Here is a 244,021-nt window from a genome sequence, read left to right on the forward strand (position 1 = left end):
AGACTTACAAATATAGAGACCAAACCAGTTCTTGCCACTGGGAGAGGGAAGGAGGAAGAGAAAGACAGAGGACAGAATTAAGAGGTACAAACTACTATGTATAAAATAAATAGCTACCAGGAACTGTTGTACTGCGCAGAGAACATAGCCAATATTTTATAATCATTTTAAATGGAGTACCACCTATAAAATTTTTGAATCACTATGTTGTACACTTCAAACAAACTAAAGTTGTAAATAAACTATACCTCAATAAAAATAAATTTTAACATCTCCAAATCTCACCCATCTCCAAACCCCAGCCTTCACCAAGATTCCACCGAGAAAACTAATGCCCAGATCTAGTGTATGCCCTGCTGCATGCATGCTAGGCAGTTGATATGTTTTCATTTGTCCAACACGTCCACCTGCTTTCTGACTTCCAATCTTTAATAGCTCTTGTCTATTCATGACTGCAGCCTTTTCTTCTCTTTTCAGTTCAGTTCAGTTCAGTCGCTCAGTCGTGTCCAGCTCTCTGTGACCCCATGAACTGCAGCATGCAGTTTGGCGGAGCCTGAGGGGATTGATGGAGTTCTTTGAGGGCTGACTGCGCATGGGAGATTTGGGAGGCTGGGTTGGGGCACGGTGGGTCAGGAATGTCGCCACTGTTCCGAAGTGGTGGTGGTCGAGGTTGTGGGGTCGAGGGAGGAGCGAGCACCTCGCCTCATTCTCTGAACGAAGCAACCGTGGCGGTCGTAGCCGCTTCCAGAAGTCAGGTGAATGTCCTGGGATTCCTTTCTGCAGCTTCTTCTCATCCATCCATCCTGTCCTCCCCTACTCACTGCACACAGAGCCCTCAGCCCCACCTTACTAAAGTTTTCCCTGGCTTGGTAACAGTTCTGGAAATCTAGATTGGTTTCTGAAATGCTGGGGAAAATGTGAAATGACTTTTTCCCCTTTTACCCAGGACAGAAGTCACTTCGTATCGTATAACTTGATTTCTGCATGACATTATCCCATGTGTCTACTGTTTTGGTTAATATAGTTTATGCATGCAGTAACTCCAAAATAATTAATTTTAAATAGCATGTAATAATAGTAATAAAGGGAGTTTTTTTAATGCTTTAAGGAAGGCTTGTCAGATTTTTTCCCCCCAGTGTTTTAGACACTTTTTGAAAACCGACATTTTTATTGAAGGACATACATTTTTATTAGTTTCTGAACCCATCATCTCCTTAAAGGTCACAAGGAGATTAAAACATCTGTTTGAGAGACCCTACTGTCTCCCTTAGGACGTAGAATTGTGCCTGGCACATTGTAGACATTTAACAAATGTTTTCAGAATGGGAGAATGCTGTTTTAAAATGGACAAGCCTGTAACGGAAATCCATCTAAACTCACTTTATTTTTTTTAATATAAATCTACTTATTTTTTTTTCACTTTTGGGGAAATATATTTTCTTTAAAAAGGCATTGAAGGTTATCTTCCAGACAAGAAAATCAATCTCACATTCATTTTGAAAAAACTATTTACTTTTTTCCAAATATTATTCCAAATGTATGTTTTACAGGCCACTATTAGGGCTTCCCTGATGGCTCAGACGGTAAAGGTCTCCTGCCCGCAATGCAGGAGACCTGGGTTCGATTCCTGGGTTGGGAAGATCCCTTGGAGAAAGAAATGGCAATCCACTCCAGCACTCTTGCCTGGAAAATTCCATGGACGGAGGAGCCTGATAGGCTACAGTCCATGGGGTCGCAAAAAGTCGGACATGACTGAGCGACTTCACTTCACTTTATGGCTCAGAAACATTCAATAGAAGGAAGCATTTTGATAGGCTTTGTAAATAATTCTAATAGAAGGAAAAGCTCATATTTATCTAGATGTGGCTATGCTCCATACGAAGATTTCAGCATCCAAAGTGCAAAGACAAAATGACTGTGGCGTTTCTTGCCACTCAAAATATTGACAATCTTCCCTTACAGCCTACTCTTGTTAGTTGGGTGTTAAACAGACGGTACACTGACCTTTAGAAGTTGAGCTCCAATGGACAAGGGGGTGGGGGGGGGGGCAGGGGAGGGTGGGTGTTAAGCATCAGAATGAATTCAACTTAAGAATAAACTGGCTTTGACCCCAACCAAACCCAATGTCCCAACAGAGGCCCATTAGAAATAAATATAAATTGTAGTATAACTTTTACAAGGTTGTGCCACTTAACACTATTAAACCTAATCAAACCAAATTAAAGCCAAGCACACTCCCATTACTAGTTCAGTCCTCCCCATATCCCAGTTCTATGAAGGCTCCGTTGTTACAGCTCAGGTCCTAACGGGGGAAGGGGAATTTCTAAGTTCTCTCAAAGGAGCCATCCTAAATTCTCTGCCCAAACCTTTCTTTAATTGGAGGCTAATTACTTTACAATATTGTATTAACCCACTTTAAACTACGTCATCTTAACACATCTTTAGAAGCTTTAGTACAGTTATCTTTAAATACACGTAAGTCCCACTGGAAGAACTTCACTTTCATGAGACTTGCAGTGGGATCCCAGAATCTGTATTTAACCAGCCAGGTGATTCTCAGTTAGTTCAGCCACTCAGTCGTGTCCAACTCTTTGTGACCGCATTGACTGCAGCACCCTAGGCCTCCCTGTCCATCACCAACTCCCTGAGTTTACTCAAATTCATGTCCATTGAGTCAGTAATGCCATCCAACCATCTCATCCCCTTCTCCTCCTGCCTTCAATCTTTCCTAGCATCAAGGTCTTTTCCAATGAGTCAGTTCTTCCCATGAGGTGGCCAAAGTATTGGAGTTTCAACTTCAGCATCAGTCTTTCCAGTGAATATTAAGGACTGATTTCCTTTAGGATGGACTTGCTGGATCTCCTTGCAGTCCAAGGGACTCTCAAGAGTCTTCTTCAACACCACAGTACAGTAGCATCAATTCTTTGGTGCTCAGCTTTCTTTATAGTCCAACTCTCACATTCCTACATGACTACTGGAAAAACCATGCTATGCTATGCTAAGTCACTTCAGTCATGTCCGACTCCGTGCAACCCCATAGACGGCAGCCCACCAGGCTCCCCCGTCCCTGGTATTCTCCAGGCAAGAACACTGGAGTGGGTTGCCATTTCCTTCTCCAATGCATAAAAGTGAAAAGAGAAAGTGAAGTCGCTCAGTCGTGTCCAACTCTTAGCGACCCCATGGACTGCAGCCTACCAGGCTCCTCCGTCCATGGGATTTTCCAGGCAAGAGTACTGGAGTGGGGTGCCATTGCCTTAGCTTTGACTATATGGATTCTTTGTTGGCAAAGTGATGTCTCTACTTTTTAATATGCTGTCTAGGTTGGTCATAGCTTTTCTTCCAAGGAGTAAGCGTCTTTTAATTTCATGGCTGCAGTCACCATCTGCAGTGATTTTGGAGCCCAAGAAAATAAATTCTGCCACTGTTTCCATTGTTTCCCCATCTCTTTGCCATGAAGGGATGGGATGGGATGCAATGATCTTAGTTTTTTGAATGTTAAGTTTTAAGCCAACTTTTTCACTCTCTTCTTTCACTTTCATCAAGAGGCTCTTTAGTCCTTCTTCGCTTTCTTCCATAAAGGTGGTGTCATCTGTGTATCCGAGATTATTGATATTTCTCCCAGCAGTCTTGATTCCAGCTTGTGCTTCATCCAGCCTGGCATTTCGCATGATGTACTCTGCATATAAATTAAACAAGCAGGGTGACAATATACAGCCTTAATGTACTCCTTTCCCAATTTGGAACCAGTCTGTTGTTCCATGTCCAGCTCTAATTGTTGCTTCTTGACCTGCATACAGATTTCTCAGGAGGCAGGTCAGGTGGTCTGGTATACCCATCTCTAAGAATTTTCCTCAGTTCATTGTGATCCACACAGTCAAAGGCTTTGGCTTAGTCAATAAAGCAGAAGTTGATGTTTTTCTGTAATTCTCTGGATTTTTCTATGATCCAATAGATATTGGCAATTTGATCTCTGGTTCCTCTGCCTTTTCTAAATCCAGCTTGAACATCTGGAAGTTCACGGTTCACGTACTATTGAAGCCTGCCTTGGAAAATTTTGAGCATTACTTTGCTAGCATGTGAGATGAGTGCAACTGTATGGTAGTTTGAACATTCTTTGGCATTGCCTTTCTTTGGGATTGGAATGCAAACTGACCTTTTCCAGTCCTGTGGCCACTGCTGAGTTTTCCAAATTTGCTGGCATATTGAGTGCAGCACTTTCACAGAATCATCTTTTAGGACTTGAAATAGCTCAACTGGAATTCCATCACCTTCACTAACTTTGTTCATAGTGATGCTTCCTAAGGCCCACTTGATGTCACACTCCAGGATGTCTGGCTCTAGGTGAGTGATCACACCATCATAGGTTATCTGGTCATTAAGATCTTTTTTGTATAATTCTTCTGTGTATTCTTGTTGCCTCTTCTTGATATCTCCTCCTTCTGTTAGGTCCAAACCATTTCTATCCTTTATTGTGCCCATCTTTGCATGAAATGTTCCTTTGATATCTCTAACTTTTTTGAAGAGCTCTCTAGTCTTTCCCATTCTACTGTTTTCCTCTGTTTGTTTGCATTCGTCACTTTTTTATCTCTCCTTGCTATTCTTTGAAACTTTCTCCTTGCTATTCTTTGGAACTTTACATTCAGATGGGTATATCTTTCCTTTTTCTCCTTTGCCTTTTGCTTCTCTTTTCTCAGCTATTTGTAAGGCCTCCTCAGACAACCATTTTGCCTTTTTGCATTTCTCTTTCTTGGGGATGGTCTTGATCACTGCTTCCTGTATAATGTCACAAATCTCTGCCCATAATTCTTTGGGTATTCTGTCTATCTGATCTAATCCCATGAATCTGTTTGTCACTTCCACTATATAATTGTAGGTGATTCGATTTAGATCATACCTGAATGGCCTAGTGGTTTTCCCTACTTTCTTCAATTTAAGTCTGAATTTGGCAATAAGGAGTTGATGATCTGAGCCACAGTCAGCTCCTGGTCTTGTTTTTGTTGCCTGTATAGAGCTTCTCCATCTTTGGCTGCAAAGAATATAATCAATCTGATTTTCATACTGACCATCTCAGTGATGTTCATGTGTAGAGTCATCTCTTGTGTTACTGGAAGAGGGTGTTTGCTATGACCAGTGCATTTTCTTGACAAAACTCTGTTAGCCTTTGCCCTGCTTCATTTTATACTCCAAGGCCAAACTTCCCTGTTACTCCAGGGAAGTAACTCCTGTTACTCTAAACTCCCTGTTACTTCCTACTTTTGCATTCCAGTCCCCTATGATAAAAAGGACATCTCTTTTGGGTGTAAGTTCTAGAAGGTCTTGTAGATCTTCATAGAACCATTCAACTTCAGCTTCTTCAGCATTAGTGGTTGGGGCATAGACTTGGTTACAGTAATATTCAATGGTTTGCCTTGTAAATGAACAAAGATCATTCTGTCAATTTTGAGATTGCAACCAAGTACCGCATTTTGGATTCTTTTGTTGACTATGAGGGCTATTCCATTTCTTCTAAGGGATTCTTGGCCACAGTAGTAGATATAATGGTCATCTGAATTAAATTCACCCATTCCAACCCGTTTTAGTCACTGACTCCTAAAATGTTGATGTTCAGTCTTGCCATCTTCTGTTTAATCGCTTCCAGTTTACCTTGATTCATGTACCTAACATCCCAGGTTCCCATGCAATATTGTTCTTTACAGCATCGGAATTTACTTCCATCACCAGTCACATCCACAACTGGGCGTTGTTTTCACTTTGGCTCTGTCTCTTCAGTCTTTCTGGAGTTATTCTACACTCTTTTCCAGTAGCATATTGGGCATCTACCGATCCCTGGAGTTCATCTTTCAGTGTCCTACCTTTTTGCCTTTTCATGGGGTTCTCAAGGCAAGAATACTGAAGTGGTTTGCCATTCCCTTCTCCAGTGGACCATGATTTGTCAGAACTCTCCACTATGACCTGTCCATCTTGGGTGGCCCTACACGGCATGGCTCATAGTTTCATTGAGTTAGACAAGGCTGTGGTCCATGTGATCAGCTTGATCAGCTTTCCGTGACTGTGGTCCTCATTCCATCTGCCCTCTGTTGGACAAGGAAAAGAGGTCTTGTAAATCCATGGAAGCTTCCCAATGGGAGAGACTGTGGGCAAAGATACCCTCTTCGATAAGTGGTGCTGGGAAAACTGTATAGCTACATGAAAAAGGATGAAGTTACAACACTACCTAACACCATACACAAAGGTAAACTCAAAATGGATTAAAGACCTAAATGTAAGACCAGAAACTATTAAACTCTTACAGGAAAACATAGGCAGGACACTCGATTGCATAAATCAAAGTAAGATCTTCTATGACCCCCCTCCTAGAGTAATGGAAATAAAAACAAAAATAAACAAGTGGGACCCAATTAAACTTAAAACTACACAGCAAAGGAAACTACAAACAAGGTGAAAAGACAGCCCTCAGAATGGGAGAAAATAATAGCAAAGGAAAAAGCTAACAAAGAATTAATTTCCAAAATATACAAGCAGCTCATACAACTCAATATCAGAAAAGCAAACAACTCAATCAGAAAGTGGGAAAGGGACCTGAAGAGAGATTTCTCCAAAGAAGACATACAAATGGCAAACATGCACATGAAAAGATGCTCAACATCAGTCATTATTAGAGAAATGCAAATCAAAAGTACAATGAGATACCACTTTACATCAGTCAGAATGGCCATCATCAAGACATCAAGAAGTCTACAAACAATAAATGCTGGAGAAGGTGTGGAGCAAAGGGAACACTCTTGCATTGCTGGTGGGAATATAAACTGATGCAGCCACTACGGAAGACGGTATGGAGATTCCTTAAAATGGTAGGAATAAAACCACCATATGACCCATCAATCCAGCTCCTAGGCATATACCCTAAGGAAACCAAAATTGAAAAAGACACATGTGCCCCAGTGTTCACTGCAGCACTATTTACAATAACTAGAATATGGAAGCAACCTAAATGTCCATCAACAGATGAATGGATAAAGAAGCTGTGGTACATATATACAATGGAATACTACTCAGCCATAAAAAGGAATGCATTTGAATCCATTTTAATTGGATAGATGAAACTAGAGCCTATTATACAAGTGAAGCAAGTCAGAAAGAGAAATATAAATATCGTATACTGACACATGTATATGGAATCTTAAAAGATGGTGATGGTTTAGTTGCTAAGTCATGTCCTACTCTTGCAACCCCATGGACTGTAGCCTGCAAGGTTCCTCTGTCCATGGGATTTTCCAGGAAAGAATACTGGAGTGGGTTGCCATTTCCTTCTCCAGAGGATCTTCTGGACCCAGGAATTGAACCTGGGTCTCCTGCATTGCAGTCAGATTCTTTACCGACTGAGCTACAAGGGAAGCATGTTCCAAAAAGATGGCACTGATGAATCTGTTTTCAGGGCAAAAATGGAGAAACAGACATAGGGAACAGACCTATGGACATGGTGGGAGGAGAGGAGGGAGAAGGGGAGATGTATGGAAATAGTAACATAGAAATTTACAATACCATATGTAAAATAGGTAGCCAATGGGAATTTGCTGTATGACTCAGGGAACTCAAACAGGGGCTCTGTGACAGGCTGAACGGTGGAATGGGGAGGGAGATGGGAGGGAGGTCCGGGAGGGAGGGGACATGGGTGTATCAATGGCTGATTTTTGTTGATGTATGACAGAAAACCACAAAATTCTGTAAGGCAATTATCCTTCAATTTAAAAAAATGTTTAATCTTTTAAAAAGTGCATTAAAGATCTAAACATGAGACAGGACACTATAAAATTCCTGGAGGAAAACACAGGCAGAACACACTCTGATATAAATCACAGCAATATCTTTTTTGATCCACCTTCTAGAATAATGGAAATAAAAATAAACAAATATGACCTACTCAAACTCAAAATCTTTTGCATAACAAAGAAAACAATAAAGAAAATGAAAAAACAACCCACAGATTGGGAGAAAATATTTGCAAACAATGTGACTAACTAAGGATTAGTTTCCAAAATTTACAAACAGCTCATGATGCTTTACAGCATCAAAACAAACAACCCACAAAATGGCAGAAGACGGAAGTAGACATGTCTCCAAAGAAGACCATGCAGATGGCCAAGAGGCCTGTGAAAAGATGTTCAATATTGCTGATTATTAGAGAAATGCAAATCAAAACTACAATGAGATATTACCTCACTCCAGTCATAATGGCTATCATCAAAAAATCCATAGACAATAAATGCTGGTGAGGGGGTGGAGAAAAGGGAAACGTGCTACACTGTTGGCAGGAAGGTAAATTGGTACAGCTGCTACAGAGAACGCTATGAAGGTTATTTAAAGAATTAAAACTGGAGCTACCATAGGACCCTGCAATCCTACTCCTGGGCATATATCTGGAGAAAAACATGACCTGAAAGGATACATGCACCCCAATGTTTATTGCAGCACTGTTTACAATAGCCAAGACATGAAAGCAACCTATATATCCATCTACAGAGGAATGGATAAAGAAGATATGGTGTATATATACAGTGGAATATTACTCAACCACCAAAAAGAATGAAATAATGCCATTTGCAACAACTTGGATGGACCTAGAGATTGTCATCAGATCAGATCAGATCAGTCGCTCAGTCGTGTCTTACTCTTTGTGACCCCATGAATCGCAGCACACCAGGCCTCCCTGTCCATCACCAACTCCCCAGAGTTCACTCAGACTCACGTCCATCAAGTAGGTGATGCCATCCAGCCATCTCATCCTCTGTCATCCCCTTCTCCTCCTGCCCCCAATCCCTCCCAACATCAGAGTCTTTTCCAATGAGTCAAGTCTTTGCATGAGGTGGCCAAAGTACTGGAGTTTCGGCTTTAGCATCATTCCTTCCAAAGAACACCCAGGGCTGATCTCCTTTCGAATGGACTGGTTGGATCTCCTTGCAGTCCAAGGGACTCTCAAGAGTCTTCTCCAATGCCACAGTTCAAAAGCATCAATTGTTCAGCACTCAGCTTTCTTCACAGTCCAACTCTCACATCCATACATGACCACTGGAAAAACCATAGCCTTGACTAGACAGACCTTTGTTGGTAAAGTAATGTCTCTGCTTTTGAATATGCTATCTAGGTTGGTCATAACTTTTCTTCCAAGGAGTAAGCGTCTTTTAATTTCATGGCATACTTAATGATAGATAAGGAGATAAGGAGAAATATCATATGACATCCCTTAAATGTGGAATCTATAAAGAAATGATACAAATGAACTTACTTATAAAACATAAAGACTCACAGAGAACAAATTTATGGTTGCCAGAGGGAAGGATGCGGGAAAGGGATAGTTAGGGACTTTGGAATGGACACATACACACTGCTATATTTAAAATGGATAACCAAGAAGGAACTAGTGAATAGCACATGGAAGTCTGCTCAACGTTATGTGGCAGCCTGGATGGGAGGGGAGTTTCAGGGAGAATGGATATATGTATAGCTGAGTCTCTGCTGTTCACTTGAAACTGTGACAATATTTATTTGCTATATCCCAATACAAAATTTAAAAAAAAATTAAGTTTATTTTGCCTTAATATTAATAGAGCTGCCCCTGGTCTCTTGTGCTTATTGTTTGCATGGAGTATCTTTTTCCATTTCTTTCACTTTCAACCCATTGTATTTAAGGTCTAAAGTTAGTCTCTGGTAAGCAGCATATAGTTGAAATATCTTTTTATCAATTCAGCTAACTTCTTTTGATTACATTTACATTTAAAGTAATTACTAACAAGCACTTACTCCTGTCATTTTGCTCTTTCTTTTCCATATGTCTTACAGCTTTATTTTGGTCCCTTATTTCCTATATTAATGTTTTCTTTTGTCTTTAGTTTAATTTTGTAGTAAAATCCTTAAATTCCTTTCTCTTTTCCATTTGTGTATATTCTACAGCTATTTTCTTTGTGGCCACCATTGGGACTACATTTAAATTATAAAATTAAAACATTCTAATTTGAATTTGTACTAGCTTATCAAAGTACATCATGAGAAATGCTGGGCTGGATGAAGCACAAATTGGAATCAAGATTTCTGGGAGAAATATTGATAACCTCAGATATGCAGATGACACCACCCTAATGCAGAAAGCAAAGAGGAACTAAAGAGATTCTTGATGAAGGTGAAAAGAGGAGAGTAAAAAAGTTGACTTAAAATTTAACATTCAAAAAATGAGGATCGTGGCATCCGGTCCCACACTTCATGGCAAATAGATGGGGATAAAATAGAAACAGTGACAGACTTGATTCTTTTGGGCTCTAAAATAACTGTGGATGGTGACTGCAGCCATGGAATTAAAAGATGCTTACTCCTTGGAAGAAAAGCTATGACAAACCTAGACAGTGTATTAAAAATCAGAGACATCACTTTGCCGACAACGATCCATATAGTCAAAGCTATGATTTTTCCAGTAGTCATGTACAGATGTGGAAGTTAGACCACAAAGAAGGCTGAGCACTGAAGAATTGATGTTTTCAAACTGTGGTGCTAGAGAAGACCCTAGATTGAATCCCTTGAACTGCAAGGAGATCAAACCAGCCAATCCTAAAGGAAATCAACCCTGAATATTCAAAGGAAGAACTGCTGCTGAAGCTGAAGCTCCAGTACTTTGCAAAGACTCCTGACGCTAAAAGCTGACTCACTGTAAAAGACCCAAATGCTGGGAAAGACTGAAGGTAAAAGGAGAAGGGGGCAGCAGAGGATGAGACGGTTAAATAGCATCACTGACTCAATGAACATAAATGTGACCAAACTGTGGGAGATAGTGAAGGACAGGAGAGCCTGTCTTGCTGCAGTCCCGTAGAGTCTGTGGGAGATAGTGAAGGACAGGGGAGCCTGTCTTGCTGCAGTCCCGTAGAGTCTGTGGGAGATAGTGAAGGACAGGGGAGCCTGTCTTGCTGCAGTCCCATAGAGTCAGACATGACTTAGCAACTGCACAACAAACGATTAGTGGTGTTGAGCATTTTTCATCATTTACTAAATAAATATGTATGCAAAGAGCCAACTCATTGGAAAAGACCTTGATGCTGGGAAAAAATGAGGGCAGGAGGAGATGGGGGCAACAGAGGATGAGGTGGTTGGCTGGCATCACCAATTCAATGGACATGAAGTCGGGCAAACCCCAGAAGGTGGAAAGGGACAGGGAGGCCTGGCGGTCTATGGGGTCACGGAATCAGACATGACTAAGCAACTGAACAACTAGCTTATCTTCAATATCATACAAAAACTCTACTCTTTGCACGTCTATCCCCACCCTTTTCAGTTGTTAATGTCCCCAAATTATATCCTTATATACTCTAAGTGAGAACTGGAGCTCATGGATCCAGCCTCTTCTTTCTCTATAATTATCTGATTAGCTGTAGGACTGATTGGGAGCAGAAAAAAAGCTTGAGGTGGAAAATGCACAACACCAACCAATGTCACAAATACATGTTAACAATGGTATCCCATCTCTACACACACAGCCTTCCTCCACATAGAAACAGCTGTCACTGAGTTCGGTAGATCACAACATCATGTGGAAGTAGTAGATGTTTCCACAAGATGGCAGTCTTTCTTTGTACTGTAAAACTTAATAAGCAATGTTGCAATGTTGCAAAATACTTAATAAACAGTATTTTATTATTCATGTAGCTGTTATTGTGAATTGTATGTCATACACTACCACATTTTGAACAGATTTTTTAATTTGGGTCACAGTTATGGTTTGATGCATTGGTGGTGTTATAACTGAAGAAGGAAACATTCTAAATATCAGTGTGTTCGTGGACATGTGCATTTGTATACCCCACCTAACCTCAACTGGATGATGAAGTTCCAAGGACTCTCAGGGTTGAAGTTAATTTAAGAGTAGTGATTAAAAAGTACTGGAGACAGAGGTTTGTAAATCATGTTAATCAATGTCAACTTTATCCTGAAAAACACGGGAAATACTTGAAATATTTTAACCAGGTGGGTGTCTGGATCAGCGAAATGTTTCTCAAACTTTACTCCTTATTAACACCTTCGTTATTTTTTCCATATGTCCACATCACCTATAGTTAATTTATTTAATATTGTTTACATCAATCTTTTATTCTTTTATAAACATATGCCAAAAGGAAACTCATTATCAGCATTGCTTGCCATAATATTTAAAATAATATATAACCATTAAAATAGAACAATGTTCATTTATGTACCAACTTTATTTTTTATTTCATTTGTTGGTTGTGCTGGGTCTCTGTTACTATGCATGCACTTTCTCTAGCTGCGGCAATGGGGGAGGGGAGGGCGGTGGGGGGGGAGGGGAGGGGCAGGGGTAGCTACTCTCCAGTTGTAGTGCACGGCCTTCTCCTTGCAGTGGTTTCTCTTGCTGAGCACAGGCTCTAGGAGCAGGGGCTTCAGTGGTTGCCATGTACAGGCTCTAGAGCAGGATCACTAGCTGTGGCAGGGGCTTAGTTGATCTACTGCATGTGGAATCTTCCTGGACCAGGGATGAACCTGTGTCTTCTGCATTGGCAGGGGGCAGCTTCTTATCCACTGTACCACCAGGGAAGTCTTATGTACCAACTTTAAATCATTTCATGCACTGCTATGTAAATCTACCACAGTTTTTGTGCTAGATTTTCTCATTTTTTAAAAATATTTTTTGGCTGTACCTTCCACAGCTTACAGGCTCTCAGTTCCCAACCAGGGATCGAACATGGGCCACAGCAGCGGCAGCGCCACATCCTAACCACTAGGCAGCAGGGAACTCCTGCCATATTCTCAATTACTGGGTCTTAGGTGTCCCCTGTAATCGCCTATTACAGAGTTCTGAGTGTAGAGAAGCTCAGACACAGGCTGAGGGTATTAGTTTCTCTGCTCTGTAACGCCTTATGAAATTTTCATGTGCATACAAATCACCTCGGGATCTTCTAAAAATGCAGATTTTGATCCAGTATGGGATCTGAAAATTCTTCACTTGTAACAAACTCCTAAATGATGTTAACGTTAGTTTCCCAACCATGCAACGTAGCAAGGTACAGGACTATAAGTCCCTGAAGGGCAGGGACCGTGCCTTAATCTTCAGCATAGTGTCTGGCACCGACAACTTCTTAGTTAATACTTACGGAAAAGAGCTCAATATTTTCTTTCCCCAGCAGTCACGTGAGGCTTCCCTGATAGCTCAGTTGGTAAAGACTCGGCCTGCAATGCAGGAGACCTCGGTTCCATTCCTGGGTTGGGAAGATCCCCTTGAGAAGGGAAAGGCTACCCACTCCAGGATTCTGGCCTGGAGAATTCCATGGACTGTACAGTCCGTGGGGTCGGACACGACTGAGCAACTTTCACTTCACTTTCTCAGCAAACACATGACTCTCCATATGCAAGCTTCAGCTTAGAAGTCTCTCTCACCCACTCACACGCACACTACTACTATTCAAAACATTTTAACTTTTCTAAAACTAAACTATAGTGCAGTTTTTATTTTCTACGTAAACCCAGCCTAGATTATTAACTCCGGGACAGCAGAGACCTTAGTTGTACTGATTTCCTAAGCTTCCATCTCACCTAGGTGTATTTCGGCGTGGTCTGGCAGTTAGAGAAGAGAATTGGTTGGACAAGGCCTAAGTTCTCATGGAGCTAATGATCTAATGACGACTTCACCAAGCAACAGGCAATCACACCCGGTTTCGAAGCCTAAGTCTCTGCAGAAAGGCAGATACAAGAAGGTCTTCTAAAGCCGCCGGCTTCTACGGAGCGGGAAGTCCTGGAGTTTAGAGGGCTTGAGCCCGGACGCCGCGGGTGGAATCCGGGGAACCCGACTCTTTCATTGGACAGTCCGGATCGGGAGAATCCAAAGTGGCGGGGGGGAGGGAGAGAGGCTGCTATGTGCTGTCGCAAGAGTAGTCAGAAGATTACAGAGTGGATATCCAGGCCAGGAAGAGAACTAAAAAATAGGTAACTGAAATTATCTTCTAAATACTCCCTTATGAAATTATGCGTCTCCCTATCCTATGTCTTGGAGGAATTGGACTGGCCCAACCTCCAAGGAGCAGTAGAGCGCAGCCGGTCGTCTAGAGAGTCCCACACGTAAGAGACGTGGGAAAGAGTGTCGCAGGGAAAGCTGGGCCACTGCCGCTGTCAGCCACCATCTTGCTTTCCTCTAAGGCGGCAGCCACCGAGGCTCAGAACAATCTTGAGCAATGAAGCTGTTAACCAGAGCCGGGTCCCTCTCGGTGAGCACAGCCGGCGGGCTTGGGGAAGGGTTGGAAAGCAAATGGTCAGCAAGGTCATACGGACCGGAGTTGCCTGGTTTGGGGCCCCTGGGCGCTGGGCTTCGTTCTGCCCTTCAGCTGAACCCTGCAGGCTAACTGGGCTCCAGGCTGGGTGGGTCAGACGTTGGAAGGCCCGCTCATGCTCCGAGCAGAGGAGACCTAATGCAGGAAAACGTGCAGAGAGAGGGGGGGCTTGAGAGCAGAGGTGAAGCGACTCGGTGGAGACACCTTTGAAGGTCATTGCTGCACTTGCGTACAGGTGAAGGAGACCGCGAGATATGGGTCGCAGGAGGCCGGTGTAGACCTAGTCCCCCATCCCTACCCTATCAGCTGCTGTCTTTGTTTCTTGGCATATCATGTAGCATCAGCTGCTCCAACTGTTAAGCGGGCTTATGAGTAAAATCATAAGGGAAAAAATGAGCTAATACCTGTATAGCGTTTTTCAGTGAACCTGGAACTTGATTGTTACTGTCGTGTCCTGGCTGCATAAAGCGTGCTTTTCTTGATCTTGTTTTAATATTATCCAGGAGGGGTTCTTGGCCTTCCCTTTAGAGCTTCTTAAGGCTCCTCCTCCATGTCCGACTGACACATAGCTGTCACTTGGGGAAAACTCCAGTATCAGTGTTCTATCATTGTGGACTGGTGGTTATCAAGAGGGGACAGTCTCAACCTCTGAGTTTAAAACAACTCTTTGAGGCCAATTTTGCCCCCAGGGGACATTTGGCAATATCTAGAGACATTTTTGGTTGTGACAACCTGAGGGGCAGGGGAATGCTACTGCTGAAGATCCTTCAGTGCTCAAAGCCACCTACAACAGAATTATCCAGCTCAAAATACCAAGAGAGCCTGGGTTGCTAAGTAACGTAGTAATTAATCTACTAGAAGGTTCGAAAAACCAGGGAATGGAGTTTCTGGGTACTTAATATTTAAATAGATAAACTATGAATTATACAAATGACCTTGATTTAGACTGTAATTCTCTTAGCCTTCTTAGCACCCCTAAACTAACCGGTGATTTTAATAACCCTTAGAGGGAAGTCCAGTTGGATTGGCAAAAGACCTCAAAATCTCCTCCTCATTCGTTCCATCCTCACCTTTCAGTAGAAAAAAGAACTCAAAGGTAACAGAGTTGAATAGGACCAATGTAAACAAATTGCAGTAAGATTGAAAGCAATTGTTGTTTCTACTTACAGCACTTACTTTACATAAGAATAAATTGATACATCTTTTGTTATTAAAACAAAATAGTAATTGTATGGGCAGTTACTAGGATAATTCTTTGAAACAGGTTTGAATGGAACAAATTATAGAAAGTATGTTATCACAAAGTGTCACTGCTCAGGCACATTTGAGAGGAGAGCACCTAAATCTACCTTAGCAACTGTGCCCACGTATCTTAAATTTTTTACGTTTCTGGAAAAATCAAAAGCTAGAATCACTAGTAGAGTTAACTGTACCACACCCAGTGAATGAAATTGATGATAATAAAGCAAAGCTAATTGTAATTTATAATTTGAAAGTGCTAAGGAAAGTTATGACCAACCTAGACAGCATATTAAAAAGCAGAGACATCACTTTGTCAACAAAGGTCCGTCTAGTCAAGGCTATGGTTTTTCCAGTAGTCATGTATGGATGTAAGAGTTGGACTATAAAGAATGCTGAGCGCAAAAGAATTGATGCTTTTGAACTGTGGTATTGGAGAAGACTCTTGAAAGTCCCTTGGACTGCAAGGAAATCCATCCAGTCCATCCTAAAGGAAATCAGTCCTGAGTGTTCACTGGAAGGATTGATGTTGAAGCTGAAACTCTGATACTTTGGCCATCAGATGCAAAGAGCTGACTCATTTGAAAAGACCCTGATGTTAGGAAAAATTGGAGGGAGGAGAAGGGCAGACAATAAGGAGGCCTGGCCGTCACGTGGTCGCAGAGAGTCGGACACGACTGAGCGACTGAACTGATAGTTTTCATTAGTACAGCGTTGAAGCTGAATGCACAGCCAGCAGCCCTCCTGGACAACATGAAGTAGGAACAATGCAGCCTCTGAGGGGCTCCTTGGGAAACTCAGGCAGCATGTTCATTTAATCCTGGGAGTACTAAGGTTTAATTCTCAACATCTCCACTAGTAACCTTATGATCCTTAGACATAATCAGAATTAATTCTGTGGCGTTGTATATCATTCGCCAAAAAAAAAGCGGAATAAAATTACACATTTTGGATCCATTATCTGACGTTTAAGAGGATCCCTTCCCGTGACTGCATATTACATTTTGAGAATCTGCTGTGGGTGTACCTATCGTTAATCTCAGGGTGTATTAGTCAAAGAAGATAAAAAAAAAACAAAACCTTTAGTTGTGTAGCCTTAATGTAGCACAAAGAGTGAAGATACTATGGGAAATATTTGGGCGCTTGGATGATGTTTTCTTTGATATGCTTTTTAAAGGTTACTAAAATGATTTAGGAAATGAAGTCATATTGGAAAGTAGACTAAACAGATGAGACTCTTTAGGCAGATAAGAGAAACAGTAATGCTAAAATCTATAAAAAGGTATGAATGGCTATTCCACACTTTTTCAAAAAGTTCCAAAGCATTAGAGCCTAGAAAGGACCACTTGGAGCTCTAATAGGTAGTTAAAAGGTAAAAGAAAATGCAGTGAATCTTTAAAAAAGAAATGAACATGTTCAACTCAGCGTTCCTTCAAGCTATACAGATCAAAAATAGAGATTTAGGAGTGGCATGGGTAAACTGGTGGGTTAGTTAATAGGTTAATCAGCTGACTCCTCCCATGGAGTTTTTTTTACCACTGAACAGCCTCTATTGCTTGGGCCAACTCAGATACAATGCACTATTCTTTTGAGAAATGTGGTAACCTGTCTCTTTTTGTGTTTAGAGATTTTATTCCCTCAAAGTTGCTCCTAAAGTTAAAGCCACAGCAGCCCCTGCAGGAGTGCCTCCACATCCTCAGGACCTTGAGGTTAGTCCCCCTGAGTTACTCACTGGGCACACACACGCCTTACTGTTCTTGGTAATATAAAGACATTAATCACATCCCTGCTTTATCTTATATACAGTTTACCAGGTTACCAAATGGTTTAGTGATTGCTTCTCTCGAAAACTATGCTCCTGCATCAAGAATTGGTTTGTTCATTAAAGCAGGCAGCAGATATGAGAACTCCAACAATTTAGGAACTTCTCATTTGCTTCGTCTTGCATCCAGTTTGGTAAGCATCTTTACTACTTCCGTGTGTTTAGAAATCTGTGATATCTTGGTCCTACAGAAAAGAAAAACTAAAAGCAACACCCCTATGTTAGTTTCCTGGAGCTGCCATAACAAATTACTTCAGACAGTCTGGCTTAAACACCAGGAGTTGATCCTGTCACAGTTTTAGAGGCTGAAGTCAAAGTCATGGTGTCAGTAGGGCCATACTCCCTCTGAAGGCTCTAGGAAGAATCTTGCCTTTGTTTCTCCCACAGCTTCTGGTGGTAGCCGGCAGTCCTTTTCATTCCTTGGCTTGCGGCTGCATCATTCCAGTATCTGCCCCTGATTTCACGTGGCCCTGTCTGTCTGTGTTTCTGTGTCCAAATATCCCTTTTACTGAAGGGCACACTCTTATCCAGCATGACCTCATTTTAAATACTTACATCTGCAAAGGCTATTTCCAAACAGGGTCACTTTTGTAGGTTCTTGGGTAGACATGAATTTGGGGGATGTTTTCAACCCAGTACAGTCCCCTAATATAGCGTGAAAAATCACAGGATACTTATCACAGGGAAGCAGTAAATTAGTGTCCATCTAGAGCATAAGAAATCAGTAAAAAGACAACATTTTTAGGATAGTGAGACACATGTACATCCATGGCTGATTCATGTCAATGTATGGCAAAAACCGCCACAATATTGTAAAGTAATTAGCCTCCAATTAAAATAAATTAATTTTTTAAAAAATAAAAGAATCATGTACCAAAAAAAGGACAAGATTTTTAATTGTTAAAAAGAAGTGCCAGAAATTGAAAATTATTTTTTCCCATATGCAAATCTCTTTCACAATAGATTGATGAATCCAACAAGCATGTATTTGATAATTGAATTTTTATCTAAATGTACTTTATATAAAAATCTATACTTGTGCCTTTGGGTCAACTTTGTTGGGCATTTCTTAAAAGGAGGCAGTATTTTTAGTTAGTGTTCCTTTGAATTTAATGACAGACATTAGATTTTGACATAAAGTCATGTTTGGCAAACTTGGCATTAAAAAATACCAAAAATGGTTGTCTTTTTCTTTTCCAAGACTACAAAAGGAGCTTCATCTTTCAAGATAACCCGTGGAATTGAAGCAGTTGGTGGTAAATTAAGGTTTGTTAAAAATACATAATCGGAAATAGTGAAAACACCATAAGATGATCAGTTATAAAGGAACTTATCTCTGTTATCAAGGTGGTTAACAGTTTCTTAAGGCACAAGAAAGAAAAGACTGATGAATTTGACTGCATAAATGTAAAACATCTTTATGCCTGAAAGTAAAAATCTAAGTAACTAAAAGTAGGTGTTTGTAACATATGTAATATGGAGAAGATTATTTGGAAAAATAAAGAACTGCAAATTAGGAAAACAACCAAAGAGTAAATGGATAGGAACAAAGATAGGAATAGGCTGTTCCCAGAAGAAGAGCCCAGAAACAATGATCTTAAAATCAACAGTTCGATACCATTTTATACTGCTGGTGGGAGTATGAGTTGATATAGCTACTTAGGAAAGAATCAAGAAATATCAATTAATATTAAAAATGAGCATATTCTTCAACCTAACAGTTTTTAATCCACATGCACAAAGGAATTCTTTATACTGTGACTGGAAACAATCTAAATGCCTGTCTTTAAAGAGGTGGATAAGTAAAGTATGATACAATAATATGCTGGGACTACTACAGTTAGGAATGAACAGCAGTTAAGAGATGAATTCAGTCTGTATCAACATGGCAGACTTAACAAATGTTTTTTGGAAAACAATTTTTAAGATTTTTTGAAGGTATGAGGAGGTTTTTAACAAAATAATATGTAACGCTTATAATTATGTTTGTCTCAAGTGGGAGAAAGTGTGAGAGCCTGGGAAGGATACAAAGAGATCTTCAACTTTAAAATTGCCTTTTTTAAGTTGTGGTAAAATACATATAAGATAAAATTTACCACCTTTAACATGTGTGCTTCTATAACAATAAGTGTCATTGAGCAACCATCACCACCACCCATCTCCAGAATGTTTTCATCTTCCCCAACCCAAACCCTGTAGCTATTAAACACCACCTTCCCTTCCCTCAGCCCTAGGCAAGCAGCATTCTGTGTTGTTCCCATGATTTTGACTACTCTAGGTACCTAATATCAGTGGAATCAAATAGTATGTGTTACCTTTTCATGACTGACTGACTTCACTGAGCAAAATGTTTTCAAGGTTTATCCAAGTGTAATATGTCAGGACTTTCTTCCTTTTTGTCAAGTTGAAATACTTAACTGTTTTCTTATTTAAGATTTTTTTAAATAGTTAAAATCTTTAGTTGAGTGTGCATATTTTTGTTCACTATTACTTATACTTTTTATACCTCAAAATATTTTTTCCAAAAGATTGATTTCATGAAGATATAAGAGAAAGCTTATTCTTCTGATTTAGATAATTCACTGTAATTTATTTTTGACTCAGCGTGACTTCAACAAGGGAAAATATGGCCTATACTGTGGAATGCCTTCGGGATGATGTGTGAGTACCTGTGTTTATTTAGAAGATCTGCTTTTAAAGAAGTACTTAGATGCTCAGTTCTACTATTTTTTTTTTTTCCAGTGTGGCATGACCTCTGATGTTGGTTTTGGATTGTTATTCACAAACTGCCTAAAGTTTAATAAAAAGCATTACAGTTACGTAGAATGGATGTTCGTTTTAAATTTTTGACTGGTAACTCTGAGCTTCATGTCTTCTGTAGTGATATTCTAATGGAGTTCCTGCTCAATGTCACCACAGCACCAGAATTTCGACGCTGGGAGGTAGCTGCCCTTCAGCCTCAGCTAAGGATCGACAAAGCTGTGGCTTTTCAGAATCCACAGGCTCGTAAGTGCACTTTTAGATTATATTCCATTGTTTCTAAGATACTGGGATTTCAAGAAAATCAATTTGTAGAGGAATAAAACTGCTGTTGAAATTCTTTTTCTCCTTGGGTTTGAAAATACGCTTTCCAAAAATTTGTCCACTTTTTAAAACATTGTTCATTTCTAAACATTTGTATTGTTGATTATTTTTCATCATGTTAATATGTAAATTTATTACAGAATCCTAGGCCTTTCACCTGTGTTTTATGCCCATCCTCCCATCGCTGATTTTTTTGTTTGTTTTATTAGTTGCACTGGATCTTCTGTGCTGTGCGCAGATTTCATCTAGTTTGGGGGAGCAGGCTTCTCTTGCTGTGGAGCATGGGCTCCAGGCCCGCGGGTTCAGTAGTTGTGGCACACAGGCTTAGTTGCTCCTCGGCATGTGGAATCGTCCCAGACCAGGGATCGAACCCATGTACCCTGCACTGGCAGATGGATTCTTAGCACTGTGCCACCTGGGAAGTTCTCTGGTGTTTTTTGTTTTTTAACAGTCTTTTATTTTTAATTGGAGGATAATTACTTTATAGTATTGTGGTGGTTTCTGCCTTAAATCAACATGAATCAGCCATATGTATATGTCCCCTCCCTCTTACACCTCCCTCCCTATCCCACCCCTCTAGGTTGTATCAGAGCACCCCCTGGTGTTTTTTAATGATTGTTTTACTTACACCAAATCTGGCAGCAGTTTATTTGCTGCTGCTACTTTTACTGTTATATATTGCTGCTGTTGTTTAGCCAGCTCCCTTTTATTGGGTTTTTCCAAAGCAATCAACTTAATTTAAAAAAATCCTTTTTTGTATTCATGTTTGTGTTTATAGAATGTTTGGTTATATAATCTTGATAAGCATACCTGGCAGAACAAATCTGTAAGATAAAAAAAGCACCACTGATTCTCAGAAGTCAAGAACTTCTGGTAGGAGCAGAAACGTGCAGGTAGCCCACTGAGGTATAAGCAGGCGGTCAACTGCAGGGGCTCAGAATGGCATGGCTCATTCACATGCAGGCCTGTCAAGTGTCTGGAACATAGTGAGTGCTTGGCTCCTGTTTGCTCATATTATATTTCATGGTGATAACTTTGTTACCCCAGGCCTTTGATAAAAGAAATAGAATAGTAAAATTGTAGAAAAGATGACTTCTGTGTCCTGAGTAGCTTCCTTCCCCACTGGTAGCAGTGAGGCTCCAGCCCTCATCCTTTGTGCCTGAACAGTTATTGTAGTCTCCTGGCTGGTGTCTCTCTGCCCGGGCATACCTCTTCAGGTGGATACTGACATTTACAGGCTGCTATCAGAGAATCTTATTTTTCTCAGCACATTTGACTGGCAGAATTTTAGAAGTTGCTAGAGGTAATAATAAATTTTCAATGCTTGAATACAATGACCAAAGTTGTATAGTTGTTTTCGAGGCTCTCTACATGGTGTTGTCTTTATTTAAACCATGTTTCTGTAACTGCTTCTTTACTTATTTTACAGACGTCATTGAAAATTTGCATGCTGCTGCTTACAGAAATGCCTTGGCTAATTCCTTATATTGTCCTGATTATAGGATTGGAAAAGTGACACCAGTTGAGGTACTGATAAAACACCTTACATTTTTAAATGTGCTCATTTTCACATTAATTTGAATGTTCATCTACCACTCAGTTTTGTTTGCTAATTTTCTTGTCGTCTAATTTAAGATATTCTCTTGCTTGCTTTTTTTTCCATCACTTTGCTGCCTTTTTTTTTGGCTATACTACGCAACTTGTGGGAGCTTAGTTCCCCTACCAGGGATCAAACCCATGTCCCCTGCAGTAAAGAGTAGAGTCCTGAACCACCAGGAAATTCCCTATTCATCAACTTGCTTTTTGACTAAAATTCTGTCTGAACAGTTTTTGTGTATCTTTCAACTAAAAAAAAAAAAGTTTATTATGAAAGGGGCAATTCCCTGGTGGGGAATTACAGAAATTTCAGAATTACATTCTGACCAGACATTTCATTCATTCATACTTTATGAATTCATTACAGAAATTTCATTCATAATTTATGAATAGGATGTATTAAAGGGTCCCATTTTTTCAAAAAGTAAGGTGTGTGTAGACAAATACCAAGTTATTAACCATGATTATCAAAGTTACTAGCATTTTTAAAATGTATCCCTAGGCTAAAGGAAATTCTAAAGAAATTGGTGCTGGAACACTTTGAGCAAAAGCAGCATTCAGTAGAAAAACATCACCAGGAAAAAAATAAGAGTATGACTTTCCAAGATGGCTCAATAGATGGAGACAGCATTCGTTTTAGGGCACAAAATCTAAATAAACTGAGCTTCAGCAAGTCTAAACATTACTCAGGGAACCTTTTTAGCCACCCCCCCCCACCATGAATTTTTAACACCACAGATATACTGTATATCTGTTTATGCACTGTATGTATATTTGTACTTTATATATAAAGGATTTTCTTTTTTTTTTTTCTTCCCCCAAGAAGTAATTTTCACTCTCTTGGGAGCAGTAGTATAGTTGAGAATGCATGTTTTAGCCCTACTTTTATATAAAGATCCCAAGATTTCACATTGAATCTACTGTATTAATCTATATTAGTAGGGAGACATTGACGAATTTTTTTTAAGCTCCCGAAATAATTCTGTAATCATCCAGGTTGGAAACCCTGGTATAGACACTAACTTATTAGCAAAAAAATCTTCAAAGACAGGCAAGAGGAATATAGTGATATAACTGTTAGCTCTACTATAGAATGTTAACAACAGTGCTTTATTACTACCTGTATAAAGATGAACCTGATGTACTACTTAAATCACATTATAATAAAAATCATAAACTTAGTCCCATTTCTTCAAGTTCAAGCCAATATGTGCTCTAATTTTTGTTTTGTTTTTTTCGTTAACAGCTTCATTGAGATATAATTTACATACCATACAGTTCAGCATTTAAAATGCACAATTCAGGTTTTTATTCTGTTCACAGAGTTACATAACCATCACCACATTCAGTTCTAGCAATGGATTTTAAAAGCTCAATTTAATTCAGTTCTAGGTAGTCCCTTATAGTTCATTACAGCAGCTTTTAAGCCTGTTTATTCTCTGCTAAACTGCACTTTGATATTTTTGTAGTTCTTTATATTTATACCAGTATAACCAGATAAATGTTTTCACTTTCTCAGTTACATGACTATGTACAGAATCATTTTACAAGTGCAAGAATGGCTTTGATTGGACTTGGTAAGTTGGCAATTACCTGCTTCTTTTAAGAGTAGTTTTTTTTAACTCACAAACATAGAAAACAGACTTATGGTTGCCAAGGGGGAAGCACAGGAAAGGGTTGGTTTGGGAAGAGCAGATGCAACCTATTATGTATAGAATAGATAAACAGCAAGATCCTGTTATAGCACAGGAAGCTATATTCAATGAGAAGGTAGAATTATCCTTGAAACTATAAAATCAGATACTATCATATGTAACTGTGTATATATACATCTTTTACAGTTATATCAATATCTAGGTAACTTACAGTTCCATGTTTCTTGGCTCCCAGAGAAAGTGGTAGATAATCAGGAAATTCCCTGAGGCTGCTGACTTTTCCTTTTCTAATTGTCGGGGTAGTAAAGGGGACACCTTTCCAGTACATTGTAATTGTATCACTATATTGGTAACCAGCCTCAATTTATAATAAACTCACTTGGGTATTTTTTTAAATTCTGATTACACAATTCTCCATGTGTTGTTCTGTCTCATTTTAGAAAGTGGTTAATTGAAAAAAGAGAAACTAAGGTGCACTCCTAGTAGATGTTGCACTTATAGTTAAGAATAAAGATTTGTTTCACTGTCTCTGTATAAGTTACTTAAAAAAAGAGTAGTCCCTTAAGCTATAATTATGTGAATACGGGATTGAACAAAATTTGAGAACTTACCCTGTGTTAGGTCAGAAAGTCGGTATGTGATAGGATTTTTATATACATAATTTTTAAAATTTATTTGGCTGTGCTGAGTCTTTGTTGCTGCACAGGCTTTTCTCTAGTTGCAGAGAGCGAGGGCTACTCTCTAGTTGCCGTGCACAGGCTTCTCACTGTTGTGACTTCTCTTGTTGCAGAGCGCAGGCTGTACGTGTGGCGTACAGTACAGTAGTTGTGGCCTACAGGCTTAGGAGCCCCGCAGCGCTTGGGATCTTCCCAGATCAAGGATCAATCCCAGACCTGTGTCTCCTGCATTCGCAGGCAGATTCTTTACCACTGAGCCACCAGGGAAGCCCTGATAGGATTTTAATAGCTAGTCTTTCATGGAAACAACCTGAATGTCCACTGACAAATGAATGGATAAGGAAGATATGGTACATATATTCAATAGAATATTATTCAGCCATGAAAAAGAATGAAATAGTGCCACTTGCAGCAACATGAATGGATGTAAACATTATCATACTAAGCGAAGCAAGTCAGAAAGAGAAAAGGACCACATGATACCACTTAACATGGAATCTAAAATACAACACTAATGAACATATCTGTGAAACAGAAACAGACTCCTAGAGAGCAGAATTGTGGTTGCTGAGGGGTGTCGGGGAGGGAAGGTGCTGAATTTGGGATTAGTAGATGCAAACTAGTATAGATAGAATGTATAAGCAACAAGGTCCTACTATATAGCACAGAGAACTATATTCAATTTCCTGTGATAAACCATAATGAAAAAGTATATGTATAACTGAATCACTTTCCTGTACAACAGAAATTAACACAACATTGTAAATCAGCTATACATCAATAAAATTTTTAAAATATCCCCAACACAGTTTTATAGCATATAAATAAATCCTCCACAACTCTGAAAAGAAAAAAGCTAGTCTTTTTTTTTTAAGTACTAACTTTTAAATTCATTACAGTATTTGCAAAACCTATGACAAAGGGCAAATTTCTCTAAGCAAAGAGCTTTTTACAAAGAGCTTTTGTTTTAAGTACAGTTTAATAGAAAAATCAACAAAGGGATGAACAAACAGTTCATGCAGAAGTGTGTTGTGTATACAATTATTGTAAAAGATGTAATAACTAAGAAATTTTTAATCTGTGAAGTTGGCAAAAATTAAAAGAGTGACACTACCCAGTATTAACCAAGGTATGGAGAAATAGGCACTCAAAAATTAGCAGGAGTAAACTGGTACATTTTTGGAGGTCTATTTTAAGAATTTACCATTCAGAAATATTTTGATAAGTTTACAAAATACTTGCATGAGAATTTTGTTTGCAGTAGTTGGATTTTGTTCATTTGTTTTACAAATAATAACTGAGGTATAATTCACACTGTGTAAAATTCACCCTTCTAAAGTGTGCAGTTTGTGCTTTTTAGCATACTCAGAGTTGTGCAGCTGTTGCCACTGTCTAATCTCAGAACATTTTCATCATCCCCAGAAGAAACCCCATACTCAATAGCAGGCACTCCTCATTCCACCTCCTTGCATCTGACAACCGGCAGTCTACTTTCTATCTGTAGAGAGCTGACTATTCTGGACATTTCATACAAAGAGAATTTTACAGTAATAGCCTCTATAACTGACTTCTTTCACTTAGTCACTTAGCCTAATGTTTTTAAGGTACATCCATATTATAGCATGTACCAATGTTCCATTCCCTTTTCTGGCTGAAAAATATTTCAATACGACATTTTGTTCATTCACCAGTTGGACATTTGGGTTGTTCCTGCATGTTTTAGCTATTAAGAATATAAACATTCATGTGTAAGTTTTTTAACAAAATATCTTTTTCATTCTTTTGGGTGTATACCTAGGAGTAGAATTGCTAGGATTAGGATATAGGATATCTCTCTATTTAACCCTTTGAAGAACTATGAAACTGTTTTCCAAAGCAGTTGAACCATTTTATTTTCCCACCAGCAGTGTATAAGGATTCCAGCTTCTCCACATCCTCACCAATATGTACTATCATATGTCTTATGAAGTGGTATCCCATTGTAGTGATTTATAACATTGAACTTTTTTTGTGCTTTTTGGCTGTTTATGTGTCTCCTTTGGAGAAATGTTCATTCAAGTGCGTTGGCCAGTTTTTAATTGGGTTGTTTGTTCTTCATTGTTGAGTTGTAAGAGTATTTTATATATTCTGGATACTAATCCTTACCAGATACATGATTTGCAAATATTTTTCCCATTTTGTGGAGTATCTCTTCGTTCCTTTTAAAAATGCCTCTTGATGCATATTGCAGTATTGTTTTAATAGCCAGTTATTAGAAACATGTGCATCAGGAAGAGATTGATTAAATAAATAATGGTACATCAGTATAATAGAATTCTTTATAACCATTACATGTTTGGTGTAGTCCACTCAGAAGTAAATTACAACAGACAAGTTAGAAACAGTATCAATAGAAGATACCATTTTAAAAATAAAAAGAATAATATTAGTATTTACATAAAAAAAGGTTCTAGATGAATACATAATAAAGCTATAAATGCATATCTCTGTAAGAGCATTATAATATTTTAATTATATAATGAAGCATTTTTAAAATAGTAGGTATTCTACAATTGTGTTTTAGAAATTCTGGTTCTTAGTTTTTTGTTTGTTTATAGTTTTTTGTTTGTTTGTTTCTACTGACATAGGTGTGAGTCATCCTGTTCTAAAGCAAGTTGCTGAACAGTTTCTTAACATAAGGGGTGGCCTTGGTTTATCTGGTGCAAAAGCCAAGTACCATGGAGGTAAGCATTTTGTTCTGTTAAGGTTAATTTACCAGGATGCCGCCTCTCCCCCACAATAGCATATTGGAGTATAATAGGCCTGATTGTTTACTACCAAACAGTATCATTGTGGAAAGAGAATCATTGTGGAAAGTATCAATTGCTTGGGTATTATGTGTTAAGTATATTTGTGAATGTGTTGGGGGAAGGGCAGGGTAGCAAGGAGAGGACCAGGCCAGAGAAGAGCTTCATCTTAATGCAGTAATACTGTCTCATAGAGAGTATTGAAGAATAAAACCAAAAAATGGTTTCTTCCTTGCTCTTTCTTTACATGGCCCCAGGTGAAATTCGAGAACAGAATGGAGACAGTCTCGTCCATGCCGCTCTTGTAGCAGAGAGTGCAGCCATAGGAAGTGCAGAAGCAAACGCGTTCAGTGTTCTCCAGCACGTCCTCGGTGCTGGACCACACGTTAAGAGGGGCAGCAATGCCACCAGCTGTCTGTACCAGGCTGTTGCCAAGGGAGTTCACCAGCCATTTGATGTGAGTCTGAACAGTGAACATCTTTCCTTTTGTTTTCAAAGGCTTAATGTTTACAATGTTGTCCTGGAAACTTGATCTTAGTATTAAACCGCTTTTAAAATTTAAGATGACACAAAGAAAATCTTTGTAAAATTGAAGAGGCAGCCAGGCTTAATTTTAGTACCTTAGTGGGTCTATCAAAAACTTACTGTTATTCTAATATAAAACAAATTGAATGCTTAAAAATTCCAAAAAATCCAAAATCCCCACTCTCTCTTGGAGTTTGCTCAACTTCATGTTCATGAACTTCATGTTCATGTCACCCTGCTTATTTAACTTACATGCAGGGTACATGATGAGAAACGCTGGGCTGGAAGAAGCACAGCTGGAAGGAATCAAGATTGCTGGGAGAAATATCAATAACCTCAGATATGGAGGTGACACCACCCTTATGGCAGAAAGTGAAGAGGAACTAAAGAGCCTCTTGATGAAAGTGAAAAAGGAAAGTGAAAAAATTGGCTTAAAGCTCAGTATTCAGAAAACTAAGATCATGGCATCCGGTCCTATCACTTCATGGCAACCAGATGGGGAAACAGTGGCTGACTATTTTTCTGGGCACCAAAATCACTGCAGGTGGTGACTGCAGCCATGAAATTAAAAGACACTTACTCTGTGGAAGGAAAGTTATGACCAACCTAGACAGCATATTAAAAAGCAGAGACATCACTTTGTCAACAAAGGTCCGTCTAGTCAAAGCTATGGTTCTTCCAGTGGTCATGTATGGATGTGAGAGTTGGACTATAAAGAAAGCTGAGCACCGAAGAATTGATGCTTTTGAACTATGATGTTGGAGAAGACTCTTGAGAGTCCTTTGGACCGCAAGGAGATCCAACCAGTCCATCCTAAAGATCAGTCCTGGGTGTTCATTGGAAGGACTGATGTTGAAGCTGAAACTCTAATACTTTGGCCACCTGATGCAAAGAGCTGACTCATTTGAAAAGACCCTGATACTGGGAAAGATTAAGGGCAGGAGGAGAAGGGGACGACAGAGGATGAGATGGTTGGATGGCATCACCGACTCAACAGACATGGGTTTGGGTGGACTCCGGGAGTTGGTGATGGACAGGGAGGCCTGGTGTGCTGCGGTTCATGAGGTCGCAGAGAGTCAGACGCGACTGAGCGACTGAACTGAACTGAATGTCCATTAAGTCAGTGGTTCTGCCTAACAGACTCGTCCTCTGCTGCCCCCTTCTCCTTTTGCCTTCAATCTTTCCAAGCATCAGAATCTTTTCAGTTGTTCGCATCAGGTGGCCAAAGTATTGGAGCTTGAGCTCAGTTCAGTGAACTTAATCAGAGCTTAAGCTTCAGCAATAGTTTAGAATTGACTGGTTTGATCTCCTTGCAGTCCAAGGGACTCTCAAGAGTCTTCTCCAACACCACAGTTCAAAAGCATCAATTCTTCGGCACTCAGCCTTCTTTATGGTCCATATCATATCCATATATGACTACAGGAAAAACAGTAGCTTTGACTATATGGACCTTTGTCAGCAAAGTGATGTCTCCACTTCTTAATAGCTGTCTAGGTTTGTCTTAGTTTTCCTGCCCTGGGGCAAGCATCTTACTTTCATGGCTGCAGTCACCGTCCACAGTGGTGTAAGAGCCCAAGAAAATAAAATCTGTCACTGCTTCTACTTTTTCCCCTTCTGTTTGCCATGAAGTGATGGGACTGGATCCTACGATCTCAGTTTTCTGGACATTGCGTTTTAAGCCAGTTTTTTCATCCTCCTCTTTCACCCTCATTCTGTTTGCTTTCTACCATTACGGTGGTATCATCAGCTTGTGATACATCCAGACTGGCATTTCACACAATGCACTCTGCATATAAGTAAAATAAGCAGGGTGACAATAGATAGCCTTGGCTGCACTCCTTTCCCAATTTTGAACTAACATCAAAAAAAGGTGTCCTTTTCATCATAGGGGATTGGAATGCAAAAGTAGGGAGTCCAGAGATACCTAGAATAACACGCAAGTCTGGCCTTGGAGTACAAAATGAAACAGGGCAAAGGCTAACAGAGTTTTGTCAAGAGAACACTTTAGTCATAGCAAACACCCTTTCTAGCAATACAAGAGAAGGCTCTTCACATGGATATCACCAGATGGTTAATACCAAAATCAGATTGATTATATTCTTTGCAGCCAAAGATAAAGAAGCTCTGTACAGTCAGCAAAAACAAGACCTAGAGCTGACTATGGCTCAAATCATGAGCTCCTTATTGCAAAATTCAGGCTTAAATTGAAGACAATAGGGAAAACCACTGGCCATTCAGGTATGACCTAAATCAAATCCCCTGTGATTACACAGTGGAGGTGATAAATAGATTCAGAGGATTATATCTAGTAGACAGAGTGCCTGAAGAACTATGGATGTAGCTTCGTAACATTGTGTAGGAGGCAGTGACCAAAACTGTCCCAAAGAAAAAGAAATGCAGGAATGCAGCGTGGTTGAGGAGGCTTAACAAATAGCTCAGCGAAGAAGAGGGTGAAAGGCAAGGGAGAAAGGGAAAGATGTACCCAAAACTGAATGCAGAGTTCCAGAGAACTAGGAGAGAGGTAAGAAGGCCTTCTTAAATGGACAATGAAATAGAGGAAAACACTAGAATGGAAAAGACCAGCAACCTCTTCAAGAAAATTGGAGATACTAAGTGAACATTTCATGCAAGGATGGATACCATAAAGGACAGAAACAGTGGACCTAACAGAAGTAGAAGAGATAAAGAAGGGGTGGAAAGAATACACAGAAGAACTATACACAAAAGGTCTTAATGACTGGATAATCATGATGGTGTTGTTATTCACCTAGAGCTGTACATCCTGGAATGTGAAGTCAAGTGGGCTTTAGGAGGCATTACTACTACAAACAAAGGTAGTAGAGGTGAAGGAACTCAGCTGAGCTATTTAAAATCCTAAAAGATGATGCTGTTAAAGTGCCGTACTCAATGATATCTTTAAAAAGTAACACAAAATTGTAGGGTTAAGTATTGTTCATAATTTCAGCAACAGCGCATGGCACAGGTAGGTTATGCTTTAGTAAGTCTTTGGCCGTTTGACATTTAACAGTGGAAATTAAATCAGTCTTCTCTTTTTAGCCTTCCTTTTAATACTTGAGTGGTTGTGTCAGACTTTTATTTTTAAGCAGAGGAGCCTTTTTTAATCCAATACCATTTCCCACCTGCAATGCCCAACACAAAAGCTTTTGCTTTTAAAAAAGTAGAAGGCTTACTTGACAGTGAAACCCTTGGAATCTTCTAAACAGAGCCTTAGGGGTCCATGGAGCAGTTTTCAAACCATTATCTTAAATTAGTCCTAAATTAGAGTTCCTCCAAATGGTCTTTCTTCCAGTCTGTGGTCTACTCTGTTTTCTTTTTTTCATGCTTTACTTTTTTCTATTGAACATTAATGATGCTTTAGATAGTTGGAGTTTAACCCAGTGACATAATTTAACAGAAATTCCTACTTTAGAATTTGGCCAGAAATTTGGAGAATGACTAGGTTAGTCTCAGAATTGTAATTAAACTTCAAGTGATTGAAGTGCATATCTTTGTGTGCTTCATATGGACCGAACCCATGGTTTTCAAACTTCACCTGGAATATAGTTTAAAATTCAGGCTCCCAGACTTCATCCGTAGTGATCTGAGTGAATGGATCTGTTGTGGGAACCTGAAAGTGTGTTTTTTATAACAACTCAAGTGATCCTTGGACTTCCCAGGTGTCGCTACTGGTAAAGAACCCACCTCCCAAAGCAGGAGCTGCAAGAGATGTGGTTTCGATCCCTGGGTCCAGAAGATCCCCTGGAATAGGAAATGGCAACACACTCCATTATTCTTGCCTAGAAAATTTCCATGGACAGAGCAGCCTGGCGGGCTACAATCCATGAGGTTGCAAAGAGTCAGATACAGCTGGGCACACAGTACTCAGACACACATGAGTGCTCCTTAGGCTATTGGCCCACATAAACACTGAAAAGCACTTTACTAGGATGTCATATCTGCCTCAAGGAGCTTAACACTCTACTCAGACTACACACAGAAATACCCCTGTTTGCCAGAGGCTAAACTGCTTGCTCCCCTGGACACCTGCTACTAAGCAGAAAAAAATTTCTAACTCTTTGACTTTGGTCTGTAGAAAAAGTAAAAGTGAATTGGTGAAAAGGAAGTCACCACCAACAGCAGAGGGAAGAAAGCATGTTTGTCTAATGTCAAGGACCATGATCTGCATCACTCAGCTGTACTGAATCTATGGTAGTAATGTAGTAATGTTTACAGGTTACTGTTTGCATTAACCCTTAATCATCAAAAGGTTAGAAAATACCAAGGAAAATGAGCAATCCATTTTAGAAAGAGTTAAATGAGAAAAGTTAAAACCATTATAGTTCTGAAAAAGGTAACCTGTGTACAGAACACTTCAGTCCTTAATAGAACCAGTTACGTGAAATATTAATTCATCTCTTTGCTTATACTGTGAAGGTACATATTTTTTCTAGACAACCTTAGGAAAACTGTACTGTTTTACCTGGTAGAGTGACATATAGTAAAGTTTCATTATATTTCAGGTTTCTGCTTTTAATGCCAGTTACTCAGACTCTGGACTCTTTGGGTTCTACACTATCTCACAAGCTGCATCTGCTGGAGATGTAAGTTGCAAACTGAAAAATTCTCACAAGGTTTTTTTTTCCTGTTAACATTTTTTTAGTAAAAATATAGAATGTTTGAATACTGTGATTTATCAGATCTCTGTCTAGTGTAATATCATTAAAGTGTTATCTGCTATGGAAGAAAGTTAAAAATGGAAAATGTATATACTAATCCTTCCAGGAAAGAGAGAGGAAATGCTTCCTTTGTATTTTGGTTCTGTGTGGACATGTGGCATTAAGTTACCTCTAGGCTATCTAAATGGAGAACTCAAGTGAGGTCAAGGCAAAGATGTATACTGGGCATCCTCAACAGAAAGTGTGTTGAAATCAGGGTTACATATGAAAGCTGGTAGGAGAAGAAAACTGAAGGTCAAGCTAGGGGAAATGGCCAAGAAAACAAAAAGAAGAGAAACTGGTATATTTGGAGACCAAGAAAGAGACTGGTTAACAATCTTTTGATCTACTCTATATTAACGTCCCTTTAGTTACCACAGGGAAGTCTGTTAGTTTTAGCAAACTTGGACAATATCAGTTTTTACAAGACTATTGGAAGTGAACTAAAATTTACAATATTAAGAAATGAATGAGAAGAAAGAAATGCAAAGTTGGTGCAGGTATAGGGGAGTGGGTGGGATTTTAGTAGAGTTTACTCTGAGAGATTAAGTAGGAAGAGACAGATATTCATACTGAAAGGAAAGAAATTGGAGTGAATATAGGAGGTAGGAAATTATAGGTGGATTAAATCTGTAGAAGCAAGAGCAAGCAGGATCCAAAGTATAAATAGACTTTTTGTCCTTGGACATAATGGCTGATGGGAGAACAGGATGTCAGAGATGAGGAAGTACATCCCTGGTGCAGTAGGAAGCTAAATCATGTTTTGAGAATAAGAGAAAGAAGTTTAAAGAAAGTAAGAGGTTGGGGACAGATGAGTGCCTAGATGCACACAGAATGAGCAGAGCAGCAGATGCATAGTATAGTCAGATGGCTAGCCTAATGGAAAAATGGAGGCGGCAAGCTGTAGGGTTGATCCCAGGTTGGAATCTTGCAAAGTAGACTGGTCAGAAGTATGAAGAGGTGGCAGGAAGTTGGAAACACTAGTAGGAGTGGCTGAAAGGATAATTCATGGATTTAGGCTAAAGAAGTAAACCCAGAGGGACATGATGGATTGAAAGTGGACAAATCAAGGAACTAGAGATGTTGGCAAAAATGGAAGATATGGATAGCATGATTAAAGACAGGCCAGAGGTCTTGGAATTGAGGATTTCAGTGTTCATGTCTGGGGTATGGCTATGGAAATAGGTAGCTCACTTGGAGGGTAAAGTAAGTTAACAGACCCCAAATGATGCCAAGGTTGGGATGGAGCAAATCATGGGCCAGGTTCATTATACCCACTCACATCACTAGAACTTGATTCCTTCATGACCCCAGCATTCCAGGCATGGACAGTCTTTACAGATTGGCTCCTTACGGTTTACTGCTTTCTTCTTAGTGAATAGTAAGAGAAAGCAATATTAATTACATGATACTTTGAGAGCCTGGGGAACTTTAAAAGGTGCTTATTCTTCATACGCAATTATAAATCCCTGAGTTTTCTTTTCCTAAACCCTACTGCCATCCTCTGCCCCCTGCCCCTTAATGTTTATAAGAAGCTTGGCTATTTGGCTATTGTACAAACGGCTGCTTTATCGGAAGTGTAAGCAGCACCTAGTGACTTAAGAATTCCAGATGGACACAACTATTTCCATCTTGTGTTTCTGCCTCATAGAGGAGCATCTGGAATACTGCAGGAGACTCTGGCACTGATCAAAGATGACCAGCTTTTACTTTTCTGTCCTAGGTTATCAAGGCTGCTTATAACCAAGTAAAAACAATTGCTCAAGGAAACCTTTCTAATCCAGATGTGCAAGCTGCCAAGTAAGTTTCAATATTAACTTTCAATTATTTGCAAGTTGTATTTTTTTTCTAGGTACAATACTACTGTAACAAAGGTACAATAGGATTGAAAAGTATAAAAAAGTATTTAAAGGAGAGGGAAATATATTCCTACCACCTAGAGATATAATTGTTAACATTTTGAATATTTTCCTCACCATTTTTAAACATAATTGTTAATACTGCATATATAGTTGTTAATAAATAATTAACATATATAGTTGTTAGTAATTATCTATCATTACTAACCAATGATTTCTCTTTATAATGCTGTTTTCATTTATTCAGATTACTGAATTAATTGGTATGTCAGAATATACTTGTTGACAGTTGGAAATTGTAAACTAAAAGGATATCTTTGGCCTTAAAAAAATTTCGTATTTCACATTACTTTTTGGTATAGATTTGCAATTGAGCCAAGAGTTATAAATATTATAATGAAAGGCTCTGCATTAAAATATATGTTTGTGTTTATATATTTTGCAATCACAGTATTAAAAGGTTGTACCAGTTTATAATCACATCATCAGGAGTGCCTGTTCCACCATAACCACTAGCAGCTTTATTTTTTCCTCTTTACTGATTTGATAGACAAAAAAAGATACCTGTTTAAAAAACTGCAACATCCATCTATTTGGTGATTTTTAAATCCCACTGTCTTCACTGTGCTAACAGTGAGTGCTAACAGCAAACACCTGTTAACTCAGTACCTCTGGGAGTTTCTCTAAAAGAGACAAACTGTGGACAGAGTTACAAATCAGCTTGCATTTCATACAGGAGATTAAAACATTTAAATTTGACTTCATCCATTGAGGACAATTCAAAACGTGAATCCTAAAACTCAGGCAGTCTTTTAGTATTCAAAGATCATTTAGTATTGTCTACAAAGGAAGTTATGATGGTGAATTACAACCTAGGAGGGAACAACCTTTTACCATTTCTCTTCTCATTAGTATTATTACATTTTTCATACTGTACACACTGAAAAGTGCATCTCTGAAATAAGTACAACACACTTGATTAAATGTTGTATACATGGAACCAAGGACTGACAGGGTGCAGCTGTACATGACTCCATCAGAAACACATGCTTATAACAAACTGAAACACTGGATAAACTTAGGAAAAGTCTGTTTCAAGTCTTAATTTATTTAAGAAAATGTATTTTCTTAGTAAGTGTAGAATTTTGGTTATTAATGCCAAGTTCTGTTTCTTTCCTGCCATTTTGATGGAGTTTATACATTTTCGGTAAGGTTCTTAGTCCTCCTGTATTGAAAGAGAGAAAGTGAGGTGTCATTGCTGAAGGGACAAACTAATAATCTCTTGGTAAAGTTTACTGCAGGTAAAATCTTTTTTCAGTTAAGCTGACAATGTGATAAAATTGCTACATTAAATTGTAATTATGTTTAAATGGAGGTCTTGCTACAGTTTGAGTTAAATAACTCAAGTGCCTTATTGAACACCAGTTTCTTTCTGGGATAATTATGAATTGGATTTTATTTCAAATTGATGCTTTTGTGCCCATATTTAAGCTATAGGAGCTTATAAAGACCTATATTCTCCTTCCCCACTTGTTCTGTCCTCAATGAGACAAATCCCAGTCCACAGCATTCTGCTAAAGGGACAATAAGAAGAGGCTAAATAGGTATTTTCTTTAGTAGAGATGTCTAATATCACCAAAAGTGTATCAGGAAGCTAGAATTCCTTCAGTAATCAAGACTTCACACTAAAATATTTTTAACTAGATCTGAGTTCTAATCTAAAAGCAAAATGCATTCTGTTGGGTTTTTAGTATAATCTTACAATGACAGCTTTCAAAATGATAATGTAAATAATAAAATAGTTGGTAAACTGAAGAAAGGGAATGAAGATCTTTAGCGCTCTTAAAGTTTCAAAGCTGTCAGTTTGCATATTTACTCAAACATGTTTAAGGATTTAGGAACATACTTTAACTTCCTCCATAAAACTGCCTTCTGCCTTACTTACACACCTTTCACTGGACAGGAACAAGCTGAAAGCTGGGTACCTGATGTCAGTGGAGTCTTCTGAGGGTTTCCTGGATGAAGTTGGGTCCCAGGCTCTAGCTGCTGGTTCATACACGCCGCCATCCACAGTCCTTCAGCAGATTGATGCAGTAGCTGACGCTGATGTCATAAATGTAAGCAAATGAAAATCTGTTTAACATCACATAACTTGTCCTTAATGATGCCATTTCAGAAGGAATGCATAAGGCCTGTATATGCTGTTCTCAGGGTATTTGGTATCTGTCTGCCTGGTGTGGAGGCAGAGGCTCAATCCCATCAGATCTGCAGATAGCTTCCTTGTCAACTCAGGAAGTCTGTGTATCTTCCTCATTCAACTAATAGTTTACCATTAGGTTAAACTATTTTAAATTTTTAAAGGTCAAGAAGAGTGAAATATTGGCAGTTTCATACGACTCAATCTAATTGTCGTTTGGTATTTTTCCTCCTCACTCTGAAATAAACTTTCTATCCTGCCAACCCTTCACAGTCCACCATCTCAAGATTTTCTTTAGTCTTCTCAGCCTAAGACATTCTCCTGCCCTTGTTCTATTTTTCTTTTATTTTTCACATATTGTTTCCTATAAAATTGACTGGTTTTGAGGGCAAAGACTGTGTGTTATACCTCTTTGTATTCCCTACTGTGCCTAACAAGTACATGAACTATAAAATGAACCCTAAATCAGTCCTTTCTGTATTAAAAATGCCAACTCCCCTTTCGTGTCACGATCTCAACCATCTTCTCACCAAGGGGTCTATCCTTTTGGATAGAAAAAAAATGAAGGCTGTTGGAAGATAGCAATCCTGACTTGATTTCACTTGGCGCCTAAGTTCATCATCGTTGTTGTTGTAGTTCAGTCACTCAGTTGTGTCTGACTCTTTGTGACCCCATGAACTGCAACACGCCAGGCTTCTCTGTCCTTCACCATCTCCTGGAGGTTGCTCAAACTCATGTCCATTGAGTCAGTAATGCCATCCAACCGTCTCATCCTCTGCTGTCCCCTTCTCCTCCTGCCTTCAATCTTTGCCGGCATCAGGGTTTTTTCAAATGAGTCGGCTCTTTGTATCGGGTAGCCAAAGTAATTGGAGCTTCAGCTTCAGCATCAGTCCTTCCAATGAATATTCAGGATTGATTTCTTTTAGGATTGACTGGTTTGATCTCCTTGCAGTCCAAGGGACTCTCAAAAGTCTTCTCCAATACCACTGTTCAAAAGCATCAACTCTTCAGCACTCAGCCTTCTTTATGGTCCCACTCTCACATCCATACGTGACTACTGGAGAAACCATAGCTTTGACTATACGAACCATTGTTGGCAAAGTAATGTCTCTGCTTTTTAATACACTTTCTAAGTTTGTCATAGTTTTTCTTTCAAGGAGCAAGCATCTTTTAATTTCATGTCTGCAGTCACCATCTGCAGTGATTTTGGAGCCCCCCAAAATAAAGTCTGTCACTGTTTTCATTGTCTGCCCATCTATCTGCCATTAGTGATGGGATGGGACCAGATGCCATGATCTTAGTCTTTTGAATGTTGAGTTTTAAGCCAGCTTTTTCACTCTCCTCTTTCACCTTCATCAGGAGGCTCTTTAGTTCTTCTTCCCTTTCTGCCATAAGGGTGATGTCATCTGCATACCTGAGATTATTGATATTTCTGCCAGCAGTCTTGATTCCAGCTTGTGCTTCATCCAGCTTGGCATTTTGCATGATATACTCTGCATAGAAGTTAAATAAGCAGGGTGACAATATACAGCCTATGTACTCCTTTCCCAATCTGGAACCAGTCCATTGTTTGATGTCCAGTTCTAACTGTTGCTTCTTGACCTGCATACAGGTTTCGAAGGAGGCAGGTAAGGTGGCCTGGTATTCCCATCTCTTTAAGGATTTTCCACAGTTTGTTGTGCACACAGAGTCAAAAGCTCTAGCATAGTATAATGAAGCAGAAGTAGATGTTTTTCTGGAATTCTCTGGCTTTTTCTGTGACCCAACAGATGTTGGCAATTTGATCTCTGGTTCCTCTGCCTTTTCTAAATCCAACTTGAACGGCTCAAAGTTCTCAGTTCACGTACTGTTGAAACCTAGCTTGGAGAATTTTGAGCATTACTTTGCTAGCGTGTGAGATGAGTGCAATTGTGTGATAGTTTGAACATTCTTTGGCATTTCTTTTCTTTGGAAGTGGAATGAAAACTGACCTTTTCCAGTCCTGTGGCCACTGCTGAGTTTTCCAAATTTGCTGGCATATTGAGTGCAGCACTTTCACAGCATCATCTTTTAGGATTTGAAATAGCTCAGCTGGAACTCCATCATCTCCACTAGCTTTGCCCGTAGTAATGCTTCCTAAGGCCCACTTGACTTTGCACTCCAGGATGTCTGGCTCTAGCTGAGTGATTACACCATCATGGGTTATCTGGGTCATTAAGATCTTTTTTGTATAGTTCTATGTATTCTTGCCACCTCTTCTTAATATCCTCTGCTTCTGTTAGGTCCATACCATTTCTGTCCTTTATTGTGCCTGTCTTTGCATGAAATGTTCCCTTGTTATCTCTAATTTTCTTGAAGAGAGCTCTAGTCTTTCCCATTCTATTGTTTTCCTCTCTCTCTTTGCATTAATCATTGAGGAAGTCTTTCTTATCTCTCCTTGCTCTTCTTTGGAACTCTACATTCAGATGGATATCTTTCTTTTTCTCCTTTGCCTTTCGCTTCTCTTCCTTTCTCAGCTATTTGTAAGGCCTCGTCAGACAACCATTTTGCCATTTTGCACTTCTTTTTCTTGGGGATGGTTTTGATCACCACCTCCTGTGCAGTGTTACAAACCTTCGCCCATAGTTCTTCAGGCACTCTGTGTATCAGATCTAATCCTTTGAATCTATTTGTCACTTCCACTGCATAATTGTAAGGGATTTGATTTAGGTCATACCTGAATGGCCTAGTGGTTTTCCCTGCTTTCTTCAGTTTAAGTCTGAATTTTGCAATAAGGAGTTCATGATCTGAGTCACAGTCAGCTCCAAGTCTTGTTTTTGCTCACTGTATAGAGGCTTCATCATTGTATACTCTTCCAAATGGTTGTCCTTGTCTTATATACTGTACTGTCACGAGTCCAACCCAGCTGCCTCCAACACCATCTTTATTTAAAAAGCTGATCTAAGTACCTAAGTACTTCTTGGTACTGCACTTGACGTAAACTAACAGACTTTGAACTCTAAAGTAGTGGCATAAAGAACACTAGGATATAGTGTAACTCTGACAAGTTAACAATCAGTGTATTTTCATTGACTCAGACTATTTGCCATCGTAATACAGACAGAGGCGGACAGCCGTGCCCCGGGAGATACCCTTTCTGCAGCGTCAGATCCCTTTTCCCTCTTAACAGCTACTGTCATCATAGAGCGTCACGCTTGCTCAGTCACATGAAGGATGAAATATTCAGAGTAACAGAAGTTTGTCTATTTGCTTATTTGTATTAACTTTCTTTCTTTGTTTCTGTCTTAAAGGCTGCAAAGAAGTTTGTTTCTGGCCGGAAGTCAATGGCAGCAAGTGGAAATTTGGGGCATACACCTTTCATTGATGAGTTGTAATACTGAATCCCATATTGCAGGAAAGAACTGAATGTTTTGTGAACCCAGAGCAGCAAATACATGAAAGTGAAAAGTCTCTATTGTAACATTTATCTTTTCTTCCAGTGAGATGAAATATAAAGCATAAATATAGGTAATTGTTCCCAACTGACCTAAAGTCAATAAAGCATTCTATTTAAATGTTTTTCTTGCATTTTTGCTAATTAGTTAATCAACAGGTGTTTATGTTGAGTTTTTGCTTTAGATGCTTTTAAGGAGAACAGGAATATAATTATAAAGTACAGAAGCATGAGAAACTTAAAATTAAGGCTTAAGTGGCTATCAGAGTAACTATCTCCAGATTATTATTGGCTTTTAAAGATAAAAGCAGTGAAAAGTCTGTATTCTTGGGTAAGAACAGTTAAATGATCTGGGTTTTACCCCCTTTTGCCTTTTTTCCAAAAGAGTTATTTGTGCAAAATATATATTACCTGTTAGCTGTAGCCTATATTTGCACTGCTTCGTTTTTTATGTTTATCTTCACTGTGGCACAATTTTGGTGTGTGTTTTTTCCCCCCTCATCTTCTCCCTCTTCTGTTTCTATTCTGTCTCTTTCAAGTAATTATCAACCTAACACTCAAAAGTAAGGCAGTGCACAAAAAAAATGGGTGTTTTCAAGGTAAATGCTTCTGTGGTCACAGATTAGAAAACTGGTGCCTAGCCAACTCGTGATACTGGTTCACTGCTGCCCTTTTCAACGGGGGTACAGTCTTCCAGCCAAAATGCATCTGAGGTAGAGGAGGCTGAGGAGGAGGAGGAGATTTCGTTGTCTTGCTTCACCATGGTCCAGTATGGAGAAGGGGCCCTCACTTCTTTCTTGTGATCTCTGTGAATCATCACGTCACAGTTAATGTCTTTTCCTACACGCATTACATGGTTCTTCTTTTTATATCCATGCCATTCTCTGGAGATAGACATTGGTCTCCTTACAGGGTAATGTCCAGTGGACCGTGGATATTTGTAGTACTTAAGTCTTGTATCGAAAGCGTCATCATCATCACTGCTTGTGACAGATCCATCTTCTGCCTCCTCAGTTTTCTTTGTTGTGCTGAAATGGAAAGACTAGTGAATGAAATGGATTCTTAATGTCTACACATTCATTATCACCTAACAAGATGTCTCATAACCTGCTTTGGTTCATAAAAGAAAAAATACAGTTTAGCACTACCTGTCTGTGTTATTGAAAATCTTCTGTTTTAAAAATTACCTTTATGGAATTCCCTGGCAGCCCAGTGGTTAGCGCTCCATACTTTCACAGTCAAGGGCTCAGGTTCAGTCCCTGGTAAGGGAACTAAGATCCTCTCTAAATTTGTTTAAATTACCTTTAAATTTGTTTACATTCCTAAATGGAAATCAAATTCTGCCCTAAATTATTTCACATTACTTTAAAAAGCTTTGCACAGACTTAAGCGAGACTACTGACCAGAATGTTAGCAGGCCTTAAAGGGTCGGTTGATTTCACCTCACAGAATAACAGGTCAATGTGGCCGTCTCATCCACAGAACTCAGTTTTCATGGGTCTCTTGGGATCAGCAATAATAGAACATTACTGATTTCCAAGGAGGCGTCCAGAAATAATGGGCCTCAAAGATCTTCAATATGTTTATCATTGGTTATTCCTCTGAATCTTTTTATTTTTGCCCCTGAGCATCATTCTTTGCTTCTCAATTGGGTTTACAAATGTGGATCTGTAGAACACCCTTCCACCCAGATGTCTCATCATGCACTATTCCACCTTGCTGTTGCCGTCCAAAAACTTGTGAAGATTCTTTTTTATTTTTCAGTTCGCCAACAACAGGGTTCTTGAACTTTTCTAATGCCTGTAGCACCTGCGCCTGCTATTATTTTCCTGAACAAATGCTGTCACGTGCTACCCCTCATTCTGGTGCTATTACCCAGCAGATCCAAAACTAGATCTTTGCAATTATGAACCTCCGTTAGCTTCTGTCCTGCTAATAGGAAATGGATTTCTTCCCTACCCCAGTCCCTCCGACCTATCCAACTTAACTAGTGTTTTCCCTAACATCCTTGGAGGGCTGCTTGTGGTTTTTTTTGTTTGTTTGCTTGCTCCTAAGGATCTGAATAGATCTTCCCTAAAGTTTCTCTCTTCTGGTAATAGCATTTGGTATTGAGTCATTTTTTTCTGAAAGCCACTAGTCTTAAATTGTATGATTTTCTTTAATCCTTGATGTAGTACTGTGCAAGGAGATTCAGAAGATCTCAGGACTAGAACAGTTTGCCTTCAGACTCAAAGGACCTTCTTTGTAGCTCTGTTAGATCACCATAAAGACAGGTGGCAGAACCAGGTTCTTATTAAACTGGCATTAGATAGAAATGCCACAAGCCAGCAGAGGTCAGGGTTCGCTGGAAACAGCTTTTAATATCAGGAGGCCTGCCCAGAGCATCACATGGCGAATTGTGCACTCGGTGCTATCTGCTCCTGAAAGAAGCCTTACAACTTTGCGAACTAAACCTTTCGTTCCCCTTCTGCCCCTTCCTTACCCTTTTCCACATAAGATGCTAACATGCCTTAGCTATAAGCCCTTTGCTTAATTAAGGGATTCAGAAAATGATTGGTGGTATTCCTAAGTTTGTGAATTTTAGCCTCATAACTTAAGTTGTGGTATTCTGTGTTTGCTTTTGAATGGTCAACCTGCCATCCCTAGGTTTTTAATATTCTGAATCTCAAACTCTACTTAGAATGTAGTCGTTCCATAAGCAAATGGTGAAGAGCTCAGTTTTGGGAGCTGAGCTCTCCAATACAGGGTCCACCAGCTATGTGTGGCTGTTAAATTTAAACTGGTTAAACTTGAATAAATTTAAATTTCCTCAGTTACAAATCTTCACATTTCATGGGCTTAGTAGCCACCTGTGGCTAATGGTTACCACATGGGATGGCACAGATACAGGTCATTTCCACTAGCATAGAGAATTCTTATTGGATGTTGCTGCTCTGAAAACAGACGTATACTACTTAGCCCTGTGGCCTCTGGCAAGTGTACATACTCTTCTATTGGCTTCAGTTTTCTTATCTGTAAAACGAGGATAAATAGAACTGTCATGAGGATTAAATGGTACAATGCTTGTAAAGCGGTGTCTATCACATAGTAAACAGTAAGTTCAGTATCATCATTAATGATTTTTAATCAAAGCAGGATTGGTTTAGTTATTGGGAAAAAATTTTTCCCCATTCTGTATCTGATCTGAAGGGAACAACTGCTATCCAGCTCTAGTCCACTGTTAGCATGTGGGGATGCAAGCCCATCTTCTGTTTTTCGGGAGAAACCAGAGATTTGTAAATTTAGCAATTCAATTTTTTTTCATTAAAAATTTTTTGAAACAGAAAAATGCAAAAAAGTTGAATGAAAAAAAATTTCTAAACACCTTGGTAGCTACCACCCAGGTCAAGAAATAGAGTATTACTGGCCCCTGGAAAAAGCCCTCCTATATATCCTCCTTGCTCTCAACACTGTCTAAAACAGTGAGGGAGATAAGCAAAGCATATCTGTGAATCATATCAGTCCCTGTGGCCACAAGTTGGACTCTGAAGTAATATGGGCTATTTTTTAATCCTAGTAAAGAGCCCCTAGCCATATTTCTTTGAGCACATCCCAATGAGCAAAGGGACACAGCTGTACATCTAGTGCTCAGGGATCTGGTCAGAATTAATAACAATAACTCTTGGATCAGAATACTAAATGTGCCACTTAAAGGAGATAGAGAAATCAAGCCAGCCCTTAAATTTCTGATTTGTTTGACTAAGCAAATGCTCTCCCACTAGGACAATGGCAAACTGGCTTTTAATTTTAGGCATAATGAGTTTAAGGGGTTTATGATAGATATCAAGTGGGTGTTTATATAAGTTTGGAGATAATACAATTTGGAAATTATTAATGTATGAATACTAATAGAAACCAAGGAGTTTGCTTAGAAGATTGAGAGAAGAAAGCCAAAGACAAGGCTTGGTAAAAGGCAATCATGAGGAAGTGACAAAAGGAGATAAGGGAGTGTGGTATTCCAGAAGTCTGGGGAAAATTATATTTCAACAAGAGTTGAGGTGAGAGGCTGTAAAGTGCCTGCTGCCGCTCAGAAGCCAAGCAAAATTAGAGACTGAGAGGAGTCCACTGAAATTAGCAGTATGAAGGTTGCAGGTGACCTTGGGGTAAAGGGCTCTCAGCCAAGGTCTGCAGCGAGGTGGGATGAGGTGTCTCCTGAGGAATTGGTACTGTCTAATACAACTGTTTCAACAGCTTTGGAGTCAAGGGACAGGATAGTGGCTGCTAAGGAAAGGAGAGGGGAGTGGATTAAAGTAGGCTTTGCTAAGATGGAAGAGTTTTAAACAGGCTTAATGGGGGAGCCTGGTGGGCTGCCGACTATGGGGTTGCACAGAGTCAGACATGACTGAAGCAACTTAGCAGCAGCAATGGTTATTGAGAAGGATCCAGAGAGAGAACTGAATATGCTGGAGACAAATGAGGAAAAGGAGTCACAGCACATGTTTCAGGGCTAACTTTGGGAAAGGGGGAGTCGCATATCTAGATTTGAAGGCAGAGCTGCCATTAGGTAATTTGGTCCTTGTTAAACTCCATGTCCAAGGCTCTTTCTTGCCTTTATCATTCTGCCTCATATTAAGTCCTACAGATTGTACTTTCCAAAAGGATTTAGAAACCCACTGAACTGTGACTGTCATTAATTCCTCCAGCATGGTCCAATTGATAATTCTCATATTTAACTAAGACTCTGTGCTTCATAGACCCTGGGGAATTCTGTAGTATAACAAAGATTTCCTAAACTTAACTACTTACCGTGTGATTGGGAATTTGGTCTCAGGGATTAAATCATATATTTCTTGCCATTCTTGGGGTATGTCTATAAAATCTCGGTAAACTTTTATTTGTAGTATTGTTCCTATGGTGATATGTTGCAGAAGCTTTAAAAATTCTCGAAGAGTATAACCTAACACATTTGCATAGCCAACACTAATCAAAACATCACCTGAAAAAGGGAAAAAATTAAGTAAAATTAAGATGATGGTTTAAAAAAGATCATGCCATTTCTGTCTTCATTGTGCAGTGTCTCTTCCTTTTTTTTTTTTTTTGGTGAGGTGTTTCATTTTATCGGAGAAGGCAATGGCACCCCACTCCAGTACTCTTGGCCTGGGAAATCCCATGGATGGAGGAGCCTGGAAGGCTGCAGTCCATGGGGTCGCTGAGGGTTGGACACGACTGAGCGACTTCACTTTCACTTTTCACTTTCATGCATTGGAGAAGGAAACGGCAACGCACTCCAGTGTTCTTGCCTGGAGAATCCCAGGGACGGGGGAGCCTGGTGGGCTGCTGTCTACGGGGTCGCACAGAGTCGGACACGACTGAAGTGACTTAGCAATAGCAATAGCAATTTCATTTTATAGGTTCATATTGTTGGTTCATTTTGAACCAAAACCAGGCTTCAAACTTTATTTAATGAAAAAAAAAAAATGATCCTCTCAGTGAATAATGAATACATGCAAGATGTTTCTTAATAGTGCAATGGTAGATATTATAACATTTTAGAACATTTCTGAAGTTCTTGGTGTGACAGAGGCTAAAAATGATTTAGAATCTGAACCATCCTTGAAGATTCTAAAAATGTGCTTGTTTCAAGTAAAATAAATGGCTACTACTATTAAAGAAAAAAATCACTTACACTAAGTGAACAAATGACCTATTTTTATTATACCTGCCTGGCCATTGCCAATGCCCTCCACAGTAAGCAAACCATATTAAACATCAAGCCTTACAGTTTAATATTCTTTCCTTATGCAGTATTCATTGAGCAAGTAATTCTACATATAACACTGGACATTTAGAATGCTTTAATTAAGCTGAAGATGTGTATACAGAGAGTGTGGACGTTCAAAGGGATTTGACACCTACGTCCCCTATCGTAGGACAGAGTTGAACAGGGAGGGGAGTATGATAGCCAGCCATTCAGCTTCTGAGCCCCCAACAGATGGAAAGAGAACCACATCTTGACAGCCAAGTCCCTGGACCTCCCAACTGGATGTTAAATAGACCCAATTTATTCATTTGTACCCAGCAGCTAAGGCATGGACATGTAGACTAGGTCCAGCTATTGATCAGTCCCCCTGGGTCACTAAACCTGAAGCAGGAGATACAGAGAAGCGACAGGAGCATCCAGTTTCCATGGCCTTTTGTTCTCTCATCATTTTCCAAACCTGGTTCTCAAGGCTTTCCAGGAATTCTGTCAGATTAAATGTTCTAAATTCAGTGCCTTTACAGAACTTGAAGAAAACAGGAAAAACCACTAGGCCATTCAGGTATGACCTAAATTAAATCCCTTACAATTATACAGTGGAAGTGACAAATAGATTCAAGGGATTAGATCTGATAGAGTGCCTGAATAACTATGGACGGAGGTTCGTTACATTGTACAGGAGGCAACAACCAAAACAATCCCCAAGAAAAAGAAATGCAAAATGGCAAAATGGTTGTCTGAGGAGGCCTTATAAATAGCTGAGAAAAGAAGTAAAGCAAAAGGAAAAGGAGAAAAGGAAAGATATAACCATCTGAATGCAGAGTTCCAAAGAACAGCAAGGAGAGATAACAAATCCTTCTTAAGTGAACAATGCAAATAGAGGAAAACAACAGAATGGGAAAGACTAGAGATCTCTTCAAGAAAATTAGAGATACCAAGGGAACATTTCATGCAAAGGTGGGCACAATAAAGGACAGAAATGGTATGGACCTAACAGAAGCAGAAGAGATTCAGAAGAGGTGGCAAAAATACACAGAACTATACAAAAAAGATCTTAATGACCCAGATAACCCACGATGGTGTGATCACTCAGCTAGAGCCAGATATCCTGGAGTGCAAAGTCAAGTGGGCCTTAGGAAGCATTACTATGAACAAAGCCAATGGAGATAATAGAATTCCAGCTGAGCTATTTCAAATCCTAAAAGATGATGCTGTGAAAGTGCTGCACTCAATATGCCAGCAAATTTGGAAAACTCAGCAGTGGCCACAGGACTGGAAAAGGTCAGTTTTAATTCCACTTCCAAAGAAAAGAAATGCCAAAGAATGCTCAAACTACCACACAATTGCACTTATCTCACATGCTAGCAAAGTAATGCTCAAAATTCTCCAAGCTAGGTTTCAACAGTATGTGAACTGAGAACTTTCAGATGTTCAAGCTGGATTTAGAAAAGGCAGAGGAACCAGAGATCAAATTGCCAACACCCTTTGGATCATAGAAAAGCCAGAGAATTCCAGAAAAACATTTGCTTCACTGACTACACCAAAGCCTCTGACTAACTGTGTGGGTCCCAACAAACTGTGAAAAATTCTTAAAGAGATGGGAACATCAGATCACCTTACCTGCCTCCTCCAAAACCTATATGCATGTCAAGAAGCAACAGTTAGAACTAGACATGGAACAACAGACTGGTTCTAAATTGGTTAAGGAGTACAAGAAGGCTGTATATTGTCACCCTGCTTATTGAACTTCTATGCAGAGTATATTATGTGAAATGTTGGGCTGGATGAATTACAAGCTGGATTGCTGGGAGAAATATGAATAGCCTCAGATATGCAGATGACATCATCCTTATGGCAGAAAGTGAAGAGGAACTAAGAGCCTCTTGATGACAGTGAAAGAGGAAAGTGAAAAAGCTGGCTTAAAACTCAACATTGGAAAAACTAAGATCATGGCTTCCAGTTCCATCACTTCATGGCAAATAGATGGGGAAACAATGGAAACAGTGACAGACTTTATTTTCTTGGACTCCAAATTTACTGCAGACAGTGACTACAGCCATGAAATTAGAAGACGTTTGTTCCTGGGAAGAAAAGCTATGACAGAGCTAGACAGAGTATTAGAAATCAGAGACATCAGTTTGCCAACAAAGATCTGTATAATCAAAGCTATAGTTTTTACAGTAGTCATGTATGGATGTGAGAGTGGGACTATGAAGAAGGCTGGGTGCTGAAGAACTGACACTTTCGAAATGTGGTATTGGAGAGGACTCTTGAGGGTCCCTTGAACAGCAAGGAAATCAAACCAGTCAATCCTAAAGGACATCAACCCTCAATATTCATTTGAAGGACTGATGCTGGAAGGGCAATACTTTGGCCACCTGATGCAAAGAGCTAACTCATTTGAAAAGACCCTGATGCTGGGAAAGATTGAAGGCAGGAGAAGGAGACAAGAGAGGATGAGATGGTTGGATGGCATCACTGACTCAAAGGATATGAGTTTGAGCAAACTCTGGGAGATGGTAAATGACAAGGAAGCCTGGTGTGCTACAGTCCATGGGGTTGCAAAGAGTTGGACATGACTCTTTTAAGAGACTGAACAACAACAACAATAGAACTTCTTTATTGCTTGCAGTTAAGACCCCTGACTGCTATAAGGGCATCTAGCAAGAGAAGAGGGAATACAGGGAAATTGATTCTTAAGGATAGATTCACATTGGGTAAATAAAATCTTAGTTATCAGATCGTACAAGTACTATCATCCTGCCAAATGGTCATGGAGACTTCAGAGCTAACATCAGATAAAGTGACCCTAATAAGTCCCAAAGAATGTTTACCCCACTGTGCATGGGAAGCTAGGGATCCCTCAATCACCTCATTCTAAGACAGCTGAGGTCTAACCTCAGCGTAGAAAAGAGTCAAGATGAAGTACTTTCTCTATTACTACTCCCCAACTCTTTGCGACCCCATGGACTGTAGTCCACCAGGCTTCTCTGTCCATGGAATTTTCCAGGCAAGAATACTGGAATGGGTTGCAATTTCCTCCTCCAGGGGTTTTTCCCAACCCAGGTGTCAAACCTGCATCTCCCGTGTCTCCTGCATCAGCAGGTGGATTCTTTACCACTGAGACTCACCTGGGAAGCACTACTCTGTACTCTGCTATAATTGGAAATTATGCTGATCCTAAAGGAAGCCTCCAAAGACAAATTTCCATATTGCTAGATTCTATCAGAAACAAAAGGTCACAGTTTATGAATACTGAGATGGGTGGAGAAAAGCTTCTACTTTGGTCTTTAAAGACAGCTGTGGCTAACTTCAGACTGAAACAGGGCTTCTCCCAACTACCTGCAGATTGTGTAATCTGAAACAGCTGTTCACCCTATAGAGGTTAATTAAAATGTCAAAAAAAAAAGAAACCCTCAAGGGATAAGCTTACTTGCCTAATGTTAAAAGGGGTGTTTATAGCTGAAAGCTATGGCTTGACATGCTGCTTAATTATGTTGTTAAAAAGGTGACTTATCGAGAGGGCAGAAAATAAACAGCTTAATTGCCTGACCATCCTGACTATAAACCAAAGGTGTCATTGTATGAATGTGATTATTCTAGCAAGAGACATTAACATTGCCTTTCATAAAGAAGCACCAATTTGGTATTTATAAATATTAATATTATACATTTTTTCTGTTTTAATGGGCTGTAGGAACCACATTGTATAAACTGTCCCAGTTGTCTATATTTAATCAACTTTTCAGCAGCCAAGCCACTACCAAAAAGTAGATTTTAGTTTTCTCCCATTTGTCTCAACTAGGCTGTAAATTCCATAAGCTCTGTGTGGTTAGAGACCACATATGACTGACTGGCTCACCATTACACCCCAGTGCCTGATGTCTGCACACAGCAGGCATTCAGGAAATGCTTATTGAATTAATGTGGCCTAGTAAGGGTGGTGACCAGTACATAACTTTGTTTACCTTCCAATCTATATTAATTTCTCCAAGAAAAGAAAAATGCTGTATTAATTTCTTAAGATTCTGGATATCAGAGTTTGCTAAAACTATGCTGGCCAAAAGGATTTTAAAGTTTAGCCAAAATAAATTAGGAAATCAAGATGAAGCCCTATTAAGAAACAACAAAAGAAGAGAAATTCAAAGCACGTAAGAAATAATGGGGCTGAGAGGTAATGGGGTTAAAAAAAAAAAAAAAAATCAGGTTTCTAGGACCATCACCTCTCCAAATCTCATCATCATTGTCAAAGGGACTGAGTTACAGAGTCTTTGAATCCCAGACCTTGAAGAGAAGTGCCTGACTTGTCATGAAGAGATATGGGACTTACTCCATATTGCAATCTCTTTTCTAATCAAAGGTATGGGCTTTCTAAGCAGACATGGGTTCAAATCAGCTCTGACCACCCACTTAGCTCTGTACGAAACAATTTACTTCATCTCTCTGAGCCTCTGTATTTCGTTATCTACCTTCTAGAAGTACTGCAAAGATTAGATAATAGATGTGGAAACACCTTGCAAAATGCCTAGAACAAATGCTCACTTACTCTTCATTTATCAAGCACAGACATAATAAATGCACCAGTTCGAATGGTAAGTCCCTTGAATTCATTAAAAGATGAATTCAAGACTGCCTCTGACCTCCAGGAGCACACTATGACCCCACCCGGAGATTCTGTTTCATGAAAGCATACTCCCATCCCACTCCAGTGAGTGTGCTCTCTGCTTATCAACCAGCGTCTGTCCCCTAACTCCAAAAAACCTACGGAGAACAAGCAGAATAGGCCTATGGGACCTGGCCTAGAATTCTTTTGGATGGGAAGTCCAGAACTTTCTTTCTGGAAGGCTGTTCCCTAGCACCAAATAGTGATATGTGGAGAAAATGCTTTGGATTTTAAGGTGAGGTAAACTTTCATAACAGCATCATTGATCCACTTAATTCTTTAATCCACAGCATTTAACCCTAACTACAACTAGAATAACCTGAGAAGCTGTTAAACCATGAACTGCCCTGTCCCCAAACCAACTGAATCAGAACCTCTGGGGAGATGGGGCCAATCCATTTTTATTTTAAAAGGTCTCCAGGTGATTCTAATAAGTAACCAGAGTTGCAAACCAGTGGTTTAATCCACTAGGGTTGTGGTACCACAATCATTTTTGTTGTTGTTCAGTCGCTAAGTCATGTCCTACTCTTTGCAACCCTATGGACTGCAGCATGCCAGGCTTCCCTGTCCCTCACCATCTCCTGGAGGTTGCTCAAACTCATGTCCATTGAGTCGATGATGCCATCCTAATATCTCATCCTCTGTCATCCCCTTCTCCTCCTGCCCTCAATCTTTCTCAGCATTAGGGTCCTTTCCAATGAGTCAGCTCTTTGCATCAGGTGACCTGATGCAAAAATATTAGCCAATACTTTAGCCAATACACAATCATTTTTGGTTAACAACAAAACAAGACACAAGTCTGGAGAATCTCTAAGAACAGCCTTAGAGAAAGGATTGCCAATATTTCCATAGCACTGTGGCTCTCCAAGGTGGTATTATCCCAATTTAGAGATGAGGTGACTAAGGCCAGGAAAGTTAAAGGATTTTGTCCAAGGTCAAAGAACCAAAAAGAGGCACAGCCTGGGCCTGAATTCAGGCCAGCTAGCACTGAATGGTTTTTCCTTCCACCACCTTACCATCCCATTGTGCGTCCCTGACTCCTGAGCACAGCCCAGAGAAGGCACTGCGGAAATGTCTTGAATTGGATGGAAAATTCATTCATCTAAAGACAAGAGAAGCAGGGCAGTACTGACAAAGACAGCGTTCACATCTCCATTCCTTGGTGTGACAACGTACAAGTTACTAAATATCTGATTCCTCATCCGTATATCGGTTTAATGTAGAATCTACCTTGGGGATTGTCAGTCGGGTGAAATGAGATCACACATCTAAATGTTAATGATGATTCATACTGCCTACAAAAGAAGAAAGCCTTATCCATACAGAGCCATAAACGCTGGAGTGACACTATTCCTGTATATGAATCCCTTCTAGATGGGGGTGAACCTGGACAAGGAACTCAGTCTCACTGAGCCTTAGTTTCCTCATCTGTAAAAGGCAGATGATAATCATGCTGCTGCTGCTGCTGCTAAGTCGCTTCAGTCATGTCCGACTCTGTGCGACCCCACAGACGGCAGCCCACCAGGCTCCCCCGTCCCTGGGATTCTCCAGGCAAGAACACTGGAGTGGGTTGCCATTTCCTTCTCCAATGCAAGAAAGTAAAAAGTGAAAGTGAAGTCACTCAGTCGTATCCGACTCTTAGCACCCCCATGGACTGCAGCCTACCAGGCTCCTCCATCCATGGGATTTTCCAGGCAAGAGTACTGGAGTGGGGTGCCACTGCCTTCTCATAGTTCCTACCTAAAGGGTTATTATAAGAATTCAATAAATAGGGCTTCCCTGATGGCTCAGTGGTAAAGAATCCGCCTACCAAAGCAGGAGTCCTGGGTTCAGTTCCTGAGCTGCAAAGATTCCATGTGCCATGAAGCACTAAGTTCGTGTCCCACAGCTACTGAGCCTGTGCTCTCGAGCCCTGGAGCCACGACTGAAGCATGTGCACCCTAGAGCCCATGCTTCACAGCAAGAGAAGCCGCTACCAGCGAGAAGCTCAACCACTGCAACAAGAGAGTAACCCGTGCTCACAACTACAGAAAAGCCCGCACAGCAACAGAAACAGCACAGCCAAAAATAAATAGTAAAAGAATTCAACGAATAAACACAGTGAGGGTTATACAAGTAGCAGCTGGCTTGCCCACTGAAAGCTCTCAAACAATGTCACCATCAGCACTGTTACACTGGAACCTAATAATCTGAGTCTCCCCGAAGGCAGATGAAAGGGAGGCAGAAGTAGAGGGGTCGGGAGGCCTGGGGAAACCACAGTCACCTGGCTGGAGCGTGCCATCCCTGGCTGCGGCTCCCTTTGTAATGAGATGGCTGATCTGAAGGTAGGGCCCATGCTGGATGATGATCAGGCCTAATCCCAGACTACCCACAGTGAGTTTGGTCTGTTGAGTTTTGCTCAAGTCGTGTACAGATGGCTTGACCTTGAGGTTGACTTGTTTTCCTAGAAATGGAGAGATTTGTTTTAGTCTTTCTGCTAGGTATCAGCATGACAGTAGTAACTGTCTGGGGTTCTAACACCAGAATCTTAGGGCAGTTACTTAACCTCTCTCTGCCTTAGTTTCTGCATCAGTAAAGAGAGGATAATAAAAATACCCACTCAGAGGGTTGTTACTGAGACTTAAAGGAGACAGTTGAAGGGCTTTTGCACAGTGCCTAGCACACTGTGCATGTTTAATTAAAGTTAGTTATTATTATCCATTCACTTAACAAGTATTTATTGATACAGGCAGTGGGCTAGAAACTGAAGTGTTTCTTGCCCTCATGAATCTTCCAGCCTAGTGGAGGAGACAAATATCAATGAGCTGTGTAGACATACGTTGAACAACAAACTGTAACACATGCTATGAAGGAAAAATACAGAGAGCTCTGAGGGTGACCAACAGGTTAAGTCTCCTGTGGGGAAGAGGGATCAAAGCTTCACAGAGGAGGTAAAATTTGAATTGAGGTCGAAAGGCCCAATATGAGAGCTTTAAGCAAAGTATGGTGGAAGGGAACAAATAAGATTCTGAGGCAGGAAAGAACATAAAAGGAGATCAGTAGGGGCCAGACAGGAGGAGCAAAGCCGTCGCAGACAGGCTGCTCAGTATTTTACCTCACTGGAAAAGCTTAGAAGTGATCTTGGCAGGACAAGCTAAGATCTGCATTCAAAGAAAGAACCAAACACTTCAGGCTGCTATATGGATTGTGGGGTCCAGACTGGAAGAGACAAAGTGTTACTGCATTCACCCAAGCATGTCATGACAATGTCAGTGGAAATGGACAGTATAAAATAAGCATTTGGGAGGAAAATCCAGGAAAATGGGTAGTGAGGAATTGAAATGTGTTTTACACAGAACTAAATCTCACAAGAAAAGTTTCAAAGACTGAGGAGTGATTTAGAACAACAAGTTATTTTTCCAAGAGGAAGCTTCTGAGATTCATTTTCAGTTCACAGGAAGCTTCTGGGGAAACCTGTTTTCAGCACACTCTTCTAGCATTTCACACACCAGCATGTTTCCTTAAGAAGTGACAAACTGCTACTTGCCAAACCTTTGCCAAATCCAGGTGACTGTAGGGTTTGGGGGTGAGGGGAGTGGGTCCAGGAGTCCTCCCCACTGCTGGAGGAGGGGGGATTTCCCACATCTCCAGGGGTTTCACAGTCCTTTCAACTTCACGCAAGTGAACTTGCCTGTCTCCAATCTCACCCTCCCCACAACCACAGATGCTCTCTGACTGAAAAATTAAGTGTGTGCTCAGTCGCTCAGTCATGTCTGACTCTTTGCGACCCCGTGGACTATAGCCCGCCAGGCTCCTCTTATCCATGGCGATTCTCCAGGCAAGAATCCTAGAATAAAGAAGGCACCATCTTTGAGACTTTTCAGGATTATAGGAGCAATTTGGAACAGGTCATCCCCTCCTCAAATCTATGGCTCCTGAGCAAACAGAGAACTGGCATCATAGACAGGGTCTGAGTTCCAACCTCAGCTTGCAAATTAAACATGCTCCTGATATAATCTATGAAGCCCAGTCACAAAAGACAGCAGGGTTAAGTGAAAGAAGCCAGATTCAAAAGACTCCATACTGTATGCTTCCATTTTTGTGACATTCTCAGTACAAAGGGCAAAACTATAGAAAACAGATCAGAAGTGTCGGGAGCTGGGGTGGAAAGGGGGTTGGCAGTAAATGGGCATCACAAGGTATCTTCAGGGGTTGTGGAACCGTCACGTCCTGATTGTAGGGGGTTAAATGCGTATATATGAGTATCAAAATTCACAGAGCTGTACACTAAAAAAAAGGGGGGGGGGGGAGATCTGCCTGTATAGTTTGGTAAACTTAGGATGGTGAGACGCTATCTCAGAAGCCAAGAGTGTGATGTCCCCATTTTACAGACAAGGAAAAGTGAAGGAGTCTTGGTCTCCAGAACATACCCAGTTACCTGTAACGTTTTTCTGGACGGACTTCTTCATGGCCCTGAGAGGCCAGGCCGCTCAGGAGGGCCTCCCTGAGCGGAAGCTGGAGTCAGTCCATCTCCCAACTGTTTCGAACCAGAAGCCGGCGGCGCCCTGCGGATCGATCGCCGGTGGCGAGGAGATCTCGAGCTAGCCCCCAGGGGGCGCTGCGACGCCGCATTCCAGACGTTGCGCGGCAGTGCGGTCACCACGTGCTTCAGTAGACCCTGGAAAATGCAGTACGTGAAATTTTGGGTGCAGAAAAACAAAACTTCTGCGGGACTAACACAGTGCCTGGCTCATAGTGAGTTCATCATCCATTCTTAGGAAACTACTGAAATGGAGAGGGTGGAGGAAACCTAGAAGAGGGGCCCTCAAAGATGTGAATGGTCTGCAGAATATCATGACTAGTTCATAGATGAGCACAGATGTCCTGCTGAGCTCCCAATAATGGTATTTTCAAACACTGTTACCTCAACAGTGCCAACTGCTCTGGAACTGCACTTTATTCATGAATGTTTTGAATGAGAAAAGACCAAGGGTGGCCTGAAAAAAAATGAGTCACAATTAGGAGAGAAATTAATTTTTCCTTCTTTTTTTTCCAAAATAATCCACCACCACCACCCACACACACACACACACATTGACTCACACAACAAATATTTACTGGAAGCCTGCTGCATGGTTTTTGCTGATGCAAAGGACACAACATTAGACAAAACAAACATAGGCTCTATCCTCCTGGAACTTAGATTTAAAAAACAGATGAAGTGAACAATTTTAGGAAAGTATAAATTATCAAAAATAAATTCTATAAGAAATAGAAAACAATGTAATAACACAGTACTACTGTCATCCCTGGGCTTCCCAGGTGGCACTAATGGTAAAGAACTCTCCTGCCAATGCAGGTAGATACTGGAGACAAGGGTTCGATCCCTGGGTTGGGAAGATCCCTTGGAACCCACTCCAGCATCCTTGTCTGGAGAATCCCATGGATAGAGAAACCTGGCAAGTTACAGTCCATAGGGTTGCAGAGTCAGACACGACTGAAGCAACTTAACACACACACACGCACTGTCATCTGACTCTGATAAAACCAAAAGGCAAAGTCTCTCGTGTTCATGCCTTCAACAAACAGTAATCAAGCACCTGTGAGGTGTAGCACTGTCCAAAGATTTCCATGGTAAACTGGGAGGTCCCAGCTTATTCAGCTGCTTCTGTGGCTTTACCCAGTTACCCAGAGCAGACTTCTTGTTGGATACATTTTGTGCTCAGGTGGCTGATTCAGAAGGAAATGTCATCCTGTTCCCTGTTACCTCAGCCTCAAGGCATCTCCTGCAGGTAGCTCCTTGTGATAGATTGCCTGATTCCTCCTTCAGTCTGGCAAGCCTTCTGTCCACACACTAAATTAATTCTATCATAAAATGCATCCTTTCCCTCCATTTTCCTATCAGTAGAGAATGGTGAGCATTTGCAGGAATCAAGTACATCAGCCTTCAAGGTCCTATGTGGGACCTGGCGCACAGGGGTTCCTGGACCTTCCTTCTATCCCAGACTGAAAACTCTTTATAGTGAATGCCAAGATCACACTGACTGGTGGAACTGAAAGGTACCAACTGTTGTGGATGCTATGCTGTGCTGCCCAGATCCCCCTCAGGACTGAAGGATCTGTTCATTCTCTTCTACCTCAAACCTGCCACTAGCTGAAGAGAGCCCTTGCCTGAGATCACACCTACCCAGGGCAGCTAGCATCCAGTGACCGATCAATGCAGGGTAAAAAACCTGGCTCCCTCAGCCCAACTTGAACAACTGTAAAGGGCCATCTCAGCTTCAGAGCCCCCTAAGGGACCTGTGGAGGTCCTCCTATTGCTGCTCGGCAACCCGACTTCTCCGTCTGTCAGGCCTTGCTTCCTTCTGTCCACTGATGGAGAGTACGCCCCAGTAAATGCCCTGCAACTCAGAGTATTCCCAGAGAACCCAACCTGCAACAGCTTATGCCAGGGACAGCATGAACGAGTAGATGCTACGATGGGATTCTGGAGCTGGACCTGCTGCCCAGGTAATAATGAGGACCCCCATCCCCCATAGAGGAGGAGCATATATAGCCTTGGGCACAGGGAAGCACTAAGATTGTTCAGTTTTTCAATGGTAGTAAAATGGCTTGGCACCCACGTGATCTACCTGGGTGCCTCAGTTCTCCTTTGCCCTATTTTATAGTAAATAGACAAACTCAGCAGCCACAGCCTGAAAGGTACATGGCAACCAGAGGCTCAACCCCCTTGGGGATGGAGGTCTGGGCCATGCCACCATGTAAGCCTAGAGGTGCTGAGGGTGAGAGAAATCTAGGATGGATAGGAGAGGCAGGAAATGATGAGTATGTCAGTTATACATCAAGGTGAGCTACAGCAGCAGCAGCAAGAGTTCTATTTTGTCCCCTTAACCTTCCTGTTATAACTGTCCCACAGGAAAAGACTCCACTGGGTCCTGAAGGTGATGCGCTCAGAACTAAACAGAAGCAAGTGGATCTGTGCAGCACGATGGGTGCGCTGTTGCAAATGCTGCACTGTCCTACCCTGTCCCCCTTCAGGACTGGAGGACCAGTGCCTCAGCTCCTGGGGAGGTTGTAGGTTGATAGCTCTCAGCTGTCAGCCCTCTCAAGGAATTGTCTTTGGCTGAAGAGCCACATTACCCTAGGTCATGCCCCATGTCTAGCATCCAATGACTGGTCCAAGCAGAGATATCAAGGCTTTGTTGGCCCTTTTACCCCAGCTCAGAACTCAGAGCAGCCATTACCACTTCAGAGTTCCCTGTGGGCTTGCTAAAGCCTCCTGTGACTGCACCACAGTCAAACTGCTTCCTCTGCCCAGTCCTGCTTCCTTCCCTTCCTCCACAGGAGTTGATCCTAATACTCCCTAATAAACTTCTTGTACTATAATCAATAATCTGTCCCTAAGTCAGCTTCAACAGAACCCAATCTAAGAGACTAAATGATATTTGAGCCCCTGGCACAAGTTACTAGCCTCTGGATTTAGCTCTTTCATTTCATCTAATCCCAGAAACCCCAGGTGAACATGTATGGTGCAGTCACCACATCCTCAGCCTGCATGGTAAACCTGATCCCCAGGGAGGCGGTGTGTTCTTTATCCTGTCAGGCCAAAGATCCTCCTTAAAGAGAAGAGTGATTGCACAGTCCCCTCCACAGCTTTCCTTGAGGTCGCCTCTGGATTCAGCCTCTGCTGGGCTGAGGCCTAACATCCATCATGACAAGGCATGCTATGTCCAGGGCCCTCTAAAAACCACAGAATGACTATCTATGACTTCAGGCTGTTAGCATCACTCCCTCCTGGGGACCTTCTGTTTTCCTGGGTCCTTAAGGACTTTCTGCCTGTTGGAGCTTCATGACTCATCTTCTCTCTGGATACAGAAGTTCTAGCTGCTCTGCACAGAGGTGAGAGGATGGGGAGGTTCTATCACTGAAACAGAGTGCCTGACTCTGGGAGTCTATTGGTCACATAGAGGAAAGAGGCCCAGAGAGGTGATGTGACTTTCCCAAGTTCAAGTTAGTAGCATAAGTGGGACTGAAATATGGTTCTGTATTCTTTTTCACTCCATCACACCATGTCTCCCTAACCCCTAGGGTTTGCCTCTACTAAAATCTAGACTGAGATATAGAGAACAGACTGATCTGTCCTGTCCTGAGAGTCTTGGGACTCTGAAACACTATATTGGCAAGCAAGAATGAAACTGGGGGCTAAAACCAGCCCCAAATTATTGGGACTAACAGGAAATCTGTAAACAGAGTATTTGGTTCCTGCCCACCCCTCCCATCATCCCACATCCTGACTGGTAAGGAATGGGATAGGTGGCTGTTGTCTATAGTGATGTGCAGCTATTGATCCAGTAGCAAAAAAAGTTTTAAATTCTTTTAACTTTGTAATAGTTGTTTTTGTGTTTTAATCTTAGATTCAGACCCCTCATGGAGGGGCAAAGGTAGGAGGGACAGGAAGGGATGCCTGGGTAGAGGGAGGAATTTATGCTTGTATTTTTTAAATACAAGAATCAAGTCATAATTCCACTTAGTTGGAGTTAGAATAGGCAAGTGTTCCAACATTTCACCCTAAGATTCTCAACTGGTCAATGGTAAACATCCGTGGACATTGTTTGAGAATTCAGAACTGTACAGTTGGAGTTTCTATCACTTGGCAATAGAAACACTAGAAAGAAGCCAAGAAAATGACTCTGCCAAAGTTCTCCAGTGTTTAAACAACAAACAGTGAAAAATTCCTGCAGTAATGTGATACGCATTATGTCTAAGTCCCTGGAACATATAAATCAGCTTGTGTCAATTTCTGTGGCAGAAGAAAAATATATGATTTAATAATAATAATAAAAACCCTACCCTTCCCCTCCCCCCCCACCCCCATAAGAGACCAATGTTTGGACAGGAAAGTCTATAGGCTAGCAATTGAACTTCCTTACCCAATCTATGTGGTGATACTGATAACTCTGTACATTTCTGCAAAGCTGTTGGTCTGGTGGAATTCGAAACCTGCTGAGTTCTGTGGACATGTAGGCATTCCAAAAATAGAGACAGATATCACTGTTCTAGGTCTTTCTAGAGATGACCTAGGTGGCCTTTATGGAGAAAATGAGCATTTCATTTCCTGTTCGCTGCATGGGGACCTATCTGGGAAAGAAAGAGCTGGACTCAACGTCAGGGTTAATAGTGATTTAATACATGAGTCATGGAAGAAAAGGAAACCTCTACTAGATAGCAAAATCGTTTGTGGTAGACCATATGTGTCGCTAACAAATTTTGCCAACCCTCTCTTTTTCTGTTTCTCCATCCAACTTAAGCCCCTCCCCACATCCCACCTCAGTAAATAGTATCATCAAACGCCCAGTTACTCAGGCCAAAAATGTAGGAGTCATTCCCTGAATCCTCTTTGTTTCAACTCCCCCCACCCCCATTTATCAGCACGTCCTTTCCTCTGCCTAAAAAACATCCCTATCTGCCCATTGTCCCCCATCTTCACTACTCTTATCCTAGCTAAAGCTACATTTCTCTCTCTCCTGGACTACTGTGCCTCTTAAGTGGTATCTCTGCTTTTGTTCTCGCCCCTCCCCACCTACAATCTATACTCTTTTTACAGACTAAATAAGACCTATCACTCTCTTGCTTTAAACCCTCCAGTGCTTTCCTGTTGCATTTAGAACAAAATCCAAACTGTTTATCACGGCTCTCGAAGTCCTACATTTGATCTCTCTTTTTCTCCAGCCACATGGGCCGTTTTGCAGTTCCTTGAACAGCCCAACCTCTTCCTTGCCCGCTTCCCTAATGTTCTTTGAACTTTCTTTTCTATCTGGAACAGTCTTGCCCAGATCTTCACGCGTGAGGTCTTTATGAAGGTGGCGTTTTCAGTGAAACCTTCCCTGGTTATCCTAAGTATCATCAAACCGCCGCCCCTTAAACCTCTCATCAGACCGACCCCCAATTTAATTAACAGATTAACACCTAGCATTAAAGATCAGTTTTTAACAAAGTTTCTGTCTCTTCCCCGACTAGAAGGTAAGCTTTCCGAGAGCGGGAAACTTCTTTCTCCTGTCCACTCCGGCACCCCCAGCACCTACAGTGCCTGCTGCAAGCAAGAGTCCATAATCATTCCCTAAATGGGGCAGTCCAGGGCTGACGGATACGGCCGAGGCAACGATAATACAAGGTGACAAGAGCCTGTCACCGGCTCCATCGGAAGAAAAGCCGCTCCCGCCCAGTCCAGGGCAGCGAAGCGGGCGGCCGAGAAGAAGCCGGGCGGAGCAAGGCCTGAGGCGGGCGGGAGGAAGGACTGGGGCTGCGAGCCTGGGCTGGACCGAGAGGACAGAACAGGGTCGTCAGGGGCCGAGAGCCGGAGCCGGCCGCGCCAGCGCCCCGGCTTCGCTTCCGGGTGAGGGGCGGGCGGGCGGAGCAGTTCCGGGGCGGGCGGCGGTTCCGGCTGTGCGGGCCGCGCCGCGGCTGCTAGTCCCGGGCGCGCGGAGGGCGCGAGCGGCGCGCGGGGGGCCGAGGGGAGCGAGGCGGCGGCGTGGGGTCTTCTGGCCCCGGCGGCGGCCCATGGGGCGGGAGGCGTGAGGCCGCGGCCTGCCCGGGGCTCGGGGGGTGGGGGGACGGGGCGGGGAGATGGATAAACTGACCATCATCTCAGGATGTCTCTTTCTGGCCGCCGATATCTTCGCCATCGCCAGCATCGCCAACCCGGACTGGATCAACACCGGGGAGTCCGCGGGTGAGCGAGCGGCAGGCGCGCGGGGCCGGGCGGGGGATTGGCTGAGGGCGAAGGGAGGGGAGGGGAGACCCGGCTCAGGAGAAGACGGGGCTGGAGGATGCGCGGCGGCGGCCAGCCTGAGAAGAAGGGAGCGGTGAGGCGACCCGGGCTGCCTGGCCGAGGGGTTGGTGAAGGGGACACGCGGGTCGCAAGCCGGACCCCCGGACGGAGGGGAGCGGCACCGCGCGGGCTGAGTGCGAAGTGGCCGAGGGGCGAGGAGATCTGGACCGGGCTGGTGGTCCTGGACCTGGGAGAGAGGGTGAAGGGAGACAGCCGCCAACCTGAGGGACAGCGGAGAGAGGAACGAGCGTCGTCCTGGATTAAAAAAAAAAAAAAAAAAGTCAAGGTGGGAGACAGGAGGAAACCGATTTGGAGGAAACTGAGGCGCCTGTGAAGGAATTAGAAACCAGGCGGTGAGACTGGGGCCCGGAGCGAGGCAGCCTGTGGGGTGTGCGAGTCCCCAGAGAGCTGACGGGCGACAAGAGGCCGAAAGGAGTCGGGGCCGACCGCTGACCCTCGTTCCCCGACCCTAAGAAGCGGCGTCAGGGATAGAGGTCCGGGCAGGACCGGGTTAATGGTGCCGCGAGAGCTGGTGGCGGTGGGGGCGCCGGATGAGAGCCTCATACCGGCGCCCCTGCCCAGCCCCTGCCCACTTGGCAGTATTTGAGATGCATGTGGCTTCCGATTTTCCCTTTGAAGCCTCTGTGGTTATAATTTTGCTTTATTTTAGGCCCCGGAGCTGTAATAATCCTAATAATAAACTTCATTTTATGGAGCATCTTTCATTCCAGCGCATAACAAAACGCTTACGAGATCCTAATAGTTACAAAATTAAGTAACACATTAGAGTTGTAGGCAGCCCAGTAGCAAACAGTGCCTGCTGTAACACCACCGAACTGTGGGCAGCAGCGACGAGGTGGTGCCCTCAGGAAAGAGGAAAGCATCTTTCTGAAGGGTATCCCAGGTGAATGCCTTTGCAGGATTTTTCCTGACTTGGGCCACCAACTACACCCCACACACACACATACACACACACACTCACTCACTCACACTCACCCAGACCTGTAAGACCAAAACTTTAATTAATGTAACAGCTGCCAGGAGAGCTGATGGGAATAAAGGAATAAACTTTTCTAACTGCTTGTTCAGTGCAGGTGAAGGGAATAATGAGAGTTGGGACTATCAGACTCCCTCCATGAATATTTTGTTGTAAGAATGTATCACTGAGCTGTCAGACTTACTTCTTAAGTATTGCTTATGATTCTGTATTTATCCTGCAGTATTTTTAGCCCTTAAAAAAAGCGGTGGCTGGGACATTTGTTGCTTCCTCCTCCTTTCTCTCCCCCATCTAGACCTAGTAACACAAAATCATGCTGTCAGATTTACTGGTTATTAAAATAACACTCTAAGAATTTCTGCTCCTTTTCTTGCCTGTATGGTCATAGCACAGCTCTTAAGTGTAAAATATATATGATGATTATGTGACCCTGTAGCAGTGTTAGCTATTGCTACGGTGGTAATGTTGCAATTTATAAATGTATCAAATAAACACTTGTGCACCTTAAACATACACAATCTTATTTGTTAATTATATGTGTTTTTTAAACTGTAAAGCATATAAAGAAAATATCAGAATGATTTCAAATTTGGTGAAACTGCAGGCTTTGTTTCTGAAAATGTTAGTAATGTCAGTGTTACTAGTTGTGTGTGTGACATCCAGTTCCTGACTTGTTTTTAATCTGATTATGTGTGCAGTGACTCCTTTTGTAAAGAAGTTTCGAGTGGAATCCCAGTGTATAAAATAGACTGAATGTCCATGGGAAGGAAACAGCTTAGAGAGGGAGGAGAGAGAGATAAGTAATCTCATAACTTTCCCGAGAAGATGTTATACTCGATTATATTTGAAAAAAACAAGAATAAGATGCATACAACTCGTTTAAATTAGGCAAAGTCATCAGCTGTGAGTTGCCTTGGAGATGGGAGGGACAGAAGTCCCAAGGTTTGAAAGATGTAGAAAATGTTTGAAATAATGGTTGTGAGAGCCAGCTGGAGACAATAGGATTATCTAGCAGCGTGGAGACATCATTGAAGTCAGTGGTCATGAATGTAAGTGTGATAACCGACCTATGCTTTGTTGACCCTCTGGTGCTCAGCTACTCTGGCACCAGTGTATGATGAAAGCCAGTAGACAGCTTCGTTCAGAGTTGTGGTTTGCCAGATACATGCAACAAAATGACAGAGGAGCAAAAGTGTTTAGGGCATTGGTCAAGATATTGTAATGCTAGCTCATTAAATCTCAGCTGGATAAGGAGAAAAAGTGAAAAAGAAAGCTGTTATATCTGTTTTAGTCATTGAATACCAGATGGCATACGGTCAGTGGAATAGTTGACTTAGACCCATAGAGTTGAAGAGTCACTGAGAGTTATTGATACAGCAGAGTGGAAGGGCAGGGGACTGGGGGCACAAGGTCCAGACTGTGACTCTGGTGCTGTGTGGCTGAAGTGGGGGTGGAGGAGGTGATTTTTTTTTTCCCCTAACAGTTTCGCTTGCCATCTCAAGATACCTTTCAGTTAAATATTCTGTGTTTAGCAAGAGGAATAAGAGGAGATAGTAAGAATACTGGAGATTTTTTCAAAATCATATCTACCTGGTATTTCTTTCTTTTTTTCATTTTTCTTTCTCCTTTTTTTCTTCTGGCCGTGCCTTATGGAATTTTCGTTTCCCAGTTAGAGACTGAACCAGGGCCCTTGGCAGTGAGAGCATGGAACCCTAACCACTGGATCACCAGGGAATTCCCTAACCTGTATTTCTTAAGGTTAAATATGTCAGACAGTGAGCCCCCCAAAATTTAAAATGAATGAAGTGGTATGTTTCTTTGTTCACTCTTGTGCCTTTGCTTTGTGGTAAGATGTACCTGAATCTTGCCTAGTGTTTGAGCTTGTATGCTCACTGTACTTTTTACCTGAACAAACAGATCTAGTCTTGAGTTAAAAAAAAAAAAAAAAATCAGTGCAGAGTTACACTTTCCAAATCAATGAAACATTTACAGGAAGTTCAGTTAGGATTTCAGAGGTGGCAGGACTGGCTTTATGCTAAGATCTGCAAAAAAGTGACTTTACCTGGCAGCAAAAAGTTAATATGTTGTTGATTCCCTTTGGTGCATTAAACATCATACTATAAGTCTTGATTGTGATGTTTTTACTGCAGCTTTTTAAATGAACAAAGTCTATTTTGAAAATAGAACTCCTGGAGCTGAAAAGTTCCTCAGAATGTAGTTTGAAAACCACTGCAGTAAGCTAGAATGGTTAAGTTTAGGATTCAAATCCAAACCTTACCTCTTAGTAGCTCTGTTACTTTGGTTAACTTACCTGGCCTTTCTCTATGAAGTTCCCCTTCTGTAAAATAGAGATAACATCTCAGTGAGTTATTGTAATGATTGAGTTAATCCATGTAAAACATTTAGAACAGTGCCTGATAAATGGTAAGTGCTCAGTAAAAGTTAGATATCGTTGTACTGCTGTTTGAGTTTATAACAGGTGTCAGAATCCCAGTTTTGAAACTGAAGCTCAGAACTTATTACTGAGAACTGACACAATTTCTTTATCAGATGCTTGGAAGTGAGAGAACATCAAGGCTTAGCACAAGTCTAATAAATTTGTCTTCCCTCTTAGCTTTGGACTCCACCATCACTGTTTCTCCTCTTTTAGTCTCTCATCTCCAACTTCTAGTCTCTGTACTCCTCAGCTTCTACTTGCACTACCACAAAAGGAAATGAAATATTCAAAAACAAAAAGCTGAATAAAATAACTTCCTTAAATCCCAACTAATAAACTATATTACTATGAGATTATGAGCCACATTTCATGCTGGAAGTTTAGAAGTTTTTTTTTTTAATTTACCATTTTTTAAGACTTTTTTTTTTTTTTTTTTGGCTGCGCTGGTTCTTCGTTGCTGCACATGGGCTTTCTCTAGTTGCAGTGAGCAGAGGCTCCTCTTCGGCTCGATACTCTTCTTGCGGTGCGTGGGCTGCTCATTGGGGTGGCTTCTCTTGTTGCAGAACCTGGGATCTAGAGCATGTGGGCTTTAGTAGTTGTGGCTTACAGGCTTGGTTGCCCCACAGCATGTAGAATCTTGGAGCAAGAATCGAACCCATGTCCCCTGCATTGGCATGCTCAATCATGTCTGACTGCAACCCCATGGACTCTAGCATGCCAGGCTCTTCTTGTCCATGGGATTTTCTTGGCAAGAATACTGGAGTGGGTTGCCATTTCCTCCAGGGGATCTTCCCAACCTAGGGATTGAACCAATGTCTCCTGCATTGGCAGACAGATTCTTTACCACTGAGCCACCTGGGAAGTCCCATACTGGCAGTTTTTTATTTGTTTTTATAGTATTGGCCCAAATACAGAGAAACTATATTCCTTTAATTTTCATCTGTGTGTGATAGCATTTCCTGAATTTGTTCTAATAGCTTGTGGATGATGCACAAACTTTTAAACATATGATGACTGCCACCACCTCCCCCTCTTTTTTTATTTGGCTGTGCCATAAGCTGAGTGGCTTGCAGGACCTTAGTTCCCCAACCAGAGATTGAACCCGGGCCATGGCAGTGAAAACCCCAATTCCTAACTACTGGACCACCAGTGAACTCTAAAGATATAGTCTAACAGAAATGGATATTGTTTATATGGGGAATATACATGGGGGGATACTTTAGTAAGGACCCTTAGGAGTTTCTATTAATGTAATAAAAAATATTAAATGATAGGTAAATATAATGGCAGGATTACATTAATTCTGCTATACTAGGGTCAAATTTCTACTGGTTACTGGAACTCAATATCAAGACTATTTTATGTAGTGCTTTATAGTTTTTGAAGCACTTTGACATCTATGACCTGATTTGATTCCTTAAGGTTCTTATATTTGGCCAATGTTAAATAGTCATTTCTACATTTTCCCCCATAAGTCAGTGTTTTGCACATGAGATTTGAGTTTCCAGGTTGCAAAGTCTCCTTTCAAGAACACTACCTATGTAGGAATTTGTGCACACATCAGTGGCTAAAATTTTTGCCAGAATACAGAAGAGGTAAAGGAGATTTGGGTTTCAGTATTAAAGGGATGTCCTGCACTTTGTACAAATACCTTAACCTCACAGTTACTATTTTCTCATCCCTCAAGAGACTAATTTTTAGTGAAAAAAAATTTTTTTAACCAGATCAACAAACAAAGCTGCTACTGATAAATATAAGTGATCTAGAGATCTTTTTACTGAGGCATCATTCCTTTATGGCACGGATTTCAGTGACCATTTAGGATTGTGCATGGTCAGTTGCTTCAGTCGTGCCCGACTCTTTCTAACTATGGACTGTAGCCTGCCAGGCTCCTTTGTCCATGGGATTCTCCAGGCAGGAATTCTGGAGTGGGTTGCCATGCCCTCCTCCAGGGCATCTTCCTGACCCAGGGATCAACCTTGTGTTTCCTGCATTGTAGGCAGATTTTTTACTGCTGAGCCACTGGGGAAGCCCGACCATTGAGGATTATTACCATCCTATATCATCCTAGATGGATTTACTTAGTGTTCTTTATGAAGATTTCCAAGTGTTTCCCAGGAGTCTTCTAGCACATGAAGGAACTTGAACCTCTTCCTTCTAAGCAAAATTTTTCTCTCTAGCATTAGTTCTCTTATACAGACTGTAGTCTGTCATAGTGTATACTGCTACTGCTGCTGCTAAGGCCCTTCAGTCGCGTCCGACTCTGTGCGACCCCATAGACGGGCAGCCCACCAGGCTCCCCCATCCCTGGGATTCTCCAGGCAAGAACACTGGAGTGGGTTGCCATTTCCTTCTCCAATGCATGAAAGGAAAAGTGAAAGTGAAGTCGCTCAGTCGCGTCCGACTCCCAGCAATCCCATGGACTGCAGCCCACCAGGCTCCTCCGTCCATGGGATTTTCCAGGCAAGAGTACTGGAGTGGGGTGCCATTGCCGTCTCTGGTCATAGTGTATTTATTCCTGAAAATATCTTCACTCTTGTTCTTTTTAAAATTAGATTGGATGTGAGAGTTTTTAAGGAGTCTCGTTATCATCCTCTTCCCTATTTATATTGTGAACTAATTGAGAAAAAAAGAGTAAGATAATTAGGAGCCAAAATATTATTTAATATTGATAAAAAGGATATTGGAGAATGTGACTTATATATCCTTGGACAAGTAACTTCCTCTTGAAAGTGAAAGTTGTTCAGTTGTGTCCGACTTTTTGCGACCCCATGGACTATCCATGGAATTCTCTAGGCCAGAATACTGGAGTGGGTAGCCTTTCCCTTCTCCAGCTTCCTCTTACTGGGCCTCAAAATTGAACAGACTTAATTGTCCAATCCCAGGCAGGATTGGGGGGCCTGCTCTGTAGGACTTCCAGTGGGAAAGAACGAAAGAGATGAGTGCTCCCTTTAGGCAACTTGCTCCTAAGGGCAAAAAGTTGGACCACTTATGCCCAGTTTTTTATCTTAAACTGCCAGTCAAATGAAATCATTCCTCCTGACCTGAGAAAGATTGAGTGAGGGGACACAGACAAACTTAGATGTTCTTAACAGCCATACCTCCACCCCATCCCTCAAGGATAAAAACATCAGAAGTGGGAAGAAAGCCTTAGCTGATTGAAACCTAGGAGATAGCTAGCCTTTTGCAAGGAAGAATTTTCTTTTTTCTCAAGTATGAAGACTGGCAGATGATTGAGAAAGATGAGGAAGGGTTTCATTTCCCATTCTGTTACCACTGCTCTCTCCACAGAAAATCCTGGTAAACCTCAGATAGGACACTGTGGGCTTGACATCTGTCGCATAAGAGTTCAAGATCTTCAGGTAAATCCTAGCCTATAAGTTGGTAGCCTCTGGTTTAAAACATTAAAGCTTCCAAAGCACATCTGTTATTAAATAGTAGAAAATTATTAAATGATAAGCCCTTTTCCTGACCTGTGACAACTTCAGTAAGCAGAGTTGGTTTGGTGCGAAGGAGCTTTGTAACATCATTTGTTAAACTAAACTATATAGAACTGTGTCCTGTTAATCATTTTGGACGTGACTTGTAGAGAAGGACAGAACTGGCTTACCTCAGAGAGCAAAAATCTTGAGATTGTGCTCTTTTTAACTTAAAAAGCATTAACAAAACTTCTTCAATGGCCTTTTGAGTCTTTTTCCAGTAAATTTCTTTTTTAAAACAGCCTTTTTGAGACATCATTTCATTAACCGTAAGATGCACCTATTTAAAGTGTACAGTGAAGTGGTTTGTATAACCATAAAGTCGTGCCGCAGTCAATTTAAGAGCATTCTCAGCACTCCAGAAAGAAACCCCAGATCCCTTCGCCATCACCCGCCAACTTCCTGGTTCTTAGGCAGACTGCTTTCTGTCTTTGTAGATTTGCTTATTCTGAGTATTTCATATAAATGGAATCATGCAGTGTGTGGTCTTTTGTGATTGGCTTTTTTCACCTAACATAATGTTTTCAATGTTCATCCATATTATAGCAAATATCAGTAGTTCATTTCTTCTTATTGCCAAATTGTGTGGTGTATCCCCATTTATTTATCCATTCATCAGTTAATGGATATTGGGGCCAGTAAATTTTTTGCCTTCCAAGAATACCACTTCTTCATAATGGTAAAGTGGTATAAAATTTTTTCCTTGATTTTTTAAAAAAGTAACATCATCAGTATTATTTATTTCAGCATATCAAATAAGAACTTTGAATAAAAATTCAAAGACCAGTCTTTTTACAGTGTTCACAGGTCATACTTGAAGCTTGAAATAATTTATAATACTGTGAATTTCACAGCATAGTCCAGATTTTCCAATTTGAGATGAGATTTCCTGAACAAAGCATTTATATTTTTTTTAACAACCTTAGTTCCAAAAAGCCCCTCTTTTTACTATTATCAACAGAGATGTAGGCACTTCAGGATAAAGGATGTAAACTAGTTGACCTAAAAGATTTGGTGAAGGGGAATTTGGGACCAAGAACATAGACAGAAGTCATGAGAGAGTAGAAAAATCTAAGAGGAAGGAAATTCTGAAAAAGATATTACAGAGTGATGACAGCCGTTGCATTTATTAGACTAACCAGACTTGTTGAGTTCCTCCTCACTTGGCTGCCAGAACCCCTTTCAAAGCTGGCATAGTAGGAGTCATATACATCAGTCCTCCACTATTCAGCTTAGTATAAACCTAAAATAGTTCTCTTGTTAACCCCTTTCCTCATAAATGTTGAGTTTGTATTAGAGTTGTGGTGTAGTAAAATAGTCCCATGAGATTTGAGTCAGACGTATCTAGATTTGGTTTTTTGATTCCTTTTTTATGAATTTTATGATTTGGGGCATGTAATTTAATTTCTCATCTATAAAATTGGAAATATATTTATCTCAAAGGATGGTTGTGAGAAAATAAAATAGGGCATATGAAGAATTAGCACATGGCCTAATATATAGCAAATGCTCAAATGTTAAGTCATTGTTATATGAAAGGTCAAAACATTCTAATTTAAAAATGTTTCCCTTTTGTATTATCTGTTTTATTTATTTACCTATGTCCTGCCTTGTTCTAAAGAGATTTAAGGCAGTAGTGTGTCTGTGTTGACTGTTTCTGAAATCCAGCTTGGGGAAGGGAGCTTTCCAGGAATACAGACTGTGAAGTCAGTTGTAGTGGTGATGTGAACTTCATGGGATATATGTAAGTACCAAAACCAAGGAATGCATGAGTTTATATGTTTCTGGAACAGACTAAAGAGGTTTTCTAAGTGAAAGACAGCCTACCGTAGTGGAAAGAGCACACAGGTTTTGGGTTAGATCAACATGTAGTCAGATCCCAGTCCCACAGTTTGCTAGCCATGTAATTCATCTTAGACAAGTTGTAGGTGATGATTTTTATTAATCAAAATTATATCATTCAGATGTGGTTAATACCGCTTGTAGAACTTCCAATTGCTGCACAGGTTCAGACCCCAGCTTTCTGTTCTATATATTAAAGATTGACTGGTTTGCTGAGTGAACAACAAATATGTTAAAGAGTAGTATCTGCAGTGAATTATGAAAATCATGTATTTCCCAAATTATTTTTAAAGGACCATGGTGATCTGTAAAGCTTTCAGTTAGAGTATAGTCAATTAGTCTCACCTCAAAGGCTGAAAATAAGTTTGACATATATGAGATAGTTGTTTCTTAATAGAAACCTGGCAAATAGTACAACTGAAAATTCTTCAGTTTTCATTAATGAAATAAAATTTCTTCTAGTTGTCATTAGCTTCTTCAATGTACCTGAGAGTATGAATTTTTCCATACCCCATTTCAGTGCATACTTAAGCAGTGGGCCATATTACATAATCTTAAGGGGAAATTTAGACATGTAATAAAGTATTGCTGTTCATGAAATTATTGAGTTATAAATAGCTTAATCATGCAACTTGAATGGATAATTGTTTACATAGTGACCTTGTTTTATATCCTCTGAATAACCCAAGAAATTAGGTTGCACAGTGACAGCAGTGATAATATATAGGTGTGAATTTCATATCTACAACTTTACTTATTTATGATTATTTATATAAACATAACATTCATATTTTTTTGGTTGTCAGAATGTTTTATTGTTAAGCTCTGAAGTTACACATGTTTTTCCAGGTGCTTTTTAGAATTCTTTGCCCAGCTAGCAAGTAGCTGCTGATAAGTTTGATACTTAAAAAGCATGCTCTACTTGGTAACAATAGATTATGGGTAGTGGTAGCATTATTTTATTCTTTATTGACTGTAGACTAATGAAAGGGTAATATTTAGCAAAGTTATTGTTGGAATAGCTAACTAACACAACATTGTTGAAATAGAGAGGTTAGCTAAGAGCATGAAGGAACCTAAGGATCCTTGAAAATCAAGGTGAAAAAGTGTTAGTTGCTTAGTTGAATCTGACTCTTTGTGACCCCATGGACTGTAGTCTGCCAACTTCTCTGTCCATGGAATTCTCCAAGCAAGAATACTGGAGTGTATAGCCACTCCCTCTAGGGGATCTTCCTGACCCAGGGGTCGAACTTGGGTCTTCTGCATTGCACGCAGATTCTTTACGGTCCAAGCCACCAGGGAAGCCCAATATTTAGCAAACGTATTGTTGAAATAGTAGAGAGGTTAAATAAGAGAATGAGGGAGCCTAAGGATCCTTGAAAAATCAGAGTACCTAAAACTAAGTATTTGGATCAAAATCACTTTTCAGTAGCATACCTCTCTAAAATTTATTATGTATTCTGTCATTAGCTGTAAGTCACAGCTAAATTGAATATCCTTACTGGAAATGCCATGGGAAAGTAGAATGAAATAGTCCTTTGGGATTTATTGCTTTAGAGTTGACAAAGAAGCATAAAGATTTGGGTGTTGCTATCAATGATACTTACATGTATTTATGAGTATGTATAAACCAGAATGTATACTTTACTTACATGACATTTGTTTATGACTTCAGTTTTGAAGCAAACTGACAGTTCTTTGAATTGCTTTTTTTTTCTTTTTAATTGAGATGAAAAGACTGCACTTTTTGTGTGTCTCTTTTTACTAGCTTTGCTATAAATAAAAGGTCACATTTGGTATTTTGACACTTGCTGTTGTGTATATTGAGCAAAAAGGCAGCTGTTGACTTTTAATATAGATCTGTTCAACAGAGACCATATACTGCTATCATTAGAGATTAAAAAAAGTAAAGAAAATGCAGTTGGTTGGGTCAAGTAAGAAAATGGGAGAGGGGAATTTCATTGGGTTTCCCCATTTGTGGTATATTCACAGTAAGTTATATGGAACATTATTGGGTCTACTTTCAGCTATAATACAGAAATTTTTTTCAAAAATAGGACATGTTCAAAGTAAGGCAAAGATCTCCAAGGCCATTTCATTTATGACCATTTCACTTATAAATTACCATCCATTTTAAGAAATCTTTCATTTACTGTGAGTATTCCTTAAATCTTCACATAGATATTCCCTATACCACTGTACTTTATTACAGACAGTCTCACAATAAATGCTTATTAAGATATGTGTGGTCTGTAAGGAACTGTACTAAATATTCTGAGGGATTTCTTTTAAGCAAATGAAAAAGTATTTTATCTTTGGGAAACCTGTAAAGTGTTTGGGAAGATTCATTTCAGTTCATTTCTATACATCGCTGCTAAATTTATCTTTCTAAAGGATAGGATGGTAATATTAAATAGTTGCAAGTACTTATAAGTACTTGCTTTATGACAGCTACTTTTCTAGACACTTTTTACATGTGTGAACCAATTTAATCCTTACAACATCCCTAAGTGCTGCTATTAGCCCCACAGAGATACAAAGAAATTAAGTAACTTGCCCAGGGTCACACAGCTGCTAAGTGGAAAAGCTGAGATTTGGATCTAGCTCCAGAGTCCTGGCTTTTAACCACTGCATATGTTTGGACCAGAAACCTTCAGTGACCCTTCATCTACCATAGCACAGAAGGCCCTTAATGATCTTCACAACATGCCTCTGGCTTGTCTTTCCAACTTTTGATCCTACTTTTTCCCTACGCGGATCTACATTCCCACCCCTCTGTATTACTTTCTGTTTCCTAAATATAATCTGTCATCTCTTTATTCATCTCTAAATCTTTGTCTGTTCTCAGTGTGATGCTCTCACACTTAGCAGTTCCTGTCGGTTCAGTGTCCTGCCCATCTTCCAAGCATATGTCAACTGCTGTCTTCATAAAAATCTTTTTTGATCCCCTGCCTCACATGATTTTTCCCTCTTGTGTGTTTTTCATGGTAGCATATCTGTATTATGGTTATTTGTATGTTACTTTCCCTGCTTTCTAGTGTAGATTTTTAAAGTTCTATAAGAATAGGGCTTCCTCCACGGCTCAGTGGTAAAGAATCCACCCGCCATTGCCGGAGACACAGATTCGTTCCCTGGTCTGGGAACATCCCACATGTCGTGGAGCAATTAAGCCCACACACCACAACTACTGAGTGTGTACTTTATACTGAGCCACAACTACTGAGCCCACATTCCACAAGTACTGAAGCCTGCACACTCTAGAGCCTGTGCTCCACAATGAAATGCCTTCACACCGCAACTAAAGAGTAGCCCCCACTCTCCACAACTCGAGAAAAGCCCATGCAGCATCGAAGACCCAGCACAGACAAAAATAAATAATTTTTTTTTAATTTTGTATATAAAAAAAGAACAGGGCATAAAATTTATTGATCTCTGTACCTTAGCACTCTCCAGTTTGTGCTTGGCAGGAGAGAGGAAGTGTTATGGTTGACACTAAGTCTTTAAACCTGGAGTAGGGAACAAAATTGGGAACTTTGGACAGTGAGCCGCTTTAAGGGCAGAAGTGATGATTTTGGTTTAGAGGTTATATTTCAAGTGAGGTAAAATATTGAAGCAGAAAGGGGATAATCAGGAAAGAGGGATTTGACATCCCTGGTTGTCGTCTCTCATTTTCACAAATATGATATTTATATTTTAATGGCTTTCTTTCAATAGCTGTATGTCCACAAAATTCATAATTTTTTTACATGTTTTCATTTGGTTTTTATTTTGGAAAGTAAGGTCCAGCTACTGTCTAGTTATTCCCAACTTTGAAAAAATATTTTAAGGTGAAAGTTAATTTGTAGGTTGATTAGTTGATTCTCTGGGTCAATACAGAAATTAGGTTACTAGGCTAGTCAGTAAGACCATGTCATGACTGAACTATTTACTTCTGTATAAACAAATATAGTAGAAAGCAATACAGTTACATTACTAATAAAAAGCTTTTTAAAAGTTAAAAAGCAGAAATACCTTGTATCTCTGATCCTTTGTCAATTTGACTTTAAAACATGAGATTTCTTCTATGTGACAGAAGTGCTTCATTGAGATTCTTCTTAACATTTGTCAACAATATTCTGAGTCATTTTTTACTTACAAATCGCCCTGGCAGAGGAAGAAAAAGAAGACTTGCAGAAAATGTATGTTTAAGAGATTTCTTGAGATAGAATATCCAGAGATAGTATTAACTGTGGAGATGAGGAAGATTTGTATGAGTGCATGAATGGATGTGTGATTTGTGTGGTACGTGATGGTAGGAAGTAGACATGGGGAAGATAAGGAACTTGTAGTGGATGAATGATCTCTCCCTGGGAAAGCAAAGTGAAACCGAATAAGCTGGATGCAAGGTTCCTCATCCAACCCCCATGAGAGGGACCATTAGTCCTGGCTAGTGTGGTTACTGTTTGTTGAGGGTCCCTATCAATGAATGGAATAAGGAGGAAAATAGTATTTTGTGTGTCAGTTGGGGTACAAATGGTACAAATTAAGTGTTTTTAACTTGAAGAGTATTTCTGTTGATGCTTGGCTTCTAATTTAGGCTTTGCTGTAGATGTTTTGTTTGTGCTTGAAAAATTACCTGAATGCTTTTTCTTTATATTTTTTCCCAACCAAAAAATAGTTCCATGCTCCTCTTTCACCATCCATCTCTTGATTTAAAATAAAAGTGGGTGTATATGATATCATATATTGAATTCTTGGGAAATTATTAATAAAGATGTGAAAGGAATAGGGGGGTGAAGCCAGAATTCAGTTCAAATTCTGGCTCTGCCACTTTTGAGCTATGTGGCTTTGGACTTCTTGCTTGACCTCTGAGTTTAGTTTCCTCATCTTTTTGTTGTTGTACAGTTGCTCAGTTGTGTCTGACTCTTTGTGACCCCTTGGACTGCAGCACCCTAGGCTTCCCTTTCTCTAATTGTCCCCCAAAAGTTTGCTCAAACTCATGTCCATTGAGTGAATGATGCCATCCAACCATCCCATGCTCTGAGGCCTCCTTCTCATCCTGTCAATCTTTCTAGCATTAGAGTCTTCCAGTGAGTCAGCTCTTTGCATCAGGTGGCCAAATTATTAGACTTTCAGTTCAGTCCTTCCAGTGAATATTCAGGACTGATTTCCTGTAGGATTGCTGGGTAGATCTCCTTGAAGTCCAAGGGACGGTCAAGAGTCTTCTCCAACACCACAGTTCAAAAGCATCAATTCTTCGGGACTCAGCGTTCTTTATAGTCCAACTCTCACATCCATACATGATATCTCTGCTCTTTAATATGCTGCTTAGGTTTGTCATAGCTTTTCTTTCAAGGAACAAGCGTCTTTTAATTTCATGGGTGCAGTCACTGTCCACAGTGATTTTGGAGCAAGAAAATTAAGTCTGTCACTGTTTGCATCGTTTCCCCTATCTGTTTGCCATGAAGTGGTGGGACCGGATGCCATGATATTCCTTTTTTGAATGTTGAGTTTTAAGCTAACTTTTTCACCCTCCTCTTTCACCTTCATCAAGAGGCTCTTTAGTTCCTCTTTGCTTTCTGCCATAATAGTAGTATCATCTGCATATCTGAGGTTATTGATATTTCTCCTGGCAGTCTTGATTCCACCTTATGCTTCATCCACCTGGCATTTTGCATGATGTACTGCGTATAAGTTAAATAAGGAGGGTGATAATATATAGCCTTGATGTACTCCTTTCCAAGTTTGGAACCAGTCTGTTGTTCCATGTCTATTTCTAACTGTTGCTTCTTGACCTGTATACAGGTTTCTCAGTAGGCAGGTAAGATATCTGGTATTCCCATCTCTTTAAGAATTTTCCACAGGTTGTTGTGACCCACACAGTTAAAGGCTTTACCATAGTCAATGAATTTTGGAATTCCCTTGCTGGCTTTTTTTTGATCTGATGGATGTTGGCAATTTGACCTCTGATTCCTCTGCCTTTTCTAAACCCAACTTGACAACCTGTAAGCTCTCAGTTGAGGCCTAGCTTGGAAATTTTGAGCATGACCTTGCTAGCGTGTGAAATGAGCACTGTTGTGTGGTAGTTTGAACATTCTTTGGCATTGCTCTCCTTTGGGATTGGAATGAAAATTGACTTTTTCCAGTCCTATGGCCACTGGTGAGTTTTCCAAATTTATTGGCATATCTCAGGTAGTTGACATATTGAGTGCAACACTTACACAGCATCATCTTTTAGGATTTAAAATAGCTCAGCTGGAATTCCAACACCTCCACTAGCTTTGTTCATAGTAGTGCTTCCTAAGGCCCACTTGACTTCATATTCCAGGATGTCTGGCTCTGGGCAAGTGATCACACCATCGTGGTTATATGTGTCATTAAGATCTTTTTTTGTACAGTTCTTCTGTGTATTCATACCACCTGTTCTTAATATCTTCTGCTTCTTTTAGGTCTTAGTGTTTCTGTCCTTTAATTGTGCCCACATTTGCATGAAATATTTCTTTGGTATCTCGCATTTTCTTGAAGAGATCTCTAATCTTCCCCATTGTATTGCTTTCCTCTATTTCTTTGCCATGAAGTGATGGGACCAGATGCCATTATCTTTTGTTTTCTGAATGTTGAGCTTTAAGCCAACTTTTTCACTCTCCTCTTTCACTTTCATCAAGAGGCTTTTTAGTTCTTCTTCACTTTCTGCCATAAGGATGGTGTCATCTGCATATCTGAGATTATTGACATTTCTCCCGGCAATCTTGATTCCAGCTTGTGCTTCTTCCAGCCCAGCGTTTCTCGTGATGTACTCTGCATATAAGTTGAATAAGCACGGTGTCAATATACAGCCTTGAGGTACTCCTTTTCCTCTTTGGAACCAGCCTGTTGTTCCATGTCCAGTTCTAACTGTTCCTTCTTGACCTGCATACAGATCTTTCAAGAGGCAGTTCAGATGGTCTGGTATTCCCATCTCTTTCAGAATTTTCCACAGTTTATTGTGATCCACACAGTCAAAGGCTTTGGCTTAATCAATAAAGCAGAAATAGATGTTTTTCTGGAACTGTCTTTGCATTTTCCATGATCCAGCGGATGTTGGCAATTTGATCTCTGGTTCCTCTGCATTTTCTAAAACCAGCTTGAACATCTGAAAGTTCATGGTTCACATACTGTTGAAGCCTGGCTTGGAGAATTTTGAGCATTACTAGCATAGGAGAAGGCAATGGCACCCCACTCCAGTACTCTTGCCTGGAAAATCCTATGGACAGAGGAGCCTGGTAGGCTGCAGTCCATGGAGTCACTAAAAGTTGGACACGACTGAGCCACTTCACTTTCACTTTTCACTTTCATGCATTGGAGAAGGAAATGGCAACCCACTCCAGTGTTCTTGCCTGGAGAATCCCAGGGATGGGGGAGCCTGGTGGGCTGCTGTCTATGGGGTCACACAGAGTTGGACATGACTGAAGTGATTTAGCAGCAGCAGCAGTGTATGAGATGAGTGCAATTGTGAGGTAGTTTGAGCATTCTTTGGCTCTGCCTTTCTTTGGAATTGGAATGAAAACTGACCTTTTCCAGTCCTGTGGCCACTGCTGAGTTTTCCAAATTTGTTGGCATATTGAGTGCAGCACTTTCACAGCATCATCTTTCAGGATTTGAAATAGCTCAACTGGAATTCCATCACCTCCACTAGCTTTGTTTGTAGTCATGCTTCCTGAGGCCCACTTGACTTCACATTCCAGAATGTCTGGCTCTAGGTGAGTGATCACACCATCATGATTATCTTGGTTGTGAAGATCTTTTTTGTACAGTACTTCTGTGTATTCTTGCCACCTCTTCTTAATATCTTCTGCTTCTGTTAGGTCCATACCATTTTTGTCCTTTATTGAGCCCATCTTTGCATGAAATGTTCCCTTGGTAGCTCTAATTTTCTTTAAGAAATCTCTAGTCTTTCCCATTCTATTGTTTCAGTGGCAGACTTTATTTTTGGGGACTCCAAAATCACTGCAGATGGTGACTGCAGCCATGAAATTAAAAGACATTTACTCCTTGGAAGAAAAGTTATGACCCACTTAGACAGCATATTAAGAAGCAGAGACATTACTTTGCCGACAAAGGTCCATCTCGTCAAAGTTATGATTTTTCCAGTAGTCATGTATGCATGTGAGAATTGGACTATAAAGAAAGCTGAGTGCCAAAGAATTGATGCTACTGAACTGTGGTGTTGCAGAAGACTCTTGAGAGTCCTTTGGACTGTAAGGAGATCCAACCAGTCCATCCTAAAGGAAATTAGTCCTGAATATTCATTGGAAGGACTGATGTTGAAGCTGAAACTCCAATACTTTGGCCACCTGATGCAAAGAGCTGACTCATTGGAAAAGACCCTGATGCTGGGAAAAATTGAAGGCAGTAGTAAAAGGAGACTACAGAGGTTGAGATGGTTGGATGGCATCACCAACTCAATGGGCATGAGTTTGAGTAAACTCCAAGAGTTGGTGATGGACAGGGAGGCCTGTCGTGATGCAGTCTATGGGGTCGCAAAGAGTCAGACACGACTAGCAACTGAACTGAACTGAACTGATATCTTTGCATTATTCACTTAAGAAGGTTTTCTTATCTCTCCTTACTATTCTTTGGAACTCTGCATCCAGATGCATATATCTTTCCTTTTCTCCTTTGCCTTTCGATTCTCTTTTCTCAGCTATTTGTAAGACATCCTCAGACAACCATTTTGCCTTCTTACATTTCTTTTTCTTGGGAACAGTTTTGGTCACATCTCCTGTACAATGTTATGAACCTCCGACCATAGTTCTTCAGGCACTCTGTTTCTCAGATCTAATCCCTTGAATCTGTTTTTCATTTCCTGTGTATAATCATAAGGGATTTGATTTAGATCATGCCTAAATGGCCTAGTGGTTTTCCCTACTTTCTTCAATTTTAAGTCTGAATTTTGCAATAAGGAACTCATGATGTGAGCCACAGTCAGCTCCCAGTCTTGTTTTGCTGACTGTATAGAGCTTCTCCATCTTTAGCTGCACAGAATATAATCAATATATTCAATCAGTATAATCAGTCTGATTTTGGTATTGACCATTTGGTGATGTCCATGGGTAGAGTCATCTCTTTTGTTGTTGGAAGAGGGTTGCTGTGACCAGTGCGTTCTCTTGGCAAAACTTTGTTAGCCTTTGCCCTGCTTCATTTTATACTCCAAGGCCAAACTTGCCTGTTATTCCAGATATCTCTTCACTTCTTACTTTTGCATTTCAGTCCCCTGTGATGAAAAGGACATCTTATTTTGGTGTTAGTTCTAGAAGGTCTTGTGGATCTTCATAGAACCATTCAGCTTCATCTTCTTCAGCATTAGTGGTTGGAGCGTAGGCTTGGATTACTCTAATATTGAATGATTTGCTTTGGAAGTGAACTGAAATCGTTCTGTCATTTTTGAGATTGCACCCCAAGTACTGCATTTTGGACTCTCTTCTTGACTATGAGAGCTACTCCATTTCTTCTAAGGGATTCTTGCCCACAGTAGTAGGTATAATGGTCATCTGAGTTAAATTCGCTCATTCCTGTCCCTCCTCCCTGAGAGCATTGTCTTCTACCAACACAAAACCTGGAAGTGGTTGAGGAAGATGGAACCTCCTAACCATTGTTTGGGGTGGAGTTGGTGTTCCGGAAGCATATTGGGTTGGGCCAGTTGGGACGGGATGCGTTGGACTTTTAGCTGCATTGTGCCTGCTGGGTGTCTGTTTGGGAATGGGAATAGTTGGGTAGAAGGCAGAGAAGGGGGCTTCCCTGGTAGCTTAGCTGGAAAAGAATCCACCTACAATGCTGGAGACCCCGATTTGATTCCTTGGTCAGTAAGATCCTCTGGAGAGGATACCCACTCCAGTATTCTTGGGCTTCCCTGGTGGCTCAGATAGTAAAGAATCCGCCTGCAATGCACGAGACCTGAGTTCGATCCCTGGGTTAGGAAGATTCCCTGGAGGAGGGCATGGCAAGCCACTCCAGTATTCTTACCTGGAGAATCCCCATGGACAAAGGAGCCTGGCAGCTACAGTCTGTGAGGTCACAAAGAGTCAGACACGACTGAGTGACTAAGCATAGCACAGCACATTGTTGTCCACTTAGTTCACTCATTACTAAAATGTTAATGTTCACTCGTGCTATCTCCAATTTGACCACTTTCGATTTACCTTGATTCATGGACCTAACATTCCAGGTTTCTATGCAATCTTGTTCTGACAGCATTGGACTTTACTTTCACCGCCAGACGCATTCACAGCTGGGCATCCATTCCTCTTTGGCTTAGCATCTTTATTCTTTCTGGAGCTATTTCTCTGCTCTTCTCCAGTAGCATATTGGACACCTCCCAATCTGGGGGGTTCATCTTTCAGTGTCTTAGCTTTTTGCCACATCTGTAAATGGGGATAATACCTATTACCTTGCAAAGTGGCTGGACTGATCAATATACCTGAAACACCTGCCACACCTATGTGCAGGCACCTATGATAGGTAGCTATTGTTGTTAAAGAACTAAATGGATTAATCTCTTATCACATCGCAATACATAAAATATAATGTTGAAATTGGCTATTTACCCCTCATATAGTCACTAAAAGCAATCAGATTTTTTTTTTCCCAACTCGGATATATCACTGTGTTAGACCTGGTTGCCCATATCATTTTTACCATACATGCCTGATACTTAACCTGGATTGCTGTCTTCTTCCTTCCAGTTTAGTGCACTAAGAGAAAAAAAATACCAGGCAGCCTATTTATTGTGTATTTATGTATTTGTTTTTGGCTGCCCTGGGTCTTCATTGCTGCACGCAAGCTTCTGCTAGTGGCGGTTAGCGGAGGCCGCTCTTGGTTGCAGTATACAGGCTTCTCCTTGCAGTGACTTCTGCTGTTACAGTGCCTGGTTCTGGGGTACCCAGGTTCAGTAGTTGTGGCGTACAGGCTTCGCTGCTCCTCAGCATGTGGAATCTTTCCAGGGACAAATCCATGCCCCCTGAATTGGCAGGTGGATTCTTAACCACTGGACGACCAGGGAAGTCTCAGGTAGCCTATTTAAATGCTTATATACAAGTTCTGTTCTGCATATTAAACGTAACATGTATTTGGGGATTCTCTAGTAATGATGACAGAATATACTAACCATATTTCTGTCAACCTTTTTACTGTAATGTTTGCTAAGTGCACTATGGATGTAGTTTGTGGCCCAAGAATAGATTTTCCCCTACCCAGCCAACTTTATAAGCCATGACCTTGACTTCCTTAGTTGAAGTCAGTAACCACGTATAAAGTATTCTAAAAGTAAAGGATGATTGATAATCACAGGTAACCTGTAATTTGTTATAGTCCTATTCGTTTGCTTATTATGAGACATAAAATGAGAAACTGTGTATTTTCCTATCCTGTAGATAAAATAATTACATTGAGAGTTTAAATTTTTAAAATCATTAATTGAATCACTGAAAAACCCATAGCAATGAATCTTCTTTAAGTAACAGATGTATGTAGGCATGTAAGATCACCTTTAGGACTCCCACTTTTACAAGATTTAGTGGGTTAGGATCAGAAAACAAACTCTTATGTTGAAGTGTTGCTGGTATAGGACTAACTCCCAGAGCTTTCTATTGGGAGTATTTGCCTACTAACCATCCAGCAGGTAGTTATCATCCATTAACCATTTAGACTCACACTAGTAGCCAGTAAGATGCTTGCTTTAAGTGCACCACCTTGTATTTAAGATTTTATTTTTTTGACTTTCAAGTTTTATTTTTTAAATTGGAATATAGTTGATTTTCAGTATCGTGTTAGTTTCTGCTCTACAACAAAGTGAATCAGTTGTGCATACACATATATCCACTATTCTTACAGGTTCTTTACCCATATAGGTCATTACAGAGTATTGAGTAGAGTTCCCTGTGCTATATAGTAGGTCCTTATTATTTATCTATTTTATCTCTAGTAGTGTATACATGTCAATTCCAATCTCCCAATTTATCCCTCACCACTTAAGATTTTAATTGTTATTGTGAATATCTTCAGAGTTATCCGGGAGGTTGGTGCATTTTGGTTTTTCCTACTGTGCTGTTTCTTTTTTTATTTTTGTCTCTGTTAAGTTGTTGGCCAGTGCTTTTGTTCTCTTTGTTAGCCTAGAGTTAATGAAAATACTTAAATACTTTTCCCATAAATACTTAAATACTTTATCCCTTATATATCGCCTCCTTTTGCCTTCTGCACTCCCTCTTTAGGAACTTGTGGCAAATCCCCAACTTGACCATTCAGGCAGTTCACATCCAGTTGAAAAAGTCTGGGTTGCAAATGTCATCAGCCGTCCCAAATGGTGCAGTTCCCAGTGACTTTTCTTGTATCCCCTTAGGTGTACAACCAAAGACCTCTAATGTGGTTAAGGGCTCCAATTTTCTGATTTTGGGTGGTGGTGTTTTTTTTTAGGGAGAATCCACCCACTTCTTTGAAGAACAGGACTGTCTTTTGACTGTATGAGTATAAACTACGGAAGCACTTGCTCCTTTTTTGTGAACTTATTCTCTTCTGCATTCTAGAAACTCTTTAACGATTCTGCTCTGTTGTTGACATTTTCCCATGCTGTTATAGAATTTTTCTAAATGTAAATTGCTTGGGTCATTTCATTGAGATTTGGAGAAGGAAGAAGAGCAAACTTACTCACTTTGTCCCCCGAAGTGAAGGTGTTAGTTAGGCGCTAAGTGGTGTCCAGCTGTTTTGTGACCCCATGGACTGTAGCTTGTCAGGCTCCTCTGTCCATGGAATTCTCCAGGCAAGAATACTGGAGTGGATAGCCATGCCCTCCTCCAGGGGATCTTCCCAACCCAAGGATCAAACCCAGGTCTCCTGAATTGCAGGCAGATTCTTTACTAAGAAGCCCAAAGGTGTGTAATAAATGCTAATTGAATCAGAGAAATCAAAAGAGATTTAGTCCATATTAATTTATTGTCTTTTAAATTTTTATTAATACTCGGAAAAGTTGTAATATAGCAATTTTCCTAAGTCACACTTTTTTTTTTAAAGGTAAGCTAGGAAAGATTTGGCTTCGCTGGTGCCTCAGTGGTAAAGAATCTACCTGCCAAATGCAGGAGTCATGGGTTCCATCCCTGGGTTGGGAATAACTCCTGGAGAAGGAAATGGCAACCTGCTGCAGTATTCTTGCCTGGGAAATCCCATGGACAGAGGAGTCTGGTGGGCTGCAGTCCATGGAGTCGCCAAATAGTTGGACATGATTTGACAACTAAACAACAAAACAACAACAAAAAGAGGCTTAAATTCTGTACTCCTGAAATGTTAAGAACATTGGGTGATTGGTTAGAATGCAGGAGACATTACATTAGTTAAGTGACTAACAACACAGACTCTGGAATCTGGATTCAAATTCTCCCTGTACTATTTGCTAGTGGCATGGTCTTGGCTGCCATATTTCAGAGGCCTCTTTAAAGGTTAAAGCATCATGTATATAAAACAGTGCTTGGCACATAGCACTGCGTGTCAGCTAAAATTAATGGGACTGACTTTTGGAGATTCTTTGCTATAATCTTTTCAGTAGTCATAGGCAATTATCTTAAAATGGATCATAAATGCTGTGTAGTTTTTGGTTGTAGATATAAATGTCACCATACTAGAATATAGAATCTAGCCCATGTACAAATGGACTTTTTTTTTACCTTATATAAAGAATAATACCACTATAATGAAATGCTAAAAGAAAGCTTTGCTTGAACCATGTATATGTTACACATACTCAAAAAAAAATAAAAATGATAGCAAGAAAGTAAGTCCTACTGTTCACTACAAATTGAAACCAGTGAGCCTAACTGTATGTCAGATTGATAATGTAACTACCAAGGAAAAAATAATAAAGTAACTTTTGAATACAGTGCTCTGACTGTGTTCTCTTAGTGGACCATCAGATCAGATCAAATCAGATCAGTCGCTCAGTCATGTCCGACTCTTTGCGACCCCATGAATCGCAGCATGCCAGGCCTCCCTGTCCATCACCAACTCCCGGAGTTCACTGAGACTCAAGTCCATCGAGTCAGTGATGCCATCCAGCCATCTCATCCTCTGTCGTCTCCTTCTCCTCCTGCCCCCAATCCCTCCCAGCATCAGAGTCTTTTCCAATGAGTCAAGTCTTCGCATGAGGTGGCCAAAATACTGGAGTTTCAGCTTTAGCATCATTCCTTCCAAAGAAATCCCAGGGCTGATCTCCTTCAGAATGGACTGGTTGGATCTCCTTGCAGTCCAAGGGACTCTCAAGAGTCTTCTCCAACACCACAGTTCAAAAGCATCAATTCTTCGGCGCTCAGCCTTCTTCACAGTCCAACTCTCACATCCATACATGACTACAGGAAAAACCATAGCCTTGAGTAGACGAACCTTTGTTGGCAAAGTAATGTCTCTGCTTTTGAATATGCTATCTAGGTTGGTCATAACTTTCCTTCCAAGGAGTAAGCGTCTTTTAATTTCATGGCTGCAGTCACCATCTGTAGTGATTTTGGAGCCCCGAAAAATAAAGTCTGACACTGTTTCCACTGTTTCCCCATCTATTTCCCATGAAGTGGTGGGACCGGATGCCATGATCTTCGTTTTCTGAATGTTGAGCTTTAAGCCAACTTTTTCACTCTCCTCTTTCACTTTCATCAAGAGGCTTTTGAGTTCCTCTTCACTTTCTGCCATAAGGGTGGTGTCATCTGCATATCTGAGGTTATTGATATTTCTCCCGGCAACCTTGATTCCAGTTTGTGTGTCTTCGAGTCCAGCATTTCTCATGATGTACTCTGCATATAAGTTAAATAAACAGGGTGACAATATACAGCCTTGACGAACTCCTTTTCCTATTTGGAACCAGTCTTGTTCCATGTCCAGTTCTAACTGTTGCTTCCTGACCTGCATACAAATTTCTCAGGAGGCAGATCAGGTGGTCTGGTATTCCCATCTCTTTCAGAATTTTCCACAGTTGATTGGGATCCACACAGTCAAAGGCTTTGGCATAATCAATAAAGCAGAAATAGATGTTTTTCTGGAACTCTCTTGCTTTTTCTATGATCCAGCGGATGTTGGCAATTTGATCTCTGGTTCCTCTGCCTTTTCTAAAACCAGCTTGAATGTCAGGAAGTTCACGGTTCATGTATTGCTGAAGCCTGGCTTGGAGAATTTTGAGCATTACTTTACTAGCGTGTGAGATTGTGCGGTAGTTTGAGCATTCTTTGGCATTGCCTTTCTTTGGGATTGGAATGAAAACTGACCTTTTCCAGTCCTGTGGCCACTGCTGAGTTTTCCAAATTTGCTGGCATATTGAGTGCAGCACTTTCACAGCATCATCTTTCAGGATTTGGAATAGCTCAACTGGAATTCCATCACCTCCACTAGCTTTGTTCGTAGTGATGCTTTCTAAGGCCCACTTGACTTCACATTCCAGGATATCTGGCTCTAGGTCAGTGATCACACCATCGTGATTATCTGGGTCGTAAAGATCTTTTTTGTACAGTTCTTCTGTGTATTCTTGCCATCTCGTCTTAATATCTTCTGCTTCTGTTAGGTCCATACCATTTCTGTCCTTTATCGAGCCCATCTTTGCATGAAATATTCCTTTGGTATCTCTGATTTTCTTGAAGAGATCCCTAGTCTTTCCCATTCTGTTGTTTTCCTCTATTTCTTTGCATTGATCGCTGAAGAAGGCTTTCTTATCTCTTCTTGCTATTCTTTGGAACTCTGCATTCAGATGTTTATATCTTTCCTTTTCTCCTTTGCTTTTCGCTTCTCTTCTTTTCACAGCTATTTGTAAGGCCTCCCCAGACAGCCATTTTGCTTTTTTGCATTTCTTTTCTATGGGGATGGTCTTGATCCCTGTCTCCTGTACAATGTCACGAATCTCATTCCATAGTTCATCAGGCACTCTATCTATCAGATCCAGGCCCTTAAATCTATTTCTCACTTCCACTGTATAATCATAAGGGATTTGATATAGGTCATACCTGAATGGTCTAGTGGTTTTCCCTACTTTCTTCAATTTAAGTCTGAATTTGGCAATAAGGAGTTCATGGTCTGAGCCACAGTCAGCTCCTGGTCTTGTTTTTGCTGACTGTATAGAGCTTCTCCATCTTTGGCTGCAAAGAATATAATCAATCTGATTTCGATGTTGACCATCTGGTGATGTCCATGTATAGAGTCTTCTCTTGTGTTGTTGGAAGAGGGTGTTTGTTATGAGCAGTGCATTTTCTCTAAGGGCAAAGAGACCAGTAAGGAAATGTTGATCTTGGTAGGTAGCGAACCCCCTATAGTAGCTCTTCACAAGAAATGTTATTCCCATTTTGCTGATGAAGAAGTATAGTTGAAGAAGGGAATGATTTGTTTGGCATCTTTTAATTAGGTGGTAGAGCTGAATTTAAAAGCTCATAACCTGTTCATTATACCACACTACTTTTTAAAATTGTTATAGTGTGCTGTTAGATGAGTCCCTGGTTTCTTTAGTTCTTACCTTTCGTTTATTGTTCTTCCCTTCCCTTTATCTTTTATTATTTCTTTTCTTTATCATCTGTAATATTAGTCAGAACCTCATTTTCAAGAGCTTCCTGACCTCTTGTATCTCCTTTCCTTCAAGAATTTCATTCCATGCATCATGCCTACCTTTTTGAAATCTGCCTTCCTAAATTAAAGGGTGTATGACACTTCCTACTCTTTTCATTATGAATTCCAGGGTGGCCTGAAAGACTTTCTCTTGATTCTCATTCCTCCTACTTTGTCAATAATTAGTTTCCTGCTGAATTATAGCTAGTGTCAAAGTCATGATTATTTACAGGCATAGTCTATTGATAATTGATCCTGAAAGTTGTAAATGAGAGAGCTGCAGCCTTTTTTTTTTTTTTTCAGTTTGTTTCAATTGTTTATTAACTGGCCAGATTGCAGAAATAATCCTGGTAGATACCTTAGTTCATCCTTCTAATAAGCCTGTTGATCTGGTCTTCCCTGTTGGCAGCATCTCCACCTTCTACAAAATGGGTGGTCTTTTTCTTCATTCCACCTCGTGGAAAAGACAGTTTAAAGGGCCACAGGAAGTTGCTTGCTTCTTTGAAATGTTTTCCAACGGTATAGATCTCATCAATCAGATCCTGCATGCAGATGATTCCATATTTCCCAAGAGACCGAGCAATCAGTGCGTTGTATGTCAGGGCAATTCACTTCTTGTTCATTTTGCCATAACCACGCTTGCAGATCAGTTCATTTACAGACTTCAGATTCAGGTACCCCCATGCAATGTATGGCTCCACAATTCTCAGCATGTTAATTGATGCTTTGTTGAGCTTCACAAAGGTGCCATTGAAGATCTGCCGGAGGCGAAGGAGCTGCAGCACCTTTCGACCCTTTGGGCTCACACCGTTGATACCTCTGATCCTGATGACAAATGCCAGTTTGGGTTCTGTAGGTACATAGAAGTTGCTGGCTTTTTGTGCCATCCTAGCCATTTGAATTTCAGTTCTGTACATCTGCCTATATTCCTTGTGGTAATGCTTAGGTTTTTCATAGATAAGCTTCCTCTTTGCCTTTCAGAGCATCTTTTGGGCAAACTTCTTTCTCAGGCGCTTGATCTTAAGCTTTTTCTTGATCTTAAGTTTGATCTAAGCTTTTTCTTAAGGGTTTCTGGCACAGCAGGAACCTTCTTTTTCTTCTCTTCTGCACCCTCCATGGTTCCAGCCAGGAAAGAGGTGAAAGCTTCATTCCTAAAGACATCTATCTGTTTGTAACTTGAAATATCTTATGGGGATTTGGTGAGACATGTGGTGGGGAAAGTGATAGAGAATGCAATTGTTGGACCTGCATTTTTTCTATGAGAGATAGTAGAAACAAATATCAGTTTATAAACTGTGATTTTGAAATGATTGATTCATTAAAGAAGGCAAGTAAAAATAGCAGTGAAACAAGATATAATAACTAGTTGTTAAATGAACTTTCTGTTCTTTGAAAAGGGACTGATTAAGGAAGAAAATATGTAAATAATTTGAGTACATAAGCTGCTATTTGAGATTTTGCTGGGTAAAAATGATGGGAAGAATTAAACTATACAACAATTTAGTTGAATCTTGCTTAAAGTACTTTGTGTTGTAAATCTCCAAACTTACTTTAACTACAGCATTTAAAGAACTTCTTCTTGAATTAGCACAATCAAAATGGAATTCATTCTATTTTTTAATCATTCCTGAATTACTGTCTTTATTTTTTTTTAAATTCTGGATTATTCCAGTTGGCCCAGTCTTTTTTTAAAAAAAATTTTAATTTTATATTGGAACATAGCCGATTAGCAATACTGTGATAGTTTCAGGTAAACAGCAGATACCATAAATTCAGCCATACACAATACATGTATCCATTCTCCTCCAAACCACCTTCCCATCCAGGCTGCCACATAACATTGAGCAAAGTTCTCTGTGCTATACAGTAGGTCCTTGTTGGTTATCCATTTCAGATATAGCAGTGTGTGCATGTCATCCCAAACTGACTATCGCTTCCTCCCATTCTTACCACCTGGCAACCATAAGTTCATTCTCAAAGTCTGGGAGTCTGTTACTAGTTTGTAAATAAGTTCATTTCTATCATTTCTTTTCAGATTCCACATACAAGGGATACCATATGATATTTCTTCTTCTCTGACTTCATGCAATGTAACAATCTTTAGGTCCATCTCTGTTGCTGCAAATGGTATTACTCCATTATTTTCACTATCTTTAAAGTGCATGATTTTAAAATGTAATTTAATATAGTAACTCAGCTGGTAAAGCATCCGCCTGCAGTGCAGGAGACCTCAGTTCAATTCCTAGGTTGGGTAGATCCCCTGGAGAAGGGATACCCACTCCAGTATTCTTGGGCTTCCCTGGTTGCTCAGACAGTGAAGAATCCACCTGCAAAGCAGATCTGTGTTCAATCCCTGGATTGGGAAGATCCCCTGGAGGAAGGCATGGCAACCCACTCCAGTATTCTTGCCTGGAGAATTCTCATGGACAGAGGTGCCTGGCAGACTACAGTCCATGAGGTCACAAAGAGCTGGACATGACTGAGCAACTAAGCCCAGCACATATCAGAGAAATTGTCCAGAAAACCTAGGCCCAGAATTTCAGTATAATGTTAAAAAGAAATAAGATTAGCCATCAGATTAATTTTTTTAATTATGTTTTTTATCAGAATTAAGACAGTAAAATAATGTTATAGTCTTTTATTAGATTAACTGAGTTTCTAAACACCTGAAGAAGATTATTTTAGTATTTCCTGTGCAGAGTTTGTGAAGAATGTACCTTTGTCTGTGGAATCAGAATTATGAGACCTCTTTGTTGATGTTTCTAAGGGTTAACTCTCTGGACAAACATACCAAAAAAAAAAAAAAACACTATTCTACCAAAATATGCCTAAATAGTAAACTGTTAGCGAAGTATCGAATCAGACCTTTTTCCACCTGGTACCTAGTCATTTAACCTTTTATTCAGTTTCCTCATTTGTATTATTTTGAGAATTAAAGAAGTATATGTAAATTAAATAAGTATATGTAAAACACTTAATAATACTATGACTGGCACTAAATAAGTGCCCAGAATATAGTGGCAGCTATTACTATTTATCCTTTCCCCCACCTCTAGATTTATGAGTGATCAGATGAGATCAGATCAGTTGCTCAGTCATGTCCGACTCTTTGCGACCCCATGAATCGCAGCACGCCAGGTCTCCCTGTCCATCACCAACTCCCGGAGTTCACTGAGACTCACGTCCATCGAGTCAGTGATGCCATCCAGCCATCTCATCCTCTCTTGTCCCCTTCTGCTGCCCCCAATCCCTCCCAGCATCAGAGTCTTTTCCAATGAGTCAAGTCTTCGCATAAGGTGGCCAAAATACTGGAGTTTCAGCTTTAGCATCATTCCTTCCAAAGAAATCCCAGGGCTGATCTCCTTCAGAATGGACTGGTTGGATCTCCTTGCAGTCCAAGGGACTCTCAAGAGTCTTCTCCAACACCACAGTTCAAAAGCATCAATTCTTCGGCGCTCAGCCTTCTTCACAGTCCAACTCTCACATCCATACATGACTACAGGAAAAACCATAGCCTTGAGTAGACGAACCTTTGTTGGCAAAGTAATGTCTCTGCTTTTGAATATGCTATCTAGGTTGGTCATAACTTTCCTTCCAAGGAGTAAGCGTCTTTTAATTTCATGGCTGCAGTCACCATCTGTAGTGATTTTGGAGCCCCGAAAAATAAAGTCTGACACTGTTTCCACTGTTTCCCCATCTATTTCCCATGAAGTGGTGGGACCGGATGCCATGATCTTCGTTTTCTGAATGTTGAGCTTTAAGCCAACTTTTTCACTCTCCTCTTTCACTTTCATCAAGAGGCTTTTGAGTTCCTCTTCACTTTCTGCCATAAGGGTGGTGTCTGCATATCTGAGGTTATTGATATTTCTCCCGGCAACCTTGATTCCAGTTTGTGTGTCTTCGAGTCCAGCATTTCTCATGATGTACTCTGCATATAAGTTAAATAAACAGGGTGACAATTTACAGCCTTGACGAATTCCTTTTCCTATTTGGAACCAGTCTGTTGTTCCATGTCCAGTTCTAACTGTTGCTTCCTGACCTGCATACAAATTTCTCAAGAGGCAGATCAGGTGGTCTGGTATTCCCATCTCTTTCAGAATTTTCCACAGTTGATTGGGATCCACACAGTCAAAGGCTTTGGCATAATCAATAAAGCAGAAATAGATGTTTTAGGGAAGCAAAATTTATTTTGAGCACCCTTTATTCTAATGTTAAGGTTTTAAAGTAGAGGTTAGGACAAAATCATATTTTTCTGAACCCAAACACTTGAGATTCTGTTTGGGAAGTGAGAAAGCTGCCAAATATCTACTCTACTTGTGCAGTGGCAAGAAGATTGAATTTCTAGTTTGTTTCCTGCCTCAAGTGCTTGCTTTCAATTCCTTTGTCTCAATATGAAAATTTCTGTATTTGTTTGGAGATCCTTGTCTGACTGAAACAACAGAGAACAGCTCCCAGCAGTTTTAGTATAGCTAGCTAACCATAACTTTCTGGAAGAATATCTGGATGCAGTTGCAATTTTTAAAGCCTATCATATTTTATGTCATTAAATTTCTTTCAGTTCTTTTCCTAAGTTGTGCCCATTCATCTTAAGAAATATACATTTTATGCAGAAAATGTAAGTATACAGTTGACTATCAATAAAAATTATTATCAGTTAATCTACTGTAGTTTTCCCTTATCTCGGTTTCAGAATATAATCATTACACCAAACACATACATGCACATACATATATACCCATACATACAAATGTAATTTTTCTTTATTGTGATTACTCAATTGCTTTACGTAGTAGAAGTTATGATTTTTTTTATTATTATTATAATCATTTCATCAGTGTCATGGGCATCCCTGGTGGCTCAGTCAGATGGTAAAGAATCTGCCTGCAATGCAGGAGACCTGAGTTCAATCCCTGGGTCGGGAAAATCCCCTTGAGAAGGGAAATGGCAACCCACGCCAGTATTCTTGCCTGAAGAATCCCATGGACAGAGGACCCTGGTGGGCTGCAGTCCATGGGTTGGCAAAGAGTTGGACACGACTGAACAACTAACACTTTGACTTTCACATCAGTGTCATAGATAAGCTGCTGAACCCTGGTCTTTTTTTTTTTTTTTTTTTTGGCTACATTAAGTCTTAGTTGCAGATTGCAGGATCTTTCGTTGTGGCATGCAGGCTCTCTAGTTGTGGTGTGAGCTTAGCTGCCCCACAGCATGTGGGATCTTAGTCCCCTGACCAGGGATGGAAGCTGTGTCACCTGCATAAGAAGGTGGATTCTTAACCACTGGACCACCAAGGAAGTCCCCTGGACCCTGGTCTTTAAAGAGAGAGAATCCGGGGCTTCCCTGGCAGTTCAGTGGTTAAGACTCTGTTCTTCAAATGCAGGGGGGCACAGCTTTGATCCTTGGTCAGGGAACTAAGATCCGTCATGCCACACATCTTGGCCAAAAAAATTGAGAGCAGATGCTGACATCAGAAGTGCATAATTAATACTTTGTAAATATCAGATGGTGGTTTTGTTTGTTTTTAAAATTGGTCATTTTTCCTGCTTCATCAAAAGACATTCTTTTTTTTATTAATTTTATTTATTCATTCTTTTTTGTCTGTGTTGGGTCTTCACTGCTGCCTGGGCCCTTCTCCAGCTTTAGTGAGCAGGGGCCTCCCCTCAGCTGCGGTGCTCAGGCTTCCCATTGCAGAGCAAGTGCTTTAGGGCTTGTGAGCTCCAGTAGTTGCGGCTCCTGGGATCCAAAGCAGAGTCTCAATATTTGTGGCACACGGATTCATTTGTTCCACAGCACGTAGAATCCTCCTGGACCGGACCCTTCACCACTGAGCCACCAGGGAACCCGCAGAAGGGTGTTTTAAACTCATTTCTAAAAATAACATTAAGTTGATGCATAGTTGATTAACAGTATTACTTTCAGGTGTATGCATATTGATTCAATGTTTTATAAATATGCTCCGTTAAAACTTACTACAATTTAATGGCTATAATTCCTTGTGATAAACAGTATATCCTTGTTGCTTATCTATTTTATATAGCTGCTTATAGTTTTTAATCCCATACTCCTAATTTTCCCCTCTTCCCTTTGGTAACCACTAGTTTTTCTATATCCATGACTCTTATTTCCTTTTTCAAATTACCCTTTAAAAATTTTTTCTTAGGTTATTTTTATTTTTGGCTGCACTCGGTCGTTGCTGTGCACAGGCTTTCTCTAGTTGCAGCAAGCAGCAGCTGTGCTCTCGTTGTAAGGTGTGGGCTTCTCATTGTGGCGGTTTCTCTTGCTGCAGAGCAGAGCACCGACTCTAGGGCTCATGGGCTCTGTGGTTGTGTCAGTAGAGCTTAGTTGCCCCACAGCATGTGGAATCTCCCTAGAGCAGGAATCAAACCCATGTCCCCTGCATTGGCAGGTAGATTCTTAACCAGTGGACCACCAGGGAAGTCCTAAATTACCTTTTACTATACTGAACCTCTTTCTTGTAGGAATTGTTATATATAATCTTCTTGAGGCTTCCCAGATGGTGTTAGTGATAAAGAATCTGCCTGCCAATGCAAGACATGCAAGAAGCTCGGGTTCAATCCCTGGGTCAGGAATATTCCCTAGGAAATGGTACCCACTCCAGTTTTCTTGCCTGGAAAATTCCGTGGGCAGAGGAGCCTGGCGGGCTACAGTCCATGGGGCCACAAAGAGCAACATGACTGAGCTATTGCACCATATATATACTCTTCTTAGTCATATTTCCTTTAATTTTTTTTTCTAAAACTTTATTTTCCCAAAGGTGATAAATTATATTTCATGTTCTACATTTACATTCCATTTACCATTGCATCACTACTATATATGTGAATTAGTACGTATGATCAGAGTATTACTTCCTTTACACTTTCTCTGATGCTCATGTTTTTAAAAGTTATAAAGTACAGATTGTTTAGTGTAAATTCCTACCATTTTGAATACTTCCAAGTTCAAAAGAATTTTTTTCTCAAGGCTGTTAGGTATGTGTATGATTCATAACATGAAACAGGGTTGCCTGTTCTTTCTTAAGTTGACATTTAAAGTCTTCTAGTCTTTCCTGTCTGTACTTAGCTGCTCAGTCGTGTCCAACTCTTTGCAACCCTACGGACTGTAGCACACCAGGTTTTTCTCCTGGCAAGAATACAGGAGTGGGTTGCCATTTCCTCCTCCAGGGGATCTTCCCAACCCAGGGATCAAACTCAGGTCTCCCATATCGCAGGCAGATTCTTTACTGTCTGATCCACCAGGGAAGCCCCTTATCTGTCTAGGGGAAAAATATCTAACATAGTTTAATGTCATATAGATTATCATAGATCTTACAATTTGGGAAAATTCTCCTTTCTTCAATCTCCTTTCCAGTTTTAAAGCTTTTACCTCTCCTTCCAGTGTGCCACCAAAATGTAGTTTGGTAATCAGTTGATTTGAACTTTAGATACTAAAATCTTCTGGACACAAAATGCTGTTGTGTTCTTAAGGGCTTTTCCTCAGTTATTTGGACCTCTCATAGGAATTTTGAAATCACTGGATTGTTAAACACCTTCACACAAAAATCAATGTTTGGCTATAAAGACCATTTTCTCAGATCCTTCCCCGTAAACCCATGTTTCTCTGCCCAGCCCCCCAAGTTTGGGATGTTTCCTAGCAAAATTGTTTATGATATCCATTCTTTTATTAGAAGAAATCTATTCAAAGTGTATCACCATGTTGCTTTGGACTCCATACGGAATTCATACTATCTGCTCAAACTTCCCCCAGATTCAGAATTGGTAAGAGTGCTCTGAGCCTCAGTATTCTCTTGGGTCTTTTATTTTGCAGACTTACCTGTAGATTGATTATTCACTGGGGTTCAGAACCTATCATGCAATTCTGCAGGAAAAGGTTCAAATGCAGTTGTATGTGAAAATCAAAACTTTATTTTTCCAAACAGGTTAAACGTGTATGTCTGTGTAAAGCTAAACCAGCTAAGGCAGGTCACTGTTTTTCCACTTGAAAACTTGCTTCAAGTGTCATAACATGAATGTTTCATGGATATTTCTAGGCAAATTATGCACCAGTGCCTTTCTCTTTACAATTAAATATTTCCAGTTCAGAACTTTTTTTTTAAGTATTCTGTTGAGCTGACAAATGGTCACAAAAGTGATTCTGACTTAGTTTATTCCATTCTTTACAAAGTATTTTTTACCTACTCTAGGATAAGATGCAATAAAGACTCAGTTTTAGTGAAAGCTACAAACAAACAGTTAATTGGAATTCAGTAAGAAGAGTGCTAAAATAGTAGTAAATGCATATTGCTGTGGGAGCACACTGGAATGCCTCTAACTCAGGCTTGAAATCTTAGAAATGGCTAGCAACAAGGAAGAGTGACATCCAGAGAATAAGTTGATCTAAATAAGTTGATCTGAAGAATAAGTTGACCAGAGAAGGGAAGGATGTAAGAGTGTTCCAGGTAGAAGGAAAAGCAAGTTTAAAGTCTCAGAAGTTTGTTTTGTTTGTTTGTTTGATTTGAAGTTGTATGTGGGGAACCTGAAAGCTCAGTGGGCCTGATTACTGTAGTTTGAAGGGAAGAGTAGTGTCAAAGGATAATGGGGAAATAGGGACTAGATGATGAAGAGCTTATTTTTTCCATCTCTTTCTTTTTTTAAAAAACAGATATATTGAGATATTTTACATGCTACATAGTGCGTCCCTTTAAAGTGTACAGTTTTTAGTATATTCAGTGTTGTACAGCCATCACCAGCCAGCTTTAGAACATTTTTGTCACCTCAGAAAGAAACCCTATGCCTTTCAACTATCACCACCCCCTCAAATATTCCAGCCCTAACCTATTCTGCAGGTTTTATGTAAATGGAATCATATAACCCTTTTGTGACTGGCTTCTTTCCCTTAGTATGTTTTCAAGGTTTATCCAATGTCATAACATGTATCAGTATTTCACTTCTTTTTATGGCCAAATAACGTTCCATTGTTGGAAATGGCAACCCACTCCATTGTTCTTGCCTGGAGAATCCCAGGGATGGGGGAGCCTGGTGGGCTGCCATCTATGGGGTCGCATAGAGTCGCACACGACTGAAGTGACTTAGCAGCAATGTTCCATTGTATAGATAAACTTCATTTTGTTCAGTAATTCATCAATTGATGAGCATTTGGGTTGTTTCTACCTTTTGTAGCTATTATGAATGATGCTACTATGAACACTAACATACACATTTTTATGTGGACATATGTTTTCAATTCTCTTGTTTTCCTAGGAGTGAAATTGCTTGATCATATCTTTAACTTTATGTGGAACTGACAGGCTGTTTTCCAAAGTGATTGCACCAATGTACATTTCTACCAACAATGTATGAGGATTCTAATTTCTCTACATTTCACCAATACTTGTTACTTGTGTTTTTGATTATAGCCATCCTAGTGGATATGAAGTAGTTTCTCATTGTGCTTTTGATTTCCATTTCCCTGATGACTAATAATGGTAAGCACTTTTCATATACTTTTGGCCATTTCTATTCTGTCTTTGGAAAAATGTCTGATCCTCTGCCCATTTTTATATTGAATTGTCTTTTTATTATTGAGTTATAAAAGATAATTATTAGACATATGACTTGAAAATATTTTCCTCTGTCCTGTGGGTTATCTTTTTACTTTCTTCATGGAATCCTTTGATGCACAGATGTTTTTAACTGTGAAGTCCATTCTATCTACTGTTTGTTTTATTGCTTGTGCTTTTGATGTCATATCTAAGAATCCATTGTCATGAAGGTCTTTTCCTAAGTTTTCTTCTCAGAGATTTAACTGTTACATTCAGATTTCTTTTCAATTTTGAGTTAATTTTTGTATATGGTGTGAAGCAAGAGTCTGCATTTATTTTTTCACATATGTCCCATCACCACTTGTTGAAAAGAGTATTCTTTCTTCATTGAATAGTCTTGGCACTGTTGTTAAAAATCAATTGGCCATAAATGTGAATGTTTATTTTGGGACCCTCAATTCTACTCCATTGATCTCTGTCTGTCCTTGTGCCATTGTTACACAGTCTTGATTACTATAGTTTTATAGAAGATTTTGAAGTCAAGAAGTCTATCTTCAAACTTTGTTCTTTTTCAAGATGTTTGTGACCATTCGTAAGTCCCTTATATTTCCATATATATTTTAGGGTCATCTTGTTGATTGTTACAACAGAAAACAAAAAACCCATCGGGGAATTGTGATAAAGATCACATTGAATCTATAAATCAATTGGGCAACTATTATCTAATAAATCTTCCAATCCATGGGTATGGGATATCTTACTATCTATTTAAAACTTTGTTAATTTCAGCAACATTTTGTAGTGTTCAGTGTAAAAGAGTTATAGTTAAAAAATTTTTTTAGTGGCTGACCTCAAGTTTGTAGTGTATATTTATAGCTAATCCAAGGCCTCTTTAAATAATAGTATGTTGAATACCGCTTCAGAGGCAGTGCAGCTACCTTATTATAGAGTATTAAATTCCCAGTTCCTCCTTGCAACATCACTGTTGTTCACTTCACTGAATATTATTACTTTGCACAGACTGTTTTCTTCTCTCTCTTTTTTTTTACCCTTTTGTCTGTGCTGGGTCATGCTGGGACTTCTCTAGTTGCAGAGCACAGGCTGTAGAGTTCCTAAGCTTCGGCCATTGTGGTGTGGGGGCTTAGTTGCCCCATGGCATGTGGATCTTAGTTCTCTGACCAGGGATCGAACCTGCATCCCCTGCATTGGAAAGTGGATTCTTAACCACTGGACCACCAAGGAAGTCTCTTGTATGTTTTTTGATACTTATCCTGCTTGATTTTCTGAGTTTCCTATATCTATGGTTGCCACTTGTCACTAATTTTGGGAAATTCTTGGCCATTACTTCAGATGTTTCTTTTGTTCCTTTTTTTCTTTCTTCTCCTTCTGTGTTCTCACTATGCTATGTTATATCTTTGGTCATTGTCTCACAGCTCTTAGATATTCTATCTTTTTCATTCTCTTTTCTCCTTGCAGTTCAAACACTTTCTATAGACATTTCCAGCTTGCTGATTCTTTCTTCAGCTGTGTGTACTGTATTGATGAGCCCATCAAAGACAGTCTTCATTTCTCTTTCAGAGTTTCTTATTTTATTTATTTTTGGCTGTGCTGGTCTTCACTGCTGCTCCAGCTTTTCTCTGGTTGCAGTGCACAGGCTTCTCATTGCGGTGGTCTTCTTGCTGTGGAGCATGAACTCTAGGCGCACGAGATTCAGTAGTTGTAGTTGTCCTGTGTCCTCAGTTCTCTGATGGATCTATGAAAAGTTGTTGACATTGAGTTTGTCACTTTCTTGTTCTGTGGGCAAGGGTGACAACATCTAAGTTCCTTACATATTGGCCTAGAAACCAGAAGTTAACCATTTATTTTGTTAAGTTTGTTCCTTAGTGTTTTGTTCTTTTTGCTGTTATTGTAAATGCAATCATTACCTTCTTAATTTTCAGATTGTTCATTACTCGTATATGGGAACACAATTTTTATATGTTGATATTATATCCTACAATCTTTTTACAGTCATTTATTCTAATAGTGTTTCCATAAATTTATTTTTCTTGCCCAGTTGCCTTAGCTAAACAGTGCTGAATAGAAGCAGCAAGAATAGATATCCTTGTCTTATTCCTGATCTTATGCAGAAACATTCAGTCTTTCTCCGTTAAGTATGCTAACACTGATATATGCACATATATCCTACTGTTATGTTTATAATATACATGTATGATATTTATCAGGTTGAGGAAGTTCATTTCTATTCCTAGTCTATTCCTATTCTGTATCTACATTTTTGCAAAACTGTAGTATCATATCACAACTAGATTATTGACATTGATGTATTCCACAGATCTTATCTATATTTCCTTACTTTTACTTGTAGTCACTTGTGTTTATGTATTAATAAGTTCTGCAGTTTTATCACCTATGTAGTTTCATGTGTCCATGTGCTAGACTTAAGAGGAAAACCAAAAGAAAATTTGATCTTGTGGAAGAAGATCTCAATCTTGGGGAGAAAGAGCCTTCAAGAAGAAAGAAATGGTCAGCAATGTTAGCAAAGTAAAGTTAAATTAGTTTCAAAGAGATTTTTAATAGCCTTGGCGAAACATTTTAGTGAAGTGGTAGAGTAGGAGCCTCATTCATAGTGGGTTGAGAAATGACTAATAGGTGAAGTAAGATAGCAGTGGAGATGGAATTTTGCCAGTGGAAGGGAGAGGGAGGTAAGTTAAATAGAAAAGAATGTGGGGTCTGGGGTGGGTCAGTTTTAGCTAGAGAAGAGTTGAGCTTATCTTGATGGTAATAAGGAGTCAGTAGAAAGGGGGGGGTTGATAATGCTTCAAAGAGGAGGAATTCTTATTTATTTTTTGCTGCACTAGGTTTTTGTTGCTGCACACAGGCTTTCTCTAGTTGTGGTGAGTGGGGGCTTCTTTCTAGTTGTGGGGAGTGGGGGCTTCTTTCTAGTTGTGGGGAGTGGGGGCTTCTTTTGTTGCAGAAAATGGGCTCTGGGCTGCGGGCTTTAGTAGTTGTGGCACACAGGCGGATTCTTAACCACTGGGCTACCAGGAAAGTCCGAGAAGGAATTCCTGTTTGAGTAAGGATCCTGATGATACAAAGCAGAGTGGTAGACAGCATAGCAGAGGAATAGACTTCAGGAGACGAGGTACACTTTCCTTTGTGACAAAAGGTAAGGAAGTAAGAATCAAGCAGATAAAGTTAATTTCTAGATATGATGGTAAAAATTTGAGGGAGAGTACTTCCAGTGGCTTATATTTTCTTTGCAGTGTAATGGAAGGTATCATTTGTTAGGAGTGAAAAGGGGATGATAAGGTTGGAAGTTTTAGGAGAGTGGAAAAGGTCGAGATAGCCACTGTAGAGAGTGGGAGAGAGTGAGCTGGGTAGAAAAGCAGGAAGATTTCTAGGTCATAATGAAGGCCTAGCTGGGCCTATGGGACATAAATTTTTTTAATGATCCCAGTCTTCTGGTTATATATTTTTTCCTAGTAGAGTTCAGCCGAGTAAGTGGAGATGTGGGAAAAGGAGATCATTATGTTGATCCAGGGTTGAAGTTTTCCACATGACATTGAATTGATTAAGCATAGTTGTTTAATAGACTTTTAAATCAGACATGTCTCAGTTTTAATCCTATTCTGACCACTAGTGATTTCTGAAGATTACTTATGCTTCTCTAAGCCTCAGTTTCCTAATAATTAAATCAACACCTAATCATATCAATTTTCTAATCATAATAATGCCTCTCTCAGTGATAAGGAATAAAAAAGACAAACAAGTAAGTCCTTAACACATAGTTTGGCACATAAGTGTTAATAAATAGCAGCTTTTATTGTTATTTGTGGGCCAGTCCTGTTACTTACTAGCTGAATGATCTTAGGCAAGTTTCTTTCCTTTTTATTTGTAAAAAGGACATGATAATACTTGTTGGGAATATGCATTCAGTTGGGTATTTTTTGAAGGGAAAAGAATACAATGGCAGACATATCCTATTCAGCACTCAGTAACTTTGAGTTGAAGCAGAATCTGTAGATTTTTAGAAAATTAAATTGGAAAGTTAGATGGGAATTTTGGCCTTTGTTTTATAATTAGTAGATAGTCTGTAAAAATTAAGAAGGTAATGATTGCATTTACAATAAAAGCAAAAAGAACAATTAGCAGAGAGATAACATGAAAGTGGTGTTTTGAGAAAATTAATCAGTCATGGGATAGGATCTAAGCCGGATACCAGCCTTTCACAGAGGCCTTCCCTAACCACTCTGAGAATCTAAGATTTGCTTCCTCTTCTTCTTTAACCCCTAACCCCATATAATTTTCCAGTATTATAGTGACATATGTGACTATCTACAATTCTTTTTTTTTTTCCTTTCTCTCTCCACCAGGATATATTCTTCATGAAAAAAGGGATGTTCTTTGCCTTACTGCTGTATCCCAGTACCCAGAAGAGTGCCTTGCCCACAGAAGGCATTTAGTAAATATATGGTGAATAAATGAAATAGAAAGAGGGACTAGAAGAAGAGGGACTAGTTATTAGAATAATTTCAATATTAGAAGATCTAGATACAGATGATAGTAGTGTAAATGGAAGGAACAAACAAAAATTGCAAAGAAAGAATAATTTTTAATATATTAGAAGGGACAGAATGAGGCAAGCAACAGGATAGTTTCATGATTTCCAAAATGGTGATTGAAGCAGTGACAGTTTCATTATTAAGAGTGTCTGCATTCATCTCCTTTTACAACTTTTTATGTCTGATACTTAGGACAGTGCCTAGCATATATAGTGATGGGCAGTAAATATTTCAATGAATGAAGAAAACCGGGAAATCAGAAAGTTACCTCTTATATGCATTGTGTGTCTGAAGTAACAGTAAGACACCCAAGCAGGTAGAAGATGAGGCTAAAATTCTGTAAAGACTTAAGGGCTTTGGGATTTATGACATTTAAGGGGGAAGATGCAACTAAACAGAAGAGGCAGCCCCAGAGACGGGAGAACACCAGGAGTAGGGTTTCAGGATGGCGAAGACAGAGCCAGGAAGAAGGAGCGGCCAGTGTCACAAGCTACAGAAAAGCTAAAGAAAGCGAGGACTGGAAAAGATCTTTGGATTTAGAATCTGAGAGGACAAGAATGATCTTGGAAAGAACAACCTACATAGAACAATTAAGTGAAAGTCATGTTACAGAGGGTGTGAGGAATGAGTTAATGAGATAAATCACCCCTCCTCCCCACCTCCCAGAGCTAAAGGAAGAGAACTGGTAGTACAGTGAATAAGAATCCTCCTGCCAGTGCAGGGGATGAGGGTTTGATGCCTGGTCTGGCTTCCAGACCAGGCTTCCAGACCAGGATTTGAGGATTCCAAAAGACTCAGTGCACCTAAGCCCATGCGCTCCAACTACTGGAGCCTGCTCACTCTTGGGCCTGCAGCCACAACTACTAAGCCCATATGCTGCATCTGTTGGAGTCCACTTGTGTGACAGAGCCTGTCCTCCACAACAAGAGAAGCCACCGCAGTGAGAAGCCTGTGTACCACAGAAAAGAGTAGCTCTGGCTCATTGCAACTAGAGAGAATGCAACTAAAAATAAATAAATAATTTTTAAAATAAAGGAAGAGAAACAGTGTGGCAATCTGAATAGTCATTTAAAAGTATAGTTTGTTTTGTTTTTTATATAAAAACATGAACATTACATTTGTAGAGAGAAGAAAGATCCATAGTCTAAGACAGTTATCAAATTTTAATGTGCATAAGGACAAGAGGATTTTACTGGGACTTCCCTGGTGGTCCAGTGGTTAAGACTCTGCACTTCCACTGCAGGGGGCACAGGTTTGGTCCATTGTTCCCTGGTCAGGGAACTAAGATTCCACTTGCCTCATGGCAAAAAAAAAAAAAAAAAAGAGGATTTTCTTTATTTATTTTTGGGGGGGGGGGATTGCATTTATTTATTTATTTTTTGTTGTTGTTGTTGCATTTTTTTTTTTTAACCTGAAACACTGTATTAGTTTTGCTAAACATCAAAACGAATCTGCCACAGGTATACATGTGCTCCCCATCCTGAACCCTCCTCCCTCCTCCCTCCCCACACCATCCTTCTGGGTCGTCCCAGTGCACCAGCCCCAAGCATCCAGTATCGTGCATTGAACCTGGACTGGCAACTCGTTTCATATATGATATTACACATGTTTCAATGCCATTCTCCCAAATCTTCCCACCCTCTCCCTCTCCAACAGAGTCCATAAGACTGTTCTATACATCAGTGTCTCTTTTGCTGTCTCGTACACAGGGTTATTGTTACCATCTTTCTAAATTCCATATATATGCGTTAGTATACTGTATTGGTGTTTTTCTTTCTGGCTTACTTCACTCTGTATAATAGGCTCCAGTTTCATCCACCTCATTAGAACTGATTCAAATGTGTTCTTTTTAATGGCTGAGTAGTACTCCATTGTGTATATGTACCACAGCTTTTTTATCCATTCATCTGCTGATGGTGAGGATTTTCTTTAAAATGCACCATATAAGGAGAATCTGATTCAGTAGGTCTGAGAACCAGATAATCAGCATTTTAAAACAAGTACCCCCTCCTTGTACTTTCTTGATGGCTCAGCAGTAAAGACTCCACCTGCCAATGCAGGAGACATGGGTCTGATCCCTGGGTCGGGAAGATACCCTGGAGAACGATCTGGCGACCCATGCCAGTATTCTTGCCTGGGAAATCCCATGGACAGAGGAGCCTGGCGGGCTACAGTCCATGGGGTCTCCAAAGAGTCAGACATCACTTAGCAACTAAAGAACAATGACAGCAAACCCCCTCTACACCCCTCAAGATGCATACATGCACCATTAAAGAGATGCTGATATGGTTAAATACTAAGACACTCTGGTCCAGGAGGCAACTGAAGTCAAAAGAAAGGGTGGGAAGGAAATTAGGTTAAGGTTAAGCTTAAAGAGATGGGAATACCAGACCACTTTACCTGCCTCCTGAGAAACCTATATGCATGTCAAGAAGCAACAGTTTGAAATAGACATGGAACAATGGACTGGCTCAAAATGGGGAAAGGAGTACGTCATGGCTATATATTGTCACCCTGCTTATTTAATTTATATGCGGAGTACATCATGCAAAATGTCAGGCTGGATGAAGCACAAGCTGGAATCAAGATTGCCAGGAGAAATACCAATAACCTCAGATATACAGGTGACACCACCCTTATCACAGAAAGCAGAGGAACTAAAGAGCCTCTTGATGAAGGTCAAAGAGGAGAGTAAAAAAGCTGGCTTAGAACTCAACATTCAGAAAACTAAGATCATGGTATCTGGTCCCATCACTTCGTGGCAAATAGATGGGAAAACAATGGAAACAGTGACAGACTTGATCTTCTTGGGCTCCAAAATTACTGCAGATGGTTACTGCAGCCCCAAAATTAAAAGATGCTTGCTCCTTGGAAGTAAAGCTATGACAAACCTGCTGCTGCTGCTGCTGCTGCTAAGTCGCTTCAGTTGTGTCCGACTCTGTGCGACCCCGTAGATGGCAGCCCACCAGGCTCCCCCATCCCTGGGATTCTCCAGCAAGAATACTGGAGTGAGCTGCCATTTCCTTCTTCAGTGCACAAAAGTGAAAAATGAAAGTGAATTTGCTCAGTAGTGTCCGACTCCTAGCGACCCCATGGACGGTAGCCCACCAGGCTCCTCCGTCCATGGGATTTTCCAGGCAAGAATACTGGAGTGGGCTGCCATTGCCTTCTCCTATGACAAACCTAAGCAGGGTATTAAAAAGCAGAGACGTTCTTTTGCCAACAAAGGTCTGTCTGGTCAAAGCTATGGTTTTTCCATTAGTCATGTATGGATGTGAGAGTTGGACAATTAAGAAGGCTGAATGCCGAAAAAATTGATGATTTTGAACTGTGGTGTTGGAGAAGACTCTTGAGAGGCCCTTGGACTGCAAGGAGATCAAACCAGTTAATCCTAAAGGAAATCAACCCTGAGTATTCATTGGAAGGACTGATGCTGAAGCCTTAATATTTCAGCCACCTGATGCAAAGATCTGACTATTAGAAAAGACCCTGATGCTGGGAAAGATTGAGGCCAGCAGGAGAAGGAGACAACAGAGGACAGGATGGTTGGATGGCATCCCTGACTCAATGGGCATGAGTTTGAGCAAGTTCTGGGAGATGGTGATGGACAGGGAAGCCTGGCGTGCTGCAGTCCATGGGGTTGCAGAGTTAGACAGGACAGAGTGACTGAACAACAGGAAAGCTTTGGGAGGGAGGAGTTCATCTCCTTTCAAAGAAATAGGAAGTTACATCAACTATACATCGATTAAAAGATCACTATGAAAATTACGGTTAAGGTCTTAAAACAACAGCAACAATAACAAAAACACACAGGAAGAGGAAGTATAGAGAAATTCTGAGATTATACACTGAGCTTCAAAGATGTTTTCAGGTGAAAATGAGGGCAAATGTGGTTGCTTCATTTACATGACCTCGGTTTTTTTTTACCTTTAAGTGAGAAGAAACTTTATCTACTCTGGCCAGGCATAAGAGAATTTGAGAAGAATGGAAAGGTCCAAAACAGCTGCTCTGGGAGATGCAACAGACTCACCAAGGAGGAATTTAAGCCCCTCTGAGGAGCATTAGGCCTCAGTGCGTAAAGACACACTCAGTGCAGGAGACACAGGAGATATGGGTTCAGTCCCTGGTCAGGAAGATACCCTGAAGGAGGGAATGGCAACCCACTCCAGTATCCTTGGCTGAAAAATTCCATGGACAGAGGAGGCTGGCCAGATACAGTCTAAAGGATCACAAAGAGTTGGACACCACTGAGCAACTAAACATGCATGCAGAAGCAGCATTAGGCTTCTGACTGGTGGACCTGACAGTTTTCAAAGTAAGAAATAATCCTAAAAACAGGTTTCTTCTCTTGATAATTCATCAGGACTCTGTCATCTGGAGATTTACTTACACCTTTCTTTAGTGCTTTTAACCTATCTCACTTCATGGAATAATAAACTGCATATACAGGGTATTTTATAAGTATTTAAAATTTACCCTTCAACTCAAAAGATAGTTCCTGTATAATTTTCACTCATAATTACATTGATTTTCTCCATACTCAAGTTTTTATGGACTTTGATCACAATTCATATGGTGCTTGCCGGCATTTTACACATGGAGGGTCTTTATTTTCACCTGAGCACCAGAAGTTACCAAGTGAATGTAGAGCCCTGGCCCAGGGCAAAGGAAACCAGTCTGCTCAGCTTTCTCTAGATTTGGATACATAGGAATCAGTTGAAACTAAGTGGGAGGAACACGCAGGCATTATGCTATTTATACTGTATTTAACTTCCTAAATACTTCTAGCAACCCTGTATTACAATGTGTGCATGCGTGCCTGCTCAATCGCTTAATCGTTCATGTCTGACTCTTTGCAACCCCATAGACTGTAGCCCACCAGGCTTCTCTGCCCATGGGGTTCTCCAGGCAAGAATACTGAGTGGGTTGTCAGTTCCTCCCTCAAAGGATCTTCCTCACCCAGGCATTGAACCTGAGTCTCTTGCATTTGCAGGCAGATGCCTTTACCACTGAGCCACCTGGGAAGCCCATGTAGATAATAGAAGATCTCTATTTACAAATGAGGAGATAGCCTAAGATGCCTCGATTGCCTCAAATATATATTCAGTTGAGGTAGGTTTGAGAAATTCTGAAATATCAATTCTCTAAAAATAGTTGTATAGAATGTAACCCCTTGAAAGGGTTTAGTTACCTATTCCCCAAGTTAGGTAGCCAGAAGTGTCTTGTTTGTATGAAACATCTTCTTAGTGTTAATAACTAATTTATTAAGCACTTCTGTGTATCACACATTGTTCTAAGCTTTTTATAATATTAAACTCATTTAATCTGCAGTAGCCTGTAAGATAGGTACTCTTTAGCATCTCCATTGTACAGATGAAGAAAGTGAAATAGAGAGGGTAAGTTACTTGCCCGAAGCTGCGGAGCTAGTGACAGTACCCCAAACAGACTTACTGTGGCTTACTATGCTATTAGCCAGTATCCTGTGCTGCCCTTCACTGGCCCTCATGTTAAATAAGGATAGCTTTCAAACAGCTTAACAAGTTATTCTGCATTATCTGATGAACGTATGTTTAATAGCAATAATATAACTAAGTGAAAAGAAAGAATCTGGTGTTTGCTGTAATCTCTTATCACACAGTCAAGATTCTGTCTATCATCTGTAGTTAATTCAGAGAGTGAAGTTTGGGTATTTGAGAAAAATGCCATATATTTTCTCATGACACTTTATCAGAGTGGGAAAATCATAAGAAGAATAGTATTTGTTTTGTTCTGGTATTTTTTACCTCCCCTTGTGGCTTGCAGGATCTTAGATCCCTGGTCAGAGATTAAACCCAGGCCACAGCAGTGAAACCTCCGAGTCGTAACCACTGGACCACCAGAGGATTTCCAGAAGAACAATATTTGGACTAGATCTCCCATGATATTTGTATTGGGTTGGCCAAAAAGTTCATTGTTCATTTGTGTTTTCCCATAAGATGTTATAAATAAATTGTATTGAATTCTCTAATGTTGGCTGTGGTCATTGGTGGGTAGTATAATATTTAGTAACTGACAAAAAAGACATGGCTCACAGCCTTGTCATGGTGAAGGGCCTTGCGTAGCTCAGTGAAGCTATGAGACTTGCCCTGCGGGGCCACCCAAGACATACAGGTCATAGTGAAGAGTTCTGACAAAAAATGTGGTCCACTGGAGAAGGAAATGGCAACCCACTCGAGTATTCTTGCCACGAGAACCCTGTGAATAGTAAAAGAGGCAATAAGATATGACACTGGAAGATGTGCACCACCTCCCCCTCCGCCACCCTGCCCCAGGTTGGAAAGTGTCCAGTGTGCTACTGGGGAAGAGTGGAGGGCAATTTCTAAGAGCTCCAGTAAGAATGAAACAGCTGGGCCAAAGCAGGAATGATGCTCAGTTGTGGATGTATCTGGTGGTGAAACTAAAGTCCAGTGCTGTAAAGAACAGTATTGCATTGGAATCTGGACTGTTAGGTACATGAATCAAGGTAAATTGGACGTGGTCAAGCAGGAAATGGCAAGAGTGAGAACACATTGCTCATAGCAGACACCCCTTTCCAGCAACATAAGAGTTGACCCAAACACATGGACATCACCAGATGGTCAATACCAAAATCAGATTGATTATATTCTTTGCAGCCAAAGACGGAGAAGTGCTATACAGTCAGCAACAATAAGACCTGGTGCTGACTGTGGCTCAGATCAAGAGCTCCTTTTTGCAAAATTCAAACTTAAATTGAAGAAAGCAAGGAAAACCACTAGGCCATTCAGGTATGACCTAAATCAAATCCCTCATGATTATACTGTGAGGGTAACAAATAGATTCAAGGGATTAGACCTGGTAGAGTGCCTGAAGATCTCTGAACAGAGGTTTGTAACATTGTACAGGAGGCAGTGACCAAAACCATCCCAAAGAAAACGAAATGCAGGAAGTCAAAGTGGTTGTCTGAGGAGGCTTTACAAATGGCTGAGAAAAGAGAAGCACAAGGCAAAGGAGAAAGGGAAAGATATACCCGACTGAATGCAGAATTCCACAGAATAGCAAGGAGATATAAGAAGGCTTTCTTAATCGAACAATGCAAAGAAACAGAGGAAAACAATAAAATGGGAAAGACTAGAGATCTCTTGAAAATGAGAGATACCAAGGGAGCATTTCAGGAAAGGATGGGCATGATAAAGGACAGAAACAGTAAAGACCTAACAGAAGCAGAAAAGATTAACAAGAGTTGGCAAGAATACACAGAAGAACAATACAAAACAGGGCTTAATGACTCGGATGGCCAAGATGGTGTGCTTACTCACTTAGAGCTGGACATCCTGTCACGTGAAGTCAAGTGGGCCTTAGGAAGCATCACTATGAACAAAGCTGATGGAGGTGATGGGATTCCAGCTGAGCTACTTAAACTCTAAAAGATAATGCTGCTGAGGTGCTGCACTCAACACGTCAGCAAATTTGGAACTCATCAGTGGCCAGGATTGGAGGTCAGTTTTCATTCCAGTCCCAAAGAAGGGCAGTGCCAAAGAATGGTCAAACTACCATACAGTTATACTCATTTCACATGCTAACTAGGTTATACTCAAAATCCTTCAAGGTAGGTAGGTTTCAGTAGCATGTGAACCAAGAACTTCAGATACCTACAAGCTGTGTTTCAAAAAGGCTGAAGAACTAGAGATCCAGTTGCCAGCATTCATTGGATTATGGACAAAGCAAAGGAATTCCAGAAAAAAAATCTGCTTCACTGACTACACTAAAAGCTTTGACTGTATGGATCACTACAAACTGTGGAAAATTCTTAGATGGAAATACCAGACCACCTTACCTGTCTCTTGAGAAACCTATATGTGGGTCAAGAAGCAGCAGTTAGAATGGACTGGTTCAAAATTGGGAAAAGAGTATGAGAAGGCTGTATATTGTCACCCTGTTCACTTATATGCAGAGGGTGTGTATGCTAAGTCACTTCAGTCATGTCCAACTCTTTGTGATCCTGTGGACTGTAGCCCGCCAGGCTCCTCTGACCATGGAGTTCTCCGGGCAAGAATACTGGAGTGAGTTGCCATGCCCTCCTCCGGGGATCTTCTGGACCCAGGGATCGAACCTGCATCTCTTATGTCTCCTGCATTGGCAGGCAGGTTCTTTAAACTAGCACCGCCTGGGAAGCCCTACATGCAGAGTACATTATGCAAAATGCCAAACTGAATGAATTACAAGCTGGAATCAAGATTGCTGGGAGAAATTATCAACAACTCCCATATACAGATGGTATCACTTCAATGGCAGAAAGTAAAGAGGAACTAAAGAGCCTCTTGACGAGGGTGAAAGAGAAGAGTGAAAAAGCTATTATTCTTAGGTTAATCATGTTTCCATTATAGCTTGCAATTGTAATTCAGTTCCATTCAGTTGGTCAGTCATGTCCAACTCTTTGCGACCCCATGGACTGCAGCACCCCAGGCCTCCCTGTCCATCACCAACTCCCTGAGTTTACTCAGACTCATCTCCACTGAGTCGGTGATACTATCCAACCATCTCATCCTCTGTCGTCCTCTTCTCCTCCCACCTTCAGTCTTTCCCAGCATCAGGGTCTTTTCCAATGAGTCAGTTCTTTGCATCAGGTGGCCAAAGTACTGGAGCTTCAGCTTCAGCATCAGTCCTTCCAGTGAATAGTCAGAACTGATTTCCTTTAGGATGGACTAGTTGGATCTCCTTGCAGTCCAAAGGACTCTCAAGAGTCTTCTGCAACACCACAGTTCAACAGCATCAATTCTTCGGCGCTCAGATTTCTTTATAGTCCAACTCTCACATCCATGCCTGACTACTGGAAAAAGGATAGCTTTGACTATATGGACCTTTGTTGGCAAAGCAATGTCTCTACTTTTCAACATGCTGTCTAGGTTGGTCATAACTTTTTTCCAAGTAGCAAGCATCTTTTAAATTCATGGCTGCAATCACCATCTGCAGTGATTTTAGAGCCCAAAAAAATGAAGTCTGTCACTGTTTCCATTGTTTCCCCATCTATTTGCCATAAAGTGATGGGACCAGATGCCATGATCTCAGTTTTCTGAATGTTGAGTTTTAAGCTGACTTTTTCACTCTCCTCTTTAACGTTCATCAAGAGGCTCTTTAGTTGGTCTTCGCTTTATGCCATAAGGGTGGTGTCATCTACATGTCTGAGGTTATTTGGTATTTCTCCCAGCAGTCTTGATTCCAACTTGTGCTTAATCCAGCCCAGCGTTTCCCTTGATGTACTCTGCATATAAGTTAAATAAGCAGGGTGACAGTATACAGCTTTGACATATTCCTTTTCCTATTTGGAACCAGTCTGTTGTTCCATGTCTAGTTCTAATTGTTGCTTCCTGACCTGCATACAGATATCTCAAGAGGCAGGTCAGCTGGTCTGGTATTCCCATCTCTTGAATTTTCTACAGTTTGTTGTGATCCACACAGTCAAAGGCTTTGGCATAGTGATTAAAGCAGAAATAGACATTTTTCTGGAGCTCTCTTGCTTTTTCCATGATCCAGCGGATGTTGGCAATTTGATCTCTGGTTCCTCTGCCTTTTCTAAAACCTTGAACATCTGGAAGTTCATGGTTCACGTATTGCTGAAGCCTGGCTTGGAGAATTTTAAACATTACTTTACTAGTGTGTGAGATGAGTGCAATTGTGCAGTAGATTGAGCATTCTTTGGCATTGCCTTTCTTTTTTTTTTTTTTGAAGATTTTAAATTTTATTTTATTTTTAAACTTTACATAATCCGCCACAGGTATACATGTGTTCCCCATCCTGAACCCTCCTCCCTCCTCCCTTCCCATTCCATCCCTCTGGGTCGTCCCAGTGCACCAGCCCCAAGCATCCAGTATCGTGCATCGAACCTGGACTGGCAACTCATTTCATACATGATATTTTACATGTTTCAACGCCATTCTCCCAAATCTTCCCACCCTCTCCCTCTCCCACAGAGTCCATAAGACTGTTCTATACATCAGTGTCTCTTTTGCTGTCTCGTACACAGGGTTATTGTTACCATCTTTCTAAATTCCATATATATGCGTTAGTATACTGTATTGGTGTTTTTCTTTCTGGCTTACTTCACTCTGTATAATGCTCAACATCACTCATTATCAGAGAAATGCAAATCAAAACCACTATGAGGTACCATTTCACACCAGTCAGAATGGCTGCGATCCAAAAGTCTACAAGTAATAAATGCTGGAGAGGGTGTGGAGAAAAGGGAACCCTCTTACACTGTTGGTGGGAATGCAAACTAGTACAGCCACTATGGAGAACAGTGTGGAGATTCCTTAAAAAACTGGAAATAGACCTGCCTTATGATCCAGCAATCCCACTGCTGGGCATACACACTGAGGAAACCAGAAGGGAAAGAGACACGAGTACCCCAATGTTCATCGCAGCACTGTTTATAATAATAGCCAGGACATGGAAGCAACCTAGATGTCCATCAGCAGATGAATGGATAAGAAAGCTGTGGTACATATACACAATGGAGTATTATTCAGCCATTAAAAAGAATACATTTGAATCAGTTCTAATGAGGTGGATGAAACTGGCATTGCCTTTCTTTGGAATTGGAATGAAAACTGATCTTTTCCAAAAGTCCTGTGGCCACTGCTGAGTTTTCCAAATTTGCTGGCATAATGAGTGCAGCACTTTCACAGCATCATCTTTCAGGATTTGAAATAGCTCAACTGGAATTTCATCACCTCCACTAGTTTTATTTGTAGTGATGCTTCCTGAGGCCCACTTGATTTCTCATTCCAGGATGTCTGGCTGTATGTGAGTGAACACACCATCATGATTATCTGGGTCATGAAGATCTTTTTTGTACAGTTCTTCTGTGTATTCTTGCCAACCTCTTAATATCTTCTGCTTCTGTTAGGTCCATACCATTTCTGTCCTTTATTGTGCCCACCTTTGCATGAAATGTTCCCTTGGTATCTCTAATTTTCTTGAAGAGATCTCTAGTCTTTCCCATTCTATTGTTTTCCTCTATTTCTTTGCACTGATCACTGAAGAGGGCTTTCTTATCTCTCCTTGCTATTCTTTGGGAATATATACCCATCTGCATTCAAATGGGTATATATATACCCATGCAGATATACCCATCTGCATTCAAATGGGTATATCTTTCCTTTTCTCCTTTGCCTTCGCTTCTCTTCTTTTCACAGCTATTTGTAAGGCCTCCTCAGACAACCATTTTGCCTTTTTGCATTTCTTTTTCTTGCAGATGGTCTTCATCCCTGCCTCCTGTACAATGTCACGAATCTCCGTCCATAGTTCTTCAGGCACTCTGTCTATCATATCTAATCCCTTGAATCTATTTGTCACTTCCACTGTATAATTGTAAGGGATTTGATTTAGGTCATACATGCTCTAGTGGTTTTCCTTACTTTCTTCAATTTAAGTCTGAATTTGGCAATAAGGAGCTCATGATCTGAGCCACAGTCAGCTCCCTGTCTTGTTTTTGCTGACTGTATAGAGCTTCTCCATCTTTGGCTGCAAAGAATATAATCAGTCTGATTTTGGTATTGACCATCTGGTGATGTCCATGTGTAGAGTCTTCTCTTGTGTTGTTGGAAGAGGGTGTTTGTTTTGACCAGTGCGTTCTCTTGGCAAACTCTTGTTAGCCTTTGCCCTGCTTCATTCTGTACTCCAAGGCCAAATTTTCCTGTTACTTCAGGTGTTTCTTGACTTCCTACTTTTGAATTCCAGTCCCGTATAATAAAACATATCTTTTTTGGGTGTTCTAAAAGGTTTTGTAGATCTTCACAGAACCGTTCAACTTCAGCTTCTTCAGCGTTACTGGTCTAGGCATAGACTTGGATTACTGTGATTCTGAATGGTTTGCCTCGGAAACAGAGATCATTCTGTCGTTTTTGAGATTGCATGCAAGTACTGCATTTCAGACTCTTCTGTTGACTGTGATGGCTGCTCCATTTCTTCTAAGGGATTCCTGCCCACAGTAGCAGATATAATGGTCATCTGAGTTAAATTCACCCATTCCAGTCCATTTTAGTTCACTGATTCCTAAAATGTCAGTGTTCACTCTTGCCATCTCCTGTTTGACCACTTCAATTTGCCTTGATTCATGGACCTGACATTCCAGGTTCCTTTGCAATATTGCTCTTTACAGCATAGGACTTTACTTCCATCACCAGTCACATCCACAGCTGGGTGGTGTTTTTGCTTTGGCTCCATCCCTTCATTCTTTCTGGAGTTATTTCTCCACTGATCTCCAGGAGCATATTGGGCACCTACCGACCTTAGGAGTTCATCTTTCAGTGTCCTATCTTTTTGCCTTTTCATACTGTTCATGGGGTTCTCAAGGCAAGAATACTGAAGTGATTTGCCATTCCCTTCTCCAGTGGACCACATTTTGTCAGAACTCTCCACTATGACCTGTCCATCTTGTGTGGCCCTACACAGCATGGCTCATAGTTTCATTGAGTTAGACAAGGCTGTGGTCCATGTGATCAGATTGGTTAGTTCTGTGATTATGGCAATTGTAATTATTTTCTATTTTTTGTGTGGCTATTGATTGTGACAACTGATAAACATCTTTTACTATTGTGATAATGTAATAAATATTGTTCAGTTAAACCACTGTATCATGATTCTTCAACAGAAAATAGTAGAATTGTATATCACTAAAACTTCCTTTAATAGAAAAACTTATCACCATTTAAAATCCACATGCATAACAGAATTATCTTGAATTTTTTTGAAAAATACAGATGCCTCCAGGTATGTTTCTAATGAGCAGCCATGTTTAAAAACAACTAGACTATATGATGATCTTTTATTTTTATCTAATTTGTTTCACTTTTCCTATTTTACATTCAGTGTTCTCATTTTATTTATGTTTTCAAATCTCTCCATATCTTTATTTTTGTTATTGTTCTTTCTCAAGCCTAGTAGAAAAGCTTGTGTATGTGTATATATAATATGTATAATATATATTTTAGAACATTTATGAAATTTTGCCTAGCTAACAAATTTTATGACATTTTGATTCCACTTTTTTGACTTAGTGTGAATAGAATGCTAGATTTCTAATATATGTTCACGCAAAATTTTTATATAGTTCCATGTATTTTAACATCTAGTATTACTGCTAAAAATCTAGAAAATTTATAATCTTAATGATTAAAAAAAATTGAGTCTTGAAACTTCTAATGCAATTCTGAGAAAATAGAGAAATACTATGTTATAAAAAAAGAAAAAGTAGTTAACAGGTGATATAGTATTACTAACTAAAGTACAGGTTTTGTTCAAATTTCACAGAATTTTACGCTCATGTCCATTATTTGTTTTCATACCATATTTAAGATTCCATATTATATTTAATTGTGTTGAGCAGCTTCAGCTACATGCAGCAAATTCTGGTAAATTCTCTTCATTTTTATTCTTTTACAGATATTTTCTAATTTTCCTTATTATGACTTCTTAGATACACCCATTACTTAAATTGGATATTTAATTTCCAAATGCATGGGATATTGTTTAAATTATCTTTAATATGAATTTCTCATTTTGATAGTAATTTCTCATTTAAATGCTTTCTTCTCTGCAATTACCCTCTGTTTTTTTCAGTCTAACTTAAGGCTTTCAGTAGCTAAGTCCAAGATCTCTCTTGGTAAATGTCACATTGACTTGAAAACATGTGTGTTATTTTCAAATATCTTTTGATATTGATTTCTAACATAATTCCGCGATGATAAGAGAACTGACTCTGTATGATTTCAGTATCTTTCTCAGTTCAGTTCAGTTGCTCAGTCATGTCTGACTCTTTGCGACCCCATGGACTGCAGCACACCAGGCTTCCCTGTCCATTACCAACTCCCAGAGCTTGTTCAAACTCATGTCCATTGAGTCGGTGATATCATCAGCCATCTTACCCTCTGTCATCCCCTTCTCCTCCTGCCTTCGATCTTTCCCAGCATCAGAGTCTTTGCCAATGAGTCAGTTCTTTGCATCAGGTGGAACTGATTGGAGAACTCCAATACTTCGGAGCTTCAGCTTCAACATCAGTCTTTCCAATGAATATTCAGGACTAATTTCCTTTAGGATGGACTGGTTGGTTCTCCTTGCAGTCCAAGGGACTCTTAAGAGTCTTCTCCAACAGCACAGTTCAAAAGCATCAATTCTTCAGCACTCAGCTTTCTTTATGGTCCAACTCTCACATCCATACCTGACCACTGGAAAAACCATAGCTTTGACTATACGGACCTTTGTCGGCCAAGTAGTGTCTGCTTTTTAATATGTTCTCTAGGTTTGTCATAGCTTTTCTTCCATGGAGCAAGCATCTCTTACTTTCATGGCTGCAGTCACCATCTGCTGTGATTTTGGAGCCCAAGAAAATAAAGTCTGTCACTGTTTCCATTGTTTCCTCATCTATTTGCCATGAAGTGGTGGGACCAGATGCCATGATCTTAGTTTTTTGAATGTTGAGTTTTAAGCCGACTTTTTCACTCTCCTCTTTCACCTTCATCAAGAGGCTCTTTAGTTCCTCTTTGCTTTCTGCCATAAGGATGGTGTCATCTGCATATTTGAGGTTATTGATATTTCTTCCAGCAATCTTGATTCCAGCTTGTGCTTCATCCAGCCTGGCATTTCACATGATGTACTCTTCATATAGGTTAAATCAGTAGGGTGACAATATACAGCCTTGACATACTCCTTTCCCAGTCAGTACCTTTAGACCATGAAATTTTTGCACCTTGTTTTATGTCCCTGGATATGATCCAGTGTCTCCTAGTTTACAGTCTGTGGGTACTTGAGTAGAATGTGTATCCTGCTGTTGTGCAAAGATTGTATAAATGTTAATTATGTTGAATTGGTTCACAGTGCTTTTCACATCAACTGTATCCTTCTACTTTTCTGTATATTGCTTCTATTAATTTTTCAGAGTTTGTTATTGAAATTCCAACTAAAAATCTTAATTTATCTACTTAAAAATAATTGTAATATGTAGTGAAACTATATGTAACCTTGTTCTGTATCTTCCAAGTCTCCTATAAATGTGTTATCATACTTTCATAATTTAAAAAGATTAAAATAAAACTAAGATCATGGCATCTGGTCCCATCATTTCATGGCAATTATAAGGGGAAAAGGTGGAAACAGTGACAGATTTTCTTTTCTTGGGCTCCAAAATCACTGCAGACAGTGACTGCAGCCATGAAATTAAAAGATGCTTGCTCCTTACAAGGAAAACTGTGACAAACCTAGATAACATATTAAAAAGCAGAGACATCACTTTGCCGACAAAGGTCCATATGGTCAAAGCTATGATTTTTCCAGTAGTCATGTATGGTTGTGAGAGTTAGACCGTAAAGAAGGCTGAGTGCTGAAGAATTGATGCTTTGAACTGTGGTGCTGGAGAAGACTCTTGGGACTCCTTTGGATAGCAAGGAGATCCAACCAGTCCATCCTAAAGGAAATCAGTCCTTAATATTCATTGGAAGGACTGATGCTGAAGCTGAAGCTCCAATACTTTGGCCACCTGATGCAACAAGCTGACTCACTGGGAAAGACTCTGATGCTGGGAAAGATTGAAGGCAAAAGGAAAAGGGGGCGGCAGATGGACATGAATTTGAGCAAACTCCAGAAGATAGTGGAGGACAGGGGTGTGGCGTGCTATAGTCCACTGAGTTGCAAAGAGTCAGATGTGACTTAGTGACTGAGCAACAACAAAAATGAATAGTTATTGGATCCTGAAAATAAAAATTTGTCTGCCCTCTGCATTTCTTAAATTTAAAAAGATTTTTGGTTAGTGTTTTAAAAATGTTATGATAGACGTATTTCAAGTTCTTAATAACCAAATATGTCTAGTGGCTAATATATTGGTTCAGGTTCAAGCTGACCAAGATGTCATTTTCATAGTAAAATCTTCAGTCTTTTTGAATGAACCTAGGTTGTCAGTAGTAATTTGTTCTGATTTCTTTAATTCTTTTATTTGGGGCCTTGTGAAGAAAAACTTAAGTTTAGAAAAGTCCAGATAGCTCTATTATCACCATGTGAAAAGTAGGAAGGTCAGGGATGTGGAATTTGAGTGCACAGGAGAACTAAAAGGACATGACCCCTGTTGAGGACTTTATTTCTCTATTTTTAATGGACTCTGGTTAACATAACTCCTGTGCCTTTTTTTTTTTAACTTTGATTTGATTCTCATTTGGTAGTTATGTTCTATAAAGTCACTGCAAATGCTGGACTAGTAAATAGTGGATTATTGTCCCTAAGGGTTAGGTTACTGTGAGTCTATGGTCACATTTCATCAACCAGTCAATTCATTACCTAGTTTCATGTTTCTGTTTAAAGACGCCTTGCTGCTGCTACTGCTGCTAAGTCTCTTTAGTCATGTCCATTTCGGTGTGACCCCGTAGACGGCAGCCCACCAGGCTCCCCCGTCCCTGGGATTCTCAAGGCAAGAACACTGGAGTGGGTTGCCATTTCCTTCTCCAATGCATGAAAGTGAAAAGTGAAAGTGAAGTCGCTCAGTCGTGTCCAACTGTTCGAGACCCCATGGACTGCAGCCTACCTGACTCCTCCAGTCCATGGAATTTTCCAGGCAAGAGTACTGGAGTGGGGTGCCATCGCCTTCTCCAAAAGACCCCTTAAGGATTCAATAAATCAATGATATATTAATATATAAATATTATACACTACTAATAATATATAATAGTATAGTGCCAACAGCACTATAACTCATGTCTGAACAGAGTGTATCTGACACATGTTTTTTCTCTGAAAGTCACACCACAGCCTTCCTGTGTTAGGAACACTAGGCAGCACTTGGGCATTATACTTGGGGGCCTTTTTAAACAGCCAATTCCGGACTTCTTGAGGGTCTACTGGTTAGGACTGCAGTTCCAATGTAGGAGGTACCAATTTGGTCCCTGGTCGAGGAACTAAGATCCTACGTGCCCTGAAGCACAGCCAAAAAAATTAAAAATGAACAGTAAAATCACCAATAAAAACCTCACAAATGTAAAAGCATGGCTTAAAGAGACCGTGGAAAGGACACTTGTTTTCCATATGAGAGCTGAAGCAAGGCAGAGCATCACCTGGTTTGACTTCAACTGAAAATGTGTATGTCAGGTGACTCAGCGTTTTGCCATCCTGCACACATGCTGTTATCTTTGGATGCCCACTAAAGTGCCTCAATTGTTGATTTGAGGGTTACAAATAAATTTTAGTGGGTATTTTAGAGCATATTTGCAAATAATGAGGATCAACTGTATGTGAATGCATTTTAAATTTTAAAGTGAAACTGAGAGAATTCCCTGGCAGTCCAATGGTTAGGACTCGGCACTTTCACTGCTGGGGCCCACGTTCAGTCCCTGAGTGGGGGAACTAAAATCCTGCAAACCATGCAGCGTGGCCAAAAAAAAAAAGAAAATACAGGTTTTCTTGCTCATATCTAACTTTCCAACCCCGCCCCACTCCATCTTTCCTTTCCAGAAGAGTGGTTACTCAGTTTCCTATGCATCTACATATATGTGTACTTATAGAAATATGCATTTTTAAATAAATGAATCTCATGATACGTATTGTTCTATGGTTTGCTTTTTTCTCGTGATGTCTTAAGAAATCTTTCCACACTGGTATGCACAGAATTATCTCACTCTTTTCCGTATTCTATGGTGTGTGTACTATAATTAATTTAACCATTCCTCTATCCATCAGTATTTAGGTTTCTTTCACTATTATAAATAATAATGCAGTGAACATCTGCACCTTTTTCTTTATATATGCAGAATTTTCTCTGGATTACATATGTAAAAATGAAACTGCTGGGTAAAAGGCAGCTTTGCTTAAAATTTTGCCAGAAAGGCAAATGTATCAGTTGGGTCCTCTGGGAAGCTGGCAAGACGGAATTAGAACTGCAAATAGTATTTGAGAATTAGTGCTTGTGAAAAACAAGGGAACAGACACGAAAGGTGAGAGACAGTGGTCAGAGTATGATACAGATCTATCAGAGTCAGCCAACTCAGTGGGACACTCTGAAGTAAAGATTACCTTTTAGAGGAGTAGTGCTGTGTTGGGCAGAAATGGCTAGGCCCTCGAACTCCTTCATGCTCCGTTATTGACCAGAGGCTTCTGAGAAAAAAAAAAACGGCTTGATCTTGAAAAATGAGGTGAATCTTAAAAAGTATTAACAGCTGTAGGCGAACTGCATTTGGGAGTTAAACTTCAAGGTGTTTTCAAGGGAAATCTGAGCAGTGTATTTCCAAGGCTGCTACTGCTGTATAATACAGCATTTTGTTGTTGTTGTTATTTATTCACTCAGTCGCGTCCAACTGTTTTGTGACCCCATAGACTGTAGCCTGCCAGGCTCCTCTGTCCATGGGATTTCCCAGGTAAAAATAATACAGTGGGTTGCCATTTCCTTCTCCAGGGGATCTTCTTGACCCAGGGATTGAACTCACATCTCCTGCATTGACAGGCGGATTCTTTACTGCTGAGCCACCCGGAAGCCCTATAATATAGCATAATGGATAATAATAGTCTAGAGCCAAACTTCCTAGGTTCAGCATCTTTGTGTATGATTTTACACAACATCTCTGTGGCTCAGTTTTTTCATCTATAAGCTGGAGAAATAATAGTACTTACCTCATAGTATTATACGGACTCAGATCTGGTGGCTCAGATGGTAAAGTATCTGCCTGTAGTACGGGAGACGCGGATTCTATCCCTGGGTTAGGAAAATCCCCTGGAGAAGGGAATGGCTACTCACTCCAATATCCTTAGCTGGAGAATTCCATGGACAGAGGTTATAGTCCACGGGGTTGCAGAGAGTCAGACACAACTGAGCAACTAACACACACATAGTATTATAAAGAGATGAAATGAGCCAGTTTATCTTAAGCACTTAGAATACTACCTGGGACATGTACTACATAAGCATTAACTGATGTGGTTGCTGTTATTATTTCAAATTGGTCTCCCAAAAGACTGCACCACTTTTCTTCCCACCATCCCAACAGTGTGTAGAATAGTATTCACTTCCCCATACCTTTTCCAGTACTGGATAATACAAATTTTCTTAGTTTTTACCAATTTAATGGCCAACACATGGTATTTTATCTTAATTTGTGTTTGTTTTTTATGAAGTTGAGCTTTTTTTCTAGCCATCCCAAAGTCATGTGGGATCTTAGTTCCCTGACCAGGGATAAAACCTACGCCCTTGGCAGTGAAAACTTGGAGTCCCAACCAAAAGACTGCCAGGGAATTCCCTGAACATCTTTTCATCTTATTGGCCACTCTTCTGTTTGTATACTTGAAGTATTTAATTTTTCCTCATTGATTTCTGGTACTTTTTCATATATTCCAAATATTAAACTGTCATATAGTTGAAAATACTTTCTCCCAGCCTCACTTTGTTTTTCAGATTTATTTTTCATTATTATTTATGGTTTCTTTTGTCATAAAGAAGCTTAAAGGTTTTTTGAAGTATTTATTTATTTGGCTGTGTCAGGTCTCGGTTGTGCCACGCGGGATCTTTCATTAATGGCGAACAGACTCTCCAGTTGCAGTGCTCGGGCTCAGTAGTTGCCACACGCAGGCTTGTTTGCTCTGCAGCATGTGGAATCTTAGTTCCATGACCAGGGGTCAAACCGTGTCTTCTACGTTGCAAAGCAAATTCTTAACCACTGCACCACCGGTGGTGGTGGGAAGTCCCTAAAGTTTTATCTTTTTTCTTTATGAGCTGAGGGTTTTGTGTCTTTTTTTTTTTTTTAAGTCTTTTCAGGGTTATAGTTTTTGGGTTTGTTTGTTTTTTTTATATTTAGCTATATATAACATTTTGAATTTATTTTTATCCATAATTTTAAATATTTAGCTTTATTTTTTCCCCCAATAATGGGCATTGCCCCAGTGCTATTCATTGACTTGCACGTTTTTTTCCCTGATATTTTGAAATGCCACCTTTACCATATTCTAAATTCTTGTATGTATTAGATCAGAAGATACGGATATATTTTTGAAGGTTTTAATATGTGTTGCCAAATTGCCCTGAAGAATACATTTAGAAATTTATCTTATTGGAGAATATCTTACTTCACCTCCTCAACCTGGTGTTTTGTGGGGTTTTTTTTAATATTTTTTATTTTTGCTGTAGCCAAAAAATAGAAATATTGTTTTGGTCTGCATTTCTTTGATTACTGGAAAGCATGAACTTTAAAGTATATATACTTTAGATATCCTTATGCCATCTTATATGAATTACTTATTCATATCCTTTCTCCATTTTTCAATTTTGATGTTCGATTTCACATTGATTTGAAAGGACTCGCTATATATAAAGAATATTACCCCTTTATATGTATTGCACAGTGGTTATTATTTACTTTTAAATTACAATCATGATCTTTTTCTTTATAGAATCTGACTTTGCGTATATAGTTGAAAGGTCTTCCCCATTCCTAAGACCATACAGTCAGCTAGAATATTTTCCTTTTTTAAAAAATAATTTAAAAAAAAAAAAATAATAATTTTATTAATTTGTTTATTTTTGGTTGTGCTGGGTCTTTGCTGCTGCGCGGGCATTTCTCTAGTTGTGATGAGCAAGGACTGCTGTTTGTTGTGGTTCCTTCTCATTGCTGTGGCTTTTCTTCTTGTTGAATGCAGATTCTAGGATATGTGGGCTTCAGTAGTTGCAGCATGTGGGCTCAGGAGTTGTGGCTCCTGGGCTCCAAAGTACAGGCTCAATAGTTGTGGCACACAGGCTTAGTTTCTCCGGGACACATGGGATCTTCCTGAACCAGGGATTGAACTCATGTCTCTTACATTGGCAGGTGGATTCTTCACTGAGCCACCAGGGAAGCCCCATTTTCTTTTTTCTTTTTATTTTATGGTTTTAGTTTTTATATTTCTGCTATCTTATTTTGATACAGGGTATTAATAGGAATCTATCTTAATTCTTTTCTAATTAGAAAATTATTTTTTAACTTCCTAAAAAGTTCTTTTATAATTCTTAATCCATTATTTCCATTGATTTCTAATGCCATCATATATATATTTGATCTGTTGAAGTTATTTGATTCTGTTTTATTGATTTATTGATTGAGGTTGTTTACATCTGTTTTGTGCCTGGAAAGTTTACTTTGGAAAGAAAGCACTCTGTGGAAGTATTTTCAAACACTTTAATTTTGGAAGTTAAAAGGAAACCCTCTCTTAAGCTAGAGTAAGTGAAGTGAATTGACTTGGGTTCTGCTTGTGTTCCTCTATTCTGCCTTGTGGTCTTTAAATAGCACACTTCACTATATCTCTAGCACCAGAGGCTTTATGTGGTAATTTAAAATATTAAACTCCAAAAGAAAATAATTCCAGGATTTAAGAAACACTTCTTGCCAAGTGTAATTGAATGTTACTCTTTAGTTCTGATCATCTCTTTGACAAGAAGCAAGTTTTGAAGGTAAACCTATCTCTAGAAAAAAGCAGGAGTTCTCAGGATATCTGGGGTAAAATATCTGTAGCTCAAATCACAGATAAATAGCTGATTACTTTAATATTTAAAGAGCTCTTATACTTCAGTAAGGGAAATGCAGTAGTTCCTGCCTTATCTCCCCTATGAGGGGGTATGTTCCAAGACCCCCAGTGAATGCTGGAAACTGCAGATAGTACTCCACCCTCTATCCTATGTTTTTCCCTATACATAAACACCTGTGTGATAAAGTTTAATTTATAAATAAGGCAAAGTAAGAGCATAAAAACAAGAACTAAAAAAGAACAATTATAACAATATATTGAATAAAAGTTATGTAAATGTGATCTCTGTCTTTAACTTCAACACTGCCAGAATTCTTCATTTGCAGATACAACTTCTTTAGTAGTTTTTATATTCTTCTGTCCAGACCTATTCCTGGAGCTATGTAATCATCCTTTACTGGCAGTAAATGGCTTGGTATCATTTGTTTTAGGGAATCCTTTGCTGATGTTTTCCTATAGACTCTGTGCTTTCTGATGTAACACATTGCCATCAATTGGCATGTTTTCTACCTACAAGTTTAATGCCTTTTCCATCTTAGCTAAGTACTTAACACACTATGGCCATAACTTATGCAGTTTGAGGTACAACAGCAAAAAATAGCATGAATTTCTCTTTCCATCTTCACAATTCACAGATAGAAGATTCATTCATACTATAGATCTTAGCAATTTCAGCATACAATTTTTTTTCTTACTGAAAACTGTCACCTTTCATGTAAAAGAAGCTCTTTATGGTTTCACTTTGGCATAGCCTAATTGCCAGCATCACTAGTCTTGTACTTTGGGGCTATTATTAAGTAAAATAAGGGTTCCTGAACAGAAGCACTGGGATACCTTGACAGTCTGTTGGATAACTTACATGACCAAAAATCCTAAAGGAAATCAACCCTGAATATTCATTGGAAGGACTGATGCTGATGCTTGAAGCTCCAGTACTTTGGCTACGTGATACAAAGAGTCTCATTGGAAAAGACCCTGATGCTGGCAAAGTAGGAAAAGGGGACAACAGAGGATGAGATGGTTGGATGGCATCATCGACTTACTGGACGTGAGTTTGAGCAAGCTCTGGGAGATAGTGAAGGACAGGGAAGCCTAGCATGTTGCAGTCCATGGAGTCACAAAGAGTTAGACATGACTTAGTGACTGAACAACAAGTGACTAACAGGCGGTAGCCCATACAGTGTGTACCCACTGGACAACGGGATGAGTCATGTCCTAGGTGGGCCAGAGCAGGTGCTATGAGATTTCATCATGCTACTCAAAACAGCTCACAATTTAAAACTAATTGTTTATTTCATTTTGTTTTTCAGTCACTCAGTCGTGTCTGACTCTTTGTGACCCCCAAAAATTTGAACAATTTTATTTAGAATTGTTTACTTCTGGAATTTTCCGTTTAATATTTTTGGACTGCGGTCAACTGCAGGTAACAAACTGGAAGGTAAAACTGTGGTTAAGGGGGGAATACTGTATTCTAGCACACACATAACAGGTCTCAGAAGGGGAACAGAGAAGGGGCTTAAAGAATATTTGAAGAAATAATGACCAAAATCTCTCCAAGTTTAATGAAAAACTTTAATCTCCACATTGAAGAATCTCAACAAATTCCAAGCAGGATAGACTCAAAGTAATTCAAACCTAGCTACATCATAGTCATACAGTCCAAAGACATGAAGAGCATCTTGAAAACAGCAGGGGAAAAGTGAATCCTCGTGTACAAGGGATCCTCAAAACCATTAGCAACTGACTTCTCATCAGAAACCATGAGGCCAGAGAGCAGTGGGATGACACATTCAAAATGCTGCAAGAAACAGACTGTCAACTAAAAATTCTGCAAAACTATCCTTCAGAAACAAAGGAGAAATCAAGATATTCTAAAAAAACAAAAACTGAGAAAATTCATCACAGACAGACTTGTCCTGTAAGAAATACTGAGGGGAGTTTTCTTCAAATTGAAATAAAAGGGCATGAGGCACTGTTTTGGATTCACTTGAAGAAATCCACCAGTAAAAGTAACTACAGAGGTGAATATAGTGTCTTTTTGCTAGTAATCCTTTCCTCTTTAAAAGGTTTATTTATTTATTTGGGCTGCGCTGGGTCTTCATTGCTTTGTGTGGGCCTTCTTCAGTTGCAGCAAGTGGGGGGACTATTCTCCAGGTGCAGTGCGCAGGCTTTGCGTTGCAGTTGCTTCTCTTGTGGAGCACAGGCTCTAGGCTCTTGGACTTCAGTAGTTGTGGTGCACAAGCTTAGTTGCTCTGCAGCATGTGGGATCTTCCTGGACCAGGGATTGAACCCGTGTCCCCTGCATTGGCAGGCAGATTCTTTTACCACTGAGCTACCAGGGAAGTCCTCTTTTTCTCTTTAAAATAGGGTAATATAAAACTGTGTTGATGGGCTTACAATGTATAAAGATGTAATTTACATGGTAATAAGAACAAAAGAAAGGGAGGTAATAGAGGAATATTGGGGCAAAAATTTTGGTACACTGTTGAAATTAAGTTGGTAAATCTAATCTGTTGGGTTTTGTTTGAGATAAAATCCATCATTTTTAAGTGTACAATTGAGTGATTTTTAGTATATCCATAATGCTGTGCAGTCATTGCCAATATCTAGTTCCAGAGTATTTGCATCAGCCCAGGAAAAAGAAACCCCGAACCTCCCAATTCCTCCTCCCCTAGCCCCTGGTAGCAACTAATCTCTGTCTCTGTGGATTTACCTATTTGTTATATTTCATATACATGAAATAATACACCATATAGCCTTTTGTGTCTGGCTTTTTTGTTGTTGTTTACTTAACATAGAGTTCATACATGTAGCTTGTGTTAGTACTTTTTAAAAAAATTTTCTGAATAATATTCTATGAATTTTGTTTTTCAGTTGATGGACATTTGGGTTGTTTCCACTTTCCTTGTTATTCTGAATAATGCTTTGGACATTCATATACAAGTTTTTGTGTAAATGTATGTATTCTAACTCCCGGGTACACTGTAATACACTTCAATTCTGACAGTAGCCACCTAGAGTTAGCACAGATCCCACAGATTAAGGGCTCTGTCTTCCACAAGATTGCCCCTAGTTCAGACACTGCCACAAGTTTGGGGTGAGGAGGCATTTCTGACCTCCTGGCTATAAATTTAGGATTTCCCTCAAGTTCAATAAAGAGACAGTTATAATGCTATGATTGGGACCATGGAAGCATAGAGGAGTGATCCGCCCAGAATGGGAATGTAAGAGCTTGTCAAGGAAGACTTGCCAGAAGTGACTTTTAAACTGTGACTGGGATTTGGAATTGTAGGTAGTAACCATTTGAAAGAGTAATTTAAGCAGAGGGAACGCATATATGAAAGCCTGGTGTGCTCATGCTTGTTAGAGATGATTTAAGAATTAACTTAAGAACTTGAGCACCAGATATGGAAAAAAGAAGCAATATCATGCAGACTTTTGTAAGCCACTTGGACTTAATCAAAGAAACTGCATGTAGAAGAAAAACAAGTCCAACAAAGATCCCTAAGAAACACCATGGCAGAGAACAAAGTGCCTGTGAAAAAGAGAAAGAAAAGCCAGAGAGGCAAGGGGAAAATAAATAGAATATGGAGTCACTAAAACCAGAGGAAATGAAGTTATATCAGATGCTGCTAAAATATTGAGAAAAGACTTAGAAATATCCATCAAAGTCAGCAGAGTGGAATGAATGAGCCTGGCAAGAGCTGTGCCAGGGGGTGGTTGGGGTAAAAGCCAAGCTACAGTAGATTAAAGGGTGAACAAGACTCAGAGAAGTGGAGATAGGAACTCTTGACCAGGCTTGGGGACAAAGGATGCTAGGCAGAGCAGACAGAAACACAGGCATGTTGAGACCAGAGGATGACTTGACATGATGGGGTGTTCTTGTTTTATAATAGAGGAGACTTGGGGGGCTTCCCTGGCTGTCCAGTAGTTAATACTCTCCATGTCTAATTCAAGGGGCATGGGTTTCATCCCTGGTCAGGGAATTAGGATCCCACCAGGTGGTGCAGCCAAAAAGTAAGAAGTAAACAGGTCTTAAAAAAAAAAAATAGGGGAGACTTTTGCAGTCCAGAAAAGAAAGAAAATAATGTTAGGCAAGCTCCCAGAGAAAGTAAGAGGGAATAGGATCCAAACAAAAGGACAACCCAGAGGGAGGGTATGGGGAGGGAGGAGGGTTCAGGATGGGGAACACAGGTATACCTGTGGCGGATTCATTTCGATATTTGGCAAAACTAATACAATATTGTAAAGTTTAAAAATAAAATTTAAAAAAAACCAACAAAACAAAGGTAGAAAGATCAATAAGATGAAAGAACAAGTATACGCAGATAAATTCGTAAGTTCTGATGGTGAACAGTTAAGGGGTTGCTGTATCATGGCCCCTATCTTTTCTGAAAAGTAACAGACCAAGGCATCTACTGAAGTGATGGGGGGTGGTGGATCGTTCTCATATAGAGTGCAGCGGACTTGAAATGGGCACAGGAGAGAATGGGGAAGTGGTGAATTAGGGACATCTAATTTGTTTCTGGATAATAATGGCCCTGAGATAGTGATGGTTTCTCGATAGGAACTTACAGTGGCACCCCTCTGCTCTGAGCATCAGCATCCTGGAGGTAAGTGCAAGGGCAAAACTTACATTGAATCAGGGTTATGGTTTTTGCCAGGTGGTACAGTGAAAGGATAGAAGTTAAGTGGTAATATGATCAAGGACTCTAGGCTGGATAAGGGAAGAAGTGAAGATGGTAGGAGAGGGATGGATGCCAAGAAAATAGCAGAAAGTGCCAGGGAGGTGTAAGAACAGGTGGAAGTAACAGGAAGGGACGCTGTTACTAAAGCAGACACTGGTGACTGGCCTAATAAACCTAAGTATTATGTCACTAGGGTTTTCAGACACTGCCATTGTATGGTTCATTAGATTCCTCGTTTTACCTGTTCACTCTTTTTGGCCAGTTCACTATTTATAAATACCCACCTCTAAAGTTGGGCTTCCCAGGTGGCTCAAATGGTAAAGAACTGGCCTACCAATGCAGGAGATGCAGGTTCAGTCCCTGGGTTGGGAAGATCCCCTAGAGAAGGGAATGGCAACCCTCTCCAGTATGCTTGCCTGGCAGGCTACAGTCCATGGGGCCGCAGAGTCGGACCCAACTTTGCAAGTAAACAACTTCTTAAGGTAGAATCCAGAAATCACAGCTAATAAAAAATAATCATCATTAGCAGTGCTTCTGGAGGAAAAAATTAAATATTTGAAAATTTTAAGTTACCTGTGGACTATCATTTTCTGTGCTTGTGTCCTACTCATTTAAAGTATGAGCTGCCGGGGTATGACTTACACAGGAAGGTGTGTATCACTGCCCACACTGGGCTACCAGGCTTCTTCTCACCTGCCTCCAGATTCTCCTAAATTTCCTCAACCAACCTGTCACTAAAACATAAAACTAAGTTTCAGTTTGGTTGGAATATTGTCCCTTACTTAAACAGATGCTCTTGAAAAGGGCAATATGTTAAGCCTTTATCAGTCATTAAGACCCTTACGTTACTAGCAGGCTAGCTTGCCAAGATCAGATGTTTATATACCCAGAGAGAAAGTAGAGTAAGAGATCCACATCAGTGGTAGCGATTGGGTGGGCCAGTTCCCAATACCTTTCACTAACAAAGAGAGCCCCATGAGATGAAGAGAACACTTGTAGAAAGAAAATTCAAGGGGAAGATGGAAGAGGGCAATGCTGCTGCTGCTGCTGCTTGCTAAGTCGCTTCAGTCGTGTCCAACTCTGTGCGACCCCATAGACGGGGGCCGACCAGGCTCCGCCGTCCCTGGGATTCTCCAGGCAAGAACACTGGAGTGGGTGAAGAGGGCAATAGCAAATGTTAAATAACTTCACCGTTTTGTTCAAATTCAAACCTATATTGGAAAACCCAATCTGTGGCCAGTTTATTGAATGGTTACTGTACCCGATTTGCTCTGATGGATTGGTGGGTATGTGTGCCTTAGTGCTTTACAACTCCTGTGTTTCAGATTTTCTGTAACACAGCTTTTACACGTAGTGATGACGTGCCTTGTAATCATCCTCGTTGTAGCAACAAACGTGCTCAAACTGGACGTGTTAAATCATTTCAGTAGTGTTTGGATCCATAGATGATGGGTGTCAAAAGCCTCCTCAGTTAAGATTCCCCACTTAACAGGAAATTATGACTTCTTTTTCTGTGTTTTGATACACCGGTGAGATACTAAGAGGCATATGGCATGCTATAGTTCCTGTTTTGATTTCCTTTTTCCTGTTGTGTGCAAGTCTTTTATTTGGCTAGACTGGTTACCTAGGAAACAGCTGCAGGGTAAAGATGGATTGGCTGTTTGGGAAATGGAATTACAGACCCCTTCAAGAAACAGAAGACCTGTTGGATAAAGCAAAAAATTAGTGAATGGCTAAGTGTATGCTTAATTTAGTGTGCTTCAAGAAATCACACTGAGTTCTATAGAGAATTTAATTAATGCAATATGATTTTTAAATTTATTTTTTAATTTCACCAAATGTTTGTTAATTCCTGCTTTGTGCCCTCTACCACAGGCCATTCTGAGGGCTTTCAGTGAAGTAAAACGTTCAGTTCCCTCATTTTCTGTTTGGGTCTAAAAGAAGCTACCTTAAAATCAGGTGCATGGGGCTTCCCTGGTGGCTCACTGATAAAGAATCCTGCTAATGCAGGAGACGCAGGTTCCATCCCTGATCTGGGAAGATTCACATGCCACAGAGCAACTAAGCCCATGCACCATAACTGTTGCGCCTGTGCTCTAGAGCCCAGGAGCCACAACTGCTGAAGCCTGCGTGCCCGCAGCTACTGAAGCCAACTGCTGAAGCCTGCGTGCCTACAACTACTGAAGCCTGCGTGCCCACAACTACTGAAGCCTGCGTGCCCACAGCTACTGAAGCCTGCGTATCCGCAGCTACTGAAGCCTGCGTGCCCGCAACTACTGAAGCCTACATGCCTTGAAGCCACCACAATGATGAGCCTACACACCGCATCTAGAGAAAGGCCCACACAGGAATGAAGACCCAGCAAAGCCAAAAATAATAGATAAATAAAAGTTATTTTTAAAAAATCAAGTGCACAATTATGTGATATAGTCTATAAGTGTGTTCAGAGAATTTGGAGGATGTAAAAGATCTTGGCTAGTCAGTGTGAGGGGTGGATTTGAATCTGCAGGTAGGAGATAATACTTTGAGGTAAAAGATGAAATTTAAAGACCTGGTGAAAGTTCGGGTACTCACAGTACCTGAATTTACAACGTTCAACAATAGCAGCACAATTACCCTTGCAGTTCCCTACATCCAGACAGCTTATGGAAAATATGTAACTCTGATATAAATTATATTGCCCTAGAGTCTTAGAAAAATGAATATTAGCAACAATGTTGACCAACCACTGTTTGCACTAATGCTTGCATAATTTAAGAAAAAAAAATCTATTTTAACTGAAAGTGTGACAGAGTATTAGTTTTGTAATCTCTAACCACTACAGAAATGTGGGCATGTAAGAGACATTTAATAAAATATTTGTGAGTTGATTTTCTTATATACAGTATACCTTCCTGTTAGTATTAGCTTTCTTTTCTTGCAGAACGTAGCTGTTGAATATTTGGTCTTGATTTGTAGTGATAAGGCCTTTTGTAAGTATAGGAGCATAACTCCTCTTTCAAAGCTGAACATCTGTCAGGTTATCGCCATTTGATTTCTAGGAAGTATAGCTATCTCAATGGACTTGATGGTCATGAGTTTGAGCAAGCTCTGGGAGTTGGTGATGGACAGGGAAGCCTAGCATGCTGCAGTCCATGGAGTCGCAAAGAGTCGCACACGACTGAGCAACTGAACTGAACTGATAGCTATAATTTTCATTTTCTTAGTTGTTATCTTTGTATTCATTTGGTGTGGTGTGCCTCTCAGGAGAGAAGGAAAAAGCAGTCCTACTCAGAAAGCGTAACAGTCTACAGGCACAGAAAATTAAATTTGAGTCCTCCTTGCCATGCCCATAAATGGAAAGTAAGAGGGGCAACAAAAGGATACTCAGAAATATTTTGAAGGAGAGATGTATTGAACCTACAGCCTCAAATATTTACCAGCAAAGAATAATGCTCAAATTTAAATTTCACTGTGCTGGCTGTTTAGAGTTACCGATGAAAGTGTCTTTGTACTGATACTTAAGTCGTGAAGAAAGTTGTTACTGTAATCAGAATCCATAATATTGAATTTTTCCAGAGGGTCTTTTATTGCCTGTTGTCTATTCTCACAGTAATTAGAGCTTTTATAAATGAGATAGTGACTACAGAGGGTAATTTGTCAGAAGTTTTTTGCTGAGTGATCAGGAATGGTTTCCTGATAGAAGTGCTTGAGCACTGCTGTGAATGCTTTATTTCCCAAGTTACTATAAAATGGTTTATCATAATAAGACATGAAAGAAAACTTTATAGTGTTTCATTTTAAGAACAATTATGCAACTCCCTGCTACCTCCTCACCCCTGTTGTCGCACCTTTTCTGGTCTCAAGCAATTACCAGATACTAAAAAGGTTGGGCTTCCCCTGGTGGCTCAGTGGTAAAGAATCCGTCTGCCTGCCAGAGCAGGAGACACAGGTTCAATCCGTGATCTGGGGGGTTAGTGATTGTTCGAAACTTTGAACTGAGCCTATGAACTCACTCCACTCCAAACAGCGGCTATAGGAGACGGATAGTGTGGCATTACTGTGAAGGCTTGCTCACTTTCTGCCCCTCTCCCCCCTCACCTCCTCCACCTTGCTGGAGATGATCCCATAATAATAACTCTTTGCACCTCTTCAGAGATCACAAGAAGCGCCTAATTACCAGATGATTTGAGAGAAAAAGTCCAACTTATTTGAGTTGTTGTCTTCCACTCTTGAAAAGTTACAAAGTTAGCCTTAGAGGAAAAAAAAGACCACAACTCAATTTTGAGAGCAGAGCTGTTTTTTTTCTTTGTTTTCTTTGAACACATTGATTATTTCTAAAATGTACTAATGGCAAAGGCAACTTGCAGGAAAGCAGCACCCGACCAACAGCCCCACATATACACGTATATATACAGCTCCAGCCCTGGTCTGTCTTCTCCCACTAAGGGCAGCTTCCCAAAATGCCTCACAAAGGAACTTGTTCATGGCACATGCTGTGATTTTGAGGTTAATGTCTTTTTGTTGTAGCTGTTGTTCATAGTGAGAAAATAAGACCAACAAAAGATGCAGAAATCTATTATGTTTTCAGTGGCTCCAGAAATTTCTTGTATTTTTGGCAGCTGTTTTCCCATTTGCAGTTGCTCTTAAAAGGGAGAAGCAAGCAAGTTTTACTCAGAAGAAACATTTTAATTGTTCTTCTTAGTGGAGAAAAGGATAAAATAATTACTTTTTCATCTTCCTTGTCTAGATTTCTGTAAATTAATTTACCCCAAATTTGATAGAGGGGTTCCTTGGGTTTGACATGAAAACATGTTTGTTTAAAAATAGCACTTATGTTTTACAAAAAAATGCTTTCATTTATTTAAATGGGAGAGAGGTGCTTTAAAAGTTAGCACTGATGCCTTTATGCTTTTTTGCTGAAGCATGCTAGTAATGATTTAGCAATGTGAGCACTTTTACATTGTACAAAAATTGTTGAATTTACCAAACAGGGTGAACTTACCAGTTTTTCTAGCATTTTGTTGAATTTCATGGAAAAATGCTTATATTGTAATATTCTTAGACCTTTTACGTTTAATAAAATAATATTGGCTCTAGTATTTTATCCATTATTTAATTTTATCTACATATTACACTTAGAAATATTTCGAGTTTGCCTTTAATTTTTTTAAAAGTTCGTTTCTTCTCAGCCAGAACAATATACGGTGAGACTTAGATCTGGGAATAGAAAAGTTTCAATTCTTTCTGTTAGAATGATAAGCCCAGCGAGAGCAAGAACCTCATCTCTCTTGTTCACTTATTTCCCTGGAACCTAGAACAGTGCTTGACTCAAGCACCCAGAAAAGTAAAAAATGACTGAATGATTGCCTTCTATGACTTGTGGGGTTTGTTTAAGTTTACTTTGCATGTTAAACGAAATATTTCTACGTAGCGGACTACAGCATAATGCTGCAGAGTAGGACCCAGTGGAATTAAGTGCTGGGATGACCCACTCAGAGAGAAATAAGATTTAAGGGGTGTTGGTAGGGACTATTCCTTGAGTGTGCCAAACCCACTAACATATTCCTATGTTTTGCCTCTCCCCAGGAGCTCTCACTGTGGGCCTTGTGCGACAGTGTCAAACAATCCATGGACGAGACCGGACATGCATCCCACCTCGGCTTCCCCCAGAGTGGGTCACCACACTGTTTTTTATCATCATGGGAATCATTTCATTGACTGTCACTTGTGGTTTGTTGGTGGCTTCCCACTGGCGAAGAGAAGCCACAAAATATGCTCGATGGATAGCATTCACTGGAAGTAAGTAACCTGTGCTAAGTAAATTTGTCTAGAAGGCACTCACACTGGTATTTTTATGAAGATATTCAAGTCTCAGTAATAAGGACTCTCTAATCATCAAAGAGCACCATTTGTATACGGCCATCAGATAGACTCCCATCAGCTCTTCAGAATTCTCACCACAAGACCAGGACATCCAGACCTTAATTGCTTTGAATAAAGTGCTATTTTAATGAATTTGATTTTTGCTCACACTGTGACATAAGTTTTCCAGGCCTGTGACTCAGAGCTACCACTAACCTGAGTCTTTTCCTCTTCTTAAAGGTATTGAAATCTTCTGTCAAATAAAGATAAATCTAGAAAAATATATACAGAAATATAAATTAGTTTAAGGTGGTGATTTGCTTTTTAATTTCATTGATTTGAGTTTCTACTGTAAGTTGTTGTGTGATCATTGAAAAATCAACACATTTAGCTATCTAACAATTGTTTCTCAACATTTCTTATGCCATTAAGCTATGCCCAAGGGTATGATACATATATTACACATTCTCTTGTACTTTGCAAAATTGGTTTAATTTCAAAACACAACACAGGCTTTTCCCAAGCTAAAAGCAACAAAAATACACAAAGGAAAGTTTCCTGTAATTTTGCTTTCTTCTTTCTAAAGCAGTTTTATCCCCCAGGGGACATTTGTCAAAGTCTGTAAACATTTTAGATTGTCCCAACTAAGGGGATGCTACTGGTATGTAGTGAGCAGAGTCCAAGGATGTTGCTAAGAAGTGTACAAATGCACAGAATAGCCCCACAACAAAGACTTATCTGGCCCCAGATGCCAATTGGGCCTGTTAAGAAACTCTGCACCAAAGAACAACATAACTATACCTATGCCAAATAATACAGGATTTAGTTTCTAATTCAGTATCTTATAATCATCTCAGGTTTTCTTAAGTTTTTTAAAAAAATAAATATTATAGCACAGCTTACTTTCCCTTGATATTGTCATGTAGAATTTATAGGGGCAGGCATAATCCCATGTATTCCTATTAATGTTAAAACTCAATTTATTCTTAAAGATCATAGGATAGGGATATTAGTTCATGAGTCTCTTTTTCTCCCTATCTCTCTATGAAGCTCTTTCTCTTTAGAGAATGTATACGTTTCCAGATCTATTGTTTTATTTTCATCTCTATTTCTCCCTTAATTTTAAAATGTAGCTCAAGTTGCAGTTGACATAAAAATGCTTCTTCAACCTTCTTAAGAAATGTAAAACAAGTTGATGATCTTGTTTGAGGTCAGACCTCCTGAGACAGTTTTCTAAATAGTAGGGTCTAGAGGCAGTTACAAAGATGGGACTACTAAATTAAAGGGTACTGATGAGGAATTTAAAGAGAATCTTTACTTAAAGATACAGTTACTTATCCAGATAGAATTCACTCTTTAGGAGTAAAATAACATCCAGAAGGATTTAGTAAAAATTTGGGAGTGCATATTCCTTGATGTCTCAGACAGTAAAGAATCTGCCTGTAATGCAGGAGACTTGGGTTCAATCCCTGGATTGGGAAGATCCCCTGGGGAAGGCAATGGCAACCCACTCCAGTATTCTTGCCTGGAAAATTCCATGGACAGAGGCTCCTTGGGGTCACAAAGAGTCAGACACGACTGAGTGACTAACAGTTTCACTTTCCATGCTCTGAATATCAAAAATCGAAAATGTAAGTTAGCAAAGTAGTATGAGTGAAAGAAAAGCACCAAGTTACTCACATGAGCCATTGATTCTGTGACTCAATAAAAGGAAAGAACTTTGATTATCTTGTTTTCCATTCCTCTTCAAGAGAGAATATTTACATATGTATTTAAATGTACTACTTTGAAATGTAGAATTTTTTCCTTTATTTTTCAGGTTAAAAAATTTAACTTCTTAAAATATGTGTATGATATATAATTCAGAGCCTATGAAAGGGTCACCAAGTGAAAAGTAAATCTCATTTATGGCCTGTCGCCCAGTTATCCACGACTCTCTTCCTGGAAGCAACCATTCTCACCAGTTCCTGGGGTTTCCTACCAGAGGTGTTCTATGTGTAGAAACATATATGTATATGTGTGAGTGTTCTATAAATACATATTTATTCTATTTATACTATTCTGTATCTTGGTTTTTTGGTTCAACAGTGTATCTTAGGGTTGATATCAATCTAAGGAAGCTAGAGCCTTTCTCTTAACTTCCTTAAATGCATTGTTTTTGTTACCCCAGCTAGTCTGCTGAGGTGGCAGTCAGAAGAGGGGTTGGACTCCCCCTAGTGTTGCCATTCAGCCTTTGAAAATGTACTTCTCAGTAGTTTTGTTAAGAATATAAACTAAATTAATTTTCTAATGGGTTTACACAGAGGAAGTGCTCAAAGGAGAGCCGCACATTAGGGACTCACCTGTGGCGGCAAGAGGGACAAAAAGACGTGTATTTTTCTTCAAGTCTGACTCTTGTCCATGCTTTTGCCACCTTAATTTACTTGTCTGCCAGTACACCTGATATCTGGCTCTCACCACCGAGAAATCTATGCCATACAGGATATGAAGTTATGTCTTTACAGACTTTTTTTAGGACCCAGAACTTAATTGTCAAAAGTTGATAGATATTTTCAGCATTAACAGTATTTAAGATCTGAAGTAACTTCTCAGATCTCAAGAGCTTAAAAAAATCTCATCCACCAGCATTAAAAACTCCTCAGGAAGTATAGATAACTTGATTCCTTGGATTAGAAATCACTGTTGGATACCATCAGGTGTTCATTGCTTCCTAGAAATTTGATTAAGCTGTTCCTAACCAATTTGAAAAATATTTAACACTTGTAAAATATTAAACCCTGCTTTAAATATAGTCATTAAGTGGTAAATGATTACTATAAAGGATAGATTTTTATTTTACAGTAGAAAATAGTAAAGGATAGGAATTAAGTTGGCACATCAGTTAACAGAATGAACAAGAGTAACATCTGCATATGTCTGAAGCACTTCTAAATTATTTTAGTGTTTCCTGAGGTTAGATTAATCTATATTAAAGAACAAATTGTTTTTAAGACAATAATGTCTTCCCATTGCTTTTATTAGATTGTCTATAGCTATTTAGATTGTGCTTTCATTTTACTTACCAAACCATATTAAAAAGTGAAGTCGCTCAGTCGTGTCCGACTCCCAACAACCCCATGGACTGCAGCCTACCAGGCTCCTCCGTCCATGGGATTTTCCAGGCAAGAGTACTGGAGTGGGGTGCCATTGCCTTCTCCGATATTAAGATATAAGAACCATTAAAGGTTGGTGACAAATAACACTGATGAGGGGACATTGGCAGCGCTAATAAAGTTGTTTATTGCTAACTATACAACAGAAAGGCCAAAAAAACTAATACTTAATACCTGAATTTTTCATTCGTTTTGTAGTAGGTATCTAAAAGAAACTAAATCTGCTTATGTAACATTATTTGGTGTGGTCATATGCCCAAAATGAAAACAAACTCTGTGTTGATTTAATATAAAATAGTCACGTAAATGGTGCAAAGCAAACAAGTGTGCTGGTGTGTTTCTTAAGTTAGTGTATTACCTAAGAAAATGTTGTCTTTTACTACATTTCTGGAGCTATTCCTTCCAGGATATATTTATAATTGGCCTTTTCAGAACTCTCCTATTAAATTTTGTTGGTTGAGTAACACAAACAATTTAGGACAAGTGTCAACAGGTGTATTTATCCAGGATTTTGTCATTATTGCTGGGAATGGGTTTAACACAGACAAGTTTTCTCATTCAGTTAGTAATGGGGATGACTACAGTAATCTGCCTTCACAGTATACTGAGGAAATATTTCTGCCTTCAGAGAAAGTTGAAAGACTATGAATATGCTTTAAAAAGCACAAAATATTTTCTTGGAAGAGCCAGCCTATCTATAGGTAATTTGTGTTTCTTAAGAAGAGATTTTATTTGGTAGCACAGGGGAGCACACTGTTTCTAAAACAACCAACTGTGGAATAACTTCTGCCCAAACACTGGGTAAGATAAATAGTATCTATATTTGTATGTACCTTTTCTCGATTCCTTATAACTAATAGCAACTGAGAAGAGCAGAGAATTGGGAAAATAATACTAGGATGATAATAATCAACATTTATTCAGCACTTAACATCAACCTGGCACTGTGCAAAGGACTTAAAATTGTTTTGTTTATTCTTCTACCACTTAGCCCTTTTCAGAATTTCAGAAGACTAGGATTGCACTAGCAGAGCCAGAACTTAGCCCCTGTCTGACTGAGCCCTTTGCCACTACTTTAAATGGTCAAGAATTGTATATACAATTACTTAGTAGGTTTGGTGGCCTTTCTTAATGCTTGTATTCAAAACTGTACGTAAAAGGCTAAACCAGCTTTTGTTGTATTTAATTGTTAAGCTTGGAGGATCTGTAGTATATGCAAACCTTTTTATAAGTGGTTCATGTTGCAACAGATTTGACCATGTTGTCATCAATCCACAACCCTGCTTATAAACTTCCTTTGTGCCAAATTTTCATTGTTTTCTTAATCACCAAACCATGTTACTAATGTTATATTTTGGTTTGTTTTACAGTGATCCTTTTCTGTATGGCTGCCCTAATATTTCCAATAGGATTTTACATCAATGAAGTCGGAGGTCAACCTTATAAATTACCCAACAACACAGTAGTTGGGTCATCATATGTACTTTTTGTCTTATCAATTTTCTTTACAATAGTAGGACTTCTATTTGCCGGCAAAGTTTGTTTACCAGGCTGATGAATGTCTAAATTGCTTGACTCTTTTATTATTTTTAATTTTATTTTATTTTTTTATTTTTGGAGGGTGGGGAGGACAAAGGCAAGGCATCTGAGTAGTCCTCACATAGGAAGATGCTTAGATGAAACTGATGCTGAAAAGAAAAAAATTAATGCTTTGATTTGTTCTCACTATGCACTTTGGATTTAAAAACAAAAAATAAGGAGAGCCTTTTCCATAACCAAATACAGACAATATTGACTAAATCTCCTGAGCATATTCAGGCAGTCAGGTCTGCACTGTGATAGCAACCTAGTGAAGGAGAATGCTTTATACTGAAAAGCATGTGGACCTTTGTACTCTGTTGTTCCATTTTTAACGTCTAATGATTCATTTGAGGGAGGAAAAGAAAAAAGTCTAAGTATTTATGAATCATGGCGGACCAGAGGGATGCAAAAGATGTTCATGTGGGGCTGGCCTCACCTCCTAAGAAATTAGTGTCCACAGCTTCCTTGTAATGGTATGAGTCTTTGGCACCAGAATGGATTGCCATTGCATCACTGCACCAAGAAGCCAATAGATCAAAACTTGTTTGCTAAAATGTATGTAAAAATTCTGAAATTCCCTATTCTCTGTGTACAAAAAAAAAAAATTTAAACACTAAGAAACATGTTGGGGGTGGGTGGGTGGGGGAAATGTTCCTTATATTTATATAAATATATATATAATATATATATTTTGCTGATGCAGTATACAGTGTGTATATATGTGTGTGTGTGTGTATGTGTGTGTGTGTAAATTTATATACACACACATGCAAACAGTTCCTGGAAGAGAACTCTGAATGCTTTGCTAGCAAAACACTGTGGTGTGCAAACCTAGAACCCAATAGAAAAAAAAGCCATTTATCTGAAGGCTGCATAGTGGAGAGAGTCTTCAGTTTACCTCATTCTTTGTAGCAGCCCTTGATTTTAACTGGTTTTTGTAATAGGTACAAATAATCCCATACCTTTCTAGGTGCAATTTTAAGTTAAGCTAAAATTCTTTGTAGGGTTAATTTATTTGTACATGATAGTAGAAGGTAAGATCATGTCAAATCTTATAATTTGGGGAATCTGACACTATTTAAATTATTGGCAACTGTTGTCTGTTGTACAGAGGTTCTCTTTTTCAACTGGCTTGGTCTGTTACATTAATAATACATTTTATATGTTGAAGCACACAACTTTACATAAGTTCAAAATCTACTAGTAAGATCAATTTACAATATTTTGGCTATTTATAACACTAACTTCACTCTGTCATAAAATTAATACTTTTCATCTGTAAGCATTATTAATAATCTCCTTTACCAAAAACATGAGCAATACAATATTTTCTTTAAATGCTTTATGCCTTGTTTGCTAAAAGCTAACATTTTTGCATTTAAAGAGCTGTACTAACCTCACAGCTTTATATTTCTTCCTGAAAGCAACATTGCAGCTAACCTTTGAGCCCACAGATCATTTTAAAATACAGTATTTTTCTTCTCCACATTTCCATGCCTTCATGCCTAGTTGTTTTTCTAGATAAACACGATAGATAATCTCCTGTTTGAAATGTGGGGCAGGAGAGTCTTTCATGGCAACAGCAACCCAAGTGTCCCTCTCAGTAGAGTGTAGGTCCCTTGTTTCACACAAATGGAAATGAATGCACTGGGTTTTTTTGTTTTGTTTGTTTGTTTGTTTTTTAATGATTACTTCAGAGACGGGGCTGCCTCCTCAGTTATTCAAGGTATGAAATGGAGGAGCCTGATGTGTTTCACACTGGCTTGTTTGACATTCATATTTCTTACTGTTAATTCAGCAGTATTTGATTGTAGAAGAAAACCCCAGTGTTTCAGCTCACTCAGGAGTCAGGGTAAGAGGTGGACCACCACTGTGGTGTGTTCCTTGAGTGTACTGGGGGAATGTCACACATTTCCTTCCCAGGGTCAAAGAAATCTCTAGGAAATGCCTGAGGAAGACTAATTTTCCCCAAGTATTATGATGTCTAGTCCATTCTAAGAATACCACTGGACATGTGCTGTGGAGGGATTGCAGTTCTCATTGTGACTTGATTGGACCTCAGTCAAGTGGATCACTTTGAAGGGAAAGCTTTGGTTGTCGCCATTATACCACTGAAGTAAAGTGTTTTTAGCAAAGTATGGTTCAAATTAATTTATGATAATGACCAAGAGCTTTTCTCTTCCAAAAGATATCTTTTATTGTAAATAGTTTCTCAAAGTATTTCTAACTGGATCAAGAGCATGGGGAGAGAAAGTTTCTCAGCTGCTAAGAATTTCCCCACTGTTTACTTCTTTCACTTACAGTGGTATCGCATATAAGAGTGCAGAATTGAAGGTTTTATTTGTATCTATTACACAAACCATAAACTTGTCTTTAATTTCATCACTGTCTTGGAGGTCCAGTGCGCAAAGGACTGATGGGGGAAACTCCCTCTAACCAGTCCGCACTCTAACCCAGGATGAAAACCATCCCATCAAGTAGTATGTGAAGTCACATCTTTGTACTCTTCCAGACCAAACATTGAAATGGACTCATTCATATAAAATTCTATAAATCCTGTAAGTGAAAAGATAGACAATTGTCAGCAGTTGCTTTTTAAAAGGTCACTATAATAAGTACTATAGAGTACAGTATTAATTTATAGCAGGAAATCATATCTTGTAAACTGTATATAAAACACTGTTTAATGGTGCAATCATTTGTCAAACTTTTGTCTGTTACATTGTTTTTAGAGTGTGTGCATTCTTCTCATACCTAAGAACATCACTGTAAAATCTGCTGAAAAATATTTATAGGTTTTATTTGCACAAGACTTAATTAGTTTGAAATTTTTGGAAGCTCCTATTGAACATGCCTAAACATCTGTAAACATGAAAAATCTTCAATTCATTAAAAACAAATATTTCAGTATGATTCTTTCCAAAGGTAATCCATGTTCTATGTTGTTAACGTGTGTATGTAATTTTTCTGACTCTTCTATTTCTTATAAATCTATTTTCTGTTTCATTTGTTTTGCTTTTGAAGGATGGCTCCTTTTTTTTTTCTTTTTAATGTTCTAGATGACCAAAATACTTCACTGAGTTTTACTCTTTTGCCTAAATCTTTGATATCCCTTTTGATGTTCTGTGAATTCATTTAATCTCTTAAGTAAAATAGTGAACAGTCCTGGTGACATACAATCTATTGATTTTGAGGAAAGACCCTGAAAAGGTATTGGAAACTAACTTTGAATATACTACTCTTAGCTATGATTTTGCATCGTGGGCTTCATGGGAAGAACATGTTGCATTTATTTTGTCTTTATTAAAAGACTACTAGCCACAAGTTACTCTGATTATAGTAGCTGTTTTATCAACCCACTTTGATCTTCTTTTAAAATATTAAATTTACATTCACAATTCAAAATAGTAAGCTGTCTTTCAGAACTAATTTTTGAAGGATAAAAGCATATGAAGGAAAAAAGTGGCCTGTGTAGGTTGGATTCCCTACACAGGACTTACTAGTTATATCACCTCAAGAGATTTTAAAGTTTGTGATCAAGGCCTGTATATTACCCCAAACTTTATTAAGGATTGTTTTCTAATTGGTTATAGCATTTTTCAATTAATAGTTTAAAAACAAATTGTTAATACAAACTGTATAAAATGAACATAATTTTTCTTCACTTGTATTTTTGTTATTGAGCAAGTTTATCAAAATAAATTGTCTACTAAAGAAACTAAAAAGGCTTCTATTACTTTGAAACAAGATTTGAATTTAAAACTGTATTTTAGAAATAAATTTCTTATAGAGGTTTCACATACTCACACAGTGACACTTCGATGCCTCTTGGTTTGATTTTGTTGTTAGCATTGTGCCAGGGAAAGGTCTCCCCTCTCCCACTCTCCTACCTTCCCCCTAGGGAAGAGATGCTGTTAATATTCTACAACATGGGTTAGTGTGTGTTTACCAATAAGAAGAGGCACTCAGCAATAAAAGACCATACATGTGGCACTCTCTTCTATATCATATTTCCATGGACTTGAAGAGAGGTACTGAGCCAAGGCGCTCTCATCTTTTCTTTTTTCCTTGCACATTGACTAAAGCCTTTCATCTTTGCTTCAGTCTTCTGTTTCTACTTTATTTCAGGCCAAAGACTCTTAGCTTGTAAGATTTTAAAATTGGGCTTGAAGGAGCAATGTAGAGCCCTTTGGTTTCCAGACTCATTCACATGCTCCATCCCAGCTTTACTGTAACTCTGTTCAGAAGTATTGGGAGTAGCCTAGCCTAATAATCAGAGAAGGCAATGGCACCCCACTCCAGTACTCTTGCCTGGAAAATCCCAAGGACGGAGGAGCCTGGTGGGCTGCAGTCAGTGGGGTCGCGAAGAGTCGGACACGACTGAGCAACTTCACTTTCACTTTTCACTTTTCACTTTCATGCATTGGAGAAAGAAATGGCAACCCACTGCAGTGTTCTTGCCTGGAGAATCCCAGGGACGGAGGAGCCTGGTGGGCTGCTGTCTATGGGGTCACACAGAGTCGGACACGACTGAAGCGACTTAGCAGCAGCAGCAGCCTAATAACAACTAGTAATCAAATAAAACACTAGGTTTACCCTTCACTGCTGTTTCTCTATATGGCTTCTGCAGGAGCCTCATGGGGAATTGGGAGTTTAAGACAAGGTAGGATTTGGATGTTCTTGGCTTCTGGACCTTAACGGCATCTTCTTAGGATGACCAGCCATCCTGGTTTGTTTGAGACAGGGCTTTTCTGGGACATGAGATGTTCAGTGCTGTAACTGAGAAAGTTCCAGGCAAAAAGAAATTAATTGGTCACCCTACTTTTGCACCATTCAGATCTTACCCCAATTTATAACACAGATTTGAGGTATTTGAAGGGTTATTTTCTATAAATATCAATGAATAGGTCAACTAGAAATTGCAGTGGTTGACTACTGAACTTCTAAGAGGGGAAAAAAAACGCCTTTTTCTTCTCTTTGTAGGAAAAGGCAACACACTGTCTTTTAAGAACAATAATATGAGTTAAAAAATACTTTGAGTTAGTCTTCCATCAACTCTCTTCTAACCACTGTATGAGAAGATTATAGGAAAAACACCAAGACTAGAGGACTGTGGGTTCCTTTTATGCAAAGTCAACTCTTCTGGGTCACAGTTACCCAGCAACAAAATAAAGTAGTTATTTATAAGTTGTATTAAAGATAGAAAGCATAATGTATTATTTTTTAGAATTTTGGTTCTTTTCCCAGCAAGAAAAAAAAAACACTGGGATATTTTCAAGCATATTGAAGGTTTCTACAAATAAGCCCCAGTTCTAAAGACTAAGACCACCCAAGATTAAATCTCAAGATGAAATTCTTCAGGAGACTGAAATTTTCAGAGCTGGATGAAATCTAAAAGCGTGTTCAGTGTTTCCATTTTCCAGATGAAGTAATCAAGGATTCAAAGGCTTCTTAACTTTCCCAAAGTCACATAACTAGGTCTCAGCAGGACACTCAATACTGTAGAAAAGAATGTGTTTGACAAATAGGCCTTGGGCAGTTGTTGACCTAGGACAGTTCTTCAAATTCTATAGCCACTTGAATTAGTGTTTCTTCAACTAATCTCCATCTAAGTCAGTTCGCCCAAATCATTTCTGCCAAAATAATCTTAACACAGAACACTTTTCATTTCTTCACTTGAGTTCCTGTTATGCCCACAGTTACAGAATGAAAGCGAAGCTTCTTTAGCATAATATTGAAAACCCTTAATGACCTGACTTCGGGCTATCTCTTCAGTTTGATTTCCCATCATTCTCTTTTCACTTTTTACTGACAAACCATCTTTCTTTCTTTTACTACACCTTGCTCTGTGTCTTCGCTGTGCCTGTATGACCTCCCCCTTGCAGTTTCTTTAATCCCTCTTGTATTTTAAATAATCTAATTCTTTGTGCTGTGTTTCGCTTTTGCTTGTACCTCTGTAACAGAACTAACTAACTAAGTAATCCAGACTGCGTGGATTCAAGTCTCAGTTCCACAATAAATCACGTAATAAATCACTTAACCTCTGTGCATTTTGGTTTTCTTATCTGTAGCCCGGGTCTGATAGTATCTACCTCATAGGGTATTGTTGGTTTAAATGAGGTAAAGCACGGAAAGTTCCTGGTACATAGTAAACCTTCAAGTGTTAGTTGCTGCTGTTATTAAACACTTCTCTATAGTTTGATCAAACTTCTGAATTCAAGGAATGTGGCTTTCTCATAGTCCAGAGACCTGACACAGCTTTACATGAATTACCATGATTAAATTTGGGGCTAGGTTATAAAGGAAAACTATGAAACCATTTCCTGGAGATGTGAAAGGCCCACTCACCCATCTTCCAGGATTGTTTCAGTGAACTTTTCCCTGAAAGCAGAGACATGCATAGATCAGCAGCCTTTATGGGTGAGCGTGGTTATTTTATTGGTAAGTGTTGGACTGTGTAATGTGCCGGTCTTGCTGACCCCCTTAGGATTTCTCTGGACTCAACACCCTTTACTACTACATTCACAGTGCTCTAATATTGATACTCATACAGAGGACCACGATGATAACAAGCACCTTGTTGATCCTGAAGAGAACTCTGGAGGCTTCTTCAAGCTTGTGGATTCTTCATTCTCTTGAAGCCTTCCACACATGTGGTATGTTTTGCCAAGACCTGGTTCTGCCAAGATGGTTTTAATTGTTTCTGCTAAAAGGAATGGACTCAAGGATTTGTTCTCATTTTAGAGATTATCCCCAACTGACCATCGTATGGCACTTTAGTTGCTATTGCCAATGTGTTTGGTCACCATTAAATCAATATTTATTATCTGTTGAGGCAAGTCAGTAAAATTAATGCTTATGTCCTGACGCTAGCACTCTTCATGTTGTTTACTTAATTTAGTTGTGTAAGACAGTTCAAGTATTTTCTTAAATAAAAAAACTTAAAACCTTTTTCTTTCACATTGCTTTGTTTTCTGTGGCAAAATGCAAATGTAGTTGAAGAACCACCAAAGAAAACCTCTCCCACTATCCTTGATAAGTCGTGTTAGAGGGGAAAAAGTAATCCACATATCTAAGAAAGTTTTTAACTACCTCATCTTCTACATATTTTGCTAATGTAGTTAGTGCAAAATGGACTTGGGTGCTGCAGTGCCCCCACCCCCCCATACACACACACACCCCACTCAAATACTTTTGCTCATTTCTGCTTTCAGGGTCACTGGCAACTTTTTCTTGTCCTCAGTGCTGCTGTGAAGAAGAAAGTTAACCATGACCCTAAATTGGGACAAAATATTTTTTCTTTTAACAGTAACACATGTCTGTAATTTTTAAATGAATATAGGAAATTAAAGTTCCCTCCTGACATTCCACCTTCCAGACAGTACCACTGTTGACACTTGACTAGATATTCTTTCAGAGACTGCTTTCTTTACAGAGTGTGTGTGTGTGTGTGCGTGTATGTGTGTGTGTGGTATTTGCATATATATATGTGGATGTATCCTGTTCAACTGTTTTAACAAAAGCAAGATCACAGACAAACAACTAATCTCGAGAATATACAAGCAACTCCTACAGCTCAACTCCAGAAAAATAAATGACCCAATCAAAAAATGGGCCAAAGAACTAAATAGACATTTCTCCAAAGAAGACATACAGATGGCTAACAAACACATGAAAAGATGCTCAACATCACTCATTATCAGAGAAATGCAAATCAAAACCACTATGAGGTACCATTTCACACCAGTCAGAATGGCTGCTATCCAAATGTCTACAAGCAATAAATGCTGGAGAGGGTGTGGAGAAAAGGGAACCCTCTTACACTGTTGGTGGGAATGCAAACTAGTACAGCCACTATGGAGAACAGTGTGGAGATTCCTTAAAAAACTGGAAATAGAACTGCCTTATGACCCAGCAATCCCACTGCTGGGCATACACACTGAGGAAACCAGAAGGGAAAGAGACACGAGTACCCCAGTGTTCATCGCAGCACTGTTTATAATAGCCAGGACATGGAAGCAACCTAGATGTCCATCAGCAGATGAATGGATAAGAAAGCTGTGGTACATATACACAATGGAGTATTATTCAGCCATTAAAAAGAATACATTTGAATCAGTTCTAATGAGGTGGATGAAACTGGAGCCTATTATACAGAGTGAAGTAAGCCAGAAAGAAAAACACCAATACAGTATACTAACGCATATATATGGAATTTAGAAAGATGGTAACAATAACCCTGTGTACGAGACAGCAAAAGAGACACTGATGTATAGAACAGTCTTATGGACTCTGTTGGAGAGGGAGAGGGTGGGAAGATTTGGGAGAATGGCATTGAAACATGTAAAATATCATGTATGAAATGAGTTGCCAGTCCAGGTTTGATGCACGATACTGGATGCTTGGGGCTGGTGCACTGGGACGACCCAGAGGGATGGAATGGGGAGGGAGGAGGGAGGAGGGTTCAGGATGGGGAACACATGTATACCTGTGGCGGATTCATTTTGATATTTGGCAAATCTAATACAGTTATGTTAAGTTTAAAAATAAAATAAAATTAAAAAAAAAAACACACACACAAAAAAAAAATAAAAAAAAATAATTAAAAAAAAAATATATAAAAAAAAAAAAGCAAGATCACATTATACATGAGTAGCACTACTTTCTTTTTTAACTTAATTTATGATGACTATCTTTCTGTGTCAGTAAATATAGATCTTCCTCATTTTTAATGAGTTGTATAGATAGATACATCTCTTACACACTGTATAATATAGATATATTTCTCCTTTCCTGTTGTATATTTGGCTCCAAGTCTTTGCTATTACAAATAATGCAGCTGTGAACTTAATCCTTAGATAACAGAAACTCCCCAAATATCTTGCCAAATATGATAATCTGACATTCTAACTGAAGCACATCAATTACTCTATTAACGCAGTTCATTTAAAAAAAAAAAAAAACTGGTTGAGAAATAGTGGCATTTGTAAGAGTTTAGAGAAAGAAGCTAACATGAAATCCACGTTGTGTTTTTCCATATGTCGATTAATACTCCTATGAGGTGGGAGACAGTATTTTATAAATTAGAAAACACTGAGAATCAGAAGGGTGAACCATTTACCCAAAGTTTCATTAGTGAATCGGGGTTTCAAACCTAGGTTCCCTGACTTCAAATCTAGAACTGCTTCTGCTGTCCCACATTGCTAGTTTGGCTAGTCTAAAGAAAATAAAAATAGCTTGTCCCAGATGCATGATTCCTTGGCTCAGACATGAGCAGCTAAATCTATGGTTTGCTTCTTCTGGATGTGGAATGCAAACAACCATAAAAGGTAGTCTCTACTTATAAACATTACATATTGAAAAAAAATTACATAAGTTACTGTCTTTAATCTGCCATTATTCACTGCTCATTGTCAAGCTTTCTGCAATCATTGCTAATTGGTATTTTATAGTGCTTACTTAAGTAGTGAATTACATCATGTCATCCAATGGTTTTATCGGAACTCTTTTGAGAATTGAGCACAATAGGGAAATTTTCCCAAAAAGGCCATCCCCTATCCTACCTATAGCACTTTAAAAAATCAACTAGATCTCTTCTTCCTTGTTGGTAGGAAATCTATTGGCCACTGGGGACACCCTAGAGTTGTGCAGAGACCCATGGCTGAAACTTTAGAAAGTCCCCTCCGGCGGTTTGACTGACCCCTCTGGTGGTGAGCCCCTATACTCGCTGCTGAAACATCAGCTCCTCCAGGCCGAATGGTGCAATAATCCCCACACTTGGGGCATGGTGACCTTTGGTGAGGCAGAAGCCCCTATGCCTCTGGACTTTCTTCCTGGATGTACCAAGGACGCGTTTCCCTTTAGGTCTTGCCATCTCACCACTGTGGCTCCCAAACACTGGGCAGGTCCCTCCTCCCTCTGATTTCAGATCTGATTTCTTGACCTCTTTTTCTGGGGACTGTTCTCTCTTGCTTTGGCTTTCTTCAGTCATGTTTGCCTAGTGTCCCCTTTTTTGGTTAAGCCACAACAAAATCAGATCTTTTCATGAGGCTAATTTCACCCTCTGGCTCCAGGACTAGATGCAGAAGCCAGATGTGGCCAATCAGAGTCACAGTGATTGGTTCAGGAATGAGTATGTCCTGTGACCAAGCCAAGCCTGGGACTCCCCTGGAAAAGGGTTGTTCTTCCTTTAGGGTGCTGAAGGCTGTAGAGGGGAAAGCTGAGGGCTGACGTCCCAAGTTTGCCAAACACTCCTAAAGAGCCTACCTAAGAATACAGCCATCACAAAGAAATGGAAACAAATTTCTGTTAACATAATTTTAGCCTTTGGATCAAGCCATGCCCAAGGCCAAAATTATTCCTGAATTTTTTCTGTCTTCTGAGTTGAGTAAATAAACTCCCTTTTTTCCTTAAGCCAGTTTGAGTTGGGTTTTTGTCTCTTAAAGAATCTTTATACTTTCCCACTTTCTTCTTGACATTGAATACATCCATCACTTCCCATGCTTTGGCATGTCATTTTAATCTTTTAAGTAACTTAGGCTTTTACAACAGAGAAGGCGATGGCACCCCACTCCAGTACTCTTGCCTGGACAATCCCATGGATGGAGGAGACTGATGGGCTGCAGTCCATGGGGTTGCGAAGAGTCGGACACGACTGAGCGACTTAACTTTCTAACTAACTTCTGCCATAAGGGTGGTGTCATCTGCATATCTGAGGTTATTGATATTTCTCCCGGCAGTCTTGATTCCAGCTTGTGCTTCTTCCAGTCCAGCGTTTCTCATGATGTACTCTGCATATAAATTAAATAAGCAGGGTGACAGTATACAGCCTTGATGTACTCCTTTTCCTATTTGGAACCAGTCTGTTGTTCCATGTCCAGTTCTAACTGTTGCTTCCTGACCTGCATACAGGTTTCTCAAGAGGCAGGTCAGGTGGTCTGGTATTCCCATCTCTTTCAGAATTTTCCACAGCTTATTGTGATCCACACAGTCAAAGGCTTTGGCATAGTCAATAAAGCAGAAATAGATGTTTTTCTGGAACTCGTGCTTTTTCCATGATCCAGCGGATGTTGGCAATTTGATCTCTGGTTCCTCTGCCTTTTCTAAATCCAACTTGAACATCTGGAAGTTCACGGTTCACATATTGCTGAAGCCTGGCTTGGAGAATTTTGAGCATTACTTTACTAGCGTGTGAGATGAGTCATGTAAACGCAAATAGAAAAAAGTAGTAACGATGAACTTTTCAATGTTGGGTTTTACTTCTTGTAAAATGTTGGAAATCCGTTATCCAGGAGCAAAGGATGTTGTGAGGGCAGTAAACCACCTATCTTGAGCCCTTGTGTCTCCAAAAATGGTGTATCAAAGCTAGCCAGCCCCTTCCACCCAGGATTTCCAATCAGGTGGGCCCAAGGACCCTCACCTCTTGCTCACAGGGTAGCCTTTGGCTGGTTTGTCTTGGCATCTTGTGACTCTTCCCTCTCCTGACTTCCTTTCCTCTTTCTAGGCTCCTCCTCTCCTGCCTCATTGGTGTTGACCAAATGCCATGATTTATAGCTGCTATTCTCACCCATAACTAGTCTGCCCAGAGTGAGAGGTGATAAGTGAGCTGTCTCTATTTTGAAGAATTTTGTTGTTTCTGATCTGACCTAGAGAGGGATCTTGGGGTCAACATCTGAAGGGGTTCTCTATCACATAGGGACTACAACGAGTAGCACATGTTCTAAATTATGAATTAAAGATTCAGTAAGTGAAGATCGTGATTTGAGGAATGACCTGGAGAAGAAAAACTACGTGCAGATCCCTTCAGTACTACAAGCTAGTTAGTTGACATTGAGTACATCACTTCATCTCTCTTGACTTCCATAGAAGGAGCTGGAAAGGTCCCCAACTGTGGGCTAAGAGCTGGTTACATCATAATCACCTGGAACCACTGTTAAAGATTCATGTTCCCACAGTTTGCTACAGTTCTGTATCAGTCTGCCGGATGGGAATGTAGGTATGTTTTCTTAGCAAACAGCCTAGATGATTGTGATGGGCACCGGGGCTTGGGAACCACTGTAGTAGGTGATCTCTTCTTATGCTAAGAGATCACTGAGCCTGCTGTTGCATTAGCCAGGTTTGGGTAGAGCTGGAGCTGGTGGGGGTGAGGGACTGCCAGACCTCTCCCAGGGAGTGTGTTTGGAGGGCCCCAGGGAATCTGCAGAAGAGAAGGAAGGTCATCAGCTTTCACGCATGTCACAGGTTCTCTGGTGTCTGTCTTCAGTTCCTAGCACAGGAAGGCAGCAGGCAGCAGGGCTCCACTGGCCTAAACCATAGTTTTCTGATGACCCAGAGGTTCTAAAAGTAGAGAAGAGTTCCAAATCCTGTTCCTGGCTTTTGTGGGGGTGGAGAAAAGCAGAGTGCCCAGGGAGAGGTTGTTAGAAGCAACAAAGTGGTAATTTCTTCCCCAGGGTGAGGAACGTTTTCCCCGTCCCTGCCTCTAGCTGCAGTGGTGCAGTCTGTTACCTTGGATACCAGCTAACACTTCCCGACACGCCAAGCTTCACTGCTGCTTGGAGGAACTAGAAGCGGGAACCAGGAAAAACAGTCCTGGGATGACCAGGGCCCTTCTCCCAGAGTTGGAGAAATAGAGAAATGCAGGTGAGGTTGAGAGTCACAAGTATTGATAGGGTGGTAAGAGAGAGGGTGGGGGAGGCCCAGACACTAAGCTCTGGACTGAGTGAGAAAGACTCAGGGAGCCTGGGTCTTGAGCACCTGCTGTCTACATGCCAGGCATTGTGCTAGATGCTGGGGGTACAACAGTAAAAAAGGGAATAATGGGAGAAGAACTGTGGCAATTTGCTTTGAGATAGCCAGAGGGCAGGACTAGGAGGAAATTATTTCCTCCTTGGGGGTTGAGGGCAGCAAATGGGGTTCAGGAAAAACTTCTTGGGTTTTCTTATCAAACAACTTTTTGTTGCAAAGGCATTTCTAGAAGTAGATCCAACTTGAGCAAAGAAGGGGAAGAATTAGCAAGGTGAATAAGTGGGGTTATCAGGGTGCACAAAAGGATGCAAGATGAGGTAGAGAGGTGAGTAAAGAATAGAGGCAAAAGGAGTGAAAAGCCTTTGAAGAAGATCTGGTTTGTTTAGATACTGAGGAGCCATGGCAGCATTCTAAACAGGTAATAATACAGACAGTTCTGCATATCAGAAAATCATTCTGGCAGCAGATTGTAAAATGGATCGGATCGGGACAAGACTAGAGGTTACTAGGCAGTTAAAAATACAAACCCTGGGGGTGGCTTTATCCTGGATAGTTAGGAGAATCCTAGATCCAGATGTTAGCACATCAGGAACTTAGCTGAAGATTCTCTTTTATCCGCTAATCAGGGCTACCTCTCTCCCTTTGACAAGGTGCCGTTTCCTGAGGACCTGTTTGCATGTTCTCTTCCCCTCCTGTGACCAGTCTCCCGAGGTAACGTGGCCCACCTTTGTCTAAACTCCAGACCTGCCCTGAGTACATTTATTCAACAAATGTTTAGGGGGCAATGTTTTTTAAGGCCATGATTACAAAGAACCGTTCTAACTTAATTATGTTAACTAAGTCCCTGCCCTCAAGGATCTTACTTCTAGTGAACTGATGAGTAGGGGAGAGTGGGGCAGAGACATAATAAATATATAAAACATCAGATGATGAAATGTGCTACAGAGAAAGCTAAACAGGGCAGAGGAGGTCCTGTCTGAGGAGGGACAATCAAAGAAGACGTCTCTGAGAAGGTTTCATTGAGCAAAGGCCTGAGGGCAAGGGCTGTCCAGCTCTGCCTCCCCAGTACCGGGTCTCTCTGGCTCTGAAGAGGCACTCTATAAATGAATGAGTGAGTGCTTGAGTCATATGCTGAAGTGCTTGAAGATGTGGCAGGTTTTAAAATGGTATTCCTCATTCATACAGTACTTTGTATTTTCCAAAGCTCTTATATATTCTCAGTTTCATCTGAGCCTCTTGATGGAGTTGAAGTAGACAGCACAGTTACTATTATCCCCGTGCCATTCTGCAGATGGAGAAACCAAAGGTCCAGCGCTCCTTTTAGCATGCCACATTGTTATGTTAGTTTTATGCAGCCCAAATACCCCTCCATCAGCCAACACAAGTCACCCCAGAATCCAGCTGTGCAAGCCCCTGAGTCCATTAGGTTGTTAGAAAAGAGGGAACTGAGCCTGAGGGGCATCCAGTGTTCACGAGGCCTTTCTATTCCAACAGTCTCGGCCACTGAGAGTTTCCCAGCTAACTGTAAGTAGAGCCAGCTGTTTTTTGAGATATTGCCACATTATCTTGGTGCTTCCCAGAAAAGAAAACTCTTCTGAATAAAAGATTAAAGACCCAAAAGAGAAAAGCAAGTTGCTGAACCATCATTATGTTGCTAAGTGTGTGCTTAGTTGTGTCTGACTCTTTGCGACCCCATGGACTGTAGCCTACCAGGCTCCTCAGTCCATGGAATTTTCCAGGCAAGAGTACTGGAGTGGGTTGCCATTTCCTTCTCCAGCGAATCTTCCAGACCCAGGGATTGAATCCGGGTGTCCCACAGTGCAGACAGACGCTTTACTGTCTGAGCCACCAGGGAAGCCCCTTTACCACTGAGCCACCTGGAAAGTCCCTGAACCATCATTAAACTATTTAATGTTTTCATGAGAACACCCACTCCAATGTTAAGCTCCAACTCCATCTGGAGATTCCCACTGGCTGTGATTTAGGCAAATTTTTTTTTTTTTTTCAAATAACAAGAAACCTAAATGAAGTTGCCAGGCGGCGCTAGTGATATGGGTTTGATCCCTGGGTTGGGAAGTGGAGTGCAACCCATTCCTGTATTCTTGCCTGGAGTATCCCACAGACAGAGGAGCCTGTCACAAAGAGTCACAAGGGGTGACAAGGGGTCAGAGTCGGGAACGGCTGAAGCAACTTAGCACACAGAAAGCAAAAAGGGAGGAATTAGAAGGAATTCCTGCAAAAAGGGAGGAATTAGGAGGAACAAGTATCTAATGGAACCCAAGAGCAGGAAGTGAGGTCAGTTCTTCAAGAGCCAAGGTTTACCTCCCCTCCTCAAAATATTTACTGTCTACCAGTTGAAATCCAACCAGTCCATTCTAAAGGAGATCGGTCCTGGGTGTTCTTTGGAAGGAATGATGCTAAAGCTGAAACTCTAGTACTTTGGCCACCTCATGTGAAGAGTTGACTCATTGGAAAAGACTCTGATGCTGGGAGGGATTGGGGTCAGGAGGAGAAGGGGACAACAGAGGATGAGATGGCTGGATGGCATCACCGACTCGATGGACACAAGTTTGAGTGAACTCCGGGAGCTGGTGATGGACAGGGAGGCCTGGCGTCCTGCAGTTCATGGAGTCGCAAAGAGTCAGACACGACTGAGCGACTGAACTGAACTGAGTCCCTGCTCTCATGTAATTTATAGTCTCACAGGTGAAAGATGCCAATTTTAAAAAATCAAACTAATGAATGTATTATTCTAAATTAAGTACTTTCAAAGAAAGGAGCACAGTTCTGTGATAGTTTACGTAACACAAGAAACCTGGAATAGAGTGGGATGGTGGGGAAGACTTCGCAGAAGAAGTGAAGTGTGAGCGGAAGAGCCAAGGATGAGTGACTGGGGGCAAGGAGAGGAAGAGAATGTTCAGAGCAAAGCCAGCCCATGAAAAAGCCTGTGACTAAAGGAAATGCGCAGCATGCCAGGGCCTGAAGGGGAAGGGCAGCTGTGGAACACAGACATGGTGAAGGTGGTGGAGCGGGAAAGCTGGGGAGGCCGGTGGACAGAGGCCAGAGCCTGTGAGCCTCAAATGCCATTGTATGATCTTAATCTTTATTCTAGAAATAAAGGGAAGACTTTGAACAGTTTTAATCAAGAGGCAGAAGAGGGGGTGTGACGTTGGGTCTGTGGGGTTTTTTGGCAGCAACTTATGGCTTGTGGGATGTTAGTTCCCTGACCAGGGATTGAACCCAGACATGGCAGTGAGTGCACAGTATCCTAACTGCTAGTTCACCAGAGACTGCCCTGGATTTCTGTTTTTAAAAAATCACTCTGACTTCAGTGAGAAGAGATTAGATGGGAGAACTGAGGGGATATAGGGAGGCCAGTTAGGATCCTACTGCAGTCATCTATGGCAGAGGTGACAGCGGCCTAGATGTGAGAAATGTCAGTGGAGACAGAAGTGGTGAGATTTGAGAGGGGTAAAATTTACAAGATTAGGAACTTCCCTGGCAGTCCAGTGGTTAGGACTCTGGCTTCCACTGCAGGGGGCACAGGTTCGATCTCTGGCGGCAGAAGTAAGATCCCACATGTGGCACAGCATGGCCCAAAAAAAAAAGCAAGATTAGATGATAGAGAGGATATGCAGAATGAGGTTATCAAGAATAATTCATTTCTGACTCATATAAGTAGATGAATGGTGGTTCTTTTCTTTAAGTTAGGGAACAAAGACCAGAGGCTAGTGTGTAGGAAATTTGAATTCAGTCTTGGACATGCTGAGTTTAAGTTGCTCCAGGTGGAAATATCCAGTGTAACTGAACACACAGGTCTGGAGTCAGAGTGAGAGGTCTGGGCTTTTGACGTACAATGGGGAGTCACTGATGTACAGATGACAGTTGAAGTCAAGGACAAGGGTGTTTGCCTAGGAAAAGAGGAGAAAGTGAGAGGAGACCTGTGTGCATGAATTAGCCTTGAGGAACACCAACTTAAAATGCTCAGGTAGAGCAGGTGAGCCGGAAAAAGAGACTAGGAAGGAGCAGAGAGAGGAGGAAGCCGGGAGAGAAAGGCCCCAGGGAAACCAAGGCCGGGAATGACCCTGCCCTCAACTTGGCTCTGAAGACGGTCTTTCCCTGCTTCTGAATGTACATGGTGGCCTCACAGCTCTTCATTCTGAACTCCCAGAGGGAGGGTCTGATTGATCTGTCAGGCCCACGTCTACCACTGACCCCATAAGCTGCGAGCAGTAGCTGCAGGGACCCACCCTCTGAGTGCAGAGGCAGTTGTCAGAGGAAAAACTCGGTCTCATCTTAATGTTTTCCCTCTCCACTCCCTCATCCTCTAAATCATTATGGGCACTTGTTGTCTTCTCTGCCTAGTTCACTTGCTGTCCCCTCTGCCAGACTTCACCATGGCCACCTCCTTTTCATCCTTCAAGAAAGCCTAAGCTCAAGCCTCCCCTGGTGGTCCAGTGGTTGACTCCACCTTCCAGTTCAGGGAGTTAGATCCCTGGTTGGTGAGCTAAGGGCCCACATGCCATGGGCCAAAAATTAACAACAAAAAGATCTAAGCTCAAAAGACACCTTCACTGACTACCTTACCTATGCAAAGGAGATTCCCGATTACTCTCTATCCTTCCTTCACAACACGTTCCACAGTTTGTTATTACTATATTTAATTTTTTTAATTCATTTATTTATTTTGGCTGCCCTGGGTCTTCACTGCTGCACAGGCTTTCTCTAGTTTGGGCGAGCGGGGCCTACTCTCTAGTTGCCGTGCAGTGGCTTCTCTTGTTTGGAGCACAGGCTCTCGGGCTCGAGAGCTCAGTAGTTGTGGCTACTGGGCTCTAGAGCACAGGCTCAGTAGTTGTGGTGCAAGGGCTTAGTTGTTCCATGGCATGTGGGAATTTCCTGGACCAGGGGTTGAACCTGTGTCTTCTGCATTGGCAGGCAGATTCTTTACCATTAAGCCACAAGGGAAGCCCCTACTATATTTAATTTTTAACATCAGTCTCTCCTTCTGGCAGGACAAGGACAATGTCTAGCTCCATGATTGTCAGCTGGGGACGACTATGCTCCCTGGAGACATTAGGCCATGCTTAGAGACAGTATTTGGAGAAGGCAGTGGCACCCCACTCCAGTACTCTTGCCTGTAAAATCCCACAGACGGAGGAACCTGGTAGGCTGCAGTCCATGGGGTCGCTAAGAGTCAGACACGACTGAAGCGACTTTGCAGCAGCAGCAGTTGCTGTTGTTACAACCCAAGGGGTAGGGACGCTCCTGGCATCTGATAGGTAGAGCATTCTTCAGTGCACAGGACAACCCCATGACAAAGAATCATCCAAAACGTCAGAAGCCCTGAAGTTGAGAAACCTTTTGTTGCCTTGTTCACCATTGTATCCGCAGCATCAAGCAGGCGTTCAATGAGGACTTACTGAATGAATGAATTAAAGAAGAGTTGAGCTGAATACAGATGCCCTCTAAGGCCATTGTCTACGTGTTGGACTCATCCCTTTCTGGTATTATTTTGCTCTCTAGGAAAATAAGCACTGGATGTTTTTACAATGGCCACACAAATTAGTGATGTCTTCCATGGTCAAGACAGTGCATTTCTGGAAAATCACTGGTAAGCATCTTCTCTGATTTTTCCAAATGAAAGCAACAACAATAACAACATTTTTTTTTCATGAGAGTTGAGGGGGAAATACGTGCCTTTAAGGGAGACTGGGTAAATGATAATTGCATCATCTTACACCTGAGGGCTTCAGTTACCTAACCACCAAAACAATAAAATAAAATGTCTTATGAACTTGGCATCCACATTTTATCAAGATCTACACAAGAAACTCCCCCAGTTACAACACAGAAATAAAAATGCTTCTGCAGGCCCTGACAGTGTGACATCAATGTCTGGCACCAGGGCATTGATCAAATGACTTTGTGTTTTGTAGCATGAGGAGAAGCAATGACAGAGATCCACAGAAGCAGTTGAACCAGAAGAATATCAACAAACTTGGCCAAAAGCTAGACAATGGACTCCTGGTTACGCATGTTAACCAGACACAGGACTTACTGGTAAAAACCATAAGTGCTTCTACTGAGCAGCCGTGCTCACAAATCATAGCTGGGAATGCAGACTGTGTTAAATTGTGGGTATTTCTCTCTTCATGTAGGATCTCAGAACTAGTTAAGAATTCATCTCTAATCTCCTGTCTTTAAAAATTACTAAAGAAGCTCTATGCTATTTGTAGAAACAGTATAGCCTTCTTGGCCATATCATCAAATATTCAGGAGGGTGTGAAGATGCTGTCCTTGTTATCAAAGTTTGAAGACTAAGGAATTTAATTCTAAGATGCTCCTTCCTGAGATTTGTTTTTCTTGTAGGATTTCCTAAAAAATCTAAATCCAAAAATCAGTTTCGGGACGTGCTATTGGAGCGAGAGAGTTATGGCAGGAGAATTAACCTCTAGAATAACCAGTACTGTGGTCTTAGGCTGACTCTCATCATGTTGATGAGCCGTCTTCTCGTGGTGGTGAGTGGATTGCCTAGAACTCACAGCTCACTCTACCATAGAAACAATTGTCATCGGGGGCTGTCAGCGCAAGTCTGGCCCATAACTCTCTACCTATACTAGAGTTTAACAAAAATCTTTTGAAATGATAATCAGTCAAAAACAATACAATTTTAATGCTGGTGGTTAAAAATCAGGAAAATAGTTGTGTTTTACTTTTCTCAAGTATTGGCACTAACAGGAAAGCAAGTTTAATTACAAGGAAATGAGCAAAGGTCAGTAGAGTCTGGAGATTCTGAAGCATTCTCTCAGTGACCTTAGATGTTGATACTATGAGTATCTATTTCACCTAATTTCTTATCAAATACATGACTTCCCAGGTGTACAAGGACCACTCTTACTTATCAGCCACAACCGGGGCCTCATTTACATCACAAATTGCAATGGGAAAGAGAGAATGGATTCCCCCAACAAAGATCGTACTCTGTATGTCAAGCACACCCTTTAGCATGTAATCAGTACGTCTACAGTCAAAATCCATAATGTGTTTAATGGTGCTCAGATGCTCAGTCGTGTCCAACTCTTTGCCACTCCATGGCTCCTCTGTCCATGGCATTTCCCAGGCAAGAATACTGGAGTGGGTTGTCATTCCCTTCTCCAGGGGATCTTCCTGATCCAGGGATTGAACCCGAGTCTCCTGTATTGGCAGGTGGGTTCTTTAAAACTGAGCTGCCAGAGAAGCCTGTATTTAATATTAGCTCTTCAAATATCAACAATACAAAATCCATGTCCTAAAGCATGATGGAACATTTCAAATGCAAGTAAAATAGAAGAAAAAGCTGAATGGGAAGTCTACCTGTTTCTGTTACAAACTAGGGAGGTAGTTGTCCTGAAAGATGAGAAGAGTGACATCTAGTGGTTATATGATGCAGAGCAGCAGCTCCCTAAGTGTGGGGCTGGGACGAAGATTACAGGCGAGACATTAATTAGCAGAGAGAAATAATGAGAAAATTGTCTTTTCAGTCAGTTCTCTCTCGATCCTTCACAAAGACATTCAGAGTTTGGTGGTAAATTTAAAGGCCATATAGTATGGTGATTGTGAGCATGACTGAAGCTATACTGCTTGGGTCTGAATCCCAGCTCCACCTCTTACTAGCTGTATGACTTAGAACAAATTACTTAATTCTCAGTACTTCAGTTTCCTTGTCAGTTAAATGAGGTTATCAATGATGAAACCTATTTCACAGACATAAATAATATATGTGAAGTGCTTGTCACATTAAAGCAGCGCTATTAAGTGTTTGCTTTAATTATTAGTGTTTAACAGTTGCTAATTTCCTTTTGAAACAGAGGGTGAGTAGGCCTCAGGCACAGATGTAGGGCATCCCATGCTATCTAGCTGGAATAGGGCAGCAGCAGTTTATTTTCACTGTCCATTTTTTCGTTACCTCCTGTGTGTGTGTGTGTTGGCCACTCAGTCAAGTTCAAGTCCTTGCAATTCCATGGACTGTAGTCTTCTGTCCACCAAATCTGAGTGGAAACAAGAGTCATTGTTAAGCACTGTTTGGTGAAGAAGGAGATGCATGGCTTGCCCAGCATCACAAAGCTAGTAAGTGGGTGGCCTAGAACTGCACCCCCTTCTTTCCTCTGTCACTTCCTCTGCCCGTTCCTCCTTCAGAATCCTCTATTGGATCTAATTCTGTCTAATGCAGCTCAGTCAGCCACAGCAGATAATTGCATCCCCTTGTCCACCACCTCACCCTCTGCAGCAACAGCCCGACAAAGACAAGCCCGAGCAGGACTCACTCAGGGTTTCAGCAGGTGCACAGGAGACGGGCAAAGCCATCCTTGGGTGTAGACAGGGCTGTGGTGGGCTAAGCAGTGCAGGTCTTTTCCACAGTCATCGGACACTGCAGGGTGGTTTCTCACTGTGGGTCTGAGCCAGCCTCCCCTGACGATGGGATTCCTCACCCCAAGTGATGGCCAACCCTGGCAACATGTAAGGCCCATTGATTCATTCAAACAATGGTGCTTGTGCTGGAAGCTCTCACAGAATCCCTGTCTGCGCCAGGCCTTGCACCTTTCCAGGCTCCTCTCGTGTCACACATACCCTGTGTCCACTGCACACTCCAGTCACCGTGGCCACCCTTCTGTTCTGGGAGAACTCTGACCCAGCCCCAAGTCTGCTTCTGCCTGGAATGTGCATTCCAGGGTCACACAGGGCTGCCTCCTGAACTTCCAGTAGGACCTTCTCTGACCCCCATCTCAGCTAAAGCGACTCTGCATCTCCATCCTAGTCATTTTCTGTCACATTCCCTTGCCCCACTTTCTTAATATAACTGTTCCCTGCTAAAATTATGTACGTTGATTTTGCTTTTCTTTACTGACCCTCTGTCCACACTAGAATGTGAGCTCTAAGAAGACAGGAACATTTCTATCTTGTTCACACTGCAGCCCTAGCACCTCAAAACAGGGCTCAGAACAAGGAAAATGGGCTCCGAGACTTATATCAGCTCTCTCCCACCTTCTGGCCCCCAGAAAGTATCAGCGATGTTGAATGCTTTCTGTCAATGACTTCAGCTCTATCACCAAGGCCACCACCCACATCCTTAGCTTAGCATTATGTAAGCAACACAGGCATCACTCAGCACAAGCAAAGGGACTTGTTCATTTCATGGCCAGACTCCTGTGATGACTAAGAAATTCTTCCGCTAAAATTTCTATCCTCTGCTCTTGGTTCTGGCCTCTGGAATAGACAGGGAAACTTATTCCCTCTTCCATTAGTCAACAAATATTTGTGGAGGATCCCTCAGACTGAGAGGGAGGCAAAACTCATATATCTGAAAAGATACAGAGAATGCAAATAGAGAAATAAACACACCACCGTCACTTGTGTTTGGCAAAGACTCAAAGGCAGGAAGGGAAATAGGTAAACTTTAGAGTGAAAAGAATGAGGAAGCTTCAGGTATGCCCTGACGGAGCAGGCACACAGAAGCCAGAGATGAGCTCACTAGAAGCTGGGTATCTCCTGTGATTGGTTTGGGAGCATGTTTGGCTTTCTCTGGCTGGTCCTAAGCTGAAAAGGGATGAAAATTGGAAAGGTGGCAGCCCCGTCACAGTCCTGACCTCCTGATCCAGTTGCTGGAGAGGTTATGGTTTGGCTCCATGGACTGGTTGCTACAGAGGTTGTGGGTCAGGGTTCTGTAGTCACGCGGCGTCTAGCCACTGTGTGTCCGTGTATTCAGTCTCTCACAAGGCAGGATGCGGGGAGTGACCCCTTGACTCCTCTGGGGACATACTGGGTTTGAGGTGAGGTCTGGACACCAGTATCACTGGGGGCAGGTGGCCCACAGCACAGGCCTCTCTGCACACATCTGTTGCCCCAGCAAGGCGAATTCCTGAACAGACTCTCTTGGGTAGGACCAGTCAGGCTGGCACCCCCGGGGGTCCCCGTGGAGGGACCTAAAACACCCTGAGCTTTGCCTTCTCTTTTCACTGTTTTTTCCTTGACTCTGGCTTCTGTTTCACAGAGGCTGCAGGGGGATGAGACCCAGCCTTCAGTCTGGGAGAATTCAGAAGATTGGCTTTCAGCGCACAGTTTAAAGTCTAAGAAACTCACTTTGGCTGACCTGCTATGCCAGGGCACAGCCGTGCTGTAAGTCGGAAGCCACTCCCCTCCCCCCAAGCCTTTGAGACACGTCCAGCCTCCTGAGCCCAAGAGACCCTTTCATGAGACTTTGCTTCTTCAGGGAGGAAGCCAGCAGTGTGAAGAAGAAAACGCACTTCCCCACCCAGACCGTCCACCAATTTGAAGCCAAGCTTTCTGAGTAAGTATGTTTCTCAGGTCCTCCCAACAAGCCCAGAGCTCAAGAATTACCTGGTTTCAACTCTCTGAAAGTAACTTGGTTCAAACGACAGGCTCTGTTGGGCCTGTGGACAGTTCTCTTCCCACTTCTGGCTCCAATGTCTTCTTTTTTCAAATAAAGAAGGTTGAACTATATCAGTTTTTCTCACCCTCTTAAAACCCACGGCCCCTTTGGATGAAACCTCACTGGCTCATCTGATGTGTAACGATTAAGAGTGACAGATTGATTGGGTTCATACCTATACAGATGTATGTTAAAAATATTCAGGCCCCCCAAATTCCAAACCAGTGTTTGTTTTTTCAATGTGGACCATTTTTAAAGTCTTTATTGAATTTGTTACAATATTACTTCTGTTTTGCATTTTGGGTTTTGGGTCATAAGGCATATGGGATCTTAGTTCCCCTGCCAGAGGTTGAACTTGCACCCCTTGCATAGGAAGGCAAAGTCTTAACCACTGGACCATCAGGAAGTCCCTAAACCAGATTTCTTTAAAAGCTTCTCTTTACTTTTTTCGGCCTCACTTCACAGCCTGTGACATCCTAGTTCCCTGATCAGGAATCGAACCCAGGCCCTCAGCAGCAAAAGAGCAGTGTCCTAATTCCTGGACCACCATGGAATTTCCCCAAACTAGATTTTGTTAGCACCATCCCCTGTGTAGCGATTGCTTGCTTGATTACTGCTTGCCTGAGATTTCTTCAAAGGCTAGAATAATAATCAAGAACCAACAGTTATTCATGTGCCAGGAATTCTGCTAAAGGCTGTACGCATTATCTTATTTAATCTTCATGACTCAAAAAATAGCATTATTCTCAAGACAGTTAATGGAAAATCAATTGCTGAATGACCAATTTGTCAAATTTATCAAAGCATTTTAACTGTAACTTTTATAGCATATTTTATTGAGTTGGAAGTTTAAACAGATTTTAAAGATTTCTGTAGTATTTTTGGTTGATTGGTTTTAATTGTGAATCCAGCATTTTAAGGAATGTTCTATTCAGTTAACTGGTCATTTGGGAAATTGATTTTCAGAGAATTAGTTTCAAGTAAACGAAATTTCAGCAAATTGACTTGAATAAAGTCTTATTATTATCTTCACATTGGAGATGTTGAAACTGTAGAGTTTACCATACGTGTCCAAGTCACACAGCCAGTAAACAACAGAGCTGGGTCTCAAAGACAAGCACATCTCATCATGGAGGCCGCTCTTTGCCTGCACCTACTTGTGTGTCTTATAACTCTGCCCACTGCCTCCCATCCATGAGTTCATGCCCAGAGGCCCATTTCTGGGCCCCCCAAATCCCACCTACCTCAGTGAGGGCAATTCAGTTAAATTCAGATGACTGAGCCCTTCACTTGAGCACCTGTTAGAGGCTGATCTCCAAATAGCCATAGGAATAGTCTGCAATGAGGGAAACTCTAGAAGTTCCCCTGGCCACTTACTATTCAAAAACAAAGTTTTTTGTTCATCAATCCACTGAGAAACTGGCGCTGAGCAGCCTCAGTTGTGCACTTATGATTATGTCCAGGTGACTAGAAGTCTCACCTGAGAAGACACAGATTTGAGAAGAGCAAGAATGTTCTTCCACCTTCCTCATGAGAACCCTCCCTCATCCTGCACAGACTGACCCTCCCTTGAAGCCCACCTCTGGCTCCACCGTTTACAGTGTTTGCTGCAACACTAAGAGACCTTTCCACAATCCCCCCTCATCGTTTGCCCCAGTAAAGAAAGACCTTCAGTTTTTTCTGGGCTAGATTTTGCCTTATATTCTCCCAGTGCCTTAGACACATTAAAAGAAAAAAATTCCCACTGCATTTTCCTTCAGTATGTGAGTGGGCATTGCTCGGTGCTGGAACTGACCTTGGGTGACAAGTCTTCCTGGTGTTTTAACAGAGCTATTGAACTCTATCAACAGAGAATTCAGTGGCTCACAGAAAACAGCAAGAAGGTAATAGATTTCTTTCTTTGCCTCCTTTCCGTCATTGCATCTATATTTGTTAGAACCCTTTCTGTTGCAAGTAATAGACCTCCAGTTTACATTAACCAAAGCTAAAAAAGGACTTTCTAGACCTACAGAAATGAAAAGCCCAAACACAGCTGTATCCTAGGGTTCAAATGACGTCATTCTTTGTCTCTGAGCTCTGCTTTCCTCTGGGTTGGTTTTACCCTCCGTAAGGCTCTCCCCAGCCTTGGGAAGATGGGGTCACCAGCCGCTCTCAGCTTGCATGTCACTGTAGTGGTGGCCCTCCTTTCCCACTGCACCCTCCCAAGTCCTGGGACTCACTCTCTCTGGGCCAATTTAGACCAATCACCATAGCCAACGGGGTGAGATACACTGACTGCTTAGGCCCGGAACTAGTGCTCACTCCTGGGGAAAGACAGGGGTCAGGGTAGTTGGGGAGAATGGGTGGGATCTCCCCAAACATCACAGACTGAGAAAGAGAGACAGATGGTTACACATGGAAAGCCAGAGAGCTGTTACCAGGACAGGAAACATCCTGGGTGAGAACAGCTGAAGCTCCCCTGGACCATTTAAGGTCAGGACTTGAGTGAGATTTACAACAAAGGCTGATCATCCAGACATAACTTTTGAAAGTTTGATTAAATGTTTTCCTCAGACCCAAAGGGAAGAAGGGTGTTCATAAGCAAATTAACCTTCATTTTGCTTTCTTATTTGTTTTAGCCTATGTTCTTCCAATTGCTGCCTTTCTGGCCCACCGTTTGCTTTCACCGTAGGCAATCCTTAGCCACCTTGTGGCTTCCCTGGTCACTCAGATGGTTAAAAATCTGCATGCAATGTGGGAGACCCGGGTTCAATCCCTAGGTCAGGAAGATCCCCTGGAGAAGGAACCAGCAACCCACTCCAATTTTCTTGCCTGGAAAATCCCATGGACAGAGGAGTCTGGCGAACAATGAGGTGGCAAAGAGTCAGACATGACTGAGTAACTACATGATGTGATGATGTGACAGGCAATCCTCAACTCTTTATTTATTTATTTATTTATTTACTTCTAATTTACTTTTGGTTGTGCTGGGTCTTTGTTGCTGTGCGTGGGTTTTCTCTAGCTGCGGCGAATGGGGTCTATTCTTGAGTTGCAGTATGTAGGCCTCTCTTATTGCAGACTTCAGCAGTTGCTGTTGCGGATTTCAGTAGCTGCGGTGCACAGGCTTAATTGCCCCACAGCATGTAAAATCTTCCCAGACCAGGGATTGAACCCATGTCCCCTGCATTGGTAGGCAGATTCCTAACCACTGGACCACCATGGAAGTCCAATCTCAAAGTCTTGTTTTAAAGCCTGAGATAAGTGAGTGCTGAAATTCATGCTCCCCAACACCAACCCCCACCTGTACACAAGCCCAGTAGGTGACAACACAGTGCTAAGGCTAGCTGCCTGAGCCGATTCCAGGGTGTAGTCTACATCTCAGATCCAGAACCCTCTTCTCTCGCTTAAGACAGGTCGACAGATGCACATCTCCAGCTGTAGCACGCCCCCTCTGGTCGGTCGCGGTAACACAGGCAGAGAGGGACGAGAGCCTCACCTACTCCGTAAACATCAGTTCAGGGAACGCAGCTCTCACCCACCTACGCCCATCACACTTGTCCTGGCACTTTCGACAGAGGGGCAGGGATTGCTGGTTGGGTCCTTCTTCCCATTATCCTTTTCCGATGGAGTTATTGAGGAGCCAGGGAATAAGCCCCAATTGGATTCCCCAATTGGGGAGCAATCACTTGTAAATCAACTCATGAGTCTTCTGGGTGCTTCCGCACCTGATGTGATGCATAGTCCATCACTGGACCCAGTTCTGGACTCTGCTGTCAGCAAAACCACACTTCCCTGGGTGTCTGTTTCCATGTCTGCAGAGGATAAAAGCAGAGGTTATAAACCAGTGGCTTGCAGGCAAATCTGGCCCTACAACTTGTTTTTCTTGGCCTCAATAGTTTTAAATATTTTTTAAATTAGTTGTCAGGATTTTAAAATCCTGCTATTTCACTACCTTCAGTCTTCTCTTGAAAAAATTTAGGGCTATCTGGCATCACTGGGTTCCAGTTCCCTCTCATGTACTCTTCCAGTTTTTTCTCTGGGATAAATTTCTAGAATTTCAATGGCTAGGTTTAAGGGAATGCATCTGTCAATTATTAAAGCTCTAAAGTCAGCTTTCTCAAATTTTTAAAGGATAGAACTGGCCCCAAATTTGAACTTCTTCTGGCCCCTAAAAATTGGCAATGTCCTGGGAAGCTTCATCTGTTTTTAGATGAACAAATATTGTTTGAGTGATTACAGCATATCAGACACTTTTTCCAGGACTGGGGATTCAAACATGACTAGTACAAAGCTCTGGAGAAGGCAATGGCACCCCACTCCAGTACTCTTGCCTGGAAAATCCCATGGACGGAGGAGCCTGGTAGGCTGCAGTCCATGGGGTCGCTAAGGGTCGGACACAACTGAGCGACTTCACTTTCACTTTTCACTTTCATGCATTGGAGAAGGAAATGGCAACCCACTCCAGTGTTCTTGCCTGGAGAATCCCAGGGACGGGGGAGCCTGGTGGGCTGCTGTCTATGGGGTCGCACAGAGTTGGACACGGCTGAAGTAACTTAGCAGCAGCAGCAGTACAAAGCTCCCACTTTCATGGAATTTATAGTCCGGGGGAGAGGACAAATCACGTACAAAGTTAGTTTGTGATGGTGCTATAAAGAAAAATAAAGCAGGATGAGGGATGAGAGGGTGAGATAGAAGCAGGGGATGTTTAAATAATAGGATAGTCCAAGAGGAAACATTTGAACAGACACCTAAAGGGAGTGAAGGAGTGATGTTGAGATCAAGGCAGAATGTTCCAAGCAAAGGAAACAGCTAATCCTAAGGCCCTGAGACAGGAACACACTTGACCTGTTCCAGAAGCAGCAAGCAGCCCATGCAGCTCTTGACTTTGTCTCAAGAGCCCAGAGTGAGCATTTGGAGAGCGGATGGGGTTAGGGGCAGGCACAGATCAGGAAGACCTTGCTGAGTTCAGATTTTATTCCAAAGGTGAGACTTTTAAGCAGAGGAGTGACATGATCTGAATTCAGTTTCAAAAAGATCACTTTGGATGCTTCATAAATTGACCGTAGACAACAAAATCTAGGAGGAAATGTTGGTGGCTTAGATCCAAGGGTCAGGTAGGGGGATGGGATGAGAACTGACGGATTCAGGGTATGGTTTGGAGGCAGAACCGGCAGGACTTGCTGATGGATTGGCTAAGTTTAGGGCCAGAGTGCCTGCTGCTGCTGCTACTGCTAAGTCACTTCAGTCGTGTCCGACTCTGTGGGACCCCATAGATGGCCTTCTACCAGGCTCCCCCATCCCTGGGGTTCTCCAGGCAAGAACACTGGAGTGGGTTGCCATTTCTTTCTCCAATGCATGAAAGTGAAAAGTAAAAGTGAAGTCACTCAGTCATGTCCGACTCTTAGCGACCCCATGGACTGCAGGCCACCAGGCTCCTCCGTCCATGGGATTTTCCAGGCAAGAGTACTGGAGTGGGGTGCCATTGCCTAGGTGAATGTTAAATGCCATTTACTGAGGTGGGGAAAACTAAGTATGGAACAGGTTTAAGGAGGAACAATAACTTAGATATCCAATAAAGCAAGATTTAAGGCAAGCATCCAGAGGAACCTACTGCCCTAGAGAGCTATCAGTTTTATATGAATGACAATTCCAATTCACAATGCAGCTATAACAGGAAGAACAGTTACGAGGTGAATCAAACAGCATTGACATGTAGCTAGAAATAGCTGTTAGAAACATAATTAGAAATTCACAGAAATACCGCTGCAGCTAGAGAACTTAACACATCTGCTTTTGATTGGTAGAATAGGCAGAAAATAAATAAGGATATAAGGAAATGAAATAAGATAAGCTGATGTAATTAGATGTCAAACTATCTTACAAAGGCTGCTTTTCTACAGTCTCCAAACTTTCTTTAATGAACACAAATTACTTTATAAAAGTGGACAGTAAGTATTAAGGGGAAAAAATTTTAAATAAGTTGTCACAAATAGAAGCAGATAATGCCCACAACTAAAACCAAGACACCCAGTTTTGCACTCTCCTCTACAAAATGGGTCTTCCTTTTGTGGCCTCTTGTTGAGGCTGGGGTGTGCTTGAATTTCTGCTTCAACAAGCTGCCCAGTGAAAGGTCTGCAGAAGCACAGAGCTGTGCTGGTTGTTCTGCACGCCCTCTCTGATTTTAGGCATTTGGCCTCATCAAGGGGGCCAGAGTCGGCATTCTCATTGACGTGGCAGCTGTCAGCAATGACCCTCAGAAAGAGGAGTTCCAAAATGACCTCATGGTAAGTCTCTCTGGCACAAAGAAGTACCTGGAACCACCACCTCCTCCCCACCCTCTATCCCTGCTTCCTCCCCACCCTCCCTTGTGAGCTTGCTAATGGCTTTGTTGATAGCAAGCGCAAAATGGAGTGTTTTACAAAGAGCAGTTCACACTTAATTAGCACCTACAGTTAAAAAAATATGTTAAGTTCTGGGAAACCCAGCCTCAGAGTCATTCGCAGTTGCCGTGTGAGCCTCTAGTATTCACACTGTGGCAGTCCCTACCAACTCAACTGTCTCAAGAACCCGTGCTCCCTGGAAAGAGGTGGTGGAGATGAAAATCAGTTGGACCGACTCCAGCACAGGCTTCTAGCCTTTTCCTGATGAGGAGCGATCCTGGTTGCTTTGGTCGTAACTGAGAAGCTAAGAGCTCGAGGGCCAAATCCCAGGCACCTCCACCACTTCTGGGCTGTGTGACTCTGTCATCTCATCTGTGAAACAGGAATGATGACTCTCGCCACCTCACAGGGTCGCCAGAGGACAAAAGGAGCCCATGCAAATGAAGTGCTCAGTACAAGAGGCTGCTGCTGCTAAGTCACTTCAGTCGTGTCCGACTCTGTGTGACCACGTAGACGGCAGCCCACAGTCTCCCCTGTCCCTGTGATTCTCCAGGCAAGAACACTGGAGTGGGTTGCCATTTCCATCTCCAATGCATGAAAGTGAAAAGTGAAAGTGAATTCGATCAGTCGTGTCCGACTCTTAGCGACCCCATGGACTGCAGCCCACCAGGCTCCTCCGTCCATGGGATTTTCCAGGCAAGAGTACTGGAGCGGGGTGCCATTGCTGGCATCGACAAAAGCCCCTGTAGTCTCTGAGAAGTGATGTGGAGGGTCTGTTTTCTTAGAGGAACCTCTAAGCTTTGAATGAGACCTGAGCAGCAGTAGCTGGTCCCAGAATCCTACAAAGGGATCAAGATGGGCCAGTTTCCAAATTTGTCCCCGTTCCTGGTCTCACCATGTGTCAGGGAACCGGTGTCAGTGCAGACTGCCCTTCACAACATCCCCAGGGCCCAGTTTCCAGAGATACCCCTGGTGGGCTGGTTCAGTATTAACCAATGCAGAGCGCATGTTCGCGGTAACAGGTGATGTTTCCAGGTGGCCAGTGATAGCTTACAGTGAACGGTGTTAGATTTGTGATCTCCGAAGGAGAAATTTTCTCTTTGGGACCAAAGACTCAGCTTCAGTCACTCAGAGCTTTGTTTTATTACAGTGAAAATGGGAGAGAGAAAGCTCTGACATAGACATCAGAAGGGGACAGAGAGTGCCCCGCTGGTTTGGGTGGGGCTTTATATACTTTTTCAATTGGTTACCAACAATAGATCAAAAGAGTATCTCAAGGTTGTAAAAGTCTTACCAGGCCCACTCCCACAACATATATCTTAAGATAGCAGGATTAGTCAGAAAGTTTTTGTTAAGAAGGAGAAACATGCCCTTAAGCAAGATACATTGTTGTTATATAATCATTAGTACAGAGCTTAAGGAAAAACATACCCTTGAGCAAGATGTGTTGTTTTGGTGTGCAATCATTAGCTCTGGGCTTAAAGAAAGTTAGTCTTAGGCGAAATAGATTGTTGTCATAACAATGCAAAGTTTAAGGGGAGAAAAGTCTTATGTGACTAAGATGAGAGAATGTAGAAAAAAAAGTTTGTCCCTTTCTCCTCCTCGAGGACCCTGGTCTCCTTATCAATGTACCTAAGAATAAGCTCTCTTACCGGGAAGGAGAGGGACAAGTTATCTTACTGTTGGATACTCACCAGGCTGAGCCTGAGAACACCCAATAGGCTGGCCCCGCACCCATCACTCCACCCCCAACTCACACGACCAGGACAGCAACCACTGCCCCCTACCTCTGTGCTCCTCCCTGCATGCCACGTGTAAATGCCACGGTCAGGGTTCAGCCATTGCACATGCTGAAGTGGGTGCTCATCCCACCCACACCCATGACCCAAGTGTGTGGCAGTTGCTCCAGAAGAGATCTTAGGTCTGCAGTCAGTGGGAGTGAAAGCCAATCTCCGGGACTGGCTGACCACCCAGGCCCCACCCCGACCAGGCACAGCCATGGACAGGCTGGGATGGGCAGCTGGAGCGCTCCACCTAGACCCCTGTGACCCCAGGGGCAGCAAGCAAATGTCGACTTGGGGCCGCTAAGCTGAGTCTTAAGCGACCCTGTTTCAGCACAGTTCACATCTCAGCCCAGAGGGCCCAACCACAGCATGAGAGGTGAAGGCAGGCTCCGTAAGACTCTGGGAGCCACTGATGTCCTCTTGCCCGCCAGAACCTCATTGACGAGCAGCTGAGCCACAAAGAGAAGCTGTACATCCTGTCCTTTGGTGCCACCACCAGCGCCCTCTGGCCCAACCCGACAGAAGTCAGCACCTCCAGGTGAGTGAGTGCCCGGCCTTGCCTGGGTGTTTACCTGGTCATCCTCCTCCCTAAAAGTGTTAGTGTCTTTATCAGATGATTAATGCACAAAATAAGTGAGACAGTTCTCAAAAACAGAAACACAGGGAGCCAATAACTTTTGGAAAAGTCATCACCCCACGAGCACCACAAAATGAAAAGACAAGATGCCATTTCTACCCAGAAATCTAACAAAGATCGTTTTATTATTATGAAAATGATTTTCAGAAATTACAACAGTATAAAAGGATAAAAAATAGCAGATGAGTCTCCCTCTCACCCTAGTTCCCCCTCCCTCACCTCCCAATAATAGTTTCTTCAATCTACTTCCACAGTCTTTGCACATACATGCATCTGTGTGTTTATCCTCTTCTACTTAAACATAATCAAGAGAACATTGCACTTTTTTTCATCTTGGCTTTGCACCTAATTTTCTCTCAGTATGCAGAGATCAGCCTTTTTCTTTTTAATAGCTACCTATAATTCCACTGTTTAGTGCTTCTCTGGTGGCTCAGTGGCAAAGAATCCACCTGCCAATGCAGGAGACTTGGGCTCAATCCCTGGGTTGGCAAGATCCCCTGGAGAAGGAAATAGCAACCCACTCCAGCATTCTTGCCTAGGAAATCCCCATGGACAGAGTGGTCTGGTGGGCTACAGTCCGTGGGGTCTCAAAGAATCAGACTCAACTTAACAACTAAGATGTAACTAAACAACTAAGAATTTCTACTAACTTATGCCTGAAAGTAGACATCTCTTTTCCAGGAAGGGAATAGCCTTGATTATCCACCATGCTTGGCTCTTCACATGTACTCTCTTACTCAATATTTATAGCCAACACATGGAATAGGATTACTATCCCAATTTTGCTGATGAGGAAACTACGACTCGGGTTAGGGAACGTTTCTGAAATGGTAGTCAGGTTTGGATTCCAAAGCACAGAGCAGATCCCAGGGAAAGCCACATGCTTGGGTTTCTGGAATGGAGGTTCCCTTGTCCAGCACTGGCCATAGAGGGGCGCCCTTCTGGGTAGAGAAGTGCCTGTTCAGGCAGCATAGGCTTTGAATCCCAGCTCTGACAGTTACTGGGGGATCCTGACTCATCCTTTAACTCTCTCATTAGCAGAATAAGGTGAAGATACCTGCTTCTCACAGAGTTGTTGGCATGGGAAGTGCTTGGCATGGGGAAGGTACTCAGCAGATAAGACTGTTTGTTTGTTTTATTTTTTAACGATTTCAACCTCAAAGCTCCAGGATGTCAGACCTGGAAGTCACCTTGAGACCATCTAGCCAAGAGTTCCTCAACTGCAATTATTCCTGGATTTCCCTTGTGATTTTTGTCATATCCCTGCCACTTGTACTATTATTTACTCTGTGCAACTTGTAGTATTATTGATTTTAAAAAGAACCCAATATTTATTCTGAATGAAACTATCAATGCCATAACTGAGAAGCCTGTATCACTTGCCATAATTAGAAAGTTGCTATAAAAATAAATAGAATGAACGCAGACAAAACAGTAAGATTAAATTCCAGCTTGAAACCTATTGACTAGAGGTGGCACCAGGCCTGGGATTTGTTCTCTTTGTTAAAAAGGCAAATTCAACCATTATAATAATGAAAGAGACTTACTGGCAATGAGCTGAGGGGGGTTTTTGGGGGGTAGGTGTCAGAATGAAAGAGAAAGGGGGAGACCAGAGCTCTCTCACCAGTGCCACGTGAGACAGTGAACCAGGAGAGCTCTGAATTGAGTCCTTCCTCTATTCCTAGTAGTGTGTATTCCAACCCATGTGGGATGTAGCCACACAGCTGTAGTGTCTTCTCTTCAAGACTCTTTGGGTTGGGGATTAACCCCATGTTTCAGGCTGAGATCTGCCTCCAGAAGAGTTGGAGGGGAAAGGAGCTAGGTCCCAGACCCCACATAACAGAGTCACTGGAAATTCAGGCCCTTGAGTCACACCTGGATTGAAGTCTCAGTGTTTCCAGTTGCTTACAGTATCCCCTTGGGCAAGTCCTAACTCTGAGTCTCAGTTTCCTCATCTATAAAATGGGAATAAGGTATCCCTATCAAAGAATTAGTTAGGCTCACACCAGCCTGTGTTTGTCCTGGGCCTGGTCCCTAGTATGAGTACTGTTATTAGGTTTTATCATTTTGCCTAGTCTCCAGGAACTCAAGCTTTGGGTGCAAAAGCTGAAGCCGGACAGAGGCAGCAATCTGCTACAAGCCCTGAAGAAAGTCTTTGTTCTGAAGGGGCTGAATTCTCTGGTGACCATCATGGGAAGCTGGTAGGTCTCCTTTTCTAAGCTGATAACAGACCCAGGAAGGGATTGGAGAACCAAACCAATGTTAGAGAAAAGACCATCAAGCATGACTCTTCGTGTACTCTTGAGAGAGGGCTGTGTTTCCAGGCCATTCATCTACAGATTTTTATGGCAGGGGGCCAGACAGGCCAGGCCTGAGGCCCACTATGCCCTGCATCTTAACACAGGTGACCTGGGACACAGGTGATTGATTAGATTTGGTAGAGGTTCTTTGGGAATTACCATCTTGCTGGAGTGCCCCCTTCTCTTCTTCCTTCTTCTTCCCAGCCCAGATCAGCCTTCTGAAATCCTGTCCGATTACATCCAACAGTCTACCATGGGAAGGGACCTCATTACCCACATCATCACCTACAAATGCAATGATCAGGTGCCACCTGTAAGTACCCAAGAATCTTCAAGGCTTCCCTTGGATTGGTGATAGTGAGCTGGGCCAGCCTTTGAGGCCCCCAAGTTATGGATTAGAATACAACTCTCCTTGTATCTAGTTCTCCCATTGGTCAGCCCAGTTGGGAGGCTCAGGCAAGGAAAAAGCTTGTAAGACTAACGGCATTGCCCTAGGGAGGGCTGACTCTGTCTCCATCCCCACAGGCTGTTCTGAAGAACCTTGTAGAAGCTTTTGGGGGCTACTATCACTGCTACAGCCCAGAGACAGAGGTAAGCTCTTGGTCCAACACACTGCCCCCTCCTCCTATCCCTGCCTGCTTCCAAGGTTGTGCCTGGGGAATCTGGGCCAGAATGATTCTTTGTGTGTACTGGCTTCCCTTCTCCCCTACTCAGTGGGTTTACTCAAGTAAAATCAGATTAAAAAGAGTATGAGGGAAGAACAGAAAGAACAAAAAGTCACAAGAGATTCTTTTGTCAGGGTGTATGATGAGTTGATTGGGCTACCCAGGTCACTCAGTGGTGAAGAATTTGTCTGCAAATGCAGGAGACATGGGTTCAATCCCTGGGTCAGCAAGATCCACTGGAGAAGGAAATGACAACCCACTCCAGTACTCTTGCCTGGAGAATCCCATGGACAGAGGAGCCTGGCAGGCTACAGTCCATGGGGTCGCAAAGAGTTGGACACGTCTGAGCAACTGAGCATGCACACGATGAGCTGGTTGCATGCTGACAGAATTCTGAATTCCTACCCAGTTGCCATCAACATGGGCCCCACCCCACCTCTGCTCCCACCAAAGCTCTGAGTCTGAAGCAGCTGCTTCAGTTCTCTCTCCTAGATAGACCCCATTTACTGCAAGAGACACACAGCAATCAATTCTGAATGAGCAAGTTAATTCTGTACCAATCCATCCATTAGTCCTTGTTGCAGTTAATAATAACATCACACACTCTGTGCCTGTAATGGAGATGACAGCAAATGTGTGTTGTAGATCCATATGGCAGATTGAGAATCCAGCTGTCTGTTGAGCTACAGGCTGTGCCTTGCCTGCTAACTACCAATTGCCAAGAGTAAATGAATATTTGCATCTCACAAGTATGTTCTAGTGTTACAAAGTGTAGGTCAGGCAACATTTTCCTTGGGCAAAACCCCTTGTAACCTCACTGGCCAGACTCTGTAGGAGTGACATACTCCAAGGCTAGGAAGATACTATGGGTGAGTGAATGAAACTGGCTGGTTTAAGAAATATTTTCTCTTAAAAACCTGTGAGCCTCTTGGCTTAGTTGTTGTTTTTCCACTCTTGGTGGAGGTGTGGGTAAAACAAATTTCATTGTTTTCTTTATTATGAGCAAAACAACAGTGCAAAGATGACAAAAAATTACAACTGATTCTAATGAGAACAGAGAGTGGTAAGGAGTGTAATGAACAAAACAGCACTTGCCCCAGTGAATGAGACGCCTCTGCTCAGCCCTAGCCCGTTATCTATTTGTTCTGCAGGAGTGACCCCCAGTGTTACCAGTCTTCTGATTTTCCAACAAGAGCCAGAAATCTGGCTTTGTGTGTGTGTGTGTTTGATTTCCTTTCATTTGTAAACAATTGAGGGACTTCTCTGGTGGTCCAGTGGCTAAGACTCCATGCTCCCAATGCAGGGGGCCTGAGTTTGATCTCTGGTCAGGGAGCTACATCTGACATGCCACAACTAAGACCCAGAGCAGCCAGATAAATAAATAAATTTTTAAACATTGAGAAAATTCTCATAAATAAAGTGAACAACAGTGGCACTTTTTATACTCACAATGTTGTGCAACCACCACCTTTATTTAGCTCCAAAACACTTCCATCTCCCCAAAAGGAAACTCTGTACCCTTAAAACAATTACTCCCTATTCCGCCTCCCCTGCAATCCCAGCTCATTATCAATGTGCTTTCCGTCTCTTCGGATTTACCCATTGTGGATATTTCGTGTCCATCTTTTTTCACTCAGCATCATGTTTTCAAGATGCATCTGTGTTCTAACATGTACCAGAACTTCATTCTTTTTATGGTTGAATAATATTCCATTTTCTGAATATACTACCTCTTGTTTATCCATTCATCAGTCAATGGATATTTTAGCTGCTGTGAACTGGTATGATTATTGGTGGATAAGTATCTGAGTCCCTGTTTTCAATTATTGTAGGTACATAGCTAGGAGTAGAAATGCTAGGTCATGTAGTAATTCTGTTTAATTTTTTGAGGAGCCACCAAACTGTTCTCCACAGCAGCTGCACCATTTTACAGTTCCACCCGCACCCCTCAAGTTCCAATTCTCCAGTGTTTGCCAACACTTGTTATAGTCCTTTAATAATTATTATTATAGCTAGTTCAGTTCAGTTCAGTTCAGTCACTCAGTCGTGTCCGACTCTTTGCGACCCCATGAATTGCAGCACGCCAGGCCTTCCTGTCCATCACCAACTCCCGGAGTTCACTCAGACTCCTGTCCATCGAGTCAGTGATGCCATCCCCTTCTCCTTCTGACCCCAATCCCTCCTAGCATCAGAGTCTTTCCCAATGAGTCAAGTCTTCGCATGAGGTGGCCAAAGTACTGGAGTTTCAGCTTTAGCATCATTCCTTCCAAAGAAATCCCAGGGCTGATCTCCTTCAGAATGGACTGGTTGGATCTCCTTGAAGTCCAAGGGATCTCTGAGGGTATAAAGTGTTTATTCACATCTATAAGGTTAGACAAACTTTCAACTATTTAAAACACTACAAGCCAATAATGTACAAATGGAACATGCATTGGTAGGCTCTGTCCTACACAGGATCCTGTTTATAACGTCCGCTTTGAAGAGCATGCCACTCCGCCCTAGGGATTCACGTGGCTGCCTGCCATTTCCCACCTCGGCCACTGCCGGTAACCAGGTGACTACTGGGTGACTGATTGTCCCCACCACCCCCAGGTCTGCAGCAGCCGAGAGGTGGATGAGCTCCTGGCAGAAATCCAAAAGGCCCAGAGCCTCCGGGACCACGTGCAAGCCCTGCACCCCAACGCCCTCTGTGAGAAGCCCACCGGCGTGATGCAGGAGGTAGGTGCTGAGAGCCAGAGCTCAGACCTTCCGGGAGGCGCGCAGCTGGCCTCGCCATGCTCTCGTGTCTCACCTGTCACTCAAGGGCGCGGCTGCCAGGCCCCCAAAAGTGGAGTAAGGCGAGGCCCCGCCCCCTCACAGCCCCCACAGCTCTGAACTGCCCCAGCCTCTGTTGAAAGGATCCTGGTAGATTTTCTAACTGGAAAAAAAAAATTTATTTCAGAGAAAGGCCTTCAGGCCTCTGCCACCCCTTCCACTTAAACACTGTCCCTCCCTTCCCCCCAGTTTAGAGAATGATGAAAACCTCAGCTACACAGGGTAGGCTGTCTGGAGACATCTCACCAGCATCTCATTCATTCGGGGCAAAGGCCCTGCTTGAGGGCATTTAATTTATCAGCAGAATAACTCAGAAAGTTTATGGACACAAGCGCCATAAAAGCTGTGCTCTGTTTAGACACCACAGACAACTTAACTGTGGACAGAAAAGAATTGGAAACGCTTTTATAGCATCACAGAGTGAAGGTATGGACTTGGGGTACCACACGTTTTGACCGGGCTAGCTGTCGTAAAAGAAACACAGCACTTAGATTGAGGTCTTGAATTTTAGTTTCAGCTCCTCTACTGATTATCTCGGAGAAGGCAGTGGCACCCCACTCCAGTACTCTTGCCTGGAAAATCCTATGGACGGAGGAGCCTGGTAGGCTGCAGTCCCTGGGGTCACTAAGAGTCGGATATGACTGAGTGACTTCACTTTCACTTTTCACTTTCATGCATTGGAGAAGGAAATGGCAACCCACTTCAGTGTTCTTGCCTGGAGAATCCCAGGGATGGGGGAGCCTGGTGGGCTGCCGTCTGTGGGGTTGCACAGAGTCGGACACGGCTGGAGTGACTTAGCAGCAACTGATTATCTATCAGTTCAGTTCAGTTGCTCAGTTGTGTCCGACTCTTTGTGACTGTGAACTGTGGCACGTCAGGCTTCCCTGTCCTTCACCAACTCCCAGACCTTGCTCAAACTCATATTCATCGAGTCGATGATCTCTCATCCTCTGTCGTCCCCTTGTCCTCCTGCCTTCAATCTTTCCCAGCATCAGGGTCTTTTCCAATGAGTCAGTTCTTCGCATCAGGTAGCCAAAGTATTGGAGTTTCAGCTTCAGCATCAGTCCTTCCAATGAGTATTCAGGACTGATTTCCTTTAGGATTGACTGGTTTGATCTCCTTGCAGTCCAAGAGACTCTCAAGAGTCTTCTCCAACTCCACAGCCTCCGGGACCATGTGATTGTCTATAAACAATAACAATAATTAATGGTTTTCATTTGCTGAGTGTGTAGGCACTTAAGATAGGCACAAGGCTTAATCTTTTTAAATGCCTTATTTTATCTTACAGCAATGGTCTCCAGCAGATATGTTATTTTACAGATGAGAAAACAGAAGTTGAGTTTAAATAATTTGCCTGAGATCACAGAGATAAAAGCTGATTAGTCTCAATTGAACTTAGGTCTGCTTGATGTCAGAATCTTGCCAGGAGTTTCCCAAAATGAAATGCATATACTACTTGTAGCTTGCAAAATAATGATAAGGTGATATGCAGATTAACATTCTTTTAAATGTTATATATTTAAAACTAGCTCATTATGGTAGAAATAGAGCTTTCTGAAATTATTTAAGTACTAGGAATTCTCTGACAGTTTCAATGTTTCAGATTTGGTGCGTTCACTGCCAAGAGCCCAGATTCAATCCCTGGTCGGGGAACTAAGAGCCCACATTCTGTAAGGCATGTCCAAAAACAAACAAGCAAAGTATATGTGTGTGTGTGTGTGTGTGTGTGCGTGTATATATATATATATATATATATATATATATATATATATATATAAAATTTAAGTACAAAAAGGGGTCCATTAAAATCAAAATTGAAATTAATATTAATTTCAATTAATGTTAGTAAAATTAATAATTAAGAACACTTAGTGTTACTTGTTTGATTTTTAAAATATTGAGTAAATAACAATATAGGGCTTCCCTGGTGGCTTAGTGGTAAAGAATCAACCTGCAAATGCAGGAGACACGAGTTTAATCCCTGGGTCAGGAAGATTCCCTAGAGTGGAAAATGGCAACCCACTCCAGTAATTTTGCCTGGGAAATCCCATGGACAGAGGGGCCTGGTGGGCTACAGCCCATGGGGTCACAAAAGAGTCGGACACAACTTAGTGACTAAACAACAACAAATAACAGTACAGTGATACTCAGATATAGCAAATTTCTTGAAGGTGGTTCTCGAATGTCTGAAGTTTGGAAATTGCTGTTTCGTGCTTTCCTCATACACAAGCTATGTGACTTAACCTCTCAGAACCTCAGGTTTTCAGTTGTAAATGTGGGCAAGGGAGTCTAGGCTAGATCAGGGCTCCCTAAATGATTTGGTACAGGAGTTGCTTTTTAGTTCCCTGGAGCTTATGTTTTGTGCCCACAGCAGGGCCACTTGTCATCTTGAAGTCCGTGATGCTGATTCAAATGGCAAGGGTGGGAAGGGGTTAGGAGGAAGTGAGGAAGGAAGTTGCTGGGTGAGTGAGTTGCTGGGTACAGTTCTGTCTTCTCCTAGAAATTCCACACATCTCTCTAGATGGTGATGGGACTATGGGAGGGAAAGGCAAAACTGCCTGTAATTTAACAGGAAATGTTTTAAGAGAGCTTCCCTGGTAGCTCAGCTGATAAAGAATCCGCCTGCAATGCAGGAGACCCCAGTTCAATTCCTGGGTCAGGAAGATCCCGTGGAGAAGGAAGGGATAAGCTACCCACTCCAATATTCTTGGGCTTCCCTGGTGACTCAGACAGTAAAGAATCTGCCTGCAATGTGGGAGACCTGGGTTCGATCCCTGGGTTGGGAAGATCCCCTGGAGGAGGGCATGGCAACGCACTCCAGTATTCTTGCCTGGAGAATCCCCACAGGCAGAGGAGCCTGGTGGGCACTGGTTCTGTCACTGGCTTGGTGCCTCCACCATGGGGAGCCCATGGGGTCACAGAGTCAGACACAACTGAAAGACTAGGCACAATGTTTTAAGATGCTCCCTTGGGTGGGTGGGGGAAGACTGTGGACTTTCCAGCTCTATAATATGATTATGTAATGATGATTTTTCATTTCCATTTAGATTTCCACAGAGGTTGCAAAGAGTTCACTCATGAGTCTCTTGCCTAAACCCCCAAAACATGAGGATCCCCTCATGATTGAGTTCCCAAACTTGGACATGACTTCTGCAGAATGGCTAAAGACCAATAGCCTGAAAGGTAAATCCCCAGAGAGGGAAGAACCCAAGATGCAGATGACTGACTGAAGGCATGAACCCTTTGGGGCTTCATGAGTGGTGCCTCAAACCCCACCATTTATTTTTACAGCCAAGAAGCTAAGCCTTTATCAGGTTCTGGCACCCAATGCATTCTCTCCTGTGGAGGAATATGTGCCTATTCTCCGGAAAACAGTATCATCAACTATCCATGAGGTAACTCAGATTCAGAGTTCTGTCCAGTCCTTTGCCTTGGAGCTCCTGTGTGGTGTTTCCTTTCTAAAATGTTCAAGAAATAGAGGTCATGAGACAGAGCCCAAGGAGCAGGAGCTGAGGGCTTGGAGTGGGATGCAGGCTTTCCACCCAGGACTCTAGAACTCTCATCAAATCTACTCTAGCTGCTGTTTTTCAAAGATACGAAAAATGAAACTTGGGAGATTGGGGAAAGAGGGGGTATATTGGGCACCATGATCACCTCCTTCATGAAGGTTTCCTCTTCGTCATTCAGAACACACTCTCTCTTTGGGCCCTCGCTCTACCTGATACAGACTTCTCCTATTGCTCCTATGATGCGCATATGTGTGTATTTGTTACATGTCTAATCCCCACTGGAGTATGAGCCCTATAAGAGAAAAACCTCTTCCCCAACACTCTGTCCCCTCTATGTAGTACAAGTAATCAGTCAAGGAATGTCTGCGTGCGTGGACAGAAGGATGGAAAGAGGGAGGAAAAGGCTGAGTGAGTGGATGGATGGAAATAATAAGTGAATAGGTAAAAGAATGGATGGATGGATGGAAATAGTAACAGATGGAAGGATAGATAACAGGATAGAATAAACAGATGAAAGGATAAAAGTCAAGATTAAATGAAGGATAAAGAATGGAGACGTGGAAGGACAGCATAATAGGTGAACAGAAAGATCAGTCAATGGAGGGACTTCCCCGGTGGTGCAGTGGCTGAGACTCTGCACTCCCATTACAGGGGGCATGGGTCCGATCCCTGGTCAGGGGACTATGATCCCACAGGCAGCGAGGCAAGACCAGAGAAGAGAAGATCAGTGGAAAGACAGAAGAATGAAAGGAAAGAGACGGGATGTCTAGTTCTGGCAGCCCATAGATGAATGACTAGATGGAAGGAGTGACAGAGATACAGATATGACAACTTGATGGAGGATGAATAGAATGAACAAATTTGATTTTCAAAGTGTCCATGAAGGCCCATGTGGGTTTTCAAATCTAAGAACTTATGACTATAGTATGTTTTAAGTCTCCAACTCTGCTATTACCAAAACTTCTAACCATACCATGTAATAAAGACACTGATGTTCAGAACAACCTCCTGAGAAGGGAGCCGGCTTGTGGTCAGACCTGGTTCATTGAAGTCCCTCAGCTGCCAGCTCCAGACAAGGCAATGGCCTGGTGATGGGGAGGGGCACAATCCACCCGCAGATGTGTTAAGAGCCCATTTCCCTCTCCTGCATCTGACTTGAAGAACCCAGTGACCGATTTAAACTTAAAATCCTTCCTCACTTGTGCTTCTGTTCACCTGCTCCCCTCCTGGCCACACCTGCATGCAGAAGGCAATGGTGCAATTTGAATGGCATGACGGGACAATGAAGAATATTCATGTGGACTTGCCCTTCCTGTACGAGTACCAGGTCAGTGCTGGGTCCCATCAGTCAGAATGTGGGGTGTGGGGAGGGGGATGGCAGGAAGGTGTCGTGGAATGTGGAGGCACCAAGCCAGTGACAGAACCCCCTCCTGTAAACAGACTGTGCTCCACCCACAGGCCCTTCTGGAGCTTTCCCCACCTCCTGTCCAGGCAGGAACCTGTATGCCTTAAACAAAAACCTCTAATCCTTTTGGTCAAGATTTACCTCCTCCCCATTTGAGGCAATGAAATACTCTGACTCTTCCCTTCCTAGGCTTGTGACAGACAAGTATATGCTTTTATATATATATCTTTAAACAAATGTTTATTTATTTATCTATTTTGGGCTATGATGGGTCTTTGTTGCTGCACACAGGCTTTCTCTAGTGCAGCAAGCAGGGGCTGCTCCCTAGTTGTATTGCTGGGTCTTCTCATTGCAATGGTTTCTCTTTTTGCAGAGCATGGGCTCTAGGTGCACAGTCTTCAGCGGTTGTGGCTCACGGGCTCCAGAGTGGGGGCTCAGTAGTTGTAGCGCATGGGTTTAGTTGCCCTGTGGCTTGTGGAATCTTTCTGCACCAGCTATCAAACTGGTGTTCCCTGCATTGGCTGGCAGATTCTTAACCTCTGGGCCACAAGGGAAGTCCTAATACATGCTTTAGAGGGATTTTTGTTCTGCCTGGATACCCATGGCCTTGACACACCATTCCCAGAAGCCACGTGGGGTACATCCTCTTCCCCCACATGCTCTGTGCAGTGCTGACTGTGTGTGACCCATGAGTTTGCAGAAACAGCTCAGCAGAGCGATGCGGATGTATGAGAGACGGATCGAGTGGCTCTCCTTGGCCAGCAGAAGAATCTGGGGCACCGTATGTGAAAAAAGGTAACTTCCCCCAGTAGTGTTCTTGCCCTTCATGTGTGACACAGCACTCATTCAACTTATGAATTTCCTGTTGGTAGCATCAGAATCCATCATTTAGATTAAGGATCAATAATGGCTCAGCAGAAACCCTGGAGGGAAAAGTCACCACCATTAACTGCAACCTCAAGAATAGCATCACTATGTCACTCAGGAGTCTTTGTTAAAAAGCAAAAGAAACTAAGTGCAAATTGACTGAAACAAATCAGGGAAGTCTGGTTAAGGTAACTATATTCTAAAGTAGATTTGATAGCTGTCTTCAGGCCTGGCTTGATCCAGAGATTCATACATGTCAGGAATTTCTTTCCAACCCTCAGTTCCATTTTCCTCTTTCTTGGCTTTGTTTTCAGGCAGGCTGTCCCCTCTAGGTAGCAAGATAGCCACCCAAAGTTCCTAACTTCCTTCCTTCCAGTTTAGCACTTCCAGGGTTTAGGGCATGGGCCCATCCGTGAGCCACTTGGGCCAAGAGGATTTGATGTTCTGATTGCCTGGGGTCTAATGTCCACTTTAAAGCTTGGGCTGGGGTAAGCTCTACTCAAGTCAAGTGGACCATTAGAGACAAAGGTATTCCCCCCCACACCAGAAAAAAAGATCAAGATACTGTTTTGAGCAGAGGTAATGGATGCCGAGGAGGAAGAAATTGTAGGTATCTATTATATCATTCAGAGAAGGCGATGGCACCCCACTCCAGTACTCTTGCCTGGAGAATCCCATGGGCGGAGGAGCCTAGTAGGCTGCAGTCCATGGGGTCGCTAGGAGTCGGACACGACTGAGTGACTTCACTTTCACTTTTCACTTTCATGCATTGGAGAAGGAAATGGCAACCCACTCCAGTGTTCTTGCCTGGAGAATCCCAGGGACAGGGGAGCCTGGTGGGCTGCCATCTATGGGTTCACACAGAGTCGGACACGACTGAAGTGACTTAGCAGCAGCATTATATCATTACCATTCCATACCTTACTTAATGCATTACCACTTATCATGTATTAGAAGTTTGTAATACCATTCATCTGCTCTATTTTTTAACTCTCAAAGCAACCCCTTGAAGAGTCTTATTAAAGTTTATATAGTTAAATGTGCCAAGGAACAGGCTTCCAAGGTGGTGCAGTAGTAAAGAATCTGACTGCTAATGCAGGAGATGCAAGAGACTCAGGTTCAATTCCTGAGTCAGGAAGATACCCTGGAGTAGGAAATGGCAGCCCATTCCAGTATTCTTGCATGGAGAATCCCATGGACAGAGGAATCTGGCAGACTACAGTCCATGGGGTCACAAAGAGTCAGACATGACTGAGCACACACACAAACACATGGCAAGGATCAGACAGGTGAGGTGACTTGCCTAAGGCCCCACAGAAAGTGGAACTTGAACTAAGGTCTTCAGATGCTATATTGGGTGAATTTTCTTTTGCTAATCCATAGCTGTCTCAAAATGAGAATGAGGGGAGGAGATAGGACTATAAGATCTAAAGAGAAGGCTCAACACTGTTGCTGCTGCTGCTGCTAAGTCGCTTCAGTTGTGTCCGACTCTGTGTGACCCCATAGACGGAAGCCCACCAGGCACCCCCAGGTGGTGGATTCTCCAGGCAAGAACACTGGAGTAGGTTGCCATTTCCTTCTCCAATGGATGAAAGTGAAAAGTGAAAGTGAAGTCGCTCCATCGTATCTGACTCTCAACGACCCCATGGACTGCAGCCTACCAGGCTCTTCCGTCCATGGGATTTTCCAGGCAAGAGTACTGGTGTGGGGTGCCATTGCCTTCTCCACTGCAAGAGATCTTAAAACAGAGAGAGAAAATAAAAAGATACATTTCCCCAAAGGCCCCAGTTATACCTAATTCCCCATCTAACTTGCTTAGCTTGTTTGTTTTCCCTTCACAGACCCCAACCTACTGTATTATCGAATGCTAGTGATTTAAAACAAGGAAATGTATGAAATCATTATATGCAGTCCTGCCCTTAAACTGTCCACCACGAGGCTTTATTCCATGATAGACCCTCCTGCAGAGAAGGTTCCTTGACCCCTCAGGCTACTGCCTGTGTTGACCTCAAACCACGGAGAAGATTTGGCCAGGGGTGAATTTGGCTTACAGAACTCCCCTGGAAAAAACGTTAAATAGTAAAATGGAACAGAATAAACATTATCTGAGAGATTCGGTTCTCCTCTTAAAGCTTGTGTTTCTTTTTAGGGTGGTTATACTGCTCGATATCTCCGTGACCAATTCCATGTACATTATTCATATCCAGCACTCCCTGCGACGCCTGCTGGAGGAGCAGCTGTCCAACAAGGACTGCTTCAACATCATCGCGTACGCAGTGGCCTCTCCTGGTGGGGAGGTCATGGGCACTAGGCTGCCATCGCCAGGCTGAGGCTTCTGGCAGGATGACAGATGTATGGGCAGCCGGCCTCCTAGGAGGGCTGTCCGTTTATCTCATTTGAACCATCTTGTTTGGGGCATTGAATAATTAAATGGTTGTAGGACGGTCCCCCTGGGCTGAAGGTGATAAGCAGCCCCAAAACACACTGTTTGATCAGCCAGGATTAAGTAACTCAGCCCGTTGCCCCATTTGGCTCCCAAGCTGATAAACACAAAAGAGAAAAAGAAGGGTCCCCAGACTTAGCTCCTACCTAAGTTCTAGCAAGCCACGATATTTTAAACATTCAGAATTCCAATTATAAATTTTAATTGTACACAGATCTATCAATATTATTATTATATATAGTTATATGTTATATAAATTATATAGAGCTATATAGAATTAAATTATACCTTTATATATAAAACTACATGGTTCCATTATATATAAAACTATGTATTTAAGTTATATATAAGTAGGTGTGCGTGCTGCATGTTAAATAGCTTCAGTTGTGTCTGACTCTTTGAGACCCTATGGACCCCCATGGACTGTAACCCACCAGGCTTCTCTGTCCATGGGCTTCTCCAGGCAAGAATACTGGAATGGGTCCCCATTTCCTTCTCTAAGGGATCTTCCTGATCCAGGAATCAAACCCATGTTATGGGTTCTCTTATGTCTCCTGCATTGGCAGTTGGGTTTTTTTTAACCACTGGAACACCTGGGAAGCCCTTATATAAGTATATATAATATAAATTAATACTATATCGCTATATATTTAAATTATGTATTTTATACACAATTATGTATATAAATTTTAACTATAAGTAAATTTAACTTAAAGTATAAATATTTAATATGTAGTATGTCTTACTACATATGTTTAAATTATATATGACTATATATAATAGTATAAATATTTAAGTTATAGGCCTATCTACATAGTTACTTATATTTTTATCTATAAAGTATATATAATTTAAATATATGTAGTTATATATAATATTTTTTTACACAACTTCACATCATATAGGGAGTGTTCTAAACCTAATAAGTCAGCAGTTAATTTTATATATTAAACTGTACCAGAGCCTAGTCATTGCCTAATATATTCTACAGAAAAATGCTTAAGCATTTTGGACAATATTTTCATTCATTCATCCCATTCATTCATTTAACAAACTTTTATTGAAAGGCTGCCATGCACTGTAGATATGCTAGGCATTAGGGATATAGAAGTTAACACACATGATACCTGTCCTTAAGGAACTTATGACCTAGTAGTAGGAAGCAGGAATGTTAAAATATGAATGCTATTAAATGTTTTCTGAAGAAATAAGTAGAAGGCAGGAAGTCCCATATCGACTCAAAGGCGGAGTCAGTCCATTCACCTGGGAAGAGTGAGGTCAGGAAATCTTAGCTGAGTCTTGACAAAGAGCAGGTGTTTTCCCAGCACACAGAAGAGACAGGGAATGTGGAGAAGGGGCCTTCTGGTGCAGGGAGCAGCGTGAGCAGAGCACAGAGGTGTGATGTCACACACACAGAGGTGTGTCACACAACCTTGAGGGACCTGCAGTGTGAGTAGTTGAGTGTGAACAAAGGGTGGGAGGGAGAACCGGATGGCCCAGAAACGAAAGGAAACACCTGCTGATGGAGGCTTTAAGCAGGAGCTTTTATACTATAGGACATATAGGTATTGAAGGATTTTAAGCAAGATAATAATCTTGAGACACTTAAGTTACAAGGTGAAGGACAGGCTGAAGGGATGCGATACTGGAGGGGAGACCTGAGCCAAGGCAGTGGGAATGAAAGACAGGGGGGCCTGTGAGGGGTGCACGGAGTTGCATAAGCAGAATGTAGTCACTGCTTGGCTGTAGGGGACGAGGGAATGGTGACGAGGTGTGCCAGGTGGAGCAGAGTTTGGAAGATGGAAATAGTCTGAGATCCTTAAGAGTTTGGAGATTCTCCTGGTTGGAGCTCTAGCCATCAGCGTAAGTTGAAGACACGGGAGGGCATGCACTGCACCTGTGGACACGGATGCTGGAGAGATGCCAACCAAGGAGAGAATTTGGGAGAAGCTGCCATTTGGACGGCAGAGAAAGGGAACCACCTAAGAAACAAGAGGAGCAGTCCAAGAGGCAGGAGGAAAACCTGGAGAGAAAGGTGTTTTCCCCTTTCCCAAGGGAAGGAGGATCTTGGAAAGAAACAGAGTTAGGGCCTGCAGAAGCAAAGCAGAAAGGAGAAGAAAGAAGGAATTCTCTGAATCTGGCAATAGAGCTCCCTGATTAGAAAACAATGAGACATAATGGTTTTGCAATTCAGTTCAGGAAACATTTAAAAGATTGATAGTACCCAATGCTGATGATAATTTGGTGAAAAGGGCACTCCTGGAAAGTATTGGTGGAAATGTAATTTGGTACAGCTCTTGTATTAAATTTTTTTAAATTGGAAGTATAGTTGATTTGGTGCTTCCCTGGTAGCTCAGCTGGTAAAGAGTCCGCCTGCAATGCAGGAGACCCGTTCGATTCCTGGGTCAGGAAGATCCCCTGGAGAAGGGATAGGCTACCCACTCCAGTATTCTTGGGCTTCCCTGGTGGCTCAGGCAGTAAAGAATCTGCCTGCAGCGCGGGAGACCTGGGTTCAATCCCTGGATCGGGAAGTTCCCCTGAAAGAAGGCATGGCAACCCACTCCAGTATTCTTGCCTGGAGCATCTCCATGGACAGAGGAGCCTGGTGGGCTACAGTCCATGAGGTTGCAAAGAGTCAGACACGACTGAGCAACTAAGCACAGCACAGCATAGTTGATTTGGGATTCCCAGGTGGCTCCGTGGGAAAAATTCCACCTGTCAATGCACGAGGCACAAGAAATGTGTGTTTGGACCCTTGTCAAGAAGATTCCCTGGAGGAGGAAATGGCAACCCACTCCAGTATTCTTGCCTGGAGAATCCCATAGACAGAGGGGCCTGGCAGGCTCTAGTCCAGGGCGGCAAAAAATCAGACACAACTGACCACACACGCACATAGTTGATTTACAATGTAACGTGAGTTTCAGGTGTACAGCAAAGTGATTTAGTTATACACTCTCTCTATATATATATATATACACATATATTGTTTTTCAGATTCATTTCCCTTCTAAGTTATTACAAAATATTGAGTATAGTTCCCTGTGCTAAACAGTAGGTGAACAAGACAATAGGTCTTGCTGATTATTTGTTTTCTGTATAATAATGTGCATATGTTAATCCCAAGTGCCTAATATTTTGCGTATCATCTTCACACAGGGGCCATGCTAATCTTCTCTGTATGGTTCCAATTTTAGTATATGTGCTACTGAAACAAGCACTGAATCAGTATGGTCTTTGTTCCTTCAATTAAACCTTTATGAAATAGCCAAAGGAAATATTGAGATGACTGTGCAAAGATAGCCTTGAAGGGATTTTCAATGCAGCGTTCTGATAATTGTCAAACCTGGGAAAAAACAAGAGGGAATTGGTAAAATAAACCTGACTGTAGAATTCTATGCAACTATTCAAAAGAATGTGAGAGAGTTACGTGAGTACATTTAGAAAACTTCCTCAGTAAGTCCAAATGAAAGGAAATAAATAGGATAGGTTATATAATTACATTTCTTGTATTTTGCTGGAAAATTTTTTTTAATTATTGTGTAAAGTGAAAAAATAACCATGTTAAGCTGATGCCCACCCTCTTTCTCAGTACCCCCAGGTTTCCAAACTCTCTTCACAAACTTGCAGTTTCTATCCATTAGGCTGTAACACTGATTTATGGTAGAAAACAAGGTCACCAGGGTGGGAAGAAAGGCTATAATTCCACTTCTGTCAATATATCTTTATCTAACAATCTTTAATCCAAAAGAATATAGAACAAAGAGTTAACAGAAATTTGGAGGGAGGGATAAAACTGAAGGAATTTTCACTCTCTGTATATTGTTAGAATTTTTGTTCAACTATAATAGAGGGTTTATTATCCAACTATAATAAGAGATATTTCCATGGGATTAGGAAAGGAGGTCATCATTAATATTTTCCAGAGAACTACCCAGGGTGGAAGCTTGACTCCAGAGGGTTGAGAAGCAGATAATGAGGAAGTGGTAGTAACATTGTTTTTCCAGGGAGCCTGTCTGTGAAGGCAAAGAGGAAAGACAGAGGAGTGGCTGGCAGAGTGGACCCTGGTGGAATGAGAGTTAAGAGAGGCAGAGGGAATGAGGGAAGGAGACCCAGGAGTGGGCGTGGGAGGGAGGTCAGCACAGGGCAGCGTCTCAGACAGGTTGGCGGTGGTCAAGTCAAGAACCCAAGTGGAGGAATTGCTCTCGAACCAGAGAGGGGAGGGCTTTTCCTTGATAAAGGGGATAAATCTTCTTCTCAAAGATTTAAATTCTGTCTCATAGAGAGAATGAGCTGATGCATATAAAAGAGAAACTGTAATACAGGTGGAGAGTGAAAGCTTTGAGGATGAATCTGTGCTCTTTGTGACCCTATGGACTGTAGCCTACCAGGCTCCTCCGTCCATGGGATTTTCCAGGCAAAGGTATGGGAGTGGGTTGCCATTTCCTTCTCCAGGAGATCTTCCCAACCCAGGGATCGAACCTGGGTCTCCCGCATTGCAGGCAGACACTTTACCATCTGAGATACCTGAGAAGCCCTGAATCCATGCTAGGGGAGCCAAAAAGAGAGCAGTGACTCCTTCCCTGGAGGTGGGGAAGTTCACACAAGGGAGGGAGTACCTTCCTCAGGGGAGAGGTCTGGCCAAACCGGTCCTGGCGGGTTGACATGGAGGGCTCCTGCTCTGCTCCCACCATGAATATGCTGGGACGTGTCCTGACCAGCAAGGAGCTCGTGGGTGACATCCTAACATTTTGGGGATGTAACCAGAATTTTGGGCTCCCCTGGTGGCTCAGCTGGTAAAGAATCCTCCCGCAATGTGGGAGACCTGGGTTCAATCCCTGAGTTGGGAAGATCCCCTGGAGAAGGGAACAGCTACCCACTCCAGTATTCTGGCCTAAAGAATTCCATGGACTGTATAGTCCATGGGGTTGCAAAGAGTCGGACATGACTGAGCGACTTTCACTTTCAACCAGAATTTTGCCCCCTTAAAATCCTGGGAAGTCCAGTGAGCTGGGGCACATATCTCCCCACTAAGAACAAGCCCTCTTTTCCTCCCTCCAAGGTTTGGAAGCACCATCGAAAGCTGGAGGCCTGAGATGGTTGCCGCCAGCCACAGCAACTTACAAAGCGCCTGGCGGTAGGTGACCTGCTGGTCTGACAGCAGCCTCCCTGGTGCTACTTTTTCTGGCCCCCTCTCTCCCCCAGAAAGTAGCTCTCTCTAGAACCTTTGCCCTCCGACAGAGGGCACAGACATGAATCAGGAAACATCCGCCTTCCATCCCCCGCCCTCCCCTCTGGGGCCTGGCAGCACACCCCCCCCACCCCACCCTGCCACCGCCTCAGCACGGCCTCCCTGCCTCCCAGGTGGGTCCTGAGCCTGCAGTGTCAGGGAAGCAGGAACGTCCTCAGCGCCCTGCGGAAGGCTGTGGAGGTGGACTTCAAGGACAAAGAAGAACAGCAGTCACAGGGCATCTACCTCTTCACGGGGGGCATCCCTGACCAGGACATGGTGGGTGAGCCTTGTCTCGGCCTCCCTTATCCTCCAGGACCCCCACATCTTCCCCTGGGTGGACGCCTAGCGGCCAGTTTCTCCAGCATGATTTTCCCATCTAGACTTTATCACCTGGAGATGTTGTTCAAATGCAGAGGTGGTTAGACCTGGCTCCCAGGGGCCTGAGAGTCTGCATTTCTAATGAGCTCCCAGGGGATTAGAGGCTGCCGGTCTAAGATCTCAGGCCCAGCTCCCCGCCAAGATCTATTAAGATAGTACGAGAAATGGTGACCCAGGCTCTTCCATCTTTCCCTCCTCAGTGCCACGTACTAGACCTGGTACACAGTAGGTCCACAAGAAAAAGACTGGGCTGAACTGACCCGAGACCAGCAGCTTGAAAAGCCCTCAGCCCTGGGCCCCTCCTCCCTCTCTGCCCACAGGCCATGCTCAGCGCCTACATGGCCGAGGCCTGCGGGGGCTGTGACTTCCATCTGAACGTGTGTCTCTTCTATGTGGGTGAGTCACCACAGACGGACACCATGCCCCCTGCCTGCTATGCCAGCCGCACGGACACGGCCGCTGCCTACAGGGAGGTCACCCGGGCTGCTGGTGGGCGCTTCCACTGGTTTGGAGACACAGGTGAGTGAGTGGTGCTGGTCCCTCCACCTCTTTCTTTGCAGACAGTAGTCTTGGTACGGACATAGCTCCCTATGCCATAAACATAGGGATAGGGTAGCGGTGGGGAGGAAGGCTTTAAAAGGAGGGGATATTTGCATAATTATCGCTGATTCATGTTGTACAGTAGAAACTAACACAACATTGTAAAGCAATTATGCTCCAATTAAAAGTTTTTTAAATACATATAAGGTCCGTCTAGTCAAGGCTATGGTTTTTCCAGTGGTCATGTGTAGATGTGAGAGTTGGACTGTGAAGAAAGCTGAGCGCTGAAGAATTGATGCTTTTGAACTGTGGTGTTGGAGAAGACTTTTTAGAGTCCCTTGCACTGCAAGGAGATCCAACCAGTCCATTCTGAAGGAGATCAGTCCTGGGTGTTCATTGGAAGGACTGATGCTGAAGCTGAAACTCCAATTCTTTGGCCACCTCATGCGAAGAGTTGGCTCATTGGAAAAGACCCTGATGCTGGGAGGGCAGGAGGAGAAGGGGATGACAGAGGATGAGATGGCTGGATGGCATCACCAACTTGATGGACATGAGTTTGAGTGAACTCCGGGAGATGGTGATGGACAGGGAGGCCTGGCGTGCTGCGATTCGTGGGTCACAAAGAGTCAGACACAACTGACCAACTGAACTGAACTGAACTGATTAAGTAAATTATGGTTTAGGTGATATGCAGGCAAGGCAAAATTGTGACTTGATTCAGGAGGGATCAAAGCTTGGGACAGAAGATGGATCTCTCTGATTTACAAATGAAGAAATGACTCCCAGGGACATGAGTGGCATAGCTGGGGCTGGAACTCATGAAAAGTGCCAGGCACATACATTTAAGTTATTATTGGTGATTATTATTGATAATAGCAAGCATTTATAAAATAGTTATTATATGCTAAACTCGGTTTTAAGTGTTTTAAACATGTTGTGATTCATTCCTCACAATAACCCTATGAAATGGGTTATGATTATTACCCCATTTTGCAGCTAGTGAAGCTGAGACACAGAACCCAGAGCACAGAGGTAGTAAGTAAGGAACCAGGAGCTGAACTCAGAGTTTGTCTTCTTAGGCATCACGATCTAGTCCCACTCAAATGAGTCATATTCGAGATGTTACTACAGACATTATTCACTGCAGACATTAGCTACTTCAATCTCAAGGTGGATCTTATTCACTGGAGGAGTGGGACCTTTCCCTGACCTACTCTTCTGTGGGTGAGAGCTCTAGGCTGGGTGCCAGGGCGCTGGGTCCCAAGGCTGACTCCACTCTTGGTACCCTCACTGTACCCGCCCATCTCCTTTACCACCAGATAGTGTGGGGTGGGGGCTGGTCAGCTCAGCCCATTAACACCCCAGCCTGCACCCTGGGCTGAGGTCACCTCCACGTGGCCCTTGCGTTTAGAGATATGGACACTGGCCAGAATCTGTACCCCTCCCCCACACTCATGATGTGCTTTGTTTCCAGGTATTTACGAAAGTGATGATATCAATGCCATCACGTCTGAGATGGAAAAGGCTCTCAACTACTCCCAAAAGGTATGCCTTACGTATGGGGCAATCAGTGACCACACTGGCTTCTGTTAGAGTCCTGGGGCTGTCATTAAAGGACCACAAAAGAGGTGGCTTAACATGACAGATATTTATTCCCTCACAGATCCAGAGGCTAGAGCCTAAAATCAAGATGTCTAAAGAGCCATGCCCCACCCCCTGCCCCCAAAGGCTCTGAGTAGAATCTCTCTTTACCTTTTCATAGCTTCTGGTGGTGACTGCTCTTAAAGAAATGAAATTTCACTGGATGCTTGTTAAAAATGGCAAGGAAGACACTGTTCAAGATGACTGCAATCAGGGGACAGAGGTTGAACTCAACTCTGATTATACAGCAAAGATAGCTGGGGATTTATAGCCAATGAGCAGAGTGAGAGGGTTAGTGGAATGAAAGTTACTAAGATGAAGTTGATTAGATGTCAAGGGTAGAGAGATTCTTGCTAAACAAGCTTAACAGGATTCTTTGCTAAAACTGGGTTCAACAGTTCAGTTCAGTTCAGTCACTCAGTTGTGTCCAACTCTTTGCGACCCCATGAACCGCAGCACGCCAGGCCTCTCTGTCTCCATCACCAACTCCCGGAGTTTACTCAAACTCATGTCCATTGAGTCAGTGATGCCATCCAACCATCTCATCCTCTGTCGTCCCCTTCTCCTCCCACCTTCAATCTTTCCCAGCATCAGGGTCTTTTCAAATGAGTGAGCTCTTCACATCAGGTGGCCAAAGTATTGGAGTTTCAGGTTCAACATCAGTCCTGCCAATGAATATTCAGGACTGATTTCCTTTTGGTTGGACTGGTTGGATCTCCTTGCAGTCCAAGGGACTCTCAAGAGTCTTCTCCAACACCACAGTTCAAAAGCATCAATTCTTGGGCACTCAGCTTTCTTTATAGTCCATCTCTCACATCCATACATGACCACTGGAAAAACCATAGCTTTGACTAGACAAACCTTTGTTGGCAAAGTAATGTCTCTGCTTTTGAATATGCTGTCTAGGTTGGTCATAACTTTTCTTCCAAGGGGCAAGCGTCTTTTAATTTCATGGCTGCAGTCACCATCTGCAGTGTTTTTGGAGGAGTCAAAACCCAGTCAAGAAGAGGGCTCAGAGGAGCATGACCAGAGTTTGGTCAAGTAGGGCATCCTTATCACCAGCACTCCTTGGCATTCCTTGGCTTGTGGCAGCCTCACTCTAATTTCTGCCTCCATCTCCACATGACTCTCCTCCCTCTGTGTGTGTGTCTGTGTCTCTTTTCTTCTAAGGACATCAGTCATATTGGATTAAGGGCCCACCCTTCCAGTACAGCCTCATTAACTTACATCTTAATTACATCTACAAAGGCCATGTTTCCAAGTGAGGTCTCATTGACGGGTACCGGGAGTTTGGACCGTGTCTTTTGGGGGACACAACTCCCCTCACATCAGCTTTCCACCTTTGTGCTGATCCACAGACACCAAAGGCTTCCAATGAAACATGAGGGTTTCCTATAAGTCACTGGTTTCGGGTCTGTATGCTCTGCATCCTGGCCTGTACACCCTTGAGCAGATCAAACTCATTCCCAAATTTGCCTTTGCACCTGCTATTTCCTCTGCCAGCTGTTCCCCTCCCAGGTCATCCGTATTATTCAGGGTTCACTAAAGTGTCACCTCCTCAGAGAAGGAGTTGAGCAGTTCAAGGTGAGGTGAGAGAGGGACCAGATCACATCAGGAGCAATGAGAACAGAAACAAAGAACAAACTTGAGATCATGTTTTTAAGGAAGAATTGACCAAACTTGTGGCTGATTGAATACATGGGGTGAGAAAGAAGAAGAAATCCTGGGGTGACTTGCTGGGGGACCTGGTAGACAGTGGTGCCATAGACCCAGAGAGAGAAATCAGGACAGGGTTCAGAGAGGCTAGAACAAAGGTGAGTCTGTGGGACTTGTGAGATAATAAGTGGGGGCATCCTTCTAGCAGGTGCATTAAGATGAGGGCCAGACATAGAGGTGTGGGGCAGTTGAAGCCTGGAGATGGACAGAGCATGTAGGCGACTCATATTTCAAGGACCACCATTGCCAGAACTGCCTGTCTCCCCAACTACGTTGTGAGCTCCTGAGAGGGTGGGGCCATGGATTGGCAGACCTGTGGCTCCCCGAAATGTGTCTGAGCTTTCCACCCTGAAAGGGCCCCTCTTTTGGTGTTTTGAAAAAACTGCTTCTCAGGTGCGCATTAGTCCTGCTCCCTCATTTGATAAACTCGTTCCCAAGGTGTTAATGTGAAATACTGGTTTAATCCACCCTTATATGGTGTTATTTACATTCACGCGGTGCTTTCTAGTGCTTTGATTGAGAATAATGCTTTGATTGAGAATAATTATTGAAGAATCTTTCAGGCAGTTGAGAACTAGGTAGGCAAAGGAGCCAAGTATTACACCACCATTCTGCAGGCCCCCAGGGTTGGCCGTGGGCACAGGGTCCACATATGGAGCGAAACTGGCTTTGGGACAAGGTCCACCTGAGAATGAATGGAAGATCCACTGTATACTTGTGGTAGCCTTGGGCAAGTCCTTTAAGTTCGTAAGATTTACTTCCTCACCTGTAAAATGGGATAAGATGGCACTTACCCTACCTGTGTAGTCACACACCTTGTGGACAAGAGGGTTTGAGACCCCCAGGCACAAACTAGCCCACTAACTAGCCTGATACATCCCAGGACCTCTGTACTTATTAGTAGTAGGTTTGAGCATAGAACTCTCAAAGAAAAATCCAGGGGCCCCAGTGGCCTCAGCGCCTCCTGCTCTGTGTGTGTGTGTGTGTGTGTGTGTGTGTGTGTGTGTGTGTACACACTCCCTGTGGGGAGGCACCTGGCTGACTCCCCATCCCCACTGCAGTGTGCCTTACTCGTGTCCTCCCTGAAGAACCAGTCTGGAAAAGAACAGCAAAGCGTGGCCCTCCTGAAAGAGAAGTCGAATGTGCTCAAGCCGAGAAGCCAGCCCAGGAAGTTCTGTCCTTCCAAGCCCACAGCACCCTCCGTGGCCAGAATGGTTTGACTCCCCGCCCCCACCCCAATAACACACAGAGGATTTTGTTTCCACCTTGTCTCTTGGTCTTACCTAGATCGTGAAGTGGCCTGGGCCAGGTCCCCAGGTCCCAGGGCCAGTGGAGGCCGGGATAGTGTTTTCAGTGGTCAGTGGCCCGGCCTCCAAGGGGGAGGAGACCCCCAGGGCCTGCTTCTCAGCTCTGGCCACCCGTCCACTCCAGCTTTGGCTCTGCCTGGTTGTCCCAGCCTCATGGTACTAAGGGTTCCCTGGAACTGGCACCCATTATTACACGTGCTGGTTACAAGGCAGGAAGGCTCATTTGGAGAGTCTCTCAGGGGCAAAGGAATTAGGGTGGTGTGGCATCTAATGGGCTCTTACTGCTTCGGCTCAAGGCTTACAGGGGCCTGATTGGACCTGGGTCTTCCGCAGGGTTGATCCTTGTTCACAGCCTGCCAAAATCTGTCCTGCATAAAGTGTCCACCATAGCAATCACAGGGGGCGTCTGGGGTGTGCCTGGGGGAAGACCCCAGATTCCTCAGCACTTGTGAGCAGCAGCCAGAGTCAGGTGTGTGAACACTTCAGCATTTCACCAGCTGACAGACTCTGGTGAACCCAGCTCGCTCCCTTCCCGAGGCTGCACTCTCGAGAGGTTCTGTCCACACGGGTACTGGTGGAGTCGGGAGCCAGCACCTTCTCGTCTTCCCAAATTCTGAGGTGAAACCCCAGGGTCCCGGAGTCTGCCGGTTGGGCCTTCTGTGTGAGGGGGCTTGGGTTGCACCGGGGCCCCTACCAGGCCTCCTGACACGAGGGAAGGGGCCCTGGGTAGCTGATGGGGCTCAGCTGGTCCCGGGCCTGGGTGACTCTGTGCACCTGTCACCACGTTCCAGTTGCGCCCAGTAATGAAGGAACCTCTCCCTCAAAGCTGAGGGGCCCGACATGGCAGAGAAACTACTGAGTGGTTGCTGGTCATTCTGGAGGCCCAGAAATCCCAGTCCAGTAGGAAGAGGGGCGAGTAACTGATGAAGAAGGTTCAGGCAAATCCCCAGAGCTGTCCTAGCAAGCTCTCTCTCTGGCCATGTTTCATGGCTTGTGGGGTCTCAGTTCCCTGAACAGGGATTGAACCCAGGCCACAGCAATGACAGCTCCAAGTCCTAACCACTTGACCGCCAGGGAACTTCCACAGGCCCTCTCTCATAACACACACACGCATGTACCCATTCCTATATATGCACACACACACACATGCACACACACATATTTTTCACCTCAAACACCAGGGTCCTCTCTGTATCTGCTGCAGGAGAGGGCTGAGCATATGAGAAACCTTCTTCCTCAGGCCTCTCCATGCAAAGGTTCCTACTTGACATATTGGGGCTGGGGTAATGGGGGTGCTCCCTACCACAGAGAACAGGCCTCTGATGGGAAAGGCTGCCTGTTTTCTAGAGCGTTAAAGATGACCCTGACAGAGACAAGAGGCCCCCCTTGAAAGCTTTGCCGTGGCGTCCACTCAGTGGCAAAGCAGGCATCCCCCCAGGTAAGGCATGGCCACGGGGTGGGAGGGGCCCACAAACACGGCTAAGACATGGATGAGTGATGGCAGTCACTAAAGTGATCAGCGATCGTGCACCTGCCCTCTGCTAGGATTGTCCCCTTTAAAGCTTGTAACCATCCATCCTAAACAGCAAGGAATCTATTCGTTCCTCTGTTTTACTGATGAAGAAATTCAGGCTCAGAGTGACTAAGGAGAGTGTCCAGTGCCAGCCGGTCATGACAAGGCACTGGTATTTTTATGAAAGTATTCAGCTCATAGAACCTAAGACCATGTGTCTCACTTCTAATGTCAGAAACAGAGCATAGCAGTTCAGAGCAGAGTTCTGGAGTCCCAGAGTCAGCAAGACCTGGGTAGAATCTTTGCTCTGCTTCTCACTGGCTCTGAGTCCCCCGTGCCTCATCTGTAAACTAGGGGACTGTGAGGATAAAACCAGACAGGGACCGGGAGGCACCTCGCACCAAGCCTGGTAAGGAACAGCAGGTCTAGCTTTGCTGATCCCAGTAAGGCCAGAGTCAGGTCGTCCCAAAGGACCTCAAAGCCACATTGGAGCCCCAGTTCTAAGGGCAGAACATAGCTGAAGTTGACAAGTCTCTAAGCCAAGCTGCATAGCTTCATTGCATAAACCCTCAAGGCTGCTTCAGACAACAGGCCAAATGTCCTCTAGCTGCAGCCCTGCCAGTGAAGAAAAGGACTGCCGAGCGGAGGAAGAAGACCCAATCAAGAGATGCAGAAATAGCTCTCTCGCTGTTCTACACAGAGACAGGGAATAACGTGGGTGAGTTGGCGGCTACACAGATGTCTGGACAGCCCCCTTGCCCCTTAAGACCTGGAAGGTGATCAAGCCCCATGGGAGGGTTACCCCTCCAGGACACAGACAGCAGTGCCCCCAGAGCAGGCCTATCCTCACACCACTCAGATCTCCCAACCCAAGGAAGTGAGCTTGCAAAGTCTTGACAGAAAGCAGTGGAATGGGAAGAGGTGATGTCGGCATTCCCCCAGGTCCCTGGGTACAGCGCTCTGGCTCTGTTCACGAGGGGCAGTGTCCTCAGATTGACTGGGAAGGAAGTGGGCATAAGTCCCCCAAGTCAGCAGGATTGATAGCTGTGGAAAGGCACAGGTCCCAGTAACAACTCATTGAGAAGGGCGGGGGTGGGGTGGGGTGGGGTAGGGGGACCCAGAAGACCTCCCTAGATCCCCCTAAGAGTCCCTCCTATCTCTCAGCAAGTTGCACCTAAGGAATGTTACACCTGACTTGATTGACAGAAACTGACATGGAAAAGGGAGGAGAGGGTAAGAGAATTGCACAAGATAACTCTGCTCTCTTTCTCCCAGGCTCGGTATACAAGAAGTACCCTCAAGGAAGGGGCCTAAGAAGGACTAGATCGTCTATTGAGTTGCCCAGAAAGGATACAGTCTGCTCCAGCCAAGAGGTATTATGCTGTTTGTACCAGCACGTGCCTCCCAAGCAATCTTTCCTTCCACCAACCGTTATATCTGGGAAGGTGGACATACTTGGAATTGAGACCAAATCTGCTTAGAATGACTGTGTCAAGTGTCAGGATAAGGATTAAAGAGAACTACATGGGAACCTGAGTCTGCCATTTCCTAGCTGGGTGACCTTGAGCTAGTCACTCAGTCTCAGTGTCTTCATTTATAAAATGAAAACTCTTGTACTTAATAGGATTGCTGATTAATTGAAGTATATTTTGTGTAAAGTCCTTAGTGGTATCAGATCCTTTTGGATGCAAGTACCAGAAACCCCTCTTCTTGCTCGGATCCAAAGATAGGAATATCTTTTCTTCTGGCAACCAGTCAGTCTGAGCTTGGTTCTGATTGGTCCAGTCCTGGATGCCATACTCTGATTGCTTTAAACCTGATCATTCTTGTATCTCTTATTGTGATGTCTTAATTGATTTAAACTTGAGACCAATCAGGGTTTCCATTCAAGTTTCATGGAAGAGGCTGATATGGAAATGGAGGAAGCCACAGGGTTCACCAGACCAGGGAGTAGTAAGTGCTCAGTAAATTTTGTTCCCTGGTTCCCATATTTCTTTGCATCTCTCTCCTGCACCAGGGCAGGAATGTGCATGTGAGGTAATCTTGGTGAAGACCTAGGGAACCCCACATTTCAAATACAAGACAGATTTCAAACATGAGGTTTTTGAAAGATGAGTCAATCATTCCATTAAGCCAAAATTATCCAAGATAATCATTCTTTCCTTTATTCCAAAGTGGGTAGCAAATTATGGGCTAAAGAAACTAAAGATGGAGGTCTCCAGATACTTTGGTCCCAACTGCACTCATCAAAAATCAGTACAGACGTCGGCATCAGCCAAATACTGCAGTGTCTTCCCCAGCATAGAGATCAATGTAAGTCAAGATTGGTTGTTTTTTCACTCCCAGCTCCTTTCTCTTCTCAGACACAGATGGCTGAATGTGTTAGGGGAAAGTCCACATGAATGTATGAGCCCCAGCTTTTATTCCTCTTGCTAAGAACCCCAACCCCCCAAAGGGGGACTTCCCTTGAGGAATAGGATACAGAGCCCCGTTGGAAGAGAAGCCAGCCCCTCAGAATGCCTGAGACCATGGTCAAGGTTCTAGGGACTCACTGGGGTGAGAATTAGTGACAGTTGCTGAGATCACAGGCCAGTGGCTAGAATACTCACCAATAAGAACTCTGTACCCCAATTCTGACGGTGGTTCTGTTAAGACGGCCAGAAACAGGGGTTATGGCAGGAGATCAGGGGGGCTTCTCTATTTCCTAGTTCTGACGTAGTTTTTTAATTTCTTTGACACTGGAACAGGTAAATTTAGTACAAAATTAAAATCTAATCCTGCTTAAAAAAAAAAAACATTTTATCTCCTTGTCCTTTAATGAGACATTGTCAACTGTAAAGCTAAAAATTATCCACCATACAAGTTTCATGGGAGTTTAATCATGCTGCCTGCCTCCTCCATCCGAGGTCATCTTTTAATGTGAAATTTATCGACCTCCCATTCTGCCATTAAGGGTTTTCTATTTAAAATTTAGAGAGACTATTTTAGTTTTTAGTTATGACAGTGACCACATTTGACACAAAAACCAGCATCCCAATTCCCCCACACCTGCCTAAACCCTTGCATTTGATAGTTTAATAAAAGAAAAAAAAGCTTTTACACAAACAAACAAAAATGTATGCTTTCACAGTGTTGCAAAAATTGTGAACCACAATAGACTAAACTGCTCTGGGGCTGATGGGGATATGAGACAGAGCTGGCAGGGGAGTATTTTTCTTTGCTTGCTTTAATCCAGGGGACAGTGAGACACATTGAGTGCACCCCCAGGGAAATAGAGGAGTACATCGCACACCTGGACAAGCTGATGCACCGCTACGTCCAGAGGCTGCAGTGGATGCTGTCCGGTGAGACTGTCCGCTGTCCTGGAGGGTGGGGGGCATGAAGGGCAGGGGGAGGGCAGCCCCAGGAACCCCAGGGTCACTCCTTCCCACACTAAGCTCTCACAAACTGTCACCCAGTGGCAACATGACTTCTGGGTTCAGAGGTCAGGCATTGTGCTGGATAACAGGAGGTGGAGCACGGACCAGAGCATCAGAGAGAACCAGGTCTGTCCAGGCAGCCTCCCACACCCCACCTCCTGGGTGTGACTGAGGGGTTGGCCCTCAGAAGCCTCAATTTAGCATTGATTGGGCTCCAAAGAACTGGTCCATGAAGGTAGAGATAGGAGGGTCTCCAGCAGAGAAGATGCTCCTGTTCTTCTTTACAGAGAGCACTGAGGACCCTCTGGAGAGGCCAGTGGCCGGGCTGGCTGGGAGGGAGACTCACATCCCAGAGGCGGCTTGGTGGGAATCAGGATGGTCTGAAGCATCAAGTCCAAAAGGCCAGGCTATAACTGAATGGGAGGGTGTTTAGGCTTTGGGACCCAGAGAGTTCCTGGGACAATAGGAGGAAGCATCCCAGTGTCGGCCGCTCGGGCTTCTGTGCAGATTCATTAAGTCCAGTCCTCTGCAGTAGAACCTGGTATAAACAGTCCGTGGTCTGCCACTGCTCTCCAAAGCCTCTGGAGGGGGCTGCAAGTCCCAGATGCAGCTGTCAAGTCAGAGGCTGAACGTGGGGCAACAGTGACATTGTGTGCACTCCCCACTCCGACACACACTTCCTGCCAGGAGAGTGAGAAGGCCCGCCGTGCAGTCACTCCTGGTGTAGTACGAATTGCACCCCCACATCACACACAGCTACACACCCAACACCATCTAACACCTCAAAACACACCCAGAGGATGCTGCACTGATTCACTCATTCATTATTCAGCAAATAGTGTCATTCTCCTGCTCCGTGCTGGGGAGGTGGTAGAGGAAACACCCGACGTGGTCCCTGAGCTCATGGAGCATACGGTTCAGAGGAGAAGGATGTTACCCAAAGAACAGCGATGACGAGTATAAGGTGGAGACAGGCGTGGTGCAGGGAGAGAGGGGCAGTGGGCCTACACAGGGAGATCATGAAGGGCTTCCCTGAGGAGGTGATCTGAAGAATGACTAGATATCATTTGAGCAAAGAGAAGAAAGACTCTCAGGATGTGGCTGAGCTGCTCAACAGGGGACTAGGCTGAGTACAAAGACTGAAAGGAAGCTGGATTGGCTGAGGTTAAAGGGTGCATCCATCCCGAGAAGATGAAGCCATGGCCCAGATTTTATCTTAAGAGCAATGGGAAGACACTGAGGTTTTAAATAAGGGAAATGTGATTAAGTTACAACCAGTCTCTCTGGTTGCTGTGTGGACACCAATCGTTGAGGGGATGGAGTGCAATCAGGGGAACCTAGTAGGAATCCAAGGGATAAGAATAGGATAACTGGGAAGGTTAGTCATGATGGAGACAGAGGAAGAACGCAGAGTTAGATTAGGGAAACAACTGCAGGGCTCAGTGGCTTGCAGGGTGTTCCCTTCCGCTGTCTGGTTCCCAGGGTGGATCGGCTGGCCTTTTGTGTGGGAGGCCCCCAGACAGCTGGCTAGCTGTCCTCACAGAACATCCCCCATGCTTTAGGATGGCTCCCCTCCTGTCCTCATGTGGCCATGAGGATTGCCAGAGAATACCCAACGTGAGTCCTGGAAGATTCCTGGGTGGTGGGTCCAGCCAGCTCAGGCCTCCTTTTCCTGGAGAGCAGTGAGCCCGTTTTGCAGCAGATTTCCATTTTTTCTACTCCTGCCTCCAGTGAGATCTGAGGTGTGATTCAGGAACGCTTGACACACCATCTTCTGCTATTTGGCTTCCTCCATGTTACTTCCATTTAGCCTTGGGGTGCCAGAAGGGCTGGGGCTAGCTGTTGCCTTAAAATGTGGATCAGGGGACCTGGATGTGAATCTCAGCTTCGCTGCCAGTCTGTGTGACCGTGGGCAAGTCACTAACCCTCTCTGTTTCCCTTTGGGATAATCCCCAAATTCTGTACCAACCTCTCCAGCTTTCTCTCTGTCCCACACGCATGGCACACTCTTCTCCCACTCAGAGCTTTTCTCAGTCTGTCTGCTCCACACATACCTCCTCTGCTTGGCCACTGCTCCTCATCCTTCAGCCGTAGATTGTCTGCTGCCCACCCCACATCCATCAGTTTCAGATTCTCCCCAGTGTGTATGCCTGTAAGTTTGTCAGAACCATCAGCAGAGTGGTAGCTGTTAGTATAACATCTGTTTTCCTTTACGGACTGGCAGCCCCGTGAGGGCAGGGACCCTCCCTCATCTCCACTGCACTTTGCTCAGTGCCGGGCACACAGTGGATGCCCACTTGATTTCTGTTGACCAACGTGCAGACTCTGTGTTCTGTAACATTGCTTCCAGCCCTAAACAGTGCTGTAACACCACTTAACTCAATCACCTAACATTAGGGGTGAGGAAGCTCAAGCCCAGGGAGGTTATAATCAGGTCATCTCCGGCAAAGTCACAGCAGAACCCTTGACCTCCCAAAGCCCAGGCCACCGACCTTCTCTGCCTTTGAACGATGACCACTCTAGCAACACCACAGAGGCTATCTCCCAGCGGGTTCACATCCGATCAGGTGGTGGGTGTGGTGTATTTGATAGCTGCAATGGGAAAAACCACCCTCGCTCCTCCCTGGCCTCTGCCCCCACCCACCCTGGAGCAGGCAGCCGCCGACTGTTCGGTGTCATTTTGGAGAGCAAAGTGTGCGTCCTGCTGGACACGTCGGGATCCATGGGCCCCTACCTGCAGCAGGTGAAGACGGAGCTTACCCTGCTGATATGGGAACAGCTGCGGAAGCACTGTGACAGGTAAGAGGCAGGGGTGCGGGTGGATGGGGGCAGGAAGATCCAAGCGATAGTTCTGGATGCTTCCCTGGCCAAGATCACTCCCTCCTCATGCTTCCAAAGGGCCTGGAGGGTTCCTAACTACTCAGCTGAATAGTGGGAAGGAACACTGCCTTCTACTGTAGAAGTAAAGTGGTTTTTAGAAATCCGTCTCAGGTCCAGTGGCAATTGCAAGCAGATCAGAGGAACCACCAGATCGCCTTGAATTGTGGATTTTTCAAGAGGAGGTTTTGGTGTGGTTTGTTCTCTCTACCCAGAAGGGTTGACCCCGAAGGGACAGCTGGAAACTCAGACCCCAGGCTGGGACTCGTTCTTGCCTTAATATTAAAATGAGCAGGCATTTATAGAGCTGTTTCCTGTGCCAAGCACTTTACATGCATGAGGTCATTCAGCCTGCACAATGATCCTGTTATTATCCCCATTCTTCAGAAAAGGAAACAAGGGCTTAGAGATTAAGGCATTTGCCCAAGGTCATATAACCAGTAAGTAGCAATTACTGAGTGCGGATTTAAATCTGTCTGCATCTAGAATTTTCACCTTGTACCTTCTCAAACTTGGTTGGTCTGCAGGGGGCCCAGGGCTTGCTGTAGGGTCTTCAGGGATAAGCATGTGTCCTCATGGAAGTTACTCCCCCAAGATCAAAATAGACTGCGTGCATGCTCAGTCGTGTCTGACTTTGTGACCCTATGCACTGTAGCCTGCCAGGCTCCTCTGTCTATGGAGTTTTTCAAACAAGAATACTGGAGCGGGTTGCCATTTCCTCCTCCAGAGAATCTTTTTGACCCAGCGATTGAACCTACGTCTCCTGCATTGCAGGTGGATTTTTTACCACTGAGCCATCAGTGAAGCCCTCAGTATAGACTGGCACATGCTAAAAAATCTCTTTTTCCTCTCTCCACCCCCCACTTCTTCTCCCTGTTTCCCAGTTTTAACCTGCTCAGCTTTGCAGAGGGCCTACAGCCGTGGCAGGACACTCTGGTGGAGACCACAGACGCAGCTTGTCACAAGGCCATGCAGTGGGTGACCTGCCTGCATGCTCAGGGGAGCACCTCGGTCTTGCAAGCACTGCTGGCAAGTTCCACCACCAAGCCCAACCAGAAATACTGTCCTAACCCCTAATCCTGACATTGCATGATGCTTTAGAGTTTACAGGGAGCACTGTAGAATTTACTAAGTGTTCAATCATTGCATCTTCCCAACAATCCAGTGAGAATGAGTTTCTCGAATTTCTGACTTTATAAATGATGACACAGAGGCTCAGAGAGGTTAAGTGACTTTCTTGGGGTTAACCAGTTCTGGAGTGAGCTGCACTCTTTTTCCTAAACTTCAACAGCTTCCTGGTCTGTCATCAGATGAAAGGGGAGGCTCACAGTCTTAATGACAAGTTGGTGGGATCCAAGCAGACTTGGGGACAGCAGGTCAGTGGTTTCTGCATCCTGGTTGGCCCCTCCTCTGAGCCAGACAGCCTACGTGCTCTTTCAGAAAGCTTTCAGTTTTCCTGATGTAGAAGGACTATACCTCCTGACCGACGGGAAGCCGGACACAAGCTGCAGCCTTATTCTCAGTGAGGTCCAGAGACTCAAGGAGAAGAGAGACATCAAAGTGCACACCATCTCCCCGGACTGCTCTTGCAGGTGGGCAGTGAGGAGGTGGCCGAGTTGCACCACTTACCTACCGCCACGTGTCTGAGGGGCACGTGGCCATGAGCTGAGCCATCCTGGGCCCAAGTCCCGTGGGTCAGCCGCTAGGAGGCCCCTGGGCAGGCATTGCCCCAGAGAGAGAATCCCACTGAAACCCTGCCTACCCGTCAGCAGGGCATCCCGACTTTCTCCAGTGTGGAAACAGACTTGCACCGGTTCCCAGTCACATGCTGTGTTCTCCCACTTTGTCTTTCTTGGGGGCACATTTGTGAATATTTAGGGGAAAAAGTTTAAAGTAGCTATGGCTATTTCCATAAACAATCGCCATAGAAGAAAGAACATGTGTTAAACAAGAGAGATTCAGCTCCTTCTGAAAAAAAAATTTAATGTAATTGGCAAAGCTGTGATTACTTACATTCATATTTAATCTCTCTGTCCAAACCATGAGCTCCGTAAAAGGCACACTGTCTCCCTGCCAGGCCAGACACATAGTCGGCTCTGGATAAATTAAGGAATGGGGCCATGTGCTCAGAGGGCGACCCTGATACGGTGAATACGATTCACACAGCAGCTCCACTGCCACCCAAAAACCATCTGGGAGAGCGGGCTTGTGATCCTGACACGGTCTCAATGGCACACAGCCTCAGGGTCCAAGACCTATTACCCCACTGACGTGACTTCTCCAGGGGCTGGGAGCTCACAGAGAGCTCAGTGGGCCTGGCCCCAGCCCCCTGTTCCTCCCCACAGGACTGCGGCTAGCTTCTTGAGAGACCTGGCCGCCCTCACCGGGGGGCGCTATCACTGCCCTGTTGGTGAGGACTCGCTTCTCGAAATGCAGGGCCTGCTGACCAGGGGCTTCATCCACCAAAGGGTAGGTTGTAGAGCTGCTGGGTGAGTTCTGTTGAAACGGTGCAATAAATACAATGTCAACAGGTGTGGTTTTTTCTTCCTAACTAACAATTAGCTCTTTGTAAATTACCTCTTTTAATCCTACCAACCATTTTTGTACCCATTTAACAGATGAATGAACAGGCTCAGCCAGGTTTAGGAATACACCTAAAGTCAGAGTAAATGGTAAAGCTGGAGTCCAGACATCCATGCTCCTAAGTTCTGTGCTTTAATTCCTGCATGTTTCTGTCTTCTCACCATAAATTCATTAAAATACAGATATTCAAATGTGTGATCTGTTAAAAATAAATATAGTAAAGTCATAGATTTTATCACATATATGGAATAAGATTTTACAACCTGCTAGAAAGATTATGTATCTATTCATACCTTCTAGGGATGTGCTGCTGTGAATTATAACATTTCCAGGCCAACAAATCATCCAGTAGAACAATCAACGAGAATTCTGGATTTTTTTTTTTAATTAAAGTTTACTGTCACAGGACATGGCAAAATTTTTGAAGTTGAGTGCTTTGCATGATTTCTTTGTTTGAGTAACAGTTTGGGGGCAAATATTACTAATGATATAGAGGTCAGAACAAGTAAAAGTAATAAGTATTCATCCATATCCTACACAGGAAAACACACTTGATGATATTGGGAAGGTTCTCTGTTTAATGCCTTATCAAATCAGATTCTTTGAATAGTTCCTGGGTGCAGAGTGGGACCTTTGCCCACTACTGCTTCCAGGGAGAAGGAACACTTTCATCTCTCTTAGATTCTCTTACTAATTGTGAGAATTTGTATTTTTAAGGCTAAGCTCTGGAATTTCATTAGTTGACATAAGAAAAAGGTATGTCTGTGGAGCTGTTTTAATAGAAGAAATAGAGAAGGGGCTGGATAGGTTTTACTGATTGACAGTGAGATAAGGTGTATATACCACTTCTGTTCTACAGGGCGGAGCAGTGATGACTTCAGTGAAGTCCAGGGCCCCTCTCGGTTTCCACTGACTCTCAGACATCTTATTGCAAAGTGTCCCCTTTACAGAAGGACTGCCTTGACATATATTAAGCTCTCTGTCCCTGGAAACATGCAAGCTGAGGCCCACAAGATTTCCTGCACTGGAAGGAAGGCTGCACCGAGTTCACTCTAAAATTCTCCTCCTGAGATTTTGGATTTTCACGTCCCACCCAGTCATTTGATGGATCTAACTTCAGACTCATTTCCCTCTTTCAAGGATCCTGCACTGCCACTATTTGAAGGAGATGATTTAAGGAGACTGGCGCAGGAGATCACCAAGGCCAGAGGCTTCCTCTGGCAGGCCCAATCCATCAGGTACGCCCTTCAAGCAGGCCCTCCCCCCCGCCTCATAGCTCTAGCCCACCCAGACCCTGAGCACCACCCCAGTCATGACACCCTTGCTCCAAGAGCTCCTGCTTTCCAGGCCCAAAAATCTGGGCATCTTCGTTCATTTCCTGTTCACTAGGTCCCAACTCCAGAAGAAAAACAACCCAGAACCGAAGGTCACTCTTTTTTAGAGAAGCGTTCTCAGGTAAGGGGAGGGGACAAACCCTGTGTGGGCCAGGCAGCATGCTCTGCTTTGTGGGGAGGGATCAGAAACAAGGACTCCTCTACATAGAAAGGCCATCCTACAAAGAACCACATCTTGCTGTGAGCACAGAGTGCTCTGGAAAGCTGTAACCCTCAGATCATCATCATCAGGCACCAGCACTCCCTGGAAGCTGCAAGAGGAAAGCTGTCTATCCCTGGGTCCACCCTAATGTTCCTGCCTTGTCCCCAACACACCCTGCACTTCAGTCACAAGATTGTTCCTTGCCGGAAGTCCTGCACCAAGCCCCCTGTTTGGAGCATCCTTCTGCCACCCTCTGGCTGGTGACTCCTTCTCATGCATCAAGGCACAGTGCAAATGGCATCAGGTTCTCTGTGAAGATGCCCCTGGGATCTATCAAGAGCTGGGAGCCTCCAGCCTTCCCCCCATAGCATTCTGACCCCTCGTCTCTCCTTATAGCGGTGGCATTTACTACACTTAGCACGCCACATCATGCTTCCTGGCTTCTTCGTCTCTTCTCCCTGACCATGAGCTCCCCCAGGACGAGGCTGGTGTCCCAACCATCTCTGGGTCCCCAGAACCTGCCATGTGGCAGACACGTGGTACACTGTGAGCTCGCAGCTTAGTTATGAGAGCCCCGCTCTGGAGACCAGCCAGATGGGATCGTTTCGGCCCCAATCCTCTTGCTCTGTGCTTTCCCACCACCTTAGTCCACGGGTGCAGCACAGACTCAGCATCAGCCCATCCTGGAGGAAGAAGAAATAAATGAGTCTCACCACCACTCCCAACCCCTGCTCAACCAAACTGGACTGCAGTCTGCTCTGGAGCCCAATCCAGAGCAAATGCTTGGCTCAAGCTTGTGAAAACTGGGCTGGATCTGCTGGGCCAGCCCCACTGTGTACACACAAAATGAATGTGTCATGTATTACATCACTGGGGGTCATTTCTAAGACATGAAAAATTGCTTTTATTTAATTAATAGGATCAAAGGTACTTTTAAACTGATGTGATCATTGTGGTGTATGTCTGTGTGTAAATTTTTGGTGAGATAAACTTTATTAAAAGACTCATCTATGCTTTAACTATTTTTTACAAGAAGGTGGTATATGAGCTTTTCTATGTAGCTATGTTTATTTTATTTGCATCTTTAAAAAAACTGTGATCATGGTCTTTCTAGTATTTTTTATACTTTTAGCTCTTATATCATGTAACACCTAACTTATTTTAGATATTGCAAACTTACATATTCAAATTGTGTGCAATTTTTATTTTTTCTATAAAATTAAAATCACACTTTAAAAAAAGACTCATCTCTAGATGTATGAACTCCAAATCAATAAGATAAACATCTTAATTTTTTTAATGGACAAAAGTTTCAAACAGATATAAATGAACTTTATGTATATGAAAATAGGTGTATATATAGGTGCTCAACAGCCTTGTCCATCAGTTTTATTTTGAAATGCAAAATAAAACTACAGTGAGAACCACCACAACACCCACTAGAATGGTTAAAAATAAAGACTGACAATATCAAGATAGGGAGCAACTGGAACTCTCACACGTTGCTGGGGTGGAAGTAGGGCAGTGTAAATTGATCCAAGCACTCTGGAAAACTGCTTGGCAATTTTTGCTAAAGTAAAACATATGGACTAAAGTAAATTTTACTAAAGTAAAACATATGGACTTCTCTGGTGATCCAACGGTTAAAAATCCTCCTGCCAAGGGAGGGGACACAGGTTCGATCCCTGGTCCAGGAAGATTCCACGTGCCACAGGGCAGCTAAGTCCATGCACCGCCACGCTGAAACCCATGCCCTAGAGCCCATGCCCCACAGCAAGAGAAGGCCACCGCAGTGAGAGAGTAGCCACTCCCAGCTAGGGAGTAGCCCCTGCTCTTGGCAGCTAGAGAAGTCCTGCGGGTAGCAACAAAGGCCCAGTGCAGCCAAAAATAAATTAATTAATTAATTAAAGTTTTTAAAAAGTATGCTTCCTCTCTGCCAGCAATTCCACTCCAAGAGAAACAAGTGCCCACGTTTGACAAAAGACATATATAAGAATGCTTATAACATCTTTATTCATAAGAGTCAGAATGTGGAAACTAATTAAATGCCCATCAGTGGTAGAAGGGACAAATAGATTGTGATACATATTTGCAGTGGAATCCTGCACATCAATTTAAAAAGAATGAACAGCTATATTCAGCAAGCTTTTATGAACAAATTGGGCAAAAGAAACTGAACACAAAAGAGCACATACACTGTAATCCCATTTATATGAAGTTCAAGAATAGCCAAAACTGGGGACTTCCCTGGTGGTCCAGGGGTTAAGACTCAATGCTTTCACTGCCGTGGGCCTGGGTTCAATCCCTGACTGGAGAGCTAGGATCCCACAAAGTGTGCGATGTACCAAAAAAAAAAAAAAGAATAGGCAAAACTATTATTGGTGATAGAAGTCAGAGGTGATTACCTTGTGTGTGTTGGAGCCACAGGGCTGTATCTCAGTCTGGGGGTGGTTACACTGATAAGTAAAAATTCATCAAATTGTTTAAAAACGCAGTTTACTAAAGCTTGACAAGCCATGCCTTTGGCCAGGCTCTGTACCGGCCCAGGGAGACAGCGGTGACTGCAGTCCCTGCCACAGTGGATATCAGTCTGGTCTCTGTCTTGGACAGCCGCCCTCCACATCATCCCCATCCGTGCGGAGAAAACAACCCGTGGGCACTGTATTATGTCACTCAGGCTATCAAGACAAAGTACCACAGACTGAGGGGCTGAAGTGTTGTCTCCAGCTCTGGAGGCTGGAAGTCCGAAATCAAGGTACAGTGCTCCCTCCGAAGGCACTGGGAAAGGCCTGGAACAAGCCTCTCTCCTGGCTTCTACCAGTTCCTTGCTTCTGGCAGCATGCTTCCAATCTTCCCATGATGCTGTCCTCGTGCACATGTCTGTGTCCAAATTTCCCCTTTTTACAAGGGTGCCAGTCATACTGGGTTAGGGCCATACTCGAGTATGACCTCATCTTTATTTACATCTGCAATGACTCTTCCCAACTAGGGTCACATGCTGAGGTACTGGAGCTTAGGACTTCAAGGGTGGCACAACTGAACTTGAGGGTGTTTCAGTTGATGAACTTGAGGGTGGCACAATTCAACTGTAACACCTGTTAACAGTTGCAAACTATGCTTTTCCTAATGAGACTACACTTAGGCCTGGAGAACAAGAGTCCTCTGGCCCTGCTGGTGGGAGAGAAAAGGCTGGTCTTTGTGAATGGAAGGACAGACCAGATGCATGGTTTGCAAAGCAGCAAATCACAGGTCTTGGGACTGAATCCCAACCTCTCATATAACAATGATAACAGCTACCACTGGTTAAGTGCTGACTGGGCAGGCACGATACTAGGCATTCTGTTATGGTATCTTGTTAGCCACAAGTCTCACAACACCACAGCTATAAAATACACTCCAGTTCTGGTTTATGGATGAGGAAACTGAGCCCTGTAGCTGCCCAAACACACACGAGAAAGTGACAGAGCCAAGATTTAAACCCGGGACTGACCCCAGATGTTCAAGCTGGCTTTAGAAAAGGCAGAGGAACCAGAGATCAAATTGCTGACATCTGCTGGATCATGGAAAAAGCAAGAGAGTTCCAGAAAAACATCTATTTCTGCTTTATTGACTATGCCAAAGCCTTTGACTGTGTGGATCACAATAACCTGGAAAATTCTGAAAGAGATGGGAATACCAGACCATCTGACCTGCCTCTTGAGAAATCTGTATGCAGGTCAGGAAGCAACAGTTACAACTGGATATGGAACAACAGACTGGTTCCAAATTGGGAAAGGAGTACATCAAGGCTGTATATTGTCACCCTGCTTATTTAACTTATATACAGAGTACATCATGAGAAACGCTGGGCTGGATGAAGCACAAGCTGGAATCAAGATTGCTGGGAGAAATATCAATAACCTCAGGTATACAGATGACACCACCCTTATGGCAGAAAGTGAAGAACTAAAGAACCTCTTGATGAAAGTGAAAGAGGAGAGTGAAAAAATTAGCTTAAAACTCAACATTCAGAAAAACTAAGATCATGGCATCTGGTCCCATCACTTCATGGCAAACAGATGGGGAAACAGTGGAAACAGTGGCTGGCTTTATTATTCTGGGCTCCAAAATCACTGCAGATGGTGATTGCAGCCATGAAATTAAAAGACGCTTACTCCTTGGAAGGAAAGTTATGACCAACCTAGACAGCACATTAAAAAGCAGAGACATCACTTTGCCAACAAAGGTCTGTCTAGTCAAAGCTATGGTTTTTCCAGTAGTTATGTATGGATGTGAGAGCTGGTCTATAAAGAAAGCTGAGCACCAAAGAACTGATGCTTTTGAACTGTGGTGTTGGAGAAGACTCATGAGAGTCCCTTGGACTGCAAGGAGATCCAACCAGTCCATCCTAAAGGAGATCAGTCCTGAGTGTTCATTGGAAGGACTGATGCTGAAGCTGAAACTCCAATACTTTGGTCACCTGATGCGAAGAGCTGACTCATTTGAAAAGACCCTGATGCTGGGAAAGATTGAGGGCAGGAGGAGAAGGGGATGACAGAGGATGAGATGGTTGGATGGCATCACTGACTCAATGGACATGAGTTTGGGTAAACTCTGGGAGTTGGTGATGGACAGGGAGGCCTGGCATGCTGCAGTCCATGGGGTCACAAAGAGTCGGACACGACTGAGTGAACTGAACTGAACTGAACTGACCCTATGGCCTTGCCCCACTACACTCCCCCACTCCACCCCTTTTCATCTCTCTGAATCTGATTAATGAAGCAAGCAGCACTAAAACAGAGTTGTGAGAATTGAGCAAGATATCTTACCACTTGCCACATAGCATGTGCTGGCTGAGGTTTTTTCTCTTCCCCGCTCCTACCCATGCACACAAAGGAGGTTCATACAGGTGAAGCCTCTGCACTAGCCCTCTCCAAAGTAAGCAGCCCTTGGTGTTCTGGGTCAGCCTTGGAGCACAGCCCCTCCCCTAGCTCCACTTCATCATCTGTGCCCACTCCTGGGCACATTCTTGCCTCTCTGCCACTGCCACTTGTGAATGAGTTTTCCAGGGATGGTGTGATCCATCTGGGTCCCCAGTGCAAGGGAAAGGACAGCACTGAAGAATAACCTATTAAATGTGGAACAATGGCATTGGAGAATGGATAACCCAGAGGTGAGTGGAGGACACAAGAAATGAAGGGTAGACAGATGGGTGGAAGGGAGGAAAGAAAGATACTGAATGAACTGCATGGATGAAAACCTGGATGGATTGAGTGGAAAGACAGAATGTCGGTGAAGAGATAAACGGACAAAAAACAGTTTTAAATTGGTAGAAGGCTGGATGAATAGACAGAGATGGATGGAAGAGTAGGTGGGAAAATGAATAGATGGAAAGAGAGGAAGCAGGGAGGGAAGGAAGGAGGGCAGGAGGAAAGAAGCAGGAGGCAGGCTGAACAGAAGAGACCGCATGGGAGAGGACATGGATGGATAAGGGGGTGGGAGAAAGAAACACCCTTTCTTGGGGTTCAAGACGTCTATGCTGGCAGGACCCGGCCCAGCACGCAGGACGTTCCTGCCCTCTCCCCACCAACATAGTGGCCCATTTCACCCTTCGACCGGCCTCGGTTTCCCCTCTGGGAGAGCCTGCGTGTCCCCGCCTTAGAGACCAAGGTTGTGGAGAGGGCAGCAGGATCAGGGGAAACAGGCGAGGGGCTGGCGCGGGGCGGTCCCCGAAGCCGCGGCCGGCCCCGCCCCGTGGAGGCGGAGACCTCGTGGAGGCGGAGACCTCGTGGAGGCGGAGGCCCAGTGGAGGCGGAGACCCAGCAGCACCCGGCTCAGCGTCTAGACCAACCGAAGCGCGGGCGCTGCCGAGATCACTCAGCGCCGAGGGAGCCGGGCCAGGTGAGCGCCGCTGGGGCGCGGGGCGCGGGGAGGGGGCGCGCGCAGCAGCCGCAGCAGGCAGGAGCCGCCCGAAGCTGCCCAGCAGGAGGCTTTCAACTTGGGATGGGTTGCCTCGCTCCTACGCACCCAGCGGGGGTGATGGGTCTGGAGTGGTCCCTGCCCTTCTCCCTGTTCCCTTTCACCCGACCCCGCTTTGGGTCCCCAGCGACCTGGATCCAGAGCCAGCCATTCACTGAGACTCTATCAGAGTTTGCAAATGTTCTCTGAGCCTCAGTTTCCCTCCCCGATGATGGGGGCGGTAAGCCTCCGCTGCACAAGGCTGCTGGGAGGATTGAATGGGGCAGTGCCGGGCCAGCTCAGCGCGTAGCCCTAAGCTCCCAGAGGCAGAACAGCTCCCAGGGGTTTCATTCATTCAACGGCTGTTTAGTGACCGCCTGCTTTGTGCCAGGCACAGGACTGGGGTCCACGGACACCACTTGATCCAAGCTCTCCTGGCACATGTGTGCCCGTGGCCTGTGAGGGCCCTGCCATCGGTGAGGTGGACAGGGCAGCCAGGGTTATGTGGGCTTATCAGGCAGACGTGGATGCTGAGGTGCAGTAAAGTTAGAAGGACCTTGCCCAAGGGCGCATCCGGGAAATTCGACCTGCGGCAGGGTCCCAACCTTTGTCACAGAAAGCATCCGCATAGGATAGAAAAATACTCTGGTGCCACAGACTCTTTCCCAGCACAGAGTGCCGTGGCCTGGTAGAGAAGGGTTCCACTCTGTGGTTCCATTGCCCTCCTGCTGGGGGAACTGGAGTCATACTCTGAGATCCGGGGTGTCTCCTCTCCCTGTTACAGCCGTGAGTGCCAGAGCTTGTATGGCGCCTGACTATATCCCTCACTCAGAACTATGGCCAGCAGGGCAGTGTGACAGAGGAGACTAGAAGATACCATACAGCGGTCCCAGTCTCTATCCTGTGACCACCACCAACAATACCTGTGGGCCCATCGCTCAGTCACACATTTGCACCTGTTCTTTTTTTTTTTACTTATCTTAAATTGAAGGATAATTGCTTTACAACACTGTGTTGGTTTCGGCCATACAGCAGCATGTATCAGCCAGAGGTACACTTATGTCCCCTCCCTCGCACCTGTTCTTTTTTTATAGCCACTATGTGCCACGCGGAGCAGAGTTTACCTCTCTCTGTATCCACAGGGCCTGGCACACTCTGGTAGACCCAGAATACACAGTACACATTGCTGCTGTTATTAATGATGATAATGGTGATCCGGCCTGTGGTCCAGCCTTATCCTCAGGTGGAGCAGGAGGTAGGGGGTGAGATGATGTGACAGTGACTGACAGCCTGGCTCGCTTTAAGTCTTGAGTGAGGAGGACAGGATCCTCAGAGCCGGACCCCAAGGGCCGCAGACCTTATCCTGAAGCCCGCAGGGGGTTGGGCAAGCCTTGTGGGGTCAGCCAGCTGCACTGCTGGGGACCTGGGAGAACCAGAGGCAGCAGTTGCCAGGGCAGAGGTGGTCCAGCCCTTGTACAAGTTACCAAGGCCCTTTGGATCCCATGTGGCTCCTCCCTTCTTTCCTCCTCCAGGAAGTCCTCCCCATTTCCCCATCAGAAAGCAGTCACCACCACCCCCAACCCAGTCAGGTGGCACAATTTGATCCATCTCCTTCTAATACTACATGGGAACCGGGCTTTTAAGGAGCTGGTAGAGAAGTTGGGAATGCTTGGTGTAAATCTCAGCCATGGGGTGTGGCTTTGGGCCTTGGGTTCCTGAGCTGTGAATCCCAAGGCCTTGGCTGCTTTGTCTCTGACTCTCTGAGGAAGGCAGCAGCCACCTTGGAAGTTCTCAAGATTCCAACAGGGATAGATTTGGGAACTCAGAGGGTCTGTAATTCCCACCAGCAAGTCCCTTAAGCCCCCAGGAGTCTGATAATCCACATGACTCAAGACAACTCTAGAGCATATGCTCTTCTCTTTTTCCCTACAGGTGGATAGATCCCGAGTCCACATGGCTCAGTAGAAGATGAAGCCCAACCCGGCAGGCTCCTCCCCAGAGGCCTGCAAAGCTGCAGGACAGGGCCAGCAGAGCTGCCCTGTCTGTCAGGCCTGCGGTGGGGTCTCGGGCCTGGGGAATGTGTCTGGACCTGGGCTGGGGCCTGGTATAGTTCCAGAACGTGGATCAAGGCCTGGTGCTGCTACAGAACATGGAACAGGGACTGGAGCAGTGTCAGGCCCTTGGCAGGGGCCTAGTGATGTTCTAGTACCCAGACAAGGGTCTGGAGCAGTGTTGGGTCCTGGGCAGGGGACTAGTGATGTTCTGGGACCCAGACAAGGGTCTGGAGCAGTGCCGGGTCCTGGGCAGCAGCCTACTGCTGCTTCAGGAGCTGGGCCAGTGCCTGATTTAGGAGCTTCACCTTCCCCTGGCCGAGAGGTAGGGCCTGGACCCAGGCAGGGATCAGGGGCTGGGCAAAGACCCAGTGAGCCAATAACAATCCCAACACCGGCTCAACAGCAGAAGACTCAGGCCACCCCTGGGCAGGCCTCAAGGCAGAAGGTTGTGGTCACCGGAGGAGCAGGCTACCTGGGCTTTAGCCTGGGTTCCAGCCTGGCCAAGAGCGGCACTTCTGTCATCCTGCTCGACCTCCGCCGACCCCAGTGGGAGCTGTGCCCAGGGACCGAGTTCATCCAGGTGCAGTGATGAGGTCTTGGGGAACGGGCCGGGGGCAGGCTAGTGGCGGAGGTCAGGGGTTGGTGTCTGATGTGTAACCAGTCACTGGTAGTGAAGAGCACAGGCTCCAGAGTCAGACTCCAGCTCCCAGCTGGGCTGCCACGGCCACAGGGCCCCACACCTCTGAGCCTCACATCTTCATCCACAGAAAGGGGACACCAACAGTATCTGCTTCACTAGAGACTTATGGGGAGTTGAGGAGACAGTGCATGTAAAACTCTGAGCACGTTCTCTGTGACTTAGCTCCATAGAGGGGGCCGATGATGATGAAGACGGACGCCCAGTGGAATCATCTAGTAAATCCTGCCCCGCAGCTTGTCCGGGCTCTGCAGATGCTGGGCCTGGTTGGGCTCAGGGGGCTGGCTCTGGGACCTGCCGCAGCTGTAATGTCTGATTACCTTGGGCCCAGACCTCCTACCTCCGTGTCTTTCTCCTCTGTTTCAGGCTGATGTCCGCAATGCAGAAGCCCTACACCGTACCTTCGAAGGGGTGGACTGTGTTTTCCACGTGGCCTCCTACGGAATGTCTGGTGCTGAGCAGGTGAGACACCCCCGACACGCACAGGGCTTAGGTCCTGGCTCTGCCCGCTCCCCTAATCCCTGGGTGTTCATTATGCTCTTCACCTATTCCAGGGGGGATTTGGGCTACACCCAGCCTACATTTGGCCCATGAGACCAAGTGCCAGTTCTGCCTTTTCTAGCTGTGTGACTAGGAAAGTTAAGTTAACCTCTCTGCGCCTCTGTTTCTTCATCTGTTAAGTGAGGACACAGCTAGAGCTAATGTCGCGACCTCCCCAGAGAGCAGTGTAACAGTGTCTGTCAAAGCATACAACAGCCTTTGACTCAGAAACTACACTTATATATTTGCAGCATTGGTTTTAATAACAAAGCAGGAACTAACCAAAATACCCAACTACTGGGGACTATTTAAATAAATTGTGATATAGCCTAACAATGAACTTCTATGCAGCCATTCAAAAAAAAGGCGAAAGAATGAGGTAACTCAATATGTGCTGATAACAGAACAATTTCCAAGGTAAGAAAACAGCATTTGACACTTTTTTTTTTTAATAAAAAACTCACATTTCTATTAGAAATGGGAGGGAAATTTCTTCTTCATTGCATACTAGTTTTACTGTTTGAATAGTTAACAACTGCAACAAGAATAAATATAGCTTGAAAATCAGTATGGAACCCACTTCCCTGTGTGGTTGTAGGGATTAAATGAGATGTAAAGGCTTCGCTGTGTCCCTGACACACAAGCAACTCTCACTGTGGCCCAGTTTTTATTTTTCACACCCCCGCCCTCTCACTTGGGTAGACGGCAGTATTATTGTCTCTGTCTTATGGATAAGGAAGCTGAAACTTCTAGAGCCAAGAAGCAATCCAACATATTTGAGGCTCTTTTCTGTGTGAAGCCCTGCATCAGGTCCTCTCATGGGGCTTATTAAATCCTGCCAACCATCCAAGGGACTCTTCCCTCACTTTATAGGTGAGGGAGCTGACTGCCAGATGGGGGGTGGAAACTCCCCAGGAGCCCAGGCAAATGGGAGCAGAAAGGGGCACTAGAGCCCCGGGCCCCCACACTACCAGGGGCCCCTGGGAACCCCTGCCTCTGAGCTGCAGCCCCCCACCCTGCCCCACCCAAGCCCAGCCGCACACCCTCAGCTACAGGGCTGAGACAGCACCTCGACTCTCACACGTCCGTCTTGCCTTTTAGCTGCAAAAAGAGCAGACTGAGTCTATAAACGTTGGAGGCACCAAACTAGTGATCGATGGTAGGCGCTCAGAGCAGAGTGTGACCCGCTGTGTGTTTGCCGCTTCTTTCTTTACCTGGGCTGCCGCAGGCCCAGCTCTGGGGGACAGGGCAGGGGGACAAAGGTGGGAACCTCCTCCCACCCCCTGCCCTCCCCCGTGGAGGGTCTGTGGGCAGCACATCCTTCCTGTTCTGCAGGCGTGCCCAGGCCCTGGCATGGGGCTCAGTGTGACCTCAGTGTGTCTGGGGACACAGGAGTGGGGTTTGCACAGAGAGCTTAGCAGTTGGGAGCTGAAAACGTTGCTGAAGTTCCAAATGAGAAGACCCACCTCTGGGCTTTCTGGGCATGTCCTGCCTTATCCTCCCTCCTGTTTTTCTCTCTGATTCTAGAGTGTGTTTTCCTTATGTCCCCACTGAGTGAGACTTTCTTCTGACCTGTCCCTGGCAAGGTGGCCACACTGAGAAGGAAGAGTGAGGCAGCCTGGCCCCCAGGGACTCTCAGAGCAGGGGCTTGACCCCTCCCCAAGTTAAGGGAAGGAGGCCCTTCCCTCCTGAGGCAGGATGTGTGCTGGAGGGTGGGTGGAGGACTCATCCAAGGAGGTCCCCAGGGGCACCCCTCAGCCAACTCCCTGCTCACATCAGCACTGTGTGTGTGTGTGTGTGTGTGTGTGTGTGTGTGTGTGTGTGTGTGTTGCTGTGTGACCTGTCGCTGCAGTTTGTGTCCGCCAGCGGGTTCCAAGGCTTATCTACACCAGCACCGTCAATGTTGCATTCGGCGGGAAGCCTATAGAACAAGGCGATGAGGACTCTGTGCCATATTTCCCACTGGAGAAGGTACCTGGCTTCCTGGAGAGGTGGGCAGGGCGGACCTGGGACCCACAGTTCAAAGGGTAGGGATGGGCAGAGCCAGGGTCAACTTCACAACTCAGGGTGAGACCCAGGAGCAAAGAGTCCCCAAACAGCATGGTTCAAGCCCTCTCCTACTTCAGTCATGCCAGCAAGGGCTTTGAAATCACACCGACCTGGCCTTGAACCAGCAAAGCGACTTTCTACTGTGGTACCCTGAGCAAATCACTTCACTTGGAGGCTCTCCTTCTACACCCAGGCATGATAACACCACTCTGTGGGGATGTGGAGAGCTGGAAATGAGACGATTATGTGAAAATGCCACGTGAGCACAAGGATTCTATGTAAACAGTCCATCTGACATGCATCCAGCATCCACATCCCAATGCAGCCGATGTCCCAGTGCAGGCGATGTGGCTGACAGGAAGCTCCATTGTTACTGCTCTGAACTCTCTCCTCTGTTCGTGGCTCCCACCCAGAGGGAGAGGAGCGGCGGTAGGGCTCAGGGCTTGGCCATTTCCCGGTGGGATCCCAGAAGTGAACTCCCATATGATCAGAAGCAAAAGTGCAGCCCTGGGGCCAGGAGGGCTGGGCAGTGTGATCAGCAGTGTCCCTGACCCCATCTGGTGGCTCTATTCTCCCTGTCCTTGAACAGCACACAGACCACTACTCCCGAACCAAAGCCATCGCTGACCAGTTGATCCTCATGGCCAATGGGACGCCTCTCCCAGGTAAGTACTGGAGGCCTGCTCACAGCCAACATGCGTGTCCCCTACTGCCTCCCTGAAGCACATGAGCGATTCTCGCTTTTAGCTGGTATGTTTCTGAGGCCCAGCTTCCTTCTAAAGGACACTTCCCCAGGGCCTTGGACATTCATCATCCAACAAATCCTGAGCACCCACACCCAACAGGGATACAGCCTGGAAAACATCAGACCCAGTCTCTGCCCTCACGTTGCTCATGGTCTGCTGGGGAGACACTTGGGTTAGCCCAAGTCTAGCCCTCTTTTCTGCCACATAGGAGGGCATCCAGTTTGGGGGAATCCTCTTCTAGATAAAAAGAGTACAAATTTATGAATATGCAGTGAGGTGTGGCACTTTGGAAGGGCTGTGCAAGTGAGGGATGCTTCAGGAACTCCCAGAAAAATTGGCCTCGGCTGCCCAACTGGATTGCCTTTTCTTATCATATTGTCATAAAGAAATAATAATAGAATAAGGACTGGTGGCAGCATGGCGCAGTGGCTAAACACCCACATACCAGCATCAGACTGAACTGAGTTCAAACCCCAGCTCCACCACCTTTCAGCAAAAGTCTCCTATCTTTTGACAGCATCTGTATAAGGTAAGAGACCCAGTTTCTCTCCAAACTCAGGGGTCAAATATATTCAGGTAAAGTCCTTGCTATCCAAATTATATTTGCTTTCTGAAATTCAGAAAGTAAAAAGAATCAGAAAAGCTGGTTTCTCTCACTGGCTAAACTCAGGAGCCAAGTGGATTTAGAAGGTGAAGGTTGCTTGGTATCATAATCCCCAAATTTACAGGAGAGAAAACTGAAGCTAAGAGGTTAACTGACCTAGATCAAGGTCACACAGCTCTTAGATGGCAGACGTAGGGTTTGAAAAGCCACCTCCCCCCAGGGGAGTCTAACACCAGAGCCTGGGGTTAACCGCTGTGCTCCACTTGGCTGTGGCTGAGTGGTCTCTGACCATGAACGCTTTCCCCTAAAATCCTCCACACCTCACCCCTCACCCTGGACCTGTCAGGCCTCAGTTGTTTATCCCAGTAGGAATATCCAGCTATGTTTCCCGGAAGTTTGAGCCTGCGCAGTAGAACTCTCATCTCTATCAGGGCCTCCCCTGGCTGGACCTGCGCTCCTACAAGTCAGACACCTAATCCTCCAGCTGAGAATTATTTATACAAGCATCCCCAGCTTTCCATGGTCAGGACAGTCATGGATACCCTGGGCCCCACCCCTCTGTGACGTAGCCGCCCAGTACCCTGCTGGCCAATGTCAGCTGCAGCCCGACCAGCCTTCCCCCAACCCCCATCCCATGCCCAGGTGACCCAGAGTTTAAAATTAGCTCCAGGCTGTCTACAGGAAAGCTCACCTGATACCTGCCTCGCAGGAAGCCTGCCACAGTCTCCCTGGGTGATTTCCAGTCCCTGAGAGACTCTGCCTCTAGCCTGGCATGGAGCAGCCTGGGCCCTGTAGCAGAGTCTTGAGACTTGCAGACCCCATCCACGTGAAGGCTCTGTGTCTTCATGTCTCTGGGTGTGTGAGTGTCCTGGGGCCACCAGGACAAATCACCACTAACCTGGTGGCTCGAAACAGCAGAAATTTCTTCTCCCACAGTTCCCATAGTTCAGAGTCAGATGTCTGAAATCCAAGTGTCATTTGGGCTGAGCTCCCTCCAGAAGTGTGTGGGAGAATCCTTCCTTGACTCTTCCCGCTTCTGGTGGCTCCAGGAGCTTGGGGTCCTTCTTTGGTGTGTGGCTGCATCACTTGGCGTTGGTCTCTGCCTCTGTCTTCATGTGGCCTCTCCTCTTCTCCCTTTGTGAGTGTCTTATAAGGCCACCTGACATTGGATTTAAGGCTCAACAGGATAATCCACGGAGAAGGCAATGGCACCCCACTCCAGTACTCTTGCCTGGAAAATCCCATGGACAGAGGAGCCTGGTAGGCTGCAGTCCATGAGGTCGCTAAGAGTCGGACACGACTGAGCGACTTCACTTTCACTTTTCACTTTCATGCACTGGAGAAGGAAATGGCAACCCACTCCAGTGTTCTTGCCTGGAGAATCCCAAGGACAGAAGAGCCTGGTAGGAGGCCGTCTATGGGGTCACACAGAGTTAGACATGACTGAAGTGACTTAGCAGCAACAACAGGATAATCCAGGATAATTTCATGTTTAGATCCTTAATTACATCAGCAAAGACCCCTTTTCCAAGTAGGGTAGCATCCATGGGTTCCAGGACACAGACATAACTTTTCGGGGCCCACCATTCAACCCACTACACTGGGCTTCATTGTTAAGTGAGGGTGTTGGGGAAGGAACAGCCAGGGAGGCTACAGAGCAGTCAGGAGCAGGCTATGACCCGGTGATACCGTCCCTGGCTAATTTATGAAGAAAAGGCAATTTATACTGGAAGGATATATGATAGCTTCTGGAAAATATCATCCAGAAAAATGACCACCAGGATTTAGAAATGACAGGGTCGGGGTGATTCCAGGGAGCTGGGAGGCAGTATCTGGTGATCAGTCTCTCAGGGTGAGCCCACTCTTAGGATTTTAGATCCATTTTAGTGGGATGCAGAGTTATGTTCCTGGGTGAGAAGATGGCACTGACTCAGCCTGGGTCCTGGAATGCCACCTCAGAGAAGAGAAGTGTATCTAGACTGACATTCCCACCACCCCCAACCTGGTGCAAAGGGGAAGGAGCTTCCAAAGAAAGGTGGGCTTCTGGTCCCAGAGGATGGCATACACTCAGCTCCCCAAACTGGGAGCAGGCTGCTTGGGGAACCTGAGCCTTGGGGGAAGTGGAACATCTACCAGGAGGCACTATCTCAGTTAAGGAGATGGGGCTGGGAGTCAAATAATTTACAAATAGTAACTGAAAAAATTTTTTAATGAATTAGAATAAATTAAAAATTTTGTAGACTTTCTTAAGACTTGAATACTTTGGGGGCAGCTCTTCAGGCTATATACCCCTAGACCTCCCCCCACAGGGTGACAGGCTCCCACTTCCACCAATGGGGACCCCTCGGCAGAGAATCTGGGAAGCCCTGGACCAAGCTCTATCTTAGTCTGGAGACTCTGCTAACACAGCAAAGAGGGGGACAGACCTCCAGCTCTCATGCTGATGGTTCTAGTCTTCCTTTCTGGTTGTCTGGAAAGGGTAGCTGCAACCACTAGTTACAAAGCATCCATTTTCCAGGTGAAGAGACCAAGGCTGAGAGAGCTGAGGGTCAGGGAGCTGAGCTGGGAGTATTATGCCACCAGAGGTGTGAGTGGAAACAGCTTGAACCTGGATCTCCAGCTCAGCTCCACTAGGTTGAGCTGTGTGCCCTTAGGCAAATCACATCTCTTCTCTGAGCCTTGGCTCCTTTATCCATAAAACAAGGATAATAACAGCTCCCACCTCCTAGGGCTGCCTGGAGGGGAAAATTCCAGGCTTACCAGAGCATCAGATGAAGGCACCAGACACATAGTAAAACCTCTCTGAGAGCGCTATGGACCTTATCTAATGACTAGAAGAAAGAAAGAGCTCCAGCTATTGGCATGAGGGCATGTGGGTCTGCGCACATCTGTAAAATGGGCAAGTAGGACTCTCGTGGGAGTCAAAGGCGGTCACGTCTATCAGAGCTGGTTAAACTCTCATGGGCCATGCACATAAGTGTTGCCTCTGTTACTAGCCTGTGAGTTTTGTGAGTTCAGGCACCATTTCTTGGTCCTCCTGGGATTCTTCACAGCATCCATTCCAGGACCCAGTGCAGAGCGGGTGGGGAGGGGGATGATTCTCAGTAGTGTTTGTTGAATGACTGGCTGATCTACTGAGAGAATAATTAATTGAATGAGAAAACTCCAAGGACCTGCCTATCCCACTAACCTGTCCAGGTAAGGACCAGGAGATGTGGACAGCCTTTCTATCCCCCTTCCTGCTCATCCACCCCTTCCTAGGCCCCTGACTGCCCTCCCCTGTGTCATAGGAGGAGGCTGTCTGAGGACATGCGTGCTCCGGCCCCCAGGGATCTACGGCCCCGAAGAGCAGAGACACCTGCCCCGTGTGGCGGTACGTTGTTCCAGCCTGAGGCCGGAGGCACGGGGGGAACCCGGCTGGAATTGTGTGAATGACGACCCATGGTCCCCATGTCAGTCTTGGGTCAGTCCCCAGAGGGGGACCCTCGGTTCTGGGAGAACTCCTGCCCCTACCAGGCCCACCAGGAACAGAGTTCTTGGGGGTACTCCAGCCAGGCCTGATACCCATAGAGAAGACGTGGAGTTACAACCCCAGAGAGGCAGAAGAAACTGTTGCCCTGCTCAGATGTGGGCTCCCTGAGGGCCAGAAGGCTCATCTCATGTTGCTGGCACCAGGGTCTCCACACAGAAAGCCTCTCTGCAAACAAGGCTGGGTGCCAGGGATATGGGTGCAAGGGGCTCTGGATCCCGTCCTCAGATTTCTCACAGCCTAGTCAAGGAGACAGGTGCCACAGTCACAGATTCAGGGTGGTAAGGGCTGAGGTGAAAGGGAGAAGATGCGAAGACAGCAGAGAGGGCCTGGCAGGGGAGGTCCAGGAGGGCTTCCTGGAGGAAGTGACACCTGTGCTGTTTGAATAAGGAATGAGCTAACCAAGGAAAGAGGGTAGTAGAGAGAAGGTGATCCAAATAGAGGAGAGAGTCTGGGCACAATGCTGGAAATGAAAACCAGTTCCAGGTTTGCAGATGTACTTCCCTGGTGGCTCAGACGATAAAGAATCTGCCTGCAATGCAGGAGACCCAGGTTCGATCTCTGCGTCGGGAAGATCCCTGGAGAAGGGAATGGCTACCCATTCCAGTGGGACTTCCCTGGTGGCTCAGAGGTTAAAGTGTCTGCCTGGAATTCAGGAGACCCGGCTTCGATCCCTGGGTCAGGAAGATTCCCTGGATCCCATGGACAGAGGAGCCTGGCGGGCTACAGTCCATGGGGTCACAAAGAATTAGACACAACTGAGTGACTAACACTAACAGTGAGCAAAAAAGACAATTCTGTCCCCCCCCCTGTGGGCTCTATATTCCCACAGGAAGAGAGACAGAATAAACACCTTATATGACAAGGAATATTCAAAGGTGCTGGGGACTGTGGAGAAAGAGGAAAAGTGCTGTGGGGTGGGGGAAAGCTAGGGTGCCAACAGTCAGGGAGCCTCTTCCAGCAGGGACATTGAGCACCTTGAGGTGACGGGTGTATCACACAGATAGGCAGAACCTTCCAGGCAGAGGGCATGGGAGGTCCAAAGCCCTGAGGTGTGAACCTGCTGGCATGTTCCAGGCAGGAGGCCGAGGGCTGGAGCTGAGTGAGACCACGGGGTTCAGTGGGAGACAAGTCAGAGAGTAGCTGGGTCCAGAGCAGAAGGGTCTCCTTAGCCATCTGACCTGCCGGAAAGACGTCCCAAAGGTTCTGAGCAGGGGAGACATGGTTTGACTTAGGATTCAAAAAGATCCCCAGCTGCATGGAGAACAGCCCACAGGGGCTGAGGGTGGAAGGGGAGGACCAGTTAGGAGGCTATTTCAGTGTCCAGGTGAGACATGGGGGTGGCAATCAAGGCAGTGAGGAGTGGCTAGACGCTGGACAGATTGTAACAGCTGAGACAACTGGGTTTGCAGATGGGTTGGGTGCAGAGAGGGAGGGAGGTGACAGCCAGAGGGGGCTACAGAGCTTTGGCCTTAGCCCTGGGTGCTGTGGGCCGAGGGGAAGCAGGGGTGGCCAGTTGAGGTCAGGCACTCACAGGACAGGGCAAGTCTGCCTTGTCTATCTGGAAACCAAATGGGCCACCAAGTGGAGACGTCTGTGAGGAAGGTTTAGTGGGGCTGGGACAGAGAGGTCTGGCCTGAAGCTAGAAATTTGGGAGCCCTCTGCACGGAGATGGAATTAAGAGCCATTCCAGGCTTCGTCTGTGTTTCTTACCCTGTCCCCACCTCCGCCAGAGCTACATTAAGAAGAGGTTGTTCATGTTCCGATTTGGGGACCGACGGACGCGGATGAACTGGGTCCACGTTCGCAATCTGGTGCAGGCACACGTGCTGGCCGCCGAAGCCCTCACCGCCGCCAAGGGCCACGTGGCTGTGAGTCTCCTGCAGTGCTCCCCTCCTTACCCCCCAGGCTGCAGGTAGGCGCCCCCCATCCCTACGGGATTCCTGGCTCACACACAACAGATCTCCCCAACTCAAGTTGCCTCATGGGCTTGTCAGCCCAGGAAAGCTGGGGGGTGGCTGATACTTTTTAGAGCATCGTTAGCTCCTTGAAATGACCCTGGGAGGCAGGTGTTGTTGATCCCAGAGTGACAGTCACCAAATGCTAAGCATCTTAACATACATTGCTATAGTTCACCTTTAGAGCAACACAAGACGGAGATCCCATTATTGTGCTCCCATTTCTCAGATGAAGAAACTGAGGCACAGAGAGTTTAAGTGACTCTGTCGAGGTCATACAGCTAGTCACTTGGCAGTCCTGGAATCCAAAGGGACTTGTTCAGATCTTTCTCCAGGGCTGCTCGGGAGAATGGGGAGTTGGGGCAGCTGCTAGGAGCCATCAGAGAGGATGGAGTCAGGTGATGGCCCTGTGCCTGACATCCCCCTCCCCATGTGTCCCCTCAGAGTGGGCAGGCGTACTACATCAATGACGGGGAGAGCGTCAACCTCTTCGAGTGGATGGCCCCACTGGTAGGTGTCCAGACAACGCCACCAACCCAAGTGAGGATTCTGGGATCCCCACATCTTCTTTCCCTGTCACTTTTCCTCCTTCCAAAAGCTCAGAAGGTTTCACATTAAAGGCCAGCTCTGGCAACAGTGTCCCCTTGGGAGGCACGGGAACTGGGTCATGACCACCCCTTTAGGAGGCCCGGAGCTCCCCGAGTTTGTCATGGTCCCTCTCAGCCTGCTTCCTGATTTATGTTGATGTCTTGTGAAGTTTGCCTTGTGGGCTCCCCACCTCCATACTATATAGGGAGGCCCTGAAAGAGGTAAGTAGGAGGTGGACAAAGCCCAGAGGGAGGTGCTGGCCTTCACAAAGGGAGGCACAGCCCCCACGCTGAGAATCCCGGCCTCCTCTCCCAGCAGCCTACAGACTCCTTGAAGGGGTCGACCAGAAACCCCACACTGGAGGATATATCTTTGGGGTATTCAGGCCCTTTGCGTGTCAACTTTTAACAACTGTATTAAGATATAATTTATAGGCCATACAATTCACCTATTGAAAGCATACAAGCCAATGGTTTTTAGTATTTTAAGAGTTGTATGACTATCACCGAAACACATTTTAGAACATTTTGTCATCTTCCCCAAAAAGAAAGTGAAAGTGAAGCTGCTCAGTCGTGTCCGACTCTTTGCGACCCCATGGACTGTAGCCTACCAGGCTCCTCTGTCCATGGGATTTTCCAGGCAATAGTACTAGAATGGATTGCCATTTCCTTCTCCAGGGGATCTTCCCAACCCAGGGATTGAACCCTGGTCTCCTGCATTGTAGACAGACGCTTTATCTTCTGAGCCACCAGGGAAGTCCCAAAAAGAACCCCTCCAAAAACCAGACTCTTTGGCTGTCATTTCTGTTTACCTCTCATCCCACCCCACCCCTAGCCATAGGCAACCACTAACCTCCTCCCTGCTTCTATAGACTTGCCTGTTCTGGACATTTCCTATGAACAGAATCATACATTTGGGCTCTGTGTTAAGTTTCTCTCATTTAGTATAATGTTTTCAAGGTTCATCCATGTTGTGGATGTGTTATATCAGTGCTGCATTCTTTTTTATTACCAAAAAAAAAATATTCCATTCAGTGGATATGCCAAATTTTGTTAATCCATTCATCAGTTGATAGAAATTTCAGTTTTCCCTTTGGGGGCTGTTATCAGTAATGCTATTATGAACATTTGTGTATAAATAGTTGTGTGGACATACATTCTCATTTCTCTTGGGTCTACACCTGGGAGTGGAATTCCTGGGTCATACATTCCCAGGTAGTGCTAGTGGTAAAGAATCTGCCTGCCAGGGCAAGAGATGTGGGTTTGATCCCTGGGTCGGGAAGATCCCCTGAAGGAGGGCATGGCAACCCATCCAGTATTCTTGCCTGGAGACTCCCCATGGACAGAGGAGCCTGGCGGGCTACCGTAAATTCTATATAAGTGCCTTAGAGTGTGTTTGGGTGAAGCAGATGTAAAAAAAATAACTAAATGATGGGAATGAGCCCAAGTTTAAAAACCCACTCTGTGCAGTCAATTCCCACTTAGTTTCCCAGGTCATAGCATGGCTTTCATTTAAAGACTGGTGTAAATGTAGGGCTGGCTATGGGGTCTGCCCGCTCTGGTGGGCAGCTGAGGAGGGGCCAGGGGGTGCTCTGATGACTCTGGGGTAAAGGCAGTATGTGGCCCCTGCACGCTAGCCCTTCAGGTTCTGTTTTCTCGCCTCAAGCCATGTTTCCTTGCAGTTTGAGAAGCTGGGGTACAGCCAGCCCTGGATCCAGGTTCCTACTTCCTGGGTTTACCTGTCAGGTAAGGAAGGGAGTGTGTGTGTGTGTGTGTGTGTGTGTGTGTGTGAGAAAACCCTCCATGTGCCAGATGTACATGCATTGTCGTCCCCGTGTTCAGTCACTCAGTTGTGTCCGACTCTTTGCAACCCCATGGACTGCAGCACGCCAGGCTTCCCTGTCCTTCACTATCTCCCGGAGCTTGCTCAAACTCACGTCCATCGAGTTGGTGATGCCATCCAACTATCTTATCCTCTGTCATCCCCTTCTCCTCCTGCCTTCAGTCTTTCCCAGCATCAGGGCCTTTTCTAATAAGTCATCTCTTCACATCAGGTGGCCAAAGTATTGGAGTTTTAGCTTCAGCATCAGTCTTTCCAATGAATATTCAGGGTTGATTTCCTTTAGGATTGACTGGTTTGATCTCCTTGCTGTCCAAGGGACTCTCAAGAATCTTCTCCAACACCACAGTTCAGAAAGCATCAATGCATTACCTCATTTTAAACCCAGAGCCAGGACCTAGCTGAGATGAGTGGGGCCACGAGGGCACAAAATTTAAGGAAACCTGCACTCAGGAGTCAAATGCTCCAAGCCTGATCTGCATTTGCCCAGCCCTGAGAGCAAGTGCCTCCTTAAATTTGCCCTCAAGGCACCTTACTCCCCTCACCCTAGTCCTGGCCCTGTTTAAACTCTATCCCACTTCCCAGGTGGGTGTGATCAGGCCCATTGTAAAGATGAGGGAACTGAGGCCCCGAGAGGTTAGCAGCCTGCCCACAGTGCCATGCTGAGAAAGCAAGAGAGGCAGAATTCACACTGGGCTCGGCTGACTCCATAGCCCACTCCCAGCCCTACTGCTGTCCTGGAAGGTGCTAAGCCAGGCAGAGGAGAGGCTGCCCCATCCACCAAGGTCAACCTGGACTTAAGGCTGCTTTGGGACATGTGGAGGTTCAGTTTTGACCCTGGGCCTTTCCTGGTGGCTCAACAGTAAAAAATCTGCCTGCAGTGTAGGAGACCCAGGCTTGATCCCTGGGTTGGGAAGATCCCCTGGAGATGGGAATGACAACCCACTCCAGTATTCTTGCTTAGAGAATTCCATGGAGAGAGGATCCTGGCAGGCTACAGTCCATAGGGTTGCAAAGAGTCAGACATGACTGAGCGACTAACACTTTCACTTTCGCCTCCTCAGTCTTTACTCTCAAGGCCCAGTGTCTCTCTGCTGGCCTCCTTCTAACTGGAATGCTGAGCGTGTGTCAGGCATGGAGTGATCAGCCCCAGGGGATAAGTGGCCCTCCAGTCACAGATAATTGAGTTCCTGGAAAACCTCAGCTGGATCTGTTGCTCTTTAAGAGCACTGGCATGCTTGCCATTGAAAGCTGGGGTTTGCAGACTTCAGTCCCCCAGGGCACCGGCACAGAATGGCTTCCCCTGCACAGCATCGCCACCAAGAGTGACACTCCTGACCCCCAACTGAGAAAAGTTCAACTGCAGGTTCTGGCAGTTTTAGTGAATTATCTATGAATTCCCAGTTCCCAGTGAGCTAACTGTAACTCAGTGCTTCTTACCCTTGGCTGCACAGTAGAATCACCTGGGAGCTTTTAAAATCTAGAAATGCCTCAGCCACATCCCAGACCTATTATCTCAGCATTCTGTAGGTACAAGGGGGTGGGGGAAGTGGAACATTTAAAAAAAAAGTGATCCAGTATAAACCGCATGTTGAGTTCAATCACTGCCCCAACTTCTTTCTCTCTGACTCAGGAGAGCATACTGGAATAGAAGTGAGTGAGAGAGACATGATTGTAGATATCACTTTGAATCCGCTCAGATTTATTTTAAGATGTCAGGCTTTTAATATTAATAGCAACTTACTTGTGGCATATTTCATCACCAAGCAAGGTGCCCCAGACTGTGCTGAGAAACTGATTTAAAGGAATCCCAAGGGCAGGAAAATGTTGGCAAAGTGAAGACTACCCCTAGCAAAGCAAATAATGCCCCCCAACTGACCTCTGGGAGCCTCCCTGGAGTTTGTGAAGAGCAGGCACCTGTTCACTGGTCCCTCTGTCCCCACACAGCCACGGTGATGGAGTATTTGCATCTGGCTCTGAGGCCCATCTGCAGCCTCCCGCCGCTGCTCACCCGGAGTGAGGTAAGTGGGCTGCTGTGAGGGGAGCCCCTGTGCCCCGGTGCCCCTCACTTGCCTTCCTGCCCCTTCTCTACTCCCACTCTGACACCATAACTGGATGCTTGTCTGAGGTCTCAGAACCTCCCATGTGTGCCAGCTCTTTTATCATGTCCCAGCCTCTGGGCTTTGGCTTAGGCTGTGCTCTCTTGGTCTGAAGGGTGACGGCTCCAAGCCCATTCTTCATCACTGTCATTTCATTCATTAGCAGCTTGCCTTCCCAGCCAGGCTGGAGGCTCCCGAAGGCAGGTTCCACGACATTCACCTTCTGGAATGTCTCCACTCCCCAGCAGCTGTCACTGTGCACACACAGCCTGTTGATTCAAAGGCTCACAGTTTGAGGCTCACAATCCCTGCTCACTGAATAAGTATATATTAATTAAGGATCTACTGTGTTAAGGACACTGTTCTCAAATAATGATGATGCATTTTCTATTTGCATATGGAGTTTAAAAGAGATGTTTTGTTTTTATTTAAACGTTACTTTTTCGTTTATTTCTTTCTTTATTCTTAGGTGCACTAGGTCTTTGTCACTATATGCAGGCTTTCTCTAGTTGTGATGAGCGGGGGCTACTCTTCCTGAGGAGCACCGGCTCGAGGTGCAGGGGCTTCAGTAGTAACAACACACAGGCTCAGTAGTTGTGGCTCATGGACCCTAGGGCACATGGGCTCCAATGGTTGGGGCACATGGGCTTTAGTTGCTCTGAGGCATATGGAACATTCCCAGACCAGGGATTGAACCCATGTCCCCTGCATTAGCAGGCAGATTCTCATCCACTGTACCAGCAGGGAAGTCCTAAAAGAGAGAATGTTTTAATGCAGATTGTAAATAGTAAAGCAACAGTGGTGTTTGGTGTTACTTGCAAAATCCTTCCTTTCTCCCTTGACTGTCCCTGATGCATGGCTAAGTTAGGAAGGCCAAAAAGATTAGTATCTCATTTAATGGTGAAAAATTGTGAGCACTAGAGTGAACCAATCACTGATTGGTTCAAGGCTTCCCAGGTGGCTCAGTGGTAAAGAATCCGCCTGCCAATGCAGGAGACGCAGGAGACATGGGTTCGATCCCTGGGCCGAGAAGATCCCCTGGAGGAGGAAATGGCAAACCATACTGTATTTTTGCCTGGAAAATCCCATGGCCAGAGGAGCCTGGTAGGCTACCATCCATGGGGTCCCAAAGAGTTGGACACAACTGAGTATGCATACACACACCAAGGTCCCACCTAGAATTGACTTCACACTCAAAGCTCAGTGCTCCCCACCTCAGAGAATCAAGAATGGGCCATGGAAAGAAGCAGTTCCCTATGGTTTCTCCTTTTAACCATCTGGACTAGCAGAGAAAAGAGAAAAATAAAAACAGGGACCATCTATTGTGTGATGATGAAATACCAGGCATTGTGTTTATCTCATTTAATCTTGACAACCACTATGCACTGTGGATTCTGTTATCACTTCCATGTACAGAGGAGGAAATGAAACACAGGTTAGGGGAGGGGGAGAGGGTGAAATAACCTGCCCATTACTATTTGCTTATGTAGCAGCACTGAGATTTGAACCCAGACCAGACCTAAAAGATTCCAGGCTTAACCATTAGCTTGTGAAATGTCAGGAATCATATTCACATAGAATAGCTGCCAAGGTGCTGCTGAATTGTGGTCGGGCTGGGAGCTGGCTCCTCTGTCTTTCCCCTATCTCTCTCCGGTTTCCTTGTTCAATTTTGGAGCAAAGGATCCCTAGTTAGTTCTGAAGTTTCTGAGCACCGTGGCTCAGGCGCCCTCTGCTGGCCAGTCTATGACATATTAACCAGCCCTCTAGTTTGACTTCCTAGCCTTTTTTCATTCGTTTCACATGTATTGAGCACCTACTGTATGCCAGGCATTGTTCTAAGGAATGAAGGTAGGACTGACCTTACTTCCTATTCGCATATACTGTTCAAAAGAGGATTTTTTTAATTGAAGAATAGTTGATTTACAATGTCTTAATTACTGCTATATAGCAAAGTGATTGTTATATATCCTTACATTCTTTTTTTAATATTCTTTTCCATTATGGTTTGGGGCTTCCCTTGTGGCTCAGCTAGTAAAGAATCTGCCTGCAGTGCGGGAGACCTGGATTTGATCCCTGGGATGGGAAAATCCCCTGGAGAAGGGAACGGCTACCCACTCCAATATTCTGGCCTGGAGAATTCCATGGATTGTATAAGTCCACGGGGTCACAAAGAGTTGGACATGACTGAGCGACTTTCAAATATATATAATCTTGGGGGAGTTGTGTTGGGTCTTTGTTGCTGCATGCAGGCTTTCTCTAATTGCAATGAGTGGGGACTACTCTTCTTTCTGATGGTTCTCACTGTAGTGGCTTCTCTTGCTATGGAGCACAGGCTCTAGGTATATAGGCTTCAGTAGTTGCAGCAGAGGAGCTCAGCAGTTGCAGCTTGTGGGCCCTAGAGTGCGGGCTCAGGAGTTGGAGCCCACGGGCTTTAGCTGCTCTTTGGCACGTGGAATCTTCCTGGACCAGGGATCAAACCTATGTCCCCTGCATTGCCAGGCGGATTCTTATCCACTGTACCACCAGGGATGTCCATATCATAGAATATTGAATATAATTCTCTGGGCTATACAGGCCCTTGTTGTTTATTAAGAGAGGATATTTTAATGCAGATTATAAACAGTAATCGGAGAAGGCAATGGCACCCCACTCCAGTACTTTTGCCTGGAAAATCCCATGGATGGAGGAGCCTGGTAGGCTGCAGTCCATGGGGTCGCTAAGAGTTGGACACGACTGAGCGACTTCGCTTTCACTTTCCACTTTCATGCATTGGAGAAGGAAATGGCAACCCACTCCAGTGTTCTTGCCTGGAGAATCCCAGGGACGGGGGAGCCTGGTGGCTGCCGTCTATGGGGTCACACAGAGTCGGACACAACTGAAGTGACTTAGCATAGTATAGCACAGCATAAACAGTAATAATCTGTTAATTCCTGGTGGCTCAGCCAGTAGAGTCCACCTGCAATGAGGGAATCCTGGGTTTGATCCCTGGGTTGGGAAGATCCCTTGGAGAAGGAAATGGCAACCCACTCCAGTATTCTTGCCTGGAGAATTCCATGGACAGAGGAGCCTGGTGGGCTACAGTCCACAAAGAGTTGGACATGACTAAGTGACTAACTTTCACTTTCACTTTCATAAACAGTAAAGCAACAAGTGGTGTTTGGTATTATATGCAAAATCCTTCCAGTCCACTCTCTGATTTGACTGTCCCTGATGCTCTGGTAAGTTAGGAAGGGCAAAAAGATTATAATTTCATTTAATGGCGAGCTCACAGTCCATCCAAAGAGGAAGATGACCCAAAAACCAGGCAACTCAACACACTGTGATAAGGACTATATTGGGGGAAGTGATGAGAAACTTCAGAGTACACGGAAGAGGCACATAAACCAATTCTGAGGAAGTTAGGGAGGGTTTCCCAAAGGAGGTGATATCCAAACCTGAGATCTGGGACCCCTGTTTATCTAGTCCACAGCTGTATCCCCCAAAGCCCTAAACTTGCTAACTGAGGCAAAAAGAGACAAGAACTGGCCTCTCTCCCTCTCTCCCCACACTAGCATCCAAGACCAAGGGCTTGACCCCAAGGGCTGTTACAGGGCCACAGCAGAATCAAGCAGCTAGTGGACTCCTTCCCAGTGTTCAGCTGAGGAACTAAAGCAGAAGAAATGAACCAAGTGGGAGGGCATCCTCCCAGTCCTAACATAGCAGGGAAAGGCATGGGCTAGAATTTGGCTCCCTTGTGTGACCCTGGGCAAGTCGCTTAACCTCTCTGATCAATTTTCAAGAGGAGTCGGTGGTATTAGCATTTCAGAAGATTAAATGAGACGAGGCCCAGAAAGAATTCAGTCCGACAGGCACAGGGTGCTAGCTCAGCAGTCGTTAGCTGTCGGTACTACCTTTGAAGCCTGTGGGCCCCAGGACTTCTGCCAGCAGGGAAGGTTGCTCAGGCCCTGGAGAGTCATCACTTCTGCGTAATTGAATTCCTCTCTTAAGGAAGCTCACTTAATCAGCAAGGGAGTGAAGGCTGTGCCCTGGGACCTGCCTGCCCAGACTCGATCTGGGACCGTGGGCTGAAGAGCTCAGGGTGTCCCCTGGAGACACTTGTTTCCGGAGAGCTGCACCCAGGCTACAGGCAGAATGTATCAAGGTCCTCCTGAGCCCCAGCATCTTCTAGGCCAGGGAAGGGAGTGCAGAGGTGGGGCCTTTACTTTTGGGGGACTGAGAAATTCAATAGGGTGAGGAGATGCCGAAAAGACATCGGGGAGGCGACGCCCTCAAAGAAAATGGGGGCGGAAGAGAGAAAGGAAGTCCTCCCCATGAGGACAGCGAAGGCGCAAGATCCAACACTTTGGGAGGTCCTTTTAAATCGCTGTGAGACGCAGGGGAATCCCTACCCTCTCCCGTCCCAGTGAAACAAGGTTGCCTCCCACGCCCATTAGTCCCGCCCCGCGGCTGTCCCGCCTCTCCCCGCAGGTGCGCAGTGTGGCCGTGACACACACCTTCCAGATCGCCAAGGCCCGCGCCCAGCTTGGCTACGTGCCCGACAAGTTCAGCTTCGCGGACGCAGTGGAGCGATATGTGCAGTCAACAGACGGGCGGACCCGCGGCTCCATCACGCGAACGCTCCTGCGGCTGCTGCTCGGGCTGTTGCTGTTCCTTGGCCTGCTCGTCCTGGCCCTGCGCTTCCTAGGCCTGCAGCCGTCCGTCATCTGACCGTCGTCGCCGGCCCATCCCTGCTCCCGCCTCGCCTTCAGGACTCGGACCAGACCCTGCTCCGCCCTCCGGACTTGGGCGCACCCTGGAGTCCTGGACTTGTCCCTGCCACGCCCTCTGGGCTTGGGTCTGCCCGGGGCTCAAATGGCAACCCACTCCAGTATTCTTGCCTGGAGAATTCCATGGACAGAGGAGCCCGGTGGGCCACAGTCCTTGGAGTCTCAAGAGTTGGACAAGACTTATCTACTAAATCATCATCATCATCTGGGCCCCAGCGTTCTGACTCCGCCCATTCCCCGCCCCCTGTGTTTAGACACGCCCCTGCCCCGCCTCTTGGGTCATGACCACGCCCCTGCTCCTCCCTTCGGGTCTGGAGCGCCCTCTGGCCTGGAGAAGGTCCTAGCCTCGCAGCCTGCTCCGCCTTCCAGGTCTTCGCCCCGCCCCTACCCAGGTCTGATCCGCCCCAGGGTTCTCTCCTGCTCTAGTTTCGCCCTCTTCCTGGCTCTACCTGTAAGCTTGAGCCCGCGCCCTGGTTTCTCCCCAGGGAATTAGCCTTGCTCAGCCCTTTGGGTAGGGGCTTCCCAGGTGGCGCTAGTGATAAAGAACCCGCCTGCCAATGCAGGAGACATCGGAGACTGGGTTTGATTCCCGGGTCGAGAAGATCCCCTGGAGAAGGAAATGGCAACCCACTCCAGCATTCTTGCCTGAAGAATCCCATGGACAGAGGAGCCTGGCGGACTACAGTCCATAGCGTCGCAAAAAGTCCGACACGACTGAGCAAGCAGGCACGCCCTATCCCTCTGGGTCGGGTCCTTCCCCTCTTCTGCTTGAGATTCGGTCCTAGCCCCGCCCCCTTCCGTCTGGTTCCACCCCGTCCAGCCACATCTCACAGGCGAGTTCTTAGGGCCTGAGCGACTGAACTGAACTGAACTGCAGCCACTTGTGCAAACTGGGCTTACAAAAGTTTGCAAGTTTTCGCTGTCTGTTGCTACCTTTCTAGGGACACAGACCCTCCTTGCTGCCCTAACTTCCCTGGGCTTGTCCTCAGATTGGGATCTTGGATTAGACCCATTCTAGGAGCACTGTGTTTGATCCTCTGCTACGCTTACGTTTTGGATTCTCATTCATCAGATCTCCTGTGTGTTGATAGCCAGGGTTGGAAGGAAACCTGAGACTCGGGCTTCTGCCTAGCCCTACTTGGCCTTTTTGGGTTTCCAGGGTATTAGTCTGGGGATGATTCAGCTTAGTAAGCACAGATTTCAGTACCAGAAGGGACATCAAAAAAGAAAAAAATATATTTTTTAGGGTGATAAAAAGATAAAACCGTCCAGTTAAAAGTAAATAAATCCTGGGGGTGTAATATACAGCATAGTTACTATAGTTAATAATGCTATATTGTGTATATGAATGTTGCTGAGAGTAGATCTTAAGTTTTTATCACAAGAAAAATTGTAACTGTGGTGATGGAAGTTAATTAAACATTGTGACCATTTCACAATACATACATATAGCAAATAATTATATTGTATACCAGAAACTAATATAATGTTACATATCAATTAAATCTCAAAAAAAAAAAAAAAACCACCCTTTTTAAAGAACTGAATCTGTTGTATGGCAGAAACCAAGGCAATATTGTAAAGCAATTATTCTCCAATTAAAAATAAATAAATTAAAAAAATAAAAAACGAATTGAATCTCTGGGGAAAATAGCAGTAAATTATAATGGACATTTTTAGAAATTAATTGGTCATACTTTTTTTTATTTAGTATTGCTTCTATTTGTTCCTGAGGGGGCCAGTAGTGATCACCATAGTCTTTAATGTTTAAACCACAATATTTCTTAATCCAGCCCTGCTCTCCACAGATGCAGTGCCTCCCTATTATCTTGGTTTCAATTGTGGATACCAAAATATTAGTGTGTAAATACACCTGTGTATATATCATAATATACACAGGTGGAACTGGCTGATAAAACTATGGATTCTAACAGAGAAGGAAACCATCACAAACCTAAAGAAACCTGTGATGGGGAGGGGTAAATATGTTAGTTAGTGCCAACATGGCCCCAGTATGAGTATCAGCGGGGTGTCCTCTGCTGAACAATTAAGAAAATTTGTGAAGCAGCTCAAAAATGTGTGCTCCTATTTACTATGTTGAATTGCATGTGTGCATATAATTTTTTAAAACAATAATCCTTGATGTTTTGTTTACGATTCATCCTTTATATTTAATGCTTGACAGTTTGAAAGAGCTTTCATCTATATGCTCCAATACTTAATTCTCAGGACCACTCTTACACAGGGCTTATTATTATTTTCATTTTTAAATGAGGAAACTGGGGTTGTCTAACTTGAAAGAGTGGAGGAAGGTGGGGGTTACTGCTCTGCAGGTGGATGAGATGCCCCAGGCCCACTGGCCCAAACATGACCCATGGGTTATTTCTGCTTTTCTGCTCCTTGGCCACGGCTTGGGTTGAACTCTGGGACATATCTCAGTCTCAGATCCACAAACCTTGGACCAGTTGGGACTGGCAGCCCTTGGGATTTCTTTCTTCTCAGTAACATGCTTGCATTTAAATTCACCTTCCCCTCTGACTTTCTCTGAGAAATCTGTTCTTAGCAGAAGGAAAATAGGCTTTTACTGTTGACATAATCTAAATCTTTTCTCTACTGACAAACCTTAGCTTGTGAAACTCAAAAGCAAAATCAATTTCTTTGTTTTCTGAATTTCTCTAAATCATCTCTTTCCCTGGTTATAGAATGTCTAAACCCTCAGATGGGGGCAGTATGGGTCACTGTATCAGAAACTTCCTTCCTCTCAAGTGTCTTTAACCAATGGGAAAGGAGATGGCACCTCCACCCAGCAGAGAAACCAAGTCCCCATGAGGGTTTTTGAGGCTTCCCAGATAACCCACCCTTCATGAGTTTCTTTTTTTTTTTTTTTTTTAATACTTTTCATATTTTATTTCATTTTAAATTTTTATTGGGAAATAGTTGTTTTACAATGTTGTGTTAGTTTCAGGTGTACAGCAAAGTGAATTCGTTATCCATATACATATATCCACCCTTCTTAAGATTCTTTTCCTGTATAAGTTGCTAGAGTATTGAGTTTCCTGTGCTATACAGAAGGTCCTTATTATCTATTTTATATGTAGTAGCATGCATATGTCAATCTCAGTCTCCCAATTTATCTCTCCCCCCTTCCCCTCTAATAACCATAAGTTTGTTTTTTACATCTGTGACTCTATTCCTTTTGTTTTTTTAAGCATTTGTTGTTGTTATTTAGTGGCTAAATTGTGACCAGCTCTTTTTGAGACCCCATGGACTGTAGGCCTCCAGGCTCCTCTGTCCATGGAATTTCCCAGGCAAGCATACTGGAGTAAGTTGCCCTTTCCTTCTCCAGGGGATCCTCCCGACCCAGGGATCGAACCCACGTCTCCTAAATTGCAGGTAGATTCTTTACCCGTGAGACACCTGGGAAATTTCATTGTTTTATCAGTTGACAGGGCCTAGAAGCAATAATACCTCAGTATCTAGACTACATCTGGTACCCAGATCTTGTTTCCTTATACCATTCTCCAAAAAAGGGCCCATGACGCCTAAGATAAACGGCAAACTCTGGAACAGGAAACATTTGAGATGAACCTGGAGCATCTTTTGGTGCCACAAAGTGAGAAGTGTTTAAAAACAACCACCACGCAATGATGGAGGTATTTGAAAGGACACCTGAGCCAGCTGTCAGAGCTCCCAGTGGCTAAACATACAACACTTTGAACAAATTATTACTGGATTATGTCCCAAAATGAATATCCAGGAGTCCATAGTGGTATAAATAAATTTAGTAAATGAGGGAAGAGACTAATTTCTTTGTATAGTATTTCAATTAACTGATGTAAACATTTCACCCTTAAGAATATCACAACTCCACATTGCTATATATAAAATAGACAACTAATAAGAACCTCCTGTAATAGCACAGGGAACTCTACTCAGTACTCTGCAATGACCTTCGTGGGAATAGAATCTGAAAAAGAGTGGATATATGTGTATGTATAATTGATTCACCTTGCCCTACAGCAAACACTGACACACCGTTGTAAATCAACTAGACTCCAATAAAAAAAAATTTTTTTAAGTGTATACAGTGACTTCATTCCAAAGCATACAGTACTGAGGAGGGGGTGTGACTTTCTAGTGGAGAAACCAGCAAATAAGACCTCAGCCAGGTGATCAAGGTTAACATCAACAGGAACAAGTCATGAGGATAATGTGTACTTTTTTTTTTTAGCCACACTTGGGGGATATTAGTTCCCCACCAAGGATAGAGCCTGCCACCCCCTGCATTGGAAGGGCAGAGTCCTAACCCCTGGACCTCCAGAGAAGTCCTGATAGCCTGTACTCTTGATGTGGAAGAGAATGGCGCTTTACCTCTGCGGTCTTCCTTTCAAAATCCCTTAAGATTCTAAGTCCCCAAATCCTAATTATGAAAAGAAATCAAAGTAATCGAGAAACTTTCTACAAAATGCCTTACTCAGAACTCGGGGGTCATCAAAAACAAGGAAAGTTTAAGAAGCTGTCAAAGCCAACAGAAGTCAAAGGAGATACAATGACTAAATACAATCTCTGAGGGATCAGCTTCCTCATGCTGCTTAATAATCCTCACAGGTATAATGGAAGAAAGTTCAGTGGCTGTGAACTTCGTGCCTGTCAAGACCTGCCCTGTTCCTCTTTAGCCTCAGGATGATCTTCCTGTTTCGTGTCCGACTCTTTGCAACCCCATGAACTGTAGCGCAGCCAGGCTCCTCTGTCCAAGGAGTGTCCCAGGCACGAATACTGGAGCAGGTTGCCATTTCCTTCTCCAGGGGATCTTCCGGACCTAGGGATTGAACCCGTGTCTCTTTCATCTCCTGCATTGGCAGGCAGTTTCTTTACCACTGAGCCACCTAGAAAGCCCAATCCCAAACTGAATATTAATAGTAGGCCCTTCATAAATTGTTGTTGAATAAGTAAATAAACAAGCACAAAAACTAGGCAGGAGGTGGATCAGTGAAGCTGGGACCTCTAGGCTGATAAGCCCCGCTGGGGCGGGGATCTCGAGCCCCCAGACCCTCCATAAGGTCCCCTGACACAGTTTCTACCAACAGGGATTTATGGAGTCAGCCTGAGCTCTCTGCAGACCAGAGAGGCCAGAAAGGGACCCTTCCTAAGTGAAGTCTTGATTAAAATCCCTCCCCCCCCCCCCCCAACCTAATCTCTGTCGCTGGAAGGTAAAGATGCCCACTCCCTGGGCCTCAGGCTTTGAAGCCTTAAACCAAAGGCGCAGTCTGATGAGAGCTTCTTAAAGTATGTCAGATGCTTTACCATGAAAATAGGGAGACGTTTTCGTACTTTTAGGTAGCAGGATTCGTGGGTTTGTGTATTATGCTAAAGGAGTGAGGTGCCCCGAGCTGCAGTTTCCTCCTTTCCCCCTCCCTTCCTCATTCCATTTTTAAAAAAGAAAAAAGAGCGTCAGAAGGTTAAAAAACAAACACACACCAAAAAATGCTAAGAGTAACTGGGACAGGATGATTCAGAAGTTGAAAAAGTGAAACCCGCAAGGTGTGGCAGCGGTGGGATTCGAACCCACGCCATCGAAATGACTGGAGCCTAAATCCAGCGCCTTAGACCACTCGGCCACGCTACCTCCCGCTCTCAGCGTCTTCCACACGTACTATATTAGTCTCATGACGCGGCGCCTCGCTCTCTACAAACCCTGCCTCCATTGTTCTACGTTTGCCAGATATCAGCCTGGCGTCTCTGGCGCCAGTTTCCACATACTAACCTCGTGGCTTCCTTCCGGGCTTCGGAATCGGAGTGCTCTCGTTATCCGCAGTAGTAAATGCAGTCGGGACGCAGCATTAAAAAGGGGAAAAAAAGGAGTTCCAAAATGTTAATAGTCAATCGTCATCTATGTTTGCGTTTGGGTTTCCGTGAGGCGACATACTGCCTACGACCACGTGGGGGCAGTGTTGCACTGGCGCTTGCTCAGGGCCGAGCTGCAGGTCCGCGCGGAACCCGGTTTTCGGGGAACTAAGGGTCCCCATCCTGTGGACTCTCTAGTCCTTCTGCAGCCTTGGGCGGCCCCATGGCCTGGCACTTGACACTGTGATTCCAGGAAGGAATATCACTGAACGCTTTTACAGATCATTGACTTGTGTAGGCTCCCTCGGTCATCACGAGTATCCACTTTGTTTTACAGAGCGGGGAACTGAGGCTCAGAGAGGCTAAAAAATTTGTGTTAGCTGCCCCAGGTAGAGCCAGCATTCCTGACGCTTCCAAGATCCAGTGTTCTCCACGTAGAAGACTATTTTCAGTGAGATAGTAAAAACACTGTAGCCTTTTCTGCCTCTACTGCCGCCATGGAGCCGGTGAAAAAGCCTGTGGGGAAGCGCGTCAACAAAAAAAGCAGTAGATCCTGTCCTAAATTTACCTTGAACTGTACCAACCCTGGAGAAGATGGAATCAAGGATGCTGCCAGTTTTGAGTAGTTTTTTTCAGAAGAGAATCAAAGTGAATAGGAAAGCTGGGAATCCTGGTGAAGGGGTTGTAACAATCGAAGAAGCAAAGACAGCAACATTTTTGTAACTGTGCCTTTTTCCAAAAGGTATTTGCAATATGTCACCAAAAATATTTGAAGAATAATCTACGTGCTTGGTTATGTCTAGTTGCTAAAAGCGAAGTTACAAATTGCTACTTACAGATTAATCAAAAATGAAGAGGAGAAAGGTAAGGACCAAAACTCAATTATCTGAAATATTTTGTGTAAGATCTTGAATAAATATTGGGAACCAAAATGGTGGTTTTCCTTATAAAAATAAAATGCAGTAAATTCAGAGCAAATACATCACACATCAACTTCCAGTTCCTGCCACCCAGAATTCATTTTGTTCAACTTTTCTGAAAGATCACCCCGTGTGGCCACAAGGAGGAAGCAGAGATCTCTTTGGGTAAAGTGAGGGACCGTGTTAGCTGCTCAGTTGTGTCCCACTCTTTGGGACCCCATAGACTATAGCCCACCAGGCTCCTCTGTCCATGCGTGGAATTCTCCATGCAAGAATATTAAGAGTGGGTAGCCATTCCCTTCTCCGGGGGATCTTCCTGACCTAGGGACCCAACCTAGGTCTACCTGCCTTGCAGGCAGAGTCTTTACCATCTGAGCCACCAGAGAAGCCCCTCTTTGAGTAATCCCCCAACAAATGACTCAAAGTCTTCTCCAGTAGTTGGACTATTTGCTAGCAGGAACTGTAGCAGTGAAGAACAAACCTGACTCCATATTGAATCTATTCCTTTAGCTCTAACCTTTGTGTTCTGTCGCCTGTGCTCAGTCACAATGGCTCTGCATCTTTTGTAAAAGGTTGTTGCCTACAACCCGAAATATACAGGATATCCCCTTCTCAAGGCTCTGATCTTTAAAGGTATAACATGCTTCCATTCATAAGGCAAGAGAAAGTTGCAGAACAGAGAATAACATTTGTCCTGTTGGAGGTTTATGGGAACTTTTTGACCTGACCCATATGAACAGTTGGAAGAACAAAGGATTCTGGCGCCAAGAAATTTGCAACAACCAGCCATCCCCCGCTTCCTCTTTTAGGATAAAAGAAACCTGAATTCTAACTCGAGTAAGGTGGTTCTTTGGAATACTCGTCCACCGTCTTCTCTGCTGCTACCGCTAAGTCACTTCAGTCGCAGCCGACTCTGTGCGACCCCATAGACGGCAGCCCACCAGGCTCCCCTGTCTCTGGGATTCTCCAGGCAAGAACACTGGAGTGGGTTGCCATTTCCTTCTCCAATGCATGAAAGTGAAAAGTGAAAGTGAAGTCCCTCAGTGGTGTCCGACCCTCAGCGACCCCCATGGACTGCAGCCTACGAGGCTCCTCCATCCATGGGATTTTCCAGGCAAGAGTACTGGAGTGGGGTGCCATTGCCTTCTTCAGTCTTCTCTGCCTGCGGGCTTTCCAAATAAAGTTGCTGTTCCTTGGCCCAGAACCTCCTCTCTTGATTTATTGGCCTGTTGTGTGTGTAAGCAGTATGAACTTGGACTCCATAACACAACCCTAGCCCTTCCCACTCTCTCTCTCTGATAATTCAAGTGAGCATTTATCCAGCACCTCCTAGACCAGATAAGGCAAAAATCAGGTCTTCTGGGAGAAAAACTGTTTCCAGAGCTGCCTGAGAACCCTCATGCCAGTTGCTTCAACAGAACAAAAATCCAGTGGGAGCAAGGCCATGACTTATCTGCTCCAGTGAGCAGGCCTGACTCCCTGCAGGCCTCTGCAGAAGTGCTGACTCAGCTTCCCTGGTGTGTTCTGCCTTAAGGGTGAGTCTGGGAGGACAGTTCCTACGCAAAAGCCAGGCCCAGGCAGGCAAGGGTGGGGAGGCCTTGGAAACCAGGGCAACTGGACTCTGTTTATCTTTTGCTTTTTTTTTTAAAGTGACAGTTAAAAATAACTTTTGCTAAAGTAATAAATACGTGTTTCTTATAGAAACTCCAGGCCAAAAAAGAAAAGTGCAAATAAAAGAATAAAATCATCTTTAATTTCTCCACATAGTTAAACTCTGCCAACACTTCAGTAAAGAAAGGTGCTTTTCTGTGGCGGATTCATTTTGATATTTGGCAAAACTAATACAATTATGTAAAGTTTAAAAATAAAATAAAATTTTTTTAAAAAAGGTGCTTTTTTGTCTTTTTAAATGTGAAATATAATGTAATGCATGCTCATTGTAAATTTTTTTCAAATGTCAAATCTGTATAAAATTAAAGGGAAGTTCTCTTCCTCACTACTTCCCTCCTTCGAAACCAAATCCCACAACTCATTGTAATGAGTAACAGTTTAGCTGTATCCTGCTAGATCTTTTCCTATGCATTGAAAAAAGTAAAAGTGTTAGTCATGTCCAACTTCTGTGACTCCATGGACTATATAGCCCACCAGGATTCTCTGCGGAGAAGGCACTGGCAACCCACTCCAGTACTCTTGCCTGGAAAATCCCATGGACAGAGGAGCCTGGTGGGCTGCACTCCATGGGGTCACTAAGAGTCGGACACGATTGAGTGACTTCACTTTCATTTTTCACTTTCATGCATTGGAGAAGGAAATGGCAACCCACTCCAGTGTTCTTGCCTGGAGAGTCCCAGGGATGGAGGAGCCTGGTGGGCGGCCGTCTGTGGGGTCGCACAGAGTCAGACACGACTGACATGACTTAGCAGTAGCAGCAGGATTCTCTGTCTGTGGAGTTCTCCAGGCAAGAACACTGGAGTGAGTAACCATTCCCTTCTCCAGGGGACCAACCCAGGGATTGAACCTGGGTCTCCTGCATTGCAGGCAGACTCTTTACAGCCTGAACCACCAGAAAAGCCTGTAACAGTACCGGGGCAAACGTATCTAAAGGTCCACACACGCCCCACCTAATCCTGGAATTTGCCTTGTGCAAGGGAAAGAAAGACACTGTCCAAAAGATAGAAGAGTAGTCATTTCATAGCTTCTGCTAGTCTTTCTGTAGCTACAGGTAGGTCATTGAATGGCCCTGTGATGGCTTTGTACACAGTAGGCCCTACACCTCCTGAGCCAGGGAGGACTTCCAAGGATTTTTTTTTTAAGTTTCTGCTTAAAAGCATCCCATTGTGGTTCCGGGGGGTGGGGTGAGGGGGATGTAGGGGATGAATAGATGAAGGGTTTTTAAGACAGTGAAGCTGCTCTGTATGATACTAAACATAACACTTGATGCATGTCACTGTAAATTAGACCAAACTCATAGAATGTACGGGACTTCCCAAGTGGCACAGTGGTAAAGAATCCACCTGCCAACGCAGGAGATGCAAGAGATGTGATTCCATCCCTGGGTTGGGAAGATCCCCTAGAGGAGGAAATGGCAACCCACTCCACTATTCTTGCCTGGAAAATCCCATGGACAGAGGAGCCTGATGGGCTAGTCCCAGCAGGCTACAGTCCATGGGGTTGCAACTTGCAAAGAGTCAGACATGACTGAGCACTCGTGCACATAGAAGGTATACAACCAAGAGTGAATTCTAATATAAACTGTGGGCTCTACCTGACTGTGATGTGTCAGTGTAGGTTCGTTAATTGTAACACATGGTGGGGGATGTTGATAATGGGGGAGGCTATTCTTGTCTTGTGTGGGGGCAGGACGGATACAGGAAATCTCCCGTACCTTCCATTCAGTTCCACTGTGAACCTAAAACTGCTCTATAACTCCCAAGGCCTCCTGTGGACAGGGAATCAGAGCAGCCTGCACTTAGAAGCATTTTGTTCCCATGGCATTTGTGGCTGGAGCGGTTCTCCAACCCTCCCTGAGCCTGTGGGCGGATTACTCACATCCTTTGAAGTGGGGAGCAGCCAGGTACCTAGACTGGGCTAGAGCCCTCTTCCTGGTGAGCTCTCTTCTGAGTCACACCCTGAAGCACCCTGAAGATACCGTGAGCCCTTTTTTGAGGCTAACAGTTTCATCGTGATATAATTCACATATCATACAAGACCCCTCTTTAAAGTGTATAGCTCATTGTTAAGTATAATTATGCAACCATCCCCACAATCAATTTTAAGATATTTTCATCTAAAAAGGAACACGTGTTAGTAGTCACTCTCCATTCCCCACAAACTCCCTTCCCAGCCCCCCAGGCA

The 244,021-nt window shown here is 43.0% G+C and overlaps 5 protein-coding genes, 3 long non-coding RNA genes, 2 other non-coding genes and 1 pseudogene across 10 annotated transcripts; 7 read left to right on the forward strand and 4 right to left on the reverse strand.

Moving 5' to 3' along the window:
* Positions 1-14,095: 14,095 nt before the first annotated feature.
* LOC129637285 (cytochrome b-c1 complex subunit 2, mitochondrial) lies at positions 14,096-40,007 on the forward strand. The gene is made up of 14 exons (XM_055561287.1): positions 14,096-14,252; positions 17,180-17,263; positions 17,361-17,510; positions 18,578-18,642; positions 19,981-20,037; positions 20,258-20,382; positions 21,890-21,987; positions 23,576-23,633; positions 27,016-27,111; positions 27,432-27,631; positions 32,220-32,300; positions 34,138-34,214; positions 36,237-36,390; positions 39,740-40,007. The coding sequence occupies exons 1-14, from the start codon at positions 14,220-14,222 to the stop codon at positions 39,821-39,823; spliced, it is 1,362 nt and encodes a 453-aa protein (XP_055417262.1). The 5' UTR covers positions 14,096-14,219; the 3' UTR covers positions 39,824-40,007.
* On the forward strand, positions 14,260-16,493 carry LOC129637287 (uncharacterized). Its single transcript, XR_008707417.1, has 2 exons — positions 14,260-14,550; positions 15,323-16,493. It is a non-coding gene; the product is annotated as an uncharacterized LOC129637287 (long non-coding RNA).
* A 512-nt stretch (positions 40,008-40,519) lies between the features above and the next one.
* PDZD9 (PDZ domain containing 9) lies at positions 40,520-60,660 on the reverse strand. Its single transcript, XM_055561289.1, has 5 exons — positions 60,344-60,660; positions 59,192-59,399; positions 54,700-54,939; positions 44,668-44,857; positions 40,520-40,910 (listed from the first exon to the last, which is right to left on the reverse strand). The coding sequence occupies exons 3-5, from the start codon at positions 54,728-54,730 to the stop codon at positions 40,520-40,522; spliced, it is 612 nt and encodes a 203-aa protein (XP_055417264.1). The 5' UTR covers positions 54,731-54,939; positions 59,192-59,399; positions 60,344-60,660.
* A 219-nt stretch (positions 60,661-60,879) lies between these two features.
* On the forward strand, positions 60,880-137,926 carry MOSMO (modulator of smoothened). The gene is made up of 3 exons (XM_055561264.1): positions 60,880-60,990; positions 132,295-132,507; positions 137,093-137,926. Exons 1-3 carry the CDS (start codon positions 60,885-60,887, stop codon positions 137,275-137,277), a joined length of 504 nt encoding a protein of 167 aa, XP_055417239.1. The 5' UTR covers positions 60,880-60,884; the 3' UTR covers positions 137,278-137,926.
* Positions 86,773-87,530, reverse strand: LOC129637269 (60S ribosomal protein L7-like; annotated as a pseudogene).
* On the forward strand, positions 91,581-101,568 carry LOC129637272 (uncharacterized). The gene is made up of 2 exons (XR_008707411.1): positions 91,581-95,897; positions 100,331-101,568. It is a non-coding gene; the product is annotated as an uncharacterized LOC129637272 (long non-coding RNA).
* Positions 103,946-106,563, forward strand: LOC129637271 (uncharacterized). Its single transcript, XR_008707410.1, has 3 exons — positions 103,946-104,590; positions 105,513-105,631; positions 106,322-106,563. It is a non-coding gene; the product is annotated as an uncharacterized LOC129637271 (long non-coding RNA).
* A 17,670-nt stretch (positions 137,927-155,596) lies between the features above and the next one.
* VWA3A (von Willebrand factor A domain containing 3A) lies at positions 155,597-207,210 on the forward strand. Its single transcript, XM_055562168.1, has 33 exons — positions 155,597-155,658; positions 155,984-156,107; positions 160,075-160,199; positions 160,294-160,371; positions 162,302-162,356; positions 166,638-166,736; positions 169,048-169,154; positions 171,329-171,454; positions 171,758-171,866; positions 172,079-172,144; positions 174,811-174,936; positions 178,080-178,215; positions 178,324-178,427; positions 179,788-179,868; positions 180,647-180,741; positions 182,963-183,082; positions 188,316-188,390; positions 188,618-188,762; positions 189,185-189,383; positions 190,879-190,949; positions 193,823-193,975; positions 195,416-195,506; positions 196,189-196,299; positions 196,857-196,954; positions 197,757-197,894; positions 198,817-198,925; positions 201,655-201,799; positions 202,762-202,906; positions 203,318-203,469; positions 204,223-204,346; positions 205,601-205,698; positions 205,850-205,915; positions 206,003-207,210. Exons 1-32 carry the CDS (start codon positions 155,597-155,599, stop codon positions 205,899-205,901), a joined length of 3,519 nt encoding a protein of 1,172 aa, XP_055418143.1. The 3' UTR covers positions 205,902-205,915; positions 206,003-207,210.
* LOC129638261 (U6 spliceosomal RNA) lies at positions 186,367-186,474 on the reverse strand. Its single transcript, XR_008707768.1, has one exon. It is a non-coding gene; the product is annotated as a U6 spliceosomal RNA (small nuclear RNA).
* Positions 207,211-213,901: 6,691 nt separating the features above from the next.
* Positions 213,902-233,343, forward strand: SDR42E2 (short chain dehydrogenase/reductase family 42E, member 2). Its single transcript, XM_055561867.1, has 12 exons — positions 213,902-213,973; positions 214,391-214,567; positions 215,051-215,146; positions 216,326-216,383; positions 217,077-217,195; positions 217,863-217,938; positions 221,914-221,996; positions 223,886-224,023; positions 224,555-224,620; positions 226,380-226,443; positions 228,485-228,558; positions 233,104-233,343. Exons 1-12 carry the CDS (start codon positions 213,902-213,904, stop codon positions 233,341-233,343), a joined length of 1,263 nt encoding a protein of 420 aa, XP_055417842.1.
* A 5,603-nt stretch (positions 233,344-238,946) lies between these two features.
* Positions 238,947-239,028, reverse strand: TRNAL-UAG (transfer RNA leucine (anticodon UAG)). Its single transcript has one exon. It is a non-coding gene; the product is annotated as a tRNA-Leu (tRNA).
* Positions 239,029-244,021: the final 4,993 nt, after the last annotated feature.

This window comes from Bubalus kerabau, chromosome 23 (assembly GCF_029407905.1).
Source record: "Bubalus kerabau isolate K-KA32 ecotype Philippines breed swamp buffalo chromosome 23, PCC_UOA_SB_1v2, whole genome shotgun sequence".
NCBI classification, from domain to species: domain Eukaryota; kingdom Metazoa; phylum Chordata; class Mammalia; order Artiodactyla; family Bovidae; genus Bubalus; species Bubalus kerabau.

What these genes read in the sequence shown, in the direction of transcription:
- MOSMO (XM_055561264.1), top strand. Translation starts at nt 60,885, where the DNA reads ATGGATAAACTGACCATCATCTCAGGATGTCTCTTTCTGGCCGCCGAT. An exon ending in CAACACCGGGGAGTCCGCGG is followed by an intron (nt 60,991 to 132,294) that starts GTGAGCGAGCGG and finishes GCCTCTCCCCAG; the next exon opens with GAGCTCTCACTGTGGGCCTT. An exon ending in ATGGATAGCATTCACTGGAA is followed by an intron (nt 132,508 to 137,092) that starts GTAAGTAACCTG and finishes TTTGTTTTACAG; the next exon opens with TGATCCTTTTCTGTATGGCT.
- PDZD9 (XM_055561289.1), bottom strand. Translation starts at nt 54,730, where the DNA reads ATGAAGAAGTCCGTCCAGAAAAACGTTACAG. An exon ending in CGTCCAGAAAAACGTTACAG is followed by an intron (nt 44,858 to 54,699) that starts GTAACTGGGTAT and finishes TCCCTTTTTCAG; the next exon opens with GTGATGTTTTGATTAGTGTT. An exon ending in ACCAAATTCCCAATCACACG is followed by an intron (nt 40,911 to 44,667) that starts GTAAGTAGTTAA and finishes TTTCCATTTCAG; the next exon opens with CACAACAAAGAAAACTGAGG.
- SDR42E2 (XM_055561867.1), top strand. Translation starts at nt 213,902, where the DNA reads ATGAAGCCCAACCCGGCAGGCTCCTCCCCAGAGGCCTGCAAAGCTGCA. An exon ending in CCGCCAAGGGCCACGTGGCT is followed by an intron (nt 224,024 to 224,554) that starts GTGAGTCTCCTG and finishes GTGTCCCCTCAG; the next exon opens with AGTGGGCAGGCGTACTACAT. An exon ending in TTCCTGGGTTTACCTGTCAG is followed by an intron (nt 226,444 to 228,484) that starts GTAAGGAAGGGA and finishes GTCCCCACACAG; the next exon opens with CCACGGTGATGGAGTATTTG.
- LOC129637285 (XM_055561287.1), top strand. Translation starts at nt 14,220, where the DNA reads ATGAAGCTGTTAACCAGAGCCGGGTCCCTCTCG. An exon ending in GCAGTTGGTGGTAAATTAAG is followed by an intron (nt 18,643 to 19,980) that starts GTTTGTTAAAAA and finishes TTTTTGACTCAG; the next exon opens with CGTGACTTCAACAAGGGAAA. An exon ending in AAAAGCCAAGTACCATGGAG is followed by an intron (nt 27,112 to 27,431) that starts GTAAGCATTTTG and finishes ACATGGCCCCAG; the next exon opens with GTGAAATTCGAGAACAGAAT.
- VWA3A (XM_055562168.1), top strand. Translation starts at nt 155,597, where the DNA reads ATGGCCACACAAATTAGTGATGTCTTCCATGGTCAAGACAGTGCATTT. An exon ending in TCACAGAAAACAGCAAGAAG is followed by an intron (nt 162,357 to 166,637) that starts GTAATAGATTTC and finishes CTCTGATTTTAG; the next exon opens with GCATTTGGCCTCATCAAGGG. An exon ending in CGGTCTTGCAAGCACTGCTG is followed by an intron (nt 202,907 to 203,317) that starts GCAAGTTCCACC and finishes GTGCTCTTTCAG; the next exon opens with AAAGCTTTCAGTTTTCCTGA.